Below are 225,602 nucleotides of genomic sequence, written 5' to 3' on the forward strand. Positions count from 1 at the left end.
TTAAAGGTTTATATGGGGAATACATACTATGCTAGCCAACAGGTGGGATAAGTCACTTGCTCCTTTCCACTTTCTGTTAATGTGGTTTTGGTCTGTATCCCTGTCTGAAACTGGCTTCTGGTCATTAACAATGGAGGGTCTCATTGAAGTGCTCAGTGATCATTTTCTTTCCTAATACTGCCGCATTTCCTCGGTAAGCCATTAATTTCCACTCCTTAGCTAAAAGTCTACTTACTGACTCACACATATACACAGAGTAGCACATTTCAGCCATTATGCCCAGCTCAGATGTCAGTTTTCTGCAACTGCCATTAAGAGTCCCCACGTAAAGCGCCGCCATAAACAGAAGCACAAATGTTTAATCTATTAACAGTGGAAAACTGAAATGACAGGGATGTGGATCAAGCCTTAGAATTTATTTTACCCGGCGATTCAAAGCGATCATTATCCGTTATTTCTGAACGTTCCCTCCCCTCAAAAATACAACACTAATCAAACTTGTTTTTTTGTTTAGAGAGTTAACCAATGTAGCAAACGGGCCCTGTGTGCGACCTTTTGTGCGGCATTGTTCAAACACTGTGGAGACATGCTTGTTGGAATCCTCGGGTAAGTAGGTTATAAGTTCTGGAATTCAGAGGTCAGGTCTATCCGAAGACCCTTTGCATAAACAGCAGCCCTAAAACACCTATTAGTCATGCAAATCCAATATGTGAGTGTCGATTGTCCTAAAGAAGCTGGAAGTCTTAACCTGGATTCAGTTCAGCCTTCACCCTCTCTCTGCCCCTCGTTCTTTGGCTCTTCTGCATTCAGAGGGTCATTACACATATCTCCCCTCACCGTGGTCTAGCTCCACCAAAGAAGTTGTCTCCGGCCCCTTAAGTAATTTCTATCCCTGACACAATCGCACAATACCTCTGCACCAACAACTGTGTTACAGGTTACAGCTGTTCAGCTGTACAGACGCTACTAAGCCAGGACGAATTCAGACCATTCGAGCGGATTTAGACACATACACACGCAGCGAACACACAAGATGCGCACGTATACACACACAAAGGAAGGCCCACTGTTGCTGCCAAGTGAATTGTCGGATTTGCATCTCATTTGTGTGTTAGTTTTAATGTGTGTGTGATTTTTTTCCCCCCTCTTTTTTATAGTTCTTTGAATACCTTGCTGGCACACAAAGGTTCTCTCTCCCTCGCTCTGTGTCAGTGTGTGTGGAAAAGCCTGTGCCACTGCACTAGGGAACAGATTTAGATGCGCAGTGACAGCTTAATAAACTGCAGGGCTTTGAATGCCTTCATCTGCGAGAGAGTTTTCTGGGTGGCTTGGCTACTTGCTCAAGATGCATCAATAGGAGGAGGATCTTTCTCCGGTGGTGCTAAGGCCAGGACAAAGCCCACAGTGGCTGACCTACAAAATGGTGGTCAAGATGGGCCTTTATGTTTGAAGGCTGAAAAGGAGGAGAGGTCTGATTAGCAGGTTATGGAGAGTTCAGTGGCTCTGTATGGCTGTGGAAGACCTGCCTACTGGGTTTTGAATATGCCTACTGGCAGGGTAAACAACCTGAATAGGGACCCTTGGCAAGGGGAGTGGAGCAACAGCTCTTGGTGGGAGGAGAGATGCTTGTCTGAGTTCAGGGAACCTAACAGAATTGTGTAAAGGGCACTGGCCTCGACTCTAAGTCCCATTAAACGTGCTGTTCTATGAGCATGGTGCTTCACAGCATGATGTTGTATCAAACTCACTGACAGCAAACCACCCATAGGTAAACTGACAAAATGAACGCCAAAGGCCTTGTCACCTGTGACGCTGACCATGAATGACCAAAGAAGGAGCCCAGCCTGAAGGCTAAGATTCATATCATTGTTTTGTGGCATCTGATAGTGAAATTCAATCAAATGAAACCTTTTCTATCCTCCAGGCCTTCGGCTGTCACACCTTTTATTCCCCATCTGCCCATATCTCATCAACATCCTGCACATTGCAGCTTTTGTTTTTGCCTTTGCCCAATGAAAATTGGTTTGGGACTCTCTGGGGTCCCATTTGAGTCATATGCAATGTAGTGTTCATTCTATTTTCATTAAGTTCAAACTAGAACCCTTCCCAGGAGAAGAAAGTGGGGGTAATGGGAAAGAAAGGAAGATGTGGAAAGACTACAACTATGCAGGGCAACATTTGTTTTGAGTGTGAAACATCGGATTGAGGCTGTCTTCAATATGTGTGCAAGATTTCTTGGTTGGACATTTTTCCCCACTGATTTTCTTCATCTACCAAATTTATCGATGAATATTGAATTTATCTGTTAATTCATCTTTAATCTAAGGAATTTTTAGTGGTTAGCCACTTGGTCCAACATTATCTGTGCAGGTTTGAATTGAATCCTAACATCTTTAGAAAGGCTTCATCCATCCCATACCAGGGTCATTCACGGAGTCCTGCACCAGTCCTCCCAGCTCAATCAGAGTGAATTAGGTGAACCGAAATGGGTATTGCTCAGTACCATCCGCTGAGCTCCGGTGTCCAGCAATTATGGTAATGCTCAGCAGTAGCCCGGTATGTATGCCCCGGGGCAACTGAAGGGGACCACTCCTCATTCAAGCGCTTAACCCCAATCTAATGCTCCATTAGTGCCACCGTGCTATAGCTCTATACATGCTAAACCACCACTTTTCTTTATTTCCCCTAAATAAACATGCGCCACAGACAAAAATCTGTTAAAAAGTAAGAGAGCAAAATGTCTGCTTAATTGTTTTGAACACCAGGTGCCATATGCTGACCAATAATTAAATTCTATTTTAATTCTGATTCAGCTAATATTATGCTGTGAATGATCTGTTGTCCGTGTAAAATTATACACTCAGGAGTATAAATGAGTTTAGTCCAGAGTCTAATAACAGCCCGTGTGGACAGCGCTTAATGAGTCTGTCTGCGTCTGTTTTCCTTGTATGCTACCGAACACTGTGACAACACTGGTGTGGAGACACAGCTCTTCTTTGCCGCAGAGGCGGGTGGAAACTTTTATTAAATTCCAACAGATTCTCATCCTGAGCCAGACACAGCTCGTTAAATTAAAACTGCAAGGATCTTTGTTTGTTGCAACAACAGACGAGCCTGCTAATTGTCTTTTTGATATCAAGCACTTTGGACTCCAAAATAAATCAATCCCACTCCTTAAATAAGCCTCCCGAGCTCTGAGTCACTGGTGTGAACATAGAACAGGACCTTCCATCCACATAGAAGAAAAAATTGATTATTGTTGTTCTGCGTGGTTAAAAAAAAAAAAAGCTGAGCTGTGTTTACCTAAAAGGTTCTCAACAGGAATGATAATATTTTGTTTTTTATTGTTTGGTTGCAGATGATATTAGACATGACACTATTTGACTATGTTTGTGTGATTAAGCCTGTTAAACGTGTCATCCCTGTGCAAGCTCGCTTATTTGTTTTGGACTGTGCAGATATCCCTGTGGTTAAACTGAACCCACTAACCACACCACTGTGTGTGCATGACCACAGTGGGAAACTAAGCCTCAAAAATAGTATTTGCTCTTTCTCTCTCATTCACACACACTTACACACAAATGCAAGACACAGAGGAAAACACCAGAAAATCCTATCTTATTTGCTGCATCCAAAGGTCTCGTTACACCTCTTCTGCTCACACATGCTGAACAACTTACACATGTCATCACACACGTTGGGTGAAGCTCTGAACGCTGCTGGCCTGTTGAACACCATTTGTGAGCTTATGGTGAGAATCCAGACCAAGTTGGCTGAACATCCTTGCCTTTTCGTTTGCGGTGTTGGTCTGTTTACACGTCACCGTGTTCTGAAAGTAGATTGGAAAGTAGATTGTTGCGGTTATAAAGAGTGGAAGTGGGAATGTTACAGAGGTTCAAGTGCCTGGGGTCAACTATTCAGAAGCATGGGGAATGTGGTGAGGAAGGAACGGAGGATTGGAGCATGAGATAAACATCTATTTATACTGGATATGGTAAAATGGATGCTGCTGCTGTTGTTGTTGTTGTTGCCTTCACTGCTGTGCAGTTGAATCTGTGGTGTTCTGTGTGTGTCCTCAATCCTGTGTTTCTGTCTCTCACTCTCTCCAGTTTGGCCAACACAAGCAGAAAAGCACCTTTCCACAAGGACAAAGACGTTGTTTTCCATCCTTTGCTGCTCCATCCAACAGGAGAAACTTAATATTCTCTCAGTCAATCTACACCTGAGAGTATTTATAGAACCTGCCTCTTCCTTCCACTTTCCCCTGTGAACCATGAAGCTCTACCTCAGTGCAACTCCTTATAGGGTCGCTATTTTGATGAAATAATGGAAATGGTGTGTTTATTTTTGTCTTTGGTCTACAATATACATGTTACTAATGTGTTAGTGTGTGAGTGATCCAATGAAAATGAACAAAGGTGAAGAGTAAGGATAGATTTAATTAAAAAAGATGCTTCACTAATGAAGCTTGTCTTTGTGGGAGATTACCCATGTAGTGTAGAGGTTGATGAAGAAGAAGGGGGATTTTTTTTAATCATCAGCAACACTAGAAACACATTTAACATTACAGAATCGCAACTAATTTTATAGCAAACTCTCCTGCATTTCAAATCAGGCATTACTTATGCATGAGTTATTTCAATAAATGTTTTCCACAAGGAAAATTGCTTACCTAGCGTTAAAAAGCGCGACAACTGACAGAAAATGAAAAAAAAAAAAAAAACTGCACCGTTATTCAATCTAATGATGCATCTGGTGCCGCGAGCATAAATGAGGACACTGAGCTGAGCCGTGTGTGGGGATGTAATGAATGGAATCCACTTTCACCTAAAACAAAAAGATTTACACTGGAAGCACACAACCGCTGCCGGCAATTTGCATCTATTTTTCATTTTTCAAAGTGAATCCTGTCTGCTTTGCCCTTGCCTTGGTCCTAAAACTGCACACAAGTAGATGGAGACAGAGAACCTAAAGGGAAGCATGTTTCTTTTTGCCTGCCCTTTCTCCATTTATACCTCCCCTTACTCATTCTTACAAAGGATGGGACCACTACAAATGTCACACTGACAGGTGCAAACTATCCATCACTCCATTAGGCCTCCGGTTTGAGGGATTTGCAGCCACCCAGTTCACAGCCCTGCTAAATCGTGGGTGGGCAAGACAAGCGCCACAATTAGTCCAAGTCACTGGCATGAGGGAGAGTAAATGTAAAGGCATGTTATACTCTAACAACACTCGCAGGGCCCCAGCTCTATTCAAAAGACTTTGGGGTGATTATTCTACATTACAAAGTTTTTGCATCTTTTAGTTTTACTTTGACAGGACAAATGTACCATGGCGCTGAAAGAAAATCAAGCAGTCAGGTACAGTTTTGTTTCCATCAAAGGAAGAACAAAGACAGCCTGTCATCTTTCTAATCATTGAGAAGAGGCTCGGCTGAGAGGAGTAATGCCACATTCACCCCAAACAACAAGCAGCATATGCAACAAAAGGATATGCAGCTTTCAGTTCACATTAAATAATTGAGAATGTTCTAGTGCTCTAGTCTGCATGAAAAGATCTGTCACGATGGCCGCAAGCAGCAGTTGTTCTCAAAGAAGGCAGACTGACACCTAAAACTCCACTAAGAACCACTTAAGTTCTTGTCTTACTACTTTCTGTCACTACACCCCAAACTTGCATCGAGGGACATGAGGACAAATGATGAGCATCTAGCATTCGTCTCATTATGAGGAATTTCTCGGTTCAATTCCAGCTCAGGCCTTCGCGTGTGGAGTTTGGATTCATTCCTTCTCACTGCAGGAGTTTCCTACGGATACTCAAAAATACAAAACGTGCACAATAGTTTGATTAATAGGATCAACTCTAGACTGTGTCTGTAAAGGCTGACGTTGCAGTGCTTTTTTCTAAATGGTTAAAGTTCTCTTCCATATCTTTCACATCAAAACTCTTCAGATGTATTATGAATTTATTTAATGTCTATTTCTGACTAAGGCAGCATGGTTCACTCTTCAAATCTCCTGGGGACCAGGAGCTTTTCATTCTGTAATGTCCTCCCTGTGTCCGTTTGGGCTCTCTCCAGGAACTCCGGCTTCCTACCACAATCCAAGACATGCATTTGGGGAAAAGGTGAATTGGTGACTCTTGGCTGACCTTAGGTGTGAATGTAAGAGTTTATGGTTGTTTGTTTCTATATGTTGACCCTTGGAAGAGCTGGCAACATGTCCAGGGTGCACCCTTTCCCCTGTTCAAAGGCAGATGGGATGGCTCAGTTCCTGGAGGAGCATTTGCACCCAGACAACTACATCAGTTTGGTTTTACAGTCACATAAGGTACAGCAGCACTTTATTCTGAACTGACAGTTTAAGCTTGTGGCAGTTGTGTAAGTGGTGTAAAAACGTATTGAAATACAAAAAAGCCATTTGTTGACAATACTAGAGCAATAGATCAGACTATTACTTGCTGTCTACAGCTTGTATCAAGAAAGAACTCAGTGAGCTGAGACCTCCAAGGAATGATAAAGAGTCCCTCAAAATAGTATATTATAATAGCAATATATAGGCTGTATTGGTACATGGTCTCATAACATACTACGATACTTTATGATCAAATTCCCTTTGCCTTGATCCTTGGAGATCAAGTGTCCCTCCAGAATCTGGAACATCACCAAAAGGATCTACGCCTTGTCCCATTATCAATGCGACCTTAAAGTTTTATTGAAATCTGTTCATGACTTTTCACTTTATTTGCTGACAGATGCGTAACCTCCTTGGTGGCGGTCACCATGATGCTTGCCCTTTGTTGCCTAATCATATCATGTGAGCTGGACTAAAAACTGTGATGTCCAGGCCAAATGCTTTTAAATTTAAGAACAGTGGGTTGGATTTCTGTACTTCCTAAAACCTGTAAATGTTCTGAGGTCTGGAAAATGGAATTGATCTACTGTGGACTGAGCTGCTGTTCATTCTCTGGACTCCCCAGCATGAATGACTGCACCATCTGACACCCTGGTTCGTCTACAGCCTCCCAACAACACATACAGTAATGAACACATAAAGACTCATTTACACAATAAATGATTGGGTAGGGGGGCGGGCTTGGTCTTGTTTCGCTAAGACAAGCTGTACGAGATTTAAATACAACCATTTTCAAACTCTAGCAGTTGAATGAAGAGACTTTGTCGTTTCAAAAATCATTACATCTGAGTCCTGTTACTCGATTTCATTTGACCTGTTTTATGTGATGTGATTAAAAATACATATGGAACACTAATAATATATGCCTTACAGCATAATTCCTTCAGGAAGATTTAAGCTGGAGGTCACAACGGGCTGATTAAAACCAGGCAATACAAAAGAGCAGGCTGATGAGATTTAAATGGCCCGGAGTGATTGAGGGAGGAAAATAAACAGCATGCCATGGCCAGCTAACACAATGCTAATGAAAGTCTTTCTATTCACGGTAAAACAAGGTATACTTAAGGTCTGCAGGATAAAAACACCCCAATATGCATAATTTCATAATTTATAAGCTGTCATTCAAATTTAAACAAATATTTTGCAAATAATTTGTCTAGGTAACCTACTGGCGCCGCTTCGTTCTGCCATCGCTTGCCTGGCTTGTGATAAATTTGTTCCTGTTCTGGTTTTGTATTGTTTTCTTGCCCTCGTAAATACAGTAGTTTCCAGTAAATTACCAGGGATACGATCCAAGCGCCGTTGATGATTCTCAGTCTTCACACATGCGACTCTATGGCAGAACACATCTGTTTATACTTGAAATGGCTGGAAAGAGACGTGGCCAAGTTCGCTACGATTCTCGGCAAATTCCCAGGAATAATGTAGGTCTTGATGTGGAACATTGTCAGTGCACACATCCCAGAAAATGTCAGCCGTGGGTCTCATTTACACATGATGCCTTACGTTGACAGGGCAGGGAGATTGCTGGGAAATGTGTGAATGGGGCTGTTTTCAGGACTAAAAAGCTTTGACAAGAGACACCCTGTTGATCACATGACACAGTCGATCCTGCCCTTAATTACACTGATGTGACCTGTTAACCCAAACAAGTACTGATGGACAGACATACAAACAGAGCAACATGGGTGTAAATACTGCTCTTTTAGTCTTTCTCTCTTTTAAAGGATTTTTATTATTTTCATCTCCTTTTTTTCTCTTTCTCTACTGCTTGTCTGTCAAAAGTTGGGGGATTTTTGTATGTACATGCAGAATTATGTGTTTAGTTTATGAAAATGCACGCATTAAATGACATAAAAATTCAAATAATGAAGGAGTTGGATAGATTTCGTAACATGTTTAATCTCTGTGTTTGTCACTGTGGCTTTATGATCCCTTTCCTTGACACCTTTTTTCTTACCTTCTTCATTCAGGCCTAATCCAAATCCCACCTGCTTTCTCATCTCCGCTTGGCCCAGCTGGCGCAGGCAGGGTCACTCGATTGTCTCGTTTCCAGGGATGTGATCCTTCAGCACAAACTGGAATCACTAAGCTTCCCTCTGGAGGCTGACACCACACAGAGAGAAGGGCATGAGGAGATTGGAAGGTAATGAGTCTATAAATTAGGCTGGTTTCTCAATGCTGGCTGCACATTTGCCTCATTTATATTGACACACACACACGCACACACACACATCAACACTAATTCAGCAATTCAAATCCCTAAGGTTTGTAGATCCAACACAAGCAGTCTGTCAATTCCCACTGTTGCATCTGAATGGCGACCTTTGATTTAGATGAGGTGCATGAATTAAACTGTCCTTGTGTTGATACAAGAGGCAGGTGTGCTGCCTAATGCAGTCTACATCACCCTGCTGGACAGGGGCATTGAGGTGCAGCAGCTATATTATAATAGCTGCCTGCACAATGGTCTTGTTGCACCTTTGATCTCGGTAAAACCCGCTGCTTGCACACGACTACGCACGCTCAACAAAGGCCACGAGATTCCTGGGTCTTCCAGAGGTGACCGTCATTTCCTCTCGTCTCCTTGTTCAGTGTTTGATCATCGTGCTTCGATTTATCTGCCACTGATATGATATATGTGTTTGTGTGTGTGTGTGTGTGTGTGTGTGGGGGGGGTAATCAATGTCTTCAGAGACAATATGTCTAGTCCTTTATTCCTCCAGAGACTAAGCGCACACACGCACACACAAACGCACACACTCCATCGATCATGATGACATACACCAAAGATGACAGATACACTGACAGTAATCAGCAGCACTGAATGTGAAGGCAGACTTTCTGAGAGCAAACCAATTTATTATAGCCTGTGACTGAGTGATGGACAGATGGACACGCTGATGCATGAAGATAGGTGAAGAGAAGAAACGATAGCTGGGGGGGAAATCTGGGGGTCCAAACGTGGTGCGCATGATGAACCGACACAGCAAAGACAGAATGGAAAAAGAAAATGATGCCTGCTGGAGGTCAGACAGGAGCACTTCCCCTTTGGGCGACCTCGATCTGTAGTATAGGGTTTAACACACACACACACACACACACACACACACACACCACACACACACACACACACACACACACACACACACACACTATATGTGTGTCCACATGAAAACTGAGATTGGATTATTGATCGCATTGGGACTGAGAGATCTCAAAGGACAGCAGAGGTGTCTTTGATTTGTCCAGTGATCGTCTCTGGCAACAGGACAACAGGCGTCCTTACCTCGTCAACGATCGAGTCAACAGTCACCTCGTGACATTTACACCAACTTAGTTTGGTGACTGACAGTTGATTAAACAAGACAAACAAGTGAATAGCTAATCTGCTCTTTAATCTTGTATCTCGGATAAAATGATGTGTAAACCTAAATGAGAGTGGGAGAAACGAAATGAAAATAAAATAAGCTGGTTGATGATTCTGAATAAATTTGAGCTAATACAGAGGAATTTACATAAACTCTTAATAAAAGGTTTAATAAACGAGATTAAATGTCAGATGAAACCGAATAATAAAAAATTGTGTTTGTTGTGGCGGGAAAAGGATTAGAAACACTTATTTGTTAAAACAAGAGATTGATCCAATAATCAGGTGATAGTTTTGACCCTGTCTTAACGGTGTCGGACTGGACCGAGAAGGTCCGAGACACGACCGTGGCTGCATCCATCACGCGAGCGGCAGGAGTTCAGGTGTCGTGAGATGCTGATTGTAGCTGGGGAGCAAAGAATGTGTCTAAAACCTTCAGATTCCTCTACTGCCTGTGCACTGCACAACACACATGGAGGACTTCGAACTGGAAAACACTTTTAATTTATCGCCACTTCTGCTCACGGACGTCCACCTGGAATTAATAATAAGAGATGCCGGGTTTTGGGGGGATCACTGTAAATCAAAATGTCTTTAATCAACAGATGGATGAGTAGTGATGAATCAAAATGACACAAAGGAAGGTCACTAACACAACAGCGTCCTGATATTTTCCTATGTTTTCGGTGATTCCTCATACCTTGTGTCTTCATTTAACCCCCACCATTTGTCATTCAGAGTCGGGGGTGGGGGGCCTTTTCTAAAATCTCTCTACTCTGTTTGTGGCCCAAACTCTAATTTTATGAGTCACTTAACTTGTGTCCATAGTGGGGTTTTTATTCATTATTTTCCACCAGTCGTGGGTTTGGCCACAGATTTTTTAACCCTCCAAATCTTCCAGTTTCTATTACAATCACAAAACGTCACAAAACACATTGAGTAAATATCTCCCCTTATTTTGCCCTTAGGCGCTGATTTATGGGGAGTCTGCCCCCCATATAAACACTCAGGTAATCAAATATGGGGGGCAGAAGCACGGCGATACTTTTCAGCAACTGCTGTCACAGAGACCAGGGGACTGACCTCTGTGATCCATAACCAATCGTGAAAGATTACTGAACTGAACTGACTTCTGAGAGCAAACTCTGTCAACCCTGTGAGTGGGGGGGGGCTATGTTCGCTGGAGTAAGTTAAAAAGAATTTGACATACGTTGTGTATAACGTATAAAAGAGGTGGGCAGTAAGTCCTGCAAACAGAAACTGTGGCACAGTTTCTTCATAAAGTCTTTAATCTGCAACATTAATAGTCATTGCCTGTCCTTCATACACAATAAATAGAGACATTCCATGAGGATAAAGTTGGGAGACACTGATACCATGGCGACAGGAGGTCTCTATTTAAGCATTTCAAGGTAAGTTAGATTCCCTGACCTCCACTGCTTTCCCATGAAAGTGCCTTGATTAGCGATGGTTGTGTTAAGCCAGCACAAAGTAAACCATATGAAAAAGGATATAAAATGTTGTTAGCAGTTGGTCAAAAATGTTTAATTTAGGTGAGTGTTCATAAGAGACTATTTCAATATGTTTACACTATAAATTGGTCAAAGAGAGTATTGGCGCTCTATCATATTGTGAAATTAAAAAAAAAAGCTTGCTAAATTCTCTTATTATGAGCGTTTTAATTACCAGAGCTATGATTTATATAGAGCTTACTTTCAGGATGACAAGGTTTCTATTCAAAATGTCACAACAAATTATGAATCTAAAGTATGAAAAAACAACATAAAACTCTCAATTCCATCGTGGCGAAATAGTTTGAATGCCCCAGTCACGTTTTCTGGGGTCATGGTGCGGTAAGGCAGTGTGGTTCATGACCTCAATGAAAAACATAATCCAGCACCAGTGTAGCCTGTGCAGGGCCCCCAGGGGCACCAATGAACACCTTCCCCGGGCCTGGACCAGTATGAGGCCATTGGTAAATATCCGTTGGTGCCTGGCACATCCACCCTCCGGTAGACCCACCACTCACAGGAAGAGTAAGAGGGGATAACCATGGTTAGTTTTTACATAAATTAGTTTACAAATTATAATTGTATAGTTATTCCATTACTATAGGAATTAGTGCTCACAATTCCCCAACAGATATTGAGGTTTTAGGGCATGTTACACAGGATTTATGTCCATAATTACGTCATTACATATACATGGAACAGTTGAATTCTTCATTTTAAACCTAATGCAATTGTGTTCAAGATAAGCAAATAGATGAAAGAAGAGTCTGTCCCTGGCATTGGAGCGCCAGAAAAATAAACCAACACGCTGATCATCTTGGAAATGGAGCCAATTGTTCAACACTGTCGATTAAGGAAGTCAAAATAGCGCTATTAAGGAGACCAGATGTTACCTGGATCATCGCTGTGATTTCAGATCTGTTTCTTGTTATTTGGTTTTGGTGCCGCTTTTTAAAGATGCAGGAGAGGATGTGGAGATGTGGAGGAATCAGACATGCATTCCTGGGTTGAAGTCATGGCAGGTCTGTGCAAACATGCTCCATGTGGTAGGAATGATCTGCCTGGGAGAGGTCACTGTTTGCCTCATATCCCACTGTTTGGACAGGACTCCAACAACCACATCGATTTCAGCTCACCGGGACATTTAACGAGCGCCCCTCGTGACAAGCTCCTGCACACATTTGTTAGGTATTAACTTGTGATGCAGTAATTTCCAACCCGATGTTATCTAAATATTTAGAACAGCTTTAGGATAATTAGTGATCTTGGGGAACATGCTGGATGAGTTTGCGAGTGTGTACTTTGGTCTGAATGTACGGCCCAAAGATCGTGGAAAGGCTAATCCTGCCAACATGCTCAAGAGGCTGATAGATAGCAGCTATTAGATTCTGATCGCCCAATGGTGCTGCTATTGAGGAGGAAAATTTGCAAGATAGGCCCTGCTTTCTGGTGTCTTTTGTTCAGCCATGTCAATTTTCAAAGATTTTATTTAGGGGAGATGAGGCAGCACAGCCATTAGCGCTGAGTTTGAGCGGGTGTCTCAGTCTTATTAGGAGTTGATGCTAAAGCATGGCTCAAACACAAGTCACGTCTATGTGTAGCTGGCTCCTGCAGTTATTTATGACATCCGCCTTTAAAGGAAAGACACCTGGACAAAAATGTTATGGAAATTTAAGAATGAAATAATATAGACTTGTTATAACTCGTTTCCACTCGTTAACACTACAAGTACAATACTAACAGCATGCAAATTAAAGTGGAAACAGAATTGTCCCAAGTGCATGTGAGCGAATGTTTTCTACACACTGTAATGGATCACCGGGATTGGATCCAATATACCCTGTGAATAAAATGAGCAGTTAACAGGTGAATGATTACAGAATTAAATAAAACGTGGCCAGAATTGTTTATAAATTGGGAAAAATAAGTACAATTTTATCCTGAGATGGGTCAAAGTTTCTGTAATTCTGTCTATAGATAGTTTAGTTGTGTTTATGTTTAGTTTTTGACCCATGTTTTGTTGTGTTTACCAGGTATCTTAATGCTTCATGAGTTTTGTTGGGGTTTGTTGACCTGTGTACAGCGATTTCTGTCTGTGATGTGCACACTCTCATGAATTACTGGTCCAACGCAAACTGTTGTTCATTTGTGGATCTGCTGAGGAGTCTGGGCCGGATTTTTTTTCTTTCTTTTTTTTTACTGCTAGATAAATATTGCTGTAATATATAAACACGTATCTGATTTTAGGATCTTTCAAAAGTCATATTTCTCTCAAATTCAAGCGTGAACCTTATTTGGAAGCAATCAGACTGGATCCCATGGAAAACAGACGACAACAGCCAAGAACTCATCCATCTGATCAGCTGGGAATCAACATATATTAGTCAACTTGTTTTCTTTGTATTTGACCTTTATTTAAGCAGGTGATCTCATTGGTCCATTCACAAGAGAGACCTTTATCAGACAGACAAGGATAGGAAAATAGTACAGACAGAAAGATATTTAATGCAAAACATACAACAATGAGCTAAAAGTGCTGAATAGACAAGAGTAAAACAAAAAAATAAACACAAGAGCAGTCTTCCTAGAGGGCCTGTCCCAGTACCCTCCTACAAAGTTTCTCAAAGCTTGGTCTCCCCAACTGAGAGCAAATTGGACAAACTCTGCTGCAGTTAGTTCCAAGTATGAAAATTACCAAAGCTCTGAGTGCGCTGAGGTTTTGCTATAAGTAATAAGCCTAGCTTATGCCAACACTGTTTGCACATCATATAGAAGAAGAAGTATTATAATAGATTTTAGCTTGGCTTTGCTTGCACAGAATCTAGGTTGTATCTGAGCAAATAAGTCTCTCACTTCACTGTTTCTGTGTTAACTTATTCGGGTTCATAATCAGGGTCATGGGGTTGCTGGAGTCTTTTTTAGCATTAACTAGGGGAAAGGCAGGGATACACCCTGATCAGGTCACAGTCTGTCATAGGACACACACACAACATTCACTCACACGCTCATACAAGGCACAAGTCAGGGTGTCCAAACAACCTAATGTGCTGCTTTATGGACTGTGGGAGGAAGCCAGAGTGCCTGGAGAAAACCAGGCACAAGAAAGTGCCAACTCGACTGTGCGAGCCAGAACCAAACCAAGAGGCTGCTCGTATGAAGCAGCTGTTCTGACCGCTGCACCGTGCCATCCTTCTCTTTCCCTCCCCTTAAAACCAAATTCAGTTTGTCTTTAGCTCCAGTGCAGATCTAATGGAGTTTCAAATACAATCATGAATACAGACATAAGCTGAGACCCCAGATCAATCACCCAGTGGTTCCACACTTCACTTTTAGCTACACACACTAATATTATTCCTGGGAGTATACACAACCTTCCACGCATTGCTCATCACCGACGCTGATTTGTGTGACGGCATGTCTGTCTGTCCTTGTTTGGAGCCAACCACTGGCAAAGCATCACCCGAGCTATTGGACGGGAAAGCTCATGAATCTATTTCCATGTTTCCATCCACTCACAAAAAGATGGGGGTGGGCAGAAGGATAGGGAACCATTCATCTGTGCCCAGCAGAACCCGGTTTCCCCAACCCAAAGGAGAAGCCTGGCGCTCTCGCTGATTATCACCAAGGAGAAAAATTCCCACGCAAAAAAAGGACAAAGAAGGGAATAAGGTTTCAACTCTCCCCTGTATTAGACAATGAAACATCAGTGTGTGTGTGGATGAATGGAAACATAGTAGATACAGTGGGCTGGAGAGCAGTTTAAGAGTAAGATTGTCAAGAGGTGGAATGCAGGATTTTTTTGGCTGGACCAAAAAGGAGAATCTTTAATTAGAATGTGTTGAGAGATCATAGTTTCCCTTAGAGCTATCTGGCTTTTTCATGTTTATATAATGCATATGCATGGGCTGCAGCAATCATCTGAAACCAGATACCCAATTTCACATCCTGTACGGCACTTCTCAAGGTTTAGAGAGCGGTATATTTCAGAATGCGGGTTTTTGCGCTGAAAGGTGAAGGTTAGGATTTGGAACAAACATGTGGTCAGCATCTGAGCTTTGAGACGTGCATCTAGAAACCCAGAACAATCTGTCTCATTTCCCGCAGCATGCTAAGATCACAGGAAATCATCCATTCCTGGCCAGAATGCATTATGGGATGCGTGGGTAATTCAAACAACTCTGCAGCTTCCTCTAAAGGATGAGCGTGTCCTGTACCACTGGCGTGAAAACGTGTCATCTTACCCCGCCGAGCCGAGAGTTTTGACGTCTGCCAGCATCATCAGAATCAGAGCAGATCCCCAAAGACGATCCGACAGTAATCACAGCGCATAACACCCGCTCCCCCGCCCTCTTTCCTCATCTGAGCCAGCAATAATACGATGCTGGATTAATTTTTGTTCCTCTTGGTTGAGCTATGAAGAGTACGGAAAGAAATGCTTAGCGTCCAAAATAATGAAACGTTCCATGACACGTCCTTATCAGCCAAATGAAAAAATCACATTATCTTCAAAAAGGGTTTTAAATGCCTCCCCGCCCGTTTGCTCTCTACCCCAAGCTGCATAGGGAATTTCAACGAAGAGACAGTAATTCGCCCAAATGCTTAATATTCAGTCCTCGGCGATGTAATATGCAAATTCAGAAGGGGTCATGTAGAAGTCACACTAAAAAAATCCCTTAAACTTAATTTAAGAGTTTTTTTTCCAAGAAAATCACTCACTTATGGATGGAGTTCAGTTAGAGTCAAACTGGCAGCCTTCTCTGGGGATCATAAAGGTCCCTGAGGCCCTGACACAAGTTGGTCCCTTCAGATTTAACCTGCCCACACTGCTTTAAATGTCAGTGCTACCACATTAATAGTGAGCAATGACCCCCGATGTAAGCTCCTCATACAAATCAGAGGCAAGAGCTTAAGAGGCGAGTCACTAGGAAATGTGTATTTGTCCATGTTTAAGGGAAATAAGGACCTTTCATATACAAAACTGAAAACCAAAGACATCTGTAGTGTAATTAGTGAGCTTCTGACAAAGACTTCCCTTTATTTTTGGGAAATGTGTGGCGTTCTGTTGCGGTTGCACGCGTTGCCGGTTGCATGTCCAGTCGCAGGATGTAGTCGCGACGATGACGATGCCAAAACGGGTTGGAGGAGGCCGCGCAACAGCGTCCGCTAATGACTGCCAGAGAGGGAGAATTAGTCATTTGAAGATGGACAGGAATGATAAGGGGATCATGAGGCCATTAACCTCTAAACAAGCCTCTGAGAGACAAACAGATGGCGAAGCTGATGGTGAGGGTGTTGCCAGATTGGGCTACGAGCAGAACAACCAGACTAATAAAGTGGTTCTCCAGGCAGCACAGTAGGCTATGTTTTTACATGTTACGCATATAAAACTTTTGGGCAATTTAATGGCTGTTGCCTTAATTTTCAGTGATTGACAACAATCCTAAGATATGCAGGAACATCACTACGTTACTCCAGTATTATATTTATATAATATATATATATATATATTTATATATATTTACATGGTTTTAGCTATAAAAAGGCGAGTACCTTTAATCCCAGTCCAGGTGGGAGCCAGCAAACTGTATAAAATCTCAGAAAGAAATCCTCTCATCGCTTCCTGATCCATATCAACTCGGAAATGTCTGAAATGAGCCGTAAAACTCCCTAATGAGAACTTCTGTCTTGTGTCTCCAGTCTGTGAAAACACACTGTGACAGCACCAGCTCTCCGCAGCACACAGAGGTTCTGGCTAGTGTTTTCTCAGCCCCTTCATATTTAGACGAATATCTTCAGTACAGTAGTCGTTGTCATTACATCCTATTTCATATAGATGGATGTCAGCGTGGTAAGTTGGCTTCATTACTGAGGGCCCTTTAAGACGGAAAGCTTCAGAGGGCATTTGCTTTGCTGGGTACTTTGTTGTGTCCTGACTTCCCATCTTGCCTCCTTATGTCCATGAGCAAGTCATTATAGCTTAATTTTTACTTTCAGCTGCGTAGTTAAAAATTATACATTGACGGAGCCAGTTTGCTCCAGGGGCAAGTCGAGGCCAGAGTGGTGAGGGGCTAAATAAAGTGTCAAGTTAGACTAGAGAAAAGGCATTTTTGGCATCCAGCTGCAAAATACCTTACTCCTCCATGGGTTATAAAGGATCAGAGGAAAAAGGCTTGCTGCATGTTCGGCACCAACACGACCCTTGTCTCCTCTAGCAGCAACACTAGAATTGATATTAATTGCCGAGGGAAGGATTCAGCCGAACGCCACATGTCTACTGGAGGCGATTTTCACAACGTGCTGTAATCTTGCTCATGTCATGAATAATTCAGATCATTTTAATTCAAATTTGAAACATCAAGAGGCATTAAACTGGCAAAAATCGAAGGTGAGGCCATGTTTTAAAATATAGGTTGTGATTTTTATAGATCTGTAGTTGTAAGGTGACAGCAGAAACCAAAGTAGGGTTTTAGGGGAAAGATTCTCCACGATGTTCCTAGAGGCGTTAGCCTTTAGCTATGCCCACAGGTGCATGGAAAGGAAGTGAATAAAGGGCTGCTCACAAGCTTCCAGGATCATGGCACTTCTGCTGCAGGTCAGTGGAATTTATAAAGGTCATGTAGTGCATGGATGTGTTGGGAGGGGATGAGGGAGATAATTAGCTCATGCTTTCATAAAAGCATGTGGTGCTTTTATCCCTATAGAGCTGTGCATACAGCTCTGGTTAGAACCTATAATCCTCACAGCTGAAAAGTGAGTCATCATATGCACATTCTTTTTTTTCTTTTATGACACAAATGAGGTCTTCATGATCACTTTATGAACCTATTAGCTAACCCTTGTGACTTGTCTTCACGGTCGAAATACAGGAAAGAACCTTCCGCCCATTGTATTCACAGATGGTATCGCTTTAAGTTCAATTCATTTCAAATTATATGCGCTGATTGCAGACAAAGTGTCATTTGAAGTCCATATTGTGAAAGAGCGCTATGGATAATTTAGTGAAGAGAATCTGCCTGCCGGATCTCTTACCTCAAGAATCACTTTTCGTCGGGCACTTCTGTAGCTGAGCGACAACATAATGACTGTTGGTTTTTGAATGATTAGTTTTACTTTTTGGAAAAAGCAGCGGTTTTGGATTAGTTTTGCACGGGTTTGTGTGAATCACTGCATGAGGGATTTACCTGCTGGAGATTTACTTTGATAAAAACTCACTGCACAAACAAAAACCACATAAATTCACAAGTCGATCAAAGGAAAAACTGCTTTTTCAGGCAATATACAAACTTCAGTAAACGACACGTTTCAGAGTATGCTATTATCGCTAGGTGTGCTAATAATCCTACTTTTCACTCCTTTTATTCTGTAGATATCTCATCATTGCTGATTCAGATGAATTGTGCAGCATTTGCATCTGCTCATTTCAGCCCATTTGTTTCTTAGTTTAAGCAGAAATTAGTTTTTCTTTTACAGATAAAAATACACGAAGCAATAATACCTGTGTATTCTTCACCCGCATTTAGCTTCTATATTTCAACCTTCACCAGAAACTTGTGGGAAATAACACTTTTCCTGTTCCTATTCTGTCTATCAAACAGATCAAACCCCCCAAAACAACCGGAGCCACGCTGGAAATAATGTAGGACGACTGAGCAAACGCCACCATTGCTGGCCACACTGATACACACACACACACACAAAACCCACACAAACCGGTCATATGGCATAGGAAATGAGAGTGTGTTTGGGGTTCGGCACGCCGTTAACATGGTAAACAGTGCTCGGGGTCACTGTGGGGTAATAGTGCTGTTTATCGGGGGAACCAAGCAGGTTGGCTATTGACATCTGTAATGAGATTAAGACAGATGAGGGGAGCCGGTGGAAAAGATAAAGCAAGTTGGCATGGGGGAAGAGTTTACCTCAACAAGGAGGTTAATCTTGAAATACAGAGACAAAACAATGGAGAGCCATTGTAGGCGAGCGGGGGAGGGGGCGCTCACCGGATAAATCTTTCCTATTTCTCACCACAGAGCCGATTCTGCTTAATCTTTTGATTTGTCACACTTACGCGATCACTCTGTGGGGACCTTGGCACGTCAAAGCAGGAAAAGTACAGGTGGAACATTAAAGATGATGGCTTTACACAAAGGTCCTTCGAGGGGGCAAGCGTGCATGTGTACCACATCCCTGGAAATGGCAAGCGTAAGGGCGGCCATTATCACTTGTTATGTTTCTGGACCCAGCAACGAGTGGTGCGTTTTAGTTTTCTGCTCACGCTGAATGTTTGCTTTGTTCCAGCCTCTTTCACATGGTCCTGGCTCTGGCATGCAAGCTGGGGAAATGCGCGTTTGCAGGGGGGAGGTTGAGGGGGCTCTAAATTGCCCGGAAATGACTTTAACTACGGGCATTTAGTTTTCATCATCTGGCAAGTTCTGCCTAATTTTGATAAGAACTTCAGCTACTGTTTGGAATTAGCCGCCAGGATAATGCAGTATGCACCACTGCAGCCAAGCAACAGGGAAGAATGTCCTGATTACCATAGATTAATCCCAGCCCTAATGATTATTGATGGGAGATTGGTTTTTATAAAGGAATGTGAACCATGAACTAGTTCACCTCAGGGATGATGGGCAAATTGCAGGTTCACTGATGTTTAACAGAGTATAATGTGTGGAGTATGCACAGAAGCTGCTGGCATTGTATTCCACATATTTACAAATGCCAATAGAGAATTTGCTAAAGAGTATTTATACGTAAAGAGAGAGTAGCTTGAGATTTGTGGTTCTCTATTTGTCCCTGTATAATTTTCACACCCTCGGGGGTCTACTGCGGTTAGGAAACTGTGTGGTTTTCTATTTTTTTCCTTTTTCTTCTACTGTACATTTAGCCTGTGGTGGTAATAAAAGCTTAATAGTGTATTATATTAAAACATTTACAATGAAATATGAAGATCAACACCAAAACACTTCTTGTTAAGGTGAAATGCTGTAAGAAAAGAGGGCTTTTGCCCGGTCTATTTAAACTGGTAGCATTATTAGACCATGGAAGAAGCACATCTGGACAGCACTTCTGTGACAGGAGTTGTGAGATTTTGACTTTGTGAGATGTTTCAGGGTCTTTTCCCTTAATGGCAGGATGTGACAGCACGGAAAAATGGCACTTGTAATGGTGCAGGACAGCTGCTTTGTTTTGCCAATGCATAAAAGATGTCCTACGGAAATAAGACACTGAGTGGGTAAATGGCCGTATGCGTATGTGTTATACGTGTAAGTGTTATACGTGTAGGTGTGATACGCGCAGGTGTTGTGTGTTATCACACATTGTACATCATGTCAATCTAACCCGCCTTCCTGTGGACATTTATAGATGTGGAGGCAGGAGACACATACGTGTGACACACATGTGACATTTAACCTTGTTGTAACTCTGTTTATCCCCTTTTGTGTGCTATGACCTGCAAATAATTACATAATTAGCTATTATTAGCTCTTCCTTTTCTATTTGACTCTTTATACCTGGTTTAACACAGACAAATGAGTGTGGTTGAAAGGTACCCTTCTTGACTAAGGTCCTTTAAATGTAAGTGCTTATAATGTATATATCATGAGACACAATAAATTTGAGTCTAAACTGTCTCTATCAGTATGGTCACATAATTTGTGCCTGTCTGGCAGCGAGGAAACGACTGATACTGATAGATTTTCTCCACTTAATGTAAAAGTAAAAGTTGAACTGTTGTTCTACATGAACATGTGTCAATGATCAATTTTAGCTCAACAATTGATGCTTAACGGAGTGTAAAGGTTATTTTTCCAATGCCTTACAGCCCACATCTGACATTAAATAGGTCTTCTTCTGGCTTACCAGTAAATCCTGTCTTTTGATGTCCAACGTTATCTCGTGCATGCACTTCCTGCCTCACAATCAAGGTGCACATTTACCTGTTGGAGGCTACAAAGGTCGGTGTTTCTAATGTGGTTGCTTGTGCTTGCTGAAACTGAATGAAACCAAATATTTTCTTCCAGCAGGATAAAAAGAGAATTAAATATGAAAGAGCCGAGGGCTGCAGTTGAGATATTAACACAATACTATAGGATACAGAAAGCTCTACTGTGTATGTATTTACTTATTTCTCTCTCTCGCTCTCTCTCTCACCTGTGTATCTGAAGCAGAGCATTGCTTACAAAGACAAATTAGCGAACTCTCAGGTGGGGGGTGTAATTAAAGCGGATGTGTAATTGCCCTCTCTAGCTCTGTAAGCAGCACAGCAACAACGGCAGCTCGGACTGTAACTCCTGCCGTGATGATACCCCTCAGCTGATATTGCCCATGTGATATAAAACACACTCCCCAGTCCTCTTGCAGCAACTGGAGGGTGTGCCAGTGGTAAAAGATCGCAGAGCTTTGACAGCTTAAGCGTGAATACAGCAGTTTTAAATGGAGGAACATTAGTGTGAATGCTCTAAATTGGGTTTATTGTATTTAATATGTTTTGCCACATTGATATGACAACTGATAAAGCATTCAAGTTGAGTAGAGAAGCCAGTAACTACTTTGGCATTCTTTTTAATTGTGTAATTAGAAATCATTCATTTTGATTATAACTTGAGCATCTGTAGGATCAAGGGAAATGGGGGCTTTGGATGAAGCCATTGAGGTCAAGAAGAAGAGGAATTGCTTCAAACTGCAAGTAAAATACTGAAACTGACATATTTAGAAACATTTTACCACTTATAAAAGAGTCCAGAGCTGCTCTCACTTCATTCCTCTTTGGTTCCAGTTGTTCCCCACCTGCACCCGCCCCCACCTTTCCACAGTGTGCCCACATCAGTCCATCGCCTGAGCCTTTGCTTTTTCTTTGCAGACTCTCCTTAATCCCAATTGCCCATCTGTTTAAATAGCGCTTCACCAGCGTTTGGGAATGGAAAAGTAATAGAATTGAAAATGGCCAGCGGAGCGTCCCATGAGAACAAACCCACACAGTTCTGTGCGCTTGTACATCCAACACGAACCCACAGAACACTTGATATCAGATATACATCAGCCATATTTTCAAAGCTTAAATCGATGGCACTTTTTAGACTGTATTTGTACGAAGAATGGTCACGAATCAGCAGGATGCTATCCGGAATGTCAAAAAACTGACAGCGTCAAGTGTCTTTCACCTGCGATGCAGCAGCACAGGCGCATGAATCCATAATGACACGACAGTGAACTGCGCCACGTTCTCTCACTGCTCATAATTGCTCTTCACTTGCCTTTAATTAAAAGACATAATCCCATTAACAAGCAGAAATGGGATTAATACTGCCTAACAATCCATCCAAGGAGCCGCTGTTCGCGTGTGTGTGTGTGCGTGTGCGTGCGCGTGCATTTGTGATCATGCCTGGTCCACTGACTCAGAGATAACGGCATGAGTGATGTGCCTCAGCACCAGTCAGCAGACGACTTTTAGTATCTTCTGCTTTGCTCGTTGCCATTCAAACAAGGGAGAAAGGTTTTTGCCGTAAACTCCCAGAGCGTCGAAAATGTAAACTGTAAAAACAAAGACCAATTGAGAGCAACCTTTCAACAAAGTGTGGGGTCACACTCACCCCTGCACAGACACCCTCCCTGGGTACCGAGCTAAAGGTGAGAAACAATGACCGTGAAGGGATGACATGCTAACACAATGTCGCTATTGTGTGGACAACAAAGGCTGCCACAAAGCAACAAGGATGAGAGGACACGGTAAGAGGGGAGTGTTCAGTGTTCCTGAGTCGATTATGTTGTTGTGTTTGCCTCCATACAACAGTCCTGTCCTCTAATGTACCTCTCACAGCCCAGTGCCACACTTAGAATCAGCCGCTCCATCATTATCCTATTTTCTACAGCCTCTTCTTCCTGCCGTGGTTGCTAACTGGGGATAGTTACAACTGGCTTTTGTTAGGTCTGCTTATGTAAAGAAAGAATATGCGCTTTCACCAAATTGTGCTCTGATATATTGAAAATACGATCACATAATCAAGTAAATAAATGGGCAGTGATCACGTCAAAGACAATCATCAGAATACCTGAGTCTCCTTCATCTTTAAGAGCCTCTGCACTGCTATAAGGCTCTACTTTAAATGTTTTACAGTGCTATAGAAAACTGCCCTGCAAATTTAATCATGCATAGTGTCGCACAGTTGGGTCAGGAGTTTGTAGGCCATCAAACACCGGTGTTTTCTCTCAGCTTTAGAATAACTCTCAACCGCATATGAAGCTAAGGGTTGGTGTGTCATCGGGCCGATTGGGTTTGCAGCAGATGTTTTAAGCATCAACGGTAGACAGCAAAAACAGAGACCGGAACCATAAAAGACGTTAGACGACTGAGAGGAAGATAATAAAAGGAAGTATAGAAACAGGGAGGCGGGTTCAGGAGCAAAGGAACGTGCCACAGTTAGCAGATAAAGTGACCTTGTGTGTCATTTCACTGGTTCTCTGCTTCAGTCTACTCTGACAGCCCACTCTGTCAGTGTGTCAAGGTTTTTTTGTTGTTTTTTTTAGCCGGTGTGTGTGTGTGTGGGTTTGAACCAGTCGGCGGTAGAGTTCAGAGGGCTTGTCTGCCCTTCCTCTGTGGGCTTCTCTCTGCGACAGCACCAAAGCGCAGACACGTCACTGACACCTCAGGTCGTCGGTGAATACAAATAAAATTGTACTGATAAACCTGGATAACCATTTATTGTTCCCCCGACCGGGACTGCACCATATTTAGAGGAAATTGTTGGGATTTCATTAGTATCATTATCGGTGATGTCCTATGCCGTCAGATTCTTATCTTAAATCAAACCCCAGGCGAGAACCAGTTGGAACCGGGGCAACCAGAGCAATCCGACATTGGTCCTTTTGATCCCCAGGATGTCACAAAGTAGTTTACTTCATAAACTTCATGTAAACAACCCAAACGTCTCCTAAAATGTGTGAGTGGAGTTCCATATCGGAAATGCAGAGGTTCTGTAAACCCGGCGGCCATGTTTGCACACTGGTCAAAATAAAGACGCATTGTTGCTTCTGCTTTGTGCTACAGATATTGAATTGTTTCTGTTCAAGACAGTAAAAAAGAACTCTGCAATATATTCAGACGCTTGTCGACTGCATTGAGGCCGGCCTGCCCCCTGTCATACCACTTAGGATTGGGTCTTGGGGCTGTGAGTGACATGACATAAAAAGAGAGAGAGAGAGAGAGAGAGAGAGAGAGAGAGAGAGAGAGAGAGAGAGAGCCAATGCAAAGCCTGAAATATGGAAGAACTGGCATGCTGTCTGCATAGAAATGCAGACACTCTGCAGGCTTCCACACAGATTGCATAACAGCTCATGCATAAAACATGAACTGATGCATATGCAGCACACAGACATCTACGCAGAAGCTTTAACCTCCCATTTTCTTATTTCTCGCGCAGCTCAGGAAACACAAGTTCAGTGAGTTGCCCGTCTGTGTGGATTCTGGTCCTTCCGTGCACGCTTTGATGTTAGAGCGCGTTTCAATCTTTCCGTTCCCTCTCCAACTCCACGTCTCTCCCGACCGACTTGTGTTCATCAAGTCAAGGTTTGCCGAGGAATCATAAGAGAGCGGATTAGGATTTAGCAGGCTGCAGTCAGAAGGAACGGCCAGTATGGCATTTGATTTTTTTCTTTTTTTTAAGAGTGCATGTGAGCTAATTCATAAAAAGGAGGGGAACCATGGAGGACTTTAAAGGCTGACAGAGTCTCTTTTAAGTGTTTCTTAAAGTCACTGGTGCCTTCCTGGAAAACCAGATAATGATGGCTCATGAAAGTCCATGAAGTCCATGAAAGGACTTTAAAAGTTCAAGCCAGTCCAACTGAAGTTTGAGGGTGGGAGGACCACCGTCTGAAGCGTGACAATCATTAAAAGTGTGAAAAAAAACGATACAGAGATAATTAGGAAACTTGACCTCAAATTTGTCCCATTTTTCCAAGCGCCCAGGATGCAGGATCTTCCTCCTCCGCCTCCCTGTCCTCGAGTTCACCTCCCCGGCTTGTTTTTTCCCAAGCTGTCCTGTTCGTTACCTAGTTAATCCCAGCCACTGTCAAGATTTAAATGCTGCTTTCAGCGTGTGCCATATTTTCGGCATTCAGCATTCAGCATCATTTCCCTGAGCTCGACAGACAAGGAGGGTGGAGGGGGGGGACTGGAGAGGAGATAAAGAGACGCACTCCATGGATTACACAGGCACATACACATAAATATGCATGTGCACATGCGGGGACATATTGTACGAGGCTCTGTTTAATTAGCCTGGTGGTTTATCAGGGTGATCAGGAGTTCAACACAGGAAAGTTTCCTGTAGATAAGGCATTGTTTAGGGAGGCCGGGGCTAATGAATGTGGAGCAGCACGCAGAGGAGGAGGAGGAGGAGGAGATGAGAATGAAGGAGATGAGGAGAGGATGACAAGAGGGCACTTTGGTATAATTGCTTACCTGATATTTTCCTCCTTATCGGCCTGTTGTCATCTATTGCAGCAGATGAGGAAATTGCAAGCGTTGAACGTGCGTTATGGCACATGGTGACGTCAACGCTTTGTTCCCTCAAACTGGGTTGACCAGATGGTAGATGGATCGTTTTCAGGTTTCAAAATGAGCCTAAAGCGTTTCAAACAAACAAGCTTATGGAACAGACGCGATACACATGGACCAATATCTGAGGCCATTTATAGGATAACCTACAGAATGTTTAAGAATCTCCGATTTTACAGTCTTCATTCCTACAAATGGTCCATTTGTTTCTGACAACCTGGGATTTGTGAATATGCATTGAATAAAGATGCTGTGGAGCCACGGGGATTCAAGGAATCTGCTTTTCTCTATGTGAAACCAGATTATCATGGAAAGTGAGACTTAAAATTAATCAAATGTCATAATTAAAAATGTCCAACATAGAAGACAATGAAGACATCATGGGCTGAATTAAGTCGACCAAACCAAAGACGATACAGCAGCCGGTAAAGGGACATTACTGAAGGGACTTTACTGGCTCCAGATCTATGATATAATGATGGTGCAGAGGTCTCTTATAATCCAACCAAAGCCATTTAACAGGCCCAGGAGACGTCTTGGAAAGGTCAGTATTTAAAGAGGACCTCTCACATTTAGTCTCCATGAGAGTTCTAAAAGGCTCCCTGACAGCCAGGTTGCAGGAACCTTGTTCACCTGTGATCAGTTATGTACTGAATCAAGACTGCAGAAAAGTCTTTCATCTTAACCTTTTGGGCTATTTGTGTCATTTCTTTGCAAATTGTAACTGTAATTTTAACTCTTTGCTTAATGCCAGATGTAATTACACCACCTATAACATTGTGTAGGCCAGTTAACTATAGAAAAGCCAATATATAGTCAGTCATACGTTAACTGACGGATAAACATCGACGTCACTAACATTAAAGTATTAAATGAGTGAAAAGCAATTTACAACTCTGCCCAGATAAAGAGTTATTTCAAGATTTTATAGAAACCTTCTGCACCATCTGAACTGTAAACGGTAACATATATTCAGGAAATTGCATCCATTTGCGTCTTGAGACCCGCCGCCTGGAACATATGGAGATGTAAAGCACTTTGGATGTGGGTATCTGTTGTAGCAGATGTAGATGAAAGTTGCCGTGTGTGGCATCAGATATGGTTCGAACCTTTGAAGGCTTTTTGCTATTTGGACGGTCTCCCATTTGGACAGTTGCTGGAGTGAAAGCGTTGAGACGAGGGTCATCACGTCCAGCATAAATCATCCTGTCTAACAAAGCTTTATGCAACTGCCAACGCAGCTCTGTCAAAGGATATTGCTTCCTTCCACGGTTCCGCCCAGAGAACGCGTCCTCGTTATGGACGCTGTTACTGTAGTTGTGGTGCGTCCAGCATCACAGCCGCCAAAGCACGTGGCGCCGCAGTCTGATCATAAGCAAGTGTTTAGCTCGCTGTTGTTCAGGGAAATTTGTTCAGTCAGCGACAATTTGTAAAGCAAGCGCCCGGATCCGCCACTGTCTGGAAGAAGCATCATTCCCTCCCGGTTGTAATGTAATCACATCCAATTAGAGCGATGACAAAAACGCTCTTTTGACAGGAGGGGAAGTGTCATTTTGCTGCCTATGTATTCATGGGGATAAGCTAGTTCCAATTGTTCCTCTATCCTAATTCCAGTGTTTTCCCTTTACCCCCCGTGGATCGTACTTTTCAATTTTCCAGTGGCTGTCTGGCTGAATCATTGGACGGCACAGCGAGAGAGGAAAAATTCGACCGTATTAACTATTCATGGAAGAATGTTTGGCCTGGAATCCTGCGAAAGGCAAAAATTAAAAATAAAAAAGGAAATGAGCCATTTATAACAACTAGATAATGTTTTATTATCGTTGGTGTTGTGGGTTTTACAGTATATACTATTGTACCCTATTAAATAATAAACCCTTGAGTCTTATTTGATTTTCTCCCCGTCTATTTTGAGTTTAAGTTTTAGGTTCTTGTCATTCTTCCCAAAAAGAGAAATAAAAAAATCGAAGTATTCACAATGCTCTTTGGGAGTTTCAGAGAAGGTCCTTCACTTTATTTCTGAAAGTTACAAATAGATACTGAAAGGAGTAAAGGCGGGTGTGTGTGTGTGGGGGGGGGGTGGGGGGGTTGAAATCTATGAATTAAAGAGAATGCCAGATCTGGAGCTCAATCATAATAGACAATTTAAATCAATCTTCCCTCCTTCAGAAAGACAGTCGCTTCATTTTTATTGGAGCACATACATATAATAGAGAGTCACAGAACCATGACCACAAGTTCTCTTCCAAAGAAGAAGCAGAAAAAAAAGGGGGGATATTGACTTCAAAATCAGCAGTGTAGTGTCTGCGTGGGCTTTGATGAGCAGTTCACAAAAAGAGCTTTGAAACCTCGAGATTCTTTTCAGACGGAGAACTGGCACGCGCACAAGGAAGAGAGGGGCGGCCAAAATACACTGTCTGGTTCCAGCACTTGGTAGGCAGTGAGGACACACACACCCACACACACACACACACACACACACACACACACACATCAGGAATGTGCTACCACATCATCTAAATCTATATTATTACTGAACAAGAATGAAATTTTGCGTTTTAACCAGAACACACAAATGCACGAGCCGTGCACGAACAAACACGCGCGGGGTCTGCACACATTGTCGGTCAGTGTGGTCCCAGAGACCCCCCCACACCCCCCCCCCAATAGTGCCTCGGCCAGCAGAGGCGCTGGTGAAACACGGGTGACCTCTTCAGACAGAGGATTGGTCAGAAGTGAATGAGGAGGATGAGGAGGCACGGACCACCCACCAACATGGGCGGTTCTGATTGGACCAGAGTGCAGTTCCAATTGTGGGCCACCTTCCTGAGTCTGGGGAGTCGGCCTCGGATATTGAAGGGTGCCTCGGTCGGGTAGCGCGCAGGCTTAAGCGTGCGGCAAGGAGGAAATTGAAAATGGCTGATGTCTGGTGAATAGGGAGCAGCAGGCTGCCGGGTGAGGAACGCCGCCCACCCTGACAGAGCTGCCTCTTTAGAGGAGGAACCTCACCGAGAAGATGCCTCCAGCCGGATCTGATGGACGAGTCGTCACCTCGATGTGAAATCACCATTGCTGTCTGGAAATGTGCGTTTGGCCTGTGCTTTTTTTATATTTACACACACGTAGACGCGCTCGGTTATAGATTTTAAATCTTTGCAGGGTCAGGAACCATCGCTCACAGTAGCTCTTAGGCTTGTTGGGTTAATGTTTCATAAATATTGGGGGATATAAATGCTGGTCTGCAGAAGGCTTTTGTCATGTTTCAATTGGAGGGAACATTAATAAAGAAAAAAATCCCTTTATTTTAATGTCTAAATTTCACGATGGTGCTGAAACCTGAACGTTGAGACGGGTGTGAGATCGATCCGAAGGTTACACGGAAGGCACAGATGAAAGGAGGGAAGGTGAAATTTGAAATTTTTGATGTTTTTTTTTCCAATATAGAAGCACGTAAAGGCCAACTTCCCGTGGAAAAATACAAAAACAAAAGCGATTTAATTAAAAAAAACCAAACAAACCCAAAAGCTAATTTTTAAAACATTTTGCTAGATTTACTCAGTCTTCATATATTTTCCCACATACAGTCATCCAGCGAGGAAAGGACTCACGTTTGTGTGTCCGTTATGTAAACTCTCTTCAATAAATGTGCATTTAGCCCATCTGGCCTCTGCAGTTCTCTGGGAACCATGATGCTGCTGTGAGTCAGCAAAGGTTGTCTGAAGGTAGAGGAAGGATTAGAACACTTCAAACGCTCACTTCTAAGCAGGATGATGCAAAATCCGCTTTGTGGAAATGGACAGCGAGCACTCAGAATAAAATCCCAATGTAACTGTACTCTGAAGGGACTGATATTTCTTTAAGCAGCATGAGAGGAGGTGTGGCGAGCGTGCAGGGACCCCAGCTTCAAATGCACCGCCGGACGTTTGATAGGCTTCTGCTGTCTGGGGGAATTTATCTTCACACAAAAAAATCAATAAACGCCGATCGCGACTCCACCTTTCCTCTCACTGGAGTTTTTCATGTTACACACAAAATCTGGCCGCCATAATTGTGTAAACGGCGTAAGGAAATGTAATGAAGAAAGTCCTGCTGCCTCTGCACGGGCGAGGAAATTGAATCAGTCGACGCTGACCTGGAGCGATGGAGCGGCGTCCCGGCTCGGGGAGAACACAAGGTTTAAAAGCACTCGACTCCCAGCAGGTACTGGGAAAGAAGAGGAAGAAACTCCCACAGACCGCCGCTGCATTAACAGAGGCGATCGGAGGCCTTTGCCATGGCTGCTCCGGAGCCGTTGGCATTGTCCATCAATTATTCCTCGATTTGGGTAATTCTTCGACGATACAGAGAAATACCCACAATGATATTAAAAGTGGTGGGAGGGCGAGGTTGGGAGGTTGTGGGCAGCAGGGCCGGCCGCTCCGGTCCTGAAATACTAAATCACCAGGAATCCAGTGCGCCGCTATGATGGATGTGTGCCGACACGCCCCGGAAAAAAAGGGAAAAACCCTTAATCTGCCAGCAAGAGGAGATGGTTCTGTCCCACCCCTTCCATATACGCATGCAACATAGGTGAACCCAAAACCTCAGAGTGAAATATGTCGAGTATTAACAGCCAGCAGGTGAAAATAGAATAATTCCAGAGATTCAGTGAGCAGAGGTGGGTGAACATATCAGTTAGCTAACGCGCTGGGTGATTATATTAGCTAACGCGCTGGGTGGGCCTCATTGGTCAAGCAAAGGGGGTTCGAGGGGCTTTTAAATCGACATGCTAAATCACAAAAGTGCTGCCATGAGTAATTCAGAAAATGTATGTTTACAACCCGTTTACTAGAGTTTTCCATAGATTTTATTTTATATTAAAGAATGAGACCAAACTCCAGCTCATGAAAGTTAAAGCTAGCCCGCGGGATTCTGATCAGGCTTCAGAGGTTTGTGTTTGGCCCGTCAGACAATATGGAAGCAGCATTTGGCGGCGTCCGTGCTGTGTTTATCCAAACAGATTCCTTTTTTTTTTGCCAACGGACTCCTGCCAGCACCTCCTGTCTTATTCTGCTCTCTGCATTTTCGGCCACAATAACTGGAAACATTCTCGTGCTGGGAAGTAGCCCGTCCATCGGAGGTACACAGCAGTAATTATCACAGCACCACAACAAAAAGCAAAAGTTCGCCAGTGCAGCAGGAAGTTTTCCTTTATATACAGAGCAGCCCAGCGGAAGACAACACAAGCCCTGTTTTTCTGCTGAGTCATTGATGGAATTTAGCATTTTGGACTGTAAGAAAGCCAGGAATCAAGAATAAAAGAACAAATGACGCGAGTGCAAACATTCTGGTGAAAGATGCGGTCATAACGACTCAGCAGCCACATCTTAATTATAAAAAGACGTGGGGTTTCTACAAAAGGATTCCTAAATAGCGATTTTGGATCAAATCTAAAGTTTGAAGGGAAGCCAGACCGAGTCAACGTGGACAGACTAAACAATGACATCACAGGTGGAAATGGCTCTGGAGCACCAATCAATGAGTGGAGGACTGATTCTGTCCCGTTATTGTCTCTAAAGTCTTTATCTGTTCCAATTAATAACTGTTATTCCAGGTCTCTTCATTGGCGAACTTCCGTGTGCGCTATAGGCGTTAGCGTGCTGCGGCGCGGCCATCGCTGCGAGCCAAGCGGGAGGCTGGCTGGGTGGGTCGTCCTTTCCCTCTTCACATCAGGCGGCGGAGTGAAGAAATCTGTGATCGCACATGGTTGGAGTTTGCTGACGGCCTGGTGGTGACAGGCCAGATCAAGAGGCTCGGCACACATTCAGCCACTAGCACTCTCGCTGGATTTGTGCCCTGTGATTGGCCCCCAAAAGCATTTATACTGGAGACCAACTGATTGTTCCTCCGTGAAATTATTTATATATAATAGATTATTAACTTTAGACATCAAATGACGGCATTCTAGCAGCTGGGGATTAATGACTGTAGTTATGAGAGAGCACCATATATAGAAAACCACATCACAGACCACCGCTCACTCATTCTGTCTGTAATTTTCAGTCGGGGTCCTTTTTATTGGGATTTTTTACTATAGATTTTTTTTAAGTTATTATTTTTCATTATATCGCTGCTACATCAGCTTCTCTGAAGTGACACTCGGACTCAAACTAACAGTTTGGTATTTTTTCTCGCCCCTCATGAGAGGTAGGAACTCTTAATTCAGTAGAACTACTTCAAGGTCATGAAGGTTTTTCTCACATCAGCAGTCAGAAAAAAGAAAATTGTGATTTAAAGTGTCGAGGACGTAGCGGTCGCTGTTTGGAGGCAAAACCGACCAGGAAAAACAGAATGAACCAAGTGAAAATGGAGGAAAACGGAACTAAATCTGGTTGAAATATTGAAGCTTGTGCGGCGATACAGTGCTGTTATTGTGTTATTGTACGATAAAAATCAAAGACAATCTCTTTTGGTTTCCATCTTCTGTTTATTATTATTATTATTATTATTATTATTATTATTATTATTATTATTAATCTTATTATTATTATTATATTATTATTATTATTCTATATTATCTATATTGTCTATATTATTATGTACAGGCTAACCTAACTATCCCTATTTTTGGCTCTGCAGGTGCACACGGCAATATAAATAAGCTAATAGATTAGCATGCTAATTCGTAAAACCTTTCTTTTGCTTCTTGTAAAATCTTTGGTTTTAAGCCTTTTTTGCTGATGCCAGGAACCACTTAGACGACGTCACAGGATTATTCCTAATGTGACTTGGACTGTTTGTGGCTCTCACGTCGTGTGATGCTGATGTGGTCGGAGCGGGGTGCTCGCCATCCTCAACAGCGGGTTGGCAGCATTAGCCCTCCCTGCATGGCTGCCTTGATTAGGTGCGACTTCCCAGGTCAGGGGCCAATTTAGGGTCACCTTAGGGTCAAACGTGTTGCCCAATAAAGCAGCAGGACCTCGGGATTGGGTCCGGCCTGTATCCTGGCAACGAGCGCTGCCCCCTACCCCGAACCATGGGAGCAGCCGTCCTGGTGGTGATTGAGACTGCAGGGCTCCATTCTCTTTTCATCAGCTTCAATTCATTTGTTCCTATAAGTTGGCCCTGGACAAATTAACCTGAACAATAGAAACAGGGGGTCAGTAAGCGTTTGCCATTGTCAACACAGTGGACAATTAAAAAGAATGTTCCCTTCACACAGTTTCAGTGCCAAACAATCAGGGACCACTGTGGTCAGCGCGTTATTACCGTTGAATAACTGTCACATTTTAGGATTTTAAAGCTTTCGGAATCAACACGGCAACATGAAATGTCTAAAAACAGAAAGAAGCACAGTGATGGCCGCAGTCGTCTGACTATCCTCCACTTCTCCGTGACTCCAGAGCAGCAATCCTTTTTTTTCTTTCATTCAGCTTAGGAATGCTTTTATTCCTGATATAACGCAGACAGTGAACACTTCCTAACCACGGTGCTATTATGAAAACTATCTGGGCTAAAGAATTCTAGAGGGTTACTGTTGCACAGGTTTGACTACTCTCTCAGGGTTCTGGACAAAAACCCTTCCTATCTGCTGCGGTCTGGCCTGATTATAAGCAGTAATGGCTGATTCAAGGTATTTTTACTGTATATAGATTTTTAAATCTGCAATTAAAACTTTAATATCAGAAATTGGCTCATTTCCCCTCAGGTGGGATTAAAATAAGGGATGAGAATCGGCGTCAGAATGTCTAAAATGAGAAAAAGTGATGCAGTTTTGAGCATCTCAGCAAAAAATATGAAAAAAATGCATTTATTGGTGCGTAAAAAGTAAGTTGGGGTAAAGTTGGACTCAGCTGTTACATTTTTTTTAAGAAAGTCTACATATTGTCGATAATAAATGAAAAAGGTGGTGAAGTGTCTTACTCACAGATAATAATGGTGATTTTTGGACATTACAAACGACAAGATTAAGGAATTACATGTGGCAGCTTTAGTCTGTGAGATCAACCTAAAATTGCCGACAGCTTTTTTTTAAAGTTAAAAACCTTAAGTTAAAAAGGCCTTTTTATCCAACTAAGGATAAACTAAGCGGCAAAGATTGCTCAGAACTTGACGATGCCTGTTTTATGTACAAAAATCTGTTTTTTTAAATAGGATATTTTCTATGAAAACCACAGAAATGCTGAGCAATGAACAACTGGTGTGAAGGTGGAAGTTCCGTCTCGTGTCAAACGGCACCAGTGACGGCTGAGTGGAAACAACAGTGGGTCCGTTTAACGTCACAGACGGAGGAGGAAAAATGTTGGGAACCATCCGTTTCCCCACAAACACAATACAGCAGCGTTTCCGTTGGCCTAATCCGGGGGAGTGTCAGGTCAGCGCGCAGAGATCACCTGAAGCCCGTCGGACCGTCACGGCACCAGAAGAGGTGGATCGGTCCAGTCCACCCCGGGCACGCCCGGGTCAATCCATCAGTTCCAATAATCCCTCGGATTACTGCAAGATTACTGATGCTGCGAGGTGTGTGTAGGTCACACTGAAGCGTACGGATGCCTCCAGCATCTGTCCTCACAACACTGTAAAAACTGTGTGTGTGTGTGTGGGGGGGGGGGGATGAGTAAACACCCTCATCTGCACAACTTTTATTTCAACCATTTTTCACATTGTGTACTTTTTTTTTTCCAACATAGATGTCAACAGATCTGTGTGTGTGTGTGTAAACCCAGAGTAATTGGGCTGCCCCCCCCCCCCCAGTGCAGGCAACACATCAAACTTTCACTTCCTTCATTCAGTTCATCACCTTTACATTCCCCCCTCACCTGGGTGGGCGTGCAAATGTTGAAATGTGTGTATGGTAATGAGCGTGTGTGTGTGTGTGTGTGGTGTGTGTGTGTGTGTGTGCTGTAATGAAGCCATATGGCCTGTCTGCGAGGATCCAGGCTGCCAGCTCTGGGACGCTGGCAGGGAGCAGCCAGAGGAGACGTGAGTGGCATGCTCTTTTCTTATTCTCTTTTCTCCTCTCATCTTCTCCACTTCCGTTTGCCCTCTGCTCCTCCTCCTTCCTCCTGTTGTCCCCTGCCCATCCCTCTGTCCTCGCTTAGCCTCAGCCTGCCTCTCAACACCCCCCCTCGCTCAGCTTTTCATTTCTCCCCATCTGCCCCCTCTGTTTTACTCCTCGTCTCCCTCTTCCCTTCCCTCTCTATCTTCCTCCCCTCCTCTCTCTCGCTCCCTCGCTCTCGTATTGTCGTTACGCCCGCTCGTTAGTGCTTTTCCTCCTCTTTCCTCCCCAGTGCCCTCCGCATTAGTCCCAGTTGTTTTCACATTCTCGTCCTCCTCCCAATAAGATTAAGTGGTGTGAAACAATCCTTTTCCTCATTTTCCTCTGAAGCCCAGAGAGGAGACTGTGGCCTGACCTAAATTTACATGTGAGAGAGAGAATCTACATGACAGCACATGGAAGGAGAGAGAGGAAGGGCGAGAGAGGGGGAGAGAGAGAGAGAGAGGGAGGGAGGGAGAGAGAGAGCGAGAGACATTAATCTTGACCAAGAAAAGAGGAGGGGGCTTTTTTATCAGCTCAAGAGTTTCTCTTTACAGTAAGGAAAATTAAATATCACCATTATTCTTTCTTATCTTCATTCCTCTAAATGAATCATATTCAATTTTGACTTACTTTAAATGATAGTTCCCTGGTAAATTTCTCATTTAGTTCCTTAATTTAAAATAAAAGCTCTGACAAACGTCCTGTGCTACATTTAAATGTGATTTTGTATTTGTAATGTTCAATGACTTAATTCAGGAAGCAAAGTTTGGAGATGATGAATTAGGGATTGGCTTATTAAGATCGCTGGAGTTCTTCAGAAGTTTTAATTTAACCATTTCATCAGTTTCTTAAATGTTGCAGAGACAAACAAAGGGATCAAATTGTGTAATATAATGACGTAATAATAACACATAAGAAAATCCTGCAGCCTAATTTCCCTGCACTTTCTCTATTTTAGTTGTACTTTTCTATTGAGCACTTTTTAACATAAGAAAAACAAAGTTTATGTCCATCTGTCCAGTCTGTGCCATCAACATAAAAACAAGTTGTTGAATCAAAAATAAAATGAAAAATCAGATACAAAAGAATTGAACAGCTGTAGTTTTGACTTCAGTATTTGTACCTCAGTGTTACTGTATAACAGCAGAATATAATAGAAAATTCTCCTTCTTTTAATACAACATTGAAATAAAATGATTTTTAAGTTGAAAATTTTAGAAAGTTAAAAATGTTAGAAAAACTAATCTGATTTTTTTTTTTTTTACAATTTAATTATAAACTATTTAGTCTAGAAAATTAAGGACATTTTAAAAAAAAATAATGGTTAAAAAAACAAACACTGAATTATGTCTGGCTTCAGCATAAGAATATGCTTATTTATATTTGTTATATTATTTCTGTAATTTGAAGTTTTACGAGTGGATTGTTTCTAATCCAGATGCAACCCAAAGCACACGACTCCCTTATTTAAACAGGTTTGGCACAAGTTAATGAATCCAAACTTGATGAACACTTTATTTCTAATACAAAATCTTAGTTTGTTTGTTTGCTTTTTTTATCATGCACACACAGATTCACCAATAAAGACAATCGTTAATCTCCTTTATTGTTTAAATGTCGTTATGAAATTAAAATATTTTTCCCACAACTTTTTAAAAATTATTATTATTTGTATTTAATATTTAGTGGCCCTTTTACTGAGGGCCACTTTTACCTATTTTACTGAGTGTTAGCGACTCCCATATTGGCTCTGCTCATATAAATCTTCTAATAAAGTTTAATAATTGAGCTCATATCAAACCCTGCTGCTGGTTTAAACGTCCACCCGTAACTTTCTGCTCCCCCCACAGAGATTCCAGCAAGAAAACAATTACACAGATGTGTTGGATTTGATGTTACAGATCATTCTTTAGTCTAATTTGGCGACAGATTTTTTTTTTTATTTGGGGAAAGATTTTTTTTTTTATTTGGGAAAGAAAAGAAGGCTGACGTGAGACATTTGGTATGTTTTGGTTTACACTCAGAATAATCTGCTCGAAAAGTCTAAACATTGTTTGACGGACACAAAGTTTGTGCATAAGTCACTCAGTTTATTGATTTTTTTTTTAAATTGTTTGATTTGTTGTGTTTTGTTCTTGAAGCCAGAGAAGAATTTAGCAGTAGAACTTTATCCAGGAACCGGGCTCTCCCTTTTCTGTTTTAATCTCCTCACCCCGGGCTCCATGTGTTCTCCACAGGGAGCAGGGGAGGAAGATTCCTTCTGCTTGCATGGGTATGAGAGGACGATTCAACACCCCGCCGTCCTCGTAGACGCACGGCGGACTCGGCTGGGCTGATGTTTGTGCGGAAAAGCACTCACGCAACGGCACAGATCTGTCCCGGACCTGCAGCTGGAGGAGCAGGCCTTCCACCCCCTCCACTGTGAGGGTGGTGACAGCGTGTGCCTGTTCACGTGCAGGCTGCCGTCCCAGCTAGGTGGCACGAGTAAGGCCTCTGTTCCTGTTTGTGGAATGGCAGCGGCTTGCGTGATCGGAACAAAGCAAGGGAGCATGACAGAAAATCCCTCAATACCCGGCCTTTAAAAAATGCAGGAGGCCAACGCACGCAGAAGCAAGTAAGGTAAATGTATAAATTATGGACCAAGAAAATCCCCTCTGCATCAAAAAGAGGGAGAGATCCCCCACATGAGGCAGCAAACTTTACTGCATGTAAAGAGGGGCTGCAGCTGCTGAGCATTGCTTCACTCCATCATGGTGAATAATGGGACAGAACCTTTTTCCTTTTTTAATAAATGGAGCCAGAGGGGGTTTGTGCACGTGCTGATCCACAGAACATCTGCGGTGTCAGGAAGGTGTTGACATGGTGGAGCTATCAGGTGGAATCGCACCCTCAACCTCCAGAAGGGGGAAAAAATAAGCAAATATTTACAATGAAGGTCTAAATGAGCGAGACAGTAGGGGAAAGTTTAGTTGGTTCTTTTCAAAGTAGGTTTGTGTTATGAAATATATTTTTAATTCAAACTGTTTTAATAAATTTACTTTCTAAAAGTACATTAACATCAGATCACTAATTTGTGGCATTTATAAAAATAACTTTGGAATTTTCCCCATTTTTCCAACAACAATTTCATTCAGTGACTAAATGTTATCAAATTAAAATGACTCCTGCTTTTTATTAGTTTATAGACTGAAAGAAAACATTGTATGGAACTAAATATAGTCACATCATACCAATATTTATGAATAAGTTGACAGTGGTGAGCTATGCAAGCAAAACTGTTGGCTGTACTATGACAGGAAGTCTCAAATTTCCTAAATATTTCAGTTGGAGTTTTTTAGTTGAAAAACGTGACTGAGGTTTCATGTCAGACTACCAAATGATGCTGCCGCCCGACATCTAAGCACGCGCTGCATGAGCAAATCTGCACAGAGTGTCCCCACGTCTGCGCTGGAGAAGTGCGCATGTGCGTCTGGGGCGTGCTTCCTGCCTGGAGTCCTCTCCAAAACGTGCATCAAAGCGTGACTAACAAGTCAGCACAGAGTCGGTCCTGGAGATCGCGCCGTCATTTCCAGGATTGAGATCTCACCTATCACCACTCGGGCAGGGATTCGGAACCTTCGCCACGCAGAGTTTGCACAGTAACATGCTGCAGAAAGGCATTCTGTGCACTTGGGGCAGACTATTATGGTATGCAGAGGGGTGAGCAGCAGCTCAAGTCAAACTCTATTTTTATGTGTCACATCCAAGCCCCCTGGGTGGAGTTTTTGAATGTGTTAAATACCCAAAAATGACAGGTAAAGCCTTAAATATCTCCCTGGGAAAATGTGCATTTCATCTATAGGCGCATAGGCTGCTGGGAAACTTATAAAGTCTCTGGATTAACATTTCACGGCAGCAGAGGAGCGCTGATAATGTGCTACAGATTCAGCAGAGAATAGAAATGATGTCATGACTCCTGACAGTCAGCACAACAAGCCAACACAGGAGTCTAATCTAAACACGTCGTGACATCACCAGCGTCCTTTATGTTCAATCCTGTATGGCGCCGACCTTCACCAATTTGCAGGTGCAAGTTGCAAAAATATTTGTTTGATACGAAAGTTGGTGAATTATTCAGCGTTTAGTTAATAATGCAGAGAAGTGAGGGGGAGACTCAAAACCCAGCCAGTGAAAACTGCTCGGCTTGGCTCCCTGCGAGCTCCTGCCACAGATAGAGAAACACGCCACACGCATCGCCCTGTTTGTTTTATACTCAGCAACCGCGGTCCGCACGTGCCGCCGTCGCCCCCTCTTCCATTCACTTCATAAAATCTATTGCTTACATCCCGACTGAGCAGAGTAAAATGCAAATGTCGCCGTTTGCTTTTCCCGTAAGCTGGAAGTCCCCTGGATGCACCCAGAATAGCACATAACTCAATACCTCTAAGTGCACAGGCTCTGTGTGTGTGTGTGTGTGTGTGTGTGTGTGTGTGTGTGTGTGTGTGTGTGTCTCTGTGAGAACAAGGAACAGCGCATTATAAACATATTGTACGATCTAAGTCAACAACAAGACCTATTTATTTATTTGTGCGTTCAGTCCTGCCCCCACTGAGTTTTAAAACCCATGTGTGTTCTTCAAGGACAGTTTGAGGGTCAGGACTTTAAGGTTGAGGTCAGAATTGGGTTTAGGTTCTGGTTAGGGGCTCAGCGATGCATTATACCTGTGAAAGTCCTCACAAAGATAGAAGTGTAAGGATGTGCATGTGTGTGTGCATTTCACTTTTCGCTCTAAAACATATGCACCTGCAATTCCAACAAGACAAGCCTAAAGAGAGAAAAAAGAGGGTGAGTGTGTTTGCGGGTGTGCGTGCACGGGGCTGATCTGTTTAGGTGAGTCACCACTTCTTAAAGATGCAGTGGGTGGTTATGGCGGCGGCTTTAAATAGCCTGCATACAGCCGAGCTGGGTCGATCTACACAGATGGGAAGAGAGGGAGGGAGAGATGCTGAGCGAGACAAGGAAAGCAGCAGGGCGAGGGAGCGATTGGGAGCGCGCATGTGAGTTGTGCTGAGCGCGTCTTGCTGAGCTGCGGGGCTCGAAATCATCAAACATCCGTCATGGAGGCTGGTTGCAGGGTCAAACTCAGTACTGTGGCGAATGGCCCTGTTATCACACAGCTTTACATTCGCTGCGCTGCCTTTACTCAAAGGCAGCAAAACAAGGCTGGAAGACAACCAAAAATAGAGACGCCCAATTAGAACTGCTCCCAAAGCTTTGATGGAATTAGCAGTGAAAGAGGGCTTGCGTAACCCACCCTCTCAGAATGTGCAGACAGCATATGCAATCCTTGTCCTATTTATTGGGAAATGAGTCCTGGGTCAATTTTCTGGTGCCACGAACATCAAAATGGCATAAACAAACTGTTCAGGAGGTACCTTCCCCCGTCCTGGTTTTCCAGTCACAACAAGACTCTGCCGTTTATTTCACTGCACTAACTTATTTATTTTCTGAGCCTTCAAACACTCAGAAGAGAAAGTTGCAAAGTTGTAAATCAAATAATTTATATATATATATACAGTGCCTTGCGAAAGTATTCGGCCCCCTTGAACCTTGCAACCTTTCGCCACATTTCAGGCTTCAAACATAAAGATATAAAATTTAAATTTTTTGTCAAGAAACAACAACAAGTGGGACACAATCGTGAAGTGGAACGAAATTTATTGAATAATTTAAACTTTTTTAACAAATAAAAAACTGAAAAGTGGGACGTGCAATATTATTCGGCCCCTTTACTTTCAGTGCAGCAAACTCACTCCAGAAGTTCAGTGAGGATCTCTGAATGATCCAATGTTGTCCTAAATGACTGATGATGATAAATAGAATCCACCTGCTCTGTGATAGTCTCAGGGTTCTGTTTAAAGCGCAGAGAGCATCATGAAGACCAAGGAACATACGAGGCAGGTCCGAGATACTTTTGTGGAGAAGTTTAAAGCCAGATTTGGATACAAAAAGATTTCCCAAGCTTTAAACATCTCAAGGAGCACTGTGCAAGCAATCATATTGAAATGGAAGGAGTATCAGACCACTGCAAATCTACCAAGACCCGGCCGTCCCTCCAAACTTTCATCTCGAACAAGGAGAAAACTGATCAGAGATGCAGCCAAGAGGCCCATGATCACTCCGGATGAACTGCAGAGATCTACAGCTGAGGTGGGAGTGTCTGTCCATAGGACAACAATCAGTCGTACACTGCACAAATCTGGCCTTTATGGAAGAGTGGCAAGAAGAAAGCCATTTCTCAAAGATATCCATAAAAAGTCTCGTTTAAAGTTTGCCACAAGCCACCTGGGAGACACACCAAACATGTGGAAGAAGGTGCTCTGGTCAGATGAAACCTAAATCGAGCTTTTTGGCCACAATGCAAAACGATATGTTTGGCGTAAAAGCAACACAGCTCATCACCCTGAACACACCATCCCCACTGTCAAACATGGTGGTGGCAGCATCATGGTTTGGGCCTGCTTTTCTTCAGCAGGGACAGGGAAGATGGTTAAAATTGATGGGAAGATGGATGGAGCCGAATACAGGACCATTCTGGAAGAAAACCTGTTGGAGTCTGCACAAGACCTGAGACTGGGACGGAGATTTATCTTCCAACAGGACAATGATCCAAAACATAAAGCCAAATCTACAATGGAATGGTTCACAAATAAACGTATCCAGGTGTTAGAATGGCCAAGTCAAAGTCCAGACCTGAATCCAATCGAGAATCTGTGGAAAGAGCTGAAGACTGCTGTTCACAAATGCTCTCCATCCAACCTCACTGAGCTCGAGCTGTTTTGCAAGGAAGAATGGGCAAGAATTTCAGTCTCTCAATGTGCAAAACTGATAGAAACATACCCCAAGCGACTTGCAGCTGTAATTGAAACAAAAGGTGGCGCTACAAAGTATTAACGCAAGGGGGCCGAATAATATTGCACGCCCCACTTTTCAGTTTTTTATTTGTTAAAAAAGTTTAAATTATTCAATAAATTTCGTTCCACTTCACGATTGTGTCCCACTTGTTGTTGTTTCTTGACAAAAAATTTAAATTTTATATCTTTATGTTTGAAGCCTGAAATGTGGCGAAAGGTTGCAAGGTTCAAGGGGGCCGAATACTTTCGCAAGGCACTGTATATATTCAAGAGTTCGATCAGTGGAACTGAGGTTTTTGTCATGGATTTTTCAGGGGCCAAACGCCGTATCAAAAATATTGAGTTGTGCGGATGTTTGATATTGAATGACGTAATATAAATTAAATAAAGTAGCATTTTTTTAACCAAACACGTGATCCGATCTCACACAGACAGCTTTAAACAGACGGCCTCCACTGATTCCTCGCGGCCCTGCAGCCCATCGCTGAGCTGCTTATAAAAACAGAAACCAGCAACACAGAAGACAAGAAAAAGGGTGGAAATCCTCCAGACACACAGAGAAATATTCTCATATTAAAGAATCATAGACAATCAGTCAAAATCTAAGAATATCTGATGTTAAAATAAAGAGAATAAAGATAGTTCTCTCTGGATAGAAATAATAAATAATAAGTAAATGTTATAGAACAGAATTTCTTATTTTATTGGGATTATTTGTTCATTTAAAGACTCATGAACTTGTATTTTGGATTTTTGCCCTTTTCTTATCGATTGAAGGCATCAGCCCTGATGAGATGTCCCCTAACCCTAACTAATACGATACCACCCACAGAGTTCTGTGCTGAAGTGTTGAAGATCTAGTTTTTTTAGACCGTGATCAAGAGGTGGTTAATGGGTTAAGTCTTCGCCCTCCTCCCTTAGCCGAGCGAGGCGTTAGATTGAGGCAGCGGGGACTGGAGCGATTCAAGGGTGGGGTTGGGGTACAGAGAGCGCCACCGAGCGTGCCTAATGAGACAGGACAGTTCCTGCTTATTATAGAACCAGGCACGGATAATAAAACCTGAATCAAACTGCCAGCTGAGAGCCAGGAGAGAACCTTGCCTTCTTCAATTTTTAAACTCATGGAAGCACATGACACTGAGGTGGATCCAATAAGGCCGGTTTGCGTGCAGATCCTTACTTAGCGAGCCAGCGAGGCCCAAAATCTGCACGACTAACACGCAGATGAGTGGCACGCCGCTGCCTCGGCTAATGACACCACCACCCTATTGCCTGATGCTCCCTCCTGAGTGGCTACAGATCATCTGTACGTTGCGTTTGTGTTCCTGGGACTGATGACAAATTCATGTTAGCAGTGCCGGGGCCCCCCAGGAATAGCAAAACCAAGCAGAGGGAGAAACAGACCAGATATTGACACAGAATTCCACCTCCCCCACATATTGTTGGTAAAGCTGACCTGTAGACGGCATCATGTCTCCATCTTGTTCTGCTGCCAGCGAAGCTTCGGACACCACCATCCTCTAGTGATGTCGTTTGGAGCCATAGCGTGCACAGACAGGAAATGCACCCTGAAAAATGCCCAAAGCAATCAGCAAAAACAATCAGGAAATGATGATTTCATTCCTCAAGATTTCCTTAACAGTCAACCCACCAATCGGAATTTATTTTTAGACCTTCAATAACCCTGAAAATCAAAGTGGGTCTAATCATGTCATTTATCTTCTTCCCTGATCTGGAAGTCTGAAAGTAACCCTGTAAAAGAAGTGTAATCTGATATTATTTCCCTATTTATGCCTACTGAGAAAACTTATGGACTCAGTGAAAGGCTGATTTTGGTGACCATAGTATTAAGCATGATTCCTAATCCAACAATAACAGGATCCGCTCCTCGCCCACTGTTACACAACCTCAGGTGTGAGTTAGAAACAGTAATTTTATTTACGGTTGTCTGTTCATCCGTTAGGCTGCACGTTTCGGTAAGATGAATGAAATCAAAGAAATCTAATAAACAAATTACAAACGGAAAAAAGAATTATGCAAGCATCTTCAACATCTGGAGTCTCATCCAGGAAGCTTTATTGTGGAATAATAGACAAGCTGCCAGACCATCCCAGGACACACACGCAGCATTTACTGGCACGCTCACACCAGTTAGGTTTGAAGAGGAAGCTGCATGAAACTGCAGCCCCCAGTATACGACCCCCCATCTCCAGACGAACGTTCTCATTTATTCATAGGAAGCTGATGTTGATGCAGATGATTGTGAGGGAATCCATTATATATTCAAACGCTCAGCCGTAAGCAGCGTGTGATCCGCTCCATAAACGTGGTCATCGCACATTCGTTTGTGATGATGGATGCCTCATCAAAAAAGTATGACTAAAGAAGGAGATCCGTCCGGCTCTTAGATCACCGAGCAGCTTATTCATAATCCCAGAGGTGGTGGGAGGAGCTATACATGTCTTCTTTAATATTCATGTTTATACATTATCTCTCATGATTTAACCTTCCTTTCCTGCCCTTGACCCGTCGACCCAGCCCACGGCAGCACTGGAGACCGCACTGACCCAGAACCACCAGCTCTGGTCAATTAGAGCCACATTAGCCGTGACCCCATGTAGCGAACTGCACCAATAGTTACTATAGTTAAAGGTTTAGCAGCACAAGAGAACTGATTCCCTTTATTTACGTATTAAATAGCAATAGTGGTCGGCTGCTCTTTACAGAGTAAGAAATTCAAATGAAGCATCCCTATATTGAAAAGTAGCACATTGGATTATTCATTTGTGTGCACAATGTCTTTCTTTCTCTTTGTCAGAGTAAACAAACAACCTGCGTCTGAACCGTTTGGCCACTTGACAGTAGCTGCACCATCTGTGTGCATCCTCCACTGCTGGAGTCAGACTCCAACCATATGTCTGACCATCCCTCTGTGTATATTTCCCTCTCATCCTTGTTTTCTGGCACTGTCTCCAAAAGTTTGACCGTTTGGCTCCTGCTATTTTTATGATGCCTACAAAAGTTGGCACTAAAACCCCCCAAGAACTGAGAAAGCATCTTTTTTTCTTCTTTTTTCTATTCAGAAGGAAAACAAGTCCTACTTTTGCTGCACATGGGGACATTTCTGTCCAGGAAGACTCACACGAGTGTGTGTTCAGACAAGTGGAACGTTGAGGATTCATAGTTTATTGCCCCCCAAGGGAGGATCAGCGATATTTTACGTGTTGACTCTGTAATGTTCACGGTAATGAAAATGTTTGGAAGCACGCTGATCCTTTTCTGATCCTTTGAAAAGGTTATATTGTGCTTTGTAATGATGGAGGATCTGTGTCTCATCAGATCGCTCCTATTTAAAATGCCTTCAAAAACATTGTGCGTCAATGACTTCTGAATGATTTCATTACAAAAAAAGTTCACGTCTGAATGTATGTGTGAATATATTTAGTCAACTTCAGCACTTCTATCCAAATAAACCTCCCGACCTTTAATGGACACCACAGCCGACAACACACAATAAAGCATTGATACAAGCACACACAAACACACACTCGGTTGTGTCTTATCAGCAGCAGTTTAGCTTTCTTTCCTGTCATTTGTGTGTCCAAATGACAGGATGATGACTCGGCTGACACGTATAAGAAAAGGTTTGAATTAATTTGAGATATTTCAGGGAGAGTTTGTGTGCGGGTAAAAGGGGGCAGATGGAGAAGGATGTTAATTACTATGATTGAGTGTGAGAATCCCTGTCACATTAGCCCCTAGGTGGCGTTGGCAATAGAAGGTGATTTGCATAAGGAGTGGAAGTTCATCGGGAAGCAAGTGATGATTATGATGTGGAAAACTGAATGTGTGTGTGTGGCGACTTTGGCCCCCATACTGCACCCCAACAACTAAATATGAAGTTGGCTTTTAGTGCAATTGAAAATATCATCATACAAACCTACAAAACAAAATTAGAATAAATGCACGGGCCTCTGCTCAGCTCACATCCTGGGATTTGCCGCGGTCCAACAAGAAAAAGGTCAGTGAAAACTAAATAATTGTTTTACCACTTTATTTATATTCTGAATTACCCCAAGAGTCAAGTCACATTTATTTCGTTGTGATTTTCATCTTGGTAGAGTAGCACAAAGCGCTTCAAAAAGGGTAAAAACAACAAAGAAAACACAGAACACAGAAATTCTTCCCCCTAGCTTCAGCCTGTGTTCACAGCCACACGTTCAGCCAAAGTTTCTGACATGAGTTTAAGGCCCAAACCCGACCGTGATCATGTAATTCAAAGAGAAGCAGATAACTTGTGTTAAATCTTATAGAAAGAAATAAAAAGCAGTTTTATAATGCAGATAAAAAGACAAATGTGATTCGGTGCCATACGACCAGTTAAAACAACATCCATCAGATGATGAACTAATGAGACAAATTCTAGAAGAAAAAAAAAAGAAAAACCCATAAATAACCATGGAAACCAGGATTAAGCAAGGTGAGATGAAAGGAAACAGATGATGCTGTGTGGTGTTGAGGGACTTGTTTCAAGCATCTGCGAGAAGCCCTCAGATCCGTATCAGCCAACCGCGTCCTGTTCCCCTAATTACTGCTGATGTGATAACTATCCGCCTTCTCTGATCTCTCATCTGATAGCAAAAGTATACTTCCTCCTCTCAAGGGCACAATTCAACTCAAGTAAACCGCCACTATTTCCCAGTCTGACATCTGCACCCCAGCTCTGATCGTATCTGCACGGTTCAGCCGGGGGAACAGGCGAGATCACACGAGTCGGCTGTCTGTCACGACAAACTGTTGAGGAGACGAGTGCACAAAACCAAACGGTTGTAATATATGTCACGGCTTATGAGTAACACAGCGGCGCCTGAGCCGCTCTCGTAATCACCTGAAGAACCGGTGGGCAGGGAGAGAGGTGACAGTCGGAGCGATAACAGATGGTTGCTTTGTGCACTGTCATATAAGGATAAGGATAAAAAACTTTATTGATCCCACATCGGGGAAATTACACGTTACAGCGGTAGCCCGTGGTGTACAACACAGAATAGTACTAAATAGTACTAAAAGAAAAAAAATAAAAAGACTCTTATATAATGTACATTGCTATGTACATTATACAGAATATACAGAAATTAAAAATTATGTACAGAAGGAGTGTCGGACAGTGTGAAGAAAAATGAAGGTGCAAATAAGACATTCCAGAGGTAGGATGATTAGTTAGTGCAAATATGCCAACCCTGGGTTATTGGTGCTACATTAAGAGTTGTGCATGTTGTACAATCTGACGGCAGTTGGGATAAATTTATATGTGCTGAAGCCTTAGTGTTTGTGGTAAATTTCTTCTGGTTGTGGCTGAGATGTGCTGACAAGAAAGGAATCTTGGTCATAAGAGATGTTTATTGGCGAGAACAGTCAGGCACCAATCCAACACTGCAGACTGTCCGAGGGAGGTTTTGTGGTCCCGATGGAGAAGATCTCCGAAGTGTTTACTTCGGTAGCCCCTTTTATATGATCAAGTAAACACATTCCCTTCTGAGGATCTCATGACACAATACGACCAACCACATGGTATAGAGTCCAAGTGTAAAGCCAGAACCCAGGAGACTATGGGCCCCTGAACTCCTTCACACCAATTCCCCCTTGGGGAATAACAAGGCGTTCTATCACCAGCATTGGAGAGCACATGAGAGTGCATGAGAGCGCATGAGAGCACTGGTGAGAGGACTCATGTGGAGCCTGAAGGAAATGGTGTCCGGATGGTTGAAAAAGAAGTTAAGATCTTCAGAAATTAGGAATCAGGGCCTACTGGGGATCAATACACAGGCTTCAGATACTACATATAGTTAAAAGAAGAGTGGCCATTGTATGAAAATAGACGTTCATTTTAGGTGTCTCCAGTTGGTCCCTGATGGGGTTTAAAGTCAGCCGTGATTGGAAATTTAATGATTTTTGTCTGGTTTAAAAGAGCAGCTTGATGAGACAATAGTTTATGATGACAGGAAGTGGCGACAAAGGCGGACGCAAATCAAAAAGTCTCACATATTTTTTCAAGAAAGCGGACTTTCGGGTTTTAAATTATGCCGTAATTCAATTTGGAGTCGCTCACTGATGTCTGTTTCTGGCTCGGCTGCAGGAACAACAAATCCTCCTCCATCACAGCTGCTCTGGGTTTGAACTCGGATGTGAGGCGACGTGATTCAAAACAGTCGGGTAAGGTCATCTGCACATTTACGGTTCTTCATTTCCGGTATGCGACACATTTGTAACTATAGTTTTGCCAGATCAGAGCTGGCAACATATCCATCCAATCTGTGCTGCCTGGATGCGGAAACCTTTTTGAAGTGGGTAAAGTCTGCATCTCAGCTGTGTTTTCTTTGGTTATCTGTTAAATGTTGTGTATGTGAAGCAGGTTTGGATGTTGTAAAGTTCTGAAAACAAGATTCACTTAAACACAGACACCACCCGCCTGGGACCACCCCAGTGAAAAATGTGTGACGCTTGCTGCCAAACACCAAATTTGATCGCGCAGCCAATGAAATCACGGAGTGTTATCAGTTATAAAATACCTCTCATGGTATTCAGCATTCAGCATTCAGCTGTGAAACCCTAAATGTGCTGACGCTGCACCGGCGTGTTTGAAATCGACCATTTGTCATCGGCCCATTTGGCGTTTCCACCAAACAAACCACATGTTCCCTCAAACAGACCTCTGCTTTGAGCTGAATCCACGGAGCTGCTTTGAGGCCTAAAAGTTGGAGTCCTACAGAGACGCCAGGGAAATTGATGGCCGCGCGGCCCTCCGTCTTCCTCGTCGCCTTCAAAGGAAGATGCAAAATGGCAACAGAAGACATTTAATGAAGCATGAATGATTAAAGAACCCCGTAGGGAGCCGTTGTCAAACTGCAGGCACTCCACCTTTTTTCTTCTACTTGTGTCATCCTCTGTTCATTTTCAGCTGAGGGCAGCAGACGGAGAAACGGAGGGGAGGTGTTGCACCTCGGGGGAGCATAAACATGAAGGAGACTAGACAAATGAAAAAACCCCTAAAACAGTGTCACCATGGCGGTACTGTAAAATGCTTCAGAGGAGAATCCAGTGAGACATATTTAAAAGGCAGGTGACCTTCTCTAATATGGACAAAGCATAAAATCATAAAATCTTCCCATCTTAATACAGGCCGTTAGACCCCTTCATTAAACCCCTGCACACACTCTCACACCATTAACCTGGCAGAGACGTACGGCTGCAGTGACTCAGCTCGGCGCTTCATTTCCATCCGGTGCCTCCACCCCTCCGTCTCCTCGTCCTCCCTTTTGATCAGTAAACACGTTTACCTCAGTGGCGGCGGGCCGCTGCCTCTTCCCCAGCTCTTCTCCGCCAGCGACGCCTTCACGACGCCCAGCCTGGAGGAGAATTACATCAGCTCTCAAGTGGCGTTTTCCTGTCAGTTAAACTCTGACTGTGTCCCCGGCGCTTGTAAATAATCCCTAAGTGCTCCTTGTTTGACCTCACATCGATTCTTCGGAGGTAAATCTCACGGCAACGTGAGCGAAAAGTGAAACGGCTCTAATGAAGGCGTGAAAACGGCGGGTTGGAGTCTGTCAACAAATCAGACATTAGGAAAACAGTAAATTACTGGAACCTGATTCGTAAACAGTGTTTACGGGAGTTATCATCCCCGGTGAGATTTCCCACTTTCAGATGGTGTAGATCAAACTGCTGCTGTGTGCAAATAGCAGATTCTGGTGCCGTAACTTAAAGCCTGGATTGCTTAACACAGACTATATTTTCAGTCTGTTTCTGTGCCAGATCTTCAGCTCTCTTAACGTTTTGCCACATGCACTCGCAACAGACGCACAGCCTCGCACTGCCAATCCTGTTAATCAGCTCCTTCGGGACTTCACTTGTTAGAGTCGAGGCCACACAGAAAAAAAAAATCTCCATTCTGTGGCACCTATTTGCTAACATATTGCAGAAATTGCAACGTCTGTTCTGGGGGGTTGTTTGTTCCACCTCATAGATGACGACGACAGTGCATCACATTTAAGTCGGACGGATTTGCATGGATTTTCGCCTCGACGATCGCTCAATTTTGTGTTTTTTTGTGACGTCCCTTGGTAACAGTGTCCAAGAATGTACAGGAAACTGCAAGTGACTAGTCTGCTTGTCCATTCTGGACATTCCCACACCCATAGACAAACACAAAAAGTTTAATTGAGACTGGTGGCGGTTGCTAAAGGCCTTAACAATACCAAAAACACAACCCAGGAAGTGCCTGTGCTATATAAAGAGTGATCAGAATGTGTTGTTTGCAGACCAGATGGTTGTAATTCTGCCAGCGCTAACTGGCGGCGAGTGATTATGTGTGATGATAAGTTCCATCTCGGCTGAAAGCCTATCATTTGGGCTTTAATTAAAGCAGTAGCCGTGGTGGGTGTCACTGTCTGCCACAGATTTCCCTTTAACCCAGGGGGACTGTGTGTGTGTGTGTGTGTGGGGGGGGGGGGGGGTAACACTTGCTCTCTTTCTGTCAAAGCCACGTGGAGCATATGTGTGCCGCATGAATCTCTTGTCATAAAAACACACGGATTTTAAAGACATTTATGTCCAAAGGTCCAGAGGACACGAGGGCGTCCACTAGTGTCATCAGCAGTTAGTGCTGAGGCGGCCAAACGTCCTCCACAGAATGGACCCACTCCATTTGGGACCCACTAGAACCGCACACGGTCCTGCAGCTACTGTGGGTGATTCTGTGCCGGTCCTGCTCAAAGTTTCTTCCTGTTCAAAAGGAGGTTTTTTCCTGCCACTGTCGCTTCTTCAAGGGGCCAAGCTGGAGTGTAGGAGACGCAGCGTCAGTCAAGTTGAATTAAATGTTGGATATTTGCTCCAACCTCGGCACATACAGATGCAAAGAGACAACTGATGATGCGGGATTTACTCAGAGATGTTTCCAGGGGAACTCTGACGTCTGGATCACCCTCCTGACACACGTTACCCAGATAACATGTCTAGTTTTACTCTGTTCTCACACTTGTTCCCCTGTTTGTAAATGTGCTTCCTTGCATGCCTGGTTGTTTATTCCAATATTCCCAAGATTGCCGACACTGGGGATTCAGTGACTGGCCTAGTTTTTTGGCAACATAAATGGATTAATAAACCCTGCGGGGAAATAGTGTTTACAGAATCAATGTCAATTTTACTGTTTTCCTTCAAAACTAGTGATTTACTTTTTTTCTTTAATTCCCTCAAGTAAAATGATACATATGTTTTGACAAAGCCAAAGCCTGTCTTATAAGCCTGTTAGTGTAATCATTTAAATTAGTTGTCCAAATAGTCCTTATTGGAGATTTATTGCCAATTCTCTGAAGATAAAACTTACACAATGAAATAATCCAATAATGGCCAGTTTGATTCTTATCATATTTCTGTTCGTGGTGCTTGAATTAAATGGATTTCAGCAAATAAACACAATAGTGAGAACAGTTGAACTTTGGGGATGTTTGACATCCACATTTATCCAACAGTGGAAAAATCAATATTTCTGGTCACCACAGTCCGTCATATGATATTAGTCTCCCACCTTTTTATCAAATAACCTGAGAGAAAGTTCCGAAAACTCTTGAAAGTTTAATGCAAAGGACGCAGGTCAGGGTGTATTTTTCCAGTGACGTCTTTATTTATTTAACTTTCCTCTGATATGGGGACGACAGTATAATTCAAGATCTCCAAATCATCTCAACCGCGCTGGAGGAGAGCGTGATAACAAAAGCCTGTCACTTCCCAAGCTCTCTTTCCCCGACTTAGCAGAATCTTGAAAGTGCTTTAGGGGAAGCCTGTCATTTCATTCTGACCTTCTTTGTGTCTCCACCCTTTTCTCTGCAACCTATTGTCTTCTAAAAGGCGTTTTGGAACCTGGTGAGTGTAGCAGCGCTCTTATTAAATGAACATCAGGTTAGATTGAACAGCATCAATACAGCTAAACTACAGACACACTGTAATATACCAGCTGCGGTCCTTGAGAGGCTGGCTATCAACTGCTGCTGGAGCTGATTTACATGCTCCTTTTCATCCCGATGTCTCACGATTTATGGGGACAGGAAGGACAGTTGACTTTAGGACAAAGTAGTGTTGTATCTTCTATTTCTCGAATCAGCCTTTTAGAGCTTTCGCTCTCTGAATTGCTAATATTTATTCTCATTTCTGTGATATCTGCATTGTTTCAAGGAATCCCTGAGCAGTAGGTTTAAAAGTCCATTTTGATTTTAAATGATGTGTCTATGTCGAGCAGAGGCTGGTGGTAGTTATAAAGGTTTGCATCAGCTTATATTACAGTCATGAGTTATGACGTAAGGCTCTGCAGAGGGCTGATGGCGCTCACCCTGTCCTGCACAATGGCCACTAGTGAAAAGTTATAGTGCCCGGATTTGTTGCCATATTTGCTTATCAGCCAACACAATGGATGTTTGTGGCATCATCGGTTAAACTCTGGATGAATTAAAACTTTGTGTTATTGATCGTGCTGTAAGTCAGACATCAAGCATCAGAGGCTACAGTGAGATCACGATTTAAGCACTTAAGCATTATGCTTTTTAATAAGAATTAGAGACTAATTAGATCAAAATCTAATGGCTACTTCTGCCAATCAGCCACCACCCTGCCGTGTTTTGTTATAATACAATTACATGTTGAAGGATGTCGTCTGCCTTGTGGAGGATCGATGCATATTTCCAATTTGATCTGGACCTCCACATCCCTCTTCCAACCCCTTAAAACGTGAAGGATGTCACTGTGTTCCACAGCTCGTCGAGATTTATGGGGTCATCGCCGTAAAAAAGTTCCTCTTGGTGTAAGCGAAGAACAGGATCCCTGAGAGTTCAGTTACAGTAAGTGATAACATGAAGTTAACCCGATCCCTTAGCGTAACAAAGTTTGACTGATGGATGTCATCTTGGGCACTTTGGGTGTGTTAAGTCCAACGGAGCGAGCTATCCAAACACTTGAAACTGCTTGAATAAATGCTGTCCGGCACAGTGCCTACTTAGAGAAAATGAAGAAGGATGACCCGGCTCTGAAAAACATTCCACGGTCGGAGGTCACGTATGTCCTCGCACGAGGCCTCGAACCCAAACCAAGATGTGGTGATTCAACACAAACATGGTCCTGTGTGAGAGGAGAGCGTTTATGTTTGACGAGTGTGAATCATATTAATACATAACACTGTCAGGCATTCTCTCTTTATTAGCCAGTGGGGCTCTGTAGTTTCCTGTAAGGGACCACTCAGTTCTGCCCCCCCCAACAACGTCTTTATTTATCTCCCTCTTCTCCTTCTGTCACTTTCTATACCTTCCTCAGTAAACACAGCATATAAGCAATTACTGTCAGAGGCCTGATGATATGAAGCCAGGAAGTGTTGCACTGTGTACGACTCCGCTCTCTAAATGGCCACGATATTGCTGCCATTTCCCGGCTTTTAGCAAAATGCCTCATATTTACAGCACCCTTCCAACTCCCTCTGACTAAATATTGTTCCATTCAGCAGGACGTTACAGTTGCAAACCATCATTGCACGTTCCAGAAACTTGCTGCAGAGGACAAATAGTGCAGTCAAGACGGCACAGTCGGGGCATTTTTCACAGACGTCCTGGTTTCTCTTATGCGACACTCTGTGGTTTTTGAACAACGTTGTTTCCTTTCCAACAAAGAAGACATGCAAAGTGTTTACCAGCAGCCTAAGCCTCATACTTTGCACACGTCCACACGCAAAAGATAAAGTGGTCTCCGTGTTACGTTTCTACTGGGGTTTTATCATCCTATGAAACGGTCGGTTTGGTCTCCAAAGTGTTCGTCAGCACAGTTAGAAGTGCTTACGTCAGCTGACAGCAGTCCCACACCGCTCGCACACCCACGCGTGCACGTCGTACAAATCAAACGCTCCCTCCTGTGTCTGTTCATCATTATAAACACCTCTCTGTCACAGGAAAGGGGAGCACATCATGGGTGGTTCAGGGGCCTGAGTTATGAACCGTCCTGTGAATCCAGAGTAGCTTGTTGGATATTCACGAGAAAGACAAGGATATAAAATAAAGGCTGTTTTGCTGACACATCTGTGGCGGGTTACTGCGCTGCCAACTGGCAGCTATGACAATGATGACATATTGACAGAGACTCCTCAGGGACCCTTGCAGCACCACTGCTTTGCAGGCTTCGGGGAGGGGCAGGAGAGTTCTCCTTTGGAGCTTCGTCGGGGGAAATCTAGTCGGGGCGGATGACGCTTGTGGGCCTCTTGGATGAGAATGGATGAGGATATTTGGCTGTCAGCAGTAAGAGGCCTATCTGGCTCTGTCAGAAAGGCACATGGGAGACAGAAGACAATAGGGGTCTGGTCACAATAGGCAAATGTAGTCTTTTTCACATGCATTCCTTTAAAAGAGGGTGGAATTAATGGAGCCTTTCAATGCGATTGTGGGAGGTTTTGTTTTTTAGCTTTCAAATCTGCACCTAGTTAACATGACCGTGTAGAGGTTTTGATGTGCGATGACATCTATCATCACTGAAATAAGCGGTCTGGGAATTCCTCTGTCGTTCCTGCAGTCTGTCAATGACAAGCTCGGAATTCAAAGTCTAGTTTCTTAACAATGGCAGGAGGAAAACCAAAAAATCGGATGCATCTGCTTCTACGATTACCTCGTGTTCTTCTTCTTTTTCTTCATGGGATTTCATGTCAGCGCCAGTCACGTCTTGTTGATTCTTTGGTCAGAAGTGACCCTTGTTCATTGTGGTAAGTTGACCCTGACCAAGCTAAATATAGGTTAGAGTAGGGATAAATGATCCTAACGTATTATCTTGACAAAGGTGAAGACTGACATTCGAGTCATGAAGCCCTTTTTATGAATGAAATGTAAAGAATATGAACAATCTATACTTTTGGTCGGATCTTTAGGGGCTTTTTTAATGCTGCTCCAGTGTCTTAAGAACTCAGGTTGTGTTTTCAGTGCAGGTTTGAGTCAGGGGAGCCACTTTAGATGATTGGTAAGAACATATAAGAGGCATTCATTGATTTCACTGTCTTTTTCTGCCAGGCTTTGTTGTTCAGAGGCTTCAGGCGAGCAGCCTGGATTTCCACAACAAACAAATCATGGGAGCAAGTTAGCGATCCACAGCTGGTCCACAGGGTGATTTATCAATCGATATGACCTTCTGCAAGAACATTTTTCCCCTTGCTTTTGCCTTCATCGAGTATCTGCAGTGGCCTGTGCGGCCCACTGGGTAATCTGAGCTTTTAGCACCCACAGATGGGGGCAATCTGCAGTTCATATCCGGGTGTCCTGCAGTGGGTTAAAACGATGAGATTTTGTGGCCTGCATGCAGGATTCTGCAAGGCCACCATACGTGTTCCACTCAGTGGCATAACTGTGAAGTGTGTAGTCGCTCCCTGGCAGGCTGTTAAATTCGGCCCAAGAAAATCACAGGAAATAGGTGCGAGACCAAAAAAATTTAATAAACGTCAACAGACATCCTGGGAGTTTGACTGTGGAATGTTTTAATTTTCCCCTGAACGAGGAATGTTTTGCTAATTGGGTTGTGCGGGCTTGGCGAGGAAGTTGTCAAGCTTCAGGGATTTTTATTTGCGTGGCCGTCAAAATTGCAGCCGAGGGCGCTGACCTTCGGGTGGCGACGCCCCCATGAGGCCCTTTAAGGCACAGCTGGCTGATGAGTCAGTCCAGAAGCCCCCACATTGGAAGAGAGACCCTGGGTCTGAGGTGATAGGGTGACAGAAGGCTCCAGGCCACACAGCTTGGTATTATTGAAGGGTTCTACCATTCCCTGTAGTCGATGAACTAAGTGGCCGATGAGGAGAGGTAGCAGCCACGCTTTTGTTGAAGGAGCTATAGATTCACACTAAGCGGACCTCCGTAAACTATTCCAAGTTTGTTCATTAAGACAGCTTTAATATCAGCCAGTCTCATCGTGTTTTCCAATAAGCCACTGATTAGTCTCTGATGATGGCGCTTTGCGCTTGAGCTCGGAAGATTAATGAGGCAGGCCGGTAAAGTGGTCCGACATTGTTTTTTTCCAGGCAATTCCGCGCAAAGCCTGTAGCTCTGCCGTAATTACGAGGCCACCCTGCCCGTCCAGATGTTGGGGTTGACCAGATGCGGTCCACCTGCTGGGAGGAGGACACTGAGTTATGACCAGAAGATCAGAACAAACTGATTATTTGTTTTATTTTTTCCCAGCTCACAGAGAGCAGACACAGATCACGGCTGCCGATGACAAACAAATGGCCGGGGATGGGGGTGCAATCTGCTAATATGATTGCAGGAAACAGGTGACATGCAGCTAATGAGCGCGAGCACGTGCACATGTACATGCCTCTCTTGACCTTTGACTCTTAGATATGTTGCGTAATGGTTCTATGATGTGGTTTATATTGACAAAATATGTGATGGTTATGTATCTGCTCCAGCCAGATGATATACGACCGGCCTTGTTTTTTAAATAATTCATAGATGTCCAAGACATATTTGTTGCTATGCCTGGAACAGTGGAATGGCTCCACTTGTGGTGCCAAAAATAAAACAGCAAAAGTCAATATGGCTGCTTAAATGACAACTTGGGTGATGGCTGACAGTACAGGCGGAGGGAAATTTGGCAAGCTACGTAAAAACGTCACCTAAAGTGTCCTTCAAAATAAACGCACATTCATCCAAATCCAAATTTAGTTTTTTCGCCGCCACCCCCCCCCAGCATCATTTTAAACTAGTGCCGCGGCGCTACGTGGGTGTTTAAATGGGAAGAACTGACTTGGATGAAGAAATCACGTTAATGAATGCTGACTATTTCACACCGTAAAACAAATGCAAGGTTGTGCTCATACTAATATGCATTCATGCCTGTCCAAGTATGCATGTGGGAATGAGTCTGTGTAATTGTGTGTGTGCCTGTATATATAAAAAAAAGGAGCAGCTACTGTGGCGGTGGCTTCCTGGGGAATTGAAATTAATGAGTATAATCAGAAGCAAACAGCGAGCCAGGCATGGGCAATTAATACAAGCAAGGCGAGCGGAGCCGCCGGTTCGCTCGGCCGGGCTCGAGCTGGAGAGATGGAGGATTAAGATGCGACCGCAGACAAACTCAACACAGCTTTCCTGCATACAGCAGATGTCCATGGAGGGAAGGCGCTGCATGGGAGCTTGGCATGGGCACGCATCCACCCGCCAACTGGCCACTCGGTCGGCCCGGCCCAATACGAGCTGACAACCTCCTGGCAGCATTCTGATAACGCCATCTTCTCTGTTTAGTTGGAGTGCCAGGGGAGAGGGCCTCACTGGGGCCCCTATGCAGCATTCGAAATGGACTCCAAGTTTCACAGTGGTGCCTCTATGCGTGAGACACAGAGGCGCATTAACGAGATAATCAGAGAGAAAGGGGAGGAAGGGCATTGCGTGCAAGCTAAACTCAAGTACATCTCAATGTTGGGGACATTTGTTGTGTCTGTGTCCCCTCCATGTTTTTGTTTTTTTTCCGATTGAAACATCCCCGGCTCCCCCAAACATATGTGTCTGCTTCAGTGTAAATAAAAAACACCGGGCCCAGCTGCCTTCAGACAGAGTTCTGCTTGTCGTTTCCGTTAATTGACGCTAAGCTCGGTCGTCGCCACCCAGGAGCTCTTCGCTCGGCCCTCTGTTTGCCGCCGCGGATGGTGTCGGCTTCCCCGGCAGTTTCGCATTTCCTCTGTTTACGTGAGATAATGACGCACGTGTAAGGATACACCGGCCGGCCAACAGAAAAGGGGGCCGCTACGAACTGTGGCAGCCCAGACCAATTTACCCTGAAACGGAACAAGGGAGTCGACTCGGGCGAGGAATGCAACGGAGAGAGAGGCTATAGGCAATATGAGAGATGAGTGGAAAATAGAGGGCTCCAGCAGGCAAACAAGGGCTTAAAGGTCAAAAGGTCAAACAAACACAAGACTAAATGTAACTTTTGTCTATAGTTGCCACAATGATGGATTCAAAACACGATCGCTACTCTGTGAGCCACACTCAACTTTTCCAAAAAGGGACAACTCAAGCCATCGGTACCGTGTATTGAAATATAGCAGAGACAATTAAAATCCTACTAAATGGGGGGGCAAGCAAGAGACCACGGAGGCCTGTCAGCTCCTCGACGTAAACAGAGTTCAGAAATGCAAATCCCCCCCCCCCCCATGTGAAAAGATAAAGGATAAGGTTACACACTTGTGGATTGCGGCTTTAGCGCCGATGCCAACTGTTGTTGACCTCGGTCCCTCCTCCGCGAGTCCTGCGGTTGTTACTGTGGAGCGTCAGCGTGCGCCGGGTAATGAAACGCTGCTGGGCTGGAGGGCGAGTCCAAGAAAATGAAGAAGAAAGAAAAATGAAAGGACAACGCAACTCTGTCAAACTGTGACTGAACTCTCCTCCAAGACGTTTTGTCAGCAGGACAAATATCATAGCTCATTGATTGATTTCTTTCACAATTTCATAAATCCTGCTCTTTATTGTCGGGGGAGCGTCTGCGGCTGTGGCGAATATTGCATTAAAGGCGCGAGTGACACCTTCATGGGTGCAGATAAATTACCGACGCCACAATAACTTGTGAAATAATGCTGGTGTCTGTGAAAGGCAACAGTTTAACGTGTCTCTCTGTTAGAACTCCATTACTTTAATGGACATTCCTAACTGGAGGAATTTACAGTTTTCCTCCTGACTGTGGCCACATTGTCTGCTAACATCAGCTCACCCTCACTGCTCTCAGGAATTGATCAACCTCCTCACCTAATAGTGTTAAAAGGATTTTCCCTCCTCCCACTTTCTTCTTGGCCAGCTATCAGGCCCGTTCTGCTTTCTGTGGTGGAGCACGGATGCCCTCTTCTGGCCTCACCTTGTCACACGGTCCTCGTCATTGACAGTCGAGTCAATTACCGCATTGATTTTTGTGTAAATAAATGACAATCGCGTTATTAATGAGCAACGAAACACTGGCCTCCCCAGACACGACTTTGTGAATGACTGCTGAGTGCTTTGAAAGTACTTTTTCTGACTGCTCATGATGTAATTGTTGATATTTAATGAGGGATTGAAGAGAATACCACTTGGGGTGGGGGTGGGGGCTGTCTCCTTGGTTCATGATTGAAGTTTTAACATATTTCTTTCTGAAAAACATATTTTCCTATTAGAGAAGGGTGGGGGAGATTAAAAAGGGCAACCCACTGAGTCAAAAGCACCAGCAGACGCCGCTGCAGCGGTAACCTCGACGCGTGTGCGTCACAGCCGTGTGCCCGTGGCCAAACCACTTACTGAAACGCGCCGGAGCCAAGTGCCATAAAGACAGAAGGCGAAGCGGCTTGTTATTATTCTTTCTGAGAGGTGAGCAGACTGAGATCAATGGCTACAGCGGTTCCCCTCCCCGCCACATCTATGGCCCAGTAAAGCACAAAAGGCTACACAGCACCGGGCCGCAGTCACACATTTGAACAGTTCCAGGGGCCTTTGAACACAGCTGCCAAGAATAATTTCCCACATGCAAAATTCCCCACAAAGCCACAAAGTCATGCAAACTTCAGACCGCGTCTGCCCAGAGCATCAGTGGAAAAACAGACCTTTTGTCAATAAAGTTTTCTATTTCTTTACTAATTAATTACTCTAGAATATAGGGAAATTTTCCCCAAAATATACAGCTTTCAGAAAGATGAGAGTAACAGTTTGTATTAAATGTAGTTTTTTTCCAAATGTAACACGCATTTTTGTTTAGAATTAATGCTTACAGCATTTAGATCAAATTTAAATTTTAAAATATGTCTCAAGACAAATAGGATTTGACTTGAAACAACAGCATTTGCCAACAAAAATACATAAACTGTATTTAACATACATGTCTTTAGCTGAGAAGCAACAAAGGCGAGACAGAGCAGCTACTTAACTGCAGTAATAGAGCAGTGGTATGAAATATATATTACTATAAAGTGAAATGAAGGCTTAAAGTGGGAGAAAATTGAGACGCATTATTACTTCAAATTGTAGTTGCAAAGTCTCTATAACAGGATAAATCCTGCCTTTTTTAAAGGCCGCTGGAGTCTGTCAAGAGTGTCTCTTTTCAGATATTTCCCCTCGCCATTCCAATCTGCTGATATTTCTCTTGGACGGCGAATTAAGAGTGAATCATTTCGAGCCATGTGAAGAAGTGCTGGAGCCATTACACATCATGTGCAATTCAAGCCAGTCAAAGAAAATAGATGTCAGTTATAATTGAGTTTTGCTGAATGACCATATCAAGCAGATTTTGCTCAATTTCATATGAGCCGCCCGGCCACCCAGAGGCATAATTCTAGTGTGGTGAGGGAGTTATTCAGCCTGTAATAACACCTGTTTAAGGCAGTGGAAACTGTCAGATTTATGGATTTCAAATACTGACACAAACCAAATTATGCACTATTGCTCCAAAATATATCAAATTTAAATTGCCAGAACATACACATGCTTTTCTTCTGCTGGCATACAGAGATTGCCTTCTATCCACAAAAAATGAGCAAAACATTACCGGTACTCTCTGGAAAATTTTGAGCATCTATAAAGGGAAGAAGAAGTATGAGGACTTTTTGAGACATAAGAGAAAGATCATGTTGCATGTTGAATGCTGCGCTTGTAAAGTTACTGGGAGATTTGAGGCTGTGCCTTTTTGGTATGGACAGAATAATCAGCCTATTTTTCACTAGACTGATCCACCATCCAAGGCAGTATTTCCATGGCACAAAGAGCACAGCTACTTGATGATGTAGGCTGTAAATGGGTCTATGGAGCACAACTGTACATGTTTTATTATAACCTTTACATGTCTGATATTATACATATTCACAATAAAACATAAACATCTTTTCAAAAGGCTACTGTATAAAATAGACTGGGGGAAAATGTGCTTTTACATCCAAAACAAAGTTACCCAACAGAAAAGCTTTTTTTTACCGATAGAAGATTTTTTTCAGTCTGTATTGAGTTTCGACATTATGTTAAACTTGCAGGTCTGTGCACACACTTGGCCAGGTCTTATCTGAAAACAAGCACTGATTGGGTTAGACAAAGAAGAGTATCCTCAGACGGACTTTGATAGAGCAAACAAAGGCTGGATTCAGCTGCAGAGGAGCTGTAATTCTGCAGAGTTGGAGCTTAGCGAGGGTGCTGCCACAACCTTTTCCTCCAAAGCATCCTGTCCTTTGATCTTCAGGTTGACAAACTTGATCTTCCATCTATTGTTCTCCAGAGGGGAACTGATGAGCCCAAATATTTGTTCAAAGATGCCCAGACACACTCCATCTCTGTGGATGGTCCCAGCTACAGCCACCAGTACTAGACCATGAGGGGAGGCCAGGACATTGAGGCCATTGGGCTCCAGATTGGGACTCAGGACCAAGCGTTCTTCCTTCGTTAGAGCAAGCAGACGCAGGTTAACCAGTTCAGAACCAAGGAACTTCTCCCTCTGTTTGCTGCCAGCACTGAGGAAGAGATACAATACTACTATCATCAGTTTAGCTATTTTATTGACTCTTCCAAGTAACTCCTCCTACAACAAGAGTCAAGTTCCACTTTCATTTTCTTAGATAATTGTATCTCTTAGGAAATGTATTTCAGTGGTATCACAATATATATGTATAATAGAAAGGAGACAGTAAATGATCTCCATGTGATTCATTTCAGCACTCTCATTTTAGTGTCTAATTTTCTGGAATGAATTCTTTGCATTGGATTTTTCCATATTGTGCCAATTTAAAACAGGTGTTTACTGCAACACTTACCAGGAAACTAGATGTAGTTTCACATCAGGCCAGAAGTGTTGTGGTCCCCAATCTTGTGGCTGCTGGCCTAGTGAGGGGTTCTGACTGTTTAAGAGCTGGAAGAACCACTGGCAGAACTGCTTCCCAAGAGCCTGTGGGTTGAAGTCCTCAGATGTTTCTGTGACTGTGCTCTGATGACTCTCATTTGGCTCTTGTGGTAATCTTTTAGTAATGTCGGTCTAAAAGAAACAAAATGTTGTCATACAGAAAGACATGCACTGCACCGATCTGTCCGTATCATACTTACTTCCCCAGAAGACCAAAGCTCCAGTGTTCTCTTCACCAGCTGGTGTTTCTCGCTGTTAGGGGACATCGCCACCCCCTCTTTAACTAAATACTTGAATATGAGATCCCGGTGAACCTTCTTCCTTCTTAAGAACTCCTCGGCATTTTTAGTAAAGGATAGAATTGTGTCCGTAGCCTCTGGTCAAAAGAGATAGTTAATGTTTTTACTAGATCTCACAAAAACGCAAAACATAACAACAAATTTAACAGCTCGTAGCGTATGTATGTTTTTTTTAAAAAGTTAGTTCCACCAGGCCATAACCCGTGAAGTCGTACGAAGATCTTTCTTTACGAAGTGTTTCCATATTGTTCGTTTTGTCTAACAAATAAAAGCTAACGTAGCCAACGCTAATATTGTCCTAGCTTGCATTCAGTATCAGTCAAATATTAAAAACATACCTGTAAAACTTTCAACCACTATGAGTTTATTCGTAATCGTGTCACAAAGAGAAAGTATGCTGCTTGTTGTCATTAAATTCAATATATCTTTACAGCCAGCTCGCTCTGATTCTGAAAGTCCTGACATCTTGAAATGTTTACAACAGTTATATGGTCATGTCCTTCTAAAAACCGGTCCGTACAGCAACAAATATCGGGTCACCAACAGTTCCGGGTGCTGCGGCAATTTTTCGGCAATTTAAACGTAGGATTTAGTAAAATATGCCTTTAAAACGCAGTGTTCGTTCTTAAAGAATCTGTATTCGATTAAATGTACAAATAGGGATGCCATAATACATATCATTCCCTCTTGGCAGAGAACAGCAAAGAACCGCTTTACGTGTCTTTTTTAAATTTCATATAAAAGAGGACTAAAAGTAGAGTGTACGAGGCACAGTGAAGGCATCATTGGCTAGCGAATTTAATCCACGCCCCTGAAAATAGCTGGAGCTAAAATGAACTAGCCTGCGGAGAGAAGACACATTGTGTTCCCCGCTTTTCTTTCATATCATGCGTTTTGATTGCCAGGATTAAGGAGCAGCTTGACATCCTACGCGCACATCCAGTGGTGGCTGAAAGGTATCGTACCATTGTCAATAATACGTATTAATGGCGATTCTTTCTGTGTTGTAACCATTGGAGTTTCACGTTCTTTAATTAGTTGTCGACTCAATGAGTTGCCAAATATTGTAGTAAATAATGTGTGACAAAAATAATTAGTACGCATTAACATTCTTGTTTGTTCTTTGTAATTTACCTAATTTTAAAAATAATTCGTCATTGTCGAATATTCTAATTAAAAAATAGTTATATTCTGCTTGAACATTTTTCCAGTTTCTTTAAGGAAGTTACCTGCAAATTAAACTTTGGACATTGAGCTTCCCTCCAAACCAAACGAGCTTTTGAGAAGTTGCACAAACATCTACTGCAACACACGGAAATGTTTTGAGCCGATTATAATAAAGTCGCCCTTCAGGCCTCCAATGTCTACTTGGTTATTGTACTCAGAAGTGTTGCAATGAATCTTGGGCGGAACTATTGGTTTTGTTCATGCGCTGATGAAAGAAGCAACTGTGCCAATCATTTCACAAGTCAGACAGCAAAGGCGTCTTAATTACAGTCTAAAGACTAGAAGTAAGTATATTACTTGCGGGAAAGTATCTACTAACTCAAAAATAGTTCCGCCTGTATCCAGTATTGAGGCCTAAATGCTGTGCTGTGTAACTGACACACAATATACTTCCAACCCATCACAATTTTACTGGTTTCTGTCTTCTCTCTGTTGCTGCAGATGGGAGAGTTTGAAAAGAGCCCTTTGGGCCGGGTAACGGTCTACTCCATCCAGGGCTGCCCACACTGTGTGCAGGCCAAAGCCACCCTGGGGCGTTTAGCAGTACCAGTGCGTGATGTTGATATTGGAAGGCATCCAGAGCTGCGTGCGAGGGTGAAGGAGCTGACAGGACGCAGCACAGTCCCTCAGATCTTCTTCAACGGCGTCCATGTCGGGGGAAATGATGATCTCCAGAAATTGGTGAGAATGGGCACCACCTCAAAGAACAGTGCTGGAATCCTAACTGGTGTCCAGGGTTGTGCCTTAGCGTTATTTGTGCTGCCACAGGATGCTGAGGAGCTGCAGAGGCTGGTGAATCTAGTCAAGGAGGAGCCTCTTCCCGCAGATGCACCGCCGCTTCCAGATGACGACCAATCAGAGAGCACGACTGGAGAGACTGATGGCGGTGAGAGAATCTCTTGGCACCACCAAACATTCACTTGAGATCAGGGCATTAATATGCTTTTGTAGTTTGGCTGATAAAATATGACGAGTTTGGGCCCCAAAGCAAGCTTGAGCTTTAATGAGGGATGCTTGTTTTTCTGCAAGTGATCAATCAGAAGGCCTAGAGCGCCTCATCATCACGCCATCATCACCCTAATCATGGTCATGGTGTCAGTATTTTGACCAACATCCATACAGACGGCTGATATGGGTGTGAACATGTGCATCTTTGTGTGGCTTGGCATATTCCTGCCCTGACAGATTTTATGTGTGAGAGAGATGAGTTGGCGGACCTGGTAGAGGACCTCAAACATGGCAGTGTGATTGGCAGCCATTGGAGAAGCCTGACGTTATACAAAAAGAGCCTCTCAGGCGAACAGCTGCTTGACTGGCTGCAGGAAAAGAAGGGTATGGGTAAGTAGGACGGCAGTAAGACAGGCGCTCTTGTCAACGCAGCGTCGTCAGTTTAGTTTCAAAGTGTTGTGAAATACAGATCAGGTAATACTGTGGCCGTTTATGTGCCAGACAGGGCTGCGGCCTGTAAAACTGGACAAGCTTTGTTACAGAAGAAGTACATGGTCAGTGTGAGAGGCAGTGGGCAGCAGGAGGCAAAGTTTGAAGACACGAAAGACACCACGGACAGATTATTTAGGCTTCTGGAGGACGACCCACATTCAGCCCTGAATGCAGGACAGACGGCCACTTGCAGTCCCATCCAGGGTAGGTCATGACTGGGCCGGGCTCACAGCAGGCTGAAGGACTCTCTCCTCTCTTTGGGTTTCAGTGCGTTTGTGTTTGATTTGAAGGAGCTCAAGGGAGGGCTTGATGATAGCCATACATTTATAACTCATCTCAGAGAAGCTACCATTATCATCATCATCATTCATGTCCATCTCTGTAACGGCTAATAAAAGTCATTCTGATCTGTAAAGAGGGCAAATTCTAAAATAAACGACAGTAAAAAGTTTTTTGAGCACAGTTATATTATCCACGCTCTATTTCCTGGTTTTCTGTGGCTGTTCTTGTCCTCTTTTAAACTCATTATTTCTTTTTTCCTCCACAGTGCTGTTTAAGGATAGTTACTCTGAATTGGTGCATTAACTTGATATAACCTCTCGAGGCCGAGAAGCTCATCAACACTTCATCAAAATGGGAATAATATTCCCTTGTCTTCCCATCCTTGAGTGCTTGACTTTATCTGCACTGCTTAATAGTAGTAATTTATTTTGTGCATTATCAAGCTTAGCTGTTTGTTTTTAATGTGTTGAGAGTAGGTCTCCCACAAGAGGAATGTGATGTTTCTCTTTTTGAAATCCAGGCGTTTATCCAGGATGTAATGCTGTTATTGACGCTGCTCTCTGCTCACCTCTGTCCCAGCTTCTGAGCTCTCTCTGCTCTTGCGGGAACTGATTCTAAAATTGTACTCTGAACATCTCTCTGCTGACGGAAAGGTAATCCCCACACTACCCGTATCCATTCAGCGTTACCTGTGTTCCTTTGCTCCCCCCTTGTTGCCGTGACTGAGCCCCGCGTGTGCCGTCCCTGCAGTCCGTGGACTACAAAGGCATGTCAGCGAACCCCGCCTTCCAGCGCTACGCTGAGCTAGCCATCCAGCTACAGAGGGTGGAGCTGCTTTCGCTCAGTCGGGAGGAGAAGCTGGCATTTTTTATCAACATCTACAACGCCTTGGTCATCCATGGGTACCTACGACTTGGAGCCCCCACCAACATGTGGCAACGATACAGAGTAGGACCAGGACCTCATAGCCTCCCTCATTTTTATTGATGGGCATATTGTATCGACTCATGTATCAGTGTTTGAACATGATTGCAAAGTAATCCTAACACCTTGTCTCTCTTTCTACTTTTTGTAGTTCTTTAATTATGTGAGCTACCTGATTGGAGGAGAAGTCTTCACACTGCAGGACATTGAAAACGGTGTCCTGCGAGGGAACAGGAAAGGCATGGCACAGCTCCGCAGACCCTTCTCCAAAACAGACCCTCGCTTACAAGTATTGGATCATTCTGTCAAACCCCCAAATCATATTCTTTTACACAGGATTAACTTTGCCTTGTAATACACTATGCTGTCCATTAGGTGGCGCTGCCGGACGCTGAGCCTCTCATTCATTTTGCCCTGAACTGCGGAGCAAAAGGCTGCCCACCAATCAAAACCTATACTCCACAGGTAAACAGAAGAGGCCCTGTGATACATCCCCGCAAGGAGTTGGTCATCAGTATGTATCTGTTGAGTGATTAAACATTAAATCTGCTCCATCAGGATATTGACAGCCAGCTTCGAACAGCTGCCGAGGCCTTCCTGGAGAACGATGACGCCTGCGTGGTGGATTCTGGGAAAAAAGAAGTGCGACTCAGTCAGATATTTAAGTGGTACAAGGCCGACTTTGGTGGCACTGATGAGAAGGTGAGTATGGATATTGTTTGGTTGTTTTATACAGGACAACAAGCTGATTCTGTTTGTAGCGTCGTCTCATCAATGTCCACCTTCTTTCTTTGCAGTTGCTGAAGTGGATTGTGGAGCACATGGGTGATTCTCCGAAGAAGACCAGCCTGCAGGGGGTCATTTCCGACGGGAAGACTAAAGTCAGCTTCCTCCCATATGACTGGAGCAGCAACAGTAGCCACTGAAGTACTCTTACTACTACTCTTTGCAATCATGCACTTTTACGCAGCTACATTTCTAAAAAGAAAAAAATGTGATGGACCTTGTAGTGGCTGTTTTTATGCAGTAAACTGATCCTCAACCCCCAAATATTTATGCAAAACCAACTCTTCATCCAAACAACGTAGAGGTGGTTTGTGGAATCCGATTAAACAAGCTATGCTGTCATTTTAAACCAAACAAAATAAATATCAGGGCCTTTTCTAAATTTAGTTTTTAATTTTTTAATGTGAAGAGTGAGTGTAGAGGGAAAGAATAATAAGCATAAAAGCCAGGTGAGATATTTAGAAGTGTGGTGTAGAAATGTTTCTTATATTCTTTTTGTGTCACAAACCTGCCAATTTGCCCAGAGATTCTGGAGCTCTGCTTCAGTGGAGGTTTACAGTTTTTTTGCTTTATGGTTTTGAATGGGAGGCTGCTGGTGGGGGGAAGGTGTCGCTGTAGTAGTAGTAAACGTTGTCAGTCATACAATTGTCATATATTTTAGGGTAAATTTCCAGAGAAATCTGAAGTGAGCGGTTGTTTCGCGCTTTAGCTCCTCCAGAAAATGTTTCAATCTGCTACACGACACCTCTTTTTATACAAGTCTTCCAACTGGGAAAAAGTGCTACTTCTGTTTTTATTCACACTGTAATTTCTACTGCGTTGGGATGTGCTCTTTGCATGTTTGTACTGTTTTCCCAAAGAAAGAGAACCTGCACCATAAGAGAACGAGGCGCTGCTTAGCTGGAATCAGGAGAAAGGTTCAGTGGACGAGGTCTTGATACCTTCACATGACCTTTAACCCCGGCAGCATCCTACATTTAACACTTTTCACGTCAGGAGTTTTATTTGAGTCGATAGTTTAAGGGTTGTTATCTCAGGTCTAAACCAAACAAGCAGGGCTGAGGGCTACTGCATCGGATCGGGGTTATTGCTCTTTACAGAACGTGAATAAGTGTAAATAGTGAAAAAGCCGTTCAAAGTCGTGCACGTCTGAATTAATAACAAATCACCTGTTGTGTGGGGAGTTTAGTTTAATAGCGTGCATGTCCTAAACCATCTGAATGACAGTGGTTTGCATCCTCGGTGCCCACTTTGCCTGTAAAATGTGGGTCAAAATGCACATGGAGTCATAGCGGAGTGCTCGTTTCCTAATGCTCATGCCTTCAGTGACCAGCACTACTATGATAATGTGATTGGATCGACGGCTAGTTCCCGTCTTTATTGCCGTCTACTTCCTGTGTACCAGATTTATTACTTTACTACACCAGCATGGGGACACTCAGTGGCTCAGATGTAACCCATCTAAGGATGACGACTCATGGCATTTTGTTTGCTACGTTCTCCAGATTAGCCTTGATCAGGTTAATTTGATCGCAAATGTTTTTAAGAAGCAAATCTATTTTCCTGTGTCCTGCACAACATCACGAAGAAAAAAATATGCAATGCTTGATAAAAATAAAACGAGTCTAAGCCTGTAGTTTTCTCTCTTCTCTTAACAATGCACAACCCTCCCCAAAAAAACATTTTAACACATTTTATCCAAACAAATTCAATGATTTTATTTATTTCTTACGAAAAATAGATGAGATCCTTTACTTTTACAAATCCAAATAATCTACATTTTTACATATAAATAAGCATTAAAAAATATTACTTGAACATAATATCTACAACCCAACATGTAATAATTACAGGATGAAATAGGCTGAAACAAAAAAGTCTTCATTGTAAACTGGCCGTTTCATGCGTGTCAATAATACACTGGATGCGTTTGCGTTGCGTCTCCGAAACCCGAAAAAAGTTTAAACTGTGCAGAACAAACTCGCCTTCAAAATATATCAGTAAGGGGGGGAGCTAGCTACCGACTGGTGCCGTGGCAGAGCTTTGGACCCTGGCGTGGTTCAAGTCAGACTTGGCTAAACACATTTTTTGTGTTGGCATTGGTGACCCCTCTGCTCCTCTCTGATGTGGGGTCCCACAGGGCTCATTTCATGGCCCTTTCCTTTTCACCATTTGCTCCACACTGAGGAAGAGTGGATTTCTTTCTAATGTTATGCTGAGTCAAATTTATGTCCCTCTTAAAAAGCTTATCAAAAAGCTCATTTCTTGACAACATAAAAGGCCGGACTGCCTTCAAGGTTGTTTCATTTTAATGAAAGAAAGATGGAAGTGATGGATTCTGGTGGCACCACTGGGGTTTGGCCCAGTAGGCCAAACAAACCGAGGGACTAAAATAGATCCTCAGATCAGGGCTGCCAAATCACGATCAGCCAATTCTTCCACGGCAGGAATGAAACCGTAACTCGCACCTTAATCACCGCTCAGCTGGATGACTGTAGAAATACAGCCCAGTTGACAAAGAAAACTACCTTGGATTACTGTAATGCACCGTAGGCGGGGGTTAGCAGGGACTCCATCAACCCCCTCCACATGGTGCTGTGCTTTTAAAGACCAGGACATTCCCCCAATATTAGCCTCACTGCACTGGCTGCCCATCCCCGCCCCTGTGCACCCACCCAGCCGCGCTCTCTGATCAGCTGAGCAGCTGCCCCCAGGGTCCCAACATCAGCTCCGGAATTCTGGAACCTTCTGCCACATCTCATCGAGAAGGCCTCCTACTGATCTGAATGTAAATCTTTTCTTACAACCCATTTCTTCGCCTTGACCTTTGCCACCACATAAGACATCGAATTTGTTTTTTGCTATTCTTAGTCTTTTTATTTTATTGATTTTAACTTTGTGTTGTTTCCACTTGTGTTTTGGTTCTGTGCAGCACTTTGGGGAACTGTGTTTAATTTGAATGTGCTTTACAAATAAATTTGGTTTGTATAGAAATAATGGAATTATCCACAGTAGAGGCATATCCTTCAGCTCCTCTGGATGGGAAAATAATGTCTTTCTTTGTGGCTCATTTTTTACACTACAAACTGGTAATATTGCACAATGGTATGGGAATTATTTTACTGCCACGAGGTCTCATTTTCAGCTTTCTGCCCGACACCAGCTGAGGACGCAGCTGGGGTGTAATACTGACGGCGGAGGACGGAGCGGACACGCAACGCAGCCGCTCCAGAACATAAACGCATCCGGTGTAAATGAGGGTTTACGTTATAAATCCAACATTGATCTAATATTGGCACCAGTAAGTGAATTCTATATTGTACAGAATAATCTGTAACACCTGGATCGTGGCCGTGCTGACAGATTCACGCCTTGACGGGTGAACAAAGGCAGGTGTAATCCTGCTGAACGCCGACGTGCACTTCAGCTCTGACGAATGGAACCTGGACATGCCTGCTTCATTCGGAAGACAATGATACACTATATTTCCAAAAGTATTTGGCCACCTGCCTTGACTCACATGTGAACTTAAGTGCCATCCCATTCCTAACCCATAGGGTTCACTATGATGTCGGCCCACCTTTTGCAGCTATTACAGCTTCAACTCTTCTGGGAAGGCTGTCCACAAGGTTGCGGAGTGCGTTTATAGGAATTTTCGACCATTCTTCCAAAAGCGCATTGGTGAGGTCACACACCGATGTTGGTGGAGAAGGCCTGGCTCTCAGTCTCCGCTCTAATTCATCCCAAAGGGGTTCTATCGGGTTCAGGTCAGGACTCTGTGCAGGCCAGTGAAGTTCATCCACACCAGACTGTCATCCATGTGGACCTTGCTTGGTGCACTGGTGCAGTCATGTTGGAAGAGGAAGAGGCCCGTTCCAAACTGTTCCCACAAGGTTGGGAGCATGGAATTGTCCAAAATGTTTTGGTATCCTGGAGCATTCCAAGTTCCTTTCACTGGAACTAAGGGGCCAACCCCACGCCATAATAAAAGTTTACGTGGCCCACCACTTCGTGGCTGAGTTGCTGTTGTTCCCAAACTCTTCCATTTTCTTATAATAAAGCCGACAGTTGATTTTGGAATATTTAGGAGTAAGGAAATTTCACGACTGGCCCATTCTTTCACAAATGTTTGTAGAAACAGTCTCCATGCCTAAGTGCTCGGTTTCATACACCTGTGGCCGGGCCAAGTGACACCTGATTCTGATCATTTGGATGGGTGGTCAAATACTTTTGGCAATATAGCGTAGTCGAATGAACACTGAGATAATGATCCAGTTGGTAGACAGATTCTAACACTGCTGTGAACATTGCTCATATGCGCCATCAGTAGCATCAGCTATTAAGACTCATCTTTGGCATCACTTTGAAGGGGAACAGCTCTTAAAAAGAGCAGAAGATTCTAGAGAATGTCCATTATGCGAACAGTGAAGTGAAGAAACATGACTTAATATATTGCTTTGAAGCCAATTCGACAAACTAAATTGTCATAATGAAAAAAGTAGAGCACACAAAGTCTGAGGTTCCAGTGTTCGTGGTCTTGAATCCTTGTCTTGAGCCGGAGACCACTCGAGTTCACCGTAGTTAACCTTAAAATAAAGAACATGAGATGTAAAATCATAGACTAAACGTTGGCTGCCACCTAAACTGCTGACTCATCGTACTGTTATGGAGAAAAGGATTAGTTTTCTCCCCGTGCTGTTGCCTTCAGAGGAATGAGACGGAAGCTTCAGTCTTACTTGCCGCAAGGGCAACAACACGTCCGCAGTGTGAGCTCCAAAATGTGAGCCTTGACAAGGTTTATTAGCACACGAACATGTAAGATTACAGTAAGCGTCACATGATAAAACCAAGCATGATATATACAGAAGGAACATATAAGAAAATGGGGGATGGAGTGTCACAGGATGGACAGGCTGTCCCCTGCTCTCCCGAGGTGATAGAACATCAGTTAAAGCAGGTCAGGGTTCTGCACAGGAGTGATAGTTAGCGGGTACAGCATCGCTATATGAACAGTTTGAACCTAACAGTACTTACTTTCGTCGTCAGAGTCGAAGCCGAACAGTGCCGAGCACGTGTTGAGGGCCTGGTGTTTCTGAAGCTCCTCGACGCTGCTGAATGAAGACAGACATTTGTTGCAGCGCGTCCTCATCTTTTGTTCTCGTGCTTCGCTCTTCTTCTGCTCGTCCTTCGCTTCCAAGGTCTCTTTTCTCTTGTAGCTCCAGTACATATTTATCCTGGGAGGGGGCTCCTCAGTGGTCCTCCTCTTGCGCATGGAGAGGACGGACTCGTCCAGGTAGGTCGAGGGTGGGGGCCGGACGAAGGGGGCTTTTACAAAAGTTGCATAGGAGGGATCTTTGGGGTGGAAAGATTTATGCTCAGTGATGTGGGGCTCTCCGAGGGACTTCTGGATTCCCTCGGACAAAGTGGACATGTCCTCAACTACTCTGACATTCAAAGGGTCCACGACGAGCGGTGGCTTGTTTCGACGGCTTTTGCTCGATGACTCTCCAGCGCCGTCACCAGCACCAGCACCAGCGCCATCACCCGCCTGGGAGGAGGAGAACGCTACGGTGGACTCTGGGTTTGCCACCCTGTCCTCACACCCATTAACAGCAGCTTTGCCTCCATCACTGACCTCGGTTTTGGCCGAGTGATTATCCAACGTGGGCCGGTTTTTACCCTCCACAGCTCTGGCCTGTTGGAGGGCGGCTTGATCACAAGACGGGTCCCGCTGTTCTTTTTTATTCTGCAGCCAGATCTCCTCCACCTTCACCCTCTGTTTCCACGGAGCTTCAGCGCTTTGCACCTTCTGTCTCACCTGCAGCTCCTCCCTCTGAGGCGCCGGGACGTAGTGTCTCCATTCGTGGTCGTGAAGACACTGAAGATTGGGAAAGAGCGTCTCGCAGTCTGTGAAGCGACACTGAGGCCTGAAGGGTTGGTGGCTACTGACGTGGTCTTTTAGCTCCTGCTGTGTTAAGAAGCGCATGTTACACTCCAAGTGGTAGCAGAAATGTTGAAGAGGAGCGTAGTGGAGCTTCATGTGGTCCTTATAGTGCTCCAGAAACTGTATATTTCTATTAGAAGAAAACAATAAATGTAAAAGTTTCAAAGACAACATTAAATAGTGTTATTTACGAACCATCTCATTAATCATAATTGTGCGTTAAAGCTGAAACGCTCACATTGAAACCACGACATCACTCAGGTCTTACCTGGAGCACAGAATGCACTTGTGCTTGCACCACATAAAGGTCTTCTCCAGCACCTTCTCTTCACTGATGTGATATTTGATCGCGTGCTTGGTGAGCGTGCTGTTGATCTTTAAGAAAACTTTGTCGCAGGATTCCGAGGGACACAGGTGGTAAATGCTGTCCGCGCCGTCGGCAGCCTCTCCGTCTGGCGTCTCTTTCCCATCCGTTTCCTGCAGATGGGGATCTTTTATAATCACCATTCCATCTTTAATGACCACTTGGTCGTCCTGGAAGTCGGCCTGCTTGAACGTATTTGCGTTCGGGTTCTTGCCCTTGCTGTGAAGCACAGATGTCTTTTTGATGAGAGTGCGCAGGTTCCTGATGATTCGATTTTCTCTTTTGAGGGTCGGCACTTTCTTTTTGCTCTTAGTTATTTGGTTGGTTTTCTGGTTGGAAACGGGGGTCTCGTTTTCGTCCCGGGGCTGATTCGGATTTGCCCCTTTATCCGATTTTCCATTAGTGGCTTTGGTATCCACCGAGGCGGTCTCCTTGTCCGATGGTTTATCTTTGTCCATCTGATCAATGTGCTCAAGAATATGTTTTTTGGCAGAGGAAAACTGATGTAATCGTTTCCCACAGAGTATGCATCGGATTTTGCCACCCCTCAGGTGTGAGAGAGCGTGCCTCATTACATTCAAGCCTTTGTAGTCTTTGTGGCACGATTTGCAGTGGTGCCTCACGTGAGCATATTTCTGAGTACGGAGGGCTTTGTCCCTCCATGTCTGTGTGGACATTCCCTGGAGAGGAAAAGATCATTAAAATCGGCACCTTTAAAACATTTGTCACCTTTCCAAGATTACAAACAGGATATGATGTCATTATCGTTACTGACTGACCTCGGTGTCGGACATTTCTGTTTCCTCTGTGGTCTGAGCTTCCGGTTCGGTGTCATCGTTGAGTTCTTCTGATGCAGAGAACTCAGGAGGCTGTGCGTCTTCCCCGTCAGGGCGATTTAACCTAATACAGTAGCTGTGCACCTGCTCCACTGGAAAACTGGACATGTCAAAAGATTCACTGTCAAATGAGGCATCGGCTTCAACTGCTGGAGTCGCTTGGGGCCCGTTTGGAGGATTTTCCCGGGAATTGAGCTGCGTTTGAGACGTCTCTCGACTCTGTGGAAGAATGCTGCAGCCGAAGTCCATGTCATTATTTTCCTCAAAGCCGCTGTCTTTCTCAGGATTATCTTCTTGCTGAAGCTGGTGGTTGAACGCCTCACCCTGCTGCTGAAGTTCATTTTTCAGGACAGGCATATCCATCAAATGTCCATCTGTGTCAGTGATCTTCTCCAAACTGAACTCTGTGCTGAATATTTCATTATCAGGGTAGCAGAGCTCTAGTTTCTGTAAAGACCTCCACAGCCGCTTTCTCCCTCTACCTCTGATCTTCTTCTCTGGTACCGTTGGTATCAGCTCCAGTCTTGGAAGACCCTGCAGCCATCTTTTCTTCCTGCCTTTCCTTTTCAAGATTTGGCTCTTCACACATCGCGACAAGTATTCTCTCTTTCTGTTCAGAGGCAGTTTTAGGGAAGCGGAATTGTCTGTGCAGGTGTGATTGTGTCTCAGTGAATAGCCAGTGAGTTTACTTCCAGGAGATTTGAGATTATATCTAAACTCTGGATCTTTACAAAGGTCTCCCTCGTCGTCAGATTTTGACTGTCGCCTCCGTCGTAATCTTCTCCTCCATTTTCTCCTCTTCAGAGGTGCATCGCTGGATGCGTCAACGCGATTTTCAACCGCCGCATTATTACGCTGTTTTATCGGGCGTTCTTGCTTCTCCACTGCTTCAATGGTCTGGCAAGAATCAAGAGCTTTAGTGCAGTCATAGAGGCAGTTGTTTAATAAAAGCTCTTTGCTACATTTATTCTCCTCTTCCTCCTCCATTTCACTGAGAACAGCAGCCTTCAGGACTTTGTCACTCATCAGCTCCATGCAGTGAGCTCTGAGAGTCAGGAGGTTCCAGAACTCGGGGTCGAAACACAGGCGTTCTTTCAACATCTGGAAAACAAAGGTGTTGAACTTTGTTATGCAAAATATGGCGCTACGACATCGATTAAAGCCCCGACTTTCGCCCTCCTACCTGCAGAATGTGGAACCGAACATTTGTCCGGACAGGGCTGTTGTTAGGGTGTGGTTCCTGGTCAGGAAGCATGTAGAGCAGGCAGACGGTTCTGTAAGCTTCCAGGCTGCGTTCCTGGCAGAAGACCAGCAGCGCACAGGCGCGGCAGATCTCGAGGTCATGAGGCAACAGGAAAGCGATGGTCTTGCACACCAAGGATGGAGTCACAACATCAGCCTGCATGTCGCACAGCTGCAGAGCTCGGGTACAGAGCTCCAGACAGACATGGACGCCTTCACCGCCCAGCTATCCAAAGCAAAGATAGACACAATTAAAAGATATCAACAATGATCTGATATTCACTATATGTAACTTTAATAACCATATATTGTTTAATTATTGAGACCATGAGAAAAGCAGCTCCCCTGTCTCCAGAGGGCACTTTTCATGATGGGTGCATTCTATAGCGCAACTGCGATAATTAAAAAACAGATATTATCATAATGAATATGACTAGCGAGCTACCTCAAGGCAGTATAGCTTGAAAGTTATCAGAACGCAGGTTACATTTGATTGATCAGTAGCTGCTTATTTAACAACTGAGGGATGGGCTTTTATTATTATATTCTATGCTATATTCCATCATGATTCAGCTCCTGAGCCCAAGTTAACAGGTCAACGTGAGGCCACGGGCGCCCACTGTGTGTGTGTGTGTGCGCTCGCTGAGTGCACGAGAAATGATTAACACTTCATCAGTCACACATTCTCGTGGTTTAATTAGAGGCATAAACCTGGGCCAGAGGGGGCTGATTTACTGCGCACATCACTTTACTTATGTACCACTGTCATCGTGACTGTTTTAAAAAACAAAAAACAAAATCTGATATATATATTTTTTTTTTTTTTAAATTGCAAACCCCACCTTTAAAAGTCAAGGGTGATAAGCAATTAATCCAATCAATAGGACGTTCAACCGACTGAAATCCACCAGGACGGGAAATGAAAGGAAATGATCCTCTCCGAAGCATTTCTAGTTTCATCAGTTTACAAACTAAAATGTAGTCGTTACCTCTGTGGTGACCAGCTTGATGAAGGGGAAGATGGCTCTGACATTAGTCGCAGACGAAGCTAAATCCAAGCACTCAGCCAAGAAGCCTTGTCTGCTAGGATGAGCCCTGAGATGTAACCTGCTCCAGATAAACACCAGGTCCCTGCAGGAGGCCGACCAGGACAAAAACATCTCTATCACTTGCTGCTACGCTGCTGCATTAATGCCTTCGCTCAGGAAACAGCAGACGTGCCTGAATCTCAGGTGATGGGTGCAGATATTGAGACTCATCGAAAAAATAATAATAGTGAAAGTAATGTCCCACAGGAACTTTGGTGATTTCTTACCAGATATAGTACATATCTCCATTGTGCAGCTGATGCTTGAGGAAAGTTTTGCACATTGAAAGCAGCAGCTCATCTTTTTCGACACTCTCTGTGTTGCAGATAATCTCCACTGCGTCGCGGCCATCTATCTCTGCTATCTAATGAAGACAGTGAACGGCGAGACAACGTGCAGTTTATTCAGGCTCTAATTAAGCTGGTTCACTTCAGCAGAATGCAGTCTCCACTTGCTTCCCATTGTCCCTCTTTAATGATTTTCAAATCAATCTTTGCCACTTTACCTCTTTGTGAAGATGCTCATGCAGTGAGCCTTTGTACAGACAGGTCAGGTAGGCTTGGCGGAAATACAGATGCTTCCCTGCTTCGCAATTCTCCAAGCAGCTTTTAGACAGAGCCTTGGCCTCTTGTATGCGTTCGCAGGCTTGCAGGTAGCGCACTCGTAGCTCAAAGAAAACCAGCAACTCTGAGCTCAAGTAGTCCTCAACTGGACAGGATGGAGTGATGCGTTCAGGATCAAACACACAATTCAGGAACACTTGTGCTGCTGTCAGTAAGATTCAGCAAGCAGACAACTGAGGCAGCTGCGCAGTTCTGTTACAAATGCGGATCCAAAACCCAAAGGGCCTTTCTTTATTAGCTGCAAATGTCACACTAAATCTAACATACATATTTCTAAAGTGGGTGTTAGATTTAACATTTTGCAAGGAAGCAAAATCTCACCCATCTGCATTTGATTTTGTCATTACAAAGAGCTTTTGTGGTTCCACTAGAACACTCAAAAGAAGTATTTCATCTATATTTAAGCCAAAAGGTTACACAGCAAACTACCCACTGATGCTGCCTCAGAGGGGAGAACATGCTCTCTCTGGTCACTGACCTACCCTCTTTTGCTGGCAAGTTCTCCTCCTTGAGGATCCTCTGAAGCACCGGGTTCTCCCAGGGGCCACCTGCTTTAATGATCTGCTTCACGTGATGAAGGTAGATGTTCCTGTGCCGACGGAGCTGAGAGTGGCACTCCTGCAGAAAACGCTTGATTTACAGACTCTTCAGCTCATATTGAATTATAGTTCCAGGCTGACATTTTAAGTTCAGATAAGCAGTCGTTCTTTCTATTTATTATTTATTATTTGTGTAGCGTGTTTGGTCACTACTGCTGTCTGCAAACATTCAAAATAATCAATCTGGAACAAAATCATACATTCTGGTTGTGATATTCCAAATGAGACTAGTTTAATCACCAAATAGTTGCCTGTCCATCAGCAATACTTCTGCCTTTTCCTGTCTGCATCTAAGATCTTTTATGTTTCCAAGGTTCTTCTGGTACATGATTAGGCAGAGGTACCAGATGCTTTTGTGTTTGTCCGTGCTAGCAACAGCCCCTCACGTCCAGTATGCAATTAGCATGCAAGTCATATTAGATGCTTTTGCTAATAAATCTGTGCTCTCCTGACCATCAATGAAGTCTTTTTCGACACATTAAACTTCCATTAACGTGACGCAGCTCTGGACGTGGGCTTGTTTATGTTTTCAACCAATGACGTGTGGAATTGATCGACACAACAGGAGTTGTTCTCACCTGGAATGAATCGAGGATGTCTTTTAAAGGCTTTTCCAAAAATTCTTCTTTGCTAAAAAACAGCAACAACTCAAAGAAGCTCCTGCAAGGTAAAGAAGGATCATTCGTTCAGAACAGCTGGTGACTTCAGTGGAGGACACATAATGATAATCGGCCTCTCGTCTCGTCTTCTTAACTGCTTCATCCCTTTCGGGGTCAAGGGAGGGTGCACATATGGGTGAAGGCACGGTCCACCCCTGGATGAGTCACCAGATCATCATGGGGCCTTACGTGAGCATTTGTGGGTTAGGTACCTTGCTCATGGGTACCTCGGAAGTGCTCTGAAGGTGTTCTGGCACCTTTCCCTGCTACCAGAACACTGAGGCTCGAACTGAGAACCCTCCACTGCTCAGCCCAGTCTTTCACAGGCTGAAATACCACCTGGTTTTCCCCATTCCCGACCAAGCAAATCCCAAGTGTCTTCACGCGTTCACGCGTGATGTTTACTTTAGAGGAGCGGGCTGTTGAGATTATCAAAGCGCACCACACACAGTACAATCAAAACTGCTCAACGGCTGCTTTTTTATCTTCATGTGTTCTCTTCTGATTAAAAAGATCGTTATGCATGTAACCCACTTTAGAGAGAGAGAGAGAGAGAGAGAGAGAGAGAGAGAGAGAGAGAGGAGAGAGAGAGAGAGGAGAGAGAGAGAGAGAGATAGATAGATAGATAGATAGATAGATAGACAGACAGACAGACAGATTAGTACGTACAGGGCAAGGCTGCTGAGGACATAATGGACGTGCTGGCAGTCATTGGGGAAGGCGGCCGTGGCTTTGGTAAAGCTGCAGAGAGCACTCCACAGCACCTTCAGCTGAGGAAGAGGGACCTGCCAGTGACTCGTGTATTCCTCAACCAACTGTTGGGGGGGAAACACACATACGCTTGTGATATTACCAATCTAGATATGTGACCATTTATTCATAACAGTAACCTTTTTTATTCCCACTGTCACATCCCAATGCATTAGCTCCTACGGTGTGTTGAGTATGATTGATTCAGACATTGTAAGAGTAAATAACGGCAATAATAAATGGAGTTTGCAGGTGCGTTGTTTAATCCAAACAGTATGTGATATCTTATTTAAAGATGCGTATACTAAGCAACCAATTGAAAACCGGCAACTTGTTTGTAAATAGGAAATATCAATTAACAACTGACCAATACACAGATCGTTTAATGAATTATTGGTATTGTTACAGCAACACAAAAGCGTCTACTTGACTTGTTAGCTAAACAAAATTGAATTAAAATGTTGCGTCAGACAGCATCAGAAATACATGATGTTACCGTGGTAGGGGTATATTACATATTCTGTTGGGTTTTAAAATGTATTTACAATCAGCCATGTAACCGTCCTAGCAACACAAGTGCATTCATATGCACAGCTAAGCTGACAGCTAACGTTAACGCGCATTGCTAGCGTTAGCATTAAACACGCACCGAGTGTTTGGGTCGTCTAAAATTTTAAAACTTACCTCACAAAATTCAGAGCAATAGCTTTTGCTCCTCGGTGTCGATCCGTCACTGCAATGCCTTTTACACAAGGTGTCCAGAGCTAATTCAAGCCCGTCTGTTTCTAAATCACTCTCGCTGTCCGCCATACTGTCTGCCATATCCAGCGCATACGCGGATGCCAGGTTCGCTCGTCCACATCCCCCTTTACGCATACAAACTGTCCAGAGACAAAATAACAAATATCTGGCAACCATTTGCTTGTAACGCTATCAATAAAGTTTTATTTTCTTATCAACATCTATCTATCTATCTATCTATCTATCTATCTATCTATCTATCTATCTATCTATCTATCTGCACCTTTTACTTAGTTAATAAAGCAATAATATATTGTTGTGTTGTATATCCATATTCTATTGTATAAGTATGTTTTGATTGTTCATAAAGACAGAGTTGTATTGGAACATCTTTTTCTTTACTGATCAACTTAAGGGGGAGAAAAAAATAGTACAAACTAATGTCATCTAGCATCAAAATTATCTGCCATCTGTTTTTAAAGCATAATTAAAAAACTGAATTTCAATTAAGGAATTCCATTAGTATGACTGCATAAATTTACAGTTTAAGTAGAAATGAGTTCCTCCGGCACAATACGCTGCATACATTGTGTAAAGAAAATATCACTGCCCAGGAGAAACGCAAGTTGTTTTCATGCCAATCAGCTGAAGCTGTATGGAAGAAAGAAAAGACTCATTTATGCCTGGTGCTTGTGCTCCCTGTGGAGCGCTCATCCACACATGCAGTTGTTTTTGTGCTGTGTGGAGACAGATTTTATGACAGCTGTAAACTCAGTGGGTTTGGGAATGCCCTTCAAACACTTTCATGTGAAGTTAATTTTTAACAAGCGCCTTTTTGAGTGGCATATGGATTAGGAAACTTCTTCTGCCTGGGATGCTTTTTTTTTTCTTTTTTTGGCAGTGGCAACCAAAGATGCCTGACAGGAGTCAAAACACCACCACCTTCTTTATCAAAATATGGTCAACATCTAATTAAATGGTTGAAAGAAATCTATATTTCCTGCACAGTCCAGAACATCAGTAGGGTTGAACAGGAGGGGTGTTTGTTATGAAAGGCAAGACTTGAAATAGTGGTTCCAATCTAACAACATGCCATGTCTGTTAATTAAATAAATAATCGTAATCATCACAATTATAAGCGCAAGGTAAATTGTGGGGTTCCTAAAACCATAGACTGAAATTACTGTATTCTTGTTGCGGCATTCTCTTGATTGTGGCTCAATCAAAATATAGCTTATTTGGAAGTTTCATATTTTCCAATTATTTTCCTTCTCAGGGTCCTTTTCACTGCTCAGCACAGTTCTGCTCTCTAATACTCAGTTATGCATCTGTTCAATTGTATCCATCACGATAAAAATCACAATAAAAGCCCAAATTTTAATGGGCAATAAACATGGTCAACATCTACAGCTAACTGAATTTGGAGATCTCCTTTATGTTAGATAATTAATGTTTGCATATCGCATTCTGGGCTTTGCATCTGGACAATTTGATAGTCCTGACTGAGGCACATTTTTAATGCCATCCAGTGTACAGTTACAACAAGAGTAACAGAAAATGGGCAACGAAGACTCGCTGTGAAGCTTCCGCAAGTTCATTTGCAAATAGAGAAACTGTAGATGTAGAACTTGGGGGTGCTTGAACTAACAAAGTAACAATCAAGAAGAAGAAAAGAACTCAAAATGCATAAAACAAACCAGTAATATAATTTTAAACGGGTCGATATGAGTGCCTTATAATATGGCTAATACTTTAATACAAAATAAGAGGCACGCATATTTTGGTCCAATCTCTTTATTTGCGCGGGTTTGTATGAACAAGACTCATGTTAATCAATGTCTTTGTTCTCATGGTGACGCTGCCTCACGGTCAAATAAAAACAAGTCCTTCTGTTGACCACAAGGGGGCACATTTACATCAGATTTTTACGTTAAGAATTCGGAGATTTTAGTGCATCGTATCAGGATTAACGTACACGTATAAAATATACTTTTATTCATTCCATTCTTTACACACACACGGACCCACCCACCCACCTTTACACACACACACCTGCACACACACGCACACACAGGGATACACTACACTCATCATTGCGGTCCCCACTGTGAAAATAATAGTTAAAAACAAGAGAAGAGTAGATCAATGTCATACAAATGAGAGGTCTGTTATGAACACAGTGGTAGACAATGACAGGAACAGCATACAAATACTGGTCAGAAATGCATTTAAGTTTATATTGTCTCTCTGGGATACATACACCCTCACATTGACTCATCAACAGTTTCCAACAACATGTGGCCTTTTGGAGGCAGTGAAGAAATAGTACTTCTATTCCTAGGATATGAGTAGGATTAATGTAATGAGGATTTCTCCACCAGTGGTTTTCACATCCATTATTACCTAATTCTGCTCCTGGAGTGTGGGAGTGTAAAGGACTGGGGACTTTTAATGGCTCCAGAAGAGAAAATAAACTGCAAGGGTGGACTGAAAAGAAAACAAACAGCTGTTCTTATGCAGGGTTCCAGTTATCATTTATTGGTAATCATAAATGTAATGGGGTTTTTTTACTTAATAAATACAGGCAATAAATTTTCATTTTTTTGGATGGTGAAAAATAAATTCATTATCATTCTGTGCATGGTTTCCATGGACCAATATCAGGGGTGGAAAGTGGTTATTTCTGCAGGAGATGTTAACAATTTCTTCTTAAAAGAGTCACAACAGGGAATGCTTTAGTATTTTACACATGTTCAGCCAGAAGCCTGGACTCAATAGAGGGAAGCCATTAGAGGGAACGAAGTGGTCAGCTATTTCCAGACCTTTAAATGGAAGTGATCACTAATGCACAGAGCCCAGACCTCGCAAAGGTCAGAGATGGTCCAATTTTTAAAAACCGACATGTCTCTGTCCCTTCAGACACACCAATTAACATCCAGGAAATCTCAGGCTCTTCTATTAACAGCAGGACGAGGAGTTCAATGTGCAACTTGGCTGAAAAGCTCACTGCTGAGCTAGTGTCATTTAAGCTGTGGAGCGTCTGCTGAAGTGTCTGGAAATGGGTGTCAGTCCTTTTCCTCTTGAGATTCTTCGCACTCAGGTGCACTGAGTCGTTTCGCTTTCTCGACAAAGATATTAATTTGCTTTCATGTGTATGTATGCTAGTATACAGTAATGGTGTGAGCCTGCACAATTATGACCATCAGAGGTAATGACTGCACCGTACGAGTCTTTGGAAAGCTTTTTTGAAGTCTTCGTTAAAGATGGTGTAGATAAGTGGATTGATGAGCGAGTTGATGTAGCCCAACCACGTCAGAAAGTCAGCCATCTCCACTGACGTATAGCACGAATTGCACGTATTAACGATTACTTCCTTGACAAAAAACGGTAGCCAGCAGATGATGAAGGCCCCGATAATCAAGCCCAGTGTGTAGGCAGCCTTGCGTTCGCGTGAGCCCGAAATGCGCGGTCCCTGGTTAAACTGACTGCGACGTGACTCGCTGCGTGACTCAAACCGCCGTGACTTGCCCTGGAGGGATTTTTTGGGTGCACGCATCCTTTCACGTGGCGGTTCCTCCGTCGAGGGATCGGAGGACTTTTCTGCCGGGCTGAGAGGCTCTGGACTTCGAGGTCCGCCGTCGAGGTCGCCATCTCCGGCTGGGTAGGTTGAGGGGATCATGCTTCCATTGGTCATGCAGGAGTGACGGCTCGCCCGGCTGGCCTCCCTTCGCATGTAGAGGGTCTGAGCGGCCCGATAGATTTTATAATAGAGGATGAGAATGAGCAGCAGTGGGATGTAAAAGGCTCCAAAGGTGGAGTACAAGGTAAAGGCGATGTGATGGTGGATGATGATGCACTGGTCTTCCTGCTCCGAATCCTCGGTGAAGTGACGCCACAGTAGAGGAGGAAGCGAGATGAGGATGGACAGAAGCCACACCACAGCCACCATCTGCCCGGCCATGGCGCCCGTTCGTTTGCGGGAGTACTCCACTGCGTCGGTGATGGCCCTGTAACGGTCGATGGCAATCGCAGCGAGGTGCAGGATGGAGCAGGTGCAACAGGTGACGTCCACGCTCAACCAGATGGTGCACATCACCTGACCCATGACCCAAGTCTCTTTTTGGATGTACACGATACTGAAGGGCATAACCAGCACGGCGACCAGCAGGTCGGTCACCGCTAACGAGCAGATGAGGTAGTTAGCCGGGTGGTGCAACTTGCGCGTGACCGCGATGGCGGTGATCACCAGGCAGTTGAGGAACGTAGTCAGAACAGCCACAACGAAGAGGGTTACTGTGAGCAGGATCTTCCTGGGTGGGAGTTTAGGGGTCCCTAGGGTGTCATTACCACTGCCGTTTGCTGCAAACACCCCCTCAGTAAAATTGAAGAAATCCATTCTGAAAGAAAGAGGAGCATAAGACATCAAGGAGCTCAGGAGCTTTGTTTTACAAGACAAATAATACTGATCTTATTGAATTATTCAGAGAAGATTTCATTAAAAGAGTTGGCATTTGTGCACAAATCTTCTAAATCAATGCTATTTGCCTGAGGAAGAGTTAACGTACAGCGGTAGGCCAGGTGCTATTTACCCCAGTTATGCTTAACTAGCAATGATATTGAGATCCCGAAGGATTGGATTTGCTAAGCTGACAATCGGCTGTTATGAATGTCAGGATCATCGGTCCCCAGATATATTTATCAGCTTAATAAGACTTAGGGTTGAGAAATGAGTGAAGAAGAAGAGAGACTGGAGTTTATGTTGGGGAAGCTCCCTGTTAAGTCTGACAACCCCCAGAGTCCTCATCTCACCTTTATTCTCTTTATTTACCTCCACAAATACTATTTAATCCCTCGTTGACTTTGGAGACTAAAGTGTCTGTCAGGGACGAGCCAAACCCAAAGAAGTGAGATTTAAAGGCGTGCATTAGCATATTGGTGTCGTATGGCCAGTTTTGTCCTGTAAATCCCCCCCTTACCACTGGTAAAAGTGACATTTGTGCCTGTTTCTTAGCTGCACGTGTGTTGGGATGTTGAACTGACCCGGGTGTAAAGCAGATAGTTGTTTGGTTCTCTTATGTTTCAGCTGGGTACAAATACACATTCTGTTTAATTAATGGGTAATTGAACCTGATAGTCATACATTCAATGGTCTTAGATATCTTATGCCAAATATGTTCAAGTGAACCATTACATTAAGAATAGATGGGGGAAATAGTGTTGAAATTCTTGCCCACAGATGTAAACACTTAATGAATCAGGCAGGAATCTTACCTGTCAGGGCTCCGAAGTTTCGCACCCGGCGTGCTCAGTGTGCCGCAGACGTCCCGCTCTGATGCCTCCTGGCTGTTGTTGTTGCCATCACACCACCTCTGTTACTCATCAAGACCTGGAGAAACAAGAACGCAATGAAAAACATCAAAATGTGAAAGAAACAGGAACAAAAAAGTGAAAAGGTGCAATAGCAACCAAAATACAACTGACAAATATGTCATATGACCTCTCTTCCTGGATTCAGTGTGCTTCTTTGGCTCTGGTTTGGATCTTTCCAAGGCCATAATATTCTCTTGGTCAACAAGAGTTGATCTATTGCTGTAATATGAAATAAACTGTCCAGATATTCCTTTTAATGTAGATCTGCATTGCTAAGCAGCCTAAAGACACAAATGTGAACAGTTGCTATAGAAACATGAGGAATACAGCATTTCTCCTGAGTGCATCGAGAGAGCAGAAGCAGCCAAACTCTGACTCTCGGGTTTCTTCTGAGGGCGCTCGATGAGCAGGCAGGAGGTTTGGGCGCAGCTCGCTTAGATGAGAATTAGGAGGTCCCTAACACAGCAAAATGGCTGATAATATAACTGACAGTGATATAAACATCTGATTCTTCACCTGTAGAGTCCAGAAACACACACAGAACCAACCGAATCGCCTATCTTCTTATTAGTGTGCATCTTTAATGCACGTTTCTCCTCTTTTGAAGTGTGAAGGAGAGGTATCGCAGACCTTTCCTGCCGGCTGCTGTCAGACTGCACAATAAACATAACGCCCGCTAACACAATCTGAATATTATATATTCTGATATGTATATTGTATCCACCCTCTGTACTATGTACAGGTATACAGAGGCCGAGTATCCATTTACCTGGATTATTGTAAATATACATCCTCTTTGTATATTCCAAATTCTATTCTATTTGATTTTATCTTATTTTTCTCTGCGTGCTCTTGCTGTTGCACTGTAAATTTCCCCGCGTGGGACAATAAAGGACCTGAATCTGAATCTGAATCTTTTATATTTTTTTTGCAACCGAAAACCAAACTATGAAGGTCTTTATCCTTTTTGACTTCATCTTGATCTTTTTTCTGCAGAATAATCTGTCAGAAAGTCATTAAAATGTATCTGCTTCACTTGTGCTAAAGATTTTAAATGAGTATTCTGACTCAAAATGGCACTTATTCTGCTTTCATCAAACACTAATAAAGTTTCTTGCACAAGGCCACACAAAGTTTGACGCAGCATTTGCATAACCTTCAATTCAGTAGTTAGAATGGCAGTTATTTTTATTTATTTGTTTGTTTTTGTACTCCAGGACTCACACCACTAGTTCATACCTGCGATTTGAGACCTAAATGACAATGACACTGCCTTTCTCTATGTTATAGCAATTATACCCCCTGACCCATTTGCCCTTGAGTGGATTTGAAAGAAAACCCAAACCTACTTAATATGCAGATTACTTTTTTCAGACAGATACTTGGTAATTACTGCTGCTCTTCAGTTGTGCTTGGTGTCACATGAAAATGCACCTGAGAGAAGCTATTCTGTGCCACGTTTGGGCACAAACATATCGGGATGGATGTCAGAGGGCGCCGAAGGTGTGTTTGTCCACGCGCATGGTGCTGATTGACAGTGCCAGCCTGTCATTATGTGCAACAAAGAAATCATCTGCCTTTGTCTTGTCCTGAAATCTAAAACAAAGGCTTTCTGTTCAAGGCCATCAAAGGATAATCCTCAGTTAGTTATAGAGCAAATCTGCTCTCGGGCCTAATCAGAAAAAAAAAAAAAAAAGCCAGCGCCCTTGCTGGCAAAACAGCCTCATTTACCCACTGATAGCTGCTTTGTTTTAAAAGTATACAGAAGAGTCTGCAGAGACTCGCCACATCACCACGTTAATTGTCGATTCTGGACATGTTGATAAGAGACCGGTGCTATCTGGTCCAATTCTGCAATCTGTACTGTCTGTGCTCCAAGTGCTGAAACATTTGAGATATATTCAGATTACCCCGTGCAGCTGCTACCACTGTCCCCTTTGCACATTTTAATTGCACATTTATCGATTATAATAATAACTGCAGAGTTTTCTAAGTGACCCGATGTGGCTGTCTGGAAGAATTCATTATGTAGTCTCGTTTTAGGAATATTTCCCTCTCAAGTCACATCTGTAGTTAAACGCACAGCGTGACAGACCCTCACAGAAAAGCTTTAACTCCAGCCCTGAAACTCCAGGCTGCACGTCGCCCTGTAACGGCCGCAGGAAGCAGGCAGGTAAAGCACCCTGCAGCTTCCTCGTTTGCCATCACACCCCAGTTGTGGTGGCACAAGGAGTGACCCACTCAAGCTCGAAACAAGGACACAGGTCAGCGAGCAAGAACACTGGCTGCTACAAAGTGGGCACGTGGGTGGTTACACCACTCAGTGCAATTGGAACGATAGGGCTCTTGTCCAAAAAGCATGTCGACGAGTGTAAGTCGCGCAGTGCGCGCTGGTGTTGTGTGTCTGTGTGTCACTGGTCGCCGCATACTCAAGTCAAAGAAAAATTAAAAGTACCCCGTTAGCATGCCATTACCATCCATATACCTACATTTTAATTAGACTTAGATGGCAGGCACTTTTCAGCCTCCAGAACATTTCAATCGATCTTTCCTTTCACTTATGTATGAGCCTTTGGATGTTCAGTCCTTTTACCAGAGGACCTTGGTATTCTTTCCTCTGGCTGACTTTAGCATTCTTCCTTCATCACCAAATTAGATCAATAGAATCGGATGAAAATACATAAAGCGGAAAGGAAACGAGAGGCGCCGCGCCTGTTTATGGTGCCATGGTAAATCACCCGAATGAATTTTTCATTTTGAACCTTTTTCTTTTCCTTAAGATGTCGGCCGCACTATCAGCTGTTTCCACAACCCCCTTCCTTCTTCACAACAGCAGTTGGCAGCTTTGGGCCCTGTTCTGAGCCAAACGAGGATGCATTCTTTGCAACTCATGCAGCAGCATCCTGATCTTCAAGGACGAGGGACACGGATGCAGAAGAAGGGCAAAGCCATAATATTAGCCCCAGAGGAGAAATTTCACAGATTATTGCCCCTCAGTGCCCAGAGGACACCTGCAATCATTGAGGAAGAGGTGTCAGAGTAACTACGCTGTCCTCCACAGGTGCTTTGAGCATCAGTTCACTATTACCTTGGCAATGCTCCCAGCAACTTTACTGCTACCAGCCTGCTCTGCAGTTTTGTTGGTCCAGCGCTCCTGTAGCTATACTCCCCCTGGAACCCAAAGGCTTTGGCGCTGCCTGGTAATGGGCAATGGGATTAACGTTGCCAAACTGCTAGTTGACATTGAGAGACTGGATTCTGTTTTGGTGCTGTGGTTGACAGGCAATATTCTTCTCAGTGACACCTTGTCTCTTCATGTCGAGGAGAGTCTTTGTCCCAACACATTTCTGTTTACTCAGCCTCATTATTTGCTGGAAAACTGATCCCAGCATGACTTTGTGAAAGACACTTTTTAACGCACTTAAATTCTAAGCATCCAGTAGCTACTCTACAGCCATAAATGGCTCTAGCTCATCCACAGGAGCTTGGGCAGATGAATATTCAGGGTTGTTTATGCCTGCACATACTCTACACCCCATTGCAGGTCAAACAATCAAGTGAAGCACATAACACTAAAAAGTTGAAGCGGAGGACGTCTGAAAGTAATGTTGGTGCTGGCACAAACACTGAATCATCAATCATGAGCCTCTGCACCATGATCTGTTCATCTTTCATGCAGGCATCTGTTGGTCTTTTTATTTATCTCCATGTCTCCATGTCTTCCCCTGCGCTCAACTTTGAACGTGGACGGATTTTTAAGGCAGAGGCTCCCCGGAATTTGAGGAATTTGAGTGTATTAAAATGACATCCATTTTAATACACTCAAACTTAACTCGAGAGCACCTTTGCGTTCTTGTCGTTTGTATGAGGATGAACCGTCAAACCAGGAGGAAGCCACAAATATGCCCGGAACACTGGTGACAGATTACGATATCATCAACAACCTATTTGCTGCCGCTGTGCACAGATACATGCTTTAATTCATCAGCAAACATTGTGAGCAAACACTGTTTCCAGCTTATGTCATGAAAAGAAGTCATTTTCATTGTTTAACATGTTGTTTCCTAGTGTGAATCACCTTAATCACAGCAAGGAAGTTGATAAATCGAGCTGTGAAATGAATGGTGGAATTCTTTAATAGCCCAGAGGGACAGTGGAGTGGGGTGGGGGGGGACTGCATGTCACTACACGCTCGGTAATGAATCCAGTGTTCTGGTCGCAGCCACGTGAGGTCTGTCATTGCTGGGGAGCAGGAATGATGTGGCACCATCAGATCCCATCAATTTGCATTTTTCGGTAATTACAGGAAACCATCCTCTCAAGCCTTTATTCACCAGGCAGTGATTAAACTCTTCAGCCTGTATGTGTGTGTGTGTGTGTGTGTGTGTGTGTGTGTGTGTGTGTGTGTGTGTGTGTGTGTGTGTGTGTGTGTGTGTGTGTGTGTGTGTTCCAGGATCTGCAGCACTACTTTAAAGTAACTTGAGCAGTTAATGTCTGATTCTGTCGGTACCAAGTTCTGTCACCTGCCGTTACCCTGAGAAGGTATGAAGGTATTCCCTTTTAACTGAGCCCCTGAAGGAAGCGTCTCTGCTCCTAGTTCCATGTTTGCCTTTCATTGGAAACCCCTGCATTAAAGCAAAGCATGGCCTGATTTAAAAATGCCGATTCATTGTCTGAAACAAATGAGCTTTACCGAGATTAAACATTTGCGCAGCGGATTCTTTTAATCACAGCCAACACAGAAGAGTCGTTAATGTGTAAACTTCTGTGTGTACGTTGCAAAGCATCACTGGGAACTAGCAACACTGTGCTGGCGCTAACACATCACACGCTTTCCTGCAGAGGAAATCCTCCCCGCCAATGCAACCGTGGCCACATCTGATCTCTTTATGTTTGGCGAGCGGAGACGTGCACGTTTGTACCTACAGCACTGTTAAAAGAGCAGGGAAGCTATTTGAGGTGAAGAACAAAAGTAATCGCTTGCGATTGACTTTTGGATTTGCCCTCACGGCGAGCGCTCCGCCGGCGGCTCCTCGCTCAGGTCACTCTAATTTACAATTATTCTGAAAGCTTCATCGCGTTGCCTCATATACACACATGCAGACAGTTTGAGCAGCTTCTTCAGATTATAACTACTTTAGAATGGCTCACTTCTATATCAAGAATGAAACCGTACCTTATTTAAATATGGCCCCTTATACCTCAAGTTCATTACTAGGAAAACAACAAAACAGTTTAACTTTGATATCAGAACAGGGAGAGCTGATAGAATCTATAAGATACATTTGTAGCACAGGGACAAAAGCGCTGAAGGTGAATATAGCGGCTGTGTGCCTTTGCTAAAATTTACATATCCAGGTCATTGAAAGCACCCGTTAGTACTGAGCAGCTAGAACACTTGAAAACACAAAGGTGCCCCAATAACAATATTATACTCGCACTTAAACTATACATACTATACAATAAACCTACCACTGAAGCTTCAGTTAACACAGTCACAGCAGCGACTTACACAAATGATGCCGCACCAGTTGGTTTTAGAGCTGATTTACACACAATATAAGGTTTAACATCTAGGCCGGCAAAAGATGAGGTGCAGTTGTCTGGGAATCGTGGTATTAGGACAGTTGTGCTATTGAAGCATCACAGCAGGATATCATTTTGAAGTAATGATGATTGATTGCCAGAAAGCTGGGCATGGAAGACCTGATCTATAGTTTCCCACTTACACCCCCAACTGACAGAAGGAGTTATTTCTGAAGTTATTCTTGTTAAAGAGTCTCATGACATTCTCTCCATTAATGAAAGTATGTAATATCTGCAGAATGTGTAAGCTGATGCAATTCATTGCCTCATTTCACAGATATTCGCCTCATTAATTATGCCTTCAGAGTGGAAAGATTATGAAATGACGTTGAAACTTTTCTAGATAAGTCTTATTAGGAAATCTCTAAAGACCATATCAATAAATTAGCAATGCAGCCGTTTCTCTAAACAGCAGAGGAACGGTGAGAAATGGAAGCAAAAAATTCCACAGAGCAGCAACATACCCACAGTTACTACGCCTGTTTATGTGCCCTTCAGCCATTTGGTATTTGTGATGAATATTTAAGCTCAGCTCTTTTCAAAATAGCTGGTGCCTGTAACATGGTGGATCTGGTAAAATGCAGATAGCTTTGACAGAGCTCGGCACTGAAAAGTTCCGCGAGAGGTTCTCTTAAAAAACAGCAAGAAGTTTTCTGTATTCGCAGTTGATTTGTTTTCTCCGAATCTTCAATTTATTGAAGTGTTTAGCAATGTCATGGTTAGAACTAGACCTTCTGAATGTAACTTTTTAAGAACAACACACACTTTAACGGGGCCTTTGAAGCTGTATATTCTGTGCCAATACAGCCTGCAGCAAATGTCTTTAAACGTCTGCCAGCAATAATGACAAAAACTATTGACAGAATTCGCACTTAAATCCCTTGTCTACCCCTTCCTCCAATTACCCTGCCCTCCCCTTTGCTTCAGTTTCCCAGTGTTACCCACTGGGGTGCCAGGGTTTTAGTGAAATACTTATTGATCCTTATTTCCTTTGACAGAAGCTTGTTCGTTCCGGATTGAGCATAAATATCTGTGACTGTTTAGCATCGATCTGGTGCCGATAGTGGTGCAGACTGAAACTAATGGTGCAATTTTCTCTCTCTGTCCTCCCATCATGTAAATATCCAGTATTCCACTGTATTACATAGCATATTAAGTATTTTCTCAGTGAATTGGCATCTGCTTCAAGAGTCGCTGTGTCAGGTTTAAGCATTGTGTCATTAGATAAAAATAACCCCCCCCCCCCCCCCACCACATATACATTTACACACTCACGAGTAGCTATTGAACACTGACATAACGAGCCACATGAATATAATTTGAGCTCGCGTCATGCACAGTTCCTCCTACTGGGAACTTAATATCCCCTGGTGTCTTCGTATTTCCACAACAGCTAGCGTATAATGAGGAGCCCTTGGTGTAAATGGATTGGAGGCAATGAACCGGATGACTCCACCATTTGGCAGTCAAAAAAGCAAAAATTTTTCATGCAAAAATGTGAGTTTCTGTTTTGACTTCAATGCTGTGCCAGCATCAATCACATATCAATTTAGTTAAGAAGCTGTGGACGCCCGCTGTCCTTGAACGCATCAACAGGCAGCAATGAAGGAGGCCGCAGGAAAAGGTCACTTTGTTTTAGTAAATCTCCTCTCACTTGCTTTGGTGTACATCAAGGTTGGGACAAAGAAAGCTCCTACCCTGATTTGGTTCATAAATGTTTTAATTAAGAAGATGCTGGGAACGTACCCTGGGTAGCAAAAAGGCAATAAAACCAAAAAGGAGCGGGTGCTTGGCACTCATCCCCCGAGTCATTATTTTTTGTGGATCTCTGCGCGTGAGGGAAATGGCAAAAGGAGGGTGATCCAGAGATACGGTCATTTGTGAGGCATGTTTTACTCATTTGCACACGTGCAGAAACCTTCTGAAAAGGTAAATTCAATTACAGAACGTCCCTTTGAAATGCTGCTGACTCACTGCTCTGCGTTGCTGGAAACGGATGGGTGATTAAAACCTGCAAGCTTATAGAAAAGTCTGTTCCTGCAGCAGCCTTTAGCATCAAAAATGAGAGAATTTTCTAACATTGCTGGAAGGGTGGAAATCATCAGTGATGCAGTGGTGGTTAAAATGACAGATTTTCAGAGCCTGGTGATGAACAGAGCCACATATCTTAATGCTCTGCTCACATTATAGATAAAAAAGGTACATGAAAAGGATAATTATTCTAATTATTTGCTTTCAAAATACACTAATAACCTGAAAGCTTTGGTTCTGGAGGTGTTTTGTGCTTTTTACAGATGTTTAGAAAGTGCTTCTTCAGAGCGATGTGTTGAAAGACGTAGGACATTTAACAAACTGGCACTCTCAGCACTGTCACTCGAGGAGAACTATGTGAGCCAACCAGCGCCCCAATAGGAAGAGTCCTGCGCTCAATTCCTGCTGGCACACACAGAAAACAGTCCCTGAAGAGGAAACGGAGCGACAGTTGACACCAGGAGAGAGCCCAGCCACAAGATTCATCTTTCAATTTAAAGAGACTTGGGATGTTTTCATTATCCAGATATTAATAAAACACCCGGAAATTATTGGAGAAGAAAAAAAAAAGCTCCATACAGTCAAACATTGCAGTGGCACCTGGGCTCATAACAGTCAGACAGGAGCCGAAACACAACTGCCTATATTTCTTTTTAAGGATACCCTGTGATAAAGCTCAACTATTATTGGGTTTAGCCCCTCAGAGAGGATAAATATTACCAAAACCCTGTCAGACCTCCATGCCAAAGGACCATCACTGTGAGATACTATGGATTTAAGGGGAAAGGCGAGCTGTCATGATGATGCAGCTTCTGTGAGTTTCCCCCAGAAAGCTCCTGACGTAGCTCGGCTGTGTGCACGGCCTCCGTGTGCCTGTCTGCTCCTCCACTGTCTGTGCACGCTCCTGATGAGATGATTGATGCTTTCCTGGGGATATCTCCCAGACCCGGATTAGGGCATCAGTCAGCTCTTGGACAGCTTGAGGTGTGACGTGGTGCTAGATGTAACAATACGTGATATCGCAGAGGCCCTTGATTGGATTCTGGGGAACAGACGGGTGTCGATAACATCAACTCTCTAGCCGCATCAGTTCAGGCATTCCCATGCACCAGCATGACCCCAGAGCTCACCAGCATATGGTTTAATAATGGTTCTGAGTGTCTCATCCCAGCAACAGGAGTCAGGAGACCTCTGTGGAAGGCTGTGCCTCTCCAAACCGTTGCCAAACTGGTCCTACTGGAGGATGGTGCAGACAGCAGAACATGGAGCTCCAGACTCCCTCACGTCTGTCACATGTGCTCAGCACGAACCTTCTCTCACCTGGACGCCAATGTTTGGTGTTCTTTGGCAAGGCCCGCCAGGCAGCACAGCGCCGCGAGCACAGACATCGCACCCTCACGCCGTCGTCGTGGCATCTGTCTCCATCAGAGACAGAAACATGCACAAGGTTGGCATGCTGGAGGTCATTTTATAGGGCGTTGGCAGCACTCCTCCTGTTCATGCACAAAAAAACAGATAGTGGTCCTGCTGCCAGAAAGGAAGAGCAGAGAGAAATGGTCTGCAGAACCATCCCATAATAGAATCTGTCTCACTAATTGCCACTCCTTTCCACCTGTTGTCCCATTTACAGCAGTAAACTTACTTTGCGATGTTTACATGTTGCAAGTTATATACTCTAGATGTAACTGACTTGGGGGTACGGTGGACATTAATAGCATTAAAAATCATTAGTAATACAAAGTAATACTGCTTAAAATGGTCACTGGAGTGATAAACTTGTCTGTGTGTATATGAATTTAAAAATAATAATATAAACACGGTAGTCTGCAGCGGACTAGGCTGACAAAGCATGGAAGGTGTTCTGGTAGCAGGGAGAGGTGCCAGGACACCTTCAGATCAGCGCCAAGGTACCCTTGAGCAATGTACCGATTACCCTAAATGCTCACATAGGACCCTGCAATGAGCTGGCGTCTCATGCAGGGTGCACCCTGTCTGTGTGCAGCTGGGATGGGCTGCAGTGCCCTCACCCTGGAAGGTGATATAGTGGCCAAGAAAAAAAGATATAAAATTTACTTAGATGTTTCCATTTTAATGGCAACGGTGCTTTCAATGTGCTAAATTCTGCACCGGACAGGTGGCAACTGATTCTGACTCTGTGACAAATGACAGATATAGCAAAGCTAGTGAAAAAAAGTCTTAGCAACATTGTTGCTAGGTTGCATGTAAAATCGTTTTGCTCGTCCATTAATTTGGTTTCTCAGCAAGCAACTAAAGTCTCATTAGCCTCCGCATTTGCTGGAAAGCGTGCGATACGAACCCGGCGCTGCAGCGAGACACGTGCTGTGATGTAAACAAAAGCTACAACAGCTGCCTGTAGACAACCAGATGAACGCTGCTGTTAGCAGAGAGAAGCATGCTTCTGCCACGCTGCAGCAGTTTCTCACGCAGCACCCAGCCATCTGTGCTTGCCCCCATTTTTTGTTTTGCTTTTTAAACTAATGCACGTCATGTTTATTGTTTCTAAATTCGATTTTAAAGAGCAACATTATAGCGCGCTTTTGAATACCGTATACTGTTTAGGAACATTCTTTCTTTTGTAATTTAACGGAACAGTTAATTAGGGGGGTTTGCAGCATATGTTTGCTCAGTTATCATCTAGTCTTATGTACATAATTGACAATCAGCAAAAAATATACAGTATGTATCACATCGTTTTATGTGTGACATCAAACTTTATCACAGTTATATCATATCCTGTCATCATGGCACTGTACACCACGAAGTGTGGCGGTCCTATTTAGAAGCCCTACAGACACTTTGGTGCCTGCTTTTTGAACACTGGCACAGTAATCGACTCAAGGTGCTTCTATATAGGATTTATGTAGGATTGTTTAGAATACCGCGCATGCACAAGCCTCTAACTAAGCTCCTTAAGGAACTATGTCAACAATACATAATGTGCATATATAAATGTTAATCCTGTCAGCAGTCATTTCCATCCTGTCTAACAGCTCACATTCTATGTTACTGGCCTTTGGAATCCGCTCATATACATAATACCAGCAAACATTCATTAGTTATTATAAAAGAGGGATGGATATGGTGCAGAGCTGCCAGGTGCAGCCATAAATCTCTGCATTTCTCACTCTCAGAAGGACATTGAGATTTTTTCTATTGGATAGATGCTGAAAATATTGTCAGATGTGTCAGAAAAAGATGAATAATGCTGCAAGAATTTCAGAAAATGTGGAAAGAAAAAGCCCCACAATCATAAAACTCATTTTTCGGCAACATGGTGCATCTCCAACACTCCCACACAGAGTTGGGTGCTTTGAAAGCAACAGGGATGAGTCCTCAAGGTCGCTGCGGATTCTCAAGAGACTGAATAATGCATCGCTTCACAATCGCATCCACTTTTTTTCCCAAACACGTTCAATCAGCAGAAGCACTAAAAAACTCTGCAACATGAGATCAATTGCTGCTCGCTCGTGAGCGGGATTCATTCGGCTGTTTTACCGTCAACCCTCACAGGCATCTCCAGAACTGACGCATCACTTGGGTGTCAGTCTCCAGCTGAAACTGCTGCAGTTGAGCTGCAGACGCGCGTCCTTCTGAGCCTGAACCGCGGAGAGCCGAGGGGAGAAGCCTGTGACAACATTGACTGTCGTTCCAATAAGCGACATCTTTAGGAACACTTCCAGAGTTCAGGGCCGGCCTGAGCATTCAGGACTTCCCTGGCAACACGCTGACACCCTGGTTTGGATGCTCGGATACTTGATGGGCAGCACGGATAAAAATCATCAGCCTGGTGAGGCAAAATGGTGGCAGGGACAGAACATCAGGGCTCGGAATTGTAAGGAGGAAAATGACAACGGCTTCTGCTGGTCCGTCATTTGGTCTGCGCGATTACATGGTAGCTGCTTTACATGTTTATAGACAGAGGGAGTGATGTACAATGTTTTACTGACTCTTGTCTTTTTGCCATAGCAACACCGCTTCAAGGGCTGTGTTGCATGTCTTTCCAAAAGCAGCATATTTTATGTTTTTGCGTTTCCTGTCAGTGGCTCGTATGTTTGACGGGACATCAGAAGATTTCTGCAGCGACGTTTTTTTCAGTAAATACTAAAAATAGGCGCGAATCTAAAAACAGACTTTACAACGAAGATTTCTGTGGCCATGTTCCATCAATAAATACTTAAAAATAGGCACATCATTTGGAGACCATCTATCTTCTTTTTGCGGTTTCTGAAGATTCGAACTCCCACTCAGCTGCTTTGGACAAAGGCATGATGTGGGTTCGATGCCCTCCCCTCCAGCCCACACACAAACACAAAAGTTCGCTGACAGTGCGAATGTGGAGTTTCAGCTTGGATGATTGGACTTGTGGTGGTGGAGTGAGGTTAAATCTTTTATTTTTAAGTCCACTCATTTAAACTCCAGCTCAAAAAGGGAGACCACTGGTCTCTTCTGAGGTTTTTGCAGTCATAAAAAGCACAACGAAAAGAATACAGCACAAAGATAATCCAGCTGGAAGGTGCTGCAGCGCTGGGCTGCATGTGTGAGCCCACTCACAGTTCCGTTGGCTGCTGAGCGGTTGGCCGGTTGTCAGGCACGAGCCCTCTGGTGGTCGTACTACCGAGGGGGGGAAGGCGATGCCTACTGAGCGGTTTATATGCTGCCATGTGCATTTTGTGTGAAGCCATCTAAAGCAAACTGTCCTAGCTAGTTTTGGCCTTGTGGTCTAGATGAGTGTGTAGCTCCAGGAGCACAGGTAATGGCTGGAGACAAGACGTCCCCTCCAACACCACAAACAGCAGACTAAACCAGCTGTGTCTCAAAAGGGAAATCATGGATGGACGGAGCAACCGACTTCTGCTTTAGCTGCAACTGAACAGGATTTAGCAACGCGCCTCTGACAAACCCTCAAAACCTGATCAGAAAGGATGGATCAACAGACAAGTACAGGCCCTATCTGCTGCAGCCTCCACTGCTCCTCAGAACAGAACTTATTTTTGTCTTCCCAAATCTGACATTGAGGCCACGCTCACAACGCGCCAAGTGCCACAAGTCACGCACTGTCGTCCTTTGTCAATCATTTCTAGTAGAGGCCTAAATAAATGCAATTTATGTGAGAAATCCACACGTCAGAGAGCGAAGGCAGTTTGTCCATCACGAACAGCAAGAAATGAACAAGTTTTTGATGCAAAGAGGTAAAAAGCTACGCTGTGCAGGCAGCCGAGGCTCAGAGAAGATAGCAGTGGACACTGGGATGAGCCGGAGGTTGTCGGCTTGATCCCTGAGTTCTGTAGCAAACATAAGTGTCCTTAAACATCATCATGAACCTTGAGTTGCTCCTGTTTCTGTGTTAGAGAATCAGGAATCGTAGTCATATTATGTCAACACACATCGGATCCTTAGAACATGACCTGAGATTGTATAATCTTTAATCCTTTTACCTTCTTTAGAATGACACAAGTCCACTAGACTGTAAGACAAGTAAAACAAAAGTAGATTTTGTTGTTCTACCCATCAGTCTTGCAGAGACAGTACAGCCTCTCGGTGCCACTAGCAGCCATAAAAGCTCTTATTCTTCTTCCATTTTGAATCAGGGTCTGGTTCAGCTCAAGGGTTCTTTTTCTCAACCCAGCCAGTTGATGGACTGTCTTGATGTCTTAATCTTCAACAACAGGTGCCCCAGAGATGCTTTTGGGCCAGATAAAATCTAGTAAATATATAGAAGGTGCACAAACTCTCTCTTATGTGGTGGCTGCTGGTGTTCGACTTGTCACTGAGAGTTCACTCGGCGCTACATTTGATTTGACGACCAATCAAGTGTCTCCAAACTGTCCCCCATTTCCAGCCGTTCAGCATCCAGAGCATAACTGCTGATCTGAATTGTCATCTGCTTCGGATGCTAAGAACATTTACTGCTAAAGGGGATTTCTGGAAACATCTGAGTTGTTGACAGGAGGAAGACGTAAACGTGCATGGATGTGCTCAGGCATGCGCCGGGTTTATAGGTTTATAAACGTGGTCAGTCCATAAAGACTTAACCGATTTATGTTTTACATGTGATAAAAAATAACAATAAGCCTCAAGAAGAAACATGCTGTCACTCACTGACTCTTTTACCAGCGAAGAACATTGAGAATGTCTCTGTTTTGAGATCCTTTGGGCACAAATCGCCAATGAAATAAAATGATGGGTGTTTTTTTGTTTGTTTGTTTTTTAAAAAGGAAAAGAGCTACCAAAACATACAGTCTTTACTCTCCTATACTAAACCTACTAAAAAATTCAAACATGCTAATAAATAGCCCGGACAATTTTAGAGGCTGACCTCTGATTGATGTTAAAAATGGTACAAATGAAACAAAGTACCACTAAATACATCCCTGTTAAACAAACAGCCCTTTTCTTTGGTTTTCTTCAGACAGGTTATAATTCATATTTGTGAAATATTCATGTCACACTCTAATGGCATCCAGATAACAAGTGATTTAGTACATACAAAACGCTCCTTTCCCTTACATGCGTGGACAAAAGCCAATGTGACTATATGACTGGAATCAGCGCTCAGGATTTATCAAATTGAGTGCATTAGCACTCACTTCTGGGGTCGATGGTGTGCAAACATTGATGTTAATAGAGACGTCGTTGTCAGGACGCCTTCGTCTTTCCACCACTTGACTTCAGCAATGCAACATCGGAATCAAGTGGGGTCAAGTTTTTGTTTATTGTTTCCATTCTGTTTCATGCTGTTTATCAAGTTTGAATGGTTTCTTGTTTTCCCAGCATTGTGTTTGCGTTAAACGGTGCCTGTTAGCGCTCGATTTCACCTGAAGCTTCAGTTCTCCGTCGATAACTCCTCGGTCTGCGGGTCACCAAGCGTTGCATACATGTTCATTTCACCATGTTATATTTTCACTCATGGAAACACTGAGAAAAGCACATGCCCCAACAGTCCAAAGTGTACATGCAGCCGCAATAAAAGCATGTAAATCCAGTCAAAGCACTGTAATTCTGCGCAAAATTCAGCGGGACACGATGGCATTTGTTCATCTCCAGTAAAAGCGCGTTTAGCAGGTTAACACAGGCCAGCCATCCACGGCCCATCCGCAGTCTGGTATAATCAGCAGCTACACCCTGTCCTTGGCTCGGCTCAGCAATGGTGTCATTATTTTTCTTTCCCAGATAACTCCAGCGCCATAATTAAGCATCAGGAATAAATGTGTCTTTGTGGCCAAAACCAGTCCACCGTGGGGACCTTTTCAGCCCTTCACTAAATGAAAGGTGCTAAATGTTGTTAATCACCTGTTGGTCTTGTCCTGCATAAATTAAGAAGCCTTTTTCCTTGTAAAGGCGTCATCCCTGTGAGCTAATGCCAGTGATGCTGTGGTCAAAGAGCATATCAAGATGTCTGACAGCAGACCAGAGCCTGCGTTCTGTTACAGACCTGTCATCCTCCCTTCCCCTCACCAGCACCATTTTATTGTTGCAGGAAGCCGCAGAAATATATTTCCCATATCACCGCCAGACGTATTGGACATTCATTCACTGGTAATCAATAAAATGTTGCATCTAAGCAAATAATCTTCACAGAAGCCTCTGATAATAAAATCTCGCGTGGAAATGGGATTGGCCATTGAGCACGTGCCCAGTGACGGGAATTCACATGAAAACATATGAAAAAAATTCTGCCAGTCACTCGCTGCTGTGCATCTCTTACTGTTTTACCTTTTTCTATCACGACGAGCCAGTCCGACGGTCTGGTGAATCCTGTGCAGATGCTGAAACACACCCCTCACATTCACCACAACGTCCATAATCCACAGTGCCTTTGGTGTTTTGGGGGGTTTGTCCAGGAATGTTGCATAAGTGGACCTTCTGCTGGTCAGTTAATTGTGGGAAAAGCCTACTTCCAGCTGGAATCTGTCAGCCTTGTGAATGTGGCTCACTTTCAATTATGTCTGTCACATCTGTAGATTTCCAACAAATGTGGATGCAGAACATCCCATAACTTGCATTCAGCCCCCCTGGAGAAGCCTCAAATAGCCATTTAACGTAAGGGAAATCCTCACGATCACTGCGTGAGTCTGCACAAAACCTGACAAACTGAATCACTGGCAGCTTTTTCTCTTTTTGTCTTCACTGCTAAATTGAATGCCCCTCTGGATGTCTCAGACTGTCTGAAAACAGCAGCTGTCCTCAGACACATTATTAAATGTTTTAGAATGATGGGGGAAAGGCATGATTCGATACTCCCCTCAAAGCATCATGAGGGACAGCTCTGACTTTATCATATTAAATGAAAATAGTTGCGCACAGCGAGGTGGAGGCGACGCGGGAGCTCAGATTAACACAGAAGCACATTTCAATGGATAATTATGAAGAAAAAAAAGAATTAATTATGTCATAGCGATTTATTTTGTGCAGGGACGGCTCCCAGTGCAGGACAAGAAAACTACTTGCCAAAATTCGGTGCGCCAATTCAGCAACTGCATGAGCGCTTATCGCGCAATTGAGGTTCAAAGTGTTGGAATCGGCACTCACCGGGCTCCCGACGCGGACACAAAACTGACAGCAGAAGAATATTCCATCCCCCTGTTAGAGTCCCTCCACCGCTGCGCAGCGCTCCCGCCGACACCCGTGTGCGCTGTGCCGGAGCGCGGGAAGGGGGGTGTTGCGCGCACACGGCGGCACGCCTCCTGGCCGTGCGGAGCTTCGAGAGGTGCGTCAGGAAGGAGGAGGGATGAAGACAAGATAAAAGTAGTGGCAGATTTACATACTTTTAAATCTCTGCTGCGCGTTGAATTGAACATTTCCAATATAAAAGCAATAACTTTTAACAGGTGTATTAGCTAATGAGATATTGGCCACGCGACTACTTGATCTTCAAGGATCTTCTTGAGGCATTTATGAGGAAAGTAAATTATTTCTTTACTGCGTCACTGCAGCCAGGGAAATTAAGCAGAACACTTAAATTCCTTAACAACAACCAGGGTCCCCTGACAGGGGCCCATCACTGAATGTGCCTCTGTGGCAGGTGAGTGCAACCTTTTCATTAGGGAGATTTATATTTGACAGGCCGCGGAGCAGAGGCTGCAGCCTGGCAGAAACAGCACGCATGTCGAAAATGTGATATTAACAACTCCGGTCACAATTTCACACCTTTTTAAATACATGTAGAGGGTGTGAAAGATGTGCGTGTTTCCTGCAAAGGTGATGGGGGTTGAAGAAAACTCCGTTTTTGTGGTGTGTAAGGATTCGGCTGGTGGTGGTGATGATTAAGGACGCGGATGAAGGAGCTTTTTAAAAGGCGCCATTGAGCGATCCTGAGTTGGAGGTGTTGAGCGCCATCCATTTCGTGGCTCCCCTCCCTCCGAACGCTGCTCTGCTTTTTATTTTAACCGTTATGTAAATGTGTAGACACTTTGTCTTCAGCAAGAAGCCACAGAATGATGCTCAAACCTGCACCACGCAGCTGTTAGGGGGACATTTGTCCTCCCAAGTTGAGGGGATTAAAATGGAGACGGCTGAATGTGATGTGCATGCTGATGTCCATCCAACTCCTGAAACATTTAAAAACATGCTGACATCGCAATCAAAGACTTGCCTTCATCTAATTTTCCAGTGTTGCTAAAGAAACAAAGAGCTGCTCTTCTCTGCGTTTGCTGCAGTGCAGTCGCTCGATGGCTGCTGCCTACAACATCCATATTAGTCACTGAGAGCCACATCTCTTCTGCCAAATGATCCAAATCTTCCTTTTTTCAAATACAGGCGCTGCATTTTAGGACAAGATGCAGCCCGACTCAGACAGTGTCCCCTGAGAGGGGGAACTTAAAGTGTCTCTCTTTCTGTCCCTCCTTTAGTCCCTGAAGCGGAACACATGGCTGCAGTTACTTTGAAGAAGTTTGGCTGTTTTTTATGTTTAAAAACACTCCAGAAAAAAATGTTGGGCTTCCAGAAATACATCCGGCACTCCTGCTCCTTGACCATTAGCTGTACAGTGGGTGTTGAGAGCCCTTCTGTGTTCCCTGGGAGGACCACTCTGGAGTAACACAACAGCATCACGAGAGAAACGTCTAAAATGATGGCTCGTCTTAATAAAAACCATTGTGTGTTTTGGTTTGAAAGCTAAAAGTTTCAGGAGAAAAATGTATGAGACGAAGTCTTGCAAACATATTGAATGTGGCTCTAATAGTCTTATTGCGAATATTTACACACAAAACATGCATAATGTGGCAAGCATTGCTTGGAAACTGGAAAGTTTATCCAGTTTATTAAATGTTCCAGAGCCTGATGTTGTTCCAGAGCCCTGTCCGACCCCTCGCTACCAGATCTTACATGAGTAAAACATTTAAAATATATATATATATAAGTACATATAGATCAGAAAGGATTAAGATCATCAAGAAATAAGGTAAAAAGTACTGTACACGCAACACTATACACATTGAGATCAATGGGTGATTGATGATAAGCATCAGCATAACACAATCATGAATCAATATCAGCAGCTGGAATATTCTCAACAGTTTAAAAATGGATTCCAGCAAGTGTAGAATTTTTCAACACATCCTCTGATAAACTTGATCTTTTCCAATAGTTGGTATATTTAACAGTTTTCAGTATTTTGGCTCCAGTAGCTCTTCTGACTCTATCGGAACTATCGGAGACAGAAAGACTCCGGAACAACAAAAGTGTTGGATTGGCCTCCTCAGACCTTGACGCTGCCCAGCAGATTTGGGTACGTTGGAGAAGAAGTAGACAAATTTGTTGGAGAGTCTAAGGAAAGCCTTTGGCTGCAGTTGCAGAAGTTAGGAAAGAATTTTATTGTTTTAGTGCTCAGGAAATATACTGACACTGAGAGGTGAGCTGCTGTAGTTGCTGCGTAACGGAGGAACCAAATTCAGGACTCACCTCATCTGAGAGTTGCTGTTCCCAGAGCAACAACCCGCATACGAACATTATGAAATGAAATCAGTTCTGGAGACAACAAAAGGTCCATATTTGTAGATGTTGATGATGTTGATGATGGCGAGCATGTATAGGATCAAAAAGGACAGTTCGATGTTCTAAAGGTGAAAGGAGCTGGGATGGGCCTCTCCAGAGGAAGACCTGAGAGTAGATAAATGGGCGTAGATAGAGAAGATGATGCAGATGATGGGTGGAGATGGAGGAGGATGATGCACTGCGGTGATCCTGAGGGGAAAAGCAGGAATTTATCCATCTGTCAGGTGTTCTAATCATTTCTGGCCACCGCTGTCCTGCACATCCTCCTCTGACTGGGTTTCATGCGACAGAAATGTATCTTTAGGAAAGTGTTTATGCTTAAATGTTTAATGGCCTTATGTTATTCATCAATACAAGCTGAATTTCTGCTGGTTTCAACTGAACATCTGTCCAAGTCCTCCTCAATAACATTAGAGAGATTATGACATAACCAGTGAACTCCTGTAATAAATATTGGAATAAGCAATTAGATGTTATTTGTCATCAGCCTCCACTATGGGCTTTTGGCCCTGCATTTTCCCAATAAGAACCATAATCTCCTGCTCCATGAACTGGTGAAATGGAGCAGAAATGTTTTCTATAGCATCGAATGAGAAGAGTTTGAACTCTGCAGCACCACAAAAGATCCCAGGTGTCAATAGCAATGAGAGAATCTCACTCTCAGTGAGCTCCCATGTTCTGAATGAAGGGCTAATTAAGACCCACCAGAGACAGGGGAGGGGCCCGAGGGCCCAAACGTCAGGTTCCTCGTGAGCGTTGCAGTGTTGGTGGTGAGTGAATCAAGAGAATGAAAGGTCAGAGAGTGTGTCGCATTCCTGAGAGATGCTCCGTGGCCTGCTGCCAGCATCCCTGAAAAAGATCCATTTGGAGGAAACTCCAAACGCGGTGAGACAGAACATTAAACGCTGCCTTTCACTACAGCTTCTGCATCCATCTCCATCCTCGGCCGGGCGCAACGTCATTTCTCTGAGTCACCTCAGCACGTGGAGCAGTGATCGCTTCATAGTCCCGCGCGTCCTTGAGGCCCACGGAAGGGAAAAGAGGGATTGTGATTGGCTGAAATAGCCTTGGCAGAGGATCAGCAACAGGTATATGTGAAAACTATGAGGAAGAGAGGCAGAAATAACAAGAAATAACAAGTCACTTGAGAAAAACAGAGGGCGGAGACTGAATATTGGGTCAGCGTGCTCACTGCGTGACAACATTTCTGTGGAGGCGCTGGGAATGTGAGCTGCTCACAATCACCTAACAGAAAGAAGAAATTCACTCAGTAAGAACAGCAGAGGCTCATCGGAGCAGCAAAAACAGTTCTCCTGGTGTTGCCTCATTAACCGGGACGGGTTTAACTGGCGTAAAGTGAATGCTCAACACTTCCTCCTCACGACTACCGTCGAGGTGCCTGGAGTGATCAGCCTGCACGTCTGTTGCTGCTGATACTGGGGGGGCACGGGCATGCTTGAGGTTTGCCAAGCGTCCGCCCCGCAGCCTCACAAACTAGCTTCATTGTTTTATAAAAACACTCTGATTTTGCATGTGTTCATCGACATCCCACAGTTTTTCCATTAATATTTATGTTTAAACACATGTATGTAAAAGAGAGGCTGAAATATTTAGTTAAATTGATTCTATAGGCAACCCGTGCTCCCGTGCCTGAACCCAGATCTGCACATTACAGTGAGATGGAGGAACGGGCGCTACATTTTGATCAAGTAAGAAGGTTCAAATTGTTGTTGTGATCCCTCACTGGGAACCTTATGTTTTATTCAGTGATGTTTCTGCTGTTGCACAATGTTTGCTCTCCTTTCCTCTCTCTCGCTCATGGATTTGAAACAACAGGAGAGGGAAACGAGGACTGAGGCTGTTGAGCGCAAATGAGTTTTTGGAGAGAAACTTTAGGTAATTAAGATGTAATCACAGGCAACATCTGAAAGAGATTAAAGACTTCCAATGGCAAGTTCTCAGCAACAGTTTCCAAAGACTGGTGCAGTCCCCCCGGAAGCACAAAAAGGTGAGAGCTGTGCTTTTGCTCAATTTTCCCGTGACTTTCGAAATATTCTGACTCTGTATTTACTGTAGAGCTGTGCACGATAAGATCCAAGGTTACGGAGCAGTAAAAGATGCGTAAGTTGTGATGACACCCCTGCAGAGATGTCAGCCTCCTGTGTCACAATAGCTCCAAATGGTGGCGATTAAGCCTCATTTGACTCAAACGGCAGCTGTCAGCGTGTGAATTGTGTCTGACGAAGCCAGCCGAGTCGTCTGCCGAACCTCGGACTAATACACTTCTTTCTTTTGTGCACAGCCCGCCCGCAAAGCTTCGTTGACATGAACTCTATCTTCTCAGGCAAGACGATTTACCGGTAATTAAAGGCTCGAGAGTGAATAATCACCGAATAAAGTAGCAGTAAAATATGTTGTTTTTTGCTTCCTGTATTAATAAACTGCCTTCTAATGTTTCGTAAATGCACCAGCTATTTTTGCCACCTACACAACTGCGGCACAACCTCAGGTCACTTGTGTAACATGAGAATACTGGGTTCTCCAACACCAGCTATTAATCACTGAGAGAGACAAATGGATGGCACGACATTCTTTAATGTCCTTTCCCAACGATTCCCAGCCCTCAGTATTTCTTCCACCTGACAAAGCGTTCATGAGCCAAACATGCACAACCTTTCTACCCCTGAAGCTTTTAAAAGAGTCCGACAACAGTTGACTACAATGGTTTTGAAAGCAAGTGCGTCAAACACTAAACATGTGAGTGCACCTTGTCCAGTAGCCTGACTGTTAACAGGACAACTGAAAAACTTTTTTTATGAAGCTGATCCATATTCAGTGCCACAGATCTGAAGCAAATGCTCATTTTCATCATTTCAAGCAGTGCTTCCTATTCTAAAACAAGACTTTTTTTCTTTGCATGAGCACCTTTTTTTTAAAAATCTGGGAACACTTTAAAAACATAATCACCATGAATTAACTTAAGAAAGAAAAACGAAATATGGAATCTGAGAACACTGAAGCTACAACGTGAGGCAGTGGTGCACCCGTTTAGAACGGCGTTGGGAAGATTTATTTATTCATTTATTTGCTGCCTTTTCCGTAGACGCATACGTGAAGCCTGATCCTACTCCAATTGTGACGGCTCAGAGTTGGTATGCGTGTGCGCTGCTACTGCTAATGGCCTTGGGGGAGTCACACAAAAGGTCAAAGTGTTTGTTGCAGTATAGTTCAAAGGTCATTCCATCCCTCACTTTTATAGACATTTTGCACAGTTTAAAGCCATTTGAGCAATCACCAGCTGATGAGTGTTGCAGCGTCAGGCAGGTGTGTCTGGTAACGCTTCCTTCTGCAGATGACTTCTTTATCACACCATCAGTACGGCAGCAGTGTGCTCCTAATCAGGATGATTACAGCGCGATGGCAGGACAAACACAAAGGACATTATCAGTATGATCATAGACCGATGAAGGTATATCACCCACACATTGACCCAATTAGTTTACAAATTTTGTCTCCATGGTTACGGGCTTTAAGGTTCAAAAAGTGCCTTAAAGGTCACGACACATGAGTTGATGTAGCAGGAGGATGCATGCATGAGAGCTTGAGCTCCTCTCAGGTATCACTGACTAGCACCTGAAGAAAATGGGGGTTCCGTTTTTCCACAGAAGTAGTAAAAGGTCTCCTGTTCGCCATCTTTATCCTTAGAAAAGTTTCCAAACGGAATGACAGTCACTTCACAAACTACCGGTATATTTAAAAGTTGCAACAAGAGTCTCGCCCGCGAGCATCCACACCAGGTCGCCCAGCTTGGCTCTTGGAAACAAGCAGCAGACAGGTTATATATTGCTCATTCGGTCAGACCGTGGATGGAACTTATCATACATACATTTCAAAACATCCTACCTTGCTTGCTATTCTCCCCGACGCGGTTTTGTTTATTCATTGCTCGGGGCAGCACTGATGCGTGTCACACCTGAGCCTCTTCAGTTCTTCCTTTGACTTTAACATTTAATATAAAAGAATCTGGGGCAAGTTGCTTCATTTAACCCACATGCATTTTCCTCACATCAAATTTAATCAAGCCATGACGTACAATTGTTGCAGTATTTTCAAGGTAAAAACGCCAACATTTATACATTGGTGCATCTTAACAACAGGTGCAGTCTATTTGTATGCAGATGGTCTGTCGTCTATTGACACCCTCCCACTCTGTGAGCTCCACTGCAGCTGCAGCTTCCTGTACTGTCTATTTTTACGCAACCGGAGCTGTTAACATATTTACAGTTGACAATTAGCATAGGGCTCAGCTCTGACTGATTGCCTGGCATGAAATGTTTTCTATTTAGTCATAAAACCAACCATAAACCCCGAGGTCATCGCAGTTAAGCTGAGAGTTCATTTCCTTTGACCGGGGTCGTATATTGAACCGTATGAGGAGCTTCATTTAATTTTAATGGCTTTTTTTTTTTGCGTAGGACAGTGGGGCAACTGAAATGTTGTAGAGACGCAAAAAGAGAGGAATTCTGAATTTAGGATTAATTGTCCACCATAAAGTATTAATAGCTAAATGGTGATCTATATTAGAAATGTTGCCATTATTCATTGTACATGTAGAAAAATATCACACCTTGTGATTATTGTGCTTGGTAGGTGGAGCAGGGGTCACAACCATTGGTGCCTTTGCCCTGAATAGTTGCACGCTGCTTGTCTGGCCAGAACAGCAGCCTTCAAGCTGCACCGAAGATCTCCGCAGTGGTCTGTAGTCTGCGTGTAATGGCGTGGAAAATTGCATCATTGGTAGCTGATAGCAACAATCTCGTCATAGTGGGTGTTTTCACTGAAGAAGACAGCGTTCTTGTATCACAAGTTTTAATGTGATTTAGTCACCTTTTCCATTCAAAATCTCTTGTTCTCCTCAAAAGGCTTATGAGGAAAGTATACCTCGTAACAAAAGATATGTCAATGACATTCGATGCTGTGAGTCGTTCTCTGGTGACAACGTCTAAACTTGTCCACAGTCTATCTTTCACAGTCTGAAAAAGTTAAATATGTCCATCCTCAAAATATCACTTTGCATTTTGCGCTTCCGACCGAGTTCTGCCTGTGTGGGAGGTTTTAATGAAACCTGTAACACTATGCCTCATGGAACTTCAAACCTCTGCCTTCATTAGACTGGCTTTCACTGCCATGATCAAATGCCCTTTGATGGAGCAAAAGCTGCTTCGACAACTTTCTTTCCCCACCCTGACCAACCATGCTTGCAGTTTGGGAAAGCTTTCAGGATATAAGTAGTTAAACCTGGTGGATTTTTCAAAAAAAATATTCAAGTTTCTGGTGGAAGTATCTAAAAATTGACATGAGCTTTGGGCATCTTAAAGCACTTATTAGTAAATGTCTGTGCCAGTGGAAACATTACCGCTGATTACAGTGGATTAAGCTATGTGTCGTCTCAGCGCAGCCAATGATCAAGATTCAAGATTCAGCACTGGATTGAAGAACCACCTCTCTAAAAGCTGAGGAAAGATGAGGTTTAAAGTCAGGCTTTCCAACGGAGAGTGTTGCACAGGAACAGAGGAGGACTCGCCTGACAACAGCCCAATCTGTGGTACATCACGACTGCTCTTATTTACGCTCACTTGTTAATTGAATGCAGAGAAAAGCTGCATATTCCGCCTCTGATGATAAGATTAGCCTTAACAAAAATAGAATTTGCTGTGTTTTCTTTTTCTTGCCTCCTCGAGGGAGCCGTAATTGTGTTTAAGCCTGTTTAAACCCTACCAACTGCCATTCTTTGTTTCTAAATCTGGCTTTTGGCTTCACTATTGCTTTATTCCCACCAGCTTTACGTGCCTTTAAAGTCTTATCCAAATTCTAACTGGCGTCAGGACGCAGTTTCCCTCAACAACCTGCTCTCTGGCAAACACGAAGGGTGATGAATTGCTTTCATGATTACATCCTGTTGAAATAAACAACATCTAATAATTTATTGAGCGGACAAAAATGTCGACAATAGTGTGAGGTTAAGGGTGAAAAGGTTGTGGTGGAATATATCTATAGGCAGCTGCTGATCTGTAGGGTTGACATCATCAGAGAGAGAGAGAGGGGCCTTTATATCCTCATCCTTTTGTGTACGCACTCCTGTGGTCCATATACACAGGCGGTTTATATGATTCTCTATTCTGGCATTACGTCAGACCTCCATCAGACCGCGATGCCCTGGTCAGCACTGTCACGGCAAGGTGACACTGCACTTGGTTGTGACTTCAGCATTTCTATGTGCCTGTTTTCTCTGGGTACTCCAGGTTCTTCCCAGAGTCCAAAAACATGCACATCAGATTGACTGGAGACTTCAAATCGTTCCCCGGTGTGTCTGAGTGAGTACTGAAAGGCTGGTGATGGACCGCTGTCCCGTCCAGGGTGAACCGGTCTGACAGATCTACTGCCCAAACTTGCTTTCTTACCAAGTTTAACATTGGTACCGGGCCCTGTAGATGTCCAGGCTCTGCATCTGCTGCGACATCAGGCAGCAGCTCTGTGCAACCACTGAAACAGCCCGTCTCCAACCTTGCATCTGCTCTTTAATATGACAGACCATTCAACAAAAGCAAGCAAAAACATTGATTAAAACCTTGTTTTGTCTGCATCTGGATCTGAGTTGGTCCCTCCTGCTCTGCTCACAGTAGACAGTTAAATAGCTCCAGTCAGTTATTGTCAGTCACAAAAGCTGTGAAACCTGCAGGCTGTACCTCCCCCGACAACAAGCTTAGCTAACGACTGTCTGGTGAATGCACGGAATAATTAGCACCTTTAATAGAATCTGGCCCTCTGGAGGCTTCAAATGTGTGCAAATGTTGCTGCAAGACAGAGCAAGAAAACTTCCTTCATGTCTGTCACACAAAAAGCTGATGATCCCCACACGAAGGAGTTTTGGCTGTGTTTTGATTTCAAGGTCAGTCAGAGGCACTGTGGAGGAACAGCATCCTCCCGAGTGCTTCTGACTGTTGCAAGAAAAAAAATGTAAAAAGCCTCAGACCTTCTTAGATTCTGTCACAGAAGCTCCATTATGATATTAGTATAAACAAAGGTTGAGAGGTTGCCAAAAAGGAAGTCAAGAACATTTATTTTGCCCTTTGTCCTTAGTGGAAGTGAAGGAATAAGTGGCATCTCATGGTAGGGAGGGTGGAGAGAGTCAGCAGCTGGACTCGAGAGTATCCTGACTGTCTGCCTCCAGCCCTGGAGGAGGAAGAAGTAAGGTCAGATTCTAACAAAGAATTGAAATAACCCTTAACCTCTAAAAACATCATGCTACTTGTTTGGAATGAAGCCATGTGAAGCCTTTCTTGCTAGTATGGCCTTTAGCAGCCTTATTAGGTCATGCTAAGAGCAAACAACAAGATTTCCTTGTCTAAACCACCCCTGCATGCTTCTGCTCAACAGTTCACCCCCAAAAAAACAAACCTGAAGTAAACCTGAAGTAAACCTGAGTTACTTTTGCTGCCTGACAATTGCAACTGTCGTGGTCAGCTAAAGACGCCGTTGCTCAGCAGGAGGTCTCGGCTGTTTAAAATGCTTCCGTAAACTGATGGTTGTTACAAATGACAGGAAAATTAGATCCTGCCCACCTTCATTTAGTTCATGTTGGTGATGAGGAGGGGGCCCTTTGATAGAAATTCTAAATTGGGCTTTAGGTTTAGTGAAATTATCTTTTTTTTTCACTTGATCACACAGGTTATCACACGATTGTTGCGCAATGGCTTCCACTAAAGGCCTCGAAATTGTTGAGGATACTCAAACAAAAACGTTTTATTTGGTAAAACATAATATTACAGTTTCCAGTAAACAGGCGTTCACCCACATCCGCCCCGTTCCGCTCATCCGTTAAATCTAAAGTCACAGCTGCATGAGGCTTTGATGATCTAATGCATAATTATTGAGGGAACACTGCGAGGTTGGAGAAATAATTGGTTTGTGAAGAACACAAGTACAGCCTGAGGCTGTGGGGGGTAGGACTGCGTGAAAAAAAGAATGAAATCTGAAACACTTGTAGCTGGATGGCAGGTAGCCAACGTCAGAATGAATTTACGTGTATATCATTGACATCGAGGCCGAGCAGTTCTGTTTGCGAACAATGTTCCTAATTCGATGGAATTAGACTGTGGGAGAACGCTGCCATGTTGTAAAAGAAATTTCAATAAGTGTCTTGTCCTTCAAATATCTGTCCTGGTACTAACTAGAAAGACTCTTATAAATAATGTCTTGTCCGTGTCCTCCAGTTTTAAAGTGTTGCATATTGAGAGCATTTTCGATTTCAATCGGTAGTTTACAAAGACATCATCAGTTGCCCCTGGATGTTATTATCAGTCACTGGGAGGTCATGGGCGAATGTGGGCTGGTACTTTAGTCACAGTGGAGCGATTCCAGCAGGATTCACTGTCAAGATGAGCTGGAAACATCCTCTAATGGAATCAGAAGCATCGCTGCTGACGTGGACAACCAGCACAGCTGCTAAGCGGTTGTGTTGGGAGAAAATGGCACCTGAACGCAGCCAGAGCACCCAGAACTTTCCCTGCTCGTGTTTACAGCCACATTGCCGCATTTCTCTCCTCGCTTTTTTATTGAGACAGATGCACGGAAGCACCTGCATGACCACCGCCATCATCGAAGCTTGCTGTGGAGGGGGGGGGGGGGGATGTTAGAGGTCCCACGTTATAAATGGCAGCACCAGAATGTGAGCACCAGAGGGAAGAGAATGAAAGTGCATCCAGGTGCAACCTCAGTTCCCTGTGACATTTAAGCAGCCTCTTTCTAACATTTTATAGCAGATCAGAGTAAGAACGCCAAATAAAGGACTTTATATGTGTATATCGGTTGTTTTGTCCTTACAGTGACTTTTGTTTGTGTTGATTAACAGACAGGTTAGTTCAGCCACCACCTCCTCGAGTGTTTACTTCTCGACGTAGAGACATAACAAAATTATACGCACATGCAACAAAAGGAGTGAATAATTCTGCGGGATTCAGAATCCGGAATGTGTTGTCATGGACTGCAGAATTTATTTAATTATTCATTTATTTATTTTATTTCTGCCATATTCAGATTAAGCTGTCACAACAACAGAACATCAGTCATTTATTTTAGAGCAGACAGATGGTTTCCTGGAGTTAGACAGTGGAAATAAAATATGTGCGCTGAAGTTGAAACAATCTATCTGGCAAGAATCAGCATGAGGCGTCACAACAAATAACGATTAACAACAAAAAGAGACTTTCTGAGGCTTGGCTTTCTTTTGCTAAACTTAAAGCTTCCTTTACTGGACCAGTGCTGGTTTATCAGCCTGAGACTTCTAAACTAACTTCAGAGGCTCCCTTTTCATTCCCTCAGCAGCTCTCACCCTGAAAAGAGTGAAATGTTACAAAAAAAATCCTAAAATACAAAGCGCCAAGCAAGGCATCACTCAGAGAAAAGAAAACTCAAAGGGATTTTTACTTTTACTTTAGTTCCACCACCTCTTTTTATCATCAAGTTTATCTGCTGTGTGAACTCTCTGGACTGTGATTGGTGTAACTGTCAAGTGAGAGGACCAGATGTGGGATGCTGTTGCATTGTGTCAGGATGCTCTCACTGAAAAAGAGGAGCCTAATTGGCCAAACCCTCAGCGGTGCCCACATGAGCAGTATCTGTGGTAACTTGTTGTTACCCTCAGCACTCCGCTGAGCTCATTAGAAAGCAGCAGCGTCAGAAATTTCCGGTCAACACACACAGCGTTACTCCGAATGGAACATCAAACCTGTAAATATTAGCATGTTGGCTTTGACAGATCCTTTTTTTATTAGAAAATAAACAATTGCTTTATTCTCTTAATACAGGGGTGGCCAACCAGTCCGAGCCTAAGAGCCACATTTTTTACTGTGTTATCGCAAAGAGCCACATCACACACATGGGCACACATGAACATCACCTCATCCCTTCCTCACACACACAGACCTCTGCTTAGCCAGATTTATTGTAAATGTCACACACCAACATGATAATGACAGAATTTGACTTCTACAGACCACGGGCCAGTCATTTTCAACAATGAACATTGTGTGCACTGTCTCACACACACAAACTCCACAAACAAAAATATAATAATTTAAAAAAAAAAATTCTCTTACTATGTATGTTGCTTAGTGGGACTTCTGGCATTCCTTGCTTTGAACAATCCTCTTCAAATCTGGCTTGTATTCAGTTGTTGCCAGGCAGTTGGAACAGATCGATGCTTTGGTTTCACGTGTTTTAGGGTAGAAAACACAGACTCGCAGACGTATGTTGACCCAAATATTGACAGTATCTTAAGCGCAGCCCGTTTGACATTGGGCTATTTTTCCATTGGCACACTTTTCCAGAACTCAATGGCCCCTTCCCTTAAAGCAGGTTTCAGTTGGTTCTCCTCACAAAGATTGATCATCTCCAACTCAGCTGCAGCCTCACCTGTGACTAGCGGGGCTTTAAAACAGTGCGTCTCCACATTAAAAGGGGCAACGAGGAATGCAATCTGTGGCCTTTTCAGTTGTAGATCACGGAACCGGGTCACGAAGCTTTCGTGCATTGTTCCTGCCATTTTGAAGGCGAACTTGACACTAATTGTTTACTCAAAAGATCTCGTCCCTACTGAGAAACTTTGCGGTATTTTCATCTAACGCGCATGCGCTTTTGGCGAAAGTACCGTATTGAACTCAAGCGAAGCGAACACGCACATTAAAAAAACACAAACCCAAACTTCGATATGAACGTTAGAGCCGCATGAAACCAGGCAAAGAGCCGCCTGCGGCTCGGGAGCCGCGGGTTGGCCAGGCCTGTCTTAATATGAGCTCTGCTTTTTCTGTTCTGCAGGTTTTCACACATGAAAATTATTGGGGAAAAAAACACGATTTACAGCCTCTTTTTGTTCCATCTTTTTTTCTCACGGTGCATAATTTGCTGATTCTTCCTTCTTTTTCTGGAAAACTGCAGCCTGATATGTGAGGTTGATGAAAAGCCCAGTGGGCTCATCCCTGTTTCTGCGAGCCACTCTGGGACCCAGCAGATGAGACATATGGACTGAAGATACAAATAGCAGTCAAGGTTAAGAGAGTGTTGCCTCTGAAAAATGCACCAGACGCTTGTTGCCATGGATTTTTTATTTTTTTTTGTCTTGCATGCTGCAACAGTTTACTCAGGGAGTTTTGGTATTTGTGGGCAGGATTAGAGCATGAAAATTAAGATGAATGTATGGAGCAGTGCAGGTGGGGTTTAGGGAATCGATAGGGATCTTTACAGTTTACACTTTATCTTCACCCTCGGTGGATGCTGCAACACTAAAATCTCCCAGAAGATACTGACCATTTGTGAGCTCTAAACCTGAAGAACTAGTCCATGAATAAAGGAAATATAAATAATTCAGAGTGTGGGTTCAGCTAGAGCCCTTCCTGCAGCTGACGCAGGTTCGAATCCTGCTCGGGACACTTGTCACATGTTGCCAGTTTCCCCGCCCCTTGTTTCATCTCTATCAGATAAAGAATAAGATGAAAAAATAAAAAGAAGTTTTGTGAGCACAAATACTATATAAATCAAATGATTTATGTGTGATACATAATGTTGTAAGACCATGTGTCATTAAAGCAGATGCTTTTGTGGATGTACTCCAGTGGTCCAGCTTATGGATTCTGGGGAGATGATAAAGGTCATGTGACACAGTGCAAATGGGATGCATGTGGTGGGAGGAAGAGGCATTCCAGATGTGGAGGGCAGAGGTGCTACAAATTCTCACAGAATTTCGGAACCAATGATGAAGCCAGTTTACCCATCATCGTCATCGTCATCGTCATCGTCGTCGTCGTCGTTGTCGTCGTCGTCACCATCATCATCTTCTTCATCATCATCATCATCATCATCATCATCATCATCATCATCTTCTTCTTCATCATCATCATCATCACTACCCATTTTGTTTTTGAAACATTTTAATGTAAATGAATGAACACAGCAGTTTAAGTCTCGCGCCAGTGGCTCCATGGATTTTTACATTTCGCAGCTTTTGAGACAGTTTGAGCTAAAAGAACGTGCAGTGTGTTGCTGGTTGATGTTCAGACGGAGGTGTTGAAACCAGAAGTGTCAGACTCACAGTTTATGGACGAGGTTGTCTTTCAAAGTTTCCCCACTCTGTTGTTCCACTGTCTTTAACTTTCTCTCAATGAAATATTGCTCCCTTCCTGCGCCGCATAATCACATCTGAACTCCACAGCGCTATGACCACCATCACTGCTACTGTTTGCAGCGGGGAGATAAAAACAGCTGGATGGGAAAAAAATGGCGAGCGGAGTCGGTGCCCTGCGGTGGGAAAAGCGGCATCAGGAAGGAAAAACCTTTGGATTTCAAATGTGCTTCACACAAACGCTTTACATGCTTATTTAGATCCAGAATGGCAGAATGAGAGCAATTCTCAAGGGTCCACGGGAGACACGTGCGCCATTACGGGACCAGCTTCCCCATGTTCCCCAAGAACATTTAGTGTGGCAAATGTGATCAATGCTGCAGCCATCCATTAGGGGAGAGCTTTAGCTTTATATTTATGGATGTAAGTGCCTGCAGGTAATGAGCTGGAGGATGCACACTGAAGCCTACACACTGGACCTTTCAGAGCTGAAATAATCATAATCAATAATGTCCTTACAGTAACATTAAGGCAAGCTGGATGCACCATAACCACTTTTATCTGATGTTTTATGAGGGTCTTTAAACATTTTTTATGATATAAGCTGAAGTGGTAATAAATGGAAAATATTAATTAAACTTATTTATATAACAATGGAGTCACTTATGATTCCTGTGGCAAAAATCAACAGCATTTCAATTCATTATTAATTGATAATTAAGGGCATGAACAGCTTCTTGTGTGGAGAGGAAAGAATGATGGGATATATTGCTTGGATCAGTTGGGGAGCATTCATTTTTGCAGTGCATTGTGGGATATGGGAGTGCACTAAATTGGGGACAGCAATCCACACTTAACATTTGGACGACCCTACAAAATCGTATAGGGGTGATTTTGGTCACAGCTGCTCCCTTTTGAAGCATCCAAAGCCATAAAGCCTTTTCATACAGTTCATCATCATGCCACTTCCAGAAGTTCTCTGACGACTCTGCTGCTGTCGTCCTCATCACTGATGAGGATGATACGGAGTACAGAGGACCCCCCGCCTGCACCTTTGAACATCCTGGGAACGGACATCGACGTGGTGAAGACCTATAAGTACCTGGGTGTTCACTTAAACAATAACTGGACTGGACACACAACACAGACGCCCTTGTCAAGAAGGGCAATAGCAGACTGTTCCTGCTCAGGAGGCTGAGGTCTTTTGGAGTGCAGGGACCACTCCTGAGGACTCTGGTGGGATCAGCCATCTTCTACGGGATTGTCTGCTGGTCCAGGAGCATCACGGTCAGGGACAGGAGGAGGATGGACAGACTGGTATGGAGGGCCAGCTCTGTCCTGGGATGTCCCCTGGACTCAGTGGAGGTGGTGGGAAACGGAAGGATGATGGCTAAGCTGTCATCCATGTTGAACAACACGTCCCACCCCCTACAGGACACCCTGGCAGCACCAGGCAGCTCTGTCAGTGAGCGGCTGCCGTCTGAATATTATATATTCTGAGATGTATATTGTATTCACCCTCTGTACTATGTACAGGTATACAAGGGCCGATTATCCATTTATCTTGGATTATTGTATATGTGCATCCTTTTTTTGTATATTTTCTATTATCTCACATTTTATTTTCCTTTGTCTTTTTTTCTCTGCGTGCTTTTGCTGCTGTTGTGCTGTAAATTTCCCCGTGTGTGACAAATAAAGGAAATCTGAATCTGAATAAAGCTAAAAGAAGATTGGGAGGAAGAAGAGCTGTGTGACTTCACTTTCAGATAACATATGGCTACAAAAACACAACAAAGGCAAGTGAGTCCATACGGTTGTCCATGTCAGTGCGGCTGCGGCGTTAACATCTATTTCCATGTTCAGAATGTTTATATTCTAGCAGGAGAACAGATGCTGCACTTGTTAATTAAAAATATGATCGATTCAGGCGCTTCTCAGCAAATTGCCTCTTCCATGTGTTTGGCTTCGCTGGGCAACGAGCGCAGTATTTTTCAAAACCTCAGCTGTGCCTGAACTGCTCCGGTGGAAGCAGCCACGTTTTATCGCCTCCCTCAAGTTAAATTAAAGAAAACAATTCTTTTGCAAAGACAAGTGGAGGCCAGGGTATTTAAAGCTCGCTGCTCCATCAAGCCAGCCCAGCAGTTTATGAGCCCCGATGGTCTGACGAGGAGCGTCTCTACTCTCATAAGTTCAAAAGTAATGTACTACCGAGGTCTTTGATTTCTATCTAGAACAAAAGACAAAGGAATTCTTAACCAAGAAAGAAAATTTCCAAGTATTCCTTCTATCAGCTAAATAAAACACTGACCACTTCTATTTTTCAGTTTCAGTTGCAAATATCCTTCAGTCCCCCTCTTTGTTGACACTACAAGGTCTGTTAACTTTGAGCTTTTGTTTATTTATTTATTATCTTGTCTTTTCCCTCAAGCACTCAAAGAGCACCAACTTATGAGCGCAGTGCTTCTGTTTGCCCAGTCGTATTTTATGCTTTTGAAATTTCTCTGATGAATCTCGCCATTGTTGACGGCATCTGAAGCCCTGTGAAACTGCCCCCCAGCAAACACAAAGCCACAGGTCACTTGGAGGTTTTTGAGACTAAAGAGCAATCGAGGCTTGAGATGATAGTCTGAAGATTTGAGGAGCTGACTTTTTGGGGCCAAAAGCAGCTGCTGTCATCCATGATGTGCCCAACACAACGGCCCCAAGCCTTAAACGATGATTCGTATATAAATGTCAGGTTAACTAAGTGGACAAAATCGTTGATCCGTCCCCACAACAGTGCGAGAAGTTTTGACAAAACCAGATTGGAAATGTAATGACGTCTTAACTCTACCAATCACAATTTTTGCAAGGTTTCGAGAGATGCCCTACAATCCACCCCCAGGAGAGGTCACTTTGATGTGCTACCACTCCTTTACCTGAGTAAATTAAGATTAAAAGGATTTAACGTGGAGGGTGCAGCAGGACACAGCAGAGACTGGAGTGTGAAGAGGAGAAAGAGGACACCTTTAGCACCCGCTAAAGTCTGTAGTGGTGGATAATTGAGTGGAGGAAATGAAGACCGCGTTCAAGTCACTGGAATTTCACTATAAACCACCAATTTACAACAAAGGTTACTTTCTGTTGCTAATCCTCGCAGAGAGACGCTTGTGTTTTCTGATATCATAACACAGTCACCACATTTCTCTTATCAAAGACAGCAGATTCTGTTTACAGTCAGCTATTTTATCACCTCCTTACACACATCACACCGCCTTTCTATCCTGTGTGATGTTCAGGCCAACATACTGAGAGGAACCTGTGGGTCGTGACGTTGATGTTACATTGACGCGCATCGCATACCTAAAGATGGAAACAGTCATCACAGAGGCATCTGTTGACAGGATAGGGTGTCCAAAAGCGGAGGGAATACGGCTCAGGAACTGTCAAACCGCGCTTCAAATTTTACAGGTTGCATTTTTTTCACAGATTAAATATTTAAACTCTTCTGGACTCTTGTGGACTTGGACAAAGGCTAGAACACTGGGAGTTTAAGAGTGACCAGAATTTGAGAAATGATGACTGGCCTACAGCGATGGGGCTATAAAGCTTATCGGGGAATCTACACAGTACTGGGACGTTGGAAAACATGTCTGGTACAGTATGTATATATACAGCACATATGTAATCCAGTCAAGCATTGATTGATTTACCCTACAGGAACATGCTGCTGGGGAAAATAATCAATGCAGAGGGAGGAATAAATCTGACTAATTACTGTCAGTCAGACTGCTAGCAGAGAACATGTTCCATATCTCTTTGTGATAAAGGAAACACCAGGTTCTCCAGTGGAGATCAGGTCAGCTGGGGATAAAATCAGATGAATTTACAGTGACAGTCTAACACAATCCCTAGGAAGGCCGTAGTGTTCATAGTGTGGGGGTCTACAGGAAGAGGAGGGTGGTAACGAAACAACATCAGTTAAACTGCGCAGGAAAAACAGTCTGAATGTACCAAGGGTACCAGGGTATGAACTCAGCCAGAGATCTTTAAAGTGGCATCTTCGTGTGGATGAAGACGTAAATGTTAGACATATTTAAAATGTTGAGCACATTTATTCTAGATTGACGCTTTTGGTTTACATCCATATGTCTCCTCAGAACAACCATATGTGATGCATTTTGATGCGTCTATCACTTCATTTATTCATGTTACAGAGAATCTGAGAACTTTCTCACTTATCAACCTGCGCTTTTCTACACGAGATAGTTAATAACTTTTGATAAAAACCAGCCCATAAAGGGAATGTGTTTGTTTGTTTTTCATTCTGCAGAGAAAGAGGAACAAACGCTTCACCGCAGTGAACCTTTTCATCATTCAAATGTCACGAGGCACTGTAGATATGCTGGCCATGAATAGTCATGAATATCCTCAAGATAAAATGAACTGGAGAGAAATAAAGCAAAAGCTGGTCAAATTCAGATACCAGGGAGTCCAAGTGGGCCACAGGCTGAAGAGGTTAATCAGCATGGATGTCTACAAAATGAGCCTGAGCCAGATTTTAGGGGTGGGGGCCTTCAATGGATGCAACCGGATGCTCCAGATGCTCTGTCAAATTTTGCTGCGAGCACTTTCTTTGTTGCTGTTGTGTGCTGGAACCCAGGCGTCGAGACGTACGATGCCAAAAACAGGCTCACAGTTGCCATCCTGGAGGAGGTGATGGAAGAGGAGGCTGGCTAAATTGCTGACTATCATGGACAACACCTCGCACCTCCTCCACAAATCCTAAACACAGGACCACCTTCAAGAGCGGACTGATTCAAAGATACGAAGCAGAAGCATGTTCCTTCCGGCTGCCAGTCAAGATTCACGATCCCAGTGTTATGAGCACAAATTTTACAGCAGGAATGAGCTGGAAAAAATTCTGAAACATTAAAATCCATCTTAAATTGGAACATGAGCAATGCATTTGCTTAATAAGATGGATTTTTTTTACTGTCCATGTACACAAATAATCATTGGGCGTATTAAGAAAGGCACTGCTGGGATTTGAACCCAGGATCTCCTGTTTACTAGACAGGCGCTTTGACCAGCTAAGCCACAGCACCACGTATGCGCTGCTTCATGTGGGAAATACACACATGCACACACGCACACACACATTTTCTGTTACTTTGTTATGTTAACAGCCTGGGATTTTTATTTTTATTACCCTTTTTTATGTGGATTGTGAAGCAGCACGTCGGAAATGAGGTGAAGGAGAGCCAAAATGAGCAGGAAGAGGAGGAGGAGGAGGAAAGCCCTCCTTCCTCCCCCAACACATTTCCAAACTTCCTTTATTTCCTATTTTGCTTGACAAAATCTTTTAATAAAAATGTGTGTGTGTGTGTGTGTGTGTGTGTGCGTGCGTGCGTGCGTGCGTGCGTGCGTGCGTGCGTGCGTGCGTGCGTGCGTGTGTGTGTGTGTGTGTGTGTGTGACCTGACTGGTGAAAACAAGTTTTTTTTTAACTCAACTCTAAAACTACCCTGTGGGGATCGTTTTAGTTTGTGTTGTTGTGCATGGATGAGAACACAGTGGGCAACAAAGTGAGAAACTTCTGTTTCACAATCTTTGTGTTCTACAAAGAGCCGTTAAGGCAAGATTTCAGGTCAATATAAACATTTTTTTTCCCCCGGTCCCACATCCCCAGTCTGAAAAGACATTTAACTTTACTGGATAACACTTTTGCCAAATCTTCACTTTTACAAAGGTAATTAGGTTCATTTGAAACACGCATGCAGATTTTGTGCCTTTTGAAGCTGAATTCCAGGGTAATTATTGAATGTGTGATACTGAAAACTGCCTCAGTCCTCAGTGGCAAATAAAAATAGCATGTCTGAGACTCCTGCAGAATGGTTTAGAAAGGTGAGGAAATGTATTAGTCGCACTTACTTCCCTATTATTATCGCCCCCTGCAGGGTTTGCAAGTTCCGGGACAAAAGTTTTATATTTAATTGTCGTGGATTTGGACAAAGTTTGAAAAGTAGTGGAAGAGATGTTCCCACCTGCTCCAATATCTGTGGCATGAAACTTAAGGCAACCTCTACTGAGTGTGGAGGGTTCCATGAACAGGATTTGCTGTCATTATTGTATGGCGCAGCAGGAAGTTGCTGCATGAGCTCAGGAAACACGAGATGATGGATGACTTCTTATTTCTTCAAGGTGAGCTGAAGATGACAAAATTAGGCCCTGTATTGGCCCTCCTGTGGCGAGAGCAGGTGATCTGTGAACAATTATATAATCTGAAGGCAAATGTGTGTCTCTACTCTTTAAAGCTTTTCACTTTTAGATGGAATCAGCGGGGCGAATTAGCCTTCATTTGCTCCTTCCCTCTGATCTGAGCTTTTCGTCCCCTCCTGTCTTTATCAGCCCTCATCAGAGGCCTGTTCTTTTCATCGGGAGATCAGAGGCTTGCAGCTCTGGTTCGTGCAGAAAATGGCCCTCATAAAGGGAGGAGGGGGAATGGGGGGGATTTTATTGTGTTGCCTCTTTTTTTACACATCTATGTAATTATCCTTTCCTTTATGTTATTGGCCACGCTGCTTTTATCATATCAGCACTTTGAATGTTGCAGAGGAAAGCCACATTCACAGTGAGATGTAACGCTTTCCTCGTGCCTCGCTGTCACTTCAGACCAGACCTGGGCTGCATAATACATCCAGAGTTGCCCCACTACCCCGACTGGCCTGGTGCTTATCAGTGTACCTCTGTGCCTGTCGACCATTAGTCTTTAAACAGCCCCGGCAGCACAATCAGGAGCAGAAACAGCCTCAATCCAACCGGTGCAGATAGCGCCATATGACTAAAGTTTTGCCACAGATGCCTGAGCATTTTCTTTAAATCCCTCGGCTGCTTCTTTTATTGACACCATCAGTCGAACCCCTAGAATTAATAAAGTTTCAGCAACCAAGAAATTGGTTTATTGCCTGGCAAGGATTAGCTGTAGACTCAGAGAATGAAGGATATTAAAAGACTTAAAAGCTTCGTATCAGGTCTAAAGGTCTTAAAACACCATCAGAAATATACTGCTAATACACTCTGGAAGAATGCTAAAAGTAGGTCTATATAAAAATTAAAATTAAAATTAGGAGCAAATTATCATTTGGGAAGAATGTAGGGGACATTTTTCAGATTTCCTTCCCACCTTTTTTTGCTTGTTTACAGATCCTACCGGCCAACACCAGCAGTCATGGCGGCAGAACAACATCCATTTCAATCATGAATGTTATTGAAGACAGACGTTGAAGTGAAACATGATGACGCAACTCTGACACTTCACAAAAGACAAACCGCCGCCGCTGCCGTCCCGATGGATAAAAACAGAACCTTCCGCTACCAAAACACACTGTGACTGTAACTGAACGCCGACCTCCAGCTCATGTTTCCCCTTTTTTGCTCGCACTTTAAACAAGATGTCTGGTCCAAAAGAATTAATAAATAAAAATTTTGCCCTTTGGAGATTCTGTCAAGCCGTTGGGTTTGCCCCGACGGACATTACCATCATGCTGCAACAACACCGTCCCACCCACAATAGACACAGCCTGAGCCACATGAGCGCCATGCCTGTATAGAAATGCATCGCCTGGTCTAAAAATAGGCTGCTGGATTCTGGTTTGACAGACAAGAAGCAGAAAAACAAGGGTTTTGTTTTGAAAATGTTGAAAGCTTTGCAGCACGTTGCGTTGCCTCTTACGCACTGACCCGTAGCGGAATGGCAGTTGTAGCAGCGTCCAACTCCACGGCGTGTTGCTGTTGTTGCTGTCAGCCGTAGAACGATAAGCGCACTTGCGAGCGTTAACGCTTGTAATTATGCATATTACATCGTCTTTTATGGTATTTGAGCAGCTGTCAGCGCTCTATAAGCACGAGTGGACGCAGCTATGTAAATAACCCGACATGAAGCGGAGCGCCACGAGCCTCTCATCAAAAACAGCTTACACGAGCGTGGCAGGAGGTGCCCCCTGCTGTGCACCTCTTTGACAGCGATGGGAGGAGCCACAGCGACCCTCCTTTCCACCCCTCTGTGCTTACAGCCCTGCGGCCTCCTGGTGTCCAGGTGATGCATGAACAGATGATGAACAGGTGGTGGCGGCGGGGTCTCGTGCACCTTCATGCACCAATATCTTGACTGAGATCCTCAGCGGCCGCCATGTCAATCTCCAGTTCTTCTTCCTGACGCCACAGTGGTGCACACTCTCCCAGGGTCTTGGTTTAATGTCCTCTGCTCATAGCAACATGTGGAGAATACATGTGTACGTCCCAACAAGCACAGCACAAATTTTGCTTGTTCAGTCAAGCGTGTGTCTTCACGCTGACCTCAAACGACGTTTTCATCATCATCTGCACGCGGAGTAGCTAACGAAGGCTGTTACATCAACCGCAGCTTCATTTTCCTTTATGGACACTGAGAGGACAAAGTCCCAGTTCAGCAAATGAAGGGATGGATGGAAACTCATAAAGCTCATACAGATACGGGACGCACAAGTAAACGGCCATGCCTTTGTGCCTGTTGCCTAGCTACCACCCGCAGCCATCCTGTGCGATTTTTATGAATTCTTATTTTCTATATTATACCTCAATCAGCAACTGTGTTCTCTCCCTTTTCTCTCCATCCTTTCACATTCTAACCCTTGACTCCTTCCTTTTCTGTGTATTTCATGTGAAATCTGAACGGTGAAGATGGTGTGATGTAAAAGAACACACTTCGTTCTCCTGAAGAACAACTTCCTGGTGCCCGGCACACAAGGCTGATGACGGCTCCAGTAAAAATCACAGCAGTTCCTTTCAGATACGGCTTCCCGGTGTAGTTTTTTCTCCTTTCTTTTGTTTTTGTCATAGCGTGTTCCCCCACAGACACATGGATTACCTCCATCAGAGCTCTGCACCACAGTCATTCATCTCTTAGACTTATTTTTCCTCTCGTTTCTCTTCAACGGATCTGTCCTCCACACCGTGACGGCTGCAGAGAGCAGAGCAGGGAAACCACAGGGAGTCAGTCACAAAAGAGCCACGCACCGGCGGCAGCGATGATTATGTAGAGACAGAGGGAGAAGGTCCGTCTGGGGCCGCAGCTGTATATGGATCGCAAAATTAAAGTCTTTTGAAACATTCAGCATGTGGTTCTATAAATATGTGAAGCAAGTGCAATAATGTCGGGTTTTTTAGGAGAAACAAGGAGAGCCAGCCCGCCGCTGGGGCTCAGTGGTTGAGGGGCAGGAGTTGAGCTAAAGGAAGATGGAAGGAACCGACTTTCCTGCAGGAATCTCACAGAAGGTTTATGCGATTTTATTTATTCCCTCAATGCTACAGAGGACTGCTTTAATCTGAGGTTAGGTAATGATGAAGGGCGGGTCATGGCTCGTGATACAATTGAATGATTCCAGCCCTGGTGGACTGCTTTCAAGGGCATTTGAACATTTCTGATGCTAAATCGGACATTTCATCAACTTTTATTGCTGAATGGAACATTTCAACAGTACGGAGACGATTAGGGAGGACTCAGAACTCTCCTTATGTATTAAAGGTTAGTTGCCAATTTACCACCTTTGCCATTTGCCATTAAATAAGGTTAAGCTAATGACAACGGGACGATTGAAAGCCTCCTGACTATATGTCTTACTGCTGACTCGGTGTAGACGGTAAGTATTTCCTTTGCTAAAAGGTGTCTTTTCTGCATGATTGATGGTACCTGACAAAAAAAAAAGGAATATAAATCAGAAGTGGTGATCGACAAGGAAATGAAGTAGTTGTAACAAGACGGCTGAGAATTAAAGTGGGGATAATGTCATTTAACCGGCAAAATGCTGACATTTACTTAACAGGAGAGATGGTAATCTCTGAGGGGGGGACGTTCCTGTTTTCCCCACCAAACCTGTTTATACAAGGTTTGGCTGAATATGTTGATGAAATTAGCCATCCTGGACGTCTCTGGGCCGTGTTTGTGCTGCGGCTGGACAGTCGGGCAGATGGCGTTCATGTCGGTGCAGGAGGCGAACGCTTGATATTCAACAGGAGACCCGAACTCTGCCATGATGTCCTGACGCATCCAAGCAGGCGGCTGGAGTTCATCTGCCCAGAAAAAATGAATGAATTCAACGCTGAGTCACTGCACAGCACTTATAGAACATTTGCTTCACACATTTTCACAAGGTTTCATTGATTTTAGCTAAATTTATGAAATAGGTATGCAGAAGCTTGATCTCAGATATAGATTGTTTTTTAAAAAAATGATTATTTTTGTACATATTAATATACTTCATATAAAAAGACACATTTAAGGATTTAAGGTGCTAATTTCTAGCAGATGAACCCATTTGTTTTTTGTTGGTTCGTTTTTCTCTTGTTGGGTCATATTTTGCAACTTTTTGAGTACGTAAATGACATTTGCCTCAGAAAGGACACAGAACACACACGCTCACGCACATCCCATCCCATTTCACACACACAGCCCACCTGGTACACCACATATATGGATGTGATACCTGTGAGAATGTCACCACATGATATTCCCACGTGTGCCTAAGTGTGTGTGCGGGGGGAGTCTTGTTAGCACATGTGGCAATTATCTGTAAAAAAATTAAGATCGGAGAAGTCAGTGTGTGTGTGCGTCTGTGTGTGTGTGTGTGTGTGTGTGTAGATGAAGGATGAGGTAGTGGGATCTAGAGCAGGTGCTTCAAGAGAGCCCCTTTGACTCAGGGTCTCTTCTCACTAATTAAGTTGTGACGCTCTTTGTGTGTGTGTGTGTGTGTGTGTGTGTGTGTGTGTGTGTGTGTGTGTGTGTGTGTGTGTCTGCTCATTTGCCTACCCATGGGAAAGGTTTGGCTTTCCATTAGTAGTTTATATTAACACATACATTGATTATATTAAGATATTACCTAGAGATGAAGATCCGATTTAAGAGTATTTTAGAGATTTGCACCATGTTGTAAATTGCTATAATTGCTATAAAACACAGGTGGCTTTAGTCTCAATGTGCAGAAATAAGCCTGCTTTCGACAACAGGGAAGATGGTCTTTAACCTGAGTGGGAGCTGCTGCCTGAAGCCAAAGAAAAAGAGGAATATTTGAGCATGATACCACGGTCGGTGAAATTTGTATTCACTGTCACACATCATTTCATGCTGGTGTCCTTGTGTTAGGGATCCCAATTGTATTTAGTTCAAGCTTGGATGAAATGAGATTTGTCAAAGTCCACTTTGATTTGCTCAGCTATTTGTCACGAAGGTTCCCCCCAACAGCACTCAGTCTAAATGAGGTTGGTTTAATCTCAGGGTTGATTGAAGTTTTGTGTTCAAATTTTTTTATTGGAGAGATTTAAAAAAAGGTTTAATATCACCAGAATTTGAATTAAAATTAGCCAAAATTTCTCTCTATCTTAATAAGAAAAAGAAGTGGGAGCTGTATCTAATGAATTTTGCACGTAGTTAACACCCTTGAGCATTTTCACAAAGCCTTCAAATTAAGTGAAAGTGGTTTATTTGTTCTGAGGAGACTGGCCAAAAGGAAAGTGCATCCCTTCCAAATTTACACCGCATGCTCGAGCAAGTCAAATCGTGCCTGCCACCCACAAGCTATTTTCCACCTGCTGCCCACCTACAAAAACAATAGTGAATCACAATCCAAGATAAACACAAACAGACCCAACAGCGCACACAAAGTGGCTGCGCTCCGCAGATTAACCTCGATCATCCCCAATGAGACCAGTTGTCTTTACCTGGAGCGCAGCGCATTGACAGCCCGTGGACGCCGCTCTGAAACAATGCTCGTCTCCTGGCCGTCCTGAGATAATGCCACATGGGCCGTGAGCTAAAGAGGCACCCCTGACCTCTGGCTCAGCTGCGGCTCATCCAACCAAAAGCATCACCCATCCACTTTATCCCTCAATGCTTCCTCGAGGCAATTAAATGAATGCGCTGGAAGGAGTTTTGTCTCAAGTTGTGCATCCGGGGAAAGTTTTTGTCATTTCAAGGAGAACAGGAAGCAAGACAGATGCTTGACTCAAGAGGTCAGTTCGCCCACGTACAGGCTGCAGATAGAGTTTATTTCACTGTTGTGCATCACCCCACCACCACCACCACCATCATCATCATCATCATCATCATCATCATCATCATCATCATCATCATCATCATCATCGTCACATACAGTCATTATCATTATCACTGGCACTGAGGAACCTGTGGTGTCTGTTTCTCTGTGACCTCATGTTAGATATGCCTCTTAGTCAGGTAAGAGAACAAGTTGTATCAGATTCAATTCCCTATATCTGTGTGTGTGTGTGTGTGTGTGTGTGTGTGTGTGCGTGTGTGTGTGTGTGTGTGTGTGTGTGTGTCTCCTTGGATTTGCTGTACATTAAGTGTCAAAATCCTCACCCTTCTATTAAAGTGATGACATGTTGTGAAGTGGGGCCATTTTGCTGGTCCCCACAACTTTGAGGCAAAATTACAAAATAAAGCCCAAAAACAAGCCGACAGCTTTGACCAGACTCCAGTGTTTAGCAATCTGGAAAGAACCAGGGGTTAAAAAAATACGTTCAGTCCAAGCTTTCATTTATTTTCCCATGGACAAATGCAGAGAAAAAAGGATTGTAATCAGGGAGAGAAGCGGCACGACGGCAAGAGGAGGAGGAAAAGCCAGGAGGGGATCGGGTTTCTCAGCCGCTCTGTACCCTAATCCTGGATTTGGGAACAGGATGAGGAGAATGCAGGTAAATACAAACGCGAGTAATAACAGCACTGACACGGGATTGGTAGGTGGGGGTGAGCAGCTCCGTGTGAAATAAGGGGATTCATAGGTCAAGGGATGGGTGGTGAGGTATAGGTGGGTGGGATATAAATACCTGCAGAAGCCAAGTCCTGAAAATGCAGGCAGACACTGTCCAACGTGCACGTGCTACACACCAGAACGCAGCACGCACGGCAGAGGCTCAGATAAAAGAAGCCTCTGAGTTGAGTGAAGGGAACTTCAACCTGGGGGCTTATCACTCTTCAACTTGGAGAATCTAAACTAAAGGTGGGGGAGAGCCCCGACCTGTGAAGGGTTGCTCCTGAAGTGGCTACAGCAATTTCTGCTCTCTCCCACGTTTCACCCTCGGTTTTCCCAAGCGACTCGGTGACAACTGTGTGACCGAGGCTGAGGGAGCGCGGGGCACGAGGAGAAAGGAGCCGTGACAGCAGACCAAGGCAGATGAACACCAGTCCCCACAAAGCAGGTGTTTTAGGAAGACGATCCAGAAAAAACTAAGACATAGATCAAGAAAGGGCACAGGGAAGGACGCAAAGATCACATCTCTCTTCCTCTGGGATCACTGGGAAGAGGCCGGAGAAGAATGGCGTGCCAGACGTTCAGTGCCGACTCCTTTACCCCACTTGCTCTGGATTCGCCGTTACCCATCCTCATGCACCACGTCTCTTCCAGTGACTGCCTGCCAACCACCTCCCACGCTCACAGCATGTTGTCTCCAGGTAATCTGACATGTTCTTTGAATGTCACCGCATGTTTTCAACATTAGAAATGATGGCAGAGCATCTAGAGCGCACCCATTAGAGTTTAAAACTGGCCGTAAATCACAGTTATTGTGTGCACGTTTTAGTCCTCTCTGGAGGTGGAGGACTTGGGTGAAACAGTGTTTTCATGCTACAACTGGGATACAGAGAGCAACAAACTGGGCCCCTGATAACCAGTTCAGTCGTCTGGGAGGTTCAGTTCTGCAGGGACGTGCTCGTGTTAACACCACCTAACCCCCGATCTTATCAAAAGTCCTGTGGGGGTTGTACAGATGTTGGCTCTCACATAGGGTGGTGGAACCTATAGAGTCCCTTAAATTTGACCCAAACATGTCCATTTTAGTTCAAACTCTTCCTGTGCTTAAGCTCACCAGGGGTAATTGAATTTAAATGCATTTATTCGAATCCAGTCCAAACATTATGTAAATCTATCTTTGCAGCATTATGAGGGAAATTCACAGGTGAAGGGGGGTGGGGAGGAGGGGGGGGGCTGATTGGTACAGATTAGCCTCGATTGCATGGCGTTCATCTGAACACTGGTCTTCAGCACACTGCACTTCAAAAGAAGGTCAAACATGGCTTTTCTTTTCTACATTCAATAATTCTGCTGCATTTTATGATCCTTCTTTCTGTTTCCCTTTGTTATTTATTCAGACGAGCTCATAAACCATGCACACGTGGAACACAGAACAAGCACAGGCAATCTGGATCGTGTAATTATGCCGAGGCACTTGCCATTGTGTTAAATTCAAGCAGAATTCTTGCGTAATACACGAGCAGCCACCGTGATGTCATTTGCATATGCTGAGAGCAGAGGTCAACGAGCAGTGAAGAGCATCGCCAGGCTTTTAAGAGACGGTCCCGTATCATTTCGAATTTTATAGTGACAGCACAAAATCGCTGCATATGCTTTATGATTTCCATTTATTTCACGTTATCACCGCTTTTAAATTATCGTCCACCGTGTGAGTACCATGTCTGGAAATCTGGAAAGGAAAATCGCCAATGGCAACAATCCTAATTAATTTAGGGGGAAAAGGATGAGAATGATTGAAACATTCAGCATAAATTGTGTCTATTAAGTACCAAAGTCATAGTATTTCAGCACTGCTCCTGTCAACTTTGGCACATTTTCACCAGTTTGTTTAGTTTTTTCTCCACTTTATTATAATCACACCTCTTTCTGTCTGTTTGTGTAGATCAATATTACCCTCTGGTTGAGTTTCAAATTAACAGTCAACCTCATTTCCCCTCTGATCTGAATCCTAGCCCATCTTTGGCTGCAACAGTGCAACTCGAGCGCGGTGCTGTTGTTGCGTCCTCACTTGTTGTGTGTTCACATTATTACTGGTCAATGTCAGTTTCATTGGGATTTCTTCCATGTCTCCATCAGTGTCCTCTGGTCTGTCCCTGGGTCAGCCAGCCAAGCGCTCCCACATGCATCTGTCCACATCATCCCTTGGCAACGCACTGGGCAACACTCCCCCCAGCCTACATTACCCAGTCACCCCCTGTCACTACAGCAACCAGCAGGCTACCTATGGCATGATGACGGGTGAGTGGTGATGTGGCACATGTTAGCCAACAGCTTGGATAATTAGTGACATTGGAAAACAATCTGTTGAGGATGTTCTCGCTGCACGAAGCATAACATTGAAAACCACTGTGAGTAATTAGGTGGAGTTGTGATTAAATCTAAGGCTGCATAATTAAAATGTTATTCAGTTGCATCACAGCTGCCCATTCTGATTGTAATCACAGTCGACAGGAAACAGTAACGCAGCAGTGATGGTGAGGAGGAGGAGGAGGAGGAGGAGGAGGAGGAGGAGGAGGAGGAGGAGGAACAAGATAAGGAGGAGGAGGAACAAGAAGAGGAGGAGGAGGAGGAAAAGATGAGGAGGAGGAGGAACAAGATGGGGGAGGAGGAACAAGATAAGGGGGAGGAGGAGGAGGAGAAAGAGGAGGATGAGGAACACAATGAGGAGAAGGAGGAGGAGGAACAAGATGAGGAGGAGGAGGAACAAGATGAGCAGGAGGAGGAACAAGATGGGGGAGGAGGAACAAGATGAGGAGGGGGAGAAGGAGGAGGATGAGGAACAAGATGAGGAGGAGGAGGAACAAGATGAGGAGGAGGAGGAGGAGGAGGATGAGGAAAGGAACAAGATGAGGAGGAGGAGGGGATGAGAACAAGATGAGGGGGGGAGGAGGAGGAGGAGGAGGAGGAGGATGAGGAACACGATGAGGAGGAGGAGGAGGATGAAGAACAAGATGAGGAGGAGGAGGAGGAGGAGGATGAGGAGGAGGATGAGGAACAAGATGAGGAGGAGGAGGAGAAGGAGGAGGATGATGATGATGATGATTGCATTTTGATTGATAACCATTAACTCGTGGGGAGTGATTGTAATTTCAGAGGCTGCCTGGTGCTCTGGAAATATATATTTTTATAAATCTTCCTTTGCTCCTCGTCTTCATTGTCGTCCTCCAGCTCAGGAGATGCTCTCTGCCAGCATCTCCCAGACTCGCATCCTCCAGACGTGTGCTGTGCCCCATCCAAACATGGTGAGCGGAGCAAACCTGCAAGGTAGAGATCTCACACACACACACACACACACACACACACACACACACACACACACACACACACGTCTTTGTAAGGACAGAATGCTTTCCTCATGTCTGAGCCTTGACTTAAACACAGTTCTACCTCAAACTTCAAAGCGAGTCTTATACTCCAACAGCACTTTGAAGTTGAGGACCAACCTGAAATGTCCTCACCTTCTGAAAATGAGCTCAATTTGCCCCTCTGTAAAATGCATATAGTGGTCTTCATTATGCAGCCTGCATAGGAACACACACACACACACACACACGCACACAAAGAATAAACAGAGTGGACATGTCAACCCATCTTATTTACGATTTGCACCCTAACTGTAAATCAGTTGAAGCAGTAATTACTCCGTCTGCTGTTTAACCTCTGGGGGCCACTTGTTTAGCTATATTGGGAGACAGTATTTACCGGTTCACGGCACAATTTTTTAAAGATTGACATAATCAAACAAGCAGGTACGATAGAGGGCAGAGGTTCTGAGACTGTTACCGCTGAGTTGATATGTTGGCACCATAGAAAGAGATATAAAGATGAAATAACAGACTGCTGAACCTTAAAGGATGCACAGTTTTGTAGCGCCATTATGTCTTTTTAGCTTCTCAGTTGCACTATGATCGTCCATTTCGACCCATCGTTTCCTTATATTTTGTTTCACTTTTAAAAGGAATAGGCTTTGCTATCACTGCTTTGAGAAATATATATAGCAGAGAATTTTCCACAGAATGAGGACAAAAATGGGCTGGTTGTAGTGGGGAGTGGATAGATGGTTACGGTGAGACGGGGGAGGGGGGGTTTAATGGCCGTATAGGGCAGAAATTTCAGGTGAATGTTTTATAATGTACTGAACAAAGTTCAACAATGTATTTATGTAAAATGAAAAATCATATTTGCATTCCAAATGTTTGAAAATCTCTGTTAATCCACTGTGATGCGGCTGGAGCCATTTGCACCTTTTTCAGTTTTTGGGGTAACGGCTTGAAATGCTGGAGTATTTTTATGCCCACACACACACACACACACACACACACAAAACTTTCCAATGGGTTTGGAACCATTTTGGCCTCAGTTTGCACTCAGCCAGTCACAGCTGAGCAGATTTGGTGAATTCGGGAGCTTCGCACACTTTTAATGAGGAGTAATTCTCTCCCTTCACACACCCACAGTTAAACAGGCAGACAAGATTGCAGCTGTTGTAACAAACAGCCTGATTCATGCAGCAGGTACCACAGTGCATTTAACATTTGAGAATGAAATGAGAGGCTCTTTTGGCTGACAGAAATGTCAGAAAGTAGCTTTTAGCTTTTTTAATGGGTCTCTTAAAATGTCACAAAGCCATGATAAAAAGCATCAGGATGGAAATGAAACAGTGGGTGACATCATCCCCACCACGACGGTGAATTACGTCCAGGAAGATAACGATGAAGGATGAACGGACGATTCTTAGCTTGAAATTTTCATCCAGTGGCAAGAAATTCCGAGTCGAAGCAAGTAATCCATATATGAAACCATAAAAAACAGATTTAAAATGAAGGAAATCAGAATACAAAAGGTTGAACAAAGCACCAGAATAATTAGAATGAACTCAATTGGGTTTTAAATGAAGGTGTGAAATGAAAAGTTGCCGCCAATGAAATAACGCTGTGGTTTCAGATTCAAAAGGAGATAGTATCAAATGCTCACCCTCGTTAGTGCGTGTGTGTGTGTGTGTGTGTGTGTGTGTGTGTGGTGTGTGTGTGTGTGTGTGTGTGCAGTTCATTTTCTCCCTTCCTGCTCAGAAACAACACTAAACACAACAGCCAGGGGCCCCGTATCCGTGTGCAGGGGGAGTATCCAAGGCCTGTGGGGGAGTTTTCACAAACCCTCTGAGCCCACATGTGGTTGCTCAGCGGTCTTGGCCGTGTCCACAGCACACGCAGGGTTGTACGCAACACTGCACGGCTGCACACGCACTCCCCCGGAGAGCCTGGGTGCCGACATCACCCACAAATGAGGAAGCTTACTTGTGCTTCTTCCTTCGCTGTAGCACACTGCGTCCGTGCAGTCGGAGGGAACACAATACACACGTGAAGTTATGGTGAAACGGGTTTTTGCTTTGTTCTGGGGTCTGTTTGTTTTCTGCAGATATTCCCTCCTTTCCTGCTTCTGAGGCAATTACGGAACAGCGGGATCACGAAAAGGTTCAACATGGAAACTTTGTCGTCGATGAGAGTCATTAACTGCAGAGTTTTAGTCTCAGCGTGTCACAGTTTTTGCACAAATTGGGCTTCTGGATGAAAACAAACCTACTTCCTGTGTGCAACCCAACATGGCCAATGCAGTAAAATCCTGCCTAAAATAAACATCTGTGCAAATGAACAGCTAAGGCGAGAATAAATCTGGTTCTGATCAAATGATAACATGAATGAAATTAAGGAAATCAAACTGTGATATCTTTTTGCGTCCAACAGGATCCTGCAGATGAACTGGATGTCACATATTCAGTGGAACGTTCTTGCTTGCACTACAACGCTTTATCCACAAGAGGGGGGTGTTGCACTGCTAGTAAAAGACAGCTGCAGCGACTGAAACGTCAAGTACAAATATAAAGCGCCACTATATAGCAACATGATGATCAAGCATCTGACCCTGATCTCTGGGCTAATCTGAAACAAATTAGTCGTCATCAGCATCTAATTGCTCTGTATAGAGATATTGAAGGATGACACAACAGTGCAGCTAAGAGAGCCTGCGTGTTCTGGGCTGTGAAGCCAATTTTCACCTGAAAGTTTGTTTCTTTTTAAAGTGCTGCTGGAGACCTGGCGACCCTGAAGCCCTGAGAGAGGAAAAAAAAAGTTTTAACAAGAAACTGTCGTGACAAAGTCTAGAGACAGTCGGAATAAAACATCTCTTCATCCAATTACATTTCGAAGCCCTCGGTCGTGCGCGGGTGGCCTGCAGAGTCTTTTTCTAAAGCGAACGAGAACCGGCTCTGTGTCCGTGAGCTGTGAACGATGATTTCAAAATAAGTTCCCACATCTTTTGTTGCAGAGAGTTGAACAGAAGGAAATACTTTTATGCTCCAGGTTTAGACCTTGAATTCTAAGTAGCTCAGCCCTTCCCCGTGGGGACATGTCCACACTGTTCTGTGCTGTTGAAATAAAGGCTCCCTGGATACAGGGGGACACGAGGACATCGCTGCTTCCTGACCCTTCCGACAGTCGTACTCCCTTGAGGCCCCTGCTAATTTACCTTTTTACTCGTCCCTCCTTTTCCACTCTCCAGGGTCTCTGACGCCCTGTCTGTACAAGTTTCCAGACCATGGACTCAGCAGTGGCTCCTGTGCGTTGAGCCATGGTTTCTCCTCACTGACTTCTGCCTTTCTGTCGACTGACGAGGCCCCCGGGGGCCCCGGCGTCGGCGAGATTAAAGCCGATCCCCAAGGGAAGAACGCACGCGATCCAGAAGACGTCCCCGCCATGGACTCCCCGCAGATCCGAGAACTGGAGATGTTTGCCAATGACTTCAAGATACGGAGGATCAAACTGGGTGAGCGCTGCAGCAATTAGGGAGACGTGGAAGCGTCCAAAGTCATTATATTTATAAGTGTTTCTGTCCTGCTGGCAGGCTACACTCAGACTAACGTAGGGGAGGCTCTCGCTGCGGTGCACGGCTCCGAGTTCAGCCAAACCACCATCTGCCGCTTTGAAAATCTTCAACTGAGCTTTAAAAACGCCTGCAAACTGAAGGCCATTCTGGCCAAATGGCTGGATGAGGCAGAGCTGGCTGGAGGCAAGTTGCACACGTCCCAACTCTTGATTAGCCTCCATTTTGAAATAAACACAACCTAAAACTCAACTTTGGCCGCCGCTTTCCGAAAGCACTGCTAGCTTATGGGTTTCTGGGGCATCCCAAACTAAAACGGAGGTACCGTTATCCTCATTTCAGGAGAAGAACTGACACATTTTTCTTCTTTTTGCAGCGCTGTACAACGATAAAATAGGGATGAATGAGCGGAAGAGGAAAAGAAGAACAACCATCAGGTACCGAGGAGGGAACAGACACAGTGAGCTTCCTATAAAATCAGGTTGTGAGGTCCTTACCTTCTCTCTCTCTCTAGCCTGGGAGCTAAGGAGGCTCTGGAGCACAGCTTTGTGGAGAAAAGCAAGCCGTCTTCCCAAGAAATCGCCCGGATAGCCAAAGGTCTCCACCTGGAGAAGGAGGTGGTCAGAGTCTGGTTCTGCAACAGGCGGCAGCGAGAGAAGCGGGTGAAAACGAGCCTGAACCTCAGCTCCTGCTTAAACAAGCTCGGTGCAAACTAAAGAGAGGTCAGAGGTCAGCTGCAACATCTCCCCAACTCAGAAAGCAAAGTCCAGTCTCATTACAGCCATTTCTGCATTGAGATGCTCGTGAGTAGTCCTTCAGATGAAGAAACACTAAACAAGTATATGGTACATTTAAAAAAAGGAAAACAATCTAGTATCTTATCAAATAAAAGTGCTCCCGTCACCTCTGCAGAGGCCATCGGAGCACATTTAATACAGATGTTTGGTACGTTTTCAGTGCTTAGATGACTGTATCTTCGTTAAACTCTTGATTTGTTCATGTATCTGATGTTTCTGTGTCGCGTCATTGCTTACAGATTAGTAGAGTAATATATTTGTACACAACAATAACCTATTTATTTGAGATTTAATATAAGATATTGATCCACTTATCTTTTTGTGATTTATGAGGTTTTCCGTTAACAGGCGCAGCTTCGGTGTCGCGTGATGAGTCGATTTGTCATTGTTGCTGATGTCCCCCTTTTGTTCCCTCGTTTTTTTAATGTTGTTTGTATCGTGCAGGGAAGATTCGTGATTCTGACCTGGTTCGGGGTGACTGATGGCACATGTCTTAAAAATGAAAAGCTCAACACAGTTTTTTGTCAGCCTGGATATTCAAATGTCACTTTAGCGCAGCGAGAAAACCAAAAAGGCTATTTATGAATGCACTAGATTAAAATATGTGGAGACCAAGTGCCTTTAATCAGGGAGGGAGCGCACGCCAAAGACACGCTGTCGTTGCTGGAAATATTCATTTCTTATAAGAGTGAAATTGTGATTTTGAGGAACCGTTTCTCATTTTTTACTGGCGGTTTATCACCGGGCGCATGCATCAGCAGGTGCTCAGGACTGTGGTGAACATGGGTACAGCAGTGTCTGGAGACTCATCAATAAAGCTGGAAGACAGCGTCATTCCGAATGGAGCCGCTTCCTGTGTGATTCATGCGCAGCTGTTGAACACGGACCCTGGCGGTAGAAAGGAATGCATTCCTGAGAGCTGTGATGAGAACTTATGGTGAGGACAAAAGAACCAAGCTTAATTGAAGAATCTTTATTCCTTAAAAAAGCTGTTTACTCTTACAGACACACTTTGTAAGAATGGCAGAAAAAGAGGTTTGGAGATTTTTTTCCCCCCCAAAAGTCGCAGAAATAGTCTAGTGATGAATTTGCGCTGAAACCGTCCACATGTTTAAAAGATTGGGGGGGAGTTTCTTTACATTAAATAGAAACTCAAAGAGAGGGGAAAGAAGATGCAAAATTTGGAACCACACATGCTTAGATACAAACACAAAGTCAATGTTTGCAGTTTGGTCAAATTTATAAAGAAAGCAAAACCTCCCCAGACCCCGGCTAACCTGAACATGTGTCGAGGAGAATCAGCTCTGATCTGGAGACAGCATCTTTAGATCACAGTGCTACTTAAATCACATCTACGGTTTTCCCCCTGTAGTGTGTGTGTCTGTGTGTGTCTGTGTGTGTGTGTGTGCATGTGTCTGAAGTAACTTTAACTGCACAGCAGCTGAGAGAGAAAGCGACTGCAGGACCAGTGCCATCCTACAGTCACTGTGGGAATCCCATGTTAATCACATAACACAGAAGTCAACCCCCCCCCCCCGCCCCAAAAAAATCTGATTTGAGCACATCATAGCATCGATTCCAAAGCCTTTCATATCCCGATCCTAATTTGATTTTGCGTTGAAGAATAGATAAACTGTACAGGCCAACTTTACAATCCTCCTAGAGGCCCCCACCCAAAGGCATTGATGTCAGGTAGGTCGGTGTTTGGCATGGTTAAACCATCTCCAGTGGACAGTAGCGTAGCTTAGCAACTGGGCCCGTCCACGGACATTCTTTTGGTTATTATTATTATTATTGTTGTTTTTGTTGTTATAGCTGATAATTTAAAAAAAAACAAGAAGAGCAGGTACATTTTAGGAGAGGAAAACAGAAATTCAGCCTCATGAAATCGTATTTTCTAGGTGGTGAAATTTCTACCGTAGCCCTTGTTAAGACAAATGGGTGAGACACAACAGTGCAGTTGGTTCTCCTCAGATCAGCCAACAGCTGTGAGGCCACCGTCAGGCTGTAGGACCACCGCATGATCGCGATAAATATATTCAGAGCTGTGGAACGCTTTCATATGCCTGGATTAATATCTGTGCTTGCATGCCTCCAGACGTCTTAATGGATAAAAGTGTGTGCTAGAGGGTTGCAACTTTTGGGACAGAGAATTGTAGCGGCAACACTCGCGAGAGATCCGTACTAATGTTTAGCAGATTTAAAACGTAAACATTAATACAAAAGAGGGGGGGGGGCGTTTAATCCACTCCTAGCGCTCGGAGCTGCCTCTCGATCTCGTCGTCTGTGATGTTGGCTTGTTTGGATGAAGTGGCACCGGGGAGAGACTTTCCTGCAGCGGGAGCTTTCACCATCTGGAAACACGCCCCGGCACAACGATACGATTAGCATAATCACCGGCTTCCATCAATTATGTGGTTCACATTTCAAGCTGATATTGTACATTTGCTAAAAAAAAAACGTGGATGCTGCCGAAGGATGGCGATGACACACATGGCTGCTTATTTACTTCAGCCAGATTCCATATGTTCAAACCTTTAAGCTTCAGGGTTGATAGACAGTACTTGTGTTGTTTAAGTTTAAAGAAAAATAACATTGAAGCCACATGGAACCATTCAGAGCATTCTCAGTATGTTATTGAGACTGAGAAGAAAGCAATCATCCCCTTCCAACACTGAACTATTACTAACTTGCCTGCTGGTTCTCTCCAGCTGGGGGGCTGTGCGGAGTGTTATGAGGAGTAATAACTCATGAATCCCCCCAGGGGGAGCTAGACGCACAGCAGATGGCCAAATTGAGCCGTGACACACGCACATCTCGAAAAGCTAAGGGCTAGCCCCACCAAGTGGCAGCTGGAACACATTTAAATAGTGGAAGAAGAGCCAAATCTTTAGTCTCCACCATCAAAACGAGTTTACACATCTAAAAACTGGGGCAAAATTTGACATTTTCCACTTTTAGTCGTAACAATTGTTTTAAATTGGACATCAGCTGCTATTCAGTGAGTAATTCACAAGCCAGAAACGACGACTAATGTTTCCCTTCAGAATTTCTCACCTTTCCCGAGATCTCGATGCCAATTTCATCCAGCACCTGGTTGACAATGTCCTGAGACTCCTCTTCATCCCCAGACCCTTCGAAGATGTCGTCTAAAGTGTCGTTGACTGGACGGTGAGGGAGGAAACGGTGGAGGGAGATGAGAAAAACAAGTGCAAACACTGGAAAACAGGCCTGTGTGTGTTTTACCAGTTTGTGACAATAAAAGTCGTATTATGTCAGAGCTGAGCTACCGCTCCTACCACAGGCACCCTGGGAATCTGGTTTAGGTAGCTCAGTAAATACCAGAGAGAGAGAGAGTGTGTGTGTGTGTGTGTGTGTGTGTGTGTGTGTGTGTGTGTGTGTGTGTGTGTGTGTGTGTGTGTCCTTACTCATGTCCTCTGTCATGCCCATCTTCATGTTCTCTTTCTGGAAGTCCTGCATGGTCTTCAGGGTCTTCTGTGGATCCATCTTTTTGTTCACTGCTTGCATAGTCTAGCAAAAAGTTTAAGGAATCAATAAACATGTTTATGTTGCAAATATACCTGCAGGTTTTCTGGAATTAAAGAACCCTGTAAAGAAGGTGTTGCTCCTGATATAAAGTTCCCTTTTCCTTCCAGAAGTGTGAAAGCATTAGCGTATACAGAAGGGGTGACAGTAATGTATATCCACCATATCTCACACTCACGTCTCTTTAAATAGTAAAACCCAACTCAGTGCACTCCATTAGATTAAGTTTAAAGGGTTTCACCTCATTAAGGGCACTAACGGGAACACATTCTGTATGCAAGACTTTGGTTACATTATCAGTGTAGCTGAACTAAATTAAAGGAGTGTAAAATATGTCCTTTAAATGGATATTTAACTCATAATCTATGTGTGAACCCTAATTCCCTGTTTTAAACATTTTGATAAGAGTTCTGTTTTATAACCGACATTATTTATTCCTCAACCTCAGACTATAGTGTGAAGAAAGGGTTCAGCATTTTACCTTGGCTGTTGTTGCCATGGCGCCCGCCATTTTCATTTGAGAGTTCATAACTTTAGTTTGCGTGGACATGGAGGTGACTTTAGAGCTGACAGCGTACGTGCGACACTTCTGCTGCCTCAATTGAACCAGCTGCTTGGCCAGAATCTTACATGCCCCCATGTTACCGGTCTTGGCCATTTTCTTGATTTCTGCCTCCTGGAGGGTGAAAAGGGAGAATAAATCAATATTACTGAGTCAGGAAATTGGTAAATGGCTAACTGAGGTGATCCGAGTATCATTTGTGTATCATGCATCACACCGTCCTGTGTTTAGGAGTTATTGTTACACAATTATAATGACTGCTAATTTTACAACGCTACGTGATAACCTCCACTTATGGGTGGCTACAACACATAGCAAATACCCATGCAGGCTGGGATGTACAGATAAATAAACAGAATTATCCACACAGCTCTCCTCAGATTACAGCTTTTGTAGAAACAGATATAAGAATGTCAAGCAAATATGTTCTATTAGCTTTGGAAAACATCAGAAACACAGAGATGCCCAAAGACATTGTTTGTGTGTGTGTGTGTGTGTGTGTGGTGTGTGTGTGTGTGTGTGTGTGTGTGTGTGTGAGACAGAGGGAGACAAATGTAGCTGCAGGTTACAGTAAGCTACATCTGACACCATAAACACATGTTCATCTGCTTCTGCGAGGTCTGAAAGCTTTTTCACAATGCTGATCTATTACCTATTACCCCCCCCCCCCCCACACACACACACACCACACACACACACACACACACACACACACACCACACACACACACACACACACACACGAGGACAACAGAAGGTAAAGCACGGCCTGTGCAGAGATTATAATGTCTTCGTTACTGCCCTGTCAGACACAACGATAAGAGGCACTGAAGCAGGGGGATGATGGTGCAGAGCTTCCTCGGGAACAGACAGGATGCAGAGCAGTGATGTTTATATTTGTGAAGAACACCAGATTCAACCCAAAGACGACAAATATGGATGCGTGGAATTCCATGTTTGGATTTTGACATCAATACAATGATGAAAAAGACGTGACATTGTCCACATGCTCTCCACTGGCGTGAGCAGCAGGGGGCGACACACAGTCATTCCTGTGCTGAACTGCAAAAACAGGTCATTACATGTTGGTGAACTCTTTTGTTCAGTGCATGTTTTAAACATCCAGAGCAATTAGCACGAAGCGTTAATTATTGTGGAATAAAAGTGGTTCCCCTGAGATGCAATTATGTCCTGTATGATGATATTTACTTTACGCAGCAGAGGGCACCTATTACATCTTTCCGAGAAAGGAAACGCGGGACTGGATAGAGCCCTGTCGTGTAATTTTGAGTGTGTGCATATGTGTGTGTGTGTGTGTGTGTGTGTGAGAGAGAGAGAGAGAGGGCACTCTTAGTTGCCTAAAGCACAGCAGCACACCAGATCGTTCTTGTTCTTTCATTTTAAACCCATTAGCCTATCAGACTTGTGGAAGTAGATTTAATAGGTGTGTGTGTGTGTGTGTGTGTGTGTGTGTGTGTGTGTGTGTGTGTGTGTGTGTGTGTGTGTGTGCTCCTCCTACCAGTTGTTTCTCCTGTTTCTCCAGTGCTCCTCTGTCTCTGGTGATCTGTCTCTGAGTGCTGCGCATCTCCCGTGACTGCTCCCTGATTATGTCTTGGTAGAGCAAAAGACAAACACGCACATTGCAAAAATCGTTTAAATTTCAAAATGTTCTCAAACATTTCCTCTAAATGTGTATAAATGAAGCCTATAGCTAAGATCAAGGATATATACAGTGCGTTGTTCATCACCAGGTGTCTTCCTTATGGTAAAATATGAATCTGAATTTATATGGTGGATCTTTTTACATAAGTTGCATTTTATCTATTAATTCAAGTGAAGACCAATTCTTAGACACAATTCTCCCCAAATACATCTCAATAATGGTGCTTTGGACTGAAGTGAGAGGTAAGCCACCAGTCAAATGGTAGAATCAAGACAAAAATGTACATTTATGTGTGAAAAAGTGGGGCGTAAGTGTACCGCTTTGGAAGAAAAAATAAATCTGGATGCATATGGAGCATGTGTGAGCGTCTCCCCACAGACAGGCCACAGCAGCACGCTGACGGCTCACACTGACGATGCCTCGGCATTAAACCACTCAAGTGGTATCACGAGACATAAATGACACAAGCAGGGTCACATGACCCAAGAACCTGGAGGTGAGACCACGCTATCATCACTTAAATGTGTTCAACTCAGAGGCTCTTTTCAGAAAGTACAATTAAAATCCCCCCCAAAAAACCTCATTAAGCACCAAGATCAATCATGAAAGCCTGAGATAAATCCATCGATCAATCCGAACGGATGAACACCAAACTCCTAAAATGATGACGCAACAAAGTATTTAATGGAAATACTGTAAATTATTTTTAAAAAGTAAGCCATTACAGAACATGAACTCGATCGAGGCATCGGCTACGCAGAAGCAACGCGTGCATACGTACAAGGTGACGTTACGACAGCGTCTCAATGTGGGAGGGATATCGCCCTACAAATACGCGGGCGCTAAGCCCCCTCCATTTACCAACTAACCACAAACTACTTCACCCACTGTACCCAGGGTAACGGCAAAAAAACGACCCGTCCGTGGAAGGGTTTAAGACCAAACGATGGAATCTGCCAAAGGAAATCCCAGCGGAGGCGTTCAGAAAGTGGAGTGAAGGTAACCAGGGCGGTAAGTCCAGTATGCAGACGGGCGACGAGGGCGAAACTGGCATTTCAAAGGTGGGGGGAGCAGCTGGGCGATGCTGTGTGAACATTTATCAGCAGTGTTTAAGTCATTCCATGCGCATTTCATTGACCGGAATTACTCGGACCCCGACCCTCAGAATCAACTGTAACCATTTTCAAATTAGATGATTAATTAGATTAATGGGATTTAATTTTAGACAGTGGCACAATTTCCATTTGAACTTGGGGTTCTGGTCATAGCCTGGAGAAAAACACTGGAGCTCAGAGCGAACGGCTTTCGAGGAATTTGACATCAGAGATTATTATTGGCTGAAATAACCAGATCCAACTGTACAGAAAAGATTAATGAGTTACTTTAACGACCATTCGTTTTTTTCCTCAATGCAAACCTGTAATTTGATGCTGTTTAATAATGACCTGATTAAATTCCCACCATGTTGTATCAATAACATTAAGTTATGTGACTTAAGAAGAAAAATAAACTACCAGACGTGCATTGATCCGGATCATAGACGAGTGTTTTAAGTGATCATATATATAATTAATGTATGACTCCAATTTATGCTATATCATTGTAAAATTAATGTAAATGCTGAACCGTAGCTCTACTTTAGCAACAGCTAGTTAGTGAATAGAAAATAATGAGGATAATAATGTTAGCCTAATGTTACAGGAAACATCGAATATTGAGTAAAAACACCCTTTCCTCTGTGGAAAACATAGCATTGGCGACGCTAATGCACCATGACTCAAGGCTAGTTTAAGACTTCAGTCGGTAATGTGACATCGTGAGTCATGACTCGACTGGAGCCCAAACAGGTTAAACAGGTCGAGTTAAGTGCGGATCGCTAGTTGAACATGAGAGCAACACAACAGTCCGGCTGCTACCACAGCTACAAACAAGTTAGCTAGCTCTTCAGACTGGCAGCCAACTTACCATCGACCGTCTTCTTCTTAAATAGGGAAGCCATAACGTCGATATTTATAAAACTAAATCTGGAGAACAAGCCCGACTAGTCGCGTTTACACCGCCGTCTCTCTGGGGCGGCGGGTCAGTTTAGCTGCCTGTTTCCTGGTTGACTTTCTGTTGTCAGAGTTCCTCCCTCAGCTGACTGGTTCAACGACGTCGCGTGACGTCAGGACGGGACTCTTATGCTGCGTTCACTGTACCTCGTAAAGCTCCCGACAATAAACCGCAAACCTGACCGGCGTCCAAATTTACTGGGATTTCGATTTTCTGTTTGACAATATTTGTTTCTGTTAAAGTAAAACATTGGAAGTTGCTTCAGGAATAATTTTTAAAAAAAGTTGATCATGAACATTTACTTTTTTTGAGTTATTAGTGCATATTTAAAGTGGCAATCAACATTCCGATATAGAGTGAAAGCAGCACAGGCATGACTATAAAACTGCACACTGGTAGATAACAAAGAGACAACCTTTACGGATTTCAAACATTAAATAACCTTAAAATGCAACTTTATAAATTACATCTTTAGGCTATTTTTGGAAATCAAATGCTGTATTCATTACTTTACTTAACAGTGAAATGATTGCCTTTCATTCTATTTTTGTACACAGAAATACCAGCATTTTGTGAACTCTTCTACATAGCGTGCTGTAATATGGTCTTAGTACAATATTTTATATATTTTATGTAGGCCCGATCATTAAAAGATATTGACGTAACAGGGCTGACAACAGGTTATTTTGGACACTGTACTTGGATAAGGACACAATCTTTTTGTACTTTGAGAAAATATTAACAACTTGGGATTTCAGGCAATAACATCTATTGTGTATCACTATATAATGACATTCAACTTTTAATCAACAATATACATTAATGTGCAATGCTCAAAGGCCTTGCCAGATTTTGAAACAGAAAATTTCATATTGGGTTTTGTGGTAACAGTACAAACATGAAAATCCTTCCCAGGAAACAATCCACAGATGGAGTTGTTGCCTATAAAATGAAACCCACAGTTTTTGAGAGCCTCATAAATTCTGTAATTTGCAATTTCCCTCTGCATCTCGGGAGGCAGGACATTTCATGCACTCCAGTGTGTTCCCATGTCCCATGTATCGTCTTATTGCAGACTGATGCTGGAAGCAACTTTAGGCTCTTGAACCATAACCAACTCAATTTGGAGCACGTGTGTCTGGAGTTGGAATTGGTAGGAGGGACGCGATAGATCTGGGGGGTGAGCAGTGCCAAGTTATGGCGGGAATGGGGGGAGAGAGGGGTGACTTTGAGGAGAAGGGCAGGAGGATGGGTAGCACTTTTCCTTATCTGCAAGGGTGCGCACACGTACACACGCTTGCACACACGGGCCAAATCATCCTAAGGCGTTGTTCTTGTTAAGGTTATTAGGGAAGATGTTGGGCGCTAATCAGTAGAGGGCTACAGGGACCGCTACTAAACGTCCTCATCATCAGAGGGCCCCAGTGGTGATCAATCTGGCCCCAAGCACCCACTGGACCTCCAGGTACAAAAGCCATTATCTGTCAGTGGCATGCATCTGCAAAGTTGGAGGAGCTGCAGAATTGCTGGAAGACAAAATGTTAACATTTGCCTGTGGTGGATCTATCAGAATTTGATTAACATGTTGTGGAACTGATCTCCAGGGACAGATATAACCTGAATTTACTGAGTCATGTGACTAGAATTCATATAAAGGCCAATAGGCAGGACCAATAATACAAGGGCACAACAAAGCTGCGTTCAAATAACTGGCTAATTTAAAAAGTGACACCAGCCGATGTGTCTAATGTCTTTGTATTCTGCTGCTTTTGGCACCATTTTCTCCCCTCTAATCTCCACACATTCTCCAACTCTGTATCCCTCCAATTTTTCTCTGTTTCCTAATCTAGCCTGGGGCTAGCAGACTTGTAATGCTAACTACAGCGATGGACACACACAGACACTTCACACAGGGAGCGAGACGTTCATGTGTGAAATGAGATCTCCGCACAATCAGTGGGAGTCGCAGCAATAAAGCGCATCAAGCTTTTCAGCTTTAAGGTATCGTTCAACAAATTGCACATCTCTCCTCTGATGACTGTGGAGTTATTCTTCTAACAACATTTTCCCTTCTCTCCAGACTAAACCATTTGTGGACGTCCAACAAAGAAAATAAGTGAGGAGTCTAGCAGTGAGTTTTTCCTCATCAAAACGACAATACTTCATATGGATCGACTTATGTGTTATCTAGAAACATATTTTTTTGAAACTGTAGATGAACTCAATAAGAATCCTGCCCATCTCACATTTTCTTTTTCACTGGTAATAATATTTTAATAAACTTCCCCGATGACATAAAAAAAACTCCTTCATCCGCCTTAAATCACAGAATACATAAAACATATGACGACATACTGTAGTTTTCCCTGACATGCAAGTGGGCTAAAATATGTCTGCATGCAAACAGGGAGTGGGACACAGGGCTTTGATGGGGGATCTGGGATTTGAAGAGTACTTTTTCTCTCTGATGGATGGAGGCTTTGCTGCTACACAGATGGGGAGAGAAAGGCAGATGCAGGCAGCAGCAGACATCAGGAGTACCAGGGGGCTTAAGCACGGAAACGAATGGAGGACAGATTCACCGAGAGGGAACAGCACAGCGGGGACAGCCTTGGGTTGGGGGAGGAGGTTGCAGTTTCCAGACAAAAAAGTTTAGAATTTCAAGGAAATAATAGTCAAATTGAATCATCAAATATCTTCAGCTCCTATAGCTGGCTGTAATGCACAATGTGGATGAACGTGAACAGACATTTCACGGCCTCCACAACATATGAGAACAACTGATCTTGGTCTCCAAAAGAGACAATCACCAGGACCGTAACACCGTCCAGTGTTCTTAAAAAAACACCTCAAAATCTAGTCCATAGTTCTGAGTTCCTCCAGGAGGTCCTGGTTCTTCCTCTTGGTCCTTGCATCAAACAAGTATCATTTCTCTTTTTTGATTTGTTCCACTGTTTCCTAATGATGATTCTGTTGACCAGTGCTACAGTCATCACATTTCCCATCTTTTCATACCCGTCTTAGAAGGATTTAGGACATATGGAAAACAGCGGGCGGTTGAAGGGAGGGATGGAGGGAGGCTGGAAGACAGGGGGGAGGCAGGGGGCAGGGAGTGGAGGACGGTCTAATAAATCGAGTGAGTGACTCCGCTCATTTCTGCCCGTGGGACGAATCCAGTTGCGCTCACCGGCGCAGCACATCAGGGTGAATTGTGGGTAATAAGAGATTATTCTCCCCTGTAGTGTTTGCTCATCATCGCTGCATCGTGCAAGCCTCCCACCAGGTTCACATCCGAGCCCCCGAAGACAAACAGATTTAGCATTTAGATGCAGGTGCAAGCTCATAAACACAAACACATGCAAGCAGGCGGCGTCACACACATCTTACGCAGACGTGGTCTTCTGGGTGAGGTCAAGCAGTGTTATTGTTTAAATCCCCTCCTGGCGTCTCAATTTTAGATTTCAGCGCCTCACACTTGCGCGCACACACACGGACACGGTTCAATGACACGTTCTCTTACCTACAGGTCCTTTTGCCTGAGGACACCAATCTGTCTGAGCGTAGAGCCTACACACTTGGTACATGCCCAGAACCATTTTTTTCATCTTTACTCTACTGACTCTTCCATCTGGGGTCCTCCTTGCCCCAGAGCCAGGCTGTGGTCACACACACATCTTACGCAGACGTGGTCTTCTGGGTGAGGTCAAGCAGCCAAGTGTTATTGTTTAAATCCGCTGCTGGCATCTCAATTTTAGATTTCAGCACCTCACACTTGCGCGCACACACACGGACACGGTTCAATGACACGTTCTCTTATCTACAGGTCCTTTTGCCTGAGGACACCAATCTGTCTGAGGGTAGAGCCTACACACTTGGTACATGCCCAGAACCATTTTTTTTCATCTTTACTCTACTGACTCTTCCATCTGGGGTCCTCCTTGCCCCGGAGCCAGGCTGTGGTCACACAAACCAGGCTGGTGGTCCCAGCAGGGGCCCATACTCACACACACCATTTGCATGAGGGAATTAGAGTCATTACGACTGGAAGGGCAACAGAGGACGAGTCTTTCGCTCTGCAGACAAGTGGTGAAGTTTAGGAGGACAAGGGGCCTTTTTTTAATCAGGTAGTTGAACAACATGTGAGCAAATTGTGTCATTGTATTTACTGATTAAATAGTTTCCATACCCAATATGTCGTGGATATATACAGTATATATATATGCCTTGTTCGTGCATGTAATATGTAATTCAAATGCAAGTGTTATTTGTGGGGAAGCTAAAGCGAGTTTGCCCATTTCAAACCATCAAACAACAGAAAAAGAATCATTTTGAGCTGCCAACAAATTACAAATATGAAAACGTAATAAAATGTGAAGGATGTCCTCATTTCTGTAAAAGGCAGGAGATGACTTCAAAACACATCATTTTCCTTCACTTATCATTTTTCATATGAGGAAACACAATATTAAGACTATATTACTGTCCCAGTGAAGATAATGTGAAAATTATCTTATTCTTCCACACGACATTGTGAAAAAACAGACATGAAAGTTTCGCTCTGAAGAGTAACGGAGTTAAAGGCTGTGCGACGGAACGCTTCATTTCACACATATCAGAACTATGACCCCCCGATGTCCTGCAAGGGTTCCCCTCCAATTTGCCAAGCATTCTCATTTTTGAACATTTAAATCCATTCCTACGTTTTTGAAAATCCCCCCCAGTCTGACCCTCCCTACGGGGACACGCACATCACCGCCCCCCCTCCATCATCGTGACCAGGTCTTTGAGGCTCCATCATCTCATTAACTCCAGCTGGGCGGTCGAGGCCGTCCGCCTTCATCTTTATCCATGCAGAATAGAGTCAGAACTGGAGGACGCTCTCCATAATTATCTGCTTTTTAGGCAAGGTCAGCACAGTGACTCTCAGCTTCACCCTTTACACAGTTTTCCAATCAGAACTCTCATTTCCATTCTGATACGGTGAGGACGATTCTATCAAATCACTGAGGTAGTGAAAAAGTATGTTTCTTAAAGAAAGAAAAAGCTCCTTAACTTTTTTCCCACACTCGGGTTAATGTGTAAATTCCATTTCTATTAACCTACAAATGATGTCTGTTACTCATTAGAATTAACACTCGCATGGTAGCACAAATGATCCCGCTGTGCTGTTTGGAGTCTCGCTCAGAATAAATTATACATCCAAAATTTAGCCTTAAATTGAGGACAAATCCTGCTGTCTGTCGCCTGTAGAGTCATTGTACTGAATAAAAAATTAACTCATATTGCATCACTCACATGAACCAGAAGATGCACTGAGGGAGTTTTTAATTAAGCTCCAACCTTACAGCTCCTCCCCCACACCTCTAAAGTGGTGAAACAAGCCAAAACATGTGCAACCAGGAGAATCAGGCCATCTATGTTTGAAGATTTCACCCATTTAAGTGTGTTGTTTGCTATTTTTTCAGCTTGATTTCAATGTAACCCTGCATGTCCGGTGTAACTAAGCTCAGTACTGTGACCTGCACGTGCTGAACTGTTTCCATGATGGTTGCTCCATGCAGCAGCCGTGTGCAGTTTTCTTTTCTCTGCCTCCTCATCAGCTTCAGGTCGCTGGAAGAGCCATTCCCAGGCAGGTGGGGGTTCCTCTAAACACTCTCCGGGGGGTAAACATGTGGTAGTCTTGCCATCAGAAAATCGCCTGATCCTGCAGTCTGACTAATGCGAGGCTTCATCGGGAGCATCATCAGGAGCGGCCCTCAGCGTTACCTCACACCTGCCTCATCAGCACTGCTGCGAGGTCATTTTCTAAGAAGCAGTTCAACAAAAGTGCTTTTCTCCTCGACAACAACAACACTCTCATCTCAGCAACTTGAACTTTTTCGTCACGTTTACTTTTTTACCTCTGAGATAAGAAGTGGAGCACAACACTCGTGACCTGTTTTTCATTATTTCTTCGGATCTGTGCCTCCAGACCTCCTCCCTCGCTGGAAATGATGTCCCTGAGAAACCCGCCTGGTGAGCTAAAGCCATGAAAGCTTAGCTCTTTAGATCTCAAATCCTGGAGGTGTCCCGATCTGGAGAGGCTTCAGCAGCAGGGAAAGCAAACAGTTCTCCAACTCACCAACCCTGACTAATAATCATCTTGGTGCCTCATTAAGGAACTGGGGAGAAGGGGAGGGGGGTGCTGCTGCAGATGTTTGGTGGAAGTCCCCCTGAGGTCTGGTGTCTGTGTCATCCTGTAATATGCACTATTAAATGAGAACGTCTGCACGAGTGTGTGCATGTGTTGCTGCTCTGATACTTCCTGCTTTGTCTCGAAGCATCACTCCAGGTGTCCCACTGCCCCAGTTCCAAAGTGAGTGAAGCACCAGGAGCCACTTGACAGAGACGTGCACTTAAACTCTGCCGTCTGCATCTGATTGGGTCCTGTCACAGCAGCCATCTATCAGGTCTCGACTTGCAGGTAGCAGTCACAGCTGATTGATTTTTGTGGCTGACTGCTTATTTTCTCTGACACATTTCAGATTTACACATATTTTAGCCCGACCCTTCCTCGCCGATGTCTTATCACAGTTTTAACTCAATATTTCACGCCTCCCTTGTCAAATCAAAGTGAATGAAACATGAGTGAAAATGATGATTCTGTTGCCATTTGTCGCGCTCTCTGGGGGCCCTTGCACATGTGGCAACCAGGACGAAGAGCCGATCCTGGAAATGAATAATAAATCTTCCTGTTGTCTTTTCTAAACCTTTACCTTTCATCAGAGATAATGCACATTGATGGAAGGGGAGAAGGAAAAGAGAAAAAACACAACAGCAAATCACTGGGCAAAATCTAGCTAATACAACTTAATCCAATGCATAATTTTGCTTATTATGCATTAAAAATAGTGTGTTTTCACTTTTACATCATCAGATCAATTCCTCCTAAGTTATGGCCTTTATTTTGGAAAAAAAAGACATTTTAGTACCTTTGAATTCTTTTTAGATTTCTATATTTATTCCTGTCTTTTGTGTCTATATTTTGATGAATAAAGTGAAGGAAAACTCAGCCCTGTGATTTTAGAAGCCCAAAAAGAAGAATTAAAGATTCGTTGACGAACAAGCCACAAGATGTTAACGTAGGTGCAGCGGTGATTAAATTGTCTTCAACAAACCAAACAAAGTAATCAAATTAATTTCAGATTATGTTGCAGGGTAAACATTTGGTGCCAAGGCACAAATTTGCGGCCACAATCTTTCACTCACCTGAAACAAATGCACAAATGTCATTGTTAGCTGATCACATTTGCTAGTGACTATGTCAATCGATGGAACCTTCATTTGACCATTTTATTGTGGACCAATAACAGACAACAGCAACAAAAACATGCAACAGAAGTCAATGGCCCTAGTGATCAGACAATGAGTGATACATCATAAGTGTGGTCATTCTCCCTCCACACAGCTATGCATCCTGGGCAACACGTAGAGGAACAATATTGCATAACAGAGTTGAAAGAGAAGTTCAGCTGGCGACATTTTATCCTCTGATTCCTTTTATGAAGGTTCTAAAACATGGAAATGGGAGTGGATCAGTTTAAATGTTTTAGTCGTCATCTCAGGTGAGCAGGCAAATGGAAACATAAGGGCAGTGCAGATAAACGGAGATGTTAGCAAGTATATTTGTGTAAATAGAATAAATGGCACTCAGGAAAAACAGCGCAGAGCTTAAACAGCACCAAATTCACACTAATTAAACAGATGCAACAAATCCACCCATCAGCAGCAACAAAAACCTTCCACCTGCAGGTTTAGTTATTACCGTTTCACCGTTAGATGATTAGATACCAGCCTGATGAGGCTCCGTGCAGCACATGAGCCAGGTGTCAACTGTTTAATTATGCCTCTGTGGTACCCAGTTATCTCATTTTGAGCTGAGAAAACCAAAAACATCTTGTAAATACAGCTTTTAATCCGTGCAGGTGTGGTATCGTTAATTAGCTTGTGTGTGTTGGGATGGAGGCACAAACGCAGCTGGACTGCATTTGATGACAGAATCGTCATTGGGAATCATCTCAAAATGGTGATTTGATAATGATGGGCAATGATATTCAGTAAAAGCCTTTTCTACTTTAAACCAAAGCCAAAGACACGAGTGCTTCTGTGAGAGGCAGTTTCCTCTAACAGAAAGGGATCCCAGAGGCCGCTTCTATGGCCCTGCAGGGCCTGTAATAGCTAGTAGCATATTAGCATGCAAAATTAATGTTATTTGATGTTTTAATTTACTGAATATTTGTGACAAATAAGAGTATCTTCTTTGTGTATCGTGTTCAGGTTCACTCTGAATGACTAACCTTTTTCCCCCAATTGCTGCTGTGGTCTGTCATGATGCAGTGTACTGCAGATGAGACTACGGCCATGAGAAAATGCCACTGCCTTTTGTGAAATAACGTTTGGCTGTGGATGTCAGGCGAACGATGAATGCCAAAGTGACACACTGAATGGTTCAATGTTCTTCACCTCAGTTGCTTTGCTGCTTCAGCTCAAATTCATGAATGCTAATGCATTTTATTCCCTTTGCTCACACAAGAAATATTCTGAGAAAAGAGAAATATGTCACTGTATTATGTATATTAGTGATGTGATTCTGACAAAAGAAACATTTTTAAAACCTTGTCAGTTTGTTATGTATGTTGAATTAAGGAGTCTCTATCTCTGTTGCAATAAATATAGTGTAATGGTGTGCAGTTGTAATGATTTCTCAACATGATTCCAGGAGATGAAACGTTAAGTGGAATAGAAAGGTGTCATGTTAGAGTCTGACCAAAAGGTGGCAGCAAACAGTTCAAAACACTCATTAAGATCTTTAATTCAAGGGAGGACAGAATGACAATCAAAGTCCGAGGATAATTCATGTGATTCTTCAATGGCCGCGATAAATACGTGGTCTTTCCCCATCTTTATTCAACCACCGTTTCGCTTATCACTGATTTAACTCAGACGCATTTTGTTTGTATTTTAATGAGCTTTACGTAAGTGGTATGTAAATAAATAAATAAATATTTCCACCTGTGAGGTCTGTACACGGGCTTGAATTTTAATACAATAAGGAAATGTGGTTGTGAAAGAAAGAAAGAGAAAAATTAAGAAGCGTTCGAAAATCCATTTGTAGCAGGTGCCATTAAAAAGGGGGCGTTCTCCTCCTTCTTAATCCTCTCTGTCCTCAGTGGCCAACGGCTGGACGCTCTAAGTCACCTAAATGCGACCCACAAACACAGCCAGCAAACATTACTTTAGCTTTTATGAATGAGAACCAGTCACACAAACCCAGATTCGTGGCTGGCGTCGGTGCCTCGTTGAACACCACGGCTCCGCGCAGGCCCTTCCCCGGTGGGCGTGCGTAAAGGGCCCCAGCCCTGTCTAAATATAACTCCCCTCCAAAAAAGACAGTCAGACGGCTGAAAGCAATCAGTACTCCGTCAGAGGCGCCTGAAGACCTGTCAGAGATATTCTTTTCCTCCAATATTTTTAGGATACACTTTGCTACGTAACGTTCCGATCCATTCTGTGGCCCGGGGTGTCGGCGGCGCAGCGCGCAGCGGGAGGCGCATTGTCTGACGGCATGGCCATTGTATGCGTTTGGGCATATATGGAGGCACCCACAGCTCCGGGGGTACAGCCCGTGTGAACTCGAAGGAGTGACCGCGCTTCTCTCATCCGACTGGATCTTACTGAACGCTGTGCTCCGTCACTATGAGCTGCCTGGATGTGATGTACCACCAAAGTTATGCAGCGCACTACCTTCCTGCTGCGGCGTACAAAGCGACGTGCTACAACCACCATCAGCAGCAGCAACAGGTGAGACCCTCATCTTCCCACACAGACTTTATATATTTGTTTCCACCTGAGGTGATTTAATAACGCATCATGAGAAACGTGTCCGGAAAGTGGAGGAAGACCAAAAAAAGTTAGAAAGCTCCAAATATTAAAAGGAAAAGACACAATTCTGAAAAATAAATGTAGAATTTTAGTGGTCTTTGGGTGATGTTAGATTAATATTTGTGGCATTTTCTGACAATGACTTCTGCCTCACACACAAAGGCCTCCTCAAATTTGATTTCATTGATTACATTCCAGTCTGAGGCTCCTAATTCAACACAGGTCATGCGTAATGACACAGCTATTAATCCTGGAGTCAACTGCTGATGTAATGACAGCCAGGCCGTCACTCTGGAATGTGGAAGAGCCTGAACTTTAAAAATAGTTGGAGTGCAGCGTGGGAATACAAGGAAAACAAAAGCACCTGTAAATATTTGCTATTTTGGTGAAAATAACACAACCGTTCTCCTAACGCCTGATTTGTCTGTTCCTCTACGTAGAGAAGGCTGAGTGTTTACAGTAAGATGCAGGAGTGTTACGAGCAGCAGCAGCAAACGGGAGGAAGAGGGATGCCATCCAGGGACCAAGCAGCCCTTGGTGCTCCATCAGGTCGGACACCTACGCTCGAGTCGGAGCAGAAGGACAGTACTCAGCCGACAGAAACAGAGTATTTGGGCTCCCGGTGTGTTTTGTTCACCTACTTCCAAGGTGAGATCGGAGATGTTGTCGATGAGCACTTCTCCCGAGCCCTCAGTCAGTCCAGCACCTTCAGCAGCGACATCAAGCAGATCAGAGTGAGTCAGCCCTCGGCCTCAAACGGACCGTGGAAAGGTGAGTTGAACGGCTTCACCTTTCAATCTTCTCTTCTTGTCACGAGTGTTAAAGTTTTGTTTTGTTTCAGACTGCGGGTCCGAGGCTCAGAGCGCCCCGGTCTGGAACGGCGCCTATCCAGCCCAGTCGAGCTCCTGCCTCCCATCCCTCCACCCAGACTTCACCCCCAGCCCCGTATCCTTCAACCATCCGGACGGGACCCTGTGGGCCGACCATGTGCTCACCCAGGGCAGCCTCCCACCTCCGTCGACTCTGCCTGACAGTTGGGCCTACAGCCTGAACTCGCAGAGCTCCAGTGGCTACCCCAGTGTCCACAACATCTACCATCCACACCCTCACCTCCACTCCCGGCACCACCACCCCATGCTCCATTCATACCCGACCCACAGCCCGGCGCTGGATCCCAGGTTCAGCCCTCTGCTGCTGCCCAGCGTCAGGAATCAGAACCAGGCATCTGCCAGCGCAGGCAGTCCTCCACACAGTGAGGGGGTGAAGACAGAGATGGACCCCAGCGGCAACAGCCCCCTCTCAGCCACCTCCGTCACCTGGACCCCCCCTGCGCTCCACGGATCATTAGACATGTACGACTCAGGTACAGATGTAGCTTAATCCCCACTTTTACAGTACATTATAATATCTAGTCGGCCGTTAAACATTAACGCTACGATTTTCTGTCTTTCTGCAGCTGTTGATCCTCAGACCAAAGCAAAGGCGGCAGTTTGGTTTTAGCTGATTCGCTGAAGCAGAACAGGGAAAATCTACCACACCAAAGCCAAACGCACGGCTATCGCACTGCGCTCTCCCAGCTTTATTGGTATGAACTCTGGAGGCCTCTTCTGCCCTGTCCTTTTTTATGCAATGTGAGACCAAGTTGTTCTGTTTCAAGAGCTTTATTTTGATCCACATTTTGTTCTGTAGATTATGTTTTTGGTTTTGTTTCTCTCTTTTTTTTTTTCCAAAGGCTGTAAATGCTTTTTTTATCTGATGTGTACAGTTTTTATCTAAATAAAAGGGTTTTTGGGGGGTCTTTTTTTCTGGATTCCTACTGCTAAAATGCTTAAATGTTTGCTCTTTTTGCCTCTGAGGACTGTGTAGTGTAAATAATAGTTGTGTACGTTTAAATAATAAATTGCTCAACTGTATTTTCCAAACCATCTTGTAAAAGGTGTTTCATTCTGACTCTGTTTAACGTAAGATTTAACTTTTAACAGGTAACCATGACACCACTCTTCACTATTGAGCCATGGTTAACACACATTTACCCAAAATGATTCAATATTACACCCATGTCTCCCTTTTAAAATCAGATTTTCATTCAAAGTATAGCAGCGTAAATTTAAGCGGTGCGTTTACATTCCATTAAGTAATCTGGGTCATGTCTTTACTCATTAGGTAATCACATTATTCGAGCAACAGATCCAGGAAATCTTTTTTTTTTGTTGTGACCTTTATCAGCTACCAGTGGAACATATGTGATACACAACATTATAGGCCAAACAGGAAGTGAGTTTACTCACAAAGGAACTGGACTGCATTCCAAAGTTATTGTAAGATATCATGCCGCGTCTCTCGTCTGACTGTTTGCAGACAGAGCCATAAAACAAACACAAGCGCTTCTGCAGACCGACCAAGACACACACAGAGGAATGTATTTTCTGTCTGAACAGGAAGTCCTATGGCAGCAGGTTACTGTGACAGTGTGGACGTCAGCCTCAGAGCGATGCGTGGCGGAGCTGCTTTAGATGTTTCCGACGTGGCGCTTGTTTTATTTGTGTTCATTCTTCAGGTGTTTTGATCGGCTAGTAGCAGCCCGCTAACATTCCAGGTCTCCTCTCCCACTCCTCCTTTTTGTCCAGCCCAGAACTTCAAATCTGGATCCCATCAGCCGCATTTTTATTCCGAGCATCCACAAAGAATGTGCTAAAGTGACAGAATAAGTGAAATGAGATTAGTTCATCCATCTTCAACCACTTTATCCCTTAACAGGGTGGAGGGGAGGGGGCTGGAGTCTATCTCCGCTGCCTTCAGGGAAGAGGCTGGGTCCACCCGGGACAAGTCTCCAGCTGTATCGAAACAAACAACTGTCTACTCACATTCATGAGGTTTTTTTCTTCTAGCAAAATATTCCTGGTATGATTAGGAAGATCATATTTTAGCACAATGCAAAATGAAATCCAACCTGATGATGATTCTGTTTGACTGATAACACCACTGGTGACTCTTTAAGTCTGATTGTGCCTCACAAATTAAGATTTTATTCTATTCTTTTGTGTAAAACAAGGAATTGATCTTTTTTCTTGCTCACTGTTTTATATCCAAACTTGAGGAACATTTAATCTGCTGAAAACATTCAGTTGCCAATAAATGACTTGTTAACCTTTCTCCTATATCATGATTGTATGAGATGATTATTATGTTCCTTTAAGATTTTTAGATGGTGAGAAGGTGAGGAAAGGAGACTCCTGACTTTATAGCAGGTTGTCTTCTCTCCTCTCCTCTCCTCTCTCTCCTCTCTCCTCTCCTCTCCTCTCCTCTCCTCTCCTCTCCTCTCCTCTCCTCTCCTCTCCTCTCCTCTCCTCTCCTCTCCTCTCCTCCAGTTTCCAATTAGCATTAGCATATAGCTACTGCATCAGCATATAGTGTACTTATATGCTAACAGGCTTCCCACTGGCAGCCTCGGAGACTCACCACAGGCACTTCCACTGCAGGAAGAACACCAAGATACAGTAATATAGAGCTAGAAGCAGTGTAAAAGTGATGTATTAAACAAAAGGGAGTGTCAGAGGTACAGGAAATGTTTCATGTGCAGCAATTAATTAAAATTTCACCATCATTTAATTTGATTTAAAAACTTCAATAATTGATGACATTGTGAATCAACACTCAGGCAGATTCATAATGTGGATATTATTAACAAACTGCATTGGCCCTCCACTGCTTGCAGATTTAAAGAACTTTAATCACAGTGTTGCATTTAAAATTTTAGAGCACAAATTCATGCAGAAAAAACAACAAATGACTGAGGAATATAGAAATATAGGCTTATTTACTTACAAGATAACTCTATGGTTATCCACACATATACACACACGCACACACACACACACACACACACACACACACACACACACACACACACACATACACATACACACACAAAATCTAAAAAAAACCTCCTAAAAGAGTAAAATAGGACAGGGAAGAACCCAAACCAATCTGTGGTATTGGATCCTGCCCTCATCATTACTTGATTGCCTTTTTTGTATACCGCCCTCTCATGCGAAGGACTTAAATTATGTCAAAGAAAAGACAGGAAATGACTGTATTTCATCTCTAATTTATTTGGAATTCGTGTTTTTTTGGTGACCTTGTAAACCTTCAGGTTATCACCATAGCCAGATGCTACCTGCACCCATATGGGTGGCTACTCACAATTGGATTATGGTTCCATTTCAAAATATTCAAGATGAGCCTCCAAAAAGTGCTTTTTAAAAAAAATTATTTTGGTTTGAATAGTTTCAAGGTTTAGAGTTGGTTCCCAGGACTCCCCGGTCAGCATGCTAACCTACAGACCTATCTCTGCACTCCAAAAACATTTGATGTGACATTATATTGAATTTTAAGCACAGCTGCTTTTTACGTTCACTTTTGAAGCTTACACATCTTCTCCCTATCACAGTTATATAACCTCAGAGTTATTTGACTGTATTGGTCTGGATCAGACCAGCAGCACGGCGCGTTGCTCGCTCACAGACAGAGGAATGTTCTGCTCGCTATCTTTCATTGCTCCAGTTTATCGTTTCAGAATGTTGAAGCAGAAATAGACCTTTTTTAAACAGGGGTGATGCTTCTGTGTGTGTGTGTGTGTGTGTGTGTGTGTGTACAGGCCGGTGACCCCGAGCGTGGAAAGCTTGAGGTTTGCTGTGGTTCCAGCTCCTGAGGGCTTTCAATTAAATCAAAACTCAATATACACTTAGACCAGAGGAAAGGATTAACAGTTATGTCTGTTTACAATGTACAGCAAGACCATCCGCCCATAACACAGGCCACTCACATTCCTCCGCCTGCCCACACACAGCGTAACCAGGACCCATGGCGATGTCTCAGTACAGCAGATTTCAGAAAGCGTCACGTTGAAGATCTGAGTCAAATATCAGCTCAGGCCTTCAAATAAAGACGCGCCGGAACGGCGCTCTGCGTCAGCGGGGAGTGAATGACTTGTTGGGAAACTGGAAACTGCTGTACCTCAATACTTCATACCTGCCGTTTGTTGTACATGCACTGAATCCAAAGCCTCCCGTTGCAGGAGGCATTCCATTCATAAAAGCAAGACTCGCTGCTGCAGCGGCAGCCTGGTTCTGGGTAATGTGCCAGTAATCACAGCGGCCAGTACATAGCAGTCATTCCTCTGCTCACTGAAAGCACATTTAGCAGCCAACACCTGTTTCCCCTCGCTCAGTCTCCATGACGCTGCTCTTGCCTGCATCTGTCACGTCTTTCTTTTTTTTCTTCCTTTTTTATAAATTGGTGTTGCAATTCCTGGAATGTACAGTAGCAAACAGCCATTTTATTAAACAGGCTGTGTCAGAAAGGTGCTTTTATGACCTTTGAGGGATGTTCAGGACACTTTCTGAGTGTAAAAGAACTATTAACTGTTGCGTATGTGCTTCTATATGATGAAATCCAGCATTACATTCACAGGCCCATCTGTTATATACACACATGTGTACTTATGTGTGGAATCAGGTTTCATTTCAAACATCTGTATCAAGTGATAAACTGGATAAACTAAGAAAGATTTCTCATTTTAAGGGAGCTTCTAAATATAAAGCTGACAAAACCTTGTTTTGTTCTGTTTTTTTCATTCTTGCTTTGATGTTTCACAACTGATTTAGAGGCAGCGCCGAGCTATAAATAACATGTTTGCTACTATATTGGGCCTCAGTCACTCTAAATACAACCACCTGCCTCACAGAAGTCCTGTAAACAGGAAGAATGATCTTCAAATCCCAGCAAATTAAAGACTGAAGATCAAAGTAGATTAAAGACCTCAATAATGACCAGAAAGACCCAGGAATCCCAGTGTTGTGGCTATTTCAGAGCCTTAAAACTCACAGCAGTGAGTAAACTGGCCCTTCCACCTGCCTGTCAATCATCCCAGCCTCCAAGAGCAGCCCTACCTGCTGCCACTGTCCCATGCAGCCCATCATGACCATACCAGACATACCAGAACCACCAAGGGACATTCCTGGACCACTGACCTCGATTGTTGTTTTACATTAGAGCTGTCCCCGAAAACAAGTTTCACCTCGGGGTTAAAACAACAATGCGTGAGTGAACAATGCCATTAGAGCACTTTTTAAAAAAGAATTATACATTACAAAACCCACTTCTTTGTTTGTCTCTGCTTCTTTCTCAGTTACGGCTGATTATTATCTGAGTAAAACAAAAATAGAGGCTTAAACTGAACATGAAGGAATGAAATTCCAATAACGCATTAATAGGTGTTTCCCATTAAATATTAATGTAAGATCATTGAAATAATGATTGACAAATCATGTTAAAAACAAAAATTCTTCTGAATGTACTTGTAAACAGTAACATTTGCAGTGTTGCCTTTTTAGTTTGCACCAACCTGTTGAACAACAGTGGTGCGGTGATGATAGCCTTTGACACAGCAGCCAGGTTCAGGATGTAAAGCCTCTCGAGCGATGAGCATCACGGGTGTAGCCCTGCGATGGCGGTGACAGACGGACGGACGGAAGAACCCAACAAACTAAAACCAACCCGTCACCAATCAAGCCACCAGTGCTGCCCAGTCAAATAATCCAAAACTGACTGAGGCCTGCTCACAGTGTGTGTGTGTGTGTGTGTGTGTGTGTGTGTGTGTGCGTGTGTGTGTGTGTGCGTGTGTGTGTGTGTGTGTGTGTGTGTGTGTGTGATCACGCGAGCAGAAAGTGTAATCTGAGGGATAACGTGATGCTTATCCAGCTGATCCCCCGCCACCCTGGGTACTGACAGGTTGACACCCGTCATTCTTCACATTAACTTTGCCTAATTGGAAGGTAATTCCACTCTCCTCTACTGTCCCGCCATTGTCCATGGAACCACCCCCTGCAGCCTGGCTCTTTATGCCGGCACCCTATAGCCGGTAAACCCCTCAGCGGGGCTTCTTGTCCGGGTCCAGAGTCCTGGAGGGGCCCGTCACTGTAACCTAGGGAAGTGGAGTTGCAGGACTTCCTCTGTGATGATGACCCACATGCTGGGAGGCTCTCCGCGAGGTTGACAGGAGAGCCGGCCCTAAATTATATCAACCTGTCAGTGTCCGCAGCTCTCCCGCCAGTCTCTCACACTCATACACACACATTTAGGAAAGGGTCCTTGAATGACCCCCAAAGAGCTAAAATAATGGTTTAAATGCAGTTTAAATCAAAACAGCAAAACACGACAGATTATTGGTGTCTCAAATCACACATTTGAGACCAGTCACCATGAACCCAACAGGCCCGAGACCCTTGTTTAGGATTATTAATCCATACAAACCACAAATCCAGCTGCACTGTAGCTCTCGTCCCACCCTGACAGTGATTGACAGGTGTTTGTAGAGTCACTCCGCAACATCAGACACGAGACATATGGGAGTCCCTCCCTCCTGTCATGTCCACCTTCCCATGAGCCCTTTGTGGCTTAGGTGGAGGTGGCAGGAGCAGTCAGGAGCATGTCAGAGCAACAGGAAGAAGCTAGCACGCTTACACCCAGGCTCTCCCTCTCTCTCTCTCTCTCTCTCTCTCAAACACACACACACTCACACAAGCACACAGGCATCTTACAGGAAAAGCAAACACTCTCGCTGTCGGCCCCCCGGGGAGTGTGTCAGCTGTCATTAACTTCCTCGACTTCCAGAGAAGTGGGGAGCTTCCCCTCGCTTCCCCTCCCACACACAGGTGACTCACTGGGTGTTGCATGCTGGGAATGCCGGCCTCTCTGCTGCATGCTTCTGTCCTGTAAAAAACAGCGAGCTGGGGGCCAGAACAACACCAGCAACTGTCAAAGACAACGTATCAGTATACAGGTTTGTACACAGTAAATGTAATATTTAGAAGGTTTTGCTTATTTAGCAGTGTGTGTCCGATCGTGTGTGTGTGTGTGTGCATGTGCACATGATGGTGTAGGGGGCATGTGTGGAATGTGTGTGTGATATAAAGGCTTTTTCCTCACACCACAATGGTGTCTTTGACAGGCGGGAGAAGGGAAGGCTTTGTTTGGTGACACCACACAGTGTTGTGAATGCCCGACATAGCTGCCATTCCTCTCTCTGTGCCCTCCGCCAGGCCACTGGCTTATCAGGGATTCCTCTCCTTTCTGTCTGCCCACGCACACCCCTCACTATGTGTGTGTCTCTGTATGTGTAAGTGAGGAAAAAAGTTTGTGGAGCACAGTTGCTAATGCCGAGGGAAATGCAAATGAGCTCCTGAGGAGAACGGGGCCTTTGTTTGATGACATATCGCTTCACAAGAGGTCCACTTTTGCTGTCAGCCTTCAATTAGCTGCCATGCTGTGATTTGATTACATTATTTTGATTAAGTGGAAAAAGAGCCCATAATGAAATTAATGTCAAAAGGATATCCATTATAATGTGTTCATAACAGTTAGGATTAGATTTTAGCTGAGCAAACACATCAGAGCTTGACCCTCCTCTTGTGGTAAATGTCCTTTAGACACGCTCGACACGTTCTCTCTTTTCAGTTCAGAAATAATCTGTAATCGTCTCAGTTGCTAATTGTGGCATTAAACAAGGCGACACAAACAAGCTAGTGAAACATTTTGTTTGCATCATAACTTGTCTCGCATCCCATTTCGGGCATATTTCCAGGTCACAACTTACATGTTTAACCATTTTTTGGAAATACATCTGCACCAAAAAACTTGTCCCAAATTTGATCCCTGCCATTAACAACTCGGAAACTCTGGCCGGTGGGCAGCTGTGTGCCGAACCTATAATTGAGCGAAACGCATTAAAAACAAGTTTACGTAACATCATTACTGGATAAAAGGCCCTGAGTGTGCAATTCGGAGATCTTTCCAGAACTCATGCTATTTTCCATTCACTAATTCCATTCCTCCTCTTTCATCATTCTGTTTATCTCATCGTTGCACTGCGAGCTGCTGCGTCAGTGAAAAGCTCAGTCTCCATTCTCCTCCCAGTAATCAGTCTGCTTCTTCAAGCTAAGACACGACCCTCCAAGAGGCCTGGTACTAAAATGGAAGTCGATTTGTCGTCCACATCTGGGCCAATTCAATAGCTTACGTATAAGCATGTACGCAGCTGTTGTCCTGTGTGTTCAATGTAGGTTTATTGTTGAAATGTGATTAAATGAGCTTTGGTGGTCCTTACAGAGGCGGTAAGGAGGGGAAGCAATGAATTACAGGTAACTGGGAGTTATGGTAAACATTAAGAACAAAATGATTATGAGTATTACAAGTTCTTATCATCCGTTTCACTGTCTGCTGTGCCTCGTGTGTACGACAACAGAATAAAACATGTAAAATCTAGTTTTTCTAACCAGCTTCACTCAGCAGAGCTGATTTAAAGATCTTTGCTACAATGAGATGTTTCTATGTAGACGCCAGTGTGGAACTTCGCTCATCAGCTCCTTTAGGAAACATCTTCGAAAATAAGTCCAACATCTGGAGAGGTGTGAAATTCCATTCCCAATGTGAACCTCGCTGTTATTGCTTATTCCGTGTCGCGTCAACAAGGCTTTTGATAATTACTCAAAAATCATCCTGAACGCCGGGGCTTTGAACAACCCCGTCGCAACTTGAACAGCACCTAAAACGCCGGTTTCAACGGTGAGATTAATCGCAGCGAATGAGAGGCCATCAGACATGTTTGCTGAACCCTGAACATCTGTTTGGGCTTTGTTTTAAGAGAGCTTCAGGGGATTCTGGAAAAACTTCACCCTTCTCACTTGGGCTGACACGGATTGGCGCCGCGTACGTGGGACTGATCGCCCGTGGAAGGCGTCAGAAGCAAGACGCCGGATCTTTGGTCAAGGGGCTGCAAATACTGACAGTCAGGACACCTTTGATCACCCTCCCACAGAGTCTCTGGTTTATGGTTACTGGGGTTGTGCAAGGCACACAGCGTTGTCAGGAATTTGGGAACCTTGCATAACAGTGAGATTGTTTAGATGACCATAAAAACTGTGAGTAATCAGATAATTGTAATTAATGGGGCTGACGTATTTACATGCAATTCAGAAAAGCAATAATCAAAAGACCCTGGTTTGCATGTTTCTGTCCATGAAATGGATTCCTTTTGGATGATCTCACAGTTTTCAATTGTTTTCAATCCAAAGATTGTTTACTAGAATGTAATAAACACAACATAGCGTTGTTATTAATAGAGATTCTGATCAAAACCAGGAGCAGGTCGAGCTCTGACACTATAAACCTCCAAAGATCACACTTTCCAAACACAATCACCAGCAAATCTAGTTTGTAGTTTAAAGAATATCACTAGACTGTATTTAGTAACATTTTTCTGTATCATTGTTCCTTACGGGAGCAATTATGTGAATGTTATTGTAGCTTATGTCCTCACACTCCTCCACCAGTCCTTCTTTTGGGACTTACACACACACACACACACACACACACACACACACACACACACACACACACACACACACACACACACACACACACACACACACACACACACACGTGCGCACACACGTAACCAGTGGGATGATAATAAGAACATGCACAGTTCATTAACCCCCAGCTCTCCCAGGAGCCTCCTGCAATTGAATCATAGTCACATCGTCAAACCTGTGAGAGCTCCCATAGGAGTGTTATTAACAAAATGATCTTTATAACAACTCACACACACATCTTTAATATCTGTGTTAATAGAGTATTTCTGCTTTGATGTCAAGCCAAAGTGGGCGTTAAAGGTACGCCTGGAGGCCCGTTCTTCCATGTTAGTGCATTCTGAGTCTGTGGTGCGTTCACAGCCCCTCCGCTCCCTCGTCCCTGAAAATGAGGCCGTTCCGATCAGGCAGACAGTTTATTTCCAAACAAACAGCGTCTGGCCTGCCGCCTCACACACATTCCAATACTTCCAGACAGGCTTTCAGAAGCGGGAATCAAACGGCAGCGGAGTTGTTAAAACATGACATTCCCAAAAAAGGGCCGCTGGACCCAAAGTCTACCAAGAGACATCCCACATGACTCAGTGCTGCAGGAATGACAGAACCGCCAGGGTCAGTGATGAAGGTCTCCTAATAGATATAGTCTCCTCTCACTATTTCTGTCCTACTGTACCTCTCTTGCATCATAAATAATTCTGAAGCTGCTTTGGGCTCAGGCTCATTCTGTTTGGGCCTCAGGGCCAGTTGCTCAAGGGTACCTCAGCAGCACAGTGAGGGAGGGGCAGATGTTGTAACACAACCCAGCCTAGCTGATTCTACTGGACTAACCTCTGAGCTGCTGCTGCTCTAATAAACTACATGTAGAACACATTCCGCTGAGTGTTTGGATGATCTTTCTATGATATATATGCCCACATGGGGAGCTGTGAATGTGCACGGTAGCAAGAATGCTGTGTGTTTGGTGAGTGGGCGTGGAGGTCGGGTATCGCGATCAGCGATTGCGTTAATGTATTCGTGTACGATGGAGGCTGACTCAGGGCAGCTGTCCCAATAACAGTGGGTCAATTCAAGCTGGTGGCACAGGGGGGCACCGCCATCAAAAAAAGAAGCACTTTGACGTAACCAAAGCGACCGTGTCTAAGGGAGGGTCTTTTTAGGGCCGGACCAAAAAACAAAGAGGACGAAATACGATTTTTTTTTCTCCCAATGTGATCCAAAACCATTTTTTAAAAATTGACAATGTAAACAACAAAAGACACATCACTCATCTTTTTGAACCAGATTTGGGCACCTTTCATATGTCGCCCAGTGTGAGCAGCAGCGGGCCCCATGACGTCAGCCTTGGTCGGAATTCGTCGCAGCAGTGAAAAATAAAAACCCAAACAAACCCAAAATCAAATAAATGATCTGTTGACTCAGCGTTAGAATAAATCCGAGGACAATGAAAGCACAGAGCAACATGGCTCCTAACCTTAATCACACTTAATTTAACCTGTTTGACTATAATTAGCACATCTCATCTATACTGGAACATTTGCACTCATCTAAAAGTCTGATTAAACCAAGAATCCATTGAATAATTAAAACATTTTTATGTGTTTCCATTACCACAAAAGGGAGAGATTAGGGGGGCTTCCCTGCTTCTTACTGTTTCATGAACCCCAAAGGCCTTGTAGAGTGTGTGAAGGGTAAACATTAAAATATTCATGTAGCAATTAAATCTGGAGAAATTAGTCTAATAAATATAACTTGACAAAGCTATTGCATGGACTTAAATACTAAAAATTACTTAAATGATAAATCCTGCAGGTTTTTTTTGTGGCATTTATTGCATGAATATGACCAGTACAAATCAGTGGTGTTAGGTAGGAGAACCAGTAACAGAAGCTCTCTCAGAAACAAAGTGCTTTGGAGTTAATTTATGGGGAGATTGTAAACTAATGTGGAACAAACTAAATCAACTGAACTAACAACACAGTTTAGTTTAACTGAGAGGGATTTCTGAAGCAAACCATCTTGTTGGCAGGCAGACGTCCCCCCAGTTAGAGACCTTTATACATTTGTCTGCTATAGTCCTGTAATTCCAGCATTACAACTGGAAGAATTGTGACGTTTACTAAAAATAAAAAAAAAACAAAAAACTTTTTAAATGCAAAAATAGACAGACTCCAACTGTATACCTTCTTGTATCAAAGGCCGATAACACTTCATTATAAATATGGATGGATCAGCCGTTTTGGGTGATTTTAGTCTTCCCCTTCCATCCTTTAATAATTCTATCATGGAAAAATCTCATAAATGTCCCTCACCTGCCCTGGGATGCAGTATTGTGTCCAAGCTCTATGGTGATTTGAGTACTCCTCCCTCCCCCCACCCCAAACCCACAGATCCATCTTTAGAGTTGGCATTAGCATACATAAAGCTGCTCTGTGGACTCAAGGAGTCATGCCAGGAGAAATGCAATTTTTCCCTCTCAGCGGTACATTCCCATCACCACTTTAATTGAATGTGAGAGAGTTCCTGTGGCACGCGCACAGCTTTATGTCAAGAAAGAGGGGATAATTGCTTTTTCAGTACATTGTAGCAATATGTTGCTAATTCAAGAATGGAGCTTGATTGTTTTTGTCTAGCCGTGTCCCCAGGCTCATTTGTGGGTTTTGTTAAAAAGCAGAAGGTGCTGGCGATAAAGTGCAGGCCGCGTCCCTTTGGAATGTCTGTCTGACACGCATTTGCACCAACAATGGGACTCTCAAAATGAACACAATTTCTTTCCCTTTGTAGAGTAGACCCCAAACATTGCAGACACATGCTAACAGGGACCGTGCTGTGCAATAATGAGGAAGATCATCTGTAATTTGGAGGTAATAGATGCCCCATTGTGTAGTGTCCAACATCAATGACGTGTGTGGAATGCCTGTCAGCTTTATAAATGTGGAATACAGACAGGACGTCCGACAGAGATGCTGAAGTGCTGCCGGAATCCATTACACTCCGCCTCCGGAGCAGGTCCACCTGAGCACCGACTGTTGTTCTGGACCAGCTGTAACCATGAGAGATGCCATCTTTCTCCCAATGCTCTGGCATACTTTGTGGAAACCAAGGAACAGTTACCAATGTCCCTGACTTTTATTTGTGACAGTTGTAGCAGCTGTAGGACATTTCTGCCCCAAAGGAACAATGCAGATGCAGTCATTTTGGCACCAAATCCTGCAACTGCCCCTTTAATATACTAAATTCCCCTGTTACAGCCAATTTATCCCAGGACTTGTCTCTCCAAACGTTAAAATTCTAATCTTGCAAAGGTTTATCAAACACAGAATCTGGTGTGTATCTGTACCAAGCCTAAAATTAAAACAAAACAAACAAAAAAAAACCCCAAACCTCACATTGACTCTGCAAACCATAAATGTAGCCCGTGCACATGCACACACAAGAGAGAGGAGAGAGACTATGATAACCAATTAATGAGACTAATTTCCATATAAAGTGGACAAAGCAAACAACACTCTAATGAAGATCACCGTTACTATGCTCATTAATTTATCTCATTGTCAGCAAAAGCCTGCAGCGACAAAATGATTGAGTCATTAGAATGTGTATCAATGTCATTAGCTGCTAATTAGCCACAGCCACAGAAGCCATTCATCATAAAGCTTACTTGTGGACTCTTGAACAAACTTTGCACCATTTGCCACATAAGAGGTGAAAGTTAAGCACAAAAAAGAGCCAGCGATGCCGATTCATTGAGCTCGTTGCCATGGTTTTTGGGGAGGCAGTGACACGCCCCGGTCAATTGTTGAAACTACAATTTTATACCGGAAGTCATAATCCATCATGCACTGTTTCCACGATCTAAAAACCAATCCTGAAGTTTATTACCTTTATTTTATTCAGAGGGCTAAACTCAAAATGAAAAAAGTGTTTGCCATTTACTAATTAGGTATATGAACGGGAAACTGAGTCTTCATTAGTGGTCATTTTATGTTCTATCACTGGGTGGCGCTGCCCACGGGAAGCGCGTCGAGATCACGTGACCACTTTTCCGCCAAATTTGGATTGCGTCTCCTGGTTTACATGTTCGGCAGAAACCTGCGAGTTGTCGAAGGTTCTGTGGTGAAGAAGACAGGCGGATGTGCAGCGATTGAGTTCCAAATTATTAAACTGACCTGTATATTATACTATCTACATTAACGCTTAGTAATTTACAATTGTAATTTATGATAATTTTAAGGTTTTCTTCCCCGGGAGTTTGTCGATTGCTGACACTGGCTGGTAGCGATAGTTTGTCGACATTACAGGTCTTAGTAGTGTTTGTTTACTATGGAAAAGCCGTTTGAAGGAACTTCTGAGACCGATGCTGTCGCGAAACTTCAGCGGAAATATCTGGACAGGAGGACACAGGTGTGAGTTTTATACAGATCCTAATGGGATCTTGTCTGAGCACCACTGGGCCAAGCATGGTACACATATAGTACGAACGGTTCGATTTCCTAATTACTGCCCCTACCATCCACATAAATGGATTTATAGTTCATTCGTCGTTTCCAAATTGCTCTGTAGCGTTCCATTATTTGTAATGAATTGAATCCATTTCTTCTGAGACTGAATGCACTTGATAGAATTTAAAATGTGCCATAATCTTGTGAATCTCAGTTGCCACCATCAGAGGAGATTCTTCCAGGAGCCAGTGATGGTGAGTGTACTTTACATTAAAACCTCCCTGGCCCAGTTTAGATCTTGAGCAATCTATAAATACTAATTCGCTTTGAAATGTATTTTATTTCTTCACCGCTTTCCCATTGCACACGTTAAGTGCATTATTGAAACAAACAAAATAAAGGTGTAAGCCCTAATTTGTTATTCACCTTTATTCATTTCAGAGGCACCACCACAACTCACCTTATGCACCAGATATCACCACCCAAATAAAGCACTGACTTACTACACCAAAGCTTTACGCGAGCTGTGTAAAGTTGTTACCAGTTACCCAAAGGAGTGAGTCTAATTACTTCTATCAAATCCAATTTCCTGTGTTTGTGATGAGTGATCTGTTATGTGTTGGACAATGCGTGTGTGTCCTGTTTTGTTTCAGGTTTGCCAGTGAGCTCAGTGATTCCAGTGACAGCAGTCAGGACCTGCAGGAAGGCTGTAATGTTGCTGTATTTCAGGACTCCCAGGGAGTGTTTACAGAAGCAGGTGTGTGTGTGTGTGTGTGTGTGTGTGTGTGTGTGTGTGTGTGTGTGTTTTAGTGATTAGATCATGAACCGGACGATTTATTTGCAACACTCCAATCCATTGTTTCCAAGACTTTTGTATTTAAATAATTAACCTTTGGTATGTTGATATTTATTTATATAATCCTTCCTTTGCCCCTGCAGATGTCACTTTACCATCTTGTCTGGATGGCAGCCCTGGATCCCCAGAAACCCAGAGAGAGGGAAGGTTTCCGAGAGCTTGTCAACGTCCTGTTTCGTGCCATTCCCCATCTTCAGTGTTCACTAATGTGTTTCAGGAAATGATGGCCATCCACACACAGCTGAAAGTAAGAACCATGCACAATATCGAGACATAGAAAAAAAAGTGTGTTTGTGTCACATTTTCAGTATTTAGACAATACTTACAGTATAGCTGCACATCTTGACTGCTAATAATGTCAGGATTTGTCTTTGGAATTCCACATATTTGTAATTCATCATGTGTTGTCAAGTGTTTGCAGATGAGACAATCAAGGACAATGTGAAGTCCAATTTGAGGAAATTAATGATTAAATAAAATAAATCAAACTCAAACATTTGTATGTATCCAGGCAGAACATCAGCGCCAGCATCATTTTGAAAGGGAGCTGCAGGAGAGAGAGAGGAGACTGAACCAACAAGGGGAGGCTTTTGTGAGGATGGATGGGCTGCAGGAGACCTTGGAAACTCGCATATCTGCTTTAGAGAAGGTGCACTCAAGGGCTCAGCTCATTCTCCACCGGTCTCCTCAGTTGACAGTTTAAACTTCACACAACTGCCTCATATCCTATGACTGGTAGGGTATGTCCATAATATCATAATGCACAAGAAATTACTGTTTGTGTTTTTGCTGCAGAAACACCATCAGGAGGTGAGTGAGCTGCAGGAGCGTCTTCGAGAGCAGAGCAAAGAGAACAGGCGCCTCAAAAGCAACTTTGACACTATCAGGGAACTCAATGATAACATGAAGAAACAGGTAAACAGTGTTTGTGTTAATGATTGTTTAAATTGAAGCTCTGTGTGCTCATTATGTCCATGAAAAGCATAGGTCTATTTTAATAAGTTGTAACCGGCCTATACCACACGGGGGCGCGCTAACACAGCTGTAAATGTCTGTAATGTCTGCAAATACACAGCTGAACGAGGTCCGTGAACAAAATAAGAAGCTAGTGAACCAGTCAAAAAGGGTTTTTGCTCGGCTTGAGAACCTACAGGTAAAAACAATATTCACTACATGTGATTTCAAATTAACTTTTTCCAGTGAATCCTAAAATTTCTTCCATTGTTTGGTTGCCTTTAGAGGAAATGTGAGCACAGCGTGGTACCCAGAGATTGTTTTAAGAGCACCGAGGTGATTAAACCTGTGAAAAAAGACAGAACTGTTGCTGCTATGAAACCCACTGACAAGGTAAAAAACCGACCACAATGTAATTGAATATGTGAGCTTTTGTGGCACGTTTGTAAGCCTCGAATATAATTCATCTTAGGCACATTGATGTGCTGCTTTCTTTTTCTTTGAGATGAAACTAGACCTGACAGTGATGGCACAGCTTCACCTTCTTCCCCAATAAAGAAATCTTACTCCAGTTTTTGTATTTTAGCTTCAAAGTAAGGTTAGGCCACTTTTTGTCTTCCAGAGTTGCTCCAGTCTTGCTATGCTGAAGCTCCTGGCCTTTCTGATGGACTGGATCCTGGATTCCCAGATGTTCACATCAAGAGCGGGAAATGAAAGGAAAGGCGTCGACCAGCGTTGGCCCCCAGTAGCTGCATTTGGCGAAAGATGTGTGAAGGTGGCCTGTTCCCCCGTGGCTCCGCTTTGATTCTTTGCTGTTTTATGTCATTTATGGTGCTGTATCTCTTTAGGTTCTGCCTTTGTTGGCGGATCAGCTTCATCACACTTGTGTTTCACAACCTGAACTCTTCCTCAACCTTCTTCGTCTCATTGACGGGGCCTTGAGGCACATTGATCACAAAGCCCAGGTGATACCTATTTATTTAACTGCATTTAGTTTACACAGTAGGATATTGGGGCCAGTACTTCATAAATCTGTGACCTTATGCTGAGGCAGCTCAGGTAAAAGATCAATATAATTAACTTTTTACAGAAAAACCCAGATATTTGCAGGGATGCTGCGAGACCTTTTTCAGTGAACGTATTACACAAGTAAATTGCTAGATAAAAACAGCATTGACAAAAGAAACATTTATCAATGATGGCTTTTTTCCCCTGTAAAAGTTCCCTAAAGATCTGCATGACACCCCCCACCCCCCACCCTCCTTTCATCCGTCGGTGCTTTGTTTCTTCAGAGAGGATTGGTGTTGCACAGAAAGCTGCTGGATCAATAGCGCGCAGCAGAAATCGAGCGCAACACAGCGTTCCATCAGTTACACATTGACTTCAGGCAGGGAATATCCCCCTTCCTCTGCACAGCAGGGAAGACTTTTTAATGTCTGGAGGTCCTGTCAAAGTTGGTCCGCTGTTGAAACGAGCTGCTGTTATCCGGATTTTCCTGTTTGCCAGCGCGGGGAACAAAGTCAACATCATCAGTTATATAAAGAGGCCCAGACACATGACTGACCGGCCGTGTCACTGCCGCTTCATGTCTAACGGGACAAGTCAGCGGTTTTCCAGGTGGATCTGACAGCTTTGGCGCCACCGCCCCACTAAACGTTGGGTTGGAATAGAAGCAGCTTGCAGCTTTTAACCATTATCTTTAACTTTCATTAACTTGAGCCAGATTCCTTGTGTCTCCGCGGCCCCTCTCGCAGCACAGAACAGTCCAAACATCAATCCTCCGCTGTCGTCCAGCACGCGATGCCTGTCATGCCTGCACGGCGACGTGTCCGACGCTCATCTGGAATCACATGCTGCCTCATTACTGCAGCATGTTTCCACTTTAATAAAAACGCCATCAGCGTTGGGTTGAGTTCCTGTGTAGCGATGATGTATTGACCCTGAAAAATGCGTGACCCTGCTTTAGAAATCCTACATAATAGCTGCAGTTAACAGATTTATTTAACTCGGTCTAAGCCCGTGGGCTCTCTGTCAGACTGAAGTGGTGTTTTTTACATTCCTCAGTTTACAGTCACTAACTGTGTGTGTATTCACACAGCACGCAGCAGCGTCTGTGGCGGTGCGGCAGATAGGAAAGGAGCTGTCCAAGCTCCTGACCCCCATTACTGCACCTGCAACTGAGGAGCCACAGCTGAAGACAGGGGGATGCTGCCACTGGCCCCCGTTCCTCAGCCCCTGTCCCCAGACAAGGGTCCTGTCCAGCCTCATCGTCCTGCGCACTGTCGCACAAGGTAATGATGCTGAACACACACACACACACACACACACTGCATTCGCTGCATTTTTGACTGCGTCATATAAAGACAAGAAGGCTCTCACAGCTCCTGTGTGGATATGTAATTAAATATCATTGAAAAAGTGAACTTGTAGTTGGATTTATTTTGTGTTCTCTGATCTGATCCTGATCTTCGGGATTCCCTGAATACTTAAAGGATTTCTGAATGTTATACGGTAACTCTTCTGAGCTGCACAAGCATCTGTTTATAATGACTCCCTCAGCACATCTTTATTCTGACTGCACGCTGTCTCGCCAGCTTTGCTTTCTAACTTTCTTTGGTCTGACAGGAAACCAAATGGGATGATGTAAAGAAATATAACCACACACACACTCAGACTCGCACTCACTCACCCTTTTTTCTCCTGCAATTTTACACATAATAAGTACCATCCTTCAAGGGATTAACTCAAATTGCTGCCAATACCAACAGTTAGCTTTAATCTCTTTTGGACCTTTCAAAAACATTTCCTTCACAGTCACAGAAAGTGTTTCAGATGAAAAGAATTTTATTGGGGCAAAAGGTGAATAGATGCAGGGAAAGGCAATTTATTAAACTGAATCCCGTCTGTCTGTCTGTCTGTCTGGCTGCAGCTGATGTGTTAGCTTTAGCTCTGGACAGTCTCCACGCAGCGCTTATGTCAGAGGAGTGCCGAGGTTTGTTCCTCCGGCACGATGGAGTGGATGTGCTGATGCTCATGCTCCGGACGGGCCGTGGAGGTTGGCGTACGCCGTTAGATATTCTGATGCGACTGGCTGAACATTCCTGTAAGTGATTTATTTTTATTTTTTTAAAAATTTATTTTACGTTTCAAGATTACAGCTGCTGCCGGGACACATGCACAGAATAAAACTACTGTACACTTTTTAAGCAGATAAAGCGACCGGTCATTTCCCTTTTCTAAATAACACTCATGAAATATAAACAACAGCTTTGAAAGACGCTAATGTTTTGGGGTAAACTTCAAGGTTTCGGTGGAGCTGCTGAAGCCACAAGCTCAAATTTATTGAGACCAAACACTCGAGCACAAACTGCCTCGATTATCCAATAAGACAAAAATGTCCGTGAGTGGACTTGATCATATCAGCACTGCTGTATATAACCTATATTTCCATCCATTCTCATGACTCCACTCATTTAATCCATTTTGAATTCGCTCTTCAGTCCATTTGTGGTCCACTGCAACGTTGCCGTTCAGGTTTATAGACCGTCCTAACTAACACCGTTTGACCAATGAGGTGCCGCTCCATATGGGAAAAACCAGTCATTTCAGACTGCAGTGCGCACTCTTAAATATACAGCAGAAACATCTGCTGGGGGCACTGGGTGTGCGTTTCATTGGGTCTGTAAGTCCAGTTCGACTTCCTAATCACTGTGTTTTATGAGCAGTCAAGAAGGGAAACGAGAGCGAGGCGCGACACCCAAATGTTACAGTAACAGTCGTGCCTGAGACACATTTACAAAAACGTTCCCTTTTCTACGAAACACCTTGTTAACGGCACATTTATGCATCACAAAACTGCGGTCGGTCATCTAACACACGGCGAGAGGGGCTCCCAACGCTCCTTTTAACCTCGGCAGTCACATATGGCATTTGTTTGTGTTCTTTTCAGCGTTCCCAACGGTAAAGGAGTGTACACTATTCCAGGATTTATTGTTCGTTTGTCCTGACACAGAACTGTTTACCTCTGCTTCTCATCCAGCCCCCATGTCGGCCTTCACCATTGTGTCTTTGTGTAAAACCACGTGTACCCACACAGTCGTATATGTGCAGAATGTAGCAGAAGATAAATAACGTAAGACCTGGGATGTACAATACCAAGGAATAAAAGTCCTCTCAGGAGTTGAGAGTAGGAAAAGGCTTTCCCCCTCTATTTTCAGCCATTCTGTCCTATTTTAGATTAGATTTTTCACTTCTTCCAGCATTTCTAAAATAGGCAAGTTCAAATATGTGATGGAACAACACATTTAAGAATGTTAGCCACAGAAGAATATTCTCTTTTTGAATAACCAGTGTTGAGGAAAGCTTTATTAATGGAACAGCTTTCTTGCTTTTATGTTTCTTGTCAGTGATGGTTAAAGATGTTGTGGGCTGATTAAAAAAAACAAAGAAAGCCAGGAGGTTTGAGCACCATAAACACAGTCAAACATGCAGTAAAAACATGCATTAATGGTTACAAACTCCTTTTGTGATACTTTTATAGACCTTCGATCCAGTATTAGTCAGACTGCCCCCATCTTGTTTTCTTTATATGATCCTGGGCCTGTTCTTGCTTCTCCAGCCTTCTGCACTGATTTGATGCCAACAAATCATCTGTACCAGCCAAAAGAAAGTCCCCGTGAGGCTCTAATTGTGTTTCTGAAAGAGCGAGTGTGTTTAAAGGAATGTGGCTTTAGCAGAAACAAATGTTGGTTCAATAGGAATCCTCTCATTTTAGTGCTCCTTAAGGTCAACATTTGCTATTACTTATTTTAAAAAATGCGCCCTTCCTTTCTGTAGATTGATGCAATTGTCCCCTTTCTGTTTCATCTGCATGTGTGTTTGTGTGATCACAGAGCCACTTTTGACAGGCATCTGTGTCTTGGTGCAGCTCGGTTTGACCATCAAAGGACTCTCATGGTTCGATTGTGCGTCCGTGTCGGTTTAATCCTATGCTAATCTCAAAAGCACGGCGATCTGACGTCTAGAGCATTAACACCACAGCCAAACCTGTTCCTGCTTTATCCTTTTTGTAGGCTACTTACAGGCTTTTTTAGATGCCTGCAGCTGCGAGGACTTTTTCCAGACGGCCTCCCGGCTCCTTAAAAACCCTCATCTGGACCTTCCATCCCTGGAGAAGCTCTCCATTCTCCTCCAGAAACTCTCCAATATCAGGTAGATGCACTGTGACCTCCATGCTGGTGATATCACCCAGTTACAACCAGTTCTCTGATATTGCATGATGGGAATCACCTGCGTGCTCAGACATTTGTGTTTGCCCAGGAAGAACCGTCGGCTGTTTGAACTCTCGTCCCTCCGCCGTCAGATACAAGAACTTCAGGACAGAAGCAGCCCCGAGGACAGCTTCCTGTGCCTCAACCTCAGGTCCATTCTGCTCAACCTTCAGTAACACACTCACCATCGCTCCCGCTATATTCTATAGAAATGGTGTGCTATGTGTTACATGTGTAGCGTTTGCTGTGTGTTGATAATGTGTAATACATGCAGAGATTTTATTTTTTTAAACCCGCTCACTCGGTGCCTGTTTTGTGCCTCGCTTTTGAGAAGTGGCCTTGATGATGTCTGATATGTTTACAGAAACTACCCTTTTCAAAGCCCGTCAAAAACGATCCAATGTTGTTGCGATTGATCTCGGCGTGAAATGAAGTCGGGAAACTAGAGGGAGACGTTCAGCATTCAAAGCAGCTCTGCCTGTAATCTTAAGCTTCCTGTAATTAAGTTTAAAAACCGGTGTGATAACATGGGGTGATTAAAAGGATTCGGTCAAGATGAGATAAGAAATCTTTAGCTGTCCCATGTGTGGAAATTTACCAACGGCTGCATGGCCCCTGAAGATCAAGCTGCATCACATCATCCCAATAGAGTGCTCTTCTAACAGAGCGTTGGCTTCCTGGAACCACCTCCCACTGCAGGTATGGGAGGCTACTGGTTTCCTTGGATCATGGTTGCAAGTGTACACCCCCCCTCTATCCTCTGAGCATAACATGGACCTATTAAATACATTTAAATTGAATTAAAGCCAAAAAGATAAACAGCCAATAGCAGCTTGGACAGGTGAAGTCAAGAAGTGCTTATAAGTGTAGTTTAAGGTTATTACCCAGTTGGAGTAAATGTATGGCGCTCGTAAAGGTAATTCCAGTCTACCCAACAATTTAGTGTGAGGAGCTCTTGTATAGATTTAAGTTAAATCAAATGTAAGCAGCATTGTATTGAGGAGAACACATCATTGACCCCCTCTGTGGTGGATGTGGAAGCACCAGGAGAAGAGCCTGTGCAGATCCTGGACTCTCTTCTCCCTTTTAATCAAATGTTCCCTTCTGCCTTGTGCAGGTCTGCTTTTTATCTACAGTACTGACTGATTGGGAGCTCACAGCCGAGCAGGCAACACTTTATTAAATACGCTGCACAAAGTAAATAATCCCGCTGGTAGCATGAGGCTCAGGCAGTGCAGCTCCTCCAGGATGACGCCCAAGCACACTGTGGCCAGAAGGTTTGCTGTTTCCTCCAATGCAGGGCCAACAGTGCGGTAGAGGTCGGCCTGGACACCAGAACTGGGAGATCGTGGGTCCCGATTCTTTCACTGAAGCCTTTTGACGCTGAGCATGTGACACGTGACCAGTTTGGTGCTGGGTCAGTGAGGGCCTGGGGAGGCGTATCCCTGGTGAAGTGGGCTCTGGGCTCCTCCACTCATGGTCTAGGAGGAGACCATCTACCAACACATCAGGAGGGGGCTCAGACACAGGGGGCGCATATGGAGGCCATACACTCCAGACACATCAGGAGCTCTCTCGATCAGCCTCTGATGTCTTTATTTGTGGAGCCGTCTACATCCCTCCATGGCACCAGCGATAATGGCACATTTATTGATTTCAGGAGCTCCAGGTGATCCTGGTCTGCGCCTGCAATCAGCAGAGCAGCGTCTGGCCCTCGTTACGGGCAGTTTTATCACGCGGCCGTCTGCCCTGCACAGCATCACCCACAGATCCTGACTTCTGTTTGCACTTTTTTTTTTTTACATCTAAAATGTGTCTGGCCAGTGTGGTTAAACTCATTAAAATGTTATTTGGCAGGAGGGGGGGGGGGCATTAGCGGTTCCACCTCAGCACAGCCATAAAATCAGGTCAGTCAGCAGTTCGACACGGCCGACCACCGCACAGATGTTACTCTCACCAGCTGCAATATGCAGAAATGTGCAGCTTGGGTAATGGTGCGAGCACCAAACTGGAAATGAGGAGTGAGCGGAAGCAGCCGTCAGGGCTTATCTGGGATCGATTCGCACAGAACACGCCTGATTCCCAGGTAGCGGAGGTTGTTTGATTCAGCGCCGTCTTTCATCTCAGATCATATCTTGACGGCGTTTGCCTGGGTGGCTTCATGTCCATGCTGCTCCTTCACAATTTTGCCTGTATGTTTTTTTTTGTTTTGTTTTATTTTGATTTTTTTTACTGGGGGTGCTTCAAAAGTTAGCGTTTCTCGGCTTTGATTAATGGGAGAGGTCTCCCAGGAAAAAACAAACCAAAAGATCACCCTGTTTACTGTGATGACAGAGAAGTGGATGATATCAGGAGCTTTAGGGAACATTGCACTCAAATCCAGTAGAGGAGAAGGAGATGGCTGCCTTCTTGTTTTTTCCTTTTTCATCCACACATCCCTGGTGCCTCCAGGTTGTCTCGATCTGTGACTAAATTTCAAGCGGGGGTTTCCACATTAGCACGAGGACACAAAGAAACTAAAGTAGATTGCTGTGATGAATAGTCATGAAAATGTGTGATTTATGATTCTTATCTTATTTTCCCCTTATTTTGAACAGATTCAGCAGCTCAAAGTAGCATTACGTTAACACATGAGCAAGTTGGGCTTGTCTAAGGTGTAAAACTAAAGTTTCTGTCACACACATGCGCTCATGTGATGTATTTTCTTTCCATCTGGCAGTATTTCCAGCCTTCTCTCAAAAATCAGCCAATTTTCACTTCACTTATCTACATGATCTAAACCTTCAGATGGTTTAAATCCTAATCCTAACCCTGAAAATGGCCACTGGTGGTGGTGGTGACTGAAGCACCATAACCCACCTCTAAAACACTCCACAACAGTCTGAAAGTTGGAGAAAACACCCCTGCCGGAGCTGATTCCAGCTGCTTAGGTGTGCTGTCAGCCGACTGACAGGGTCGAGTGGCTGCAGGTCGTCCCTGGGCGCGTATGATGTCAGCACAATGCTGACTGGTTGGCGCTCCTTGCCTGGAAGGAGGCTTTGGATCAATCTTATGCATTCCAAGCAACGCACTCTGTGTGTTTGACATGTTTTCAGCCTGAAAAGCTCCTCAGTACAAATGGAGCATCGGGGGAAACATGATGAGTTGGCCCTCAGCGGATCGCTCCCCCGTCCGGTGCCAAGCTGCTTCTCTGTGAACTCACTTAAGATCCTCTGCCAGCGCGTACACGCCTCATCTTTGTACGAAGGCCCGGAGGGTTTTGGCACCTGCCCATACACCCACTAACAGAGACTGATGTGTGCAGAGGTGACAGCTGCCACTGTTGTAACGAGTGCCTCACATTCGTAAGGGTTTTAGCTGAATCGCACGGGTCAGGTTGAAGTTGCACCTTTAAAAAAAGACACATTCTTGGCTGCACCTGTAGCAGCAAGTCGGGCAGAGGTGAGGGTGCATTTGGAGGCCGCTGCCGCGATGAGGTCATGGTCCATCGCTCTTTTGAAATAAGTTATGTGATGAAGCGCGTTGTTAATTTGATGATCTATCATTTCCAGTTCGCCACTAATGACCCGTTAATGTTCGCTGGAATGTTAACAACGCTGTCGGATGGACTGCTAATCGTTCCACGCACTGTTCAAGTGTTTCCCATGATGGGATGGATAGTTTTCATTTATATATTTCATTGGGGGATGCCACACAGACTGTTTTCCACCCCAACATTAACAGTCCAATGATACATTTTTCCCATATTTACACCATAACGACAGCTTCTTAACCATGATGACGATGCAGATTTATCAGTTTGTTATATATATAGTCATGTATATATAATATAGTTCTAGAGCTTCAGTCCAGGGTGGTGGTTTATGCGGAGTATGATCACAAACGCTGGCTTCCTCTGGGAGCCACGCTGACGTCGACGTCATTGGCGCTGGATGAAAGGCCAGCTGGAGCTATTGAGGTAGCGCTGTGACGCTAGGTGCCGTCACTCACTGGATGAGTGATTAAAAACTCCATACAGGCCCCAGCGTATCACCTATAGCATTAGCTCTCTAATTCATCTTCTACCTGGAACATCTGGCTAACACAAAAAGCGTATTCTCCAGCTTCTGTGAGGATGTTTTATCCCAAACTGTTCAAACCCAGAGAAAGAAATCAGTGATAAAGTCATACATCTTTATTAATGCATATATTATGTACAGGAAGAATAAGTTATATATACAGCTTGTTTATATGTATGTACATACAAACATATGCTTGTATGTTTCAGCACTCTGAGGTAATTCATCTGTGTTCTGCTTCTCTGCACCACTTTGTCAGCACTTTCAGGTCCGATATGATTTTTGGTTCCACCAGTTTACTTATTTACAACATTTCAACACCAAACCTAGTCAGTTCTGACCAGAAATGGATGGAGGCACGCGTGTATCTATAAAGACGGTCTTAAATTTGAAAATGAGCTTTAAAGGACTCTTGAGTGGACATATTAAAGGGAACTGAAAACAAACATGCATTTAAGTTATGCTGGGGTCCAGCCCCAGATGTTGGATGGTTAAAATGTACAAAAGTCCTCAAGGTAAATAAAACAACAGGATACCAAATGAAGAAAATAGATCCAATTAAGTTTTAGCTGCTTGTGAAATGTTGCCTTGCCCTCCCAACTGCATATTTTATATCCCCCTCCCCCATTCTGTGGGTTTAAGAGGTAAAGAAATCCAATCAGAGCAAAATGTGACCAGATTATCAGACAAAACGGAGCGACCGGCTGCAATTCTGATTATTCAGTCTGGTCCCTCAGTCACGCCTCTGCGGTGGCGGCACCCCTGTTTTTTTTTATGGCTTTTCCACCGGGCTTTCGGCCCTAAATACTTAATTTGGTGCTGGAAATCACAGGCACTTTACACCCGCTCTGTAAAACCGCAACAGTTTGGCCTGTCGGGGGCCCTGGGAGGGGGGCACGCCCAAGTTATTAGGACTGGCGGCAAGAGCAGACCACATTGTTGGGGTAAAAGTGGGGAATTATGAGGGCAGCGACAGACGAGGCTGCTGCTTAGGAGGGAGGGTGTTGGTGTGGAGTTAGGACAGGTCGTCGTTTTCCACTAGATGGACAGGATTGTTGTTCCTGACACTTTGTTCTGGAAAGTCCAGAGGAAAAAGTCCAAGGGAAGCTTCTGCAGCGTGTTCTCTGCTGTCCTTCCTGTGACGACGGCTCAGCCGCAGTCACGAACGTGGAACTGAAGCTGCAGTCGAGTGTTTCATACGTTCTAAATGAATTGCATCAGTTTCGGGACCAACACGGGCTCATTTGCTGCAGCTGTTTGGCTCATTTCGAGCATTTTCACTGCATATTTCATTTTAGTAGTTTTTTTTTTTTTTACACGCCTGCACAGTTTAGCTGTATTTGCTGAAATGGTGAACTTATTCCTGCAGGAAGCAAAATTGGTATAAAAAAAAGGATTTTATTAGCCACTTTGTGACAGAGAGGCTAATAAAATGTGTCCACGGGGAGTCCTCGGACATTCTTCATGTGTTAAAGGTGTGTCCTCCACACGTGGGATGTCTGTCCATACACACGTGAGGCCATCGCGTCTCTGCTGCGGCACCTGTTCAGACGCTGGCGCAGCGATGGGATGGAGACGAGCACGGCGACGCGCAGATCAGCTGGCCGTGAAAACTGCTGATGCCCTGCCGTCCAGCCGCCGCCGCCGCCGCCGTCTCACTGACACCCAACACGTCGGAGCAGAGCGACTCTACGGCGTCCAGCCTCTCGATCTGTACCAGGCGGGTCAAGAGGTCGGGGATGCTGTAGCCCGCCGTGCTCACTCTCTCGAAGAGCTGCAGGCCGTCGCTCATGCCCCCGATCTCGTCGCGCTTCAACCCGAAGCTCTCGGCCAGGTGCCTCCACGTCTTCACCACGGCCGCCTCGCTGCTGTAGGAGGAGCTGAGCATGCGGCTGGTCTTCTCCAGGCAGTCGAAGGGAAGTTCTGTTGGGCTCAAACCTGGACAGAAATGAGGGATTCAACATGGCTGAGCAGGACCGGAGTTTACTGGCGCGGAACCTCCGGATGGTGGGCGTGAAACCTACCCTCTGTGACGTTGCAGGCTCTGGCGTAAAGATCCAAGATCTTTCTCCTCCGACTCTGCAGCATCTGAGCGGAGAATCAAACCCACCAATAAACAACAGTTAAACTCCAAGATGGAGATGATGGTTTTCGTGCTTTTCAGTCTCATTTCAGCTGCCATTTCTCACCCCGGGCATTTTGTTGCTGCTGTTGATGGCGTTCATGCTGCTGACGTGGTTGGTGCTGGCGACGTTGTTGATACTCAGGCTGCTGCTCTCGGGGCAGGCGATGATGGCGGGGGTCCTGCCGCGGCCCCCGTCACGGTCCACCAGGCCCAGCGAGAGCAGGCAGAGGTCGGGCTTGTTCTCCAAGCTGACGAGGCACGGGCTGGGCTCGCCGCGCTCGGCCGCCACCTGCTTGTCCGACGCCGCCTCCTCGTCGCTGTCCATGCTGCGGCTCAGCAGCTGCTCGTTCTCCGATGAAGCGTCGTTCTCACTGCACACAGAGGCGACGGTTTCTCAATCCGTGCACGCGCTAACGCTCTTGGAATTCCAAAAATCCCCCTGAAACGGACGCCGCCTGCCCACACTGCAACGAGTGCTTATTGTGGACATTAGCCAGCAGCTGTAAGCCAGCATTGTCTTCTCCTGACAGGAGATGGATGCTGGAAGGCTCAGGTGTGGAAAAAAGTGTTGCGCTTTCCTTCACCTGCTGCTGCTGGTGGAACAAATACCCCTATCTGAACATGACACCTTCTCAGTGTCCTAGCGGCTCCTCTGTTCTCGGCTCCACGGACATGTGATTCATTACACTCCTTCTATGTTTGTATTTACCCGCAGGCGTCCTATAGAACCAAACGCAAGCAGCAGTGGCAGCAGTGCGGCCATGGATGTCCAAAATTACAAGCAGATGATGCAAAGAAAATGAAAAACAAAACCTCTCTGTGTGGCCACAAACAATTACAAACACCGACAGTGATGAATGTCAAATATTCTGTCCTCAGCTCAGACACAATTTTACACACGCGGCGCCTTTTTTTTCAATGTCAGTGGGGCTGAACAAGGAAGAGGTTCAGTTGGCGGGATTGTGGTTGGCGTCGAGCGTCTCACCTTTTCACCGTCTTCGGAGGAGGAGCTTTGAGTTTCTCAAACTCGTCTTTTTCCAAGTAGATCACCACATTGTCTGGGAGAAAAACACAAAGTTAGAGTCTTAAATAGCCCATCAATAATGACAACAGGCTCCAGCTTCATCACACTTAAACTAGATTTAATAGCCTGATGGTGCGTTCAAGTGGCTATTATTTGAAATTACACTTGCGTCCTTGATACGGGGAGAGACAGCTTAATGGTTGATTAGAAACCTGGAACGAATCCTGTGTGTGAGTGTGTTTAAGTGTCTGTCTCTGGGTTAAAAGCATTATTCCCTCAGCGTCTGCGTGACTGACAGCTGGATCCTGTCAGGCTTAAAGCAACAGGCTGCTCTCCAAAACAAACAATGAACGCACATCCAACAGGAAAATAATCACTTTTTTTCTTTTTATTTATCAAATTCACTGCACCACCTTTATTCAAAAGGATTTTTTTTTTGTGTTCTTAGCCAAGTGCGTGTCATTTAAGTAGATTGTCAGTCAGTCAGAGGGTTAAACTCGGGAGAGATGGTGCCCACGGCAACACATGGCTTCAGCTTTAGAAGCGGCGCATTCCATCGTGATCTCTACATAGAGCCACTCGTCCAAACGCATACATTAAATCAAATACATTAAATAACAACGGGGAAAGGCCAGTCAGGTGTGCGGAGCAACGCAGCTGATGTTAAATCCCGTCCAATCTGATGACATGTGTCAGCTTGGTTACATGTTAAATATTTGGCCGACGCTGCACCTGCCTTTGAAGGGAGCGAGTGCACCGAGAGTTCAGATATCACATACATGATACATGCGTGTTGCTGCAGAGATGTGAAATGACCCTGAATAAATTAACATTTCTGAAATCCAAAGTTTCTACCAGTATGTACCAGTTAGCTTTGTGTGTGTGTGTGTGTGTGTGTGTGTGTGTGTGTACTTGTATTAGCTACATATTAAGTACCAAAATCTGAATTCTTGCCTCAAATGAGAACATTTTTGGGAGTTGAGGAAATTTTGGCTGTTCCCCACAACTTCAAAAGACTGATGAGAGTTAAGACCTAGTTCAAAGGTTGCGGTTAGGGTTAGTGTGCTGGGTAGTGTATTATTTCTATAGAAGTCCACATAAGGATAGAAATACGAGCGTGTGTGTGTGTGTGTGTGTGTGTGTGGTCTCACCAGGAACATCTCTTTTGTCCTCTTGCTTGTTAGTCTGAGCTTCAACCGCCTTCACAACTTTTCCTGAGCAACAAACTACACAAACAAACTCAGTCAGGGGTCATCCTAAAAGGTCGACCTTTCAGCCGCTGACTCTGCACGTGTGTGTCTCACCTTGGCTGTTGGGCTTGGCTTTAAGGATGTAAAACATAATGATGAGAACGATGGCGATGGCCATGATAAAAATGGTTGACATGGCGATGATGAGAGCTGTCGCCAGGTGCCTTGCCCAGTGGAATCTGAAACAGGAAGGAAGTGATGTTATAGAACCACACACACACACACATACACACAGCAATGCCTATTGGTGTTTACCTTTATGGGGGTTGGGAAACATGGTGGTGTATCCTGGGCGGATCAGAGGTTTTTCTTTTGGCACACTGGTGGACAGACCTGTATAAGACACATAATTTCAATTAAATGTTATTAACTGTGAAAATGACCTGGCAGGTTGCCTCCATTTCCTTTAACTGTTTAGTTTTTATGCTTTTATGTGGTTAAACTGGTAATAATTTCAACCTTTATATCGCGTATTTAATTTCTGACAGCACTTTATTCGTTGCACGTTGTGCTCAGTCGTGAAACAGCAGCAGAATCTTATTTTGCCATGAAAATCCCTGTGAAATATCTGATTTCCCAAACGTGAGCTCGGAAGCACGCCCCTTCATTCAAAGATTTCCCAGGAGTTCACGGGAGAAGCCACTAAAAATAAACGACCATCTGGTCTGAACATTATAGGTTCAGATCGACATTTTTATTGACCTTTTTCCTGTCTTAAAATCTCTGCCGCTCCAGTTTTCCAGTGCATAAACTCCCTGTTTTACTGGGAAGCATGAATACTGGGAGGAAGCCAGATCATGGCTTTCTGACCGTCTTCAAGGTCTTTCAATTACAAAGGGCTCAAACTGATTTTGTTCATTGTGTCTCCTCGATTATTCAAGAGTTTTTCCCCCCATTTCCTCTCACAGAGCTCTGAAATCCCGACAGCTCATAAATCATCTCTTTTAATCAGCGTTTTATTTAGCTAAGTGGATATACTGCAGACCTCTTTGACATGTGCCCTGCTGCGAGTGCATCGCGCACACACACACACACACACACACACACACACACACACACACACACACACACACACCAGAGCCTGGAGACATTAACGCTGGGTATGTGTTTATGCTGTCTGGTTACGGATATGGGCCTGAACTGGAATTCCGCGAACGCCGTGCGGTTTTGTCTCTTAATCAAAGTCTTGTCGCCTCAGCGCACATGGCAAAACGATAATTCCACAGGGCAAAACGGGCCGTCGCGTTCAAACCGAGCTAATCACAGAGCAGGATAGAAATAAAGTTCAATCTTTTTCTAAGGACAACTGATGGCTCGGTGTTCAATTTCTCTCACCGAGCCCGTCTCGGCTGTCGTTTCTCCTTTCAGCCGTCTCCAGGTTTGTTTTTGTCCACTAAGAATCAGAACGCGCACTGAAGGAAAAAGCCTCCACGCGTGAGATGGCAGCGCAGGACGACAGTGGAGCTCAACAGGTAGCATCCGAGCAAGCGCTAACAGGCACATCCTCTTTCCCCTCATACCCACTGAAGTTTTAATTAGCAGACGCTCGCAGGTAGGTAGGAGCCAAGGTAATTTACAGATTAAATGGCAAGTGTCAGCCTGCCTTCGCTGCAGCAAATATACAGTTAATGCCATCTTTCAGCTCTTTCGTTCTCTGTTTATTTCATTTTCTTGTTTTGGGTCCATTATAATCTGACCTGACACACAGAGCAAGAGACAAAGGTCTGAGCATGTTTTTAGAAGGGAGCGTGATGATTGTCTTTAATCCATTATTGATTCTAAGTGTAAATGTTCACTTTATCAGAGGATTCATTTGGCACTGATGTCATTTAGATACAATTTTTGATGATAAAACTGATCAATCACCAACTAAAACCAAGGTTTCTGTAAAACAAGTGATAACATTTATAGTATTTATATTAATTATATCAGCTACCAGGACAAAAAAAGCACATAGTTTATGTATTTTATACAGCATCATGGTGTCACCCATTTCTGAGAGAAACAATTATGGTTTTGTTGAAATAAATTTTTATTAGCACACACACACACACTCTTTCTCTCTTTCTCTCTCTCTCTCTCTCTCACTCTCACTCTCCCCTGCAGGCCCGGTCTGCTTTTTGGAGTTTTCATCTTTCAAAAACACACTCATTAACTATGACACAACAGCAGTAATATTTATTTCCAGGCTCTTCAGCTAGACACAAAGGGGTTTTTCTCCAATTATGGCGCAATAAATATCCTCTCATCAACAGTCTGTATCAGTGCAAGCGAATACTCAAACTGGCATTCTTTATTCTTTTGTGTTTAATATAAATATTATCTTTTTGCGATTAATCATTAGCTAATATTACTGATTCATTTGTCTGAAAGGACTTAAATCACATTGTCACAGTCATTTCATGAAAAGAGGCCTTTTATTCCAGCTTTTCTGCCTTACCTTTGTTATGTCTAAAATGTTTTTCAAATAGAAGAAAGTAAAAAGCTAAATCACAGGACTCAACCCCTCCCTGACTATCAAAACCAAGATGTAAGTTTGTAATCTTTGTGCTTTCTGCAGGTTTATGAAGTAAATCTCACATTTGTCCTATATTTGGATTGCTACATCAACCAAAATGTTGCTTGGTTTTCTTTTTTTTGCATGACTGCCATGTGCCAAGGCTTTTAAAATGCACCGATTAGGATCTGTGGGTGACAATTCAACAGAGCAGAGAGCTTTCAGACATGAAGGGAGCGTTCTTTTAAACAAGGAGAGCAAAAACGTAACAGGGAAGTAGTGAAGTTAGACAGTTTGAGCATATAATGGTTGTGCCGTGCCTTTAATTTCTTTTTGTCTGTCCAGACGACAGGAGCAGGCAGCGATCAGAGACTTCAGCTCGTGCACTGGTGCGCGCACGTGTGTGTTTGTGTGTGTGTGTGTGTTTGTTCAGACTAACCCAACACTTTCAAGATGTGTCTCTGTAAAGCCCGTCCAGTTCTTTCTTTCATTTAAAACTTTCATGTGTGGTAGCTTTTAATTCAGAGGAAACAGATCAACGGGATGGGGAAAGATATGAAGATAAAGGTTCACAGAGAGGAATCAGGGCGGGCGGATTCGTAATTGAGAGGAAAAACAGGGAAGCAACAAGGAGAGAGGGGGAGGATCGACCGCTCTTACATTCTTTGGTGTTACGGGGAGCATTTTGGCAGGAGTGACACACCATCCCATAAGGTTGGTTCCTAGGTCGGTTTTCCAACATGTAATACCTGAAATCCACAAAGAAACAGGCCACTGGTTAGAATTTACACCGCACCCACAGGTGGAGGCAACACGCAGAAGTAAAAGTGTAGGAGCATTAAAAAATCGGCATTAAACCACGACTCTAACAGCGTTTGACCTCCACAGCCACCGTAGCTTCCATACAGCTCCTGGTGCGTGAGCGCTGGGAAGCAATGAAGCAAAAGTTTGACTGGCAAGTAACGCTCATAATTGTTGCCCCAAGGACACAAAACACAAGTCGGTGATTGTTATCACCCTGAATCACGGCGTCTGGAGGAACGATGGAGGACGCAAAGGGATGTGTTGCAATCGCCTGTGCGTGACACGTCCTCCAGCGGCCGCGCCGCTCTCTTCGGCACCAACCACTGCGTTGGTGTGGATCGCCATGGACTGAACATGCACGCGGTGACTGTGACGCCTCCTCTGTGGCTGTGGGCAGGACCAGCACTTTCTGATCTCAGGAAAGCTTCTTGCTCTGTGGTTTGATTGCAATTCGGACTATTAACTCAGTAAGTGAGTCATGTTTTCACATTTGTAGGCTCGGCCGCAGAAAAATTCCACACAAGTGTGCAGGAAGTGCAGCACCAGGACAGTCAAACGCACTCAACTAACTTATCATTTACGTTCAAAGAGCAGCAATTTCATCCGTGTTATTCATTTCATAACTGAATTACTACCTTTGCAAAAACCAAAATGAAGTTTACTAAAAACCAACATGCAGTTTATTGCCCCAATCAAAGAGGCTGAGTTTTGACTTGTCTGTTCTTTCACTGCCCGGTTGGGTTGTTTACACTACACTGGGAAGCAGGATTGAAAAAATGAAACCGACCACAAGCTCAAAGCAGAGGTTTGGTTGTCGGCTTGATGATAATTGTTGATGGCTGAGGTTGATTTCCCAATTTAATCAGTAGCTTAGCAAAAATTAAGCTTCTTTTTTTTTCTGATTATCTAAAAATGTCATATTTGGTGATTTGGGCTCATTCCGCATGTTTCTGGAGTCACACCATGATGGTGCATCAATGTAAGTACAGGTTTTCTTCTCTTATACACTTTTGTTTCCCATTTTGAGTTTTGGAAAAGTTGTCAAAGGTGATTTTATTTAGATGAAATTTTCATCAGACTCCAACGCAACCTGTCAGAAAAAGCTGCCAATACAGCCGCTTACTGTCAAAAACAGAGCGTCCACCTACGCCAGTGAGCCGACTGGCGTCACGGCAACCTGCCACATGGCAGATTAGCTCCAGTGGCTAATGCATCCGGTCGTTTCTAACGGAATTATACACACCAAAATGTCTGCTCAATAATAATTAAGAACAATGATTATTTTAAAGAGCCTCTGAAGTTGCTGACAGGGAAATCAGTGGCTTAAACACGCCTGTTGTGACTCCAGAAAGATCAGCCAAGCTGTTCAGGCCTGTTCACAGCGCGCTGTCGCACTTTTAGTACAGACATGATCCAGCTTTTAACCTTCTGCCAGAGCCACACTAATAAAAACAGGCAGAGGACAGCAAGACAGATTCTATAGGCTGTTCAAGTACCCCAGACCACTAAAGCCATGTGATACGAGGCGTCGGATACATATGCTGAAGGGAAAATAATCTCTTAATCTTATTATGAAAAACACACTTAACTCTCAAAGAGCAGGAGGTCCAAAACTGCCTTTTAGCAGGCTCATCGCCACGTGACATAAACAATTAAGCTTTTCAGCAGCAGTCAGACAGAGACGTTTCACGCCTCTCGCGGACCAAATATTTATAAATGACAGGTTTGTGTTTACGGGCTGCAGCACAGAAGTGCCAGGAGACAAAAAAAGGTGCCATAACTTTAAAGGAAAACCATCACGTGAGTGTGAACGTCAGACAGGTTCTTTCTCAAAACTAGATTCAAATCTTAGAGGTGGTTCTGATGCCCATCGGGTCAGCGTTGCGTCTGCCTTGCTTACCCAGGTAAACAGGGTCCACACTCTGCATCGCTCTCCGGGGTTCCCGCTACACGGACCGTAGCCTTGTAGAGGGCGTTGCAGTCTTTGTGCCGTCGACAGATTTCGTACTTCCCTTTGGAGTACTTCCCCGCTTGACACGGCACGCAGGCGAAGTCCTCGTCCTTCATGCCATAGCCGCAGGTCTGCAAAACACACACATGAATACACACACGTGCATTCTGAGAAGGCTTGGACAAATAGGCTAAGGCGCTCAAATTGAACAATATTATGGCAACTACAGGCTGAGATAGCAAAGAACAGACAAATGGGAGCCTCTCCCACAGTTGTGAGGGACCCAGAAGCTCAAAGTCACTTGGAGTCAAGACAAAAGTTCAGGGTGTTTGCGCTACGCATGGTTTCAGCAGTAAAGCTCCCAGAATAGCAACGTTGGCCAGTCCAGGAGTCGTCTCCTGATTGAATTGCAATCGGGAGATGACTTTCACCGGCTTTGGAAATCCCCAAACTTCTCCGACTCGCAGCTCAAGTGAGTTCACCAACTGTGCGTAAAGGGATTTTCTTTAGCTGAATGAACATGAATGCTGAACGAAGTAACAGTCATCGCCCCGAGCCTTTCATAGAGCGCCACCTTCAGGTCGATCGGGGAACGCTCCATGTTGCCCCGATGCAGCCGACGCAAGGGCAGAAAGAGGCAGCCCTTGAAACAGTGTTTACAGCGTCAGGTTAAATGACAGCAGCCATAATTGGATTTATTCACTCCTGAGTGCAGCCGCCCCTCTCAGGTGGGAGCGGCACCCCAGGGGGCCAAATGAAGCGTGAGCATTTACCGCTGCGCTGTTTACTTGGGCTGATTCAATAACTATGCAAGTGCTGCTGCAGGTCCTTTACTGTAGGGAATACCTACACGCTGAGGTCATGGACAGCCACAGACTGTCAGGCAACTGTCCGTTTGCACGTGAGCGCTCTCTGCGTGCACGCCACGTGTCGCGCCCAGGTAAAATTAGTGGGAGGTAACGGTTTTTTAGTTTATTCCTCTTCAGACTCTTAAACTCAACAGCTGCAAAGACTTTCACTTGGTCCGGAAGGATGCAAGCGCACGTGTGAGTGTGCACGTTGGTCTCACCATATGTGGCTCCTGTCCCGGCTGGCACTGAGGGCAGGCCTGGCAACTGTTACTGGTCTGGTTGAAGAACTCGTACTCGCCACAGCTGGAATATTCTCCATTCACCAACATCCAACACACCTGAAGACACAGCAGGAGGAGAGACCGCGTCTTTAGGGCTGAACCACCTCCGTTAACACGCAGGATTAAAATGGAATGCTTCACCCTCACGAACCATCTGAAATATTTGTTTGCATCCTCAGTATAAAATAAATACTGTCATATTCATTTGTAATCACGCTTTTATTTGCAAAACAACCGGGACTAATATTTAAAACTGAGCGTTGATTTGCTGCATAGCTGTGACATGTTGATCAAAATGATCAAAGAGCTAAACGATCTTCATTAAAACCTGCAGCATATCGGTCACGATACACACTGACTGGCAACAGTAAACCAGGCTGATTTACAGTCATTTTTATGTAAAGCTGTGAAACTGACTCGTGCACTTCACATGCACTTGGTCCTCTTTGACACATTCTTTTGCAACAGCAGCAGCGTCTGCATTTGGCAGCAGGAAGGTGATTGATTTATGTCGTAACACTCTGAATTACTCTGTGTGTGTGTGTGTGTGTGTGTGTGTGTGTGTGTGTGTGTGCTTGCATGTGTCTGTGCGTGTGCCAGCGAGTCACACTAATAAGTATCAGCTGGAGGTTGCAGCGTTGTAGTACAGGCTGTTCCCTTACAAACAAACAAAGCGACTTTTAATCATCTGCAGTCCAGAAAAGACGACGGAACAGAAAAGTCCACCACGTTGTGACAGCATACGCCAGATTCAGCTCGAGAAAATACACAAAAGTCTGATGTTTGCACAGAGCTCAACCGTCTCAGGTCACTTAATGCACAACGCTATGCACGTGCACGAGCTGAGCTACAATTATCATAATCATTGCACCATCAGGCCACTGAAAATCTCTTTGGTACACAGACATTCATGGAGGCTTCCAGCATTATTCAAACATCTTCCAGGTTATACACACCTCTCTGGGTGGGACTATAGTGACACCGATATCTGAATTTTGCATTTAAGCTGTTTGGAGGAACGACAGATCGGCCATATGCAGAGAAGAGGTTGTCAGGCTGCAGAGCTTCATTTAGAATAGCGTCAGAGCGCCACATGGGTGGCGAGCCGAGCGCTTACAGACTTGTGTAGCTACACACTCAGCAGCACATTCTTTGTCCTTGAAGAGACAGCAATAATAATCATCCACCAACGTGTTTCCCACAGCTGCAGAAACAAAAACAGGCCGACTGTTCACCATCCTGCGCCGGACCAGAACCGGATTATACTGCTGATTCCATTCGGTCCTCTTCACAGTTAAGAAAACTCATCATCAAAAAGGAGAAATGAGTCACTTACAAATAATGTGAGGAAGACGGATTTCTTTTGGCTTCTCTTGGACATGTCTGTGCTTTCTTCCTGTGGAGAAAAGGCAAATTAAGATTCAACAGGGCATCTGCAAAAAAAACCAATGAGGTCATTAGTTTCACCCTACAGTAGTCCTGTCTGAGTGTGTGTGTGTGTGTGTGTGTGTGTGTGTGTATGTGTGTGTGGCCTAGATGAGTTCACTGTCCTGATGCATCACATCATCGCTCATAAACACAGCTACAGATCTGCCCGTGGCGTTCCTCTAGCTCATAACTGAGGACACGCATCACTGCAGATGGAGATGTCATCATATCGTTCACCTTCCCCTTTGCTTTCAATTCACCTGTGCTTAAATCAAGTGTGCAAACACTCACTGAACCACAGTTGAATGATGTCAATTCAGAGTCCGTTGGCCCCAAAATCTGTATGTGTGTGTGTGCGTGTGTGTGTGTGTGTGTTGTGCACAAGTCCGACCGCAGCGGCTGTGGCAGTAGACCCGATAAACAGTGCCGAGCATAAAAACTGTTTGTTTTAGCAACACGGGCTGCAGTTTTCCCTCTTCCGCTGCTGAAAGCCGGCTTGAGGAGGCTGCCAGCGAACAGGTTGCAAAGGTGTTGAAGCCCCGAGTGAATGCCAACGCGCCCTTCGCTGTGTTGCATCCTGCTACTTGTGAAACTGGTGTTCGTGCGCTCTTTCACCGCTGTTGGCGGCATAGCAAATACAGTACGTGTGAATTTCTCTCAGTGAGGCATAAATCAAATGCACTGTCTGTTCGTGTGAGTCCCCCAACATGCTTGTGGGGTAAATTCAGTGTTTGTGTCTGCGTGTGTTGTGATTAATGTCATAATTAAAAGGATATGTGTTCAGAGATCCTGTCAGAGGCCTTGTTTGAATAGAAATGATGAGCTTTGAATCTCTCATGCTAAACAACAATAATAATGTGTGTTTGTATGTGTGTGTTTAGTGTGTGGGAACAGTGATTATTATTTTACAGCCAGTTAAACCATCCAGCATGCATGCACACATAAACACAAACACAACAGATGTACACAAACACTCACTTAATCACTGTTATTCATCAGACTTTGCACAAGGTTGCATATTTGCAACAGACCCGGCTACTGGGGTCTGACGGTTTGTGGACTTGTGGGGCAGAGGACATTTTTCCTAACCAACCTTGAACTTCACGCCTGAATGCACGTGTGAAAATCACGCGATCCTGCGCTGTTAGCGAGCGCTACACTGACATGTCAAACAGGAGACAAACGCTAGAGAACAAACGCACCAACACTGGAGCCGGTAGGGAATGATGTGCCCCGGGGGCCCGACACGTCAGTTCAACAGTAAACACCTGAGTTTCAAGACGCGAACATGAGTGCGCGCATGTGTTTTGGGGTTTGGGGGGAGAAAATTAATCAAAATGTGCATCTGGATCCAAACCTTGAACTTTTAATCGTTCATGTGTTAACATACCACATTCACTGAGGCTTGATTCCTTTTATTTAGAACCCCCCCCCCCCACCCCCACCCCCCCCCCCCACCACACACACACACAAAATAAATAGGAGAATGCACAGAATTCACTTTTTTATTGTAACATTCTTGTGGCCATAACTGGTGTGTGCGTGTGTGTGTGTGTGTGTGTGTGTGTGTGTGTGTATGTGTGTACTTGCTTGAAATTAAGAGATAAAAGTGTTTAAAAAAAACAGGAAGTAAGGAATTGCCAGGCGATGGCAGACCCCTGGAGGATGCTCATTATGGGGTTAAAGTGATGTGCACCCGTGCATGTTTGAAGTCTTCTGGCTTCTTTTTTTCTGTTGAGGCAGGTCTGAGATGAAAGTCAGCCCACGTCGCGTTTCCGACCCCGGGGGGGGGGGGGGTTAATCTTCAAATCACACCATCTCTGATAAATAATCCTCAGGTTTTTGGCTGAGTCCCTCCAGCAGGAGAAGTGGACAGTGACTGTAGCGAACACACGTGTGTATTTCAGACTACAAAAATAGAATTTAATCTTTCATGTAATAATATCACATTCATCTTGGAGCCTTTAGAATTCTCCTACATCCAACATAAACTCAGTCATCATCTGATTTTCATTGTCTTGCCTTGGATCTCGCGTGGATTGAAAAGAAAACTCAAATAAATGCTGAGAAATGAGATTGAACTGGAACAGAAGTCCTTTCTCCAGGACTCTGATCTATTCCGCAACCTGACTGTTGGTATTGCATTAGACTGTAGTATAGAGTCTAAACCATTGTGGGGATGTTTGAGCCCTGAAGGTGAAAGGAGTGGTTCAGTATGGAAATCCCCGTCAAACAAACACATATGTACACGCGTAGATAAAGAAACCTTTGAATTCTCTGCATATCAAAGCCCTTTATTCCTGGGACGGGGTCTTGGTTGATTTTTTTGGGGTGACATTTATACAAAAAAACATTGATTTATCTAATTAATCTTAAATTCCAGGTCAAAGCAGCTGGTTTTCTATAAAACCCTGAATTTTGTGATTAATTTGTATAGTTTAATGTGTCTCTTTAAGCATCTGTTTACCCCGGCCACTGATCACTTCCTGTATCATTTACTAATGGACCAATCAGCAGGGGAATTGGGCTGAGAGGTAATCTATAGAGGACAGAAGATTACTGTATGATGGTCCGCGAGCTCATCGTTATTCCATTTTAATCACACTTTTAGTTGGCAGCAAGTGGTTCAAATTGGGATTTTTGATAAAAAACAAAAGCAATTTTCCTGAAAAAATCTCATCAATTGATAATTAGTGATTTTCTTCAAAATGTATTTTATCAGTATTTTAAAGGAATAATCCTCTCATCTATTTGAAATGTAAAGATCTATAAATACACATTTTTCTCTTCTGTGGAGCACCTGTAGTCCGCCGTCGCCAGAAAACCAGCCACCACAGAAGATTGTAACCCTGTAAATGGCAACTCCAGTATAATCAGAGAGTCATCAAACGCAGCCTTTAATCATCCCAAAGTGAATGCATAGAATTTAATTACATATAACACCGAGCTATAGAATCCACAGTCAAAATGAGGCCAATCTGCTGTAAAAGTCTTTTTAAAGAAATTACAGGCACCCCTGTGGGTCGGAATCATAAAGGAGAAATGTGCTGCTGGCGTTCTGTCTCCAGGCTCTGGGGGCGGATGGGGGGGGGGGGGGCTGTCGCTTACTTTACACCAACTGCTGCCACGTTTAGCTGGATCGAATCTAAGCAGAAACATATATGATGGCAACGAGGCAGCAACAACCTCGTGATTAATCATCACAGGCAGCAGTGATTGGATCTGACAGCTGAGGAGACGACGACCCCCCTCCGAGGGTGTGGGGGCCTTCGTCGCTCTTCATCCACAGTTCAGGTTGATTACAGTGCGACCGTCAGCTCGCTCTTTGATGCTCAGCATCTTCCCCGAGACCCTCGGCCCTGCTTTGGCCCTCCCCTGAAGGGGTGAGGGGGGAGCCTAATCGGCCACTAGACGTCACGCGTGTGTCCCGGCCTGGGAGGGTTAGGTGTGTGTGCAGTGTGTGTGAGGAGGACGTGAGGTCGTGTTGGTGGTTTCCTCTCAGCGTAAACAACCAGCAGGTCATCATATAAGCTTTGGTCATTAAAGGAGAACATTTTTCTCACCTCAGATGGTTGTGTGGGTGGCAGGATTATGCTGACCGTGCATAATTATAGAAAGGTGTGATAGGTGATAGTAAGCCATCAACACACACATTGATTACACCCACAAGTGTCCCACACAACAGCGGGGACCCTCATGGGCTTCCTGTTTAGCTGCTCTCTGGTCAACCAGGCCACAAATGCCACAAAACCGGCCCAAGATTCCCACATTATGTAACTACACGCTGTCCTTTTCCAGTAAGATTCTACACAAGTCTGAGAAACTAAAATGGAAGAGCTTAAGACAAATGACACCACAAACCCAATCAGATTTGAACTTCTCTGCGGGAGTCCTGTTGATTTAATATGGTTCTGCTAAACCCTCCGCAGGGGGAACAGAAGTGAGGGGGAAAGCCACGATTAGAAGCCTTTATCCTTTCACGATTAGCCAGCAAAATTAAAACGTGGCCACGTCCCGACCCGAAAGAGACGCCCGGAGAGAGCGCAGCGCTGCGGCCTTGCTGCCTTATCGCCTCTGTCCTGCTGACTATGGTTCTGCAGTAGCAGATTATTTACATGTGCTCGACTTTTGGACTTTTTGGCAGAAAGTTTGGATTAAAAAAAGATGGGGGGGGGGGGGGGATTCTGACCTAAATGTGTGAAGCATTAAGAAACACTTAAACCTGTGAGGCCACCAAAGCTCTACATTTGTCAACAGAAGAGCCTTTTGTGGATTAGAATCAGCTGTGACATAAATCTCAAAAACGTTTTTTCCAGCCAGGCAACGTGCGCGCGCGCGTGCGCGCGGGCGTGTGCAACGTCACCCCCGAATAAGACAGATCGCTGTGTGAAATTCCAGCACGTCTTGATGGAGCAACAAGTAAACATATTTTCCATTCACTTCTAACAGGATGATCGTGTCTACAGGCGCCGGCTTTCTTGCTCTCTTTTTCAGCTTTCATCCATTTAATCCTCAGAAACCGCTGCACGTCTTTTGAAGATGAGTTACGCTCCCCCCCTTCCTCTCCTTCCCTTTTTACCTGCGCACATGAAAGGTCTGGTGGCAGCTGACACCCACTGCGCGAAGGGGCTGCAGGGGAAGAGGTTTACGGAGAAGGGAGGGGGGAGAGACAGGGAGACAGAGATGGATTGATTTCCACCTCCAGCACCTTCAGTTCAAAGCCAACTCGCAGTTCAGAGCCTCGGCAGGACCCGGCATGTCCCCGGCCGGGTTCAGCTGCCTGTCTGCGGGCAGGACTTAGCGGCTCCCGGGGGCCCTCGAGACAGGCAGGCGGCACCACAAACCAAACATTTAGGCAGACGGAAGGGAAAGGTGTGCAGGGGTCACACATGGGGACGCACACATGCACCAACGCATAAAACGCACATGGAGCGGGAGAATCCAAAAACTCTGCCCACCAGCCAGACTTCGCCATCACCATAATCTAGTGACCCCTGACCCTCGCCGTCCTGTAAAAAAAAGCAGCCCCAGGCCCAAACTGCGAGCTGCTGTGTCTCTTTACCTTGGGCGAGAGACTCTGCACCGACACGTCTACCCTCCACTCATGCGAAGTTACTGGAGGTTTGTCACATCCCAAAGGTGCGTTCAGGTGAACATGCAGGCATTTATTGTTTTTTTACACACCCTGCCACAATGCAGACGTTCTTCTCCACTCTGGTTCCCTTGGCAACTATGATGCCCGCGTTTATAGCCTGACATGACATGCCAGGCGCCAGGCATGTCATCTTAATGGATACTTCAGATGACAGAAAACAGTAACAACAAGCTGCGGCACAGGCGCATGTCGGCAGGATTCCCGTCCTGGAGGAATATTACTTAGACCCAAAAACAACAAATCCAACTTTTGAAGTGAAATCACACTGAGGTATTTGGCAAAATGATTTTTGCCCAGGATTTCCTCCCTTCCCCAAGTCTTCCCAGCATTCCTGAGCGTGGAGCCTCTTACCTGGAGCTCGCAGAGGGACTTTCTGGCTGCGCTGCTGGAACTGATCGGTCCGCTTGATCGGTGATCAGTCTCTAACGAGGTGTCGCCTAAGCATCGCCCAAGGACCCACTGGCTGTCTGGCCGGCTGGCTGGCTGCTTATCTTGTGAATCTTCCCTATTTTCCAGTCCCGTTGGTGTGTCTGCAGGCTCCTCCTAGAGGAGCAGTAAAGCGAGAGGCCGACTCCGCCCCGACAGAGACCCAGATTGAAGCCGCTCAGGTAGATCGTTTGTTTGCGGGGGCAATTAATTTCCTGCAGGCAGTGGCTCCAGAGTGCCATCTAGTGTTCACGCCCGAATATCGCCACAACAGTCGAAAAATAATCACGTTAAATGTAACCTTTAAAAACAAACAAACAACAAAAACAACAAAACAACAACTGATATTTGCTATTTATTTGCACTGCATACATTTTCTTTTCATTTTTAATTTTCTTGGCTTTATGTTTTGTTTCAAAAATAATTTAGTACATAGCAGCAGCCGTCTGTTCTCATTAAGCGCCATTTATATTTTTCATCCCCAAACTACTCCCATTGCACACGTGGAACTTTCAGAAAAACTTATATTCTGACCTGAGTGGCTGAAGCAGGCATTACCAGTGAGCCTCTCAGTGGTGATAAATCTGTTCAAACTGCATCAGCATGTTTTTTGTTTTGGTTAATCGCCATTAGCTCACAGTTCAGTTTATTAATCAAACCTTACTCTTCATTTCATGCCAATATCCCTGCTATGCAAACAACTATTAACTTCACCACTGACAACACAACACTGAGTAATAACGCGGGCAAGAAACCAAACTACAGTTCTAACCTTGCTGCTAATTTCACTCTTTGTTAAGCATAATCAGCTAAGTAATTTATAATCAGACGTATAGAATTAACTATAGTATTTGTTGAATGGTGGACACAAGAGCACACACACACACCCACACACAGACGTGACGGATATAAGCCGTCTTTGAATCAGAGGCTATAAATTAGTGAGAGCGTGTCAGCGTCTGTGTGATGTGGATGGCTGCTGTCTGTTGTGTGATTTGGACTAAAGCTGCCTGGACGTCAGTCTTCCTCTTCTCATCTTCCCTCTTTCCGCTCTCTCTCGTTTTTTCTTGCTCACAGGAAGGGGAGATAAAAGTAGGGCTTTGAAAACATGGGAACTCCTGTAATTATTTGCTCCCCCCTCCTCTGGTCTCCGCCGTCCCTGTTTTTTGTTCTGTGCTTGATTCCGTGTCCTTTCACCTCTCCTCGTCATTCAAGATTTTCTCCTCTTAAACGTCCTCAGTCTCCATCCTTCCCTCTTCTTTTTCTTCTCAGACTGTCTCTCCATCTCTCTCGTTCTTTCAGGCGCTCACCGATTTTGAGCCAGGAGTTTCCGGATTGAAAAGCAGGATGGGAAGGAAAGAGTTTGGATAAAGAGAGGATGAGGACGGGATAACAACAGGACTGCTGAGAAAGTGATGAAAACAACAATTAAAACAAGATCTGTTCCAACCTCCACTGCTAAATCTGCGACAGGATCTATAAAACACTGCCTTAAAGAGAAAACACTCTCATTGTGACCACTTTTCACGACACAAAGCTTGTAACCAGTTTCTGTTTCTGATATTTAAGCATGAAAAGTTAGCAATAAAATAGGTTGTCAGTAGTTCAGGTCTTCTCTTCACGGACCTGCTTCATTGATAATAGAGTAACATAAAATAATAAAAGCCCTGCGTATCAGTCGGACCCCCTTCCAGCCGGCGGCCTCCTCCGTTTATATTGAAATTATCTTTGAAATCACGCTCACATTCTCTAACTACTCTTCAACAAGGAAAGCAGAGAGCCAGTTGCCGTGGTAACTGTCGTGTCAGCTAACCTACTTTTGTATGAACGAAGGACATTGGTGGATGGGACATCGGAGAGAGGTGCTGGATATACATATTGGTGCACACGTGCACACACACACATGCACGTGCCCACACACATGCATCTGCTGCATATTCATTATATGTGGCTGTCTCAGGCAAATAAGATTTCCACAGGGGTCGGTGGGAAAACTCCTGGTTGTGCATGAAAATGAAGAAAAGGGAATGAATTTGAATTCTATTATGAAGCCATATCTATAACGTTCTGTAAAAAGATAATAAGCTCTTGAGATTGGTGCAAAAGAATGAGAAATGAAGGACATATTTAGGGGCTTCTTTTGTGCGCTTAGTGTTAGTGACCTCCAAAATCAACACCCTTAATGTCATTCTGAAGCCTCTCGGTGTGAAAAAATATATGGATTTGCCATCAGTCAAGATGTTAATGTGATGTAAGGAGTCACTGTTGCTTCAAATAATGTAGTTAAGTCAATGAAAGAACAGCAGAAGGCGTTATTCACTGTTCCTCGGCAATATCATCTTCATCTTCAGGGAAAAACCTGATGAAAACCTGCATACTGATAGCTTGTTATACATGAGCAACAGTGTGAATACAGTAATTAGAACATGATCACTTATTCCGGTGCGTGATGACCTGTCAGAACAGTTGCAGCTGCATAGTCATAACTGACACGTCGGCTGTTCCATAGAATTTCACCTTTTGTCTGTGACTGACGGCAGCTCCAGCTCGTGGGAGCTCTGAACATGCTGGTTAATAGAATTGAGGGGATTTTCACCCAATAATAGTTTTTGTTGGCTTGTCCCTGCAGCTCCTCCTTAATTCTCAATCCCCAGCTGAGGGGAAATGCATGAAGCAGCACAAATGTGCACGAGTGACTATGGTAGAGAGAGTCAGAGAGGAAGATATATGCAAAATAACCTCAAGTACCACAACCATAGAACATTTAACAAGGATTAAATAAAGGTTGCTCCACTACCAGCACCTTAACTTTACTTCATTCTGCATTTTAGAACAAAAGCTCTTCAGTCTTTTTCAGATGTGGCATTTGCAGCCTTTCATTTTGTTTTTCTAACCACTGTTGAGGTTTCTTTGTTTCTTTGATTGGTGCAGATGTAAAAAACAAAACATATGACCAAATAGGAGAAGTGTGGGAGGACAGAGGGACTAGTTCAGTCGCTCGGACAAAGTTCAATTTAATGCAGACAGACACAACAGAGACTGAGTCAGTGTCTGGGCCATCCATCAGAGCTCAGATCAGAATTCACACTCCTTTGAGGAGAATAATGCTGCTATTAAATAAGACTGTGGCCTGTGGTGTCATGTGGTGTGTGTGGCATGTGGTGACACACACACACACACACACGTAGGTAGACACACACTTCCTCCTTGCCGTCTAAACAACCCCCCTCAGCTTTTCATCCTGGGTGGTAAAAAGAAGACCTGTATCTCACCCAGGAAGGCGTCACTGACACACACACACACACACACACACACACACACACACACACACACACACACACACACACACACACACCCGCGGATTGGATATAAGAAAAGAGCAGGTCTCAACAGGTGAACAATGTGCACTATATTCTAGATTACAGCTCGCGCGAGCACACACACGCACATACACACACACACACACACACACACACACAAACACACACACACGGAACGAGAGAGAGGTTTGAGGTTCTATCAATCGTCTGACTATGTGCTGCACTAATGACCGATTGCCACAAGATGTCGCTAGAAACCATTTTCCCCCAAGTGGTTAGTGGGTGGGGGGACCGCTTTCCACAATCTTAATAAATATAGATAAATAAATAAATAAATGGATAGTAGCGCAGCGTCAGTGAGATTGCAAGATTCATACAACGAACTATTCTTTGTGTATTTTTCGACATTGTCGCACTTTCTGCAGCAGCGTGTTCGGTTGAGATTTTTGCCCGGTGACAACCTGCACGGAGCCGGCGAGCACGTCGGTCTGCCCGGCGGGCTGGAGACGGAGCACCGCGCTGGAAGTGTGAGGAGACGGAGGCGAAGCTCGCAGATAACAACTGAGCGCGCTCTCTCTCTGTCACACACACACGCACGCACACACACACACACACACACACACACACAACACACACACACACACACACACACACCACACACACACACACGTACGCACAGACTGTCTCCGGTGCGTGAGCGCGCGTTGCAAATTTGATCGGCGCGCGGAAAATGATGATGAAGATGATGATGATGACAGCGTGACCTCACTGCTTTCTGCACAGCTGCTTGAGAGAGGGAGGGAGAGAGAGAGCGCGAGAGAGCGCGCGCGCGAGAGAGAGAGACATTGGGGGAGGTCGAGAGAGGCGCAGGACAGCGGAGTACAGCCAAAGCACGCGCAGAAACAAGTCGCCGCGCGCTGACTCGGTCGTTTAACCGCTGGCTGCCTCCCAGAATGTTCCGCGCCCCAGGGTCAGTTCCACGCCACACTAGCCAGTCGCCGCGGCTCACCCACGGACACTGAAGCCCAAATGCTCACCCTGTCCGCCGACATGGACGAGTCCTCGTCGCTGCTGGATCTGCTGGAGTGCTCGGTGTGCCTGGAGCGCCTGGACACTACGGCCAAGGTGCTGCCGTGCCAGCACACCTTCTGCCGACGCTGCCTGGAAAACATCGTCAGCTCCCGGAACGAGCTCCGCTGCCCCGAGTGCCGCATATTGGTGGACTGCGGGGTGGACGACCTGCCGGCTAATATCCTTCTGGTTCGCCTTCTTGACGGCATCAAGCAACGACCCCAGAGAGTGAACGGTGGAGGAGGAGGAGCGGGCGGCAGGCAGCCCCTGACCGTCGGCTCTCTGCAGGGGTACGCAGCCGGAATATCAGCTTCTCCCCCGGGCACGGCGACCAGAGAGCTGCCCGTAGCTGTTCGTAGCTCCCCTGTTAAGGTTAGTTACTCTCCTACTATCCTCAGCCTGCGCGAAGAAGAGGTCCAGTTTAAATATCTCCATATAGGCTGGATCAGTAACACTCAAGAAGGTTTCTTAATTCTGCAAACAACATAACTTCAGTAGTCCCACCGAAGGGTATTTGGTGCGTCAGCGGCTGCAAACACAGTGTTTGGCACGCTGCCTTCAGATACAAATAAAGTTTATGGACGTATTCCCTTCATACTGAAGCACTGCGACTCATTCCAGCAAACTGTCAGCGTGATGGAGACTAAACAGAGTAGAAAGTTGTGTTGCCAGAGGAAACATATACAAGAGGAAAGAAGTGAAGCTTCACAAAATATATTATGTGCAATATCCTACTAAGTTGCCTGAGGGCCGATCTGTTAAGTCACTGCATTAAAGTGCACAGAGAAAAGATTTGCGCTGATGTATTTGTGGCCATTGTCCAGGGAACGCCAACAGGTTGCAGCAACGTGAGAGCCCATAACATAAAGTGAGAGCTCATCGTTGAGGTGGAGTTCATCCAAAGGCATTGCCTGGTGGCATTAATGAGCGATCCATGCAGGAATGCGGCTGCATTGTCAGGAAATGATAAACACCCTGCTTGTCTTGTCTTACCCTTGAATTGAAACCTTCAGCGCGCAAATCTAGCAAATACCTCGGGTAATTGTGACATACCTGCTGAAAGAGATGGTGAAGTTGTACAAAGCTCGGAGCTTTTCCTACCTACTTTTCTCAGAGTTGACATCTCCAACGCTCACTGCTGCACGTAGCGACTTGTTAACAAGCGCACGCTGTATATGTCTGAGATGAGCGAGTGCTGTGTGCTCACGGATATGTGGGGCTGGGATTCCTCATGGTTGATTGTCTCCCAGGTGCCTCTATTTCTCTTCTTGCGATGATGTTCCGTCTCAGAAGGATGAAATCGCAGGCAAACGGAGGTGCTATCCTGAGCGTTCCCAGCCACACACAGCCCTCATTACAGCAGAGACCTATATCATGCGTCAGCTCACCATTGATTAAAGCAGTGGAGCGCTTTAGTGTGATGAACTGCGCTAGCGGTGAGCAGTCACTCATTCATGGGCAGGAACAGGAATCCAAACCCTCTGTGACATTCTCACTAACACTTAACACCCTTATTTCAATTCATTCAATAAACTTTCGAGGTCCCTGCAGGCCAATTCCAATGCCTGGGACACAGAGGGATCGGAAGCAAAGCAAAGCCACTAAGGAGACATGCCACAATATATGCTTCTAACAATAGCAACATGTTTGGAGAAACTGCAAAAATGACTTACTCATATGTTGGTTTTTTTATGCTTGGACAAGTGCTTATCATAGCTTAATTTAGAGCTTTAGGGAAATCTTAAATTAGCCCACTGTGAGAGCAGTAGTTAAAAAACCAGTGGGATTCACTCATTGCTACAAGAGAGGAAAAGCATCCCGTTCTGACGAGAAGGTTTTTTTGTGTGTGTTTTAGAAGAAGAAATGATTTCATCTGAAAGAGGCTGCGACTACATCTTAAGCCAGTTTCATATTTAGCCTTTCCTGTAGAGACAGGCCGTGTAGTTAGGAAATAGGGCCCTGGCACTGTGTCCAAGACGCTAAAAAGATGCAAAAGCCACACGTTTAAAAAGAAATGTGTTTGTTTAGCTGAAGCCCTGAACTTAGAGGACCAGAATGCGCGCATTGTTGGATGCAAGTCACACACACATGCAAAAACAGCCCACACAAACACAAATGCACGCTGGTCTCTTAGCGTTGGACAGCCTGGCTGTGTTTGTTTTAGGACCCCATGGGAAGAACACTCTGTATTTAGAGCTTACACACACACACACACACACACACACACACACACACACACACACACACACACACATAACCCATTACCCTCTACAATCCCCTGCAGTCACTTTACCCAAGTCCCCTCCAAACACTCTGGGGACCCAGCCTTGGTGATGAAAGTGTAAATTAATCTCCACTAACAGCGGTGTGTAGATGCGGCCCTCGTGTGCGCACGTGTGTGCACCTCCCCACACACCGAGTGCAGGGATCTCATAAAAGGGAGTTAAATCTGTCTGTGAGTGACACTCTAATGCAGTAGCACCACACACGCACGCACCCACGCAGTCATTGGCGAAGTCATAAGGGTCACACAGAACGCTCTACATCAGATATTCGGGGTCGTAAATGAAAACGAATGTGTTGCTATGGAAATGGAAGAAGAGGTAGACGTACTGAGTCAGCAAGAAGAGAGACCCCCTGCTGTGTCTGCTGTTCTGGACTCCACTACAGAGCTTAAAAGGTTTTTTTCCCCCTTCATTCACTCTCATGCACCTCCCATCCAGCTCATTTATTCATACTTCTCTGTGCGTTCTGTTTTTTGCATTTATTTTTACACTCTTTATGAAATACACTTTAAGGTGAGTTGCAGCTCTATGCCATATGTCTCTGAACAATCCATGGCCTTGGACACATAAAACGCTCGCGGAGCCGTATATTCACCGAGACACTTTACTCCATTATGGCCTCATTATTCAATGGCGCAGCTTGTGACAAAGCTCATTTTGGTGTGACATATTGAGCCAAACATCTTGCGTTCGAGGGCGTGAATGCTCAACTAAAGCGGTATATTATTAAATCTTTGAAGCTGTGGAATCTATCAGCAAAGGAAACCTGGAGATGCTTCCTGAATTTTGCATTGTTTAGCTGATTAGCATTGACAAACTCTTTTAAAAGCTCAGTTTGTTTACTGAAAGTGCTCTTAAGGGAGACCAACTAAGCTGAAAAGGATGTTCCAAAGTTTTCTCATTGTCCCCCAAGAGCGACAAGTCCTCCGACAAAGTGGTTACCCCGCGTGCGGATTCTTGAGGATTGTTGGGAAAGTTGGGCATTTTCTGGATGTGCACAAAGCTTGACAGCAGCAGCCTTAAAAAAAGATTTTTTTTAAAAATGTGTCTCTGCTGACGGTAGACACAACAAGGTCGTCCACTGACGACACGAAAGGTCAGGAGGAGAAGACGGTCGTCTGGATCGTTGTCTCTCAGTCTGTTCATTTCCAGACTAAAGCCCATTTCCCCTGTCTGCATCGGAAGTAGTGTCGGCCTCCTGAGCTGGCTGACTTAAACTAGCTTCTCTTTTTTCTTTGTTCTTTTTTCTTCCATTCCTTCCGTCTCAACTATATTTCGACCTCTTGCCAATTTGCTCAGTCCAGCTCCCCCTCAGACCAGCGTTGTAATAATCCCAACCCCTTGATCTCCTCTCACCTGTATTTACCTGGGGTTGCTGCGGTGACACGTGGTTACCGTGGAAACGCATTGCAGCAACCAGCCCACCTTCTTTCATCTTTGAAAGGAGACGTGGCTGTGCCCTGTCATTCCCACACTGGGATTAGCTGGGATTTCTAAAGAGGTAATAACATGCAGTTGTGATCCTTTACTTGAATTTACACACCCAAAAAGCCGTACCCTTAACCACCACGTCCACAACTCAAACAACAGTGGTCCAAACCTGCCGTCGCTTCCCGAGTTTCTCTTTACGCTTGCGGAAATCAAAGGATCTCGCACACAGACGCCCGAGCACTTTCGCATGTTTGGCTTTATGAGCACATTTATATTTAATCTTGATATTGCTCCCGCCTTTGTAATAACACTTGGAGAGGGAACCTCATTTTTCTGTGTTGACTCTGCCAAACGCTGCAGAGCACCCTCATCCGTTCACATTCATTATAAAAATAGCGATCACTTGTGGTAAACAGCAGCCTCTCAGTCATTACCTTCACCAGTACCCCCAACATTCATAAATACTGAACACACACACACAGACACACACACACACACGCACACATGCAAATAAGACGTGTGAAGAGAAATGTGTCCAGAGATATCTGACTTGGGCAGATAAAGAGAGAGAGGGAGTATGTGTGTGTGTGTGTGTGTGTGTGTGTGTGCGTGTGTGTGCATGTGTGTGTGTGTTATTTCTCAGCCTTTATCAACCTGCATTGTTAAATGAACACACTTGCACACAAACATCTTCCTCCTCGCCTCCCTCTTTACTCATTCCTTCTCATCTTCTTGTTTCTCTCTGATGTCCATGTGGAGAGAAGTTAATTAATTTTTAGTGTTACCACATTGTGGAGCTTCCCTCTACACACACACACACACACACACACACACACACACACACACGCACAAAGACTGTGACTAGTGGGTTTTTTTGGGAATTAAACTTTTGCACCAGTGTGCACGTGCAAGTGTTTTGCGGGTGCCTCCATCTCCATGAATGCATGTGTGTTCACAGTTATATTTTTCCATAATAGGCGCAAGACACATTTGGATTTGGACTGTTTCTAGCTCTGCACAGTGAATAGCTGAATACTGACCGTTTGCATGCCAGAAATGAGTTCCTCACCTCATGGAATTTTACTCTAGTGTATCTTGAAAAGCTTTTGATTTCGTATTTTTCTAACCCACTTTGAAATCCTGGGTTTCAAGAGATTCGCTGCTTGTGTGTAGCAGCTTTTTTTCATCTGTAAAGAGATGATATAATAATTTGTCAATCCACTGATGGCCAAATGTGCAAACATCATCCTCTAAAGAATTTGATGTTCTTCTATCTATATAACTATATAATCTGTTTTTTATTTTTTGTTTTTAACATAACGGTGTTGTCCTAAAAGTGGGTTTTGCCGTCTAACATTGGTCTTATTCTCAGACAGATATGGAGATAAAAGCCTGAAGGAGTACCCTCGGATGATGGATTGATGGATGGAGGCAGGGTCGTGGTCAGGGGCAGCTTATTACCCAGATAATGCTTCGGATGTCGGGGGGGTGGGGGGGTTGCTAATGGGTGTTAAAGCCTAAACAAGCTTTGGGAGCTTGACTGCCATTCCCATGGGTGCATGGGTGGAATCCCATCAATCCCATCCCCCAGTTGTACAAATACACACTGACACACACACACACACACACACACACACACACACACACACATTAGGTTAAGAGTTAACCCTCTCTGTCCGGCTGCTATTATTACTATGGAGATGAGCGTAAGGTGTCTCTGGCCGGGATCATACAGATGTATGATGGCACATTTGTATTTCCATCCAAGGTTTTGAATATCTTGGGGTCTATAATGTGAGAGATTCCCAATAAAAGTGGAGTAAGCTGTGATATTTGAAGGGGAGCCCTTCACACAACTGTGGATGATGTATGGGCAATGCTGTGATAGTGGGACTGAGGCTACAACTGCTTAGACTCTTCTAATGAAACGAGCTGACAAGATAAATGAGACTGCATGTCAGGTTTCAATGGTTTCATCTTTGCACAATGCAAAGAATGTGCAGTTCACACAGAGAGTATAATATACTGAGCTGGATACGAATTCTAATGGGCAACTATTTCCAAAATCCTCAGCTTATGCACAATAGCATTAGCAATATGTCACAAAAGTAGTCACACTTGACTTAAGGTGTTAAAATGTGAAATGTAGACACTTGCATTGGGTAACTTAAGGACACGCAAAAATAGAATTGAACTAACGTTCCAACAGCAGCTTTGGCATCTGCGATTATCTCAGCTCTGCCAACCCTTTGACAACAGGCAGAGCAATGGAGCATGCCGTGTTTTGGATGCAGCTTCTTAATTAGCGCACCATCTAGACTCTTGACCAGCACAGGTGGGTGTTCCTGGCAGGAGGGTCCCGGCTCCTATTCTGGCATTATGCTTTCTGATTAATGAAGCAGACAAGAACAGGAGTCACCCCCTGCTACAAACCCGGCCTGTGTAAAACTGATGCTTCTCTAAAGTGGAAAAAGTGTTACGAGTCATAATCTGGGAATCTGTAGTTTGGCTTTCGGAACTCTGACTGGCTCCTGGAGCATCACGCGCCACAATATGTGTGTCTGCTGTAATAACAGATGAGGTTCTGGTGGTGTCGCGCTCAGAGAAGTGGAACGATCCTCTCGGGGCAGGAGATCCGCAGAAACACGCTGCAGCTCCCTCAGGTGTCAGATGCTGCGGGTTTGTGCGGATGTCTGTCTGTTAATAGGTTTCTTTTCCAGCCTGCCTCGTTGCAAAAAGGACTCCTCCTCCTCCCTCCACCTCTTACTCCTCCTCATCTTTCTCTGTAATGGAGAGATGTAGAAATGCACCCACCGCCCACTTTAGACTTGGCAGGAAGCAGCCTTGGCTGGAGAGAAAAGAGAGATCAGCGTACACGCATACGCACAGACACACACATCTCCGCACTTCTATCTTTGTGAGGACTTTCATAGACAGAAAGCATTACCCACCTCCTTACCCTAATCCTAACCATCCCAACTAACCGCCTGACCCAAACCCTGATCCTAACTTAAACCCAATTCTAACTCTAACCATAAAACCATGTCTTAACCCCCAAATAGACCTTTGAAGTTGTGGGGACTCACACGTCTGAGGAGAATTTGGAAACAGTGCAGGTCTTCCTCTTTGGTGTCCTGCTGTTCATTCTCACAGTTCTCAACTTCAGTTCATCACCAGCAGCGTTTGTGAATTCTGTGAAATCATTCTTTCCCCCTTCTTATTATTTTGAAGGACTTGAACCTAAGTACAGAAGTCCAGGCCTTCTTTTCAAATCCTTTTGATTCTTTTTCTTCCTCTAAAGTGTGCAACTTGAACCTTTCAGAAGATGCCTAAAATGAAACTCCCAAAATGGAGCATGCCAGCATTTTCTTCAAATGATGTAGGCTTCTCAAATCATCAACTCTAGGAACAGCTTTGAATCTCTCGCCTGAGTGTTTACAGCGTAATATGGCAACAGCATGGTATACATCAAGTATCAGGCGTAACGCTGATGATTGGATAAGCCTGCTAAAATGCATTTGGGTCAAGATAAACAGGATTACGGGAAGATGCACATTAAAGCAGCATTATTGCAGCCCTGGCAGCTCAGCATATGGACACAATGCTCTCACTAATGAGCATTGCCCATAATAAACCACGGCGACGGCAACGTTGCTGACCTTCTTTTTCGTACCCGGAGGTGGAGGCGATATTCCGTGGACGTATAGGCTGGATGCATGTGCATTTTGTGGGGGTCAGATGAAAATGTTTCAGGTTATTTTGAGACTCCCTCTGATCCGCAGCAGCGATGGCTGTGATCAGCTTTCCCCGCTGACGTCTGTGTCCGAACATTCACTCCTGGCTCCCTCTCCCAGAGTCTCGGTGTGAATCCCTCATGCATAAACATTATTCATGCACATTATAATTGGTATACATGCATGTTAGCATGTATGCTTACATATTTCTTTTGTGTGCTCGCCTGTTGCCCGGTTGCTTCGTGTTTTTTCGGGAGAATTTCTCAAGCATCTCGTGGTTAGTGTGTGTAGCACCGTGTGTGGTGTGTGTAGCTCACCCTGGTGCAACATTGTGTTTAAGAATACAAATACAGGGAAATGTTGGGTGGGAAGCACAAATGTCCAGTGGTAGTTTGGGATCATTTTTAAGTGTATATGTCAGAAGGATCTGATAGTTTTCTCCCTGCAAGGTGGATAGAGGTGAGGTCGAACCAGCCTCTGAACAGCAGTGTTCAGTTTAGACTGGGAACAATGGAAGCACTGGCAATTTCAAACAGAGCGTAATTTCAGCACAGCACAAATGTCAAAGCGATAATCTATCCAGAGACATTAGGCTAACTGACATTATCTGGGGCAGTAGGATATATACAGCCTTCACACTGTTGAAACTTTTACTGCTTTATTCCTGTGTTTAAATAAACGTTACGTGATCATTTCCCTAAATAAAGCCCTGGACGAATGTCTGCGCTTGCAAATTCTGCTGCCCTGATCATAAAATTCCTATTAAACGTGCTGTAAATGATGGTACAGGCTGGCAGTGTTCCTACTTGTGCTGGCCCTGTGTGCGCTAGCTGCAAGTGTAATCATCGCACCTTCTGCGGTAATGATTCATGGACGGTAATGCTGCGTAATATCCAATTACAGCAGCAACGGCTCATTGATAGACAATCCAAGCCATGTCAGAGGTGATCTACCAGGGGAAACACAAAGGCGGTGTTGTAATTTGTCGGTGTGGTGTAGTAATATGCTCAGACAGACCGTGTCACTGTACTTTAACTGAAGACTTCTGATTGGTGCAAAAAGCCATTATAGATTGTGGGAAGCTCGAACAGTTGGCCGGCAACAGAGACTAAACAAGTATGCTACCTTAATTACACACTGTACATATTAAATACGTAAGTTAGTAAGGATGCCTTAAGTCTTTTGCTATGACATTGAAATTGTGGCATCTGAACAAGGAACTGAAGTTGATGGTGGGTGACTTTGTATATTATGATCGCAGTACATCACACCAACACTGAAGTTAGAATCTCTATCTGTTTGGAATGTGGAGAGAACCAAGCAAATTTACATGGAGAAAGGCAAACTCGAGGATTCGAACCCGTTCAAACCCGGCAACATTCTTCTTTTGCTGTGAGGTCACAGTGGTTACCACTGCATGACTTTACCGCCTCAATATATATGGTAATAAGGAAGCGGCATTGGAATTTTTACCTGATAAGTTGATCTAGTAGGAACTCATTACTGGAGAACTCTTTTTATGTGGATTATTTCACCTAGCAATAAACTGTGTCACTGAAAAGTGGGTTGTGAGGATTGCTGGAGCCTTTCCCAGACGCCGGGATGTGCAGAGCACACACACGTGCGCACGTGCACATGCACCCACCAGTCGATTACTCAGTTCTTCAAAAACTCCAATCTGATTAGGGTGCAGGTCTTTAGCCCAAAAGAGGAAGCAGAGTACCTGTAGAACCCCCCCTCCCCACATCAGGTCTGGGAGACCTTGCAGATTCACCACAGAAAGACCCTGGCTGGGAATCAAACCCATCACCTTCTTGCACATTTCAATCCAAAGCTGAACCCAGCCACCCTCAATCCCTTTGTTACGCTCCTGTGAGCCACTTTGTGGGCTGGGTTTAGCTGAGGTGTGTATTCCGGCAGCTTTATCTGCCGTTTGCCGCCGGTACACTTTGCGTGTGCTTGCATGTGCCGTCTCACCACTCGCAGCAGAGAGACGAGTGATGAGACACGTCAGTTATTTTTCCAGCAGGTTTCAATCTCACACCTTGATGAATGTCGGCTGGGTTTTCTTATACGGCAGCAACAGCATAATTATGCTGTCTCCACATTTCAGCTGTGTGGTTTATTATGACATCAGAGGAAAGCTCCTGTGCGCTTTATGCTTTGGCTCTTTTGTTTTACACATCACAAAAGCTGCATTTCTCTAATGTCGACAAGACGAGGAGAAATTAAGACATTTCATTCCAGGAGCCACTAGCATGAAGGGCTAAAAGTAACATTTTTAAATGGAATTTGATTGGAATTACACAGATTTTCCATGTGTGTAGATGATTCTGGCAACCTAATTTAATGAGCATGACCCAGGAGTACAAATGCTCAGTGTAATATGGATGAAAAGTGGAGGGTTTGATTGTTTTTTTACTTTTCGAAGGGTTGTATATTTCAGAAAGCTGCCAGTCGACCAGTAACCTGTCCTTTTCTGTAACAGTCTTCAAACTCAAAGTTGGTGCCCGTCACTGAATACTAAAGCCTTCAGTGTCTTGCTCTGCCGCTGTGCATCACTGTCACCCCTTTCATCTCTTATTTTCTCCTTTCTCTACTCCCTCGCTCGCTCGCTTCTCTCTCTCTGAGTGATGTTCGTCTGCTTGCAGAGAGACTTCTAGGGAATGACTGCAGCCACTTCTCCTCTGCGCTCTCTCTATTCATTCTCCTCCTCCATCCCCAGACGGATGGCTGAGGACCAGGCACAACTCCAGCTTGCTCAGCGCGGTCCTGCCAGCTCCTCTGCGATGCCCTGCAGGTCACTGGGCTGTTGTCTGGCATGAGTTTTATGTTACATCTTATGTAGGAAACAGCGCCTTGTTGCTCAGCCCCTGGGAGTCTTTACAAACACTAAAATGATGTTTTCGCATTAGGCCGTTTCCTTTCAGTCATCAAGCTTAAATGTGATGAATATGGGCTCAGTTTCACAGTCAAGTGTTGTGTATCACAGACAGGACCTGTCATTTTAGCAGAGAATCATGAAAAGTCACAAAGTGATGATTTTAGATGTCCTAACTCCTTAGTGTTGAAATCCCCGCCCTAGCCCAAACCACATCACCTCTATGGATGCAAAAAATAGGACTCGAATGAAAGTGATGTTTATTAAAAGGCTCCAAACTGACAGTAATGCTTACCATCTGTTTGAAGGCAGCAGCTAACCAAGTTTTATTGTTTAATGAGATAAACTTTTTGAAATGAACCAAATCATCCAGAGCAGACTGATTCAGCCTGCAGGAAACGTTCTCTTTTTGATCCAAAATGATAAGCTTTTGTCAATAGCATATAGCCACCTGCATCATTCACCTAAACAGGAGAAATACAGAATGAATGCAATGATCTTTGTAATTGAAAGGTAATTAAACCTGCATCACTTCTCATCACATAAAGGAACAAACAAACCATCACCTCCTCTGATCTGTACCAAACCCCACAGACTTTAATTTATTCTCAATTTTGCACCATCATTTCATCTTCTTTTGCTGGATCTGAGAAAATTGAAGGCATTCATTCTTCTTTTCAACAGACAATCACTGTTGATGTCACAGCAGCATGATTTTAGTGGCTGGTTACATCTGGAAATGCTGAGAACGGGTCAGCTAAGGCCAAGTGATCATTGTTTTTATTTTACGAGTTTTAGTTAGAGTGATTAACTTGAATTATCTACGGTTTTATTTGTTGGGTAGAAGAAGAAGAGATGAATGGGTTCTACTGTGTTAATTACTCTTGTGGTGTAAACAATCTAGAACCTCTTTCATAAAAGGGCCAAATTATCATCCTGGCTACATTTGTTCTGTGCAGATTAAAATATGCTTTTAAAGTGGCTTAATGATTTTATTTTAGTTTTTTGTACAGCTTCATCAAGAGATTGCTTTCACATTGAAGTAGGTGTGCTGGATTTCCTTGGAACCAGCTCACCTTTCAGACAACTGTTTTGTTGTGTATCATCAATATGATCTGTAACAGGCAGACCTGAGCTCTCCTGACCTACTTCCACCATCATGCCATCATGTCCCAGAACTGCTTGTCTCACACATTGAGGACTAAAGCTGAGCTAAAATCTCTGTCTCGCTTTGAACAGACATTTTAAGTGGATCATTATCACAGATTTTTTTTTTTTGTCTTCAAAGACACTGACAATGTTTGGGATGCAACATTAATCAACTGGGTGAGTAATGTCTCCTGGGGAGCCACAGGAGATACTGGTACAGTAGTAAAACTGGGACAGAGTCAGACCCCGCAGCCCCGGCCTCCCCTTTTCCTCTCTGAGAAACACATTCTTTAATACATTAACCCCATTTCTCTCTTCATCAGCAGGCTCCGCCTTTTTCTCTCCAGCTTCTTCATGCGTCATTTCACTGCTGCTCCATGTTTTCCCAAGTATCAAAGATCGGTTCAGCTCCTCTGTGATGCCTCGCAGCACCAACGCGCTCTTCAGCTTCAGTTATTACCATTTCAATTCACACGGCTGAAAAAATACCCAAACGCAACAACAACACTGAAACCTGTAATGGTTGCTGAGGTTTGATTATGCTCTTGTGTTTGGGTTTTTTCTTTAGAATTACTGGCAAAGCAGCATAAAGAGCGAAGCCTTTTGCTTTCATTGACTGTTAACCTTTATTAAATAATCAGAGCTTTTTACAAATCATCACACAGTCTTGTTGCTTGTTGTTCTTGTGCAAGTTTGGCAGGCTCTTTATTGCTCTCTGTCTGCCAGTTTGCATCAAAAATGAGCAGTACTTTCAGTGTCACACGGTGCCACTGCTCATTTTCAAGAGGGTTTTTACGAGGAAAGCCTGATACTTTACATCTGCAGAGGGACGTGTGAGGGATTTACTGCCAAACTGTGACCAAAAAACCCTCAATAAAACCCTCCTTTGTAAAGTTAAGTGCAGCTCTTCATTGTCAGCAAGAGCATCTCTAAATTTTTATTTTTTTTTATTCCACAGTGTTCAGCTCGCAACCAGAAAGATTTCCACTCAAGTGAAGTTAATTTACCGCCCTCTGTTACCACATTGTCAGAACATCACACACACACACACACACACACACACACACACACACACGCTGTAATAATATTAGCGTGTTTTTCACACCCTTCAGCCTTGCGGTGGTGTGACACCACCACCTGGCCCTTGGTTCACCAAACCGTCTTAACATCACTACAATAACCTTGACAGAAAAAAAGACCTGTTAGTTATTTAATGAAGTGCAACAGAGTGTTCTCCTGGGTGGAACGGTGGTGCCGTTGTCAGTGCCGTCGACTCGCAGCCCGGAAGTTCTGGGTTTGAATGCTTGCATGTTCTCTGCATTGCCCCCGTGATTTTTCTGTGGGTACTTAAGCTTCCTCCCGTAGATGCTTTTGGGGGATAGTAGAATCTCTGTGAATGTGAGTGGTTGAGCTGACTTGTTCAGGGTGGCGTTTTTGTTTTCCCTGTGTCCTAAAATCCATGCATGTTTGCACTGGGAAAAAAATTCTGTTTTAGCTTTTATACCTGCTCTTGTTAAGTCATTGTTTCTACCTGCTGCTGTGTATCCTTCTCCACCTCTAGGCTTAAACAGGCCAGCCTCATTCCATCTGTCCACAGCTTCCTAGTCCACCTCCGGTTCATTTGTTAAAAAAAAACACAAAAAAAAAGCCATCTCAAATTGGAGAGCAGCTGCGAATGAGTAAATGTGCTGAATGCATTAGGCTGATCAGAAATGTTCATCACTGCACAAACTTTTGAACCTTTGCAAAGGAAGAAGCTTTTAAGAGGAAGGATAAGTTACCAAATATGGACTGTACTTCCTGTAGAGGAATAAGGGGAAAAAAAGTCCCCAGTTAAAAACAAAAAAATCCTGTGGTGGAAAAGTGTCTGTTGTATTTGGGAGCCCAAGTAAATTTCTTGGCAGAAAATTAGCATTTTGTTCCACTTTTCCTTTACTTAATGAATAGTCCCAGTATGCACTTTGGCAAGGGGCTGCTGGGACCAAAAAAAAAAGACAATATCGGAGGAGATTTAATTGATTTTCTGGCAAAACTTGCCGCAAAGTATTTCACAAAGTGCAAAGTATTTTTAGCTCCCATGGAAGGAGATGATACTTTGTCTCTTTGAGGCTTATATTTTTATTTTGAGTCAAAGGATTTGGTCCAAATTTAAGCTGGGAAATATTGTTGAGTTTATATGTATGAAATCCTTGTAACAAGTGCTTTAGTCCACAGGGAATAAAAGCAAGTGGAGCAAATCACACATCATTCAGTCCATTTATTCTGCCACAATTAAAACAATAACATGATTCGGTCATTATTCGCGCATTCTATATCAATTATCGCTCAAGTGACTTTTTACACGCGTTCCAGTTTATTGGAATTTATCTGGTTAAGAAAATTGATGGAATTTAATGGTGAAAACTCAATTCAGCCACGACCGGTTAGCAATAAGGAGGTTAAAAGTATTGTAGTTGCATTTGCTCTCTTTTATTGACCGCATTCTGTCTCAAGTTGCACCTTTACTTCATTGTTTTGGTCCTCCTTTGTTCTCTGCGCACTTCAGCTGTTCTCTCTTTGCTGCCTTTTGAGTGGCACCACATTGCTCTTTTATTTATCAGCAGAATTCAGCTGCTGCACTTTCATACACCCGTCATGGAGAGATACACAATTTAAGGCGTAAAACAATGTCAGCCGGAAGACTTTTGCTGGCGTCCTGCACTCCTCTGTGTTCTGTAATCTTGGCTGCATTAAAGGAGAAACTTTGCAGTCGCACCTATTCAATCACTTTCTCGCTCGCTCTCCCGTGGCCACCAGAAAATTGAATTTCTACTGTTGTTCTCTGTGATGTCGCCGTCCCAGATAAGTCACTCACGTCCATCCGCGCATGCATATAGACACGAACTCACAAACGATGCCGGTGTTTTAAGGACGACTCCATTGTTTTTGTTTACAATTGCTTAAATGCCTTTGTCTGCACGTGTTTGCTGCTTTCAAAAGAGCAAAAAAAAAAAATCCATCGTGCATTATCCCAGATTTGGCCGAAAGCAGAAGAGAAGCTTTGTGTTAGCTCAGGCAGCTGAAGTCAAGCTTTACTCACAATCTCAGGCAAATTGTCGAAGCCAAATCCAGCCAACATTAGCCGATGGCTTAGCCAATACCCCCCTCAATGCATGGGTCATGGGTCCAACTTGCCACTGGCAGTGCTGGCCACCAGCAGAACCCCCCCCCCCCCCCCCCCCCAAATAAAGACCTGCTCCTGGTCCTCTTGTCAAAAGAGTTTTTCTGCCACTGTTGCCTAAAATTGCTTCCTTGTGCTATGCCTAAAGTGCATAGAGACAACTTGTTACAGATGCTATATAAATAAAAGTGAAGTGAAGAGTACAACCCCCTCCACAGAGAAAGGCTGAGTCCTTCTGAGTCATTTACTTAAGTTGGGTTTCCTGGGTTCTGTGTGTCGATGATTTTATGTGTGATCCAACATTCTGCATCACTTTCTACCTTGTATAAACAACCTGAATGATCTCTGAGAAGTGGAGCACATTATAGCTCTGTTAAGCCTCTTGCGTGATGATTTTTTTTTTCCTAATATTGACTCCCGAGTGGGAAATAAGAAGAATTGTCATTGGCTGTCACAGTCACTGAGCAACGCTGGTAAAACGAAATGCCATTTTAGTCGATCCCATGTTGATAAAACACCATTTGTCTGCAGAGTTCAGCAGCAGAAGATGAGATGAAATGCAAAACCGGAGCCGGAAATGTGATGGAGATTCTCTCTCAACCACTACAGCTCTCAGTTCCTCTGGGTTGTATTAGATGCTTGGAACAAACAATCTATACATCTTATGTGTTTGTTCTTAGCTGGAGGACATATTGAAACATCTCATATTGAAACATATTGAAAAATCTTTCCTCACCTCCGACACACACGCACACACACACACACACACACACACACACACACACACACACACAAAGACAGTGGTTCGTGTCTAACAGGATGAACACTGCGGGGCTGATTGAGCAGCCTGTACCAACAGATGGCTGAGAACCCCGCAGATGTTGTGCGTTGGGTTCCGTTGCTGTTGTCAATCTCAAATAAAGACCTCTTGTTGTTCATAATTGAATCGTATGACTGCCTGGTTGCTGGTGAGGCACACCTCATGCACACAAAAACATGCACATGCGGGCTTACGCAGAGTGTTTGCTGCTGTTGACTTTTAAATATCTATTTTTGCTTCAGCGCACACCAAAAGATAGTGATTTATCAGCCAATGGTGGTCCTCTGGTGGACAGGTGGGATAGTCTGGTTCTCACTGGTGGTCTGCAGACATGTGTGTGTGTTTGTGTTCTGGACACATTTGGTGCCAGACTGGAAGTGGTTCTCTCTTTCCCCCCTCTCTCTCTCTCTCTCTCTCTCTCTTTAACCTGCTGAATTGAATGAAGTATTTCATGCTGCTGTCCCAGTAAAACATAATGAACTAAACCAATTTAATATCTGATAAGCCACCATTGAGCCCAGTAGGGAACTTTTGGGCGTTCTGAAGGTCAGGCAGTGAGCAGCACTTTGGGATTAACAGTCCTGTTCTAGTGGTGTTAGGTCTACAAATAATGCCAGGGGCCACAAGAGGTCACAGAAATATAAGTGAAATATGAATTGATTTGAAGTACTCTCATTTTGTCACTCAGAGTTTACGGAACATTTATTTAAATTGGTCAAATCTAAATATAGAAATTGGGCTGACAGGAAGTTAGTGGGGTTTGTTTTCCTCATGAAATTAGCAGATTTTCTATCCTTGCACTGTAATAACACTGCTTCAAGGCTTGAAATTTAATTTAACAATAAACAGATTAAAGCTCTAAATCTAGAAGTTTCCTAATAAATGACCTAACCCGGTGGTTATTAATTATTAAAATAACTCACTCTCATCTGTCTGCTGTTGGACTAATCCTTTTACTGGTTCAATTTCATCATTACACTCTGTAAGACAATAAATTGAATAAACCCAGGCTCTCAGAGGCTGCAGGGAAATGGTGCGAGCGAACAGAAAGACCTGTATTGATAGGCCCAGAAATATCTATCACCAGTAATTCAGCTGGATTCCCAGTTCAGTATAACTGGGTTTGTGTGTGTATCATCAGATTCAGTCTACTACTTTGATTCCCCACCATCAATTCATACTCACTCCACTATAGACTCGATCCGTCTACTGTAATCCATTTCTCTATAAGTCTAATTCAGTTTAATCAGGTTTAGAAGCGCATGATTCAGTTCACTCCAATCTAATCCCACTACAGCCCAGAATAATGTGGTTCAGACCATCTGAGTTCACACTGTGAGGATGTGAATGTATTCCTGGTCTCCGTGGGGTCACTGATCCTCTCTGCCTCTGTGTGAATGAGCTTAGCTGACCCATGAATCAGACAGATGGAGGACGGCCTCCCTGTGTCCGCGTGTGTCCGTCTGTACCAGCGGTAGCTTCTGCTGGCTTCAGCTTGCCCAGGCAGCACTGGGACACAAGCCGCCGTCCTCCGATCTCAAGGCCGGCTGCCCATTGTGTCTCAAATGCTCTGGCATATTTAAAGTAAGAGCATGAAAAAGATTCAGCTTGAGTGAACAGCTAAAATATCTGGTGCTAATTTATTCTTCACACTTTTCTGTGCTTCAAATTTTGAGATTCTCTCTGCTCGTATATGCACAATATGGAGATGAAGCAGGAGAGACTGGTGACGCTGGAGGGCTTCCTGCAGTGACCTAAACTCCCCCCTCTGCGTTACTTTGGGGTCTTACAGCTGCTCTCAGCTGTCCCACAGCAATGATGTCAACAAACAGCTGCGCCTTGGTGATGATATCAGGAACTCATCCGTCCCTGCCGAGCAAGCTGCTTCACATGCGCTCCTCTTTACCTCCTCTCCCTAATGAAACAGCAGAAAACGAAATAAAAGAAATTTGGGGTTTGCTACAGAAGGCTGACTGTTTCCAGATACTGCGAGTGAGGAGCGGAGATTGATGTAGTTGTGGACAAGAATCCGCAACTGAGGTGTTCCAAAGCTGGCGGTGGTTTGGAAAGTGTCTGCTGCGCTGACCAGTAATGATGGCTGAATGGCAGCAGAGAGAACGAGCCGTTAAAGTTTGACAGTTTTGTGAAGGAGAGTGGGCCAAGTCGTGATTAGATGCAGAGGTTGACGTTTAGATAAAAGGAACCTGCTGGGAAACGTGAAAGGAGGACTACTGTTGGCTTCAGGCTGGTGATTGATGGATGATATGAATGGCTTTATGATAAATATGCTCTCCAGTTTTTGTTTTTTGATCCGGCCTCATGTGGTTCTGACTGGAATCTCAACCTACACAGCAGAATATCCTCACATGCTGGCTGTAATCTGATTCTGATGAGTCCATTTTTGACTCAAACTGAATCACAGTTCAGCAGTTTGCAATTTACTTATTGTTTTTTTCCCCCAAGACTATTAATAGTTTAGAATAGAAAGAAGCAAACACAGACCCAGGAATAAGTATTGCATATAAAAAACCCACAGGACACGTCCATTCACGTTTTTACCTTTATGAAGCTATTTAACGGCCTCATTGCCAACGTTCTCCTTGTGATTAAGTTTGTCTTTATCAGATTGAATTAAGTCTTGCACGTACATGCTCCTGGTTACGTCTGCTGCGGTCCAACCGCGTCCTTTTTATCTTTCCTTCAGGTCCTCCTCAAAACCAAACTTCTCCTGATTTGGCCAGAGTAAAAGACAGAAATTCTTTTCTCTCGGGCTCCTCTGGGCGTGTGAATGCTTTGATTCAGTCTTTCCAGAAGATAAGTGGTTGAACATTGCCTACTCCACTCTTCCCCCACCATCTGACATGAGAGACGGCTTCCACCTGTATTTTTTTCCCACATCTGTGTAGTCTCCTTCTCACTTCCTGTCTCATTAAGAAAGCTTCCTCATCTTGCTCCTGTAGTTTTCCCTGAGGCCTGTCGTCTGCTAAAACACGATGCGATTGTGCGGTTGTCGTTTCCTGTTATCATGGCTGATAATTAATAAACGCCGGTGCTCAGTGTGTCTTTCGTTGTTGAATTGTTCAGTGTCCTCACTTGATCTGCACATTTCTGTGACATGGTTTTCGGAGGTATCTACTCACTTATCATGAGGACGCCTTCAAGGATCACCTTATAAATCCTCTTGTTCCTTTTTCTAATCTGAATGACTGTTATCGTCTTCTTCTTAAATTGTGACTCCATTTAAATTGTCTTTTTTCCCCCCCACTTTGTAGTTAATCGGGTTCTTTCATTATGACCACTTATCCCTTTTTTTTCATTATTATTATTAACCATGACTCTTATCTGGTTCCCAGTGTAGTGGGGCGCTTCCAAGGAAATTACAGATACTATATATCAGATATCTGCAGCCTTCAACCCTCAAAGCTCAAGACCAGCTCTAATGTTCCTCCAAGCGTGAATCTGTGGCTCTGTTGTGCCCGAGCTGAAGCACATGTAGTGCAGTTAGCACCTCCAGGGCAGCAGGGAGTCACTTGACTGTAAAATTTGAAAATAGAGCACGTTTAACTGGGTATGAACATGTTGAACTAAATATGAGAAGCTTGAACTGCACCGCAGGCTTTAATTATTGACTGCAGCTCAATTGGGATGCACTCTTCATCTTAATGGGCTGTGATTATCCACGCTTGTCGTCAGTGTCAGTCAAGTCTGCTACCTCTGTCCTTGCTGAAATATCACGCTTTGGTTTTTTCCTATAGTGGCGCTACAGAGACAATTACTGTACATTTGTCATTTTAAATTGGTTAATGGGCATTAAAATGAGTATATACTAACTACCAGATATGGATCATTTCAGCAAATTTGAAGCCGCGGAGTTTTTAAGCACAATCAGGCTGCCTTGTGATGCACTGTTTAACTTTAAGCATTTGAGTGGGAGCATCTATTGCCCATCGTTCTATGTTGCACCCAGTTGAACCATTTTACCTTGACTGTGGGATCTCTTCGCTGGTGTATCGCTGCACTTTATAGTCAAATTGAGAGCCGCCGCAAGCTGCACGCGCGGCTATAGCTAAGACTCACTGGCTCCACGAGAGAGAGCGAGGCTGCAAAGACGATTTTGGGATGGAGAAATGCCCCCCTGCCCCCTGCTGTGTTATCCCTCTCTCTCTCGCTCTCTCTCTTTCTCTCTCTCTCTCTCTGTTCCCCACACAAAACAGACCGTAACTGCAAATTAGCACTTTATCTGAAGCGCCATGCATTCATAAATGGATATCATACATTTCCTATGGGTTATTCTCATTAGCAGTGGTAGAAACAACGGTTGTATGTATATTTCTGTGTACCATCCTTTGTTGATGACTTGTTAATATTGCAGTGTTCAGATTTTGTTGTTTTTGCAACAGCGCCACAGAAAAGAAGAAAGGGAGGGAAAAGAGAGGGTCAAATTTGCTTTTGTCTCTCTCATAGATGTTATCTGAGCCACTGTGTCCTGGTACATCTGTCCTACTTGCCCCCGCGATCTTATTCTATCTTTGTTCAAGCTGCCCCCCCCCTCCCATGACCCACACCCAGATCATTCTTCTCTGCGGCAGGCGTGTGTTGGCATGTGTGGGTCTGTATGCATGTGTGTGCCCATAAGAAGGATCATTTCTGAGATAAATGTTTGCTGCAATAAAGCTTTAATCGCCTTTAAAAAGAATTAAAATCTGAACACTCATACACACGCATGCGCGTGCACACACACCCTGATACACACACGGTTAATCTGCTTCTTGTCTTTACTAAATCCATCTATTTTGGGAAGAATAAATCTGTTACTCATTGGGGCAATTTCAACAGGGATGGACAAATGGGAACATCTCATAGACTGTTCCATTCATTTCTTTCAAAAAGGTTTATTTTAGTTTAGAAGGGCTTCGAACTGGTGATAATGACAGTGATCATTCTGTCAGTCAGGGATCTACTGACAGCGACACCATCCCTTCACACCATACGCAGGCCCTTGCAATCAGCATAAACATGTTGAGAGCTCTCTGGAACACACATGCGTGCCAACACTTCCCGATGCGGAATGAATGATCCGCCCTCGTCAACGTCAGCCGGCGTCGACTGAGTTGGCTCAGCCAAGGATTGATTTTTATACGTGTCAACATATGAGTCAGTTACCTTCAGAGACCTAATTTGGAGCGTTGGTGTTGGTGAACGAGCCTGTGGCTGCAGTGAATACGTCCATGAAGAATTTCTCACCAGTTTCACCTGAACAGTGGCGGTTTTCCTGCCCTTCATTTTGTCCAGAAAACGCCGGACTAACCGTAATGTTTCTGCTTTATCTGTAGATTTCTCACTACCACAATAGGCTTCCAAAGCAACAAAAAACTGAGTATAAATTATATTAGAAAGCAGTAATACGGCTAATGATCTCAGTTTTGGATCATCTGCTTCTATACAAATGTTTTCATAACCAAAATCTAATCCATCTATTTTTTTTTGTACATGTATCACATGGAGACGTACCACAATGATATAAGTCAACAGCCTATGTTCTCCAAAAATCTGTAAATATTTGATCAGCATATATAATTTAAAACCCCTATGTGATGAATTATGCAGGGCCTGGAGGGATTTGACGAATACTTGTCTTAGTTACTGATACCTCTCTTTTGTACCCTATTACTGTGGAACTTCTTATATGTGAGTAAATGAGTGTCAAATCTCAGCCCTCATTAAAGAAATAAAAGATTTCTAACACCATTTGTCAACTGTGCAGATATCAAACAATCACATGAAGGTCTATCTTTGATTACATAGTCATTAAAAGGACATTTTACAGCTCTTTTATGGAGAAAAAATGCTTGTAAATTGTTAATTGTAGTAATCACGATGATGATTGTTTATTTGTGTCTGTCTTGGTTTTTTACAATGGTAAAAATAAAAACTGATCTCAAGTGTCAGTTTCAGATTGAGCTGTGAAGACGGTGTCAAGAAAAAAGGTTCAGTCAAGCAGCTGAGTACCAGCGAGGATTAAATGAGCTGAACAGCTGAGTGTTCGCACATGCACATGCACGTGCACATGCACACCCAGACACACACATACAGACAAACCTACATGCACACAGTCTGCTAATGGTTCGAGGTTATTACCAGGTCAAGATAGTGGAGAGAAGGTCTGGCAGCAAGCCATTTTTGCTCTGTGCACGTGTGTGTTTGCATGTGTGAGTGCATGTTGGGGGGTCTGTTATGTCTAAAATTCCTCAGTGGTTATTATAAAAACAATTCTGAAATGGAAAAAAAATAATAAAACGTAATGGTACTATGTCTTCATTTCAGTCCCACCTGGTTCTGTCTCACTTCAATCGGAATCCAGTGGATTCTGACAGAAAACAGAACCACTGTAATATTTCTGCAGCTGTTTTATTTCATTGTTTACTGTGCCTGCGTATTCACAGCAGTGTTTTGGGTCATCCATCTAATATGCCACCTGATCCAGCCCACCCTTGAGCCCCTGAAGTCATTACATGTTGCTACTCAATCCCCCTGCCTCCCCCCACACTGCTCTACAGGGTCTCACACGCTGACATTGTTAAAATTTTGGAATGATTTAGAGCTTGTTTTTGGTCATTTGTTAGCAGTATATTTTTCAAAAACTGTGTATATATTATCCATGCTTCCATTGCCGTCATGGTCAGGGTTGGGGGGGGGGTTGGACCCTGTCCCAAATACAAATGCTTTTGGAGATAAACGAAGAGATGAATGTGACTTGAGATGTGGTCCACCGTCTTAAGAATCTGCACATAGCGTAGCGCCGTCGTTGCAGTTTTCAATAAAAAGTAATGAAGAGATGATTGCACATCGCTCAGGTTGTTTCACATCTCGTTTCAGAAACACAAACAAGCAACAATGATTAGCCAGTGATGTCTCTCTTGACAGTCTAATTATCAGAGGAAGAGGAGAGAACTGCAGCAGAAGGTTCATTAAAACATTTCAATTCAAGTCTTTGCTGGTGCGCTGTTACCCAAAGCCGCGCACATGCTTGGTTACGCTTTGTTCGCACCCCAGCCCGTGTGTGTGAAGCTGTGTGTAAATCTGGCTCGTACAAATGTGCCTTTATTTCCTGCATACCCTGTGTTTAGCTGAGCCCTCAGATGTTTCATGTGGCAGTTCTGCTTGTTCTGCATCTACAGTGGTGCTCGCCCCTCGCGCCGTTGCGTTGAATTTCCTAGAGATCAGTTGGAAATCAAATTTCATTTTGGCATTCTCACTGTGTCTTGCCCCCGAGGACAGATATTCTGTAGATAAACCACCATGTTTTCCCTACTGCTTCACCCAGTCCCCCCCCAACTCACTCTTTTACTATTCCCTGTCATCTCCTGTGGAGCCGGCTCTTCGTTGGGATGCCAAGAGAGATCCTTAACACACACCCACACATGGCTCCGAACAGAATTTAGACCAAAAGCAGAAACCTTCGTATGGAGTCATCTTTTATGCAGAGAGTGAAGAAAAAGTGTCAAATATTGTTTTTAAATCCTGGAGATGAATCTGGTCTTCCAGGAAAGCAAGTTAAGTTCTGCAATTAAAACCCAAGGGACACAGTTCAAAAATTAATTCCTTCCCTCGAGCTCCCTTTGGCACATCCTTTTTCTTTTTGATAGAAATGATAATTTAATGTAATTACGGTGCCCAAGTCCAGCCTTTGCATGCCCCGGCCAGGGACGTGCGCTTTTTGAAGGTCAACTCACGCCCCTTGTTGATTGCGAGCATGCCAATCAGACGAGCTGGTGCCACGTGATTAATGAGTCCCACATAGGTCACAACCTTTTTTGGACTTTACTGCTGAAAAAAAGCAGCGTGGGTGTCTGATATATAGCATAACAGCCAGGAAGGCAGCGCAGCCAGAGCATTGATATATGAGGAGTTACAGCTGCCGGAGCTCCCACCTTTCCAGTACATTGAGATGGATTCATCCTGCGTGGAGCATCACATTATTGCACGTGTGTGCACAGCCGTGCCAGGTCATGCCCAGCATGTCAGGAAGGAAACTGCAGCCTCGGGGAGAGACAGAAG

At 44.0% G+C, this 225,602-nt stretch overlaps 9 protein-coding genes, 3 long non-coding RNA genes and 1 other non-coding gene across 19 annotated transcripts; 5 read left to right on the forward strand and 8 right to left on the reverse strand.

The window, feature by feature from the left end:
* Nucleotides 1-60,570: 60,570 nt before the first annotated feature.
* On the reverse strand, nucleotides 60,571-62,472 carry c1h3orf38 (chromosome 1 C3orf38 homolog). Its single transcript, XM_057031146.1, has 4 exons — nucleotides 62,297-62,472; nucleotides 61,860-62,035; nucleotides 61,574-61,791; nucleotides 60,571-61,273 (listed from the first exon to the last, which is right to left on the reverse strand). Exons 1-4 carry the CDS (start codon nucleotides 62,421-62,423, stop codon nucleotides 60,910-60,912), a joined length of 885 nt encoding a protein of 294 aa, XP_056887126.1. The 5' UTR covers nucleotides 62,424-62,472; the 3' UTR covers nucleotides 60,571-60,909.
* Nucleotides 62,473-62,754: 282 nt separating this feature from the next.
* On the forward strand, nucleotides 62,755-68,253 carry zgc:152951 (uncharacterized protein LOC569013 homolog). Of its 3 annotated transcripts, XM_057031118.1 has the most exons (11): nucleotides 62,755-62,914; nucleotides 63,627-63,866; nucleotides 63,954-64,071; nucleotides 64,371-64,523; nucleotides 64,635-64,829; nucleotides 65,487-65,560; nucleotides 65,658-65,855; nucleotides 65,983-66,120; nucleotides 66,207-66,296; nucleotides 66,390-66,533; nucleotides 66,629-68,253. In XM_057031118.1, the coding sequence occupies exons 2-11, from the start codon at nucleotides 63,627-63,629 to the stop codon at nucleotides 66,755-66,757; spliced, it is 1,479 nt and encodes a 492-aa protein (XP_056887098.1). In that variant the 5' UTR covers nucleotides 62,755-62,914; the 3' UTR covers nucleotides 66,758-68,253. The 3 variants fall into 3 exon arrangements, with proteins under 3 accessions (XP_056887098.1, XP_056887107.1, XP_056887114.1); XM_057031127.1 differs by lacking the exon at nucleotides 64,635-64,829; XM_057031134.1 differs by lacking the exons at nucleotides 64,371-64,523; nucleotides 64,635-64,829.
* A 1,237-nt stretch (nucleotides 68,254-69,490) lies between these two features.
* LOC130524711 (zinc finger protein 654-like) lies at nucleotides 69,491-79,566 on the reverse strand. Of its 2 annotated transcripts, XM_057031099.1 has the most exons (12): nucleotides 79,407-79,566; nucleotides 78,642-78,787; nucleotides 77,892-77,973; nucleotides 77,197-77,332; nucleotides 76,597-76,799; nucleotides 76,319-76,455; nucleotides 75,993-76,134; nucleotides 74,945-75,229; nucleotides 73,705-74,862; nucleotides 72,830-73,605; nucleotides 71,652-72,691; nucleotides 69,491-71,203 (listed from the first exon to the last, which is right to left on the reverse strand). In XM_057031099.1, exons 1-12 carry the CDS (start codon nucleotides 79,542-79,544, stop codon nucleotides 71,199-71,201), a joined length of 4,248 nt encoding a protein of 1,415 aa, XP_056887079.1. In that variant the 5' UTR covers nucleotides 79,545-79,566; the 3' UTR covers nucleotides 69,491-71,198. The 2 variants fall into 2 exon arrangements, with proteins under 2 accessions (XP_056887079.1, XP_056887087.1); XM_057031107.1 differs by lacking the exons at nucleotides 77,892-77,973; nucleotides 78,642-78,787; nucleotides 79,407-79,566 and having other exon boundaries at nucleotides 77,193-77,330.
* Nucleotides 79,567-81,241: 1,675 nt separating this feature from the next.
* htr1fa (5-hydroxytryptamine (serotonin) receptor 1Fa) lies at nucleotides 81,242-114,308 on the reverse strand. 3 transcript variants are annotated; one of them, XM_057045590.1, is made up of 3 exons: nucleotides 113,621-114,308; nucleotides 84,735-84,849; nucleotides 81,242-83,860 (listed from the first exon to the last, which is right to left on the reverse strand). In XM_057045590.1, the coding sequence occupies exon 3, from the start codon at nucleotides 83,857-83,859 to the stop codon at nucleotides 82,666-82,668; it is 1,194 nt and encodes a 397-aa protein (XP_056901570.1). In that variant the 5' UTR covers nucleotide 83,860; nucleotides 84,735-84,849; nucleotides 113,621-114,308; the 3' UTR covers nucleotides 81,242-82,665. The 3 variants fall into 3 exon arrangements, with proteins under 3 accessions (XP_056901570.1, XP_056901555.1, XP_056901562.1); XM_057045575.1 differs by lacking the exon at nucleotides 113,621-114,308 and adding an exon at nucleotides 101,001-101,139; XM_057045582.1 differs by lacking the exon at nucleotides 113,621-114,308 and adding an exon at nucleotides 100,185-100,208.
* Nucleotides 114,309-120,651: 6,343 nt separating this feature from the next.
* On the reverse strand, nucleotides 120,652-120,725 carry trnat-agu (transfer RNA threonine (anticodon AGU)). Its single transcript has one exon. It is a non-coding gene; the product is annotated as a tRNA-Thr (tRNA).
* Nucleotides 120,726-124,804: 4,079 nt separating this feature from the next.
* On the forward strand, nucleotides 124,805-136,992 carry pou1f1 (POU class 1 homeobox 1). 2 transcript variants are annotated; one of them, XM_057038344.1, is made up of 8 exons: nucleotides 124,816-125,180; nucleotides 128,232-129,119; nucleotides 130,555-130,716; nucleotides 131,647-131,742; nucleotides 135,034-135,297; nucleotides 135,376-135,540; nucleotides 135,731-135,791; nucleotides 135,869-136,992. In XM_057038344.1, the coding sequence occupies exons 2-8, from the start codon at nucleotides 128,984-128,986 to the stop codon at nucleotides 136,068-136,070; spliced, it is 1,086 nt and encodes a 361-aa protein (XP_056894324.1). In that variant the 5' UTR covers nucleotides 124,816-125,180; nucleotides 128,232-128,983; the 3' UTR covers nucleotides 136,071-136,992. The 2 variants fall into 2 exon arrangements, with proteins under 2 accessions (XP_056894334.1, XP_056894324.1); XM_057038354.1 differs by lacking the exon at nucleotides 128,232-129,119 and having other exon boundaries at nucleotides 124,805-125,180.
* LOC130528710 (uncharacterized) lies at nucleotides 125,091-127,924 on the reverse strand. The gene is made up of 2 exons (XR_008951359.1): nucleotides 127,370-127,924; nucleotides 125,091-125,725 (listed from the first exon to the last, which is right to left on the reverse strand). It is a non-coding gene; the product is annotated as an uncharacterized LOC130528710 (long non-coding RNA).
* On the reverse strand, nucleotides 135,443-135,961 carry LOC130528713 (uncharacterized). The gene is made up of 2 exons (XR_008951372.1): nucleotides 135,852-135,961; nucleotides 135,443-135,732 (listed from the first exon to the last, which is right to left on the reverse strand). It is a non-coding gene; the product is annotated as an uncharacterized LOC130528713 (long non-coding RNA).
* Nucleotides 136,993-137,109: 117 nt separating the features above from the next.
* Nucleotides 137,110-144,093, reverse strand: chmp2ba (charged multivesicular body protein 2Ba). The gene is made up of 6 exons (XM_057038365.1): nucleotides 143,887-144,093; nucleotides 141,778-141,869; nucleotides 140,179-140,373; nucleotides 139,580-139,682; nucleotides 139,209-139,315; nucleotides 137,110-138,505 (listed from the first exon to the last, which is right to left on the reverse strand). Exons 1-6 carry the CDS (start codon nucleotides 143,918-143,920, stop codon nucleotides 138,392-138,394), a joined length of 645 nt encoding a protein of 214 aa, XP_056894345.1. The 5' UTR covers nucleotides 143,921-144,093; the 3' UTR covers nucleotides 137,110-138,391.
* LOC130528703 (uncharacterized) lies at nucleotides 142,772-150,243 on the forward strand. Its single transcript, XR_008951358.1, has 4 exons — nucleotides 142,772-142,932; nucleotides 145,824-145,974; nucleotides 146,054-146,104; nucleotides 149,574-150,243. It is a non-coding gene; the product is annotated as an uncharacterized LOC130528703 (long non-coding RNA).
* Nucleotides 150,244-153,393: 3,150 nt separating this feature from the next.
* On the forward strand, nucleotides 153,394-155,816 carry vgll3 (vestigial-like family member 3). Its single transcript, XM_057049431.1, has 4 exons — nucleotides 153,394-153,813; nucleotides 154,335-154,665; nucleotides 154,736-155,257; nucleotides 155,351-155,816. Exons 1-4 carry the CDS (start codon nucleotides 153,709-153,711, stop codon nucleotides 155,392-155,394), a joined length of 1,002 nt encoding a protein of 333 aa, XP_056905411.1. The 5' UTR covers nucleotides 153,394-153,708; the 3' UTR covers nucleotides 155,395-155,816.
* A 12,588-nt stretch (nucleotides 155,817-168,404) lies between these two features.
* LOC130534572 (coiled-coil domain-containing protein 138-like) lies at nucleotides 168,405-176,143 on the forward strand. Its single transcript, XM_057048836.1, has 15 exons — nucleotides 168,405-168,725; nucleotides 168,978-169,017; nucleotides 169,205-169,319; nucleotides 169,417-169,520; nucleotides 169,703-169,866; nucleotides 170,131-170,268; nucleotides 170,415-170,534; nucleotides 170,695-170,772; nucleotides 170,859-170,966; nucleotides 171,196-171,348; nucleotides 171,422-171,538; nucleotides 172,672-172,864; nucleotides 173,503-173,676; nucleotides 175,646-175,784; nucleotides 175,893-176,143. The coding sequence occupies exons 1-15, from the start codon at nucleotides 168,645-168,647 to the stop codon at nucleotides 176,017-176,019; spliced, it is 1,851 nt and encodes a 616-aa protein (XP_056904816.1). The 5' UTR covers nucleotides 168,405-168,644; the 3' UTR covers nucleotides 176,020-176,143.
* Nucleotides 176,144-180,002: 3,859 nt separating this feature from the next.
* edar (ectodysplasin A receptor) lies at nucleotides 180,003-202,284 on the reverse strand. The gene is given in 13 exon segments (XM_057036046.1): nucleotides 180,003-181,839; nucleotides 181,926-181,989; nucleotides 182,091-182,397; nucleotides 183,012-183,084; nucleotides 184,202-184,276; nucleotides 184,355-184,465; nucleotides 184,468-184,479; nucleotides 184,556-184,633; nucleotides 187,458-187,546; nucleotides 189,502-189,683; nucleotides 190,622-190,741; nucleotides 192,021-192,080; nucleotides 202,051-202,284. Coding segments are annotated over 13 exon segments (1,740 nt in total). The 5' UTR covers nucleotides 202,228-202,284; the 3' UTR covers nucleotides 180,003-181,447.
* Nucleotides 202,285-225,602: the final 23,318 nt, after the last annotated feature.

The sequence above is a fragment of the Takifugu flavidus genome, chromosome 1 (genome assembly GCF_003711565.1).
Source record: "Takifugu flavidus isolate HTHZ2018 chromosome 1, ASM371156v2, whole genome shotgun sequence".
In the NCBI taxonomy this organism is placed as follows: domain Eukaryota; kingdom Metazoa; phylum Chordata; class Actinopteri; order Tetraodontiformes; family Tetraodontidae; genus Takifugu; species Takifugu flavidus.

What these genes read in the sequence shown, in the direction of transcription:
- htr1fa (XM_057045590.1), bottom strand. Translation starts at nt 83,859, where the DNA reads ATGGATTTCTTCAATTTTACTGAGGGGGTGTTTGCAGCAAACGGCAGT.
- zgc:152951 (XM_057031118.1), top strand. Translation starts at nt 63,627, where the DNA reads ATGGGAGAGTTTGAAAAGAGCCCTTTGGGCCGGGTAACGGTCTACTCC. An exon ending in ATGATGATCTCCAGAAATTG is followed by an intron (nt 63,867 to 63,953) that starts GTGAGAATGGGC and finishes GTGCTGCCACAG; the next exon opens with GATGCTGAGGAGCTGCAGAG. An exon ending in TTGGTGGCACTGATGAGAAG is followed by an intron (nt 66,534 to 66,628) that starts GTGAGTATGGAT and finishes CTTTCTTTGCAG; the next exon opens with TTGCTGAAGTGGATTGTGGA.
- chmp2ba (XM_057038365.1), bottom strand. Translation starts at nt 143,920, where the DNA reads ATGGCTTCCCTATTTAAGAAGAAGACGGTCGATG. An exon ending in CCATGGCAACAACAGCCAAG is followed by an intron (nt 139,683 to 140,178) that starts GTAAAATGCTGA and finishes ACTTTTTGCTAG; the next exon opens with ACTATGCAAGCAGTGAACAA. An exon ending in GGGCATGACAGAGGACATGA is followed by an intron (nt 139,316 to 139,579) that starts GTAAGGACACAC and finishes CTCACCGTCCAG; the next exon opens with TCAACGACACTTTAGACGAC.
- vgll3 (XM_057049431.1), top strand. Translation starts at nt 153,709, where the DNA reads ATGAGCTGCCTGGATGTGATGTACCACCAAAGTTATGCAGCGCACTAC. An exon ending in ACCATCAGCAGCAGCAACAG is followed by an intron (nt 153,814 to 154,334) that starts GTGAGACCCTCA and finishes TCCTCTACGTAG; the next exon opens with AGAAGGCTGAGTGTTTACAG. An exon ending in ATTAGACATGTACGACTCAG is followed by an intron (nt 155,258 to 155,350) that starts GTACAGATGTAG and finishes GTCTTTCTGCAG; the next exon opens with CTGTTGATCCTCAGACCAAA.
- LOC130534572 (XM_057048836.1), top strand. Translation starts at nt 168,645, where the DNA reads ATGGAAAAGCCGTTTGAAGGAACTTCTGAGACCGATGCTGTCGCGAAA. An exon ending in TCTTCCAGGAGCCAGTGATG is followed by an intron (nt 169,018 to 169,204) that starts GTGAGTGTACTT and finishes TATTCATTTCAG; the next exon opens with AGGCACCACCACAACTCACC. An exon ending in GCATATCTGCTTTAGAGAAG is followed by an intron (nt 170,269 to 170,414) that starts GTGCACTCAAGG and finishes TTTTTGCTGCAG; the next exon opens with AAACACCATCAGGAGGTGAG.
- LOC130524711 (XM_057031099.1), bottom strand. Translation starts at nt 79,544, where the DNA reads ATGGCAGACAGTATGGCGGACAGCGAGAGTGATTTAGAAACAGACGGG. An exon ending in ACATCCTCGATTCATTCCAG is followed by an intron (nt 77,333 to 77,891) that starts GTGAGAACAACT and finishes CGTTTTCTGCAG; the next exon opens with GAGTGCCACTCTCAGCTCCG. An exon ending in GGAGATATGTACTATATCTG is followed by an intron (nt 76,135 to 76,318) that starts GTAAGAAATCAC and finishes GGCCTCCTGCAG; the next exon opens with GGACCTGGTGTTTATCTGGA.
- pou1f1 (XM_057038344.1), top strand. Translation starts at nt 128,984, where the DNA reads ATGGCGTGCCAGACGTTCAGTGCCGACTCCTTTACCCCACTTGCTCTG. An exon ending in GAGCGGAGCAAACCTGCAAG is followed by an intron (nt 131,743 to 135,033) that starts GTAGAGATCTCA and finishes TCCACTCTCCAG; the next exon opens with GGTCTCTGACGCCCTGTCTG. An exon ending in TGAGGCAGAGCTGGCTGGAG is followed by an intron (nt 135,541 to 135,730) that starts GCAAGTTGCACA and finishes TTCTTTTTGCAG; the next exon opens with CGCTGTACAACGATAAAATA.
- c1h3orf38 (XM_057031146.1), bottom strand. Translation starts at nt 62,423, where the DNA reads ATGTCAGGACTTTCAGAATCAGAGCGAGCTGGCTGTAAAGATATATTG. An exon ending in AGCTTTGGTCTTCTGGGGAA is followed by an intron (nt 61,792 to 61,859) that starts GTAAGTATGATA and finishes TGTTTCTTTTAG; the next exon opens with ACCGACATTACTAAAAGATT. An exon ending in AAACTACATCTAGTTTCCTG is followed by an intron (nt 61,274 to 61,573) that starts GTAAGTGTTGCA and finishes TCTCTTCCTCAG; the next exon opens with TGCTGGCAGCAAACAGAGGG.